This window comes from Podarcis raffonei, chromosome 15 (assembly GCF_027172205.1).
Source record: "Podarcis raffonei isolate rPodRaf1 chromosome 15, rPodRaf1.pri, whole genome shotgun sequence".
In the NCBI taxonomy this organism is placed as follows: domain Eukaryota; kingdom Metazoa; phylum Chordata; class Lepidosauria; order Squamata; family Lacertidae; genus Podarcis; species Podarcis raffonei.
In genome coordinates this window covers 14,395,694-14,659,154 of record NC_070616.1, presented here as the reverse complement: position 1 = coordinate 14,659,154, position 263,461 = coordinate 14,395,694, and the positions used below count along the sequence as shown (strand labels likewise).

Below are 263,461 nucleotides of genomic sequence, written 5' to 3'. Positions count from 1 at the left end.
AGGCCAATGGCCCATCTAGTCCAACATCTTGGCCAACCAGATGCCCCAATGGGAAACCCGCAAGCAGGACTCGAACACAAGCCTGTGGCTTCCAGCAACTGCACCACTGCCTCCGACCATTGATCACCCTCTCCCCATGAATTTGCTCAGTATTCTTTTAAAGTCATCTAGGTTGGTGGCCACCACTGCCTCCTTTGTGGTGGAGTTCAATATGTGCTGCATGAGCCAGTGCTTTCTTTGATCTGTCCATAAATTTGCAAGGGAGCAGATGGTCCTTTGGATAACAAGTGTGGCTTGGCATGCCAGATCAAAACTTTAAAATCTTTTCTTTACCTTCAACTCTCAGGGACTGGTGTAGAGTGGACCAAGACCCCGTGGTGGCTGAGCATGGGGAATTGGGAATGGCAGCAAATATGATCTCACTGCTGAAAGCTTCCCATGCCAAATTCCCCCTCTGCCTCCCATGTTTACATTTCAGAATTGCTGAGCCCTTGGGCCTCAGTGGTACAGCATCTGCTTTGCACGCTGGAGATCCTAGGTTCAATCCCCAATGGCAGCATAGAATCATAGAATCCTATTCCAGGTAGGGTTTGAAATCTCCTGAAAGCCCAGGGGAGCCACAGCCAGTCAGCGTAGATAGTGGTTGGACTCTGCTTGGTGGAAGGTCAGATTTCGGTCAGGGTGCAAAGCCCTGCTCACCTCTATAAGCAAAGTAGCCATTTCCCAGGTCAGCCCAAGCTCATCATTCGGGATTCTTATGAATATGGAATAAGGGTAATCCCACATTCACCACCTCTCAGATGCTATAAAAAATAATAAAAGTGCCTCTTTTCCTGTTTTCCAAATTGACATACTAGAAGGCTTAAGGTCAAGTCTGTAAAGGGTGTCAAAACCCAGAACTATTGGAAGACAAAAAAAATTGTAAAATGCAATAGACAAGCTGAGGGTAACCTCTGCTGGAGGAAGGAGAAAAAGCTGCTTTGGAAATCCTGAGTTGCAGGAACACCCAACATAACAGAAAACTGGCCAATATTTTCCTTAACATTTAAAGGCTTATAGCTGGTAGACAAGCTTTTGCCAACCTGGTGCCCTCCAGCTATTTTGGACTATAATTCTTATCAGCCTCAGTTGTAGTCCAGAACATGTGGAGGACATGAAGCTGGTGATGGCTATGCTAATTTGTCAAAATACCACTTTTTGGCAATCCCTATTTAAAGTTTCGAAACCAGTTTCATTGAGGTATCGACAGACACTCAAGATTAGGAAAGTGTCCTCACAGGTTACACTTGTTCCTTATCATTCAGCTGTGAATTAAAAGGCCAGGAGAAGAAGACTCTTCTCCCCAAATGCACAGAGTTTACAATTTGACTGATCTAAACATCTTTTCATCTTCTGGTTACTCTTCAGAGCAACCAAGAGACTGGACAGGGCAATATAAAACACAGGTGCAATGCAAGACTCTTTCTCAGACACTGTAGCCACAACCCTGCCATGCCCTCTTCTGTTTGACAGTTCCACACTTGAGCTGTAGACTACTCACAACTCCCTCCTGGAATAAGGAAAGCTATAATTTTACCTTGCAGTGGGTGTCAGGCCCATAAAAAAGAAGCTGGCAACCTTGTCCCTGCCTTTTTCTCCCCCCAATAATATTTAATGTACAGGTGGACGTTGTTTTAACATTGGTGGAAAACCTGTTTCAGCCAAAGATTTGCATTCTTAGTGTTCGGCACATTGAGAGCAAAAGCAGTCAAAGTAATGCATGCAATTTTTACCTTTCCTTAGTAGGTTATTTTCCGGCTAGATAAAAGTCAGAGTTTGTTCTACAGCTACACCTCTTCAGGACAAGCAAGTGCAAGAAAACATTCCACCCAGGCAAAACCACCTAAAGGGTGCACACCAGGGCTGGCAAGGGTGTGTGGCTCAATAAGGCAAAACTCATTTTGGGGGAAACTGCTGAAACAAAAAGGCAGAAGATCTCTCACCCCATTTTTACGCAACAATGAAAGGGCCAGTAACCCACTCATCTGCACCTTTTAATGTCAGATAGGGAGACTGATCTTTCAAGAGCCATAAAATATGCTTCTCCTAAATAAGACGTTCATTGTTAGCAAAGCTGTCAGTCTTCCTAGGTTTTTCTGAATGTGTTGTGTGGTTATAAACCGCAGCAGGGGAGGGTGCTCTTGTGGCTGAATCCTGCTTTCAGTTTCCCATTGAGGCACCCGGTTGGCCACAGTAAGAAGAGAATGCTGGACTAGATTGGCAGCTGGCCTAATTCAGGAGGCTGTTAAGTTCTTAAATTCTTAACTGGCATATGCCTTGGTAATGCTGCTGCCATTTATATATAACAGTTTTTAAAAAGCATTGTTGTATGACCCCAGCGCCAATAATCATTATCTCTTTATCCAGGGAATGTGAATGAAACAAACCAGATTAATTTTGTGTGTGTGTCTTTAATTCTAGTTTTCTTTCATTTGTTGTTTTTCTTTAACTTTTTCATTCTTGTGTGTTTTTGAAGTGTATGTTCTTGTTTAAATAAGTAAAAAATGTTTTTTAAAAAATACTGCTGCCGTTACCAGTATTTCAGGAGCGCTGTATGTATTGTTTTTGTGCTATTGCAAAACTGACAAAGTTTCAGGAAGCATATGTAATTCTAGTTATGTGTATTTAAAAAAAAAAAGTTTTGCTGATTTATTCCAGAGTCATTGGTAATTCTGTTAAGTACACAGCTTAGGGAATTTTCTGATTAAGTGGCCTATAATTTGTTTTCAAAATAAAAAACTGGTTTGTGTGGACTATGCCCATAAATGTGTCCTATAAATGAATATAATTCAGCAGGGGAAGATTTTCCCCATTTGTCGTGGGGAAGAGGATGAAGATTTGGTCGCTTCTCCATCATTATGGAAGGCTGAAGACAAAAGAGGCCTGCATCCCGTTGCTATGGAGGCGGGATGAGTCAAGATGGTACCCGCTCAGACAGAAAGAAGAAAGCGACCCTGTCTGTCTCTATGGCAGCAAGAAAGCCGCAGGCTCACCGCTTCTCGTCGCTATGGGAGACAGAGAGCTTTCCCTCTCCCCGTGTATTTTGGACTGAACCAATAGGATGTGGGGGTTCCTTACGACACGCCCCTCCCATTGCAACGCCTACTTTCCCCCTCTGCCTCCTCCCCACCTAGGTCCCGTTAGCTCGGGAGGTACCCGGATGGAGTGGCACGCATGCGTACAAGCTGACAGGCGCGAAGCTGACAGGCACTGAGGAGGTGCTGGTGGGCCTCGCGTGAGGGGGTCGGGGGTGGGGAATAAATATATATACTTAAGGTGGGACGCGTTGAGGAGGAGTGAAGCGCCGTCATTTCCCCACGGAGGGAAAACCAGACAGGTGAGGGCGAAGGCGGGGCTGGAGGGGAGGTTGCTGTGGCAACATGGCCCCTCCCATTCTTCGGAGAGGGCGGGGACAGGGCGAGGTGTGATGGCCACGCCCCCTTCTCTTTAAATGAGTGCATCTGGAGATACATATTAGTAGATCGCCCCTTTTGCGGGTGGGCATTGTTACCTGTTATTAAGTGGGGGAGATCCTGCTGGTGACTCCCCTTTTTGGCGTCCGACCCAGAAAGGAAGCCCATTAACTATGGGTGGGTGGAGAGAGGGCAGAAGAAAGGAGGGCGAAGCATTTGCCACCCCACTCCCCATTGGACCACCTCCTGGGCGCCACTGGCTCAAACTTGGGTCCACAGATGTAACTGGTCTCCAGCTCCCATTAACCCCAGCCACTAAGGCTGGTGGTTAGAGGACTATTCGAGTTGTAGTTAAGCAAATAATCAGCCAGGGTGGCATAGTAATACTGTGTGGGCTATTGGTGTAGTGGTTAGAGTGTTGGAGCAGGACCTGGGAGGCCAGGGTTCAAACTCCCTCTGCTTGGCCATGATGCTCCGCTGGGTGACCTTAGACCAGTCACTGCCTCACAGGGTTGCTGTGAGGATTAAATAACGAAGAGAACCACATATGCTGAATTAAGCTCATTAGAGAAAAAAGGGGGATATAAATTTCTTTCTTTCCAACCCCTTTTTAAAACAAAACAAAACAGTATCTAAAAACGACTAAACCACAATAAAGAAATATACTCATTAAAACCAGCATAAAAACAATGCAGAGAAAAATCTAAAACAATCTCCTGGCTCTAGATTTGGAAAAGGGTGGGTCCATTTTGTGGCCCCTCCATTTTCTTTGTGTGGTGTCTCTCTGCCCTTTATCATCTAAGGCCAGAGAAATAGAGGCTATACATAGCTTGATCTTTTAGATCTGTGAGTGTGGGTTGCATGTAGCATGTTTCGCTGGGCAGAAGTTTTTTATTCTTTTTAATTTTATTTATTGCATTTATAGCCCACCTTTCCTTCAAGGACGCGGGTGGCGCTGTGGGTTAAACCACAGAGCCTAGGACTTGCCGATCAGAAGGTCGGCAGTTCGAATCCCCGCTTGGTCCCTGCTCCTGCCAACCTAGCAGTTTGAAAGCACATCAAAGTCAAGTAGATAAACAGGTACCGCTCCAGCGGGAAGGTAAACGGTGTTTCCGTGTGCTGCTCTGGTTCGCCAGAAGCAGCTTTGTCATGTTGGCCACATGACCCGGAAGCTGTACGCCGGCTCCCTTGGCCAATAAAGCGAGATGAGTGCTGCAACCCCAGAGTCGGCCACGACTGGACCTAATGGTCAGGGGCCCCTTTACCTTTACCTTCCTTCAAGGAGCTCAAAGTGGCAAAGCGGCCTGTCCCTATTTTATTCGTGCAGTGGCCCAGTGAGGTACAATAGGCTGAAAGATAGTGGTTGGCCAATGTTGCCCAGTAGAGCGTTGTGGCTGTATGGGCATTTGAACTTCGGTTGCCGTGGTCTGATGTCAACCAAGTTGGCAGTTTTCAAATTGTCCCTTGGGTGGGGAAAAGAAGTTTGGGAACCAATGGCCTATGCATGCAGTTTTGCGGGGCGTATATAGGGACTATTCTGCAGGCACAGGCTGCGTGGCTTAATCACAACTTTAGTGGCTCTGATACACAACAGGTCTGTCTAGCACAGTGGCACACCACACCTGTTGCGATACCCAGCTGAAAAACAGCCTGGAGCCTCCTTGCCTCTCATCATCCATATAATTGGTGCACCTGCGTCCAGGACCCTGTGGGCAAGACTGGTGTTGTGATCTGCACTCCGCTCCCCCTGGACAGCAGAGGAGGGAGAAAAGTGGCTCCTTTGGTCCCTTATGGCTGAAGCAAAAAAGAGCCATAAACTAAACTGGCTCTGCTTCACTTTTGTTGAGCCTCCTGAGCAGCCCTTTCTGCTAATCCACTCAGATGGAATGGCTGTGGATTCCCTTTGTGAGAACTTTACTAACAGTGGCAGGTGGTGCCCATTGGGGCTGATGGGGCAGAAGGCAGGGAGCCCAATAGAAGGTGCAGCCAGAACCAATAACAGCAGGGCCAACTCATCCTATTTTTGTCCCTATTCTCTTCCTCCCTGCTGAGTTTGACAAGGGCAGCACTGAGATTAAGGAAGAAGAGGAGGCTGCCAGCTAGGCCACCTCCTGGGCTGGTTGTAAGTAAAAGACAGGCAGATCAGGGCTGGATGAGGACAGACAGAGAATGGTGAGGTGCTGCCCCATTTGCCCTAATGGACCAATCTCCACTGTCTTTATGTAAGAACTTTAGACTGATCTATAGGTGGTGGGCAACAGCAGAGTAGAAGACTTTAAAGATCACTGTGTAAGAAAGTTATACACCGAAAGTTGTTGAGCTTGTTGAGGAGGCCACCGATCTAAGGTGCCACCTTTTGGAAATTTCCCCTGGTGTCAGTTCCACCTTTGTAATGTCAGGGAAAGTCCAGATGTGTGGCAGCTCTAAGTATGGTGTAGTGCAGGCACAGGCAAACTCGGCCCTCCAGATGTTTTGGGACTACAACTCCCATCATCCCTTAGCTAACAGGACCTGTGGTCAGGGATGATGTGAGTTGTAGTCCCAAAACATCTGGAGGGCCGAGTTTGCCTATGCCTGGTGTAGCGGTTAGAGTGCTGGATTACGATCAGGGATACTAGGCTTCTAATCACCACCAAGTCAGCCATGAAGTTTATTGGGTGACCATTGGAGCAGTCACTATATCTCAGCTTAACCACAGGGTTGTTGTGAAGATACAATGGAGAGGTGGAAAAAGTGTGTGGACCAACCTTGAGCTTTATAGTGATTCTAGCTTAGTGCTGGCAGTTTCAGGCAGTGTAGATTCTCAGCCCTTCTTGGAGATTCCAGAAATTGAAACTGGGATCTTTTGCAAGCTGGTGTTCTATCACTGAGCTACAATCCTTCCTCTTTGAAATTTGCTGTATTTCTGTGCTGTTGAGAGAAACCTACCTATTCCCCTGGCTATTCAGTGTGATCCTTTATTTAGTATGTTTTGACAGACATTCCCTTTGCCCACTCAGAGGCTCATGATCTAAGGGCATAGCTTCTTGTGTTCTTGGGACTCCAGAATGAGAGCTGGAGAAATATTTCAAATTCCTAAGGGTCAGCATTGCAGTTTCAAAGCAGTGCCAGACATCTGGGATGTCTTGAAGGTTGGTTTGAATATTCCCCCCCCCCCCTTAAGCAGAGAATGGAATCAGTGGTAGCTGAGAGATTTGTGTCTGGTGGTCCCTTGCATCATTTAAAAAAATGAAGGGGTTAAGGTCTTTCTAAAGCAAGTAAGAACAATTTTATTGCTAAGTTCTTCCATCTGAAAGTTGACATTTGAAATATTCTTTCAGCTGGGCAGCAATTTTCACAGCAACAAGGAAATCTTGCAGGTAGCAGAAAACAACAATGATTTCTGTGACATTTTGAAGACATTTAAATTTATTTTATGACAGACTCTTGTGGGAAGCTCTTGCCTTTAAAAATGTGTTAGCTTTTAAGGTGTCACAAGATTTGTTTTCACTGCAACAGGCTAACTCTAACTACCCAACATCAGTTGTAGGAAATGATTTATCCAGCTATGTGGAGAGGTGACAAAATTGCTTGTTGAGGCATTATGAGGAAGTGATCTAATGGTAAGTGATTTGTAAATTGGGAGAACATCTTCCTACGTAATGGAATCAATTAGATGAGACTGTCTTTCAAGCTCAATTTAGAACAGTAGTTTCGATGAAGCTGCACACCAGACCTTTGCAGCTTACCAGTTTGGGGCTCTGAAACAGATGAAATGAAAGGAAATCGCTGCAAATAAATAAATAAAGTGCAGAGAGGTTTATTCTGTTTGGCCTTTTGAGGTGGACTGTGAAAGATACCAATAGATTTCATTGTGATGAAATCAGATGAATTTATTTGGGACATTGCTGGCTTTGAGCTCACTGTCCTGTGATGTACTGACTCCGTGAGAGCTGCTGTTTTGATTGCCTTTTTGTGTTCATGTGGTAACTTTGCCCGATTCCCTCATGTAGGCTCATGCCTTTTTGCCATAGCCAGTTTGTGTCTCCTCCAGCCTGAGGTGCAGGGGTTGGAAATTCATTCTGTAGTACAAACGGATCCCCTTGCAATCAGTCCAGCTGACTTACTTTCATTTCAGACGTTCAGGCAAACCTCCTTATTCCAGTTGCTTGCAGTGCTGAGGTTCTGCTCCGTTACATATCAGGATTTGTCTGGACGACCGAGAAATGAAATGGTTATAAGAAGCAATTTCAGCGATCTCTGCATGCACGTCAGAACCCAGGTTAAGCTAACTTAAAAATTGAGTCCCCATCCCTTTTCTGATTGACCATTAGTATGCCTAACTTGATTCTGAATTTCTATGCTGCTGCCAAAACCTCCCCCCCCCCAATTCCCCCAGTTTCCCCACTATTAATAATGTTGGTGGAACTCTGTGGATCGGGCAAGGAATGCTTTCCTTTGTCCATTTCAAAAGGGGCTTGGAGGGGCAGTGTGGTGTTGGGGAACCACAGGCTAGTGGGGCGTGGCCAAGCGCATGCTGAACCAGTCAGACAGCACCTTCGGTTGACAGCTGTGTGGATTGCCAAATGGCTGCTCAGCAGCAGGTGTCCCCAGCAGCTAATCAGATTTGAGCAAGTAAAATGACAGCCTGGGCAGCTGAGAGCAGGTTGAGCTGGTTAGGCGGCCAATAAGAGCGGCTGTCTCCCCCAGTGAGGGAGTCTCTGGCTGCGAAAGCTGACAGGGAGGTTTCCTGGCGCTGCTGTGCAAATTGGATCCCCTCCCCGCGTGCGCGTGTGCTCCTGACTGGCAGCAGATAGAACACTCCTGTGTGTTGTGACTCACTCCTGAGAATAGCAATGACACTCGTAAAGGGTTGGCGTGGAGCATCTCTGGGTGCCTGCTGCCCCTCAGTGGCCTTTCTTTATTAAGGAAAGCGCCCCTTCCCCTGCTGTGGTCTCCCATCCCAATGAACATGGCCCTTGTCTCCCTGCCAGCTTTGCCACGGCTGCCCGCCCAGCAGACCTGCTTACAAGAGCCGGAGGGATGGTGGTAGTCACGGGGCAGACCAAAGTGAGCGATGCCATGTCGAGTTCGGATGCGGAGGATGACTCTCAAGAGCCTGCCACGCCGACGGCCACCCAGGCAGAGCACGCTCTGTCCCTCCTGCCTCAGCAGGTGAGTGAGCTGGTGCCTCTTGCACCCTGGTTGCTTCAGTTTTCAGGGGCTGCTGCTGGAATGGTCCTCTCCCTGGAGGCTTCCCCAGAGTGACACTGAGGATCAGCTTCTTTCAGAAACAATACTCTGCTTTCAGCCTGGCTTGTAGCGGTGGGGGCAGGGTCAAGCCCCAGAATCAGTGGTTCCCAAAGTGGGTGGTACCACCCCCTGGGCAGAGTGGTGGCACTAAGAGGCAAGTGGGTGGCAGGGGGATGCTGGAGGTGTAAATGACTATTCAAGTTCAGCAGTTTTGTTGATTGGATTAAACTAAGTAGTGTTAATTGGATTTTGAGTAAATGTGCAATTGTTACTGTTTTGAATTTTATTCTCTTTTTATCTGCCAGAGTGGGTTGTGTAAACCACTATTCTGAATGTTTTTTATAGGGTACGGTATGGTTGAGTGTATGGAACCAAGGGGGGGTGGCCCCAAAAAGTTTGGGAACCAGTGCCCTAAATGGACTTACTTTTTTTTAAATGTATATTACTGATTTCTTGTTTTTGTAACCCACCCTGAGCTTGAAGGGTGGGGTGAACTACAAGCTGTTCACAAATCATGACTTTCAAAACAACTTTGATTTTTAAAAGTGTTTATACCTAGCATTAGGGGGACGCGGGTGGCGCTGTGGGTAAAACCTCAGTGCCTAGGACTTGCCGATCGCATGGTCGGCGGTTTGAATCCCCGCGGCGGGGTGAGCTCCCATCTTTCGGTCCCAGCTCCTGCCCACCTAGCAGTTCGAAAGCACCCCTAAGTGCAAGTAGATAAATAGGTACCGCTTTATAGCGGGAAGGTAAACGGCGTTTCCGTGTGCTGCGCTGGTGCTGGCTCGCCAGAGCAGCTTCGTCACACTGGCCACGTGACCCGGAAGTGTCTCCGGACAGCGCTGGCCCCCGGCCTCTTAAGTGAGATGGGCGCACAACCCTAGAGTCGGACACGACTGGCCCGTACGGGCAGGGGTACCTTTACCTTTATACCTAGCATTTTTAATACCATGGCTGCTAAGATTTTTCCATCCTCAAGACTGAGAAAACTCAGTGTAAATTAGGAATATTCAGACAGAAATATTCAGGTGACAGGAGGAGTCTGGGCACAAAATGAGCAGTTGAGTGGATATCAGTCCACTGGGCACATCACATGACTGTCTTGTTTTTGCAGCTGAGGGAAAACAGGAGATTTACAGACTCCTGCTAAGCTGTGTTTGCTTGGTGGCTTGCAGTTCTGTTAGTACTCTTGAATAGTTGAAAACCCCTACAGTCTGCAGCTCCAGCTGATCTTGGAGATGGATGTGCAGAACTGGGTGCAAGTGCCAGCCCAGAGCGACTGATCGCTTGCCCTCTCTCTGACTCTGCCAGTGCCACCCTTCCTTGTCTCCTCACAGTCTGCCTCCTGCTTCTGCCTTCTACACAAAGTCATCTGCTGCTGAGTCATTTTTGAGCAGTGACATGAGCCTAAGAGGAGCCCTGCAGGATCAGTCCAAAGGTCCACCTAGCCCCATGCATCCTGCCTTCTGCAGTAGCCGACCAGGTGCCTCCATGAAACCCACCATGTACAGGGCGGCAAGGTAACAGCTCTCTCTCCTGCTGTTGCTCGCCTGCAACTGGTACCCAGTGACATCCTGAGCCTGGGAATGCCATATAGGGGTGGGAGTGAACCTGCACTGGGCTTTGGTGCTTCATGGCTAGACAGCAGCCATGGTCCAAGGTACATTGACCTATCTGAGACTGGTGCACCAACTGGGAATTTCAGACCTGGAGGCATGTGCCATAGGCTGGATTGCTGCTTTGTGTGGGGCTATCCCTTGAAGGGACGCGAGTGGTGCTGTGGTCTAAACCACTGAGCCTTGGGCTTGCCGATCAGAAGGTCGGCGGTTCAAATCCCTGCGACAGGGTGAGCTCCCGTTGCTTGGTCCCAGCTCCTGCCAACCTAGCAGTTTGAAAGCACGTCAACGTGCAAGTAGATAAATAGGTACTGCTCTGGCGGGAAGGTAAACGGCGTTTCCGTGCGCTGCTCTGGTTCGCCTGAAGCGGCTTAGTCATGCTGGCCACATGACCCGGAAGCTGTCTGCGAACAAACGCTGGCTCCCTCGGCCAGTAAAGCGAGATGAGCACTGCAATCCCAGAGTCGTCCACGACTGGACTTAACGGTCAGGGGTCCCTTTACCTTTACCCCTTGAAGCATCTCCTAAGATACTTCAGGCAGTTGATGATGTGTCAGTATGAAGAAAAAGTGCAGCGTTTGGGACTCTTTAGTTTAGAGAAAAGGTGAGTAAGAGGTGGCAAAATACAAGTTTATAAAATTATGCATGGCATGGGGAAGGTGGATAGAGAAATTTTTTTCTGCCTCTCTCATAACACTAGAACTCGTGGACATCCAATGAAACTGAAGGGTGGAAGATTAAGAACAGGTAAAAAAAAAGCCATTCTTCACAGAGCACATAGTTAAACTGCCCCCTTGTTTTTGTTTTTTAAAAATTAAAGTTTCAAGCTGCCCCCTTGTTTTTATTTGCCCTGCGTTCATCTTTTTTATTGTTCTTAACTGATTTTACTGTTTTGCTCATGTTATTTTATTTTGTAAATAGATTAGTAATTAGGAAGGAAAGATATACACTCTCTTAAAGAAGTAAAATATAGACCACTTCCCTCTTCTCAAATGTGTCTAGTCCCCTTTTAAAGCCCTCTGAGCTGGTGGCCACTGCCCATATCTTGCAGCAGGGATTTCCACAGCGTGTGACAAAGTCCTCTCTTTTGCCTGCCCTGAATCTCTGACCCTTCAGCTTCCTAAGATTACCCAATCAGGTTCTAGTATTCTGAGAGTCAGCATGGTGTAGTGGTTAACATCTCAGACTAGAACCTTGGAGACCAGGGTTAAAATCCCCACTTGGCCATGAAGCTCTCACAGTGGGTGACTTTAGGGGCAGTCATTACCTCTCAGTTTAACCTACCTCACAGGGTTGTTGTGAGGATAAAATGGAGAGGAGGAAAACTATGTATGGCACCTTGAGTTCCTTGGAGGAAATTTTGGGATACAGATCCAATAAAATAAAAATCAAAAGTATAAAACGAGGGAGAAATATGTTCATCCACTTTCTCCACACTGGCTTGTTTGTATTCAGTGCAGCCTGAATTAACTTGATCCATCACTGCAAGGAACTGCATACCCCCTAAATCTGTTCTAGGGGGCAGATTTGGGTAGGATGTGGGGCATGGGGAAGATTGGGAAGTTTTACTGGGCAAGCGTAAATTTTTCAAGTGATACTTGAATGCCGACCTACGTGCTGAATTTCGACAAAAATTGTTTCTTCCTCCCAGTTCCCTGAAGTGGTTCCACTGAATGTTGGAGGAGCTTATTTCACTACCAGGTTGTCAACACTGCGGCGCCACGAAGACACAATGCTCTCGGCTATGTTCAGTGGCCGACACTACATCCCAACGGATGCGGAGGGGAGATACTTTATTGACCGAGACGGGAAGTTCTTTGGGTATGTCTTCTTTGCCTGTGGCACTCCCTTAGCTACAAAAGCTCCAGGAGCAAGGCTGTTCCTCTGTCCCTTGGAGGTAGCGTGATCTGTATGCCCCTTCTACCTTCTCACTCATGTTCCCATAGGGGTGATGGGAACTGCTCAAGGCGGCCAAAGAACATCAGCTGGCAAGGTCTAGACTTTCAAGAAAGGAGATTCCAACTAAACATTAGAAAGAACCTTCTGATGGGAAGTTCAACAGTGGAACGGACTCTCTCAGAAGGTGGTGGACTCCTTCATTTGGGGTTTTTAAGCAGAGGTTGGATGACTGTCAGAGATTCTTTCGCTGTGATCCTTTGCTGCAGTGGGTTGGAGCAGATGACCTTTGGAGTCTGTTCTAACTTTACAAGTTTATGCTGCTGTTATTCTAAGAACTGGGAGTAATTGTTTTGGAGGACAACGTTGGTGGAGCTGTTTTTGGTCAGAATTTCAGTCTGCCTGCAGTCTGCTGGACCAGGTCTCCCTGACATATTCCTGTGGTTGGAGGTATATATTGTATTACTGGAAGTGGTGGATTTTGAGTGCTTTTTTGGGTGGTAGGTAGCAGTGTGGCAATGGGTCTTTCTGTGCTGGATTCACATTTGTGGAATATTGTCCACTGGGCGGCTTGCCTGGTGCCATCATTACATATTTTTAGGCACCAGGCAAAAACATTACTTTTCTGTCAGGCCTTTGGCTTTTAATTATCTGTGGCCTCTTTATTACTTTATTAAACTTAAACCCCACCTTTTTCTCCAAGGAGTCCAAGGTGATGTATGTGGTTCTCATCCTGCCTCATTTAATCCCCCACAACACCCCTGTGAAATAGGTTAGGCTGACAGGCAGTTAATGGCCCAAGGACACAACCAGTGAACTTCATGGCTGAGTGCACATTTGAACCCTGGTCTCCCGGTCCTAGTCTGACACTCTAAAAAAAAAAGTACACTACACTGGCTCTCTTGAGTGGGTGGGATGTCTTAATCTTGTCTTTTAAAAATGCAAATTTGCTTTAAGTCTTTTTTATCTGTTTTGTTTAATGCTAGTTTTGATGTAAATGGTATTTAATTCTTTCTGAGAATTGCTTTGAGTTGCTTTTGTAAAAAAGTGACTAATAAATTAAATCTATCTATCAATCAATCAATAATACCATATTGGCCCGAATATAAGCTGCACCTTTAAAATTGGGGGGGGGAGAGAAAAGAAAAAATACATGAATATAAGCTGCCCCATTCCTCGCTGCTCCTGGCTGCATACTGAGTGGGTGGAGCTGTGCTGTGTTGCCAACAGCCTTTCCCCTTCCTCGCTCTCTTCCTTCCCAGCCTCGGGGGAGAGGATGGGAGATTATGCGCAGGGTGGGCACCTCTTTGCCACGCTCCTGGCACTGTTTCCCCGTGCTCCTGGCTGCATACCGTAAGGTTGCGAATATAAGCTGTACTTTAACTTTTCATGGTCGTAATTTGGGGGGAAAGTGAGGCTTATGTTCAGGCCAATACAGGAATAATAATATGAATGGAAACTGCATAAGAGCTTCAGCTCAAGAGATGGTTGGAATGGGGTGGGGCACCCTTCGGATTTTCTGTCTCATGCCCTGACTTTGAGCGCTGGACAGGGTCAGACGGCAAGTAACAGATGCCCTTTGTTTGTGCTGCATGTGGTCACTAATAGGATTGATTAGTCAAAGTGACTGTGCTGCTTTTGCCTCTGGAAACAGGATATTAAAAGGTTCTTCAGCCCTTGGAATGCTGACCTTCCTGTTTCAGAATAAATGTGTAATATCCTGACCTTGCAAAGTCAGCTACTTAAATTAATGCTGCCATGCGTCCGGAATTTCCTGGACATAGCTGGGATTCAGCCCTCGGAAATGGCATCTGGGTGGAAATAGCTGAAATGTCCGGGAAAATCCAGACATATGGGAAGCCATGTCGGAAGTGTAGATTTAGCTGAATTCCCTTCAAAATAGCTCAAAGCCTCATGGTGGGGTTTTTTGGTGGTTTGTTTTTGTTGTTTTTTTGCTAAAAAACTCAACAACTATTGTGTCTGGATTTTCATTTTTTGAAATATGGCAACCCTACAAATAGACCCCGTCTTGTTTTGTTCCTGTATCCCTACTTTTAAAATAGAAATGGCTGAAAACTCTGAAACACATGTGCAGTGTTATCTTGACAGACATGAAGATGGTATGATTCCCCTTGAGAGAATTTTCCTCTCGGGGCTAGCCCCAAAGGCCTGTAGCGTTTGTTCCACCATGTGCATCCCAGAATCCCCTGTGGTATATGGCTGCTTCATTGAAACATGTTGGATCTAAGCATCTGCTTGGGTTGCTTGGGCCAGTTGGAGTTTCTTGGTTGAAGATAATTCTAGCTTTAATAACATTATATTATCTGGTCTAGAGCAAATGCAATATATAGTATTAATAAAAGTTAGAGTATGATAAAGTAAGATAAAAAAATCTGCCCTATATCCTTTGAACCCTTTTGCATATTCCCGGAGGTACGAGTTCCACAGTTTGGGGAACGCTGATCTACAGCCCCAGTTTTGAACACATTGCCTGCAATGTAATGAAAAGGAGATGGGGTGTGTGTTTTGGGAACCATCAACCAACCTGTATACTCAAGTTCCTTCTGCCTTTTCTTTTTTTTAGGGATGTGCTCAATTTCCTGCGGTCTGGTGACTTGCCTCCAAGGGAACGCGTGAGGGCAGTTTACAAGGAAGCCCAATATTATTCCATTGGACCCTTGCTAGACCTTCTTGAGGAGCTCCAGCCCCTCAAAGGAGAAAAAGTCCGGCAGGCTTTCCTGGGCTTGATGCCATATTACAAAGGTAAATTGAAGGGGTGGGGCCAGGAAACATGTGGGTGTGTCTTGCAGCAGGCCAGAAGTGCTTTTGAAACGGTGCCCTCCCAATGTTTTGAACTGCAACAGAAGCAGATTTAGGGCAGTGCAAGTGGTGTGGTTGCACCAGGTGCCGTAAGGGTGTCAAATGGCACAGGGTGGCATATTTCTAAGGTCTGCCCCTGACTGCAACTCCCATCACCTGCAGCCAGCATAGCCATATAATAAAGGTAAAGGGACCCCTGACCATTAGGTCCAGTCATGGCCGACTCTGGGGTTGTGGCGCTCATCTCGCTTTATTGGCCAAGGGAGCCGGCATACAGCTTCCGGGTCATGTGGCCAGCATAACTAAGCCGCTTCTGGCGAACCAGAGCAGCACATGGAAACGCCGTTTACCTTCCCACCGGAGTGGTACCTATTTATCTACTTGCACTTTGACGTGCAGGAGCAGAGACTGAGCAACGGGAGCAGGGACTGAGCAACGGGAGCTCACCCTGTTGCGGATGTTGGTTTTTCAAGCCAAAAGTCAGAGGAATTGGCCACCCTCCAGGTGCCCGGCTTGAAACCTTGTTGACCTCCCTGTCAGCGATTCCCGGCAAGACAAGGCGAGGTCTCAATCGGCGATTCTTCTCAACGTGAAGAAGAACACACCACTTCACCCCTCCCATTCCCAGGGAGGGGAGAGAGACAGACAGAAATGTATTTGCATGCCTTTATTTCTGTCCTTCCAGCAGTACAGAGAAAACGTGACTGCTCTCTCTCATCACCAACAGCAGAGAGAGAAAAACACCTCCCATGTACTTCCAGTACAGGGTCATGTGACACTCTGAGCTAACATCCGGCGCTCAGTGCACTGAATAGACTGTCCCTTGTTCCCACGGTACAGTCCCAAAACATCAACATCCTGTTTGGCATTCCAGCCACCTGGAGCTCGCTTCTGCATTGCTCCTTTTTCGTAACAGCGGAGATTCAAACTGCCGACCTTCTGATCGGCAAGTCCTAGGCTCTGTGGTTTAACCCACAGCGCCACCTGTGTCCCAGCCATACAATAATTGGTCTGAAAGGAGCTTGGTTGTGCTGGCTGGCGCTGTGGAAGGTTGAAGCCTGAAACATCTGAAGGCACCCGTTTGAGGAACGCACATCTTCTCAATGTTTGTTTTTTCACACACCTCTCCTCCTTGCTTTTCAGAGCACCTGGAGCGGATTGTGGAGATTGCAAAGCTGCGCGCCATGCAGCGGAAGGCCCGCTTTGCCAAGCTGAAGATCTGCGTCTTCAAGGAGGAGATGCCCATCACGCCCTACGAGTGCCCGCTCTTCAACTCCCTGCGCTTTGAGCGGAGCGAGGGCGAGGCCAAGCTCTTTGAGCACCACTGTGAGGTGGATGTGTCCTTTGGGCCCTGGGAGGCCGTGGCGGACGTGTACGACCTCCTCCACTGCATTGTGACGGACCTCTCCAGCAGGGGCATCACGGTGGACCACCAGTGCATTGGGGTCTGCGACAAGCACCTGATCAACCACTACTACTGCAAGCGCCCCATTTACGAGTTCAAGATCACGTGGTGGTGAGCCCAACTGGGCATGGAAGAGGTAGTTGGCTGGTTTTGCCATCTTCTCCATGGCCTTGTTGCCCTGCATTCCGAGAAACAGTGGCACTGCTGATAGCGTGCTGGAGTCTTATCTTGGCAGGAGAACTTAACCTCCATTCATAGCTATGCAGCAAACTGGGGTCTCTCCTGTGATTCTTGCTTCAAGGAAGAGAAATCCTTCTGGAAGGACACATGCTACTGTGGCTGACACACAGGGTCCCAGTAGAGGTATATGCCAGTTGGTGTGTATTGAGGTTTTTGGAAGGGCTCTAATCCGCAATTCAAGCCTTTTTCGGCCCACGCTGGTCTCACTTGCCTGCACTTGCCTAGGGGGCACCGCCACACCGTTGCACAATCTTCCAACTGCACCCCTGGAGACATAGTTAGCTGTTTTGTATCCACCTGGCATTGGAAGTGCACAGGAGCACTTTATTTTTACACCACTTCCGCTGGCATGTGACTTTTTGCTGCTGTTCCGACCTTCAGGACAGAAGGACAAAGTAATTTTCAGAGATGCTGAGGTTTCAGAAGTGAATTATCTCTACAAATGTCTGAACTTTCTCTGTGTTAAATCAAATCCCTGCTTTATTTATGTGTCTGTATTGGTTAATTCTTTTATGTGTTTGTGTTGAAATTTAATTTATTTCCACTCCCCTGACCCCAAAGGGCAGGTGTTGGGTGGTTCTTTTTAACTCCTTGGTGCTTGTCCAGACCGCATAGGTTGCATTCTTAAATGAATTAAAAAAAAAACAGTTTTTATATATATATATATATATATATATATATATAAACTGTGCCTGTTTATTGCTTTGGGTGCTTTAGCTGTTGACTATACCTGGATGGAAACTTCTCCCGCACTTTGATGAAGTGTCAGTGAGCCAGCCCCAAATCTCATGGCCAGAAGTTACTGTTAGCATGGAAACTTTCTCAGCTTGGCGATGGCTGGCATGCTTCTTTGGGGATTGGAGCATGCAGGATCATCGCAGCCAGATGTTTTATTGGATTGGCCTGTTATTGGCTGAATTAAGAGCACATGATTAAACTGTGGAACTTTCCGCCACAGGAGGCAGTGAGGACCACCAATTTAGATGGTTTTAAAAGAGGATTGGATAAATTCATGGAGGAAAGGGCTATCGATGGCTGAAAGCCACAGTGATTATGCTCTGCCTCCATGGTCAGAAGCAGTAATGCTTCTGAATACCAGTTCTGGAAGCCACAGGAAGGGAGAGGGCTCTTGTGCTTGGATCCTGCTTGCGTGCTTACCAAAAGAGGCATCTGGTTGGCCACTGTGAGAAAAGGATGCTGCACTAGATGGGCCGTTGGCCTGATCCAGCATGGCTTATGTTCATTCATTTCAGTGAGTCTACTCTGAGTAAAACTTAGTTGAATGCCACCCAGTGGAAATTATTTCCAGGAAGACATGTGATTAGAGTAGTCTGGGGTTCTATGAATTGTTCTCATCCCTCTCCCCCTGCCCTCCCGGTACAAATAAGCTGATGTTCGTTTATGGGGAGATAAAAAAGGATTCTGAGCATACTCCTTTAGTAGATTTGGCAAGCAATTCATTATGACTGTTAAAACATTTCTTTAAGAGTATATTTTACCCAGATGTCTCTATGCATTACGACCTTCAATGCCTTCTGCAAAAATGAGAAATGTAAATGGATTTGCAAGGTGGGAGTTATTTGTTGTCTTCAAACAGTGGATATTGCAATGATAAAACCATTCAAGTATGTTATTTCACCTCTCTCCCCTTTTACAGCCCATATTTTGTATTGAAACGTGTTGTGTCTCAGTAACGTGCAATAAATTATCTCACTATGGTCACTATCTAACTGCGCTCACAATTATCTTTTTTTAAGGCTGCCAAACACTAAAAGCAGGGCTGGGTGGGTATCATAATATGCTCCTCCCTTTAGGAGACCCCCTACCACTTTTATCTTCTGCCAGAATAGCTTCAAAAAACAACAGCAAGCTAGTCTCTGTCCTCAGGTTTACAATCTAAAAAAAGCAATGAAAGATGAGGAAAAAGGGGCAGGTAGGGAGGAGGAAAAAAGCACTCTCAGGTATCAGTTCTTGAAGCTGTAGCTCTTAAAATAGTTCTGGCAGCCAGCCAACATGATGTTCTCCAAATGACACTAACTGTCACCATTCCTGGTAACTGGCAATGCTGGTATAATGATAATTACTTTACATTTTATATCCCACCATTGCTTCCAAGGAGCTCAAGGTGGAGTGTATTGTTCCCCCCACTTCCCATTTTATCTTCACAACAACCTTGTGAGGTAGGTTAGGCTGAGATAGGGCTGAGCAGGGATTTGACCCCAGGTCTCCCATGTCCTAGCCTGACACTAACCACTGCACCCCTACCGCTTGATGGGGCTTGGAGTCCAACATGTGAAAGGACACAATGACGCCTATCCCTTGTGCATGCCAAAACACATGGGTGGGGTACTAATGGATAATAATAATAATAATAATAATAATAATAATAATAATAGACAGGGTGAGGGGGTACAAACTTTAAAAAAATAATACAGACAACAAAACTAACTTTTAGCTGCATAGGTGCGTAGGATGGTGAACAGAACAATTTACAGTATCCCCAATTCTCAACACTCTTACCTTTCTCTCTGTGTGTGTTTGTAAAAACAGCTCCCAAATATCCCCCCCCCCAAAAAACCCCCTGACTTTCATTACTTTTTTAAAAAAATCTATATCAGGAATGGGGAACTTTTCCCACTCACGCACTTCCCTCCTTTTTGGGTATGTGTGAGACATGCACCAACTGCTGGCTTCGCGAAGAGGCAAAAGTGCTCTCGTGCTCGTCATGGCTGCACACGTGCAGTACTTCCGTGCATTAAGCCGGGCTATCCACACGGGGACCCAGAAGCGAGCGGCTACCTACATCTCTACAAACTTCCATATCTCTACAGCGTCCATGAAGTTCCTCCCTCGGCCCCGCCCCTCTGTCAGCCTCCGTCACGTGCTCAGGGCGATCGGACGCCTGGCGCCGCCCTTCGCTTGCCCCGTTGCGGAAGTGACGCAAGGACGCCGAAGGGCGGGGGAAGGAGGAGGAGGAAGAAGAAGAAGAAGGAGAAACAAGCTGGTGAGGATACGCAGGAGGCGGCGAAGGGCCCCCCAGGTGAGCCTGGCTGGCTGTGGGGCCGAAGAGGGAGGGGAAAAGGGGTTTCAAAACCCCATGGAGTTTGGGGGTGGGAAGGAAGGAGAGTGAAAGGACCCCGCACCCTCCCCCCTCCCATCTCTCCTTCCTTACTGAGTAATCTGGGAGCTTTAATGGCTGTAATTATCGTGTTTGTCACTGAATGGCCCTGCTATTGTTAATTTATCTATTGCATTGATGTCCCACCTTCTTCCCCTCCGAGGAGCTCCAGGTGGGGAACGTGGTTCTTCTCCCCCTTCTCCGTGTAATCCCCACAACGACCCTGTGAGGTAGGCTAGGCTGAGAGACAGGGACTGGCCTAAGGTCACCCAGGGAGCTGCATGGTTTAATGGGGATTTGAACCCTGGTCTCAGCCCAACACTTTAACCACTACACCACACTGGCTCAGTTAGGTTCAGTGGTTTCACAGGGTCAGCTTTGGGTGGAGCCTAGAATTGGGTGCAACCCATCTTATTATGTGGCTAAGATCAAAGTGAAAGCTATGTTGTGTAAATCATATTTACGACGGCTTTATTTTGCAAGTTAACTATAACTATTATCAGTTAATGCATTATATTTACCTTATTACATCTTTATTACTTATGGATCAACTGTACATTATATTATCAGTGAATGATGGTATCGTTTGTTAAAAATAATTTTAGCATTATGGATCTTATCAAATGTTAGCTGCTGTTTCCAGCTGCGTGAATGTTTTGAGGTCTCTGCCTTTTTAAACATATATTTGATTTTTAAAACCGTTTTTCAACCTATTGTTTTGATTATATGGCTGTCATTGCCCTTGAGACTTAAGTGAAAGGTGATCTATAAAGGGATAAACTAATAATAGTAATAGTCATACCTGGCAGTAGATCCGTTGAGTTGCTTCCAGTTAAACTGCACTCAAGAGGAGACCCACCAAAATGAAGGGGCCTAAGAACCTAGGACTTGCTGATCAGAAGGTCGGCGGTTCGAATCTCCGTGATGGGGTGAGCTCCCGTTGCTCAGTCCCAGCTCCTGCCAACTTAGCAGTTCGAAAGCACATCAAAGTACAAGTAGATAAATAGGTACCGCTCCGGCGGGAAGGTAAATGGCGTTTCCGTGCGCTGCTCTAGTTCGCCAGAAGCGGCTTAGTCATGCTGGCCACATGACCCAGAAGTTGTACGCCAGCTCCCTCGGCCAATAAAACGAGATGAGCGCCGCAACCCCAGAGTCGTCTGCTACTGGACTTAACAGTCAGGGGTCCCTTTACCTTTACCCCTTGAAGCATCTCCTAAGATACTTCGTGCAGTAGTTGATGTGTCAGTATGAAGAAAAAGTGCTATGTTTGGGACTCTTTAGTTTAGAGAAAAGAGTTGGCCATGACTGGACCTAATGGTCAGGGGTCCCTTTACCTTTAAGGAAGTCATGCCCATTCATTTTAGTGAGCCTACTCTGAGTAGGACCAACACTGGTTACACTGAAATCAGTGGACTTGAGTAACAATGACTTCAGTGGTTGACTTTTTGAGTTGGACGTCACCCTAAGTGCTGCGTAGTGGGTCACTTCTCTCCTCCCCTGAGGACAAGGTGGTCCTTTATGACCACAAATGGTAGGTTACCTACAATTATATACTTTATATTGAATATGTAATTACATTGTATATAAAGACCTAACAACAGTAGATAAAACTGGAATTAAATTTAGTATTACTGTTAAAAAAAATCATGGTGAAGAAGCAGTTATAGATGGGCTGGTCTTCCCTGGCTTTGGAGGAAGAGTACAAAGGTCCCTCTTGCATAAACTGGAAACTTAAAACTGTAAATAGAACTGTTGTGTGATAAAGTATAATTAGTTTTTGAGTTACTTTAATAGTGATTTACAGGCTTATGCAGAATTTTTAAATTATTATTTTTTGCTTGGGAAGTTAGCAAGTTGTTCTCCAACTGTTGGTATGGAGGTAATCATGTTTTGTTGTCAACTTATTAACTGTGTGTGTGTAGACTGTAGTAATTTGTCTTAACTTTTTAAATGAGTCATGGGAGCTGCCCTCCCAACATAAGCTGGGAGCTTAACATTATTATGATTAGCAGTGTTATATGAATTTTATTTATTTTAGCATTATGTTGATATCACTGTTAAATGCAATAAGAAACTAGTCAGTGTTGCAGGGTGGTTGTCAGGAGACAAATGGAAGTGTGGGGAAAGACTCATATCGAGGATTGGGGACAAAATCATAGCTCAGGTGGATGCATGTACACCAAGAATTAAGCAGCAGGTATTCTGAGCATATGATTAGTAAAGGAATTTTTGTAACCAGTACCAGAATTAGGATCCCATGTTCTGACCCACAAAAGATCACTATTTGCTTTTCCCCAAGTGGTGTTTTCTAGGAAAGTATTTTATTCCTGCATTGCAGGGGGTTGGACTAGATGACCCTCAGGGTCCCTTTCAACTCTACAATTCTATTATTCCATGAGCTGTGGGAGGGTGTGTTTTTTTAGTTACTGCTTTTGTTAAACAATTGGGAGTTAGCACCCTTTGCTGCTATAAATCACTGAGATCTACCAGTAGATCCTAATCTACTTTTTGCCCACCCCTGGCCATACACCACCTTGAGTTCTCTGAGCTGGGATAAACAATATTATTTTTGTAGCATCACAAGGTGTTTGGTGGTACTTATGGTATACAACAAGGCAGGTTCCTGCTCCTGAGGGCCTTAGCCTATAAAATGTAGCATTGGAAGAGCTCTCATCATAAGAACTGATGTCTGAGTTTGTTTCTTCGACTAGGCAAATTTAAGCCTAATCTCTAGTGGCAGGGAGTTACACACCCAAAAACACACCCAAAAGGGGAAAAACATCCAAGCAGTTTACAACACATTAAATAAAACAATCCAGCATAAAACAAATTCAAGCTGCAAGGACAATATTTCATATCCTTCTCTAAGTGACATTTTGCGTTCCTCATATTCATCATCTACTTAATTTTTATAGCTGCCCCATAGCAGAAGTACTCTAGGAAGCCAGTGTGGTGCAGTCGTTAGTGTCAGACTTAAGACCTGGGAGATCAGGGTTCAAATCCCCTCTTAGTCATGAAGCTCACTGGGTGACCTTGGGCCAGTCACAGCCTCTTAAACTACCTCACAGGGTTATTGTAGGGATTAACGGAGGAGCGGCGTGAACCATGGACTCCTTGGAGAAAAAGGCAGGATATAAATGCAGTAAGGAAGCCCTTCTGCTTATCTGCTGGAGAGCTGGAGGGGCCAGCTAGATGGAGATGTCTGTCGCCAACATGGCATCCAGATATCTCCATGTGGTTGCAATGCGGCCAGTGTCAGTCGCAAAACGTGCTGGACGCTTGGTTAATTTCTAACACTTATCCCAAGGGCGGTAGAGGGGGTGGGGAGGCTTCCTAGGGGGTAAACAGAGAATTGAATATAAGGAGGTAAACAGACATTTCTGTCCTGTGAGCAGATTTAAAAATCTACCTGTAGACACACTAAACTGAAGTGTATATGGACATATGAATATGCCTTACTCTTGTTAATAATAATATTTATTTATTTATTTATTTATTTATTTATTTATTTATACCCCGCCCATCTGGCTGGGCTCATGTCCCCTAGTGCTGTTAACTCTCACTAGCAGCAGCTGTCCAGCGTCTCTTATAAAGAGTCCCCTCCCATCTGTTCAGCCTGGGTAGTTCGGCTGGTTAGAGCGTGGTGCTGATAACGCCAAAGTTGCCAGTTTGATACCTTATGGAACAGCTGCATATTCCTGCATTGCAGGGGGTTGGACTAGATGATCCTCAGGATCCCTTCCACCTCTACAATTCTATGGTTCTCCTAAAGGGCAGATGCTGTAGCTCAGTGGTAGGGTGTCTGCTTTGCACGCAGAAAGGCTCAGCTTCCATCCTTGGCCTCTCTGGGTAGCACTGGGAGAAACCTGAGTCTGAAACCCTAGAGAGCTGCTGCCAGTGTAAACAGTTCTGAGCTAAAGGGGCCAACTGATTCAGCCTAAGGCATCCCATAACTGAAGGGACCTTTTGCATACACTGCACAGTGTGCTGTACCAGGAAGAGACGGTGGCTCTTCGCTATGGTGACCCATCAGCATGGCAATCTGCCCAGTGTTTTTTCTTCGTGTTTCTCTCACGCTTTTGAAGAAAAACGATGCTTGGAGTTCTAAAACTAGAGGAAGACTCAAGCTTCCTTTCCTCAGTCCTTCCTGCAGCTTTAATCCCAGTTCTCTCCCTCCGTCCCTGCTTGCTGCCCCTTGCATTTCCCCAGGCCGCTGAGCCTGGTGCTGCCTCTAGCGCAGACGTGGCTCCAGCCAGTTTGTTCTGAAGATTAATCATCTGGAGCTGATTAGTTTATTAGATCGGAAAAGGGCGGGGTGCGTTGGGGAAGAAATGTTAGGAGCTAGTGATGGAAGAACGATTTTGATGTTGGTATGTTACTGTGGTTTGGAAAGTGAAACTTCTAAAGAGTTTCTCCCACCCCCTTGAGTGGAGGTGTGCACCCCAGACTTTCTGGTACAAGTTGAATTCCCTACCCTGTGCGCAGAAGATCAGCATTTAGACACCACATGGCTAAGTCCAGGACCCAGTTGTGTTTGTGCCCTCTCTCTCACCCCCCCTTCTGTTACCAACAAGAGATTGGTAGCTGTGTTAAAGAGGACTTTCTGGGAACTGATTTCCCCCCTGGGCTCTTGCCCTTCGCTCCCCTCTCCACCCCATTTTTCAGATGTATCTGCTGAAATGCTGCAAGGCTACTGTTTCCGTTTCACTTTGTGTAGCAGATTGACACTGCTGCCCCTATAAAAATGAGCTCCTGACCTTAAACCCTACAGCTTTCTAGCTCTGGCTGCTGTCTTGACTTGCGTGCAGCTCAGCCCCTCCCCGTGATCCTCTGGTGACCTCACAACTTGACTGCCTTTTCAAAGTGCCTGTCAGGGGTTGCAGAACGCCTCCCTCTCCCCCTCTTCCTCAGCACCTTTCTGGATTAAATGGGTCAAGGGCAGCTATCCCACTGTGTGCTGAGTGCGGCTGTGGAGTCGAGTTGCCTCCTAGATCCTGCAGAGGATTCATGGAAAATACTGATGATGAAGTCATTCTGGTCCTTTCCGTTCCCAAGGCTTCTTGCATACTGGTGACATTCCTGAGTGCCTCTGCCTGAGTGCCTCTGCATGTTTGACTCAGCACAAGCAAACATTTGCACACTCTTAGATGTATTCCTGGCCTGCAAAGGCAGCTCTCCTCTTTCCCCATCAGCGTTGGGCTGCCAAGTTTGCTTTCAACCTCCTACTTAGAAAAAGGGTGTTTTCATTCACTGGTTGTCAGCTGCTCCTGAGGAACAGCAGAAGGCTTACTTGCATTCTTGTGGCTTAGTTAGGACAGGCTTAATCATTTTCTGTTTGTTCCTTGTTCTGTATGAACCTGTGCAGTTCCCTTATTCTGAGTGAGGTCACTGGGACAGCTAAACCAAGAAGCTTCTCACCGTCTTGGGCAGAAGGATATTTTCCCTGTTTTGGGTTGGGTAGAATGAGAACCCCTTGCTTCAAGGGTGGCCTAGGCTGAGTAATTCTGCATGATGCTTCCTCTGTTCCAACTTGAAGTGTGCAGATTCTGGGGCTCTTCAGTCTTGTACAATGGCACTATTTCTTTCTCAATTTTTTTTATGTTAAGCAAAAAAACCAACAGCAAAACACCCCTAACCTGAAGAAGAATGCTGAGGAACTCAGTGCTTTCTTGCTTGGTGACTGTTTAGTTCAATAAAGGCGTTACTGCTGCTACTCTTGGATTCTCTCTCCTTTTGGATGAACATTCTACCTCCAGTTTTAATCTCTGTATATTTTTCATATTTGCATCTTGTGAAGTGACCACTTCCCTTGCCTACCAGTTCTATGCAGGTTGCTTTTGCACGCAGTTCCTGCCCCAACTGGGCCCTCCTTGCTGACTTGTTTTATTTTGGTCATTTGAAGGAATGACAGACTGTCCTTGCAGGCCTCCACCCACTGGGCGGGACACAGTTTGCTTGACTAGCCCTTGCATAATCTCCTTGCAGACACACTTTGAGTGAGTTGCACGAAAGCGCCTACCTTGCATGACAAATCTTGACAGTGTCAGTTTTTCCTTCTAGGTCCTGGTGATAACTTCATAGCTATCAGGGTGGCTGATAATGCATTTTCTGTCTGTGCTGTCTTGATAGTTTTCCGCAGTTGGCCTCTTGTTCCTGCAATTATACTGAATTGCTGTGAACTCATATTCTTATCACATGATGCCATGAGGCTGTTTCTCTCATGTTTGGGGTGTGTGTCGCTGGCTGTCAGGAGCAGGTTGGCAATAAATTACATGGCGTTAGTGGAGTTAATTTTTTATTCAAGGAAACAAGGTCAACTCAGGAGGCCGGGCCTAGTGAGCACAGCAACTCGTCCCAGTAAATCTTGCTCCTATAAGGCAGTTGTGCAGACTGAAGGTCCCTGGCCTTTCCACAGTTGCCTAAGTCTCCTCCTCCGCACCTGATTCCATCCCAAGCAATCTGAAACTTCGTCGCCATGCCTGTCTGCTCCGCCCTCTTCATCCCTCTTCTGGCTTTGCTTTGCCGTCTTCTGGTTCTGGGAGACCAGGGGGGAGGTGAGCTGGTCACAGCAGGAGGGGGAGAACCCCTGGCTTTTTCTGCAGCCTGATTCATCTCTGCCAGAATGGTGGAAGAACGATAGTCACAGACCTGTTTTACACACAGACTACACCTAGCCCTGTATATAATTGTGTTGCCCACTCTAGGCATTGCCATGATAAGAGGTATGCATGTGTAAAAATTACAGTCCCTGAATGCAAAGCATGGCATAGCCTCAGTCAAACAGCACTCATATTTTGGGTGGGCAGGTTGGTGAAATAGTTGACAACCTCCTATAGTGATTTTGGTGCCAAGACTTTCTCGCTTTCCAGTGCAGATAAGCTGGCCACCAGCCAGGCTGCTATTTAGCTTGGCCTTAAATCTTGTTTTTTGGGACCATTTTATGTTTATAGCTCAAGTTCTGGACTGTCTTGGCCTGTGTGTGTGTGCTTCCTTTTGCTGCTAAATCTTGCTGTGTATTACCTTCTAAGAACATGAGAGGAGCCTGCTGGATCAGGCCAATGGCCCATCTAGTCCAGCATCCTGTTCTCACATATACCTGTGGGAAATCTGCATTCTCTCTTGCGGTGGCTTCCAGCAGCTGGTATCTGGAAGCATTTCTGCCTCCAACCATGACGGCACAGCTGAGCCATCCCCGCTCATAGCCATTGATAGCCTTCTCCTCCATGACGAGACTCATGGAACTCATTGCTAATCTATCTAGTTACAACACTCTATGACATCTTTCCCCATCCTGGTGCCCTCCAGATGTTTTGAACTACAGCTCCCATTGTCCCCCAGCAACATGCAGCTGTGCTGGCAGGGACTGATGAGGGTTGTAATGCAAAACATCTGGAGGGCTCCACGTTGAGAAAGAAGGATTTCTAGGATTGCATAACAGGAGCTCTGCAACTTGGAAGATGGCTTTGCTCCAGTACAGTAGCATTTTATTATTAACTATCTTGAACTCCTGAGGAACTAGGGAGGGCAGGTGCTGTGTGGCATTTTATTCCTGGCATTGCAAATGCCACTTTCCCCAGCTGGTTTCTTTGATTTGTGTAGGACCTCCCCCACTTTTACTTATTTGAGTGACATTTAAAAACAACCCCCTTTTCCCTCCCACCACAGCAGGAGCAAGATGAGCCTGAAGTCGGAACGCCGAGGCATCCACGTGGACCAGTCCGAACTGCTCTGCAAGAAAGGATGCGGTTACTATGGCAACCCGGCTTGGCAGGGCTTCTGCTCCAAGTGCTGGAGGGAGGAGTACCAAAAGGCCAGGCAGAAGCAAATCCAGGAGGACTGGGAGCTGGCTGAGAGGTAAGGAGGTGTTGGCATCAGGGAGAAATGCTTAGCTCCAGCTTTTGTAGCATTGCCACAAATTGCATGTTAATCTGTGGCTTGAATTGCTTTTTTAAACAGCAAAGATAATGCTTAGTAACATGTCAGTTATTTGGTAGGATATTGGGTGGGGACAGCTGAAGTGTATGTATGTGTGTGTGACTGAGAGGGGGTGTTTTGGTCATGGCTGGGCTGAAACTGCAATGTGGAGAGTTCCCCAAGCAGTAAGGAACATGGGAAGCCAGCTCATACTGAATCAGGACACTGGTCCCTCTATCTCAGTATTGCCTACACTGTCTGGCAGTGGCTCTCCAGGGTTTCAGGCAAGGAGTCTTTTCCAGCCTTTTCTTTTAAAAAGCTTTCCTTGATCAGAGAAACCCCCCCACAGTGTTTCATAAGGCCCATAGTTGTTGTTCTTCACACACAAGATAATTAAAACACGAAACAGCATATACATTTACAAGAAGACTAAAAGAAGTGGATGCTTGTGGTATCCAACTGGGAAAGCTTATTGGAACCAAAAACATCTCCAGCTGTTTCTGTAGAGGGCAAATAGAGGATGGCTACTTCAACCAAACCGATCAATGGTTTGCAGCACATTGAGGAACAACATTTTTGGTTTTTAGTTTAGACAGAGGAATGGAGAGGCCGGGAAACCATAGAAATTCACAAAATTATGCACAGTGGAAGAAGTTTCTCTCTCTCTCTCTCTCTCTCTCTCTCTCTCTCTCTCTCTCTCTCACCTCTCATCTCATAAAACGAAGACCCAAGAAAACTGAACACTGGATGACAACTGGAAGTGGTTTTTCACACAGCACATGGTTAACCTGTGGAATTTGCTGCTGCAGGATGTAGCAGTACAGCGTTGTCATACGTTTTGGTTCTTGAACGCTTAAAACCCGGAACTAAATGCTTCCATTTTCGAACTTTTTTCAGAACCTGAATGTGTTACGCAGCTTCTGCTGAGTGCAAGAAGCTCTTGCAACCAATGGGAAGCCATGCCTCGGTTTTTGAACATTTCGGAAGCTGAACGGGCTTCCGGAACGGATTTTGTTTGAGAACCGAGGCACCACTGTATATGATCTAGCAGCTGATTGTCTCCGTTCTTGGTCTAGCAGCTGATTGTCTCTGTTCTTGCATTTCCAGCCTTCCTGGGACAGCTAAGGGGAAATAAGCAGAGATTTATACCAAAGTTGGTTGGGCAATTGTCTGGATAGGGTAGAACAAAGCTTTCAGAATTCTTACGCTTGGTGTGTGTGTACGTGCGTGTGTGCTCACGCATTGGAATGGACCTCAACATCCCTTCACACAGTATAAAGGGATCACATTCTTGTGCTGTGGATGCAAATGAATAAATGAAATTTCTGCAAGTAGAAAGTTGGCAGACTGAAATGAGCGAGATAAAACCATTATGCTTGATCTGCTAATTCTTCTGCTTGCAGGGGGCACATTCAGAAATGGTATGCACTTACTGCAGTCTATAGTATTGCCATTCCCAGCCTGCTGCAAGGTGTAGGCCAGAAGCCTGGCTTAAATGCATAGCTGTCAACCTTTCCTTTTTTTGCGGGAAATTCCCTTATCCCAGCGCCATTTTCCGCTGCTATCCCGGATTGTTAGATATCCCGTAGACTGTCCCCGGGACAGGTGAGGCTGCTGATCCCTTTTTTCCGAGGCTGCTGATCCCTTATCTTCAAATCTGAAAGTTGACAGCCATGCTTAAATGTGTGACTTGATTTTATTGTGGAGCCAGAATCTGACCCTGGAGGAGACAGGAGGGATTCCCAGCTGCTGGTGAAACTCAGCAGCAGTGCTTCTTGCTGGAACTAACTGTGGCTCGATGTTTTCTCCACCCGGTTTCAGGCTTCAGCGTGAGGAGGAGGAGGCCTACGCAAGCACTCAGCACCCTCAAGGGGCTCAGTCGCTCACGTTCACCAAGTTTGAGGAGAAGAAAACCAACGAGAAATCACGGAAGGTGACGACGGTGAAGAAATTCTTTGGGGCATCATCTCGACCGGGAGCTAAGAAGGGTAAGCGGGGAGAGCGCTTAGGGGGGCTTTTAAAAACAGCTGGGTAATGATTTCAAGTTTTCCTGTTTCACTAGTCTTTTGGATTAGTAGACAGCAATTATTGTGGCCCTTTCCAGACTTTTAAATCAGCTGGCGTGAGTCATCACCTAACTTGGAAAAATACTATTTTATGATAAACCAGCAGAGCTCTCAAAGTGCACAACCCACAGCACATACAGCTGCATTACCTTTATTGTAAAGGAAACGCTACAGCTAATGACAGCATTGAGAGCCACGTTTGGTCCTTTGTTCTCAGCAGAGATGATTTTTGAGATGGCCTTTCTGCACAGGCTGGGGGGTGGCGGAAGCCAGAGTTTGCAACCCAAGAGTTTCAGTCTGCAGTTTCAAAGGACAGGGCAGGAAGAGACAGTGTAGGCACTGGGAGATTCCCCTCTCTGCCTGTTTTAACCCCTTCACACACCCTTCTCAGCAAGTCCTATCCCACACTTCCAACGCTATAAAACTACCTGCGGTTCATCAGGGCCTCCCTTCCTGTCTGCGAACAAGAACTGCCAGGTCTTTGGTCTCTCCTCTCCTCCCTCTCCCTTAACTGTGTCACCCTTGGGAGTCCTTGCCTTTTTTGCATTTGTTCCAGCCGCTCAGGAGTCCAGCGTTAAGTCCGGACAGCTTGGGAAGGAGCTCAGTGCTGATAACCTTCTCAGGGACTTGAAGGAGATTTTTACTCCACCCTGGGAACTCTCTTCTCCTGCTGAAGGTAACGCGGCCCAGCCGCACCAAACCCGCCTCTCTGCTCATTTTAGCAGCTTTGCCGAATCCAAAGCTAGGGTTGTGCCAGGAGTAGCTCCCATAGCGCCTCTCATCAATTGATCAAACTGCTTCCTTACCACCTTTCCCATGTTGGAATTGGAGACACCGCAGTCCTTCAAATTGAGCGCGTTCATCATTTCCCTGCAAGACGACACAAATAGCGGTTCTGTTAATTTGGTTGAACTTTCTGCTGGAAGGTCCAAGACCATGACTCACGTTAAGCAAAGAACTAAAGCAGCAGGTTTTTATTATTTATTGATTTATTGCATTTTTGTCTCACCTTTTCTCCAAGGTGTACGAGGTGGCATACACGGTTGCCCCCTCTCCTCATTTAATCCCTCGCAACAACCCAGTGAGGGTCGGTTAGGTTCAGAGGCAGTGAGTGGCCCTCGATGTTGCCGGGTGAGCTTCATGGCTGAGTGGGGATTCGAACCCTAGTCTCCCAGGTCATAGTCCTAACCATTATGCTATTTCTACCTCTGCTAGCTTGGGCTATGGAGCAGAAAGTTACAGTTCAATACAGTCATACCTCATATTACGTTCTTTCAGGTTACGTCCCACGGTGACCCGGAAGTACCGGAAATGGTTACTTCCGGGTTTCGCCGCTCGCGCATGCGCAGAAGTGGCAAATCGCAACCTGCGCGTGCGCAGACACGCCACTGCGGGTTGCATTCTTTTCATGTTGCAAATGGGCCTCCGGAACGGATCCCGTTTGCAACCAGAGGTACCACTGTAGAAGGGAGCAATTTTACTATGAGGATGCAAGAACATGGAGGCAGCTGCACTGAGCCAACTGTGGAACCTGCTTCCGCAGGAGGCAGTGATGGCCACCGACGTGGATGGGTTTAAAAGAGGATCAGACAAATTCATGGAGGATGAGAAGGCTATCCTTGTCTGCAAGCCGTGATGGCTTTACTCTGCCTCTGCGGTTGGAAGCAGCAATGCTTTGAATACCAGTTGTTCTGGAAACCGCAGGAGGAGAGAGAGAGAGCTGTGGTGCTTGAGTCCTGCTTGCAGGCTTCCCAGAAGAGGCATCTGGGTGGCCACTGTGAGAGCAGGATGCTGGCCTAGATGGGCCATTGGCCTGATCCAGCAGGCTCCTCTTCTGTTCTTAGGTATTTGAGCATCACAAGGCTGTGTACAAAAATACCTGCAGAATAAATAAAATAGCAGCTGGCATTGGGCCAGAGCAGATATATTTCAAGCTGTTGTGATCACCTGGTATCAGGGTCTAGCAAAGGTGGGAGAGAATATGTTTTTAGTGAGATGCTGAAGGGTCTTCTGTGTCTTGATTCGGAAGGGAGGCGATTCCATGAGGATGTCCTCCCACTGGTCGCAGTCAGGCAGGTCTCTGCAGGCTGCAGCACAGCCAGGAGGACCTTGTCAGACGACCTTAGCTGCTGTGGAAGGAGCAGGCAGCTTGCCCAGGGGCTGATGGGAATTGTAGTCCAGAACCTCTGGAGAGCACCTGATCAGCAAAGGCTGCTCTACAATTTGCTGGGGCCTGCAGGGGCTTTTTCTTAGAGAGTTTCTTGCCATTAAGCAGTATGTAAATCTTGTTTAGATAAATAAAATAAGAAGCCAGAAGCTACCCATGTTCCTTTGGGAGGAAGGGAGGGTTATAAATGTAATTAAAACATTCCAGAAGCTAGCTTAGGAGCCTAAAAACTTGGTTCTTTCCTTCAAGAAAATATGGATAAAAAGACTTGCTGTATTCCACACAGTTTTAACTTACAAAAGTGTTGAATGTGCATAATGGAGTCTCTTGTGTGCATTGATGTTTCTTTTCTTAGGTTTTAAGCAAAACTAAAAATTCTCAGGCCTTGAGACTGTTCTGAATTGGAATATTTCCTTCCGGCTCTAAGAAGGGCAGATTTTTTAAAAAGGCCCTGAGAGATAGAAGCTGTTGGATCAAAGCTGCCCCTCCAGGCCATAACAGTGAAAAGGGGAAATTAGGAGTTGTATGTGACAGAAATGAGATTATATTTCTGTTTTTTTTAGGTCAACTATTAGTGTTCTTCTTCCTTTAAAAAAGCAAGTCTTTGAATGTAGAAATAGAACAGGGCTGAATGTGCCCTTTATCATAATTATAACCACACACTATGACTCTGCCCCTAGTCTGCAAATTGACTGATCTTACATAATTCTAGTTTTGCTAGTCCTGGGATGGGCAGGGACTCTGAATTAATTTTATTTTATTTTTCAGTTCAATTCAGTCTATATACTGCTCCTCTTCACTAAGGAGCCATGGGCAGGAAACAGATGTACCATTTGAAACAAAAACAAAGCAAACATTTTAAAACATTCTAAAAACATAATAAAAAACATCTACAATCAGTTTACCGTTCAAAAAATTACTCTACAGGCCGTTAAACACATTTTCCCATCCCATGTTCTCAGGGTTGCTAGGAACAGTCTTCTTCAGTCACCATATGCACCTGGGTCAATAGGAACATTTCTCCTGAATAAGGACGGAGACAATCACACTTCACTAGGGAAGGTATTCCACAACCAGGGAACCTCCACTGAAAAGGCTTTGTTGTGGGTCATCACCAGGTGGGCAGCCCTGGGGGCAGCCCCACCAAGAAGGCCTCACTTGTTGGTCATAGGGTCTGAGGTGGTTAGTATTGGGGAAGATGCTCCCCCTCCAGTTGCTTGACCAGGTTTCTTGCTTCTGAGAATTAAGCAGTCTTAACCCACACACTTCCAACCCTAACTTTGTCCCAATAAGGACTAGAAACATGTTTTTAAGGAATAAAAAGAGAGCTGTGTGTATCCACAGCCATATCCTGCACCTTTTTTGGCTTTCCGAATCCTAGCTTTTCTATCTGCAGCGGTTTTTGTTTCTGTTTCTTTGCCTTTCCCTAACCTGTTTTTTAAAGGGTTGTGTGGGATCTAATTTTAATAGAAACAGCTTCCTACATGGTTTCTGTTGTGCTTGCATGACACATTTCCCATTCACCATGTCTGTCTGGAAGGCTGATGGGAACCCAGGAAGCTGCCTTATATTATGCTGAGGCAGATGTTGGTCCATTGAACATGGTGCTTCCTACACTGACTGGCAGCAACTCTCCAGTTAGAGTATTCCCAGAGCTACCTGGAGATGCTGGGGATTGTACCTTGGACGTTTTTGCATGCAAAGCAGATGCTCTCCACCGCTGAGCTGTGGCTCTTTCCTGCTGCCACAGAGCTAGATCTGATGTGCTTAAACTACAGGGCGGTACAACTCTGTTTCACAGAAAGCTTCCTTATACAGAGTCGGGCCATTAGACCATCTGGCTCAGTATTGTCTACACTGGCAGGCAGCCTCTTCCAGAGGTTTCAGACAGGGCATTACCAGCCCAACCGGAGATACTGGGGATTGAACCTGGGGCCTTCTGCATGCAAAGCAGACGCTCTGCCACTGAGCTGCAGCCCTCCCTTAGGTCCCCCAGCTTTTCCTGAGCACTACCTCTTCGTGTTCTTCTGAACACAGTAGGGCTCTCCTCTTCCTTGCTGCTTTTTGCCAAACTTCTTATGAGCTGCACTGATTGACTGTTTCAAGAAATTGTACTCCCTCTCCATCCAAAAGGTGGATATCATATTTTTGAAGTCAAAGGCTGGATCAAATTTATTTTATGTTATTTATCACATTTATATCCCACCTTTTTCTGCAGGAAGCCCAAGGTGGCATACATGATTCCTCATTTAATCCCCACAATAACCCTGTGAGGTTGGTTAGGCTGAGAGGCAGTGGCTGGCTCCAGGGTTACCCAGTGAGCTTCAGAGCCGACTGGGGATTCAAACCCTGGTCTCTCCCAGGTCCAACACTAACCACTACACCACATTGGATTAAGCGCGGGGTTTCTGCAGAAGCCAGCTAGATGATGCTGGAGTGTCTCCCCGCATGGCATAGTAGCAATGGTCTCCCACATCCTGGACCCCAGCATCCAGCATGAAAAGATCCATCACTTCTGATAGTTCTAAGATTCCCTGCTTAGTCTCTTGCCTCTGGAATGCCCCCTCTGATAACCTACCTTCCCAATTTCTGCTCCAAATGTAATTGCCGAGGAAGAACATGTGGTTCAAAACCTGGCCTAAATGGCCTTAAATGTCTAGTGAGTTAAATCCTTGCTCTCCGTAAAACCGCTAAGATTCCAGAAGTGCATCTGTTCTGAACAGTTACCAGGTTTCGGACAATTTGGGCATCATATCGCCCGTGATATTTAGACTCCTGTCCGTCTTCTCCCTGCCCTCCCCTTAACGCTACAAGAAGAGCGAGGAACCTGTGGCACCCCAGGTACAAAGGGACTCCATCTCCCTTCAGCCCTGCTCAGCATGGTCAGTGGTCAGGGGCAATGGGAGAGTTGCTGGAGGGCTGTAGGGCCCCACTCCTGCTGGGGTGTTTGGGGAGGATCAGGTCTCTTAACCACAATCAAATCCTTGAAAGAGGATTAGACAGATTCCTGGAGGAGAGGGCTGTTGATGGCTATGCTCTCTCTCAACAGTTACAGTGATGCTTCTGAATAGTGGTTGCTGGAAACCACAGGAGAGGAGAGGGCTCTTGTGCTCTGGTACCGCGTGCGAGTTCTCACAGGCATCTGGTTGGCCACTGTGAGAAGAGGATGCTAGACATAAGTGAGCCTGATTCAGCTGGGCTCTTCTTCGTATCTTAACCACAACTCTCATCTCTTGACCAAGGGTTGGAGCTGATGGGAGTTGGAGCCTAGCAGTGACTGGAGGGCTATAACCCCACACCCTGCCCCTCAAGCGCGGGGGGGGCGGCGGCTCTGAAGAAGGAACACATATTGCTTCCTGCAGTCCTGGAGAAATTATGGTCCTCTGGCACTTGCTTAGCCAGGAAAGTGGCACAACCGTAGTGCGAGGCTTTAGGCTGATGTGGATGTTCCTCTAGATGACAGTTTTCACTGATGCTTTGCCTGCCTTTGAGCTTCCTGTGTGTTTCTGTGTCTTGTGGTGAGTCTCCACCTTCCTATTCCCCCGCCCCACCTGTTCAAGTAGAGGGTTTGGGGGTTTGGTGTTTGTGCGAAAGGGGCTCCAAAGGGGAAGGCATGCTTTTAAGCCTCCACCGTGTACATTGGGCTGCAGCAAAGTCAACAGTGAAGACGCTTGGTGTGACCAGTTGCACGTCTTCAAGACCCCCATGTAGAAGTCACTTAAAAGATAATGCCAGGCTGTGTGTCCTCTTTGGGTAGAACACTGTTTCCTGGACACTCTCTGTCTTCGGTGTGTGTTTGTGTGTGTGTCTTGTGGTGCTCAGTCCCACAGCCCCACTAATTTCCTAATCCATACATTTTCCCTCTCTTGCGCCCCTGCCCCTGAGCTAGATACACAAACCCAAAAAGGGTGTATGTGCTTTTTGTTTATGTTTAAAAAGCTCAGATAAACTCATTTGTATTGCCATGTGGTTCAGACATCTTAGTGGTGCCTCATCATGGCTTATTTTTTTTTTTTAGGGCGAGGGGGTGCCTAAAATACAAAAAAGCTGATATTCAATTTTGTTAGGTTTGTACATGCTTAATTTCCTTACCCCATCTGTTAGAAATGAGGTTAGTATAAGCAAATATGAAAGGGACACACTCTTTCTCTTTCTTCCCTCTGCCCCCCAGAAATCAGTAGAGAGAGGTGCATTGAAATAAAACTGATAGTGATAATAATAATTGAGACAGGATATGTAAGAGAGAAGAGATACCATAGCAGGAAAGAAGGAAAAAGAAAGGGGGAAGAGAGAGATGAAGGAAGAAGAGAAGGAAAGAAGGTGGGGGAAAGGGGATGAGAGTGTGTAAGCATGTGTGTAAGAGTGTGTAAGAGGGAAGGCACTCAGAAGTCAGGTAGCTGAAAATAGGTTAAAAGAGGAGAGTTTTTGTGCAAGTTTAAAAGAAGTTGCTCCGGTGGGAAGGTCAGCTCACCTGGACCAGCCCTGCCACAGAGCAGTGATAAGCAATTCATTGCCATCTTGCATCACTGCATACTAAGGAGCTCCTGGTGGTTGGATGCAATGGTTGCTGAACAGCCATTATTTAACATTTGTATCCCACCTTTTCTTTTCTCCAAGGAGCTCAAGGTGGCATACATGGTTCTGCCCTTCCTTATTTAGCCCCCACAGCAACCCTGTGAAGGGTTATTATTTAATCTATTTATATCCCACACTTTCTCCCAAGCTGGGATTTGAGGCAGCTTCCACCACTTAAAAACATTGTTACAAAACACAAATTAATCATAAAAAACCTAGTTAGTAGTTAAAATATATCAGGTGCATTGCCTGCACCTTAGTTTCCAAAGGCCCCTCAGAACAGCAAGATTTTAGCATGCCGGCAGAAGGGAGCCAGCCTGACCTCTCGGAAGGGGATCCCCCAATGTGGAATGTGGGAGCAGCCACAGAAAAGGCTCTCTTTCAGGTTGCCAGGGACGCAGGTAAGGTGCTCACCGAGGACATTAGCACCTGGGCAGATTTGTACAGGGAGAGGCAATCTTCCAGGTAGCCTGGGCCCCAGCCCGAAATGGTGAAACGCCTCCTGGTGTCTTCCCCTCCCTCTTGCAAACCGACATCTGTCATCGTGTGCCCTGCCTCTGACACATTTGTGCTTTGCTCGCTGTTGTATTTGTGAAACGCAAACTGAGACTGTCCTGTGTTTTGTTCTCTCTCTCTCTCTCTCTCTCTCTCCCCTTCTCCCTCTCTCTTTTCGTTCCATCGCTTTTCGCTCGTCTGCCCTGCTCCATTTGCGTCGCCTTCTCACGCTCCATCCCTCCATTCCGAACAGTCCTGGTTGGCAAACGGAGAGGTGGGTGACTTTCCGCTGCATTTTGGAGCGCACCGTGACAATGCTTGGCTTTGCTTGCGCCTTTTTGTGTGTTTGCGGCCTGCGGAACACTGTCTCGTCTCTTTTTTGATCGGGGCTGGTGGCCGTTTTAAAACACTGTGTTGCTTAATTTATCTTTTGGCAGCCTTTGGAGCCCGCTCTTTGGCCAAAAGGGCTCCCGTAGCGGCTGGCATGCAGTCAATTGCATCAAGACAGTCCCTGCCTACACAGGCTGACAATCCATAAACAGAAAGTGCGACATACGAGGGTAAAGGAATGGGCAGGGAAGAGGAAAAAAACAAACTCGGGCACCATGGAATCATAGAATGATAGAGTTGGAAGGTACCGCTGAGGGTCATTTAGTCCAACCCCCTGCAGCACAGTTCTTAGAACGACTAGCTGTCGCAGTTCAGAAGCAGGAGGTGCCTAAAGCAGCTGGACGTTTGGCAAAGCTGATGGAGTGAGCTGCCTGCTTCCCATCCCTCCCACTGAGGCCGTCTGGTGGTAAGGCTGCCCCCAGGCAACATTTGGGGGAGAGGAAACCTTGTCAGTCTGAAAATGCCTGGATGGAGCTTTGTGCTTTCTGCATATAAAGCTTCTACTCAGGTACAGTTCTCCCAAACCATTATTCTATGACAGGGGGTGCCATGAGGGTGCCAGTACCTCCTCTGGCGCCAGTGAAAGATCACCTCAAAAATCCACAGTGCAAGGGAGACCCTTTGCTCCTCCAGCTCAGTTTCTTTTGCACTGGCTTGGCTTTCCCTACATTGAACATGCCAAAATTGGATACCCACTTCTTCCCTTCCCTTCCGAACAGAGGATAGATGCAATGTTGCCCCCCCCCCAAGTGCCCACACCATTTTTTGGCTGCTATTTCTGCTCTCTTAGAGGTGGCAACCATTTTGTGTTCTCCCCCTCCCTTGGCAGCCATTTTATGACAGGTGCACCACGGACTTTCTCAACATTCCAAATGGAATGGTTAGTGAACCTTTTGCAGTTCATAATATAAACCTGGCAGGAGTGAAGTCAAATAATGGGGTGCCCTAAGGGTTGTGCTCTTCTCTCCCGTAGATGTCCCAGACACTAAGGCACCCAGCCCTTCGATCAGCCGGCAAGTCAGCATCGAAACGGACCGAGTGTCCAAGGAGTTCATTGAGTTTCTCAAGACGTACCATAAATCCGGCCAGGAGATCTACAAGCAGTGCAAACACTTTTTGGAAAACATGCATCACAAGCGGGTAGGTCCCTCTCGCAAGCGCGGAGAGGCCTCGCTTTCCATCGGAGGCTCTGGGAGTGAGGGTGGGTGGAATTAAAACCAGGGACTTGCTTTTGAGGGAGTGAAATTAATGTATATTAGGTGTTGAGCTGACTTGTGAAAATAGACTATGCCCCTTCAAAGAATGTGAATGTCCTGATTATCTGCTCAAGTAGTATACTTTTGTTATATTTATGGGGAAAGTATGCATACGTACTTCAGTCTTTACTGCAGGAATATTTGAAATTTGGCCCAGATGGAGCTGCCACATCTTAAGATAACCTACTCAGATTTTATGTTGGTTTTTTTGGGATAGTTGGTAAACAAGGGGGGAAAGCTTTGGAAATAGATATTGGGGGAAAAAAATGCAGAAGTCACAGCTAAAGACCCTCTGGCAGGATGCCATCCAGCCTCGGTTTTCATTGGAAGGTGGCCCACCTTCTGAAGTAGTCTGTTCCACAGTTGAGCAGCTATTGCCGTCAGAAAGTTCTTCCTGATGTTTCATCGGAATCTTCTTTCTCGTAACTTTGCACTGCCTATTCTCACCTGCACGACTGGTGCTCTTTTCCAGGACCTGAGTATTGAGGAACAGTCCGAATACGCCCAGGACTTCTACCAGAACTTGGCAGATAAGTTGCAGAGCCGCTGGAAAGGTATTTCTCATTTCTGCTCTTAGCTGCTGATAGGTAGTGGGGCTTGGGAGGGGAGGCATGCACACACATAACAGCTTTGGTTGCAAGACAGCTACGGCTGTTCCAGGATTGGGAAAGCTTGAACACAGTTGTCCATTCATTGGTAACCTCACAGCTACCCCATCTTGCTCACAGCGGCCAACCAGATGTCTGGGGGAAACCCTCAAGCAGCACTCTCCCCTCCTGTGGTTTCCAGCAACTGGTGTTTGGAAGCATTTCCGCCTCTGACTGTGGAGGCAGAGCAGAGCCATCATGGCTAGTAGCCCTCCATAGCCTTTTTTGTGATTGTGTGGGCCTCTTTTCTGTGGGAGCATGCAAGAGGGAACTTTAAAACACAGTGTGAGCACCCGACTCTGAGGAGAGCCATGTTCTTTCCCCCCTCCTCACAAGAAGAAGGGATTTTAGGGCACAAGGGCTGGGTCCTGTGATGCTGTAGAGTTCAGAAAATGGGCCCTCTGACCCTTGGCTCTCAAGCTTCTAGTTCAGAAACCACAACAACAGGAATTTATTATCTATACCCCGCCTGGCCACTCCGACCAGCCACTCCGACTACTTCCAACAAATTATAAAACCACAGTAAAACATCAAACATTAAGAACTTCCATATTCAGATGTTTTCTCAATGTCAGTTATCTCGTTGACAACTGATGGAAAAGTGTTCCACAGGGAGAGCACAACTACTGAGAAGGCCCTCTGCCTGATTCCCTACAACCTCGCTTCTTGCAATGAGGGAACCACCAGAAGGCCCTCAGAGCTGGATCCGGATCTCAGTGTCTGGGCTGAACGTTTTTCCTTTCCTTTTCTTTTTTGTATATAATTTTTATTAAATTTTCTGTTTTGCAGTTTAAAACACTCATTTTTACATCCTTAAGATATCAGTGACTTCCTTTCTTCTCTTTCCATAGTTCATTTTACATATCATTAATCCCTGCATATTTTACAAAAACTATACCGTTCAGTATTCCATTATTGCATCCATCAAAACTTATTTACACTGTTGAATTTATCTTAATGCTGCCAGCATTTTCAGCTGCACACAATTATTTCCCATTTTTTCAATAAACATTTGCCAATCTTCTCTAAACGTATGTTCTTCTTGTTCTCTTTTTCTGTATGTTAAGTCTGCAAGCTGCACATATTATGTCAACTTAAGTTGCAATTCTTCTTTGGTTGGGACCTCGCTCGTTTTCCAGTAGTAGCATACATAAGGGGCTGAACGAGTTTCCTGGTTCATAGAATAGAATCATAGAATCAGAGTTGGAAGAGACCACAAGGGCCATTGAGTCCAACCCCCTGCCAAGCAGGAAACACCATCAGAGCACTCCTGATATATGGTTGTCAAGCCACTGCTTAAAGACCTCCAAAGAAGGAGACTCCACCACACTCCTTGGCAGCAAATTCCACTGTCGAACAGCTCTTACTGTCAGGAAGTTCTTCCTAATGTTTAGGTGGAATCTTCTTTCTTGTAGTTTGGATCCATTGCTCCGTGTCTGCTTCTCTGGAGCAGCAGAAAACAACCTTTCTCCCTCCTCTATGTGACATCCTTTTATATATTTGAACATGGCTATCATATCACCCCTTAACCTCCTCTTCTCCAGGCTAAACATGCCCAGCTCCCTTAGCCGTTCCTCATAAGGCATCGTTTCCAGGCCTTTGACCATTTTGGTTGCCCTCCTCTGGACACGTTCCAGTTTGTCAGTGTCCTCCTTGAACTGTGGTGCCCAGAACTGGACACAGTACTCCAGGTGAGGACTGACCAGAGCAGAATACAGTGGCACTATTACTTCCCTTGATCTAGATGCTATACTCCTATTGATGCAGCCCAGAATTGCATTGGCTTTTTTAGCTGCCGCGTCACACTGTTGGCTCATGTCAAGTTTGTGGTCAACTAAGACTCCTAGATCCTTTTCACATGTACTGCTCTCAAGCCAGGTGTCACCCATCTTGTATTTGTGCCTCTCATTTTTTTTGCCCAAGTACTTTACATTTCTCCCTGTTAAAATTCATCTTGTTTGTTTTGGCCCAGTTCTCCAATCTGTCAAGGTCGTTTTGAAGTGTGATCCTGTCCTCTGGGGTGTTAGCCACCCCTCCCAGTTTGGTGTCATCTGCAAATTTGATCAGGATGCCCTTGAGTCCATCATCCAAGTCGTTGATAAAGATGTTGAATAAGACTGGGCCCAAGACAGAACCCTGTGGCACCCCACTAGTCACTCTTCTCCAGGATGAAGAGGAACCATTGATGAGCACCCTGTGGGTTCGGTCAGTCAGCCAGTTACAAATCCACTGAGTGGTAGCATAGTCAAGGCCGCATTTTACCAGCTTCTTTACAAGAATATCATGGGGCACCTTGTCAAATGCCTTGCTGAAATCAAGGTAGGCTACATCCACAAGGGAGCCCACTCCTGGTCTGATCTAGCAGGGCAGCTCTTAAAGGAGAGCTCTTGACTAGAAGATGCTCAGGTGTTTTCTCAGGCAGCATTTGGCTAAAAACAGGTGGAACCAGAAGCTTGGTGCAGACTCTGCCTCTGCTTCTTCGAACTGTGTGGGGAAGCCAGGTATTCTTTGATCTCGGGATGTCTTCTTTTTAGTGTCCCCGGAAAAAGCGGAGAAGGCGATGGACCAGATCGAGAAGTACGTCATGACTCGGCTTTACAAATACGTTTTTTGCCCGGAAACCACGGAGGATGAGAAGAAGGACCTTGCTGTCCAAAGGAGGATCAGGTACGGCTCTTCGAAGGCCCCCTTGGGGAAAGTTGTTCTGCCGTCAGCTTGATAAGCCTGTATGTAGTTGCTACGCTTCTGCCTGCTTCAGGGTGGCACCAAGGTGTGTCCTTGCCTCGTTTGTAAACCCCCATTTAAAAAAAAATAAGTTTCAAAATCACATTTTTGGTAAAGTATGCAAACAAATAAAAAATGTAAAAACAAGCAGGAACATAGTCCACTAAGCTAAAACAAAACACAGTCTGGGTGGGTCACCACTGACCTTAGCATTACAGGGAAAGCAAGTGATTTTGAATTAATTTTATTACTCATTTATAAACATATTTTTATACCACTGTATATCAATTAAAAATTTATAGCAATAAAAAGAGAAAATCATACCAAAAACTATCATCTTCGTTTTTGAAAAGCAGACATTCGTTACCCATTGTGGAAGATGATGTATTCTTAATTACCTGCATAAGCCTGGTGGAATAGGGAAAAAAGCAGGCATTTAAAAGTTGGCACAGAAGGCGTCTGCTTGACTCTCCAGTGGCAGAGCGTTCCACAGGACTTTTACACAGTCACAGTAAACGAGTGGCCCATTTATAAGCCTTTGTGTGCTATTTGGTCTCAGCCCCTGTAGTTTTCAAGCCAGCAACCAATGTTGCTTGGGAATCTTACCCAGCCACATAGATTTTTGAGTGGCAGGTGGAGGAACCTGACCCTGTAGTTGGGTCATGCAAGTTAGAGGCCACTGCGTACTATCAAATGTACATTTTTAGCTGGATTCCTCTTGCATGTCTCATCCCTCCCCCCAATAAATTTTCTGCTACAGTCAACTTTGGTCCACCAGCCTTTAAAACAAAATGGTGCATGGTATATCCCTAGTGATGAATGTCTAATCGGGCTGCTCCTGATAATGAAAGGAGGATTAATGTCTTGTAATTTGTATTCTGTACACAGTATTAAAAACAGAATAACAATAGCAGCAGCAAAACGATGTTTAGAAAAAAGCAATTTTCTGCTATTCATCCCTGTAATTTACTTAATTGTCAGTTTTTGTTTTTACATGGTTTTTACCGCAGGACATCAGGTCCAGAAAGGAGTATTACATGGGTTAGCTACTAATTTTACAAATAAGATTAAATCAATTTCATTTGAAGATTATATATTAGCATACCAGGCCCAAGAAATACAGAAATAAGTAGTTGGTGGTTGTATTCAGTTTTTAAAATATTTTTTTCTGCTTGTTCTTTTTTTTTAAAGTCTTGTTTTAAAATATTTTCAGCTTGTTGAGCATGTTAGTTTGCCAAGAAGGTTAAACTACAGCCGCATTCATGCCATACGTGAGCACTCTCACACCACAGTCATGGCTCCCCCCAAAGAACTCTGGGAACTGTAGTTCATGTAAGGGGATTGACCACATCAATCTATAATTCCCAGCACCATGGACAAACTACAGTTCCTGGGGTTCTCCATATCTGTTAAAGCAATAAGAGAGTGCTTTAAGTGTAGCTGTAACTTTGCTTTCCCAAAATCCATAATCTTAAAATTGTAGAGTTGGAAGGCGCCACGAGGGTCGTCTCGTCCAACCCCCGGCAATGCAGGAATCTTTCGCCCGACATGGGGCTCAAACCCACAACCCTGAGATTAAGAGTCTCATGCTCTACCAACTTGATTTCTTAAGCTCTTTCTCTTTCTCTCCTCCTCTACTTTCAGAGCTTTGCACTGGGTCACTCCTCAGATGCTCTGTGTTCCTGTCAATGAAGAAATCCCTGAAGTCTCCGACGTGGTCGTAAAGGCCATCACAGGTATGCCGAGGGATGCTGGGTCCCAGCTGGCGCAAGGGTGGGTGGAATGCCATGATCTCTTTGAAAAACCATTGCCCAGCCTTAAAATCACTGACACAGAAACAAATATATCTCTCTGTTAAAGCACCATAACAGGCGGCCCTCAAGAACATGGATGCAGCCCACGGTGTGTGGCTTTGCTTTCTGTGGAAAACAATCCAAGATTGGATCGGGATTGACCGCTCAAGAAACAGGGGCGTCTTTGTGTTTCTTACAAGATTCCCCAAGGTTCATTGCTCAGGGCCATAAGCTCAGTGGTAGAACACATGCACTACCCACAGAAAGCTCTACTAGGTCCAGGTCCTCAGTATGTCCAGGTAGGGCTACCTAACTCTGGGAGAGCCAGAGGGAAAAGTAGGCTACGTTTCGGGCCACATCTAAGTCAGAAAATTGTACATACATGCACCTGGGTTCTCCAGAGTTAAAGGGCTTATTCCAGCTAGGCAGAAACACTCTCTGTGGTGAGAGAGCGTGGCCCAGGGAGAGTCCCAAGGATATCAGAAGAGTCTTAAGGATCAGGCCAAAGGTCCATCTAGTCCAGCCTCCTGTTCTCACAGTGGTCAGCCAGATGCCAAAAAGGGAAACCAGCAAGCAGGACTGTGGCTCCCAGCAACTGGGATTCAGCAGCATTGCTGCCTCCAGATGTGCAAGCAGGACATAGATAGTAGCCATCAATATCTTTCTCCACATATTTGTCCAGTCTGCTTCTAAAGCCACCCAGATTGGTGGCCGCCTTTGCCTCCTGTGGCAGGGAGTTCTGCCGTTTGTGCTGCATGAAGGGACTTCCTTTTGTCCATCCTGAATTTTCCAATGTTCATCTTCTTTGGGTGCCCACGAGTAGGACGAGAGAGGGAGAAAAACTTTTCTCTACCTGCCTTCCCCATGTAGAGGGCGCATTCGGCTTGCCTTCTCTCCAAGCCAAAACACCCCAAAGGCTGCAACCTTTGCCTCTTCATCCCTTTGACCTTTTCTGAACCTCTACAATATGAGGGGAGGCGACCGGAACTGCATCCCGCATTCCAAATGCGGTTGTGCCACCGGCTTGTATAGCAGCACAAAACCTTGGAGAGCGGCTGCCGTTCAGTGTCGGCAGCGCTGACCCAGATGGACCAGAGCCTCTGACCTTCCTATTTGCCAGAGCCTCTGTGGGCACGTGGTTGCTGGAGAATGCACCCCTGCCTAACCCTCTGGGCTTCTCCCGTGTCTCGCAGACATCATCGAGATGGATTCCAAGCGTGTCCCCCGGGACAAGCTGGCCTGCATCACCAGCTGCAGCAAACACATCTTCACTGCCATCCGGACCACGAAGGACGAGCCGGCTTCGGCCGATGACTTCCTGCCCACCCTCATCTACATTGTCCTGAAGGGGAACCCTCCTCGCCTCCAGTCCAACATCCAGTATATCACCCGGTTCTGCAACCCCAGCCGGCTGATGTCTGGTGAAGATGGTTACTACTTTACGAACCTGGTAGGTACATCAGGGGGTGAGGGGCAGGAAGCAGGGGCTGGTTCATTGTTACAGCTGCCCATGCATTGGTAACCTCATGACTGGACTACTGCGATGCGCTGTGTGTGGGGCTGCCCTTGGGGTTGGTCCAGAGGCTGCAGCTGGTGCAGATGGAGGCAACTGGTTTGCCGGGGGAGGGGGGCAAATGCCACCAGCACATGACGCCTTGCTTGTGGGATTTGCACTGGCTGTCGATTTGCTGCTGGGCCAAGTCCCTGTATAGCTCAGGGCCTGGTTATTTGAGAGACCACCTTATCATCCCTTGTACACCCAGCTGATTGCAGTCTGTTGGAGAGTCTCCTGCAAGTTTTTCTCTCCCCAGACGTCTTTATTGCAAGTTCAAAAGGTACATAATTATATGTGCACTAAACATGGTGGGACGTAAATAAAAAAGAGAAAAAGAGAGACAGCACCTGTGTAGAAGGGAAAATAAAGGGGAGGGGAAAAACCCAAAACTGTATACCTTACAAAGTTGTTATTGCACTTCACCAGATCTTAACCTGTTACAGTATTTGTAAGAGTGGATTCCAAATATCATTGAATTTGTCCATGGCAAGTCTGCGTTTATATGCAAGTTGTTCATAGGTTGTGAGTTTGTATAAGTCTTCAATTGTAGAAGGGAGCTACATTTTTATTTTTCCAATGAGATTGATACTAAACACTGATACTGATGAACTGATGAATTGGAGTCTCCTGCAAGTTGAGGTGTCCAGGACTCTGCACATTCTTCCAAATTCACTTGCACCATTGATTTGAATAATGGTCAAAACAAAAAATTTTTTTTCCTTTCAGTAGCACCTTAAAGACCAACTAAGTTAGTTCTTGGTATGAGCTTTCGTGTGCATGCACACTTCTTCAGATACACTGGGTATATCTGAAGTGTATCTGATATACCCAGTGTATCTGAAGAAGTGTGCATGCACACGAAAGCTCATACCAAGAACTAACTTATTTGGTCTTTAAGGTGCTACTGGAAGGAAAAATTTTTTTTTGTTTTGACTATGGCAGACCAACATGGCTACCTATCTGTAACTTGAATAATGGTGTTAGGGGAGGGCTAGTATCTCTGGTGGGGACACATTGTGTTCCTCCTGGGGTAGTTCACCCACCTTTGGTCCCCACCCTGCACTCAGCTCTCACCTGTGGCTCCTAGAAGCTGTCAGCATTGAACAGCGGCCACACCCCGAGAAACAGCTTCACCTGGCCAGCTAAACCAGGTGAGGGTAGTTGATGGATCTCAAACCATTGGGGAGTTAGGGACTTCCCCTGCATGCAAAGGCAGGTTCTGGATTGAGCGGACGAGACCAGTCATGGGTCCAACGACAATAAGGCAGTTTCTGCCTGTGCTGTAGAGGGATGTGAGGGGCAGGTGGGGCTCATCAGCCTGGGAAGGCAGCCCATCTAGGAGAAGGAAAACTGATCCTAACCCTCGCTGCCTTGCGGGATATTTTCAGGAGAAGAAAGGGATAAGGTGTAAACCCTACACAAATCCAGGGTGGAGTCTCTAAGGTGGTTGGATGGTGCCTTGTATGCCTCCTTCCGGCAACTTCTGCAGCCAAGCGGGTGCCAACATATTGCCCTGCTTTCCTTTGGACTGCATTGGTGAGGCTGGGGGGGGGTCTTGTTCTCTTGGCAGCCCAGGACCCCGCTACACACTGCCTAGGCTTGTGCCGGCCCAGGGAGGTCACTTTGGTGCTGCTAACACAGCAGTTAGACTTCACCCCTGAAGGCACACTTCATTGTATCTTGAGACAGACGGATGCCAACAACAACTGTGATATTGCCTGTTTCATTTTCAGTTCCTTTCCTAATGCTCCCTAGCATAGAATTCGCCTTTTTCTTCCACGGCTGCTGCTCAAGAGTAACTTCAAGCAGCTGGAATAAAAACAGCGGCTTAGCTGGTTGGGCGTGCTATGTGTGTGGATCTTGTGCTTTGTATAGCGTGGGAATAAACGTGGTGCCTTTCCCCCTGCCTCCAGTGCTGTGCCGTCGCCTTCATAGAGAAGCTGGATGCCCAGTCCCTCAACCTGAGTGAGGAAGACTTCAACCGCTACATGTCCGGCCAAGCGTCCCCGAAAAAGCAGGAGCCGGAGAGCTGGCCGGCCGACGTCTGCGTAGGAGTCCGGCAGATGTACAGGAACCTTGACCTCCTCTCCCAGCTTAACGAGCGGCAGGAGAGGATTGTGAGCGAAGCCAAAAAACTTGAGCGGGACCTCATTGACTGGACTGACGGGATCACCAAGGAGGTCCAGGAGATCGTGGAGAAGTATCCCTTGGAAATCAAGCCCCCCAATCCGGCCTTGGCTGCCATTGACTCTGAAAACGTGGAGAATGACAAGCTGCCACCTCCATTGCAGCCCCAGGTTTACGCTGGGTGATGAGAACCTTCTGGGGCTCAGAGACATCCCTCCCTCTCTGTCCCCCACCCCGCTTCCTTCTGCTTGGGGAGTGGGCTAAAGAGGGGCAGGAAAATCAGAGGAATTTAAAACCGGCACATTTTAAAGGTACTGTTTGCTGGCAAGGGTGTCACATGATACTTATTTTAGCCAGAGTTAGCCAGCTACTATGAGGGCTGTGGGTTTTGTGTGTTCCTCGAACCCAATTTAACTTCTTCCTTTTTACACAAATCCGGTATAATTTTTAAGAAACACAGGTGGTTTTTTCTCTGCTCCCCCTGTTCTCCCTTCAAGGTATGCATGTGTGTGTGTGTGATATTTGGTTTGTTTCTCTTTTTTTAAGTGAAGTTTTTGCTGGTATTTTTTTCCTGCTTCAAAAATAAAAAATAAGGTGGTTATCAGCACTTTGCAAGGGATGCCGTTGTAGGTAAAAAAAAACCTAGAATGGTACTCTTTTATTCCTTCTTGGGGGCGGGGAGAAGGAAATATGTTGTAAAGTAAATATTTAACAATTGTAAATAGGTCTGCAATATTGGGCTTGTGCTTTCACCTGCATGGCATCTGGTAAGGAATGCTAAATGTTGGTTTTTGTTTCTTTACCGTCAATGAGTTAAATTTACTGCTTACAGGTTTTCCCCCCCCTCCCCAGGAATTGTGGGGAGGTGGAATGGTAGGAAGTTAGCACCTTGTAGTGGGAAACAATTTGCTTTATCTTAACTGTATACCTTGACCAAGGCCATCTCCTCAATATTCACAATTCCTCATCCAGTTACTCTGGTCTCCCCTAATCTGGTGCCCTCCTGATGTTTTGAACTTTGACTCCCATCAGGTGTCCTATGCTGGCTGGGGCTGATGGGAGCTGTATTTCAAAACATCTGGAGAGGGCACGTGGGTGGGTGCAAGCTGAATTTATACAGAGAGAGAGAGATGAAAATAACCCTTTCTTCCTGTGTTGTCCTTCAGCACAACTGGGTCTCTTCGAAGTCAGAGCAAAATCGGACGGGACCCACATGTTTATGAGCCAGTTTTCACTGCTCTAAAGCAAGCAGGATTTGGCCCATCATCAGTGTGGGATTAAACGTGCTCGGAAAATGTGGCCATTCTCCCTTTAAAAAAAATTAAAACCTTGAAATGTTTTGTCATTGCAAAGCATTGTTTGTAATTGTGGCAAAATGACATCCTGCGCTAGAGAAAACTGGGCAGCGTGTATATACGTAGCCCTGTAATGTTCACTTCTAGCTGGAATTTCAGCCTGGCTTTAGTGCAATGTGAAGACCAGATATGTACCTGCAGGGTAAAAGAAGGCCAGCCCAGGGTACAGACATGGAATGTGTAATGGGTGCAGAAGACCACACCAGCCCTCTTCCCCTTTCCCTGCCTTTCCTCGTATTATTTGACACAATAGCGTGACGAGATTCTGTGGAATCCTCAACCTCCCGAAGTTGCAGGTGTCACTTCTATGGATATACAGTACGAGTGCGTCTTACACGCATTTAACCCACGCAGTTCCAATCACGTGCAGTTGAAGGCCGGCTGGTTGAAATCCTGCACGTTCAACGCAAGCAAGGTGGAGAGCTTAAAACCTCTCTTTGCACCAGCTTTTCAGCTCTCTTCCTGGGGTGTGTTTGTATGCTCAGCAATGTGGACTCTGGAAGGCTAGGGATGCTCATGAAGGGGTGGTTTGAGCATACGTGTTTTGGGGTATATTCAGAACCCTTGGAACCAACCCCCCCATGTAAGATGTGACCGTATTGTGTATATATATCTGTTTTGGGATTTATATCTGTAACGTTCTGTAGCCTTTCCTCAGCGCTGGGTTTAAGTGAAGTCTCTGATCACTCCTTCCTTACCAGTAGCTCACTGGAAGGGTCCATATTCCACTGAATTGGGTCTCTTTCCTTCCTGCCCCTCTTTCCCAGTCTTTCAGTAGCCTGGGTCCACCCACCCTGTCAAATCCTCTTCCCTTTGGCCAGAGAACTGATGACGCTGTTCAGACACAGTGACTTGCCAGCCTGAATTGATGAACTGGCCCATAACTGATGCTTTTTCTACACCTGTATGGGATTGGCGAAGGGCTGGGAGGTTTGGGTGGCGCACGACCCTATCTTAGAAGCTCTTGCCTGCAAAGAGCAAAGCTGTTTCCCCTGCTATTAAATTCATCCTAAGTATCAGTGACTTCTGGTTCTGTTTTGTTTTTTTAATCCCAAACCTGCAAATATAGGAGCATAGGAAGCTGCCTTATATGCTGAGCCAGTCCATCAAGCTCAGTATTGTCCACACTGACTGGCAGCAATTCTCCAGGGTTTCAGACGGGTCTTTCCTTATCCCTTTAACCTCAAGGTGCCAGGATTTGAGCCTGGGACCTTCTGCAGGGAAAGCAGACACAAGACTTTCAATTTCCCAGCCCCTTCAAATGACACAAGGAGAGAAGCTGAGCTTTATAGTGTCAACGGCTTGATGCCGCAGTACAACACGTTTTGGAATCGCCACTTTTTTGCATGTCTTCCCCCAGCCCCCGGGTCTTCCAGTCTTAACCATCATACTTGTAGATGTGCAGATCATTGATGAACTGTGGAGTAGATTTCCAAGTATCTTGCTTTTCGAGCAGCTTCTGGAACCAAGGCCAGACAGGAAGTTGAGAGGAATCTGCAGGGAGGGATCAGGAAGAACGTGTGGCTTCTGATGGTTAAATGCCTTGGCTTGCAAGGCAGAACGATATTGATGAAATGAAGAGGAGGCAGGTGGGAAAGAGTCTCCAGAAGTGGGGTTTTATGTAGGAAAGACAATGAGCTCAGTTAACCCCAAGACAGGATTCTTGGGGTCAGAATTCCTTTAAAAGAAAAAAATTAATCATGGGGTTGGAAGGAAACCCAAGGGTCATCTCGTCCAGGGTGAAAAATGAGGTGATAAGGCTTTCAAAGTTTACTATTGCTTACAACTGATTAGCACAGAGGAAGTCAGAGAAGAAGGAAAAGTATCATAGGATGATAAAATTGTAGAGTTGGAAGGAACCCTGAGGGTCATCTAGTCCAACCCCCTGCAGTGCAGGAATCACAGCTAAAGAATCCCTGACAACCTCTTGTTTTAAAACCCCAAATGAAGGAGAGTCCACTTTCCACCCATGTTGCAGCCCCTCAGATACCCAGGACTATGAGCTCAGTTGAGTTGCAGTACTCAGAATTCATTCCAGGGCTCAGGACTCATTCTTTCTCAGCCTATGTCTTTTGCACCAGCTGGTGGATATTGGGGTTCTCGTAAAATAACAAAGTAGATTCCCACAAGTCTGCCAAAAGAGCGTGAGTACAGCTGTTTTGCTGTTCAGGGCTCTTCTCCATTTTTTTGCAATAAGTTCAGACCGAGACTGTGATCCATTTGTGTCCTCGCTTCCTTTGTGTTCCTTTATTCTGTGAGCTCTTTGGAGTTTCTCGAAAGGTAAATATTTTTATGGCGTTCGCTCCTTAACCCCAGGTACATGGGTGGAACAGACAAAGCTGACCGCAGAGAACTTGTATTTTACCACTTCCGTTCTGAGAGCAGGGTGCATGCATCTGTGAGTCCCTCCAGCTGTCACTGAGGATATCCCAACTCCTGGCGGCCAGCAGGACTAGTGGTCAGAGGTGCTGAGAGTTGAAGTCCTGCAACATCTGGAGGGCTACAGATAATATCCACCTCTGCCTTAAGAAGGGGGCTCCTTTCCCTGCCGTTGTTCCTCTCTTTGTGACGCCCTTAGGTGCTAATTCTGGTTTCCAGGTCCGTACATTCTCTCCTAAACTCTGTATCATAGCTGCTGTTACTGAATTGCTGTTGAATGAAATTAAACCTCTTCCACAACAAGGTTCTCTTGCATTCACTGTCTTTTTGTATAGTAGTCAATGCCTCGTTTCTTAACTGGACATGTTAAACCTGGCACAACTTGTTCCTCTCACCCAGGAAGGTGGTGGAGGCAGTGGGGCAAGTGATCAGGCCAGTGGGCTGTCTCCTCCAGCATCCTGTTCCCCCAGTGGTCAACTGGATGCCTGGGGGAGACCAGCAAGCAGGATTCGAGCACAAAAGCCCTCTCCCCTCCTGTGGTTCCCAACAAACCGATACTGCCTCCAACTATGGAGACTAGTAGCCATTGATACCCCTCTCTTCCCTGAATTTGCCCACTCCTCTTTCAAAGCCATGCAAGCTGATGGCCGTCACTGCCTCCTGCAGCAGTGAGTTCCAGAGTTCAACTATGCCCTGCGTGAAGGACTTTCTTTTGTCTGTCCTGAATCTTCCAACATTCAGCTTCATTGGATGTCCGCGAGCTCTAGTGCTATGGCAGAGGAAAGCTGCTCTCTTTCCACTTTCTCTAAGCTGTGCATCATTTTTTAAACTTATGTCATGTCACCTTTTACTTGTCATTTCTCTAAAAGGTCCCAAATGATTCAGCCTTTCTTCATAGGGGTGCATCCCATTGATCATTCTGGATGATCCTTTTCTGAACCTTTTCCCAACTCTACATGGTGGGTTAGCCAGAACCGTACACAATTATTCTAAATGTGGTAGCACCATTGATTTGTATAATGGCACAATAATCAGTTTTATTTTCAATTGTGCAGTCGAACTGTGGAGTATCGTGCAGAAAATAGGAGTCTGTGTCCATCTCCATGAAATCTGCCCCTTCGCAATTATGAATGGTGTAAGAAGTGGTTCCTGGGCCTACGGTTGTGGTTGGACTTGTGTCCCCCTCTTACTCATTTCTCTGTGTGATGGGAGCTCAGGTCCACATCAGCTGGGACCACCCAGCTGTCAATCACTTGGCATCATTATGGCGCTAGAAGATTGGCAGCTGCGTGGGCCTGTCTGCCTGTCACAGTTGGCCAAGGCAGTGGGGAAGGTAAAGATCTAGCCCGGTGGGGCGAAAGGTTTTCCCACCTCTGCTCTTAACTACTACAGCACAGCATACCCTTTTGCTAACCGGTGTGGTGCAGTGGTTAGAGTGCTGGACCAGGACCTGGGAGACCAGGGTTCAAGTCCCCACTCAGCCATTAAGCTCACTGTGCCAGTCACAGTTTCTCAGCCTAGCCTACGTCAGAGGAGGGTTGTGGGGATTAAATAAGGGGAAGAACCATGTACACCACCTTAAGCTTCTTGGAGAAAAAGGTGGAAATAAATAATAATAATAATAATAATAATAATTATCATTATTATTAATGGGGTTATTATTATTATTTTTCAGAATAGAAGTAATTAGAATCATAGAATCGTAGAGTTGGAAGGGACTCAAGGGTAACCTAGTCCCACCCCTACAATGCAGGAATAAAACATCCCTGCAATAAAATATTTCAGTACTGCCCAGATGCTGCTAAGCTCCCTGCCAGAGCCCTGTGGATGTTCCTTTTCTCTAACACTAGGTGGCAGTGCAGGGAAAGAAATAGGTGCAAGAGCCAATTTCTCCCCACTTATTTAAACACTCACCAGATGGTACAAATATGTTTCTTTTCCTTCCTCTCTCTCCCCCCCCCTCAAATGTGCAGAGAAATTCCAAAGCACATACTGGAGCAATACTTCCATTAGGCCAATCAACAGGTCCCAAAATAAAGCAGCACACATGCTTTTGAGCATCCCAGGAATGCTTCATCATGCTAGATAATTAAAAAAGTATCCTAGGTCAAGTAGTTGGGAGAGCACAGGCTTCTCAGAGGGATTTCTTCACACGTTTTCATCAGTTGGTTGCATCAAATAACATTTAAAGCCTACCTACATGCTTGGGATAAGGATGTTCATGGAAAGCCTTGCCTGCAGAAGGCAGTGACCCTATTAGTAATAGTTTATGAAAGTCAGAGTAGTGGTTAGAGTGTTAGACTAGGACCTGGGAGACCAGGGTTTGAATCCCCACTTGGCTATGAAATCCCCTGGGTGTCCTTGGGCCAGTCACTTACTCTCAAGGAGGCATGCATGGTTTCCTTCTCTCTTCAATTACAGTGGTACCTCAGGTTAAGTACTTAATTCGTTCCGGAGGTCTGTTATTAACCTTGAAACTGTTCTTAACCTGAAGCACCACTTTAGCTAATGGGGCCTCCTGCTGCCGCCGGAGCCTGATTTCTGTTCTTATCCTGAAGGAAAGTTCTTAACCTGAGGCACTATTTCTGGGTTAGTGGAGTGTGTAACCTGAAGCGTATGTAACCCGAGGTACCACTGTAATCCCCACAACAATCTTGTGAGGTAGGTTAGGCTGAGAGGCAGCGACTGGTCCACTGAGTGGGGGTGGGATTTGAACCCTGGTCTCCCAGGTCCTAGTGCAGCGCTCTAACCACTACACCACATTGGGCCTCAACACAAACCCAGAGCAATTTCTCTCCCCATCCCTCTCTGAAGCTGTCCGTTACCGTTGAAACATCTGCAAGCGCACTCCTGCTTATTACATTCTGGTCATTCTTGAGACTGCATTTCTGGCCCGAAGAAATAACCCCGTGCCACGATCTTCGTGGTCATACAGCCTTAAACAATCAGTAACTCTGTTTGCGACCGAACCATCCGGAATGCACTTGCTGGGAAGACCCTGCCTGCATCCAATGAATGTGAGGTTCTTAGCTGTGCCTTGCAAAGATTCATTGCACCACACAGAGCACAAGAATTTCAGGAAGGCAAACTTATTTCTACCATTGCAGGTAAGTGGGGTTTTTTTGTTGTTGCTGCCAATATTTTTTAAAATAAGTAGCTTGATTCATGGCGCTTCTCGTCGGGAGCCTTCCCACTGATCCATAATGAAATTCAGACAGGTGGATTTGTACTTAGCTGCAACTTGAAGCATATAAAGTTCAGCAGGGGCTGGTATCCAGCGAAGTCATACCCCAGAGTAGATCTGCTGAAAACACTAGGCTTAAGTCCCTTATTTTCGCTTTGACTGTTCCCAAGTATGTGTCAGTGTGTCCCAAACTTGGGTCTCCAGCTGTTTTTGGACTACGGTCCCCATCATCCCTGACCACTGGCTTGCTAGCTAGGGATGATGGGAGTTGTAGTCCAAAACCAGCTGGAGACCCAAGTTTGGCAAACACTTTTATAGGGCTGTGATGGGAGTGCGGACAATATTGAGCTAGTTGGACCAATTGGTTTGTTTTCATGGGAAGGACCCATAGCTTGGGGGGTAGAGCATGTGTTTTGCATGCAGAAGATCCCAGGTTCCATCACTTTCCAGGTATGGCAGGGAAAGATCGTTTCCTGAAACCAAGAGCGCCACCGTCTCCTAGTGCAGAGACAATGCTGAACTAGATGGGTCTGATACAGTGCAAAGCAGCTTCCTCTCTTCTTGTTTAAACATTTGAAACCATGAGGACCAGCACATTGATTTCTCTTTTAAGGGAAGGCACCGCAGCTCAGTGGCAGAGCATACATTTTGCATGCAAGAGGTCTCTGGTTCAATCCCCAACAGCATCTCCAAGGAGGCCGGGGGAGACTTCTGCCTGAAACCCCAGAGAGCCCGTTGCCTGCCAGTGTCAACTATATTGAGCTAGATGGACCACAGCTTTGACTTTCCAGAAGGTAGCTTCCCATGTCTCTAAGAGTAGGGGATTTGCATTTTTTTTATTAACAAAAATCATAAAATTTATACACTGCATGATTGTTTAAAAGCACTTTGCGAAGAGGAGCAAACAATAAAATTATCAGTAAAAACATCTCTTAAAGAATTCAAAAGATATCAGCAGTAAACTAAAAGCAGATTGAAACACACACCAAAACACACACCAACATCCTGCATGTCTGGGTAGGCTGCTCTAAACAGGTGCCTGGTGTCAAGAGGCAGGGAGTTCCAGAGTGTAGGTAAGGTAAAGGTGAAGGGACCCCTGACCATTAGGTCCAGTCATGGCCGACTCTGGGGTTCCGGCGCTCATCTCACTTTACTGGCCGAGGGAGCCGGTGTACACTCATGTGACCAGCATGACTAAGCTGCTTCTGGCAAACCAGAGCAGCACTCAGAAAAGCCATTTACCTTCCCACCGGAGTGGTACCTATTTATCTACTTGCACTTTGACGTGCTTTTGAACTGCTAGGTTGGCAGGAGCAGGGACCGAGCAACGGGAGCTCACCCCGTCGCAGGGATTTGAACCGCCAACCTTCTGATCGGCAAGTCCTAGGCTCTGTGGTTTAACCCACAGCGCCACCCGCGTCCCGAGTGTAGGTGCAGCCACACTAAAAGATGGATATTTGCACATGCAGAACGGGTATTAGGTGGTACCAACAGGTACATGACTTCTCTGCAACGAGAGAGGTTAATCTTTAGGCTGGAGAACTGGAAATGGGCCCTGCACCCCCCCAATTAATCCACTCTCCTCCCAGCAAGACTTTCTCCTAGCCAAAGGCCTCAAAGGATTCCTGCGTCAGGCAGCCAAGTTCCAGAAAGTGCAGTCTGCGCCAGGAATCTCTTTTTCTCTGCTCTTTCTCTCCCCCCTCGATAATGAAATATTGATGGGAGTTAAATATTCATGGATCGTTTGCGTCGGGAGCTTTTTAATCCGTCTATTAAAGGACGAGAGAGAGGCCTTTGATGATGGGGAAACTTTTTGCCAGGCTTCGAAGATCCCTAAATCCTCCAGGTTAAAGTCGGGTTTTTAAATAGGGCCTCCCGTAATGTCCTTGGCGATTTATTTATTTAATTGAAACGCACGTCTATGTGTCATATATCTTACTTGTCGCTTGAAACACTTGTTGTGGAGGATTTTGGAGTTTCTTCGCATGAAACTCGGGCTGGATTGCAGCAAGGTCAAAGAAGCGTGCGTCTGGATGTGATGTGGAGCTATGTACTTGCACATGAAGACCTCTGCACACACCAATTTATTTTATTAGTTATTTGTTAAATTTATCGCATTGTAAGCCTCAAGCGACTTACAATGCAAAACAAACAAATACATTAATTCAGAAGCATGAGGACTAGAATCTTACTTTTCAAAGGGAGAAGCATGGCCTGCTGCAAACAGGAGCTTCATTTCCCAATGGCATCTCCAGGTAGGCCTGAGAATGTTCCTTGACTGAAAGAGCAGTGGCATAGCGTGAGTTGCCAGTGCCCGGGACATGTGGAGGGAGGGAAGGAAGGAAACAGAGTATGCATGCACTTTCAACTGTCTAGTGGCATCCGCCCCACCCAGGAGATTGCAGCTGCAGAGTTAAGAAAAGAAGAGTCATTCCGTTGTCTGGAGCTGTATTGAAGCAGCGCCGGGTGTTGATATCTTGTGCCCCTAAATATTTTGCGCTGGGGCAACCACCCACCCTATGCCAATCAGTACTGAACTAGACGGACCCTGTGGTCTGACTCTGCATAAGGCAGCTTCCTGTTTAAGCTGCCCCTTTCATTCAGAACTGGACTGGAACCTCGCTTTGTTTTTTTGGTGGAAGGACTGTCGCCGAGTCCTGCGACAACGAAGCCCCTTCATCTCTGGATTTCAGAGGCGCTCTGACACCGTCTCACACAGCTCTTCTGAAACAGCGGCAGCGTCGGCTGTCGCCGCACTTCAGAGCGAGGCGAACAGAATTTCGGCTCGTTGCTTTTTGAAATACAGCGGGGGCTTGACAATCTCGGCTTTGTAGCCAAGGGAGCCCCCGCCGAGCTGCGGAGGATGCACAGATGTTCCTCAGAGAGGGATGTGGTTCCCCCTCACTTTGCCTGCCCTGCCTTTGCATCAGGGAACTGCAGCTGCACTGATTACAGAGAAAAAGAGACTCTGCGCACCTTGAAAAGTGGTGACATTAGGCACCTGATTTCTAAGCTTTAAACTTGAAAGTGGTGGCGATGCTCAGAACGTGGCAAAATCTCCCCACCCTCCAATATTTGTCCTTCACATCTACATCACTGATGTGGATAGTGTGTTGTTTTTGCAATAGGTGGAAAGGAATTGGATGTGTGTCACTATTTTGGAAGGGGGCGGCAGGCAGGGGGACAGATGAAAGTTTTTCTGATCTATTTCTGAGCCTGTTTTATGCCCCCAAAGGGCCCTACAAAGAATGATAGCAACGACAACAACAAAACCAGCACGATGCCATCAAGTACAGCAGAATTGTTATATATCACACTGGCAATGTGTTAGGATGACAGAACTGTAGAATTGGAAGGACACCAAGGGTCATCCAGTCTAACCCCCTCAGTAAACCATCAGCTAAAGAATCCCTGGCAGATGGTCCATCCAACCTCTGTGCAAAAAGCTCCCACAAAGGACAGTCTGCCACCTTCCGAGGGAGTCCGTTCCACTGTTTGAACAACTCTTGCTTTCAGAAAGTTCTTTGTCATTTTTTGTGAGACTCTCCTTTCTTGCCATTCAATCTGTTGGTTGGGTCCTAATCTCTGGAGAAGCAGAAAACAAGCTTGCTTCATCTTCCATGGAGCAGTCCTTCAGATACCTGAAGATGGCTAGCATATTACCTCTCAGTCTTCTTGTCTCTGAACATCCCAAACTCCCTCAACAGTTCCTCAAAAGCATGGGTAGGCAAACTAAGGCCCAGGGGCTGGATCCGGCCCAATCGCCTTCTCAATCCGGCCCTCAGACGGTCCGGGAAGCAGCGTGTTTTTACATGAGTAGAATGTGTCCTTTTATTTAAAATGCATCTCTGGGTTATTTGTGGGGCATAGGAATTCGTTCTCCCCCCCCCAAATATAGTCCAGCCCCCCACAAGGTCTGAGGGACAGTGGACTGGCCCCCCGCTGAAAAAGTTTGCTGACCCCTGCTCAAAAGGCTTGCTTCGCAGACCCTTGATCACTTGGCTGCCCTCCTCTGCCCTCCTTCCAGCTTGTCAATATCCTTCTTAAACGGTGGCGCTCTGAACTGGACACAGCACTCTGGGTGGGGTCTGACCAAGACAAAATAGAACGGTGCAATGACTTCCCTTGATCAGGACACTAGACTTCTGTGAATGCAGCCTGGAATAGCATTAGCCTTTTTTGCTGCTGCATCACACTGTTGCATCATGTTAAGCATATAGTCTGCTAAGGCCCCTTGGTCCTTTCCCCATGTACTGCTGCCAAGCCAGGTGTCCCCTGTCTTATATTTGTGTGTCTGCCTATTCCTGCCTAAACCTTACATTGGTTCCTACTGAAATTCATTTTGTTCTTTTTCATCCAAAGGAGGAGGCCAGCAGTAGGTGGCACCAGAACAAATGACAGGCAGAACCAACTCAGTCCTGATTTGTTTCCATCATCCTCCTTGCTAAGTCCTACATGGGCAAAACTGAGATGGAGGAGGAGGAGGAGGTTGACAACTTAGGCCACCCCCTGGACTGGTTGACAGTGAGGAGGCAGGCAGATCAGGGCTGGATGAGGACAGACTGAGAATGGGGAGGTGGTGCCCCTTTGACCTAAGGAACCACCCTCCACTGGGTCTCATTTCAATGCCTCTTTCGCTCATGGTGTTACTAGGGAGTCATGCTTCCTCATTACACTGCAGGGGGTAGGACTGGATGACCCTTGTAAGGTTACCAGATGTCCCCGTTTTCCGGGGACAGTCCCCAGATTTACAAATCAGCCCCCATACAAAATCCTATCACTCCTACTGAAATTGAAAAAAGTCCCCGGATTCATTGAAAAAAATCTGGTAACCTTACCCTTGGGGTCTCTTCCAACTCTAGAATTATATTCTTCTTCCACCAATGGTTTGAGCCCACCCAGGGGTGGTTGGGGGCTGAATTCCTGCATTGCAGCGGTTTGGACTAGATGACTCTTGGGGTCCCTAACTCTATGATTCTGTGATATTAAACTGTACTGCAGCTTCAGCCCCTGTAGGGGGCAGTAGAGGACAAGGCATTGCCGGGTTCTTGGCAGAGAAACATCCGCGGGATTTTCGGGTTCTTCTATTCCCAAAGACCTCGTATTTCTCACTAAACTGCGGAGCCCCGGAGGGCCCTTTGTCAACTTCTCCGCAAGGCCTAAGTGCCGTAATCCAATTAACACACAGCTGGAGGCTGCTGCCTCGAAAGCGCTGGCTTCAGGCTTTGTTTCTGAAATGGTGGGGCTTGTGGGGCCCAGGCCCCCACTTCCCCAGTGCCTGAGATCCACGGGAGGCGGCTGCAGTTCTGGCACTCAGCACATGCACAGAGACATCTTCTTTCTTGTAATTGGCATGGCATATGGTGGAGAGATGTGTTTATACTTTATTCCATTTTTTTGTTTAAATTATTTGTAGACCTCCTTTCCGGGAATCCTCACAACAATGAGCCCACCGCCCCATCAACCCCAGCCTGACCTCAGGCAGATAGCTCAGTCGGTAGAGCATGAGACTTAATCCCAGGGTCATGGGTTCGAGTTCCATGCTGGGCAAAAGATTCCTGCATTGCATTCTATGAACTGCCACCTGCCTATCTTCTTAAAAGGTAAAGGTAAAGGGACCCCTCACCATTAGGTCCAGTCGTGGCCGACTCTGGGGTTGCGGCGTTCATCTCGCTTTATTGGCTGAGAGAGCCGGCGTACAGCTTCCGGGTCACGTGGCCAGCATGACTAAGCCGCTTCTGGCGAACCAGAGCAGTGCACGGAAACGCCGTCTACCTTCCCGCCGGAGCAGTACCTATTTATCTACTTGCACTTTGACGTGCTTTCGAACTGCTAGGTTGGCAGGAGCTGGGACCGAGCAATGGGAGCTCACCCTGTCGTGGGGATTCGAACCACCGACCTTGTGATCGGCAAGTCCTAGGCTCTGTGGTTTAACCCACAGCACCACCTATCTTCTTACTTGCAGCCAATCAGGGCTTGTATTTACCTTTCCTCGGCTCTGGCGCCACCTGCTGCTGGGCTCCCTGCCTTCTGTGCTGAGGCACCGGCCACCACTGCAAGGTAGTATGCAAAAATATGTTATAATTATATTAAAACTTCCTTACAGAGAAGGAATCCAAATCAAGTTACCTGATGCTTTTAACCTGGAAATGGCAGCAAAAGAGCCCACTGTACCATCATGTCTGTTCCCTTTAAATCCCACCTTTTTATCCATGCAGCTCAAGGTGTTGAGTTGGAAGGGACCCTGATGGCCATCTAGTCCAACCGTCTGCAATGCAGGGAACATCTCATTTATTCCCCATAACAACCCTGTGTTGTAGATTAGGCTGAGAGGCAGTGACTGGCCCCCAAGGTCATCATTGCTTCATGAGCTTCATGGCCATTTGGGGATTTGAACCCTGGTCTCCCAGGTCCCACAGTCCGACACTCTAACCACCACACTGAAAATGTGGGTGATGGTATTGCTGTATTGCTAAGCTAGACTTCCCTCAAATCATTTTTGCAAACAGCTATACAGTACAGACATTGTGCAGCAGCAAATATGCTCTACAGTCCTATCCTAATTATTTGGAGCAGGTGCAAGATCTGGGGAGACTTATTGCTCTCACTGATTTATTATTTACCTTTCATACAATGTTTAAAGGTGTTGTACTATAAGAATAATTAAAAACAGTTAAACCCCCTCCCCCCCCACCGCTCATATACAGCAAGTATACCCTAACAAGCAGACATTCGTAGTAAATACCCAATTATCCAGCTGGGAAAGAAAGACTGACTGTTGGAACAAAAGTGCCTTTAACTGTTTCCAGAAAGTGCCACTAGGGGGCACTTGTCACACCTTGATGGGAATGCTGTTCCACAGAACAGGGGCAATCACACTTAAGGCCCTGCTCTGAGTTGTACAAGTGACTGACATAATTGGGAGGGGAAGAGATCAGAGCAGATTTATTAGTTTCTATTAGTTTTTAGTTTGTAGTGGCGCTGTGGGTAAAACCTCAGCGCCTAGGACTTGCCGATCGCATGGTCGGCGGTTCGAATCCCCGCGGCGGGGTGCGCTCACGTCGTTCGGTCCCAGCGCCTGCCAACCTAGCAGTTCGAAAGCACCTCCGGGTGCAAGTAGATAAATAGGGACCGCTTACCAGAGGGAAGGTAAACGGCGCTCCGTGTGCTGCACTGGCTCGCCAGATGCAGCTTGTCACGCTGGCACGTGACCTGGAAGTGTCTGCGGACAGCACTGGCTCCCGGCCTATAGAGTGAGATGAGCACACAACCCTAGAGTCTGTCAAGACTAGCCCGTATGGGCAGGGGTACCTTTACCTTTACCTTTAGTCATTAGACTCATGTGGCAATGAGTTCCAGAGTTTAACTCTGTGCTGCATGTCCTGATTCTCCCAACATTCAGCTTCATTGAATGCCCACAAGTTCCAGCATTGCAAGAGAGGAAGAAAAGCTTTTCTCCACCCACAATTTTACAAGCTTCCATCAAGTTGCTTTACCTTTTTTCCACTCGCCTTTTCTCTAAACTCCATCACCTTGATTATTTGGGCGGGCCATTTCTGGGACCTTTTTCAACTCTTCAATATCCCCCCCCCCTTTTTTTAGACAAGGCTCCAGAGAGATTCAGTCCCATCCTTGCAAGCCTTGGCCGGGCCTCAGTTTCCTTTTCACTTGGTTTTAGTCAAACTAATGACTTTTTGGACACCCTGGGTAAAAAAACAGCTGCGAAACTCAGGCGGTCCCTCCTTGCTCCTTCTCTCTTTCTCGCCCCCTCCCTCCCCTCTCGTTTCCGACAAATCTTTCCCCGCAGTTACTGGAGCAGAAAGAACGCGCTCAGTGCTGCACGCCGCTTGCTGGAGGCATGTAAAGTCTCGAGTGGTGAATGGCCCAGATAGAGCGGCGGTGCAGCGGAGCGGGCCCGGCAGGTCTCTGTCCGCCGCAGCGCCTGGAACCCCCCGGAGTGGCTGATTTTTGGCGTCCCTGCTCGCCTCTCGGTACAAGAAGCAATTTTATACATGAACGCCTTTGCATAATCCTTGGTTTTGGAGGAGAGAGGGGGCCCTTTTGCACCCCCCCAGGACAGCTGTGTCTCCACTTATCAGAGAGGCTTAATTGTCACGAGAGCAAAGGTGGGCTTCCCAGGCAGAGAGAGACCTTTGGTCCATCTTGCTCAGTAATGTTTGCACCGACTGGCAGCAGGTCTCCAGGGTCTCTCAGAGGCGTTTCCTGTCCTACACAGAGGGGCCAGGGATTGAAGAATCATCTCCACCCCCATCGTTCAGGCCAGACACTGAGGTCCAGCTCCGAGAGCCTTCTGGCCGTTCCCTCACTGCGAGAAGTGAAGCTACAGGGAACCAGGCAGAGGGCCTTCTCGGTAGTGGCACCCGCCCTGTGGAACACCCTCATCAGATGTCAAAGAGAAAAACAACTATCTGAGTTTTAGAAAACATCAGAAGGCAGCCCTGTTTAGGGAAGCTTTTAATGTTTGATGTTTTTTCGTGATTTTAATATTCTGTTGGTAGCTGCCCAGAGTGGCTGGGGAAACCCAGCCAGATGGACGGGGTATAAATAAATAAATAAATAAATTATTGTTATTATTATTATTATTATTATTATTATTATTATTATTATTATACCTGAGCCCTTCTGCATGCGAGGCATGGACTCTGTCCCTGAGCTAAGGTTGATCCCTTCAGCCTCTTCTTCACTGTCACCCAGGCATCAAACTGTAGAGGAAAGGTGTCCAGAGCTTTGGGGTGCAGGCTAGGATGATAATGCCCAGCTTTGCCTCCCTTTTGCACCTTCTGATCCCATGGAGGATGCTAAAATCCTGAACTGCTTATTGGATATGGTTTTCTGATGGATGAAGGCGAACAGTCCAAAGTTAAACTATACAAAGTTGGATAGAATCACATAATCACAGAGTTAGAAGGGACCCCCCAAGGGGGGGTGTCCAATGCCCCGCCAAACAATTGACAAAGTATGTGAGTCCATGCACAACCTATACATGTCTACTCAGAAGTAAGTCCTATTATGTACAGTAGGCCTCACCTCATCTGTAAGTGTGCCTAGGATTGCATCTGTAAACAACACAATCCTAGGGAGGTCTACTCAGAAGTAAGCCCTTTTGCCTCTGACGGGGCACAGCAGGATCGCAGCCTAAGTGTGGTTTCCCGTGTGGGCAGCTATTTTTGGAGCTAATGGAGTCCCTAATTCGGCATTCAAACAGCTAACAGCTTAATGATTTTGAAAAGAGCCTTAGGAAGGCCCCTGGAGCAGAGAGTCCATCAAGGAATATCTAATGGGTCCTTTGGAGCCACAGCCTCATATGGCAAGATAATAAGGAGCAGAAGGCAAGGAGGGGAGGGAAATGCTGGGGCCGTAAACAGCCAACCTCTTCCTCATGACTTTAAAACTTGATGCAGGCAGGGAAAGAGCAGTTCAAATCACTGCAACACGTAACATACAATGATAGGACTGAGCAGAGACGTTCTGGGTTTATAGGTCTGTTTCTCCACCAAATGCTGCAAAATCAGGGCCTGGTCCAACCTGAATCGGCCCCCTCTAAAGCCGGCCAGTTCATATCAGCCGGGATATCCCTCATGTCCCTGATTTGGAGTTTCCAGATGAGGTTTCTGGCATAAACTGCATGTTTAAAAGACAAAAGCTGTTTGGGGGCGGGGGAAAGGGTGGTCGTGGTGGTGAAAGTTGAAACAGTCCTTTGGTGAGTTAGGGACTTTCCCTGCATGTGAGAAGACAGGCTTCGGTGAATTGAGCGAACAAGACCAATAGTGGGCCCAGTGGTCAAGAAGTTGGTTTCTGCGTGTGCTGTAAGAGGGAAGTGAGGGCCAGATGGGGCTCGTTCACCTGGAAAGGCAGCTCATCTAGGAGAAGGAAACTCTGGTCTAAACCTCCAGTGCCTTGCAGAATATCTTTAGGAGAAGATGAGTCTAAGGAGTAAACTCTACACAAATCTGGAGTGGAGTCCCTGAGACAGTTGGATCACACCTTGTATGCCTCCTTCCAGCAACTCCTGCAGCCAATCTGGTGCCAAACGTCTTGCTCCGCTTTCCTTCGGACCATATCCGCAAGGCCAAGGGGGGGGGGTTGTGTCATCTAGGCAGCCCTGGACCTCCATACACACTGCCCAGGCTTGTGCCCTGGGAAAGTCACTTTGGTTCTACCAATGCAACGGTTTGACTTCAATCCCGGAGGCAGACTCCATTGTCTCTTGAGACAGGCGGATGCCAACAACAGTGATACTACTTTGAACAGTCATGGCTTCCCCAAAGAATCATGGGAACTGTAGTTTGTTGAGGGGGCTTAGAGTTGCTAGCAGACTCCTCTGTCCCTCCTACAGCGACAATTCTCAGAGTGGTTGAACAATCAATCCCTCTTCCCAGGGAATTCTGGGAGTTGTAGCTCCGTGAGGGGAATAGGAGATCTTCTAATAACTCTCAGTGCCCTTAACAAACTACAGCTCCCAGAATTCTTTGGGGAAAGTCATGACGGTTTAAAGTGGTATGATATGCAGTGTAGATGTAGCCTCAGTTTGCTTTCAGCCTCTGTCGGATCACGTTGCTCCGCTGGAGCTCTCCATGGTCCTGGACGTCCTGAGCTGCCTTGTCCCATGTACAGTGTGGATGTGGCTTAAGTTGGATGCAGCCCCTCATTCCGCACAGCTCACAAGCAAAGAAGGGTCGACATGCTTGGCTCAAAGATGTTAATAAAATATATCTAGTAGACAGTTTTAGGGATGCATTTATATTTGAATGGGGGTATGCAGATTAAGTCACAACTATTCCTTTGTGTTTTGTTTTTCCGGCTTGTAAAAGTAATGCGGTGCTCTGGGATGGATTTTTTTTATTTATTTTCTCCTTGCTTCATATCCTGAGGCTTCGATGAGCAGAAGTGGCAACCCAGTGACCTAGAATCTGTGTGCGGGGGGGAGGGAGCAGGAGGAAAAGATTCTGCAAAATAAGGGTGAGGAGAAAAGAACAGGAACACTGGCGTGTCTGCCAGCCTCGCTGTGTGGAGGTGCTGAGTTGCCGGCCCAGGGACCCGATCCACCACACACTTTCTTACGTGCAGGAGCTCAAGGGGAAAGACAGTGTGGTGTAGTGGTTAGAGAGTTGGTCTAGGACCTGGGAGAGACCAGGGTTTAAATCCCTGCTCAGCCATGAAGCTCACTGGTTGTCCTTGGGGGCCAGTCCTGGCCTCTCAGCCTTGACTACCTCTCATGGTTGTTGTGGGGAACAAATGAGGAGGGGGAAGAACCACGTTTGCCGCCTTGAGCTCTGCAGAGAAACAGCTGGAATAGAAATGCAATGAATAAATCAATAAATGACTAGGTAGAGGAACAGCAGCAACCCTGCAGCTGAAGGGGCTTTGGATCTGGTGTAACTTTACGCCAGCTTAAGTCACATTGGATTGCTTGGGATTGCATCCTAACTGAGCTCCAGTAATCACAATGGGCCTCCTCTGAGTAGGGCTTGGTTGATGACAACCCTATCACCTAAACAGCAGCTGATTTGGATCTGAATTCTCGGAATGTCGCCTTGCATCAATGAATCCTTAAGGCGAATCAGTAAAAAAAACCTTGGCATCAATTCAAAAGGGGCTTCCAGTTAGCTGAGTGGCAGGTCTCTCCCCCCACCCCTTAAACATTAATTATTTTAAAACCATAATTAGAAAAATGAGGGTTGGCAGGAGCCACTTCCTTCTCCAGATCTTGTAAGGGAGAGTTTGCTCCATTATGCCCATGCTGATGTTCTAAAAAGCAAAGGGAAAAAGAAAAATGAATGCATTTTCCTTCAGAACGATTGTTTTCTTTATTTGCAGATTCATGCAGATTTAATTGATTAATGAAGGCATTCAAATGCATACAATGAATTGACTGAGACTGGGTGACAATTTTGAATCCTGATCTACAAAAAGTTCTAGAACTGTAGAGTTGGAAGGTACCCCAGGGTCATCTAGTCCAACCCCCAAAACTCAGGAACCACAAGAATCCCTGATGAATGGCCACCCAACCTCTGTTTAATATGCCATCACTTTCTGAGGTAGACTGTTCCATGCAGCAAGACAGGATTTTTAAAAAAAGAAATCCCAGCTGATACCTGAATTGAATTGATTTTTACATAGACATTGTTGTTTGAAATGGCCTATATATGTGATCGTTTTTATATATGCAAAGCTTTAAACCTCTTTTATATATGCAGTAGTGATCTATATGCCTTCATTGTCTTGCAAAACGTTTTGGGGAGCCTCTGGGGAAATGATTCATAACTGAAATAAAGAATCACAATGAAGCATCTCCAACGATGCTGCTCTGCGCATCCCATTGAACTTCCGCGGGGCTTGGTTCCAGGAAGCCATCTCTGGATTGCATTGTGCAAAAATTCAGTTTCCTCTCTCTCTCAGCTGCACAGGAGCCAATTCTGATACCCCAGCCACCCCCAGACCCAAGCCCCCTGCTTTGATTCCCCTTCCCCACATTTGATTTCCTGCCAGGGCTTCCCAGCAATGAATTATTTAATCTCCTTAATGTGCTCTAGGAACTTCGGCGCTGCGGCTCGTGCCCTCTCTCAGTGGCTCAGGTTCCACCTTGGCACAGCCGGCCCTTGTCGGTAACAGATCTCCATCGAGGAGAATCCTCCAAAGGCCTTCGGAGCCTGGTGAGCTCAGCGCCGTCTGCCTGTGACCTTCCTCAGGACTAGTGTCTTGTGTCCCTCCTGGGGACGCAAGCCAGTTTCACGATACAGTAAGAAGAGAAAAGGAGATCCCAACCGAGTCCCTTCAGAGGAGCTGTTGCCAGATAATAATGAGGGGAAGAGGGGGAAAAAAGAAAACCCTTTTCAAGGCACTTTATGGAAATTATCTTGTTACCTTTATGACAATCATGTAAGGCAGATCACCTCTTCTGACAGTAAGGAAGGGGCTACCTTGGAAGGTGGTGAGTTCTCTAGCATTGGAAGATTTGGATGGCCACCCTCCAGGGATTCTTTAGCTGAGTTTCCTGTGGGAATGTTAAGGATTGTAGGGAAGGATATATTGAATAAGTATTGTTGTTGTTTAGTCCTTTAGTTGTGTCCGGCTCTTCGTGACCCCCTGGACCAGAGCACGCCAGGCACTCCTGTCTTCCACTGCCTCCCGCAGTTTGGTCAAACTCATGCTGGTAGCTTCGAGAACACTGTCCAGCCATCTCGTCCTCTGTCGTCCCCTTCTCCTTGTGCCCTCCATCTTTCCCAACATCAGTGTCTTCTCCAGGGAGTCTTCTCTTCTCATGAGGTGGCCAAAATATTGGAGCCTCAGCTTCACGATCTGTCCTTCCAGTGAGCACTCAGGGCTGATTTCCTTAAGAATGGAGAGGTTTGATCTTCTTGCAGTCCGTGGGACTCTCAAGAGTCTCCTCCAGCACCATAATTCAAAAGCATCAATTCTTTGGCGATCAGCCTTCTTTATGGTCCAGCTCTCACTTCCATACATCACTACTGGGAAAACCATAGCTTTAACTATACGGACCTTTGTTGGCAAGGTGATGTCTCTGCTTTTTAAGATGCTGTCTAGATGCTTTTTAAGATGCTGCCTAGGTGAATAAGTATTATCCTTCCTTTACTCATGCTAGTGAGTGATGTAGCAGAGCAGATTCCCCTCAAATATAGCAGGAAGCTAGTTTGCAGATTTGTTTGAATCTCTTTGGTTAAGTAACCCAATCTGGCTTGCCCAAATGGATTATTCATGGTGTTCCCTTTGATCCCTCTTAGAAGAATAAAGGCACCATAGCCTTTCCTTAAAAGTAACCAGAAGTTTACTCACATTTCAGTTCACGATTTGATCCCTGAAAGGCAGGGTAGTTACATAACAAATTATGAGTTCATCTCATATGGAGATTGAGCTCAGGTGCTGCTGGCTGAGAGCCAGCAGACAGCAAAATTACATTAAGAGAACAAAATGGCTGCAGGAGAGCAGCATGGCAGCAAGAGAGCAGCAAGCAAGAGCCAAGAGAGAGAAAATGGCTGTGTGACTCGGCTCTTTTATGGAATCAGTCAGGGCCACGTCCATCTCCTAGGTCACATGCAGGGGGAGGATGCTCCAGACCAGTGGAAGAGGAAGTTACACTGACTGGAGTAACATCCCCCTGCCTGTGACCACTCTAGGGAAATAAGGAATGTTGCATTTGACTGCTCCAATGGATTACACCCTACATTTCCAGCATTGTAGAGGGTTGGACTAGATGACACCTTGGGGTCCCTCCCAGCTCTACAATTCTTATTCCTTCCTTCATATCACAGATAGAAAAACTGAGTCTGAGAGCGTGGGTTGATCCAGGACACTGAGAGCATTCATGATAGAACCCAAAGATGTCTTGATTTGTGGCTCAGTCTCTTCACCGCTGTTGGGCCAGAGATAAGAATGTCGGGGAGTTCTGGATTCCTTTAAAATGGGATGAATTTTTCAGCAAAGTGTTTCTGGTGCCCTTTCCCTGAAGAGTGGGGAAGTCAGGGTTGTCCCTAATGGTGGGGTCTTTGTTTGAATAAAGGAGCGTCAATATCTTGTACTTACGGCACCCCATAATGGCAAATTCAGAAGGCCAGGGCCTCTCTATGGTAGTCACAGCAACATCACCTTCTAAGATGATACAGTGGTACCTCAGTTGTTGAATGTTTCGGCAGCCGAACATTGGAAGTGAATACTTCTGTTTTCAAACACACCTTGGAAGTTGAACGGCTTCCGAGGCGCATTTCCCCATTTTCTCAAAGGAATTTGCCAACTGCCCATTGCGCTTCAGTTGTCGAACGTTTCGGAAGTCGAACGGTCTTCCGGAATGGATTACGTTCGACAGCCGAGGTACCACTGTACAACCTTCTAAGACTGTACGATACTCAATTGTTTTCTGTTGCAGAGATTAATATTGTGCAGTGACATGTCTCCTGGGGGAGGGTGGTCTCAGAGAGGAGATTTGCCTGTGTCCACGGATGTATGTTGATTCTCCACCTGAGCTGGGTGATAAGGGCCAGCTCAAGACATTTGGCCGCATGAGGCGAAGCACAAGACAGCCTCCTCCCCATTCAATGTACAGAAGCGGACTGGGCTGAAGTGTTAATATTTTATCAATACTGGTGATGGGAGAGAGTCCCCTGCTGCACCTAACAGGGATAAGCTAGTTATGAGGTGGCGGTAAATGCCCAGTGGCATGCATGGAACCTGCAGAACTGTGGAACTCCCTCCCACAGGAGCCAGAGATGGCCACCAGCTTGGATGGCTTGAAAAGGGGATTTGACAAAATCACAGAGGAGTGGGCTATCAGTGGCTACTAGCCATTATGGCTTATGTTCTGCCTCCAGTATCCGAGGCAGCAATGCCTCTGGATACAACTTGCAGGAGGGGAGACGGCTCTTGTGCTCGGATCCTGCTTCTGGTTGGCCACTGTGGAAACAGGATGCTGGCCTCTATGGGCCACTGGCCTGATCCATCAGGCACTTCTGATGTTCTTGCAACCCTGTTGTCCAACAGAAGGGCCCCCCAATATCTGCCACCCAAGACGGTTGCCTCACTCTGCCCAACGGTAGAGTTGGTCATGTACTGGAAGTGGTCCCTGTTCACTTCTGATTTGGGCTGGTCGCCTCTGGGAAGGCCCTGAGGGTAACAAGCCAAGCCCAGTTCCACAAGAGAGGCCTCTCCCCATTCCACAGGACGCAGCGGAGCACCGTCTGCATGCCTCAGCCGTCTCTTCGCCGCGTGAGCAATTCCCAGCCTGAATAAATGATAAACTTTGGAACAATTATAGAGCACTCACCGAGGAAGATTTAGCCGAGGAACGAGAGGCAAGAGCTTCTCGGCTTCTCCCTTTAATGCATTCAATAAAAGTTTATTAAGATATTAACGGCTTATTAAAGAGGAAAGCACCGGTGAGCATAATGGAAGGTGCCTGAGGCTGGGAGGTGGCCGGACTGAGAGGCAGTTCCCGTTAACGGCATGGCGGGAGCGCTTGAAAGCAAACTTGGCAGAGAGGAATGAAGGAGGCGGTTTGGGGAGCGTGGTCCTCTGTTTGCCTGAGGGTGCAGAGTAGGGTCTGAATTCGTGCCCAAGACAGTGAAGTGGCAATTCTGGGAAGAGGTGGGCCTTTTATTTTTTTGTAGCTGGAAAGTAACTTGCTGTTCCAACCTTGTTTTGCACAGTGCATCAAACTGGAGAGAGAGAGAGAGAGAGAGTCCAGATTCCGGTTTGGAGAAAGCCAGGGTTGCCACAGAACTTTCTAGCTCCAAGACAATCTATCTATCTATCTGTGGGTCAAATAGAGGCTTGAAGTGAGGGGTTTAGCCTGGGAAGAAGGGGTGTGACTGGGGAGAGGGGGTGGCATGAGGACAGTTAGCCCTAGGGGGCCAGTTATCCCTAGGGGGCTGCATCTGACACTTGGGGCTAGAGGGAGGCCTGAGAATGACTCATAGACCAGGATCAGGGATTCACAGGTTCAGAAGGTTTTCTATTAATACACTGATTTTTTAACACGGATGCCTTCTGTCGCTCTCAGCTTTGTGATGTGCTGATGATTCATAGGTACCATTTTTCAGACCGTCGTAGCTGGTCACTTTTATACCTCAGACAGGTTTTAAGGTGCTCCTTTTACGGAGCTTATTGTCCCCCCCCCCTTTCTTATATTTCTTAAAATGACATTTTAAAAAATAAGAGAACAGAAAAGTCTCTCCTCCCTACTTTATCACCCTGGACATTTATTGCTGTTTATATCTTTGCACCTGTCAGAGCCTGTATCTGTCTACTGCATTTTTTATTTATTTTTATGATTACCTTGCAGAACGGCCCGAGGCTGGTGTATGTTAAAAAACAGGACAGGATGTGGTCTCTAGATTATGGCTTCTCTCTGACCCCCCCCCCTCATTTTCAGCCTAGGAAAATAGGGCCTGGTGGAATTCAAACAAATAATAATATGCTACATTGTAATCAGAGGCGGGGACCCTGTGGCCCTCCAGAAGTGGCTGAACTACAACTCCCATCAGCCACCGGGACCTGGGGGTCCCCACCGCTGCTTCTGGTTTCCTTGATATCATAACCTGACTTTACTGTTTCTGTGCTTGTTGCCTTCTGATAGCATATGAAAGGCGGTGAAGCCTGGGAGGGGCACAGAAATCTATTCCCGACACCCTCGTGGCACCAGTAAGGGGTGTAACCTGAGCTGAGGGCCAGATGGAGTGTTCTGGGGGGCCACATTTGGCCCACAGACTTGAGTTTCCTTCTCCTTGGTCTACAGCAGTGGCTCCCAAAGCTTTTTGTGCCACTGCCCCCTTAGTTCAATAAACTCATCCCCCGTGCCTCCTGTGAAAATTATTATTTAAAACAGCAGTTTACTATTTGCTGAGGAAGATGATAAAACAATAAAAACCCCAGTAACAATTAAGTGCGCATTTATTCAAAATCCAGTTGAAAGTATTTCGCTTAATTAACTCACCAACATGGTTATGAACTTGATCCAGTGAGACTGTCTTTTCAAAGTCTGATTGTCATTTATACCTCCAGCGCCTCCCTTAATAATACTACGAATACTACTAATAATAATTTATTATTTATACCCCGCCCATTTCTTATACACCCTTGCCTCTTAGTGCCCCCTAGGTAACTCCACCGCCCCTCCAGGGGGCGCTACCGCCCACTTTGGGAAGCAGTGCTCTATCTTTCCCCTATTGCTATCACTATTTTGGCTTCCGTCATCATTATGACCCTCACAGTCCTTTTCAGCACTACAGTTCTATGATTCTATCATCATCAGTTTATCTGGGCTCTAGATATCAAATGAAGAACCACAACAGATTAAAAAAAAATATTAGGAACACTTGATTCTGCTAACGTTGATGTGAGGCCTATAGTCACAAATATGGATGGCTTTCTGGTTTTCCTCTTTTGCCTTTCCTCATGCTCTCCAATGGCTCCCTCTGGTCTCTCCCTCTTTCGCATATTGATTTGGGTACTGCTTTTCCAGCTCTTCTTTCCTAGGATGCGTCATCCCTCCGTAGGCCCTTGTTTTCTTCAAGCCTTCCTTTCCCAGGCCCGTCTGTCAGCCTGACCTCTTTGTGGGATCTTAGCAGCTTGGCACCAGCAGCCACAAACTGTTTTCCTCCTTGCCTCAGCTCTCTGTGACATCAGAGCACCTCAACCAATTGCAGGCCCAGCAGGCATAATTGCTGCCACTAATTTGTGTTTCGTCTATTGTTATTTAAACTTCTTGAAAGTTTTAAATGATTGTTTATTTTTCCTGTTGATAATTTTATTTTTTTATGGGGTTTGTTTTGTAAACCACTTTGAGTTTTTCTAAAAAACAACAACAATCAAGCAGTCGATAAATTTTATGAAATAAATGAATAGATTGCACTATTGAGTCTCTACCCCTTAACGTTCAACATTCAGTTCGATTATTTTTTCCTAATCACTCTTCAGAGATAGTTGATTCTGTATGAGATTGGGCAACTTTTTAGGAGGGAACTTCAGAAGGAAAGTTGTGTGTGTGCATGCATGCAAAGGCAACTCAAACGATCTGGGGATATACCGTATTTTTCGTCCCATAGGATGCTCCGTCCCATAGGACGCACCTAGTTTTTTTTTTGGGGGGGGAAATAAAGGAAAATTTGTCTAGGCTGCGGATGTCTTCCTGAAGATTCAGCGAAAGCCTGCATTCACCCCATAGGACGCACCCAGATTTCCCCTTCATTTTTGGAGGGGAAAAAGTGTGTCCTATAGGGCGAAAAATACGGTATATGAGGGATGTGGGTGGCACTGTGGTCTAAACCACTGAGCCTCTTGCAGTGGCGTAGCGTGGGTTGTCAGCACCCGGGGCAAGGCAAGTAATTTGCGCCCCCTAACCTGTGGATTTTAGCACTCGAGTCTCTTCCGTGCCCCCCCCAGATGTTGCGCCCGGTGCGCCCGGCCCCCCCTGCACCCCCCACGCTACGCCACTGGCCTCTTGGGTTTGCTGATCAGAAGGTTGGCGGTTCAAATCCCCGCAACGGGGTGAGCTCCCGTTGCTTTGTCCCAGTTTCTGCCAACCTAGCAATTTGAATGCACACCAGTGCAAGCAGATAAATAGGTACCGCTGTGGCTGTAAGGTAAACGGCATTTCTAAAAAGTAAAGGGGAAATTGGGCATCCTTGTCGTGTCCCTTTTTCAATCTTAAATTGTTCCGTTACTTTTTATATCGGTCCTGGAGGTTTTGCTGAATATGATTAGAAGGGACCGGTTGGTTAAAGGTATACAGGTCGGAGTTAAACAGTATAAATTGAGAGCATTTGCAGATGATCTAGTTTTGACGTTACAGGAGCCAGAATCTAGTACTAAAAGAGTTTTAGAACTAATTCAAGAATTTGGTCAGGTGGCAGGATTTAAATTGAATAAGACCAAAACTAAGGTTTTAGAGAAAAATATGACATTGTTTGAAAAAGAGAAATTTCAGAATGAAACAGGTCTGTCTGTGGTGAGGAAGGTGAAATATTTGGGGATTAACATGACATCTAAAAATGGGAACTTATTTAAAAACAACTATGAGAAATGCTGGTCAGAAGTGAAAAAAGATCTCGAAATATGGTCAAATTTGAAGCTTTCCTTGATGGGTCGAATAGCAGCTATAAAAATGAATGTATTGCCTAAGATGTTGTTTTTGTTTCAAACATTACAAATTGTGGACAAGATGGAATGTTTTAAGAAGTGGCAGAAAGATATTTCTAAATTTGTCTGGCAGGGCAAGAAGCCTAGGATAAAATACAAGATTTTAACTGATGCAAAAGAAAGGGGTGGCTTCGCCCTGCCAGACTTTAGACTGTATTATGAGTCAGCAGCATTCTGCTGGTTGAAAGACTGGCTGCTTCTTGAAAACACAGACATTTTGGACTTAGAAGGTTTTAACAATGTCTTTGGATGGCATGCATATTTGTGGTATGACAAGGTTAAAGCTCACAAAGCGTTTAAAAATCACATTGTTAGGAGATCTTTGTTTAATGTTTGGACTAGATATAAGGATTTACTGGAAAACAAAACCCCAAGGTGGTTGTCACCAATGGAAGCGAAAGCTCAGAAAAAACTCAATATGGAGGCCTGTTGGCCAAAATATTGGGAAATTTTGGAGCAAGAAGGAGATAGACTGAAATTGCAGAGTTTTGAGAAATTAAAAAACAAAGTCCGAGACTGGCTACATTATTTTCAGATAAGGGAGGCATACAATTTGGACAGGAAAATTGGCTTCCAGGTGGAAAAATCTAAATTAGAAACAGAAGTGCTAGAACCTAAAACTAAAATCATGTCAAAAATGTATAACCTGCTGCTGAAATGGAATACACAGGATGAAACGGTTAAGTCAGCTATGATTAAATGGGCACAAGATCTTGGACATAACATTATGTTTGCTGATTGGGAACAGTTATGGACCACAGGTATGAAATTCACGGCATGTAATGCCTTAAGAGAGAATATTATGAAAATGATATACAGGTGGTACATAACCCCAGCCAAGCTCGCAAAAATATATCACTTGCCCGATAATAAATGTTGGAAATGTAAGGAAGTTGAAGGTACATTTTTTCACCTATGGTGGACGTGCCCAAAGATTAAGGCCTTCTGGGAGATGATTTACAATGAAATGAAAAAGATACTTAAATATACCTTCCTGAAAAAAACAGAGGCTTTTCTCTTGGGCATAGTCGGCCATCTGGTGTCAAAGAAAGACAGAATTTTCTTTTTGTATGCTACAACGGCAGCAAGAATACTTATAGCAAAGCACTGGAAGACTCAAGATCTACCCACTCTGGAAGAATGGCAGATGAAGTTGATCGACTGTATGGGACTGGCAGAAATGACCGGCAGAATCCGCGACCAGGGAGAAAAGGCAGCAGAAGAAGATTGGAAGAAATTCAAGGATTATCTACAGAAATACTATAAAACTAATGAACTTTGAAAAGATGTTGGTTTGAACTTTGGTGGGGACTAGCTGTCATGATAAAGATAATGGGGAATATAATGGTTTATGTTATTAAATTTAAAAAATGTTGAACGGAAAATAAGGTTTTATTTTAAAAAGGAATGTTAAGAGATTAGGATTTGCTGAATTAATAAGGTGAACTAGAGAACAAGAAGGGGAGGTATGAGGAAGTCAAAGAAATATGTGATTGAAAAACTGTTATTGAAACTGAATTGTTTTTAACATTTTTCTTTTTCTTTTTCTTTTTGGGTTTATATAAAATTGGAAAATCTAATAAATATTCATTTAAAAAAAAAAAAAAGGTAAACGGCATTTCTGTGCTCTCTGGCCCTCGTCACAGTGTCCCGTTGTGCCAGAAGCGGTTTAGTCATGCTGGCCACATGACCTGGAAAGCTGTGGACAAATGCCGGCTCCCTCGGCCTGAAAGCAAGATGAGCGCTGTACCCCATAGTCGCCTTTGACTGGAATGTCCAGGGGTCCTTTACCCCCCCTCTATATGCACCCCCAAATAATGCAGTGTGGGGCAGCATCTGATAGCGTTGATTCCTTTTGCACGTGCGTTGATGAGAGATATCTCTCTCCCTTTGTCACAAAAATGAAAAGAACCAGCAATTCCTCAGTGTAGTTGAGCCTTATCAAGACGTTGCAGGGAAGAAAGAGATATTTGCAATAACCTTTCTCTGTTTTTGGAAACTCACGTATTGGAACAAGCAACACTGGCATTGAATATATACATATATAGATCTCATCCTATATAGTGCTTGTGTCTTTGGCTTCTCCGTCTCTGGCTGCTGACGCACTGGGAGCTTCAGGTTGGGCAGTCGGCAGCTGAATTCAGTGTAGAGAGAAACAAACAGACCTTGTCATGTTCGATGTCAGGAACGTGTTGCGTTTGCAGTGAAGGCAACCCTGAGAAGCAACGGCGGGACTCAGTGGGTGGTTAATTTTCAGTCTGTGTATCCGGGTGTCATGGCATGTGCGATTTTTTTTGCCTGACGAGGGAGGGAAGCAGACAATATAAGGAGGTTTTCTTGCAGGGAATGGCAGGGTGGATTTCAGCAGAAGGTGAGCTTCCAACTGCAAATCTGTGCAAACCCTCTCCTTTGAAAACAGATTGCACGCCCTGCACTTCATTCCCTTATAAATTACGCAGCCAGAGCACATTTGCATTCAGGATGCATAATTCATTTCTGCACTGGTTAGCCATGCAGAAGGACCACAAGGCTGGCCAGGGGTACAGCTGTCATTGGACTCCAACTCCCATCAGCCCTAGCAGCCTGCTGGCATGGTCGTAGTTGATCGACACCTCAGGAAGATCCCTTCTATCTGTAGCATCTGCAGTTTCAAGGGAACTGATAGCCGTCATTGGACACACAGCCCAGTTCCAGAACCTCCACTGAGAACCCCGGGAGATAGCAGTGAATCTGAGCCAAAGGCCAGAGTATTTCTACCAGAAGGTACCAGAACTTATCTGGTCTCACAAGACCTTTACTCAGGAGCAGGAAGCAAGAAGCAAGAAGCAGCATGTGTTCTGGATTAGGACTCAGTTGGTTCTCACTTAAGGAGTGGGGTTAGGGTTGCCATCCGTCCAGATTTTCTGAATTATGAGGGTGGAAATCAGGACAATCCGGACGTATGGCAGCCTCTGTTGGTAGTGCTGTTTTTGCCATTTTCCCAACTATATAACTGTTTACAGACAGTGTAACAGAACTTGTTGAGTTATTGTAGAGATGGAAAAGGTTCAGAAAAGGGAAACCAAAATGATCCAGGGCAGGAGCAGCTACCCAGTGAGGAAAGGCTGCAGCATTTAGGACTTTTAGTTTAGTGAAAAGGAAAGGAATAATAATAATAACAATAATTTTATTATTTATACCCCACCCATCTGGCTGGGTTTCCCCAGCCACTCTGGGCAGCTCCCAACAAAACACTAGAAGCAGAATAAAACTTCAAACATTAAAACTTCCCTAAACAGGGCTGCCTTCAGATGTCTTCTAAAAGTCAGATAGTTGTTTATTTCCTTGACATCTGATGGGAGGGTGTTCCACAGGGCGGGTGCCACTACCAAGAAGGCCTTCTGCCTGGTTCCCTGTAACTTGGCTTCTCGCAGGGAGGGAACCGCCAGAAGGCCCTTGGAGCTAGACCTCAGTGTCTGGGCAGAACTATGGTGGTGAAGACATGACAGAAGTTTATAAATTTATGCATGGCATGGAGGAAGTGGATAGAGAAAAGGGTTTCCCCCCTCCCCCTCCTGTAATGCAAGAACTTGTGGACATCCCATAAAGTTCTGACCCTCCATGTGTCCCCTTCTTCTAGGGATGGTCGTGGATTTACAGAAGCCATCCCGGTTTCTGACTTGACTCTGGAATGTCCTACATTTCTTTAGGACATCCCTATTTTCATTGCGGGTGGTGCTGTGGGTTAAACCACAGAGCCTAGGACTTGCCGATCAGAAGGTCGGCGGTTCAAATCCCCGCAATGGGGTGAGCTCCCATTGCTCGGTCCCTGCTCCTGCCAACCTAGTAGTTCGAAAGCATGCCTGTGCAAGTAGATAAATAGATACCGCTCTGGCGGGAAGGTAAACGGCGTTTTCATGTGCTGCTCTGGTTCGCCAGAAATGGCTTAGTCATGCTGGCCACATGACCCGGAAGCTGTACACCGGCTCCCTCAGCTCAGCCAGTAAAGCGAGATGAGCACCGCAACCCCAGAGTCGGCTATGACCAGACCTAATGGTCAGGGGTCCCTTTACATTTACCTTTACCTATTTTCATTGCAGACATATTGGAGGGTAGGGAGTTATACAACCCTCAAGCCAAGCAGAGAAGTAACTATCCAACCTTTAGAAGTCATCTGAAGGCAGCCCTGTGTAGGGAAGTTTTTAAATGTTAAATGTTTTATTATGTTGGAAGCCTCCCAGAATGGCTGGGACAACCCAGTCAGATGGGAGGGGTATAATTAGTAAAATTGTTGTTGTTGTTTTTGTTAAATAGGACATCCATATTTTCATCGGGGAAATGTTGGAGGATATGGAAGTTGAATCTTGGAAGATTCAGGGCAGATGAAAGAAAGAACTTCTCAATGCAGCACCTAGTTCAACGGTGGAAGTCGCTCTCCCAAGGAGGCAGTGATGGCCCCAACTTGGATGACTTTAAAAGAGGATTCAATAAATTCATGTTGCAGTGGGATGGTCCAGCAGGCTCTTCTCATGTTCTTACTATCAGCCCCAGGCCTAGAGAATGGGATAAATCTGAGCTGAAAGCCAGAGTAGGATGTATAGAGCTTGTCTGACAACAGAGGGGCCCCTACTAAGGAGCAGGAAGGAAGAAGCCATGTCTGTTCTGCATTAGGGCTGAGTTGATTCTCACTTAAGAGTGGGGCCCATTGGCAATTAAGGTTGAGTTTACCCATTTTATATTTTATACTGGGCTCCCCACTATTTGCGCCATAGTGCCCTCAGACACCCACTGAGCCCCCCTTCTCCCCCAATTGCAGTCATTCTTACTTTCCTTCCCCAGAATGCCTCTTATTTACATGGAGGTATTTTGCTTGCCTTTTTGTGCATTTGTTTGGAGACGAGGAAGGCTTGTTTTTTAATATTCCCCCCCCCCCGTTTCTTCGTAGGGGGAGGTTGTCTTTTTTTGGGTCTGTGTTTATTTGTTTTGGGGTACATATAGATGTTTCCTCTATTTTTTTTTGGGGGGGAGCAATCTGTCCATCTTGAGCAGCACCAGTATTTCCTTCTGTGAAATGGGCATCCTAGAATGTTCCTCTGATCCCCAGACATGCCTGAACATGCCGTGGCTTTCCTGATTCAGCTGATTCCATCGCCTGCTTGTTCCAACAATGAACGTGGCTTTGGCTTCCTTTCCGTTTTGATCTGCGCTGTGTTTTTTGGTGCGGCTGACAAAACTCTGAATATTTTGTGTGAATGGAGCTGCTCTTCCGTTTGATGTTCGCTGCTCCAGGCTTCCCCCAGGAAGGCAGAGCAGAATGTAAGCAAGACATGAAATGAAATTAGCCCAGAAATACCTTTTTAAAGATTCTCTAGAACTCTAGATGACTCACTACCAGCACATGTTCTTGCCCTGTTCCCTCAGGCTCAGCATCCCCCATGTTAGCCTGGGAGGATGCAGGATTCTGGAAGTAAAAAAAAGGGCTTTTTTTTTGTCTGGGGCTGGGGCTAGAGACAGCTGGGGGCTGGGGAAGGGTCTTCGCCTCTGCCAGCCAATTCACTGCTTTTGGATGCTAATCAGGGACCCCTTTGCCAGGAGAGGAAGCTGATGGCAGTTTTGTCCATTTTAATTTCTGGGACCCGTGTATCTGTGTGCGAAATTGACAAATATCCACCCACATTGCACAGATGCTGCTCACTCGCCACGTGGGTGTGAAATGTATAAACATACACACACACAGAGAGACCCATATTCACTACCCATGTGTGTTTATGTATTTATTTAGCTCACTCGGTTAGAGCGTGGTGCTGATAAGGCCAAGGTTGCAGGTTCGATCCCTGTACGGGACGACTGCATATTCCTGCCTTGCAGGGAATTGGAGTAGACCAGGCATAGGCAAACTCGGCCCTCCAGATGTTTTGGGACTACAACTCCCATCATCCCTGGCTAACAGGACCAGTGGTCAGGGATGATGGGAGTTGTAGTCCCCAAACAACTCCTATGCCTGGAGTAGACAATCCTCACAGTCCCTTCCTTTTTCTCCAGAGAGCTCAGACGTGGCACACGTGCTTCTTCCCATCTTTATTTAATACCCTGCAAGGCAGGTGAGGCTGAGAGGCCTGAGGTCACACCCAATGAGCTTCAGGGCCACATGGGGATTCGAACTCTGCTCTCCCGAGCTCCAGCCTGACCCTCTAACTACTCCGCTGTCTTTGTGAGAGTTGTATAAATAGCAGGTTCGCCCTCTTAACCTGCGAAACTCACAGTGGCCTTGATGCAGCCCTCATTTCCCTGCGCCCACCACCCCAGTGACAAAATGATGAGAGAGAGAGAAAGGCCATAAAGGATGGGCAGACTCCTTTTGAGGGTCTCTCTCTCTCTGTGTGTGTCTGTGCCTGCCTGGGAGCCAAGAGCTTTCCTTCCCATATGCCAAGCTATCCGAGGGCCATCGCGTTTTCTTTTTCAGTTGGAGGAGGAGGAGGGCTGTGTGTCTGTGCTGATAAGAACAATCAGGCGCAGAAACAGATGTTTGCTCCTCTCTCTCTCTCCTCTCCATCGCCTCAGCCGTCCCCGTCTTGGCAAACAGACACTGGCTGGCTGGCAGGAAAGGTGGGCTGCGCAGAGATTACCCTGGAATTAGGGCACGGCAGGGAGGAGGCGAGTGGAGCCATTTCAGATGCTTCTCAGTGTGCCAGTTGGGCGTTTCAGGATCCTGGTGGACCCTCTCAGGTGGGGACAAGCCTTTTCTCGGAGTTCCTGTTTAACCCGGGAGGCCTGGGCCTTTCTGCCTGCAAACGCTGATGCTCTCCCATCCAGACAAGACCCCTACGCAATGAGTCATAGAACTGTAGAATTGGAAGGGCTCCCAAGGGACATCTAGATCAACCCCTCTGCAGGAATGCCCTTATAGGGCATTGGGCCATTGTGAAGGTCCCACATCCAGTCCCCAATGGCATCTCCAGGGAGGGCTGGGGGAAAGACCCCTGTCTGGAAGCTTGGAGAGCTGCTGCCAATCAGTGCAGACGGTGCCGAGCTAGATGGACCAATAGCCTGATCCAGCTTCCTAAGTTCCTGTATTGTGAATCAGGCCCTTGTTCTACCTTGCTCAGTATGGCCTACTCTGACTGGCAGCCTCACTCCAGGGATTCAGATAGTGGGTATCTCCTTGGTAGGTGGATGCCAGCGACTGAACCTGAGACCTTCTGCATGCAAAGCGGATCCTCTACCACGACAGCCCTCCCTTCATCTGATGTCAGAAGTGGGTCAGCAAGAACTCACACGGTGTCAGTGAAGTTAACTCTTTATTCAAAGAAACAAGACAGCTCAGGAGGCCAGGCCTAATGAGCACAGAAACTCTTTCCCCTGGATCTTACCCCACTGAGGCAGTTGTGGGGCTGGAGGTCCCTGCCTTCCCAAAGCTCCTTATGTCTCCCCTTCCCAAACAACATGAGACTTTGTTATCTTGTCTGTCTCTCCTCTGCCCTTTTCATGCCTCTTCTGGTTCTGGGAGACCAGGGGGAGGAGAGACCCCCCTGACTTCTTCAGCAGCCTGCCTCACCTCTGCCTTTTGGCCCCCTTCCTCTCCAGCCTCTGCATCTGCCGCTGCTTCTGAACTGCTCTCTGCCACAGCTTCTTCCTGCTCACTGAACCCTGTTGCCTCTTCTGCTTCTGACACCACCTCCTCCCAGTCTGCTCCCACTTCTCCTTCTGACCATTCAGCACTGTCCCAACACCAGTCCCTGGCTCTGAGCCTTCTTCCCTTGGGGGTTCCCCAGCTGTGCCTCCCACTACTCCTTTGCATTCAGCCAGTTATGACATTGGAGCTCTACCTTCCATCCAGGGATGCAAGAGGCTTTATCAAAGTTCAAGGATGCATTCCAGCCAGGCAAAAACATTGAAGGAGGAGGAGTGTGAGGGCCAGATAAGGAAGCTTGGAGGGCCACATTTGGTTTAGGGCTGACTCAGCATAAGGCAGCTCCTGATTTTTATTAGTTATTAAAGTTATATACTGCCCTAGGCCCACAGGTCCATTTGGCACATTCATAGCTCAATGGTAGAGCAATGACTTTGCTTGCAGGACTTCCTGGCTGTGCTTCCGAACACCTCCAGGCTGGGAATACAGTGGTACCTCGGCTGTCGAACATAATCCGTTCCCGAAGACTGTTTGACTTCCGAAATGTTCGACAACCAAGGCGCAAAGGGTCGCCTGCAATTTCCATTGAGAAAATTGAAAAGGGGAAAAACAAAACAAAAACACAGCAGAAACCGTTTGACTTCTGAGATGCATTCGAAAACAGAAGCATTTACTTTTGGGTTTTTGGCATTCGGAAATCAAAATGTTTGGCTTCCGAGACGCTTGAGAACTGAGGTACCACTGTATCCCAAGTCTAGAGAGCTGCTACAAATGTCACAGCCTGGTTGGACGCAGGGGAATAGGGGGAAGACAGCTGGGGAGCCGCCAAGGGAAGAAGGTTCAGAAACCAGGGAGTGGTGGTGGGAAAACAATAAGTGATCAGAGGGAGAAGACTGGGAAGAGGAGGTGTCAGAAGTTTAGGACATACAGGACCTGGTGGTTTGGGAGAGTCTGTGGCAGAAAGAAGTCCAGAATCAGAGGCAGAAACTGAAGCTGGGGAGGCCAAGAGGCAGAGATGAGTCAGGCTGGTGAAGAGTCACAGGTGTCTCCCCCTCCTGCTGCGACAAGCTCCCCTCTCCCCTTGTTTCGCAGAACCAAAAGAGGCATGAAAAGGGCGGAGGAGAGGTTGGCTTCATGCAGGCGCAGTCTCAGATTGCTTGGGGAAAGCTCTGGAGAAGAAGGGACTTGGACAGCTGTGGGGAGGCGAGGATGTTCAGTCCTGGCAAGACCGGGGATGAGCTGCTGTGCTCATTAGGCCTGACACGCCGCCAAGTCTGTGCAGATCATGTTCTTGCCAATAAAGCGTTTGTTCCTACTTGCCCAGTGTGCTTTTCTGCTGGCTCGCTCCTGACAACCAAGCAACTTCCTACTCACTTCCCTTAGGTGTCACAGAGAGGCTATCGAGGCAACAGGAGCCACAACTGAGGGTCACCCTCATTCTGCTGCCCTTCGCAATCTGCCGCCTGAGGCAAGCGCCTCTTCCCTCAGCCTGGAAGCTTATTCTCAGGGTCAATGTTAGGGTGATGCCGAGCACAACGTGGGGGAACAGTTTCCCTCTCAGATAGCATGTTTGACCTTCTTGGTGGAGAGGTGCAAGTCAAGATAGTTGCTCTCCGTTCCATTTCCGCCGCAGCTGTGCGGGTGGCAGGCGAGGAGGCGGGAGGCGGCCTCTCCCGCTGTCAGTCACCAGGTGCTAATAGACTCTGGGTTTCTGGCCATTAATTTGTACCGTAATTAAGAGTTAATTGCCTACACCCCCCACGCCTAACGCAGCCATCGCCAGCCATTTGGATCTAATTGAATGGAGCTCAAGGTCCTTGATATCAACAGACTCGGCTGAGGTCAGGGTTGGGAGATCATGTTGACTTCAGGTCCTTGCTTTTCCAACCTTAAGTTTAGTTCTCCACTTTTGTACCTCAGTTTGAGATTTCTCTCCCCGCCCCCCGGCATCGTTTTGGAAAATTCAAAAAGTACATAATTGTATGTGCACTAAAGATGAGACATAACTAAAACAGAGAGAAAGAAAAATAGAAACAGCGCCTGTGTAGAAGGGAAAATAAAGGGGGGAGAGGAGAAAACACAAAACTGTATACTTTACAAAGTTGTCATTGAACTTCACCAGATCTTAACCTATTACAGTATTTGTAAGAGTGGATTCCAAATATCATTGAATTTGCCCATGGCAAGTCTGCGTTTACAGTATATGCAAGTTGTTCATATGTTGCGAGTTTGTATAAGTCTTGAATCCAATTGTAGAAGGGAGCCACATTTTTATTTTTCCAATTCATCAGTACAGTGGTACCTCAGGTTACACACGCTTCAGGTTACAGACTCTGCTAACCCAGAAATAGTGCTTCAGGTTAAGAACTTTGCTTCGGGATAAGAACAGAAATCGTGCTCCGGCAGTGCAGCAGCAGCAGGAGGCCCCATTAGCTAAAGTGGTGCTTCAGGTTAAGAACAGTTTCAGGTTAAGAACGGACCTCCAGAACGAATTAAGTACTTAACCTGAGGTACCACTGTATCAGTCTTTTTGCTGTGGTAAAGGCACAGAGAGTCCACTCATATTATCCTTTTGTAAGGTTCCATGTGCTGCATATATATTACAAAAGGATATTTTGCTCTGTAAATGTAAGGTTGTTTCGTACAGTTCTGTTGAAAGTTGTTCTGGTTTTTTTTATGTCCCCATGAAGGTTTGCCAGCACTTGTGTGCAAATATCTCCTGCTATAAGAGGTTTCCTCCACAATGTTGCCTGGTTTTCACATTTTCTTTCAGCGCCATATAAATGCATTATGTTATTTCACTAATGTGTACATTGAAAGGAGATTCCGACTGAACATTAGGTAGGGTTGCCATACGTTCGGACATACCCAGTATCCAGCCCCCTTAAGAAGAGTTCGTGTGGCTCAACTACTTTTGTGTCCGGATTTTCACTTTTTGGAATGACAACCCTAACATTAGGAAGAACTTTCTGATAATGAGAGCAGTTTGACAGTGGGACGAACTAACCCAGAAAGTGGTGGACTCTCTTCACTGGAGGTTTTAAAGCAGAGCTTGGATGCCCATCTGTCAGGGATTTTTTAGCTGTGTTTCCTGCATGGCAAGGGGGTTGGACTAGATGACCATTGGGGTCCCTTCCAACTCTCTGATTCCATGGTTCTATGTTGGTGCATAAATCCAATTAACATTGCTGTTATTCCCCACCTTTTTCTCCAAGGAGCTCAGGGTGGCTTGCATGGTTGACCCCCATTTAATTCCCCACAACAACCCTGTGGGGTAGGCTAGACTGAGGTGCCAATGACCAGCCCAAGTGAGGATTTGAACCCATGTCTCCCAGGTCCTAGCCCAACGCTCTAACCACAACACACCACTCGCTTCCCTCGGTTTGGTTGCTAAGCTCCCTACCCTTCCCACACCCCCTTTATCCCTTCTCTCCCTCGCTCAGGCATCTGCAGGCTTCCTTCGCGGACCCTCTCTTCCTCATCTTGCAATCTGTCCACGATGACCTAAGGGCAGTGTAAAAAACAACAACGGAGAGGCCAAATATTGTCCCTAAAGCTGATGGATCCCTCTGAAAGTTTAATGAGCTAGTTAAAAATGCATGGGGGCAGATTGCCTTCTCAGGGTGGGCATAATTTGGGGGTGGGCTGGGGGCTGATGGTTCCATTAAGCCTGAGAAGCAGATGGGGCTGCCGGAATGATTTCCATCCTCCTCCTTTCTCAGCAGGCAACCGTTCCACTTCAATGCATTGAAGGCAAGCAGATTGGGGGTGGCCATTGGGTCGCGGTGGCAAGCCGTCCGGCCAGATTTTTCAGATCCATTGTGTGGACTAGGTGGTGGTTCTTACTGTCCATTTGACTGGGAAAGGGGACAAGATACCCTTTAACTCAGGGCTTTGAAACATTTATTTTATTTTATTTTTATTTATGGTTTTCAGATTTATACATTTCAATAATTTTACAATCATTTTAACATTTTAAAAACTCAACTTCCTTCCCACCTCTTCCTGCGGTTCCTTAATTTTTTAAAAAAATATTTTCTGCATATTCCAAATTAACTTTATTTACTCATCTATTTTAAGTATGTACTCTTATAAAACTGCAGGCTGTTACAATAATCCTGGCAATGTTCTTATCTGTTTACAGTTTATTTGTAAATATTCCGAAACATTTTTGGGTCCCCACCCCCTTGGTTCCATAAACTTAACTCCAGTGCCCCCTACCCTATAAAAAACCATTATTCCGAACAGCAGTTTGCATGAATCACTAAGGAAGACAACAACACAATGAAATTCAGAAGAGTAGCAATGAATTGCACAGTTAAAGCTGTTTTGTTTAACTAATTTAGCAAAACTGATGAACACGATCTAGTGAGACCAGATTTTCAAAGTCTTCTATACCTCTTGTGTAACCCTGCTGCCTCCTTAGTCTCTTAGCACCCCACCCCTAGGCCACCCCAATGCCCTAGCTTCTCTGCTGCCTTAGGTTTCATTGGTTTAGATCTGCAGTTTTTAATATTTTTTAATCGCTTTGCTGGAATCACAATTTATCACGCTGTAAAGCGCCCTGGGCTCCAATAAGAGGAAAAACAGACTTAAGAAATAATCATCACCCTGAACAGTTTTCACAAGATCCCTCCCCCCCCCCGCCGACAATGTAAGTTCAATTCTTCAGATTTAAACATCTTTTCTCACTTAAGAAAGTCCTCATGAAAATTCATCAGTATTTGAGTGCAACACCCCCCCCCCCAGAATATACACATTTATCAAATGTATTTATTTGTTTTTATAGACAACAAAACAATGCAAATGAAGTACTGTCACAGGACAGAGTCCTGGCAAAGTATACATAGAATTATAGAATGGCAGAGTTGGAAGGGACCCCAAGGGACATCTAGTCTAGCCCCCTGAAATGCAGGAATCACAGGAATTATTTCTCTTCTCCCAGGCACTGGCGGGGCCAATCTTTGAGAGCTGAGATTGTTACTGGTCCGTGGACTGCTGCAATCCTGGTTTTTGAGTGTGTTTTTTTAGAAGTTTCTTATTGGTTTTTCCGTTTAGATTTGTTTTTAATCGAGTTGTTTTCTAAGCAGGAAACTGTCCTGATGTGATGAAGGATGCTCCATAAAACCAATTTAATAAAGAAAGGAAACTAATGAATATGCTCATAAGCACCACACAGACAGATCTTTATCAGATAATATTCAATAATAAGTCCCTGTGGTCCTGTTTACTGTGGCGTGCTTTTAAATTCACAGAAACCCACATTTAAATTGTACTCGTTGTCACACGTTGCTTTCTCCCCTGAAGCAGAGAGGCAGTGTGGTGCTGTGGTTAGAGCATTTGACTAGGGAGTCTGAATCCTGGCTCTGTAATCGGGGCTCATGGGTGACTTTTGGCCAGTTGCTGTCTCTCAGCCTAGCCAACCTAGGTTGTTGTTAAAATGACAAAACTGTGAGTGTTTACCACCTTGAGCTCCTTGGAAGGAAGGTAGGATGAAAATGGAGTATTACTACTAACCCACTACTTGAAATCCCCTCTCATGGTTGTGAATCAGTAGGATCAGGGAGGGAGCAATATCTCTTCATGGACCCAAACTATAGCAAGTCACTAGACCCTGTGAACACAAACAAAACCTATTCACTGTGTCGCCACATAAAATAACTCATGGATTGGGATGTGGTGTTGACTGTCAGCTTTGATGGCTTTGAAAGGATGGGCTTGAAAAGCTAGTGTGACTTTCCACTGGTCCTGAGCACCTGGTAACCAAAGATGATGATGATGATGATGATGATGATGATGATGATAATAATTTGTTATTTATACCCCGCTCATATGGCTGGGTTTCCCCAGCCACTCTGGGCGGCTTTCAACTGAATATTAAAAACAATACACTGTCAGACATTAAAAACTTCCCTAAACAGGGCCGCCTTCAGTTGTCTTTTAAAAGTAAAATAGTTGTTTGTTGCCTTGACATCTGCTGGGAGGGTGTTCCACAGGGCAGGTGCCACTACCGAGAAGGCCCTCTGCCTGGTTCCCTGTAACTTGGCTTCTCGCAGCGAGGGAACCGCCAGAAGGCCCTCGGAGCTGGACCCCAGTGTCCGGGCAGAACGATGGGGGTGGAGACGCTCCTTCAGGTATACTGGGCCGAGGCCTTTTATGGCTTTAAATGTCAGCACCAACACTTTGAATTGTGCTTGGAAATGTACTGGGAGCCAATGAAGATCTTTCAGGACCGGTGTTATGTGGTCTTGGCGGCTGCCCCCAGTCACCAGTCTAGCTGCTGCATTCTGGATTAATTGCCGTTTCTGAGTCACCTTCAAAGGTAGCCCCACGCAGAGCGCATTGCAGTAGTCCAAGATATACTGCCTCTGTCCATTGAGGTTCCAAGGCAAAGTCATGGAGAAGAGGGCTAACTGTTTAAAAATGACACAGAAGTGAGTGGTCATAGGAACTTAAGAAGAGCCTGCTGAATCAGATCAATGGTCCATCTAGCCAGCATGATCTTCTCATAGTGGCCAGCCAGATGCATGTGGGAAACCTGCAAGCAGGACTCAGGCAGAGGAGCCCTCTCCCCTCTTGCGGTTCCCAGCAAATGATGCTCAGAAACATTGCTGCCTCCAGCCTTGGAGCAGAGCGTAGCCATCATGGTTAGCAGCCATCAATAGCCCTCTCCTCCTCCATGAATATGTCTAATCCTCTTTGAAAGCCATCCAAGTTGGTGGCCATCACTGCCTCCAGTGGCAGGGAGTTCCACAGTTGAACTATGCACTGTGTGAAGAAGGACTTCATGTTGCCCGTCTCCCAACATTCAGCTTCATGAGTTCTAGTGTTATGAGAGAGGGAGAAAAGCTTTTCTCCACATAATTCTGCAAAGTTCTATCACGTCATGACTTGCCTTTTTCTCTAGACTAAAAAGTCCCAGACCCTACAACTTTTCTTCATAGGGGAGTTGCACCGTCCCCTGATCATTTCAGCTGCCGTTTCTGAATTTTTCAAACTCTGTAGTATCCTTTTTAGGACACGGGTGGTGCTGTGGTCTAAACCACAGAGCCTAGGACTTGCTGATCAGAAGGTCGGCGGTTCGAATTCCTGCGAAGGGGTGAGCTCCCGTTGCTCACTCCCTGCTCCTGCCAACCTAGCAGTTCGAAAGCACGTCAAAGTGCAAGTAGATAAATAGGTACCGCTCGGGCGGGAAGGTAAACGCCATTTCCGTGTGCTGCTCTGGTTCGCCAGAAGCCGCTTAGTCATGCTGGCCACATGACCCGGAAGCTGTACGCCGGCTCCCTCGGCCAGTAAAACGAGATGAGCGCCGCAACCCCAGAGTCGGTCACCACTGGACCTAATGGTCAGGGGTCCCTTTACCTTTACCTTTAGTATCCTTTTTAAGGGAGGTGACTGGAATTGTACACATGGTCATCATGTGGCAGGAAATTCCACAAGCTGGTGCACTGAGCGAGAAAGCCACAAGCTTCTGAATCATGGGAAACAGTCCTCTGCTAAAAAAAACGAGGTGGAGGGAGAAGGACTGAACACCACTGTTTGTGCCTGGCCCCCCTGCACTGCCCCCTCTCTCCCTGCCCCACACCCTGGGCGCAGTGTCATGCTAATGAGATGCTAATGTTAGGGAAATTGTTCCGACTGCAAAAGTGACATTCCGAGAGAGAAACAGGAAGCCCCAAAGCATCCGGCTCTCGTTAGCTCAGCTGTCCAAATGTCAGTTCTCATTACGGGTTACAATGAGCTTCCGGGCGAGACTCGGGTGGCGGAGGCAATGGTGGTGAACCTGGGCGAGGGATGGAGGAAGAACACTTCATCTGCAATTCCACCTTCTTTGCTTCCCTTCAACGCCCCCCCCCATTCTGCCCCAGATCTAGATGTGGTTCGTTTGTCAAATGTGTTTCGATGAGGTTCATAAATGCAATGTGATGAATCTGATTGGATCGTGCCACAAATGGTGGAGCTGTTCCGCTTGGGCCATAGAATGTCAGGGTTTGGTAGCCAGGAGGGCCATTAGTGGTCCAGGCATGACCTAGGCATGGGGGACAAAACACAGGTTCACAGCAGACCCTGGGCCTCCTTTCATGTGGGTGGTGGGAGACCAAAGGGAGAGACAAAGGTTGGGGATGAAATGGGCAGTGATGGAAGAATAATAGAATTACAGAGCTGGAAGGGACCACAAGAGTCCTCTAGTTCAACCCCCTGCAATGCAGGAATCTTTCACCCAACATGGGGCCCACAACCCTGAGATTAAAAGTCTCATGCTCTACCTATGAAAAAATGTCCTCTGCAAGTGATCAACTCAGGCCTCTGATGGGAAGGATGTGTTGCTCTCTTGGTGGCTTATTTGGTTTGGAAGGAAGAGGGAGAAAGAGAAAAGAGAAGCAGTGGCAGAAAGAGAGAGGGGCAGCAGATAGAAACAGAAGTGGCTGAGAAAGCAGGGGTGGTTAAAAGAAAACTGGTTGGGAAGTATTGTTAAGGGAAGAACAAGCCTTGCTGAAGCAGAATCAGCATGGCTTCTGCAAGGTCAAGTACCGTCTCACAAACCTAGTAGCATTCTTAGAGAGTGTCAACAAGCCTATAGATAAAGGTGATCCAGTTGGCATTGTTGACTTGGACTTTCACAAAGCTTTTGACATGGTATCTCACCAAAGACTTCCGAGTAAGCTTAGCAGTCATGGGATAAGAGGAGAGGTCCTCTTGTGGATCAGGAATTGTTAAGAAACAGGAAGCAGAGAGCAGGAATACATTGACAGTTCTTCTGATGGAGGGATGTAGAAAGAGGAATCCCTCAAGGATCGGTATTGGGACTTGTGCTTTGAAACGTGTTCATAAATGATCTAGGATTTGGGGTGAGCAGTGAGGTAGCTAGGTTTGCTGATGATACTTGATTGTTCCAGGTGGTCAAATCAGAAAGGCCTTGCGAAGAGCTCTCAAAGGCAAATTTCATGCAAGGAACCATTAAGGGAGGAATTGAAAATAAAAGTGCCAATATCAAAATGCCATTAAACAACTCTAAAGTGAGACCACACTTGGAATATTGTGTACCATTCTGGTTGCCTCATCTCAAAATGACGAGCAGGAAAAGATTCAGCAAAGGGCTACCCAAGCGATCAAGGTGATGAAATGACTCCCCTATGAGGAAAAGTTGCAATGTTTGGAACATTTTTGGTTTAGAGAAAAGGCAAGTGAGTGGTGACGTGGTAGAAGTTTATAAAATGATGCCTGGCGTGGAGAAAATGGACAGAGAGAAGTTTTCCTCCCTCTCGCAGAACACTAGAACTCATGTTGGGTGATTCAGGATAGAGAAAAGAACGTCCTTCTTCATGAAGCACATGGTTAAACTATGGAACTCACTCCCACAGGAGGCAGGGATGGCCCCCAGTTCAGATGGTTTTAACAGAGGATTAGACAAGACTTCTAACCTCCACTGTCAGAGACAGCAGGTTTCTCAGTACCAGTTGCTGGAACGACAGGTGGGGAAAGCGCTCTTGTGCTCTGATCCTGCAGGCACTTGGGCAGCCACTGGGAGTACAGGATGCTGGGCTAGATGGGCCATTGGCCTGACACAGGGAGAAGATAAGGGGCAGAAGAAAGAAAGAAAGAAAGAAAGAAAGAAAGAAAGAAAGAAAGAGAAAGGGAGGGAGGGAAACACAGAGGGAGAGAATGACCCCATTCATTCCTGGCATGCTTCCCTCCACAGATTACCTCCAAGGAAATGCTTCCCTTGACAGAAAGAAAGTTCCTCACCCCAGATCTAATATATATTGATGGCTCTTAAATTTAATATATTGGCAGCTTTTAAATTTCTTCTCAGCTTGGAATAAGTCAAGCATGCTTTCAGGGTGGTCAGTGAGCTATCAGATTGCAGCTTTCCCTGCTCTCTTTACAATTACTCACTAGCAGCTGAACGTGGTGGAGCATGTTTAGCTGCTGGGTCCCAGTCCTGATTCTGCCCAGCTACCGAGCAGCTGAGACACATGGACAACAATGGGTCATAAGGGATGTCAGAGTGAATGAGCCCTGGTGTAGGCCTCTGCTGGAGAAGATTCCTCTCTCTCTCGCGCTGTTCCTGACCTTTGTGCAAGATTCCATACTCTCCAGGTCAGGCATAGGCCAACTCGGCCCTCCAGCTGTTTTGGGACTACAACTCCCATCATTCTTGACCACTGGTTCTGTTAGCTAGGGATGATGGGAGTTGTAGTCCCAAAACATCTGGAGGGCCAAGTTGGCCTATGCCTGCTCCAGGTGTTTTGTCATTGACATCAATATTTCCTTACAAATAGGCTGTGTGTGCTCCCTGGCAAGATTTTGGTTCCTAAGAGCATAAGAACCTGAGAAGAGCCTATTGGATCAGGCCAATGGCTCATCTAGTCCAGCATGCTGTTCTCACAGTGGCCAGTCAGCAGGACCTGAGCACAAGAGCCCTTTCTCCTCCTGCGGTTTCCAGCAACTGGCTTTCAGAAGCAACTGGCTTTCAGAAGCATTGCTCTGGAGGCAGAGCATAGCCATGATGGCTAGTAGCCATTGATAGCCTCCTCCCCCTCCCCAATGACTTTGCTCAATCCTCTTTTAAAGCCATTCACAGTGGTGGCTAGTAAAAAGGTTGGTGGCTTCCAGTTGGGAAGTCAGGTTGGCCACTGTGAGATTAGAGTCCTGGACTACAGATGGGGCACACAACCATCAAATTGTAGAGTTGGAAGGGGCCCATAGGGTCATCTGTTCCTACCCCCTGCAATGCACGAATAACAGCAGAAGAATCCTAATAATAATAATAATAATAATAATAATAATAATAATAATAATAATTTATTTGTACCCCTCCCATCTGGCTGGGTTTCCCCAGCCACTCTGGGTGGCTTCCAACAAAGACCAAAAATACACTAAAATGTCACACATTAAAAACTTCCCTGAAAAGAGCTGCCTTCAGATGTCTTCTGAACGTGAGGTAGTTTTTTATCTCTTTGACATCTGATGGGAGGGTGTTCCACAGGGCGGGCGCCACTACCGAGAAGGCCCTCCTCCTGGTTCCTTGTAGTTTTGCTTTTTGCAGGGAGGGAACCGCCAGAATGCCCTTGGAGCTGGACCTCAGCGTCTGGGCAGAACGATGGGGGTGGAGATGCTCCTTCAGGTATACTGGGCCGAGGCCGTTTAGGGCTTTAAAGGTCAGCACCAACACTTTGAATTGTGCTCGGAAACGTACTGGGAGCCAATGTAGGTCTTTCAAGAGTGGTGTTATGTGGTCTCGGCAGCCGCTTCCAGTCTCCAGTCTAGCTGCCGCATTCTGGATCCCTTGGCCTGTTCCAGCTGCAGGTCTCCTGATTCAATCCCCAGCACCTCAGACATTGACCTGAGAGTCACTGCCAGTCGGTATAGATGGGCAAATTATTTTGGCAGAAGGCAACTCAAAACAAAACAAAAACACATCCTGACAATTAGTTGAAAGGTTCTCCCGAACGTGGCGAGGCAGTGGGTGCCGGGTCTGGGCTCTTGGCCCCCTCTGTCCCTCCTGGGATCGCAGGCGAGAGTGTGCCCGGTCTTGCTAAATGGTTGCCATCTGGGGCCAGAGAGGGCCCAGATGAGCAGACGGGATTTGGCGCGGCTGGAAACGCGAGTCGATGTCTGTCTGCTTCTGCTAATGCTGGAGAAATGGCTCCTGCATAATTGAGAAAGGGTCCTGGGTGCCAGGCACTGTGGGGAGAGAGAAGGGGGAGCGGGAGATAGGAGGGGGCGCTATTAAGTGGCACTAAAAGCTCATTAGCTGATAAATTATTCAGTCGCAGCATCTGCGGATGGGGTGGAAGCTGTGCCAGAGGGATTCGGGATGGAGAAAGGCCTGTGTGGGCATCAAACAGGGCTTATTCCATGCACTGATGCTGCAAAGAAACCCAGTTGCTGCAGTCTGTTTATGGTGGTTGCCGTGAGCAGAAGTCACTTCATCAGCTTTTCTAACAATTAATTTATATTATCCCCGGACACCCCCTGAAACGCCTTATGAAAACCTGTATTCCCATCCACACACACCACAACTTTTTATTATTATTATAATTTATTTTTTTAAAAAATAATTAAAATGTACCAAATGGATATAAAGCAACAAAACTGTAGGCACGTTATTTGTCATGTTCGATTCAATAGGACTTGCTGTAAATCCATCCAGTATGATGTTGCAAATAAAAATAAAATGGATTTAAACAATAAAACCATTTATCTCTTCCCCCAGCAGAATTAAAGAACCCTTTACTAGCCATCCAAAAGCAGTGTACCATGAGAGAAAAAAAATTACTTTAGCAAATACTGTTATCTTCCATGGAAGACAAAGGGAATACGTAGATGGGATTGAGATATCTTATTAAAACAGGATGTAAATGAACTAGGTTGACACCCGTAAATTCTTTGAGTAAGGCAGATGAGCTAAGAGCGGAGAGAGGAGCACCAAGCATTCCAAATCACACCATGTGAAACATGTTCTTATTATGTGATTCTCATGGAGGAGAAGGCTATCAAAGGCTACTAGCCATGATGGCTGTGCCTCTGCCTCTATGATCAGAGGCAGCAATGCTTCTGAATACCAGTTGCTGGGAACCGCAGAAAGGGAGAGGGCTCTTAGGCCCGAATCCTGCTTTCTGGCTTCCTACAGGCATCTGGTTGGCCACTGTGGGAACAGGATGCTGGACTAGATGGGTCACTGGCCTGATCCAGCAGGCCTGATCCAGTATAAACCTTTGGGACTGGTCTTTGGTGTTGTTGTTTTTTTGGGGGAGAATTTGTAAATGAAATAGAGCTCCAACATCATCCTGCAAAGGTGTCTTTGTGCTTTCTTGCCAGTCTGAAGTTGAGAGTCAGTTTTTCCCTAAGGGCAACACGCCATCCTCTCCTGTGCCAAGAGTTCAAGTCTGCACCTTCTAAGTCCTTCCAGAATGTGACTACAACCACACATGCTGCCACTACAAGAAATCCAATTAATCGTTTATCCATTTAAATACAGATGCGTTCATGAAAGCTCTGGAGATTTCACGATATGCTGATGAGTAGTTTTACTTATCTCATTAAACATTTGTTCACAGATCAGTTTTGGCAGCCTTTCCCCCAAAAGCTGGTTGATCCGTTAGAGGAGGTGCCGCAGTGGTACAAAAGAAAAGGACTAAGTAGAGCATCCCTCATCAGGGGCACTGTACCTCCAAATTCTCCTCTCTGGGGAGCAGTGGTTGGGAAATGCCAGCATGTCCTAGATTTACCTGCCCCCTTCCCCCCCCTCCTCCTTCTTTTTCTTCTTCTCTCTGATACAAATCAGATTATATTATAGTTGTGATTCCTGCATTGCAGGGGGTTGGACTAGATGACACTGGATCCTTTCCAGCTCTACAACTCTATGATGGAAACTGTAGCTAAACCCCTACAAAGAGGAATGAAGATGCGAGCCCATCCATCTTCATTCCTATACTTCCATGCTGATGGAAGTATAGGTCTCAGTGCGAGGTCTGCTGAGTGGTTCAGTGAATTGATAGATATTTTTAGGGACTTGTTTCCAGTAGGGTAGCCATACGTCTAGATTTTCGCATATCAGGAATACTGTGGTCAGCAGCAGTGTCCAGGCAGAAATTGGGCAAATGTCCAGATGTATGGCAGCCCATGTCGGCAATGCCGTTTTGTTCAACAAGTTTGCAAAAAACAAAACAAAACCCTCAACAACTTTTCTGTCCGGATTTTCTGTGTTTGAAATATGGCCACCATGGGCATAGCTGGGGGGGGCAGGGAGGGGCAGCTCCCCCCAAATCAATAAAAATAAATAAAAATACATAGCTAATGGAGATTCTGCCCCCCTAACAAAAGGCCTGCACCCCCCCCCAGCAAAAATCCTGGCTATGCCCATGATGGCAACCTGGCAACCCTAGTTTCCGGAGCCATCTGGCAGGCTAACTTTGCAGAGAAGGATGCTGGACTCAGTGGGCCTTTGGTCTGATCCAGCAAGGGGCCTCTTCTGTTCTTAAATCTCCCTGCATGTCACAGAAAGCAAAATCCCGTTCTTCCAATGGAACCTTAGGAAGAACTTTATGAGAGCAAGAGCCGCCTGACAGTGGAACGGATTCCCTCGGAAGGTGGTGGACTCTCCCTGGTTGGAGGTTTCTAAACAGAATGGCCATCTGTCAATGAGTCTTTAGCTGTGATTCTTGCATTGCAAAGGGCTGGACTAGATGACTCTAGGGGTCCCTACCAACTCTACAGTTCTGTGATTCTATGTTTGACTGCTTTTGATTCCTCCAGAAAGAAGAGATGAAACGAATGGGCTTGGGAGGGGGAGGAAGAGAAGAGAAGGGGCTTCTTGTTGCTCCAGCCATCCTCTCTTGAGTTTCCACCATCTGGAACTGAGCCAGGGAATCTGATGCAGACGTTGAAAAGCCATTAAGGCGGTAATCCAATTGCACCGGCATTTTAGTCCTTCCAGAAGGAGCCATTTCAGAACGGATCAACATTCCTATCTGATGCATTTTGAGCTCGCTGGTTGTAGCTGCTCCCGAAAGGGGACTCAGAGCGAGCGAGGGAGAATGGTCCCCATCCACCCAGGTGGGTCAGCTGGATAATTGCTACCCTCCCCAACCACACAGCTGCACTGAAAGGTATTACGTGCTTCCATGTTTCCCATAGGACACCTGTGGCACTGTGGGTTAAACAACAGAGCCTAGACTTGCTGATCAGAAGGTCGGCGGTTCGAATCCCCACGATGGGGTGAGCTCCCATTGCTCGGTCCCTGCTCCTGCCAACCTAGCAATTCGAAAGCACATCAAAGTGCAAGTAGATAAATAGGTACTGCTCCGGCGGGAAGGTAAACAGCGTTTCCGTGCACTGCTCTGGTTCGCCAGAAGCGGCTTAGTCATGCTGGCCACATGACCCGGAAGCTGTACGCCGGCTCCCTTGGCCAATAAAGTGAGATGAGCGCTGCAACCCCAGAGTTGGCCATAACTGGACCTAATGGTCAGGGGTCCCTTTACCTTTATGTTTCCCATAACAGGCCTCTAGGTGGTCAGTATGAGAACAGGATGCTGGACTAGATGAGTGACTGGCCTGATCCAGGAAGCTCTTCTTAGGTTCTTATGATGCTGGACTAGATGGGCCACTGGTCTCATCCAGTCCTCCTCTTCATGGTTCCACACACTCCATTGCATTCCCCTTCCTATCCCACCTGAAGTTTCTGCAAGAGTCAGTCAGCATTCTACGCCATTTGAGAATGCTCAGTCCTCATTGGGCTGTTTTGGAAGATGCTGACCAATCTGAGCTCCAGGAACATCTTGCATTTCTACACTCCCTTTGCTCCCCGGTGGTGGTGCCAGCCCTATGCTTAGATGGGGTGAGGCAGCTGCCTCAGGCAGCTGATTTTGGCTATCTAGCAGCTGGTCTCTTCTCGGCGTGCTTCCCTTTAACATGGACACAGAATCGGTCTATTCCACAGCTGGGAGACAGTAATCCCACTATCCAAGAAGGCTGCCCAATGATTAGCTCCTATGGCAACAAATCACCTGTACGTGTCCTTCACATAACAAAGCCAGACTGCTCTGGCAGGCTTGAACACTTAAAGTAGTCCTTCCACTCTCTGGAACACAACACTTGCAATAAACCAACTGGTCAATCATAGGATCACTGCCTTGGAATGAACCTTGAGGTCATCCAACTCAACCCTGCAATCCCATGGCAATGCATTTTATTGGAAAAATCACCTGGTTGAACAATAGAAGTGGTCCAAAGTACATATGGCTCTAGATTGTGCATCAATCTCTCTCTCTCCCAACCCAAGGAAGGGAATTTGGACTGTTTCAGTTCCATTATTTTTGAACAGAGTTCCTTCTCCACTCCCAGGCTGCCTCGTGATTTGTCTCTGCTGCCAATAGCATCTTTGCCCACCAGCTGTGCCCCCCACTGCCCATTTTGGAACCCTGCCATCTCTTTGTTGACCTCCTCACTGTGGCTCCGATGGAGACAGCTTGGCAAGTGCCTGGCTTGCTGGCAGCCCCAAGACCTGCATCTCCTCAGAGCCCTGAGTTAACGTAATCCCTGCACCTGGATCATTAGGTGGTTCCCCCAGAAAGCTCTGGCCTTCTCCTGCCCTGCTGGGAATCCCCCTGATTGAATCAGGAAATGATCGATGCTCTTGGTGGACAAACTGCCAGGCCAATTCTGGAGCTGGAAGGCTTTTGATTTTCTCATTTATTGTGCTTTTCAGCACACGCATACGAAAAGGCTTAAAAGGACTCGGTTGGGGAACGGCAATAGGAAGCGAGCCCAGGTGCAGCCCCGCCTGGTCAGGGCAAGGGCCCATCTAATTCAGCATCTTCTCCCTGCCCCCAGCTGCCAATCATAGAATCAGGGAGTTGGAAGGGACCCCGAGGGACATCTAGTCTAACCCCCTGCAATGTAAGAATCGCAGCTAAAGCATCCATGACAGGTGGTCATCCAACCTCTGTTGAAAACCCTCCAGTGAAGGAGAGGCTGCTGCCAGTGGAACAGGGAGTCTGTTCCACTGTCAAGCAGCTTTCATCACCAGAAAGTTCTTCCTAATGTTCAGTCGGAATCTTGTTTCTTGTCATTTGGATCCATTGGAGAGCTAAAGCAATCCTTTGCAGAGGACTCTCCTCTGGCTACTGTTCCATTGAGACATCTGTTTTGTTCACCTTCCTCTCCAGATTCTGCCCCTTTCCTTTTTCTAAACCAGGGGTCAACAAACTTTTTCAGCAGGGGGCTGGTCCACTGTCCCTCAGATCATGTGGGGGGCCAGACTATATTTTTTTTGGGGGGGGGGGAGGAAGAACGAATTCCTATGCCCCGCAAATAACCCAGAGATGCATTTTAAATAAAAGCACACATTCTAGTCATGTAAAAACCTGCTGATTCCCAGACCATCCACGGGCCGGATTTAGAAGGCAATTGGGCGAGATCTGGCCCCCCGAGCCTTAGTTTGTCTACCCATGTTCTAATCTAAACCATCTTCCTTCCAGCTTCATCCATAGCATGGCTCCCTGAGATCTGTCCAGGGTCCTGATCTGTCTTCACTTGGCTTGGAACAGAACCTGCTGAGTTTGACCAGACTCTGGAAGAGCCTCTGACCATCACTAGTCTAGGCAAAATCATTCCTCTTCACCAGGGCCTTTGGCCATTAAATAATCTATTGCTTGTTAAAACTGAGGGTGGGGCTGTTATTAAGAGCATTTTATTATTACGCTGTCTATCAATTGTGCCAACTTGAACAAAATATGGGTGGGGCAGGTAAGTCCCGCCCCACCTAATTTGCACATGCACACCATTTGAATGGCAATGTCCATCAACTGGTGGGGTGGACAGCCCCACATGACAGTATCGGGAGGGCGGGGCTGAAGGGACCTCGGTCCCTAGGAGTTGGCTCCTATGCTTCTTATTATGTTTTTATTATCATGCTCCATAAAACGTGTTCTTAATCCCACCCTGGGATCTTTTGATAAAGGGTGTCATCATCATCATCATCATCATCATCATCATCATCATCATCATCATCTCAAACCCCAGCAGAGCAGGAAAGACTGCTAAGACCCTGATTCAAAGACACCACGTGCCCTTGAGAGGCATGTAAGACTGTAAGAAGATCTACAATTGGAATACTGTGTTCTGGTCGCCTCACCTCAAAAAGGATATTGTAGAGCTGGGAAAGTTTCAGAAAGGAGCCACCAAAATGTTCAAGGGGATGGAACTCTAAAAGATGATTGGGCAAATTCTTGGACCACAACTGGAGGCAGTAATGCTTCTGAATGCCACTGTGCAAAGGGGGTTGTGACAGTTCCTACCATTTGCAGCAATGAAGCCACTAGCACATTTGCAAAGCTAAGCAGGGTCTGGTCTGGTTTCAAATTGGATGGGGGGACCACGTGTTGAGATTCCTGCATTGTGGGGGGTTTGGCTAGATGACCCTTGGCGTCCCTTCCAACTCCACAGTTCTAGGATTCACCACCCCCTGAGCTCCTCTTCATTTTTAGAAGGCTACAGCAGGATTGTGGTTTGGCTAAAGGTGGTGGTGGTCAGTAGGCACAGTGCTTGAATTTCATTAAAGACCTCCCAATTATTTCAGCAAGACAGCCGAGGGTGTCAGGCAGATCTGTGGCCTTCGGCAGAGACTCCCATGGCGTTCCTCCAGCGATGGCTTATCGACGGCAATAAACCTCAACAATTCCATGTTTAATAATCGCCGGGAATTTATTTAACATACAATAACAGCCGGCAATAAATCCCAATTAAATACCCAGTGGGGAAAACTGGCTTCAAGCTTGTTTGAAGGCTTGAACAAATAGGATAATATTAGCTGGAAGTGAAGATGGTTTTGAAGCGGCTCTGCGAACCATGACGGGCGTTTCAGGGTATGCAGCACCCCTGATGGAACCCTTTTAGATCTTGTGGCTCTTTGGGGCCTGCGTGGTACAGATCTCAGTGGCAGTCCCAATAGGGAGCCAGGACTGTACCACCTCATTCTGTGGCTGGGATGAGTGCTTCATAGACCCAAATGTTTCCACTTGAACAAAAACATCCCTGCACTCAGAAAACTAGCGTGTCAGGAGGAAGGCTGTCCTTCTCGAGATGTTACAGATACAGAACCCTGTCTATAGTCTACAGAGGTACACAATACTGAAGTGATGCAGTTGGAACATCTCATAAAGAACAAGGCCTGAGATTGGCTGCATTCCTTGAGCAAGGATGTTCAACACTCTCATGGACAACTGGACAGGCATAAGATCACGCTCTCCTCCTGTGGTTCCCAGCAACTGGCATTCACTTTCTCCATGTCTTGCATAATTTTATGAACATCATCATGCTGCCTTAAATGATAATAACAATAATAATTCCAGGCCTTTGGAAGCTAAAGTGCAGGCAATGCTGGCCGCTGGGCTGCTGTCAGAGCAAACGGCACTTTAGTTTCTGGTTCTCACTATGTCTTTTAATTATTGTCTCCAACGAGCTTGTTTTTATCGCTTTGTATTTTACAGTGGCGTTTCTGAACGCTGTGAATCCTAATTTGGGAGGAAGGTGGGAGAGACATACTTTAAACAAACAAGCAGGTGTCTGGAAGGTGCTGAGGCAGCCTGCTTGAGGCCACATGCTGAGTGGATATCAGGCTGTGACTGATGATGGCATCCAGTGAAACCTCGCGCTTTCTCCTGGCTTTTGTCCATGCCCCCAAGGAGAGCCTTCTCTTGGGTGAGCAAGGCTTTCCCCTTGCCAGGAGTTGGCACTTGATACAGAGCAGAATGTTCCGGAATGCCCTGTGGTTCCTCCCTCAGTGCGGCTTATCTGAGGGGGACCTGGTGGCTCCATTTCAACCAGGCTTAAATGGAGAATACTCAGGAAGAATGTGACCTCCTTCCTTCTGAGCAGTGGAGATATTTCCTCCCAAGAGTATTCTTCTTCTGCTCCTGTCCTCTGCTGCAGATAAAGAGATCACTGGGATAAAAACTGGGAAAAATGAGTTTAAACTGAAAGCATACGCCAATGATTTGGTGATTACAGTGGAAGATCTAAAAAATTCTCTCCCTAGAGTTATAGAAAAAATTCAGATATTTGGGGAAGTGGCAGGATTTAAATTAAATAGCGACCCCCCTGCTTCTGAGCAGTGGAGATATTTCCTCCCAAGAGTATTCTTCTTCTGCGCTGTCCTCTGCTGCCACCAGTGTGACCTAGTGGTTCGAGGGCTGGACCAGGGTTCAACTCCCCACACGGCAGTGGTGGACTTTGGCCACTGTGAGATGGGTCCTTGGTCTGATCCAGCAGGCCCTTAGTTATGTTCTTATGGATGGATGTTTTGAAAAATGCCTTGGCAAGGGAGGTTTAAAATAACACGAGTGAGGAAATGGTCAGAAACTCAGAAGAATACAGATCAGTCCAGTGGGGGGTGGGAGTTGCATATTTGAAAGCGTAGTACATTTATGGAATGCATTGAACCTGGATTTGCTTTCCTTTAAAAAAAGAAAAGATAAGTCAAATGGCATATTTTGCTTAAAGCAGTCCGGGATCCAAGCTCATTCCTCACGCTTGGCTTTTGATGCTCCTTAATTCTGGAGCTCCCAGCTCAGCCATGATCTTTTATTTACTGCCTTTTAGCACCGTCGCGAGTACAGGCTGGTCTTCAGAGACCCGTCGCTCTCTCTGCGTGTCGTTTGTATCAGAGATGCCTGTAAGCACCATCTCTGAAGGCGAATTGCAAAAGACCCGGCATTTATCACAGGGGCAAGGGGGTTCGTGCTGCCAATGCATCCCGCTGTGGGTTGCAAATGGCGCCCCGTTTTTCACCAGGGCACAGCGGCAAACATTTTGCAAAATTTTGCCTCCTCAGATATTGCTCAGGAGGGACAGACGGGATACATTTGTACACAAAACGCCTGGGTTCTGTATGAGTGTCCTGGGGGCGGTCGGCTTGTCAGTTGTCAATGCTACTGAAGCAAGAGAATAACTCCATGCTCTGGTGCCTTGTCTCAGATGTGCCAACCATGGCCAAGGGAAAGGCCTTCTGCACATGCTCAAGCACATTGCCCATTACTCTTCCAGGGCTGTGGCCTGGCTTTCAAAATGGGCTGCCGAGACACAGCTTAAACCAAGCCTTGCTCTCTGCGATCTGGCAAGATGGAAGCTATGTCCTCACAGCAATTTATTCTGTTTCCCTGGCATTTGTTAATTTCCATAATCTGTATGACTGATGTTCTGACTCAGTATAAGTCCCCTCCATGTATGGAGACCTTCAGCAGACCTTCCAAGTGTCCCTATTTTCCAGGGACAGTCCCAGATTTACAGAAGCCGTACCAGTTCCTAATTTAATCTTGGAATGTCTCTCTTTACCTTAGGACATCCCTATTTTCATTGGAGAAATGTTGGAGGGTATGGAGTTATGCAACCCCTGAGCCAAGGAAATAAGTAACTATACATCCTTTAGAAGACATCTGAAGGCAGCCCTGAACAGGGAAGTTTTTAAATGTTTTATTATGTTATTATATATGTTGGAAGCCGCCCAAGGTGGCTGGGGCAACCCAGTCAGATGGGCGTGGTAATACTACTACTACTAATGGAATAGGACATCCCTATTTTCATTGGAGAAATATTGGAGGGTATGCTTCAGGATGCAGGTGGGGGCATAGACTGCTCCTTCGTGGGAATTAATCCTTGGACATGGAAAGCTAGTATGGCAAGGAAACAGCTAGGCCGGAACTCTTTCCCATGAAAAAGGCTTGTTTTCTATAGGCAGGGGCTAATCTTTGGGAGGAGAATTCAGTCTGGCAAGCTGGAATTTGCTGCCAAGGAGTGTGGTGGAGTCTCCTTCTTTGGAGGTCTTTAAGCAGAGGCTTGACAACCATATGTCAGGAGTGCTCTGATGGTGTTTCCTGCTTGGCAGGGGGTTGGACTCGATGGCCCTTGTGGTCTCTTCCAACTCTATGATTCTATGATTCTAAGCTTCCATCTAAAGGGGAATAGCCTAGACACCTCCTGGAGAACAGAGCTTTTGTGATTTCCGTGTCTTGGGGTTTCAATATTTTTGCATTTGATGCTGGGAACCCCGTGCAGCGGCACCTTGCCACACTGAATGCATACAGGACTGAAAGCTGATATCTGCAAAGGAACGACAAAGCATGGCACCTCTGAGCATAAGCAGAGTGGCTTCCTGTCCTTGTGGTGCGAGCTGCAACCAGACTCTGCACAACTTAGAGAAAGCAACTTTCACACCACAGAGCACAAATCCCAAAGTCTTTGGACTCCAGTGCCCATAATTTTAGGAATTAAGCACCCTCCTCCCGTTCCCTCCACCCCCCACAACAATCACAAGGAAAGGGGAAACCGCAAATCCTTCGGGTTTTCCTATCAAAGGAGACAACTCTGCAAAAAGAACAATCGATTGCTCCAGGCGACAATTCTCTCACTCTCTCTTCCCTCTCCGAGTAACAAGGGATAAAGCCTCCGAGTATCAAAGAAGGATTTGCAAACAGGATCCACTTAGAATACGCAAAGGAAATGAAATCCCAGGGAAAGCCTGCGATGCAGAGGATTTCTACAGCTCAGGCTCTTGTCAGCTGAAAATGGAGTGGCACTGAGCAAAAAAAAAGGAAGTGTGGTTTGGTGGTGTGAGCGTTGAACTAGGACATAGGAAACCGTGGTTTGAATGCCCACTGGGCCATATGAAGCTCCCTGGGTAAGACTTTGGGCCAGTCACTGTCTCTCAGTCTCACCTACCTCACAGGGTTGTTGTGAGGATTAAATAGGAAGGAAGAGAACTAGGTATACCACCTTCAGTCTCTTGGAGGAGAGGAGGCCTGAGAATGCAGTAAGTAAGTAAGTAAGTAAGTAAGTAAGTAAGTAAGTAAGTAAAGTAAATAAAATCACTGGCCCTCAGGGTCCTCTGTGAGCCTCTCATCTCCCAACGCCAAAAATGTCTGCCTGGGAGAAGTCAGGAGCCTGGAATATGTGGGTGGGTGGTTGAGGGGGGGGCGCTGGACACCTGTGCATAGAGAAGGGTGCACCTGCCAGCCCCACACCCAGAACAGACATCTCCAAGGCTATGCACACATTGTACATTTAAAGCAAGCCCGCTGAAAAATCCTGGGAACTATAGTTGTTTTTTTTTAAGTAATATTTATTAAGAGTTTAAAGATTACAAAAAGAAGAAAAAGAGTTAAACAAAGCAAAACAATACAATACAATACAATACATAAAAAACAAAAAACACTACTTATCTTAACAAAAGAAAAAAACAAAAACAGAAACAATTAAAAACATATCCAATATTTCCATATCTTATCTTTCATTTACTTGTTTCGACGACCTCCTCACACCTCCCTTTTTTGTATTCTAGTTCAGTTAGCTATTTCAGCAAATCCTTTCCATCTTTCTCAGTTTTTGTCCTATAATTTATCTTAACACAATCTAACCTTATTTTTTCCCCTTTGGCCCATTAACAGTCTATTTTTACTTAATTCTTTATAATATTTCTGCTAAAGCCATATAACTTCATTCCAGCATCCTTCTAACATTCATTAATTTTACAGTGTTTCTGTAAATAGTCTTTAAATTTTTTCCAATCTTCCACTGACTCTTCTCCCTGGTCTCGGATTCTGCCAGTCATTTCCGCCAGTTCCATGTAGTCTATCACTTTCATCTGCCATTCTTCCCGGGTGGGTAAATCTTGTGTCTTCCAATACTTTGCGATAAGTATTCTTGCTGCTGTTGTAGCATACATAAAGAAAGTTCTATCCTTCTTTGTCGCCAATTGGCCGACCATGCCCAGGAGAAAGGCCTCTGGTTTCTTCAGGAAGGTATATTTAAATACCTTTTTCATTTCATTATAGATCATCTCCCAGAATGTCTTAATCCTTGGGCACGTCCACCAAAGGTGAAAGAATGTACCTTCAGTCTCATTACATTTCCAGCATTTATTATCGGGCAGATGGTAAATTTTTGCAAGCTTGACTGGTGTCATGTACCACCTGTAAATCATTTTCATTAAATTCTCTCTTAAGGAACTATAGTTTGTTAAGGGCTTGGGAAATAGTAGCTCTGTGAAGGGTAAACTACATTTTCCAGGATTCCTGGGAGGAGGGGCATGCGCTTTAAATGCATGGTGTGTGCATGGCTCAGATCTGCCATAGGCTACCCATCAGGTCTCAAAGCAGCCTGTTTTGGGAGAGGGTCTCCAACAAGAGAAGGCAGGGGATCAAATTCTGGGACTCATCTATGGAGTTGCAGAATCAAGGCTGGAGATGCAATCGGTGCCATTCAGAAACCTCCACAATTCTGGTTGGACTTGTGGACCTCCTTTAGCTTGTCTTGATGTCAGTTTTCCTCCTACAGTTTTCGTGGTGCATGCTCTAGTTATCTCCCGCTTAGACTACTGCAATGCGCTCTACGTGGGGCTACTTTTGAAGGTGACCCGGAAACTACAACTAATCCAGAATGTGGCTGCCAGACTGGTGACTGGGAGTGGCTGCCGAGACCACATACTGTAACACTGGTCCTGAAAGACCTACATTGGCTCCCAGTATGTTTCCAAGCACAATTCGAAGTGTTGGTGCTGACCTTTAAAGCCCTAAATGGCCTCGGCCCAGTTTAGCGAGTGTCTCGATCCCCATCATTCTGCCCGGACACTGAGGTCCAGCTCTGAGGGCCTTCTGGTGGTTCCCTCACTGCGAGAAGCGAAGCTACAGGGAACCAGGCAGAGGGCCTTATCGGTAGTGGCGCCCGCCCTGTGGAACGCCCTCCCATCAGATGTCAAGGAAATAAACAACTATCTGACTTTTAGAAGACATCTGAAGACAGGGAAGTTTTTAATGTTTGATGTTTCCTTGTATTTTTAATATTTTGTTGGAAGCTGCTCAGAGTGGCTAGGGAAACCCAGCCAGATGGCAGGGGTATAAATAAAGTATATTATTATTATTATTAATTTCCCCACTAAAACTAACCTCCAGACTCTCCCAACACTGAACGCTTTCCCCACAATTGCTTCATGCCCTTTTGACAGGCCTCTTGGATGTGTCCCCCTCCTCCAGAAAGGACTAGCCAGGCACAAGACGTTGGACACAATATTATGTTTGCTGACTGGGAACAGTTGTGGACCACCGGGATTAAATTTACGGCATGTAATGCCTTAAGAGAGAATATTATGAAAATGATATATAGGTGGTACATGACCCCAGTCAAGCTTGCAAAAATCTATCATTTGCCCGATAATAAATGTTGGAAATGTAAGGAAACTGAAGGTACATTCTTTCACCTTTGGTGGACGTGCCCTAGGATTAAGGCTTTCTGGGAAATGATATATAATGAATTGAAAAAGGTATTTAAATATACCTTCTTGAAGAAACCAGAGGCCTTTCTCTTGGGCATGGCCGGCCAAGTGGTGCCAAAGAAGGACAGAACTTTTTTTATGTATGCTACAACAGCAGCAAGAATACTCATCGCAAAGTATTGGAAGACGCAAGATTTACCCACTCTGGAAGAATGGCAGATGAAACTGATTGACTGTATGGGATTGGCAGAAATGACTAGCAGAATCCGTGACCAGGGAGAAGAGTCGGCAGAAGAAGATTGGAAAAAATTTAAGGACTACTTACAGAAATACTGTAAAATTAAGGAATGTTGAATGATGTTGGATTGAAATTGAGTGGTTTCTAGCTGTAATGATATTAAGGAATATGGAAGAAAAAAAGGGTTTGGATAGAAAATAAGGCGATATTATAAGCTGTAATGCTTTAAGTTAAGGATTTGCTGAACAAATAATTCGAAAGGGAATACAAGAAGGGGAGGTATGAGGAGGTCAGAGAAATATGTTATTGAAAAGTTTGTATCATGAACTATATGTCTTTTTTAATCTTTTTGTTTGTTTTTTGTTCGTATAAAAAATTGAAAATCTCAATAAATATCTTATAAAAAAACACACAAAAAAACAGAAAGGACTAGCCAGTCTCTGCCCAGAGCCTTGATCTGTGAGCCGCTGGGAATCCCATCGAGTGTGAATTAGGACTGTGTTTTGAAGCTTTTAAGGCACTTCGTGTTTTCAGGGAAGGGACACTTTGCTTGGTGGAGGTCTATTGAGTGTGAATCTGTCACCAAAGGCTGTGCCAGAGGCTATTGGGGGTGACCCTGATTATGTACCTGGGATGCCCCTCCTACGAAATCGTGCAAGTCCACATGAGACATTGCAGCAGAAAAACAACAACAACAATGTCTGGTCTGTCCAGGGAGATGCAGGAAGCCAGTAAATCTATCTGAACATCACTACCTGGTAGCGTTAGCCCGGCTGAGCTCGTACTTGGTTAAATTGGAAATATTAATTTATGTTGTTGTAATTTTGTTCATCCTAGAATTGTTCCATTGTTTATCGGTCCTCTTTACATGATTTTGCAATTTTTGTATAAAGTCGACTTGCATCATGCGCGTTTAACTTGTGCAATTTCAACTTTGTGCGGCTGGCCAGTTGAAATTGCTCAAATTAATTGCATGCATGTCCGAGAGCTTAAAAGCTCTTTCTGTGCTGGGTTCTCCTGGCATAAAGGTAAAGGTAAAGGGACCCCCGACCATTAGGTCCAGTCGTGACTGACTCTGGGGTTGCGGCGCTCATCTCACTTTATTGGCCGAGGGAGCTGGCGTACAGCTTCCGGGTCATGTGGACAGCATGACTAAGCCGCTTCAGGTGAACCAGAGCAGCACACAGAAACACCGTTTACCTTCCCGCCGGAGCGGTGCCTATTTATCTACTTGCACTTTGACGTGCTTTCGAACTGCTAGGTTGGCAGGAGCAGGGACCGAGCAACGGGAGCTCACCCCGTCATGGGGATTCAAACCGCCGACCTTCTGATCGGCAAGTCCTATGCTTACTGGGCTCTGGCGAGATGTCATGGAAAATCAGACGGCCCGTAACATCTCACAAGAGCCTCACAGACCACAGTAAGCAAGGCAGAGAGCTTAGAATTGTTCTGCCTTGCTACTGGGGTGTGTGCAGACTCAGCAACATGAGTTTTATTTATTTATTTATTTATTTATTTAAATGTTTTAGATGTGTGACACCAGATGGCACTGTAGAGTGCCATCTTTTGGCAATGTGATTTCCCATCATGAGGTTGACAACGCATTTTCCTTAAACGTTTTTTTTTTTTTTATGCATCTAGATCCAGCCTGTGTTTGTGTGTAGGTTAAGACCCATCCGGTGGAAAGTAAGATTGCTTGTGCGGAGGTGGTTCCAAGGGAGCGTTTTGAATATATGCCTTTTTTGCGTATACGTGCCATCGACCGAAACGTAACCCCAGCGCAGATGCGAGTCAAATGTAATGGTTTTTCTTTCTTTCTTTTTGTTCTTTTCAGAATGAAAACATTCCATGAAGAATGAGCTATAAATACTGCAAACAAACAAACAAGCAAGCAAACAAACAAACAAAGAAAGAAAGCATAGATGCATAATTCTCAAACTGTTTGCCAGGGCACACCTTTCAGACAAGAGGAGCAAATGTGTTACATTAATTTAAGCACTTTGTTTTTGTGCCACAGATGGTTTCCTTTTGGAGTGGGAGCAAGAGTGACAATTGGAGAATGCACTTGATTCCCTCCCCTCTTGTAAAGCCGTCTAGGTTAGTGGTCCTCAGGAGGGAGTTACACAGGTTAACTATGTGCTGCACAAAGAAGGGCTTCATTTTCTCTGTCCTGAATCTTCTAGCGTTTGGCTTCCTGGGATGTCCACAAGTTCTAGTGTTAGGAGGGTGGCAAACTTTTCCCTCCCCACTTTCTCCATGCCCTGCATCATTTCCCTCCAAGTCACTTCTTGCTCTCCTTTCCTCCAAACCGAGAAGCCCCAGACGCTGCAACCTGTCTCCATAGGAGAGTCGCTCCAACCCCTGAATAGTTTTGCTTTGCCTTTTCTGCTGAAATTTCTTTGCCGCTTCCAGCAGAAGTGGCAGCTGCGTTGGGAACGTTGCCTTCGGCTCCGGCTCCACTTCCAAATGTGCAATTGTGAGGAGCTCGGGAGAAGAAAAGAAAACCGTCCCCCCTTTTCCAGGCAAGCAGACGACATGATGATTCCAACCCAAACTTGGCTGGGGCCTCTGTCTAAGCAGCAGGTGGAAGGACGTGGGGTGGCTCTGGCAAAGCCAAGACGCAGCCAGCCATCTGCTCCTCGAGGGCTCTTTGGGGTTTGCCGAATGGCATCGGAAACCCCCGTCTGGAAGGAAACCTGTTTTGCTGGAAGCGTCTTTGCGATTTGGGTTTCTTTTGCGAAAGACAGGCAGCCTGGAGACACCTGCCTCCGTTGTAGTGGGGCACTCCAGGGCATAGCCCTTGACACAGATGGGGAACCTGTGGCCCTCCAGATGTTGGGACCACAGGAAGCAGCCAGGGCCTTGGTCTGTCTAGCTCAGTATTGTCTACACTGACTGGCAGTGACTTTCTGGGCTTCGGATACTCTCAGCCCTACCTGGAGATGCTGGGGATTTGAACCTGGGACATTCTGAATGCAAAGCAGATGCTCTGCCACTGAGCTATGAATGCACATGATGAAAACTGGAACAGCTCAGTCGTTAGAGCATGAGACTCTTAATCTCAGGGTCGTGGGTTCGAGCCCTACATTGGGCAAAGGATTTCTGTATTGCAGGGGGTTGGACTAGATGGCCCTTGGTGGTCTCTTCCAACTCTACAGTTCTGTGCTTCTATGAAAACAGGAAGCTGCCTTATCCTGAGTCAGGCCTTTGGAATAGTATTTGCTGGGAATTGGAATTCTGCTTGGGTCTTGCTTGTGGGCTTCTCAGAAGAGGCATCTGGTTGGCTACTGTGAGAACAGGATGCTAGATTAATGGGTCACTGGCCTGATCCGGCTGCAGGACTCTTTTGATGTTACCCCCACCCCCACTTTTTAAAGAAAAGCTCAAATAAACACTTCCATATCATCATGTGTTTCAGATATATTAGAGTTGCCTCATAATTATTATTTTTTTTGTGTTGGGGGGTGTCAAGGAATGCCTGCCCCATGGAAAATGGAGCAAGCTTGATTTCTGCTGCTCCAAAGTTACAAGAAAAGACATTCCGACTAAATATCAGGAAGAACTTTCTGAGGGTAAGAGCTGTTCAGCAGTGGAACAGACTCCCACGAGAGGTGATGGGCTCTCTTTCCTTGGGAGTTTTTTTCACAGAGGTTGGATAGCCCTCTTACAGTGATTCTTTAGTTGTGATTCCTGCATTGCAGGGGGTTGGACTAGCTGGCCTTTGGGGATACCTTCCAACCCTACAATGCTGTGATAGGCTCAGGTTGTATATGTCTGTAAATAAACCATATGTCATAAAGACACCATGGTCTCTGCTGTGCCTGAAACCCCTGGAACCTCATGCCACTTGGAGATTGGGGTGGCGTGCAACACTGGTGTAAGAAGTGGGATTTGTGTTTCCTTTTGGAAATGAGGCACAGTGGAGACTGTGCTGGCTTTACAATATATGGTTTATTTACACGTATATACAACCTGAGCCTACGATGGAAGGGTTCACAGAATCGACACCCCAAGAGGGCCTTGCTTCTCTCATTGCCGCAGCCTTGGATTCCAGGCAGAAAACATCCATGGCGCTTTCTCTCTCTGCCTTTCCACCCTGCAGCTTTTCCCTTCTAGGTCACATTGCAGCAAACTCTGCTGGGGCCCTTGCCAGAAACAGGAGCTGACAACCGCTACGTCTTGGTTGCCATGGATTATTTTGCACGGTGGCCAGAGGCTTATGCTATAAAAAAACCCCAGGAAGCTGTGACAGTGGCAAACGCCTTGGTTGACAACTCTCTCTCCCCACCTTCTGCAAATTTGGGGTGCCTGGGGGATTACACTCTGATCAAGGCAGGGAGTTTGAGCCAAGAGTGCTCCAGAAAGCGTGTGAAATTCTGGGAATTCACAAAACATGGGCTACCTATGTGAGCCCTCAGTCAGACAGCATGGTGGAAAGACCTGACTGCACCTTGGGTGTATGACTGGCCATATTTGTCCAACAGGATTGGGATGGACTTCTCCCCCTCCCTCTGATGGCATAAAAGACAGAAGTTACGCACCAGGTGTACTCCAACCCTTCTCATGAATTGAGGACTCCACTCGTCTCCTTTAAAGTGCCCTCAATGATGGACAGAGAGATTGAGGGCAGAATTTGCTGGGGGGCAGGCGGGCGGTGGGAACTGTGGGCTGCAAAGGCAGAGAGAGCCATGGCTGATTTCTGCTTGAATCCAGGGCTAGAGCTATGAGAGAAGCAAGACCCTTTTGGGATGTCGATGCTGTGAGCCCATCCATCGTAGGCTCAGGTTGCATATATGTTTATAAACCATATATCACAAAGCCACTACAGTCTCTGCGATGCCTCATTTCCAAAAGAAAACACAGACCCTGGGGTCAGGAAACCAAGCCCTATGAGGAACTTTATGTGGGAGACATGATAGTGGTCTTCAAATACCTGAACGACGCTCATGCAGGAACTGAATGGGCATTCTCTGTAGCTCCATAACCACCTTCTCTAAGCTGGTGCCCTCTCATAGGCATAGCCAATCGACAAGGGACACTGGGAGTAGTAGTTGAAAACATTTGGAGGGCACCACATTTGGGAAGGTTCCTCAAGCAGGCAGGTCTATAGTGTTTTATAGCTTATAATTGTTCTATTGATGATTTGTTAATTATTTTATATCATTGGTGCTGCATTTTGGATGTTCTATTGTGCTATTGTGCTATTTTTGAAGGGACGTGGGTGGCGCTGTGGGTTAAACCACAGAGCCTAGGACTTGCCGATCAGAAGGTCAGCGGTTTGAATCCCCGCAATGGGGTGAGCTCCTGTTGCTCGGTCCCTGCTCCTGCCAACCTAGCAGTTCGAAAGCACACTAGTGCAAGTAGATAAATAGGTATTGCTCTGGCGGGAAGGTAAACGGCGTTTCCGTGCGCTGCTCTGGTTCGCCAGAAGCGGCTTAGTCATGCTGGCCACATGACCCAGAAGCTGTACGCTGGCTCCCTTGGCCAATAAAGTGAGATGATCGCCGCAACCCGAGTTGGCCACGACTGGAGCTAAAGGTCAGGGGTCCCTTTACCTTTACCTATTGTGCTATTTATTTCTTGTAAACCACTTTGGGATTCATTTGAATTGAAATCGTCACGGAAATACAATAAAACAATCAAATCCCTGGAATCTTGCCCTGCTCGGAGATCAGGGTGGCATGCAGAAGGAAGCTATTCGGAACCCCGTTGAGAATAGGTTGAAAGGGAAGACGTAATATTCAGCCCTATCATTTCACCAAGACTTGGGAAAGATTTAGAACTGGAAAGGATTTGGGATGTTTTTACGTTTTTCGCTGCTTCCGTGCTCTCCCGGTGAGCTTCCAAGCTTTTCCAAGAAGCAGAGCACCCAGCAAAGCGAGAGGAGTCGTTCCCTTGCAGTGCTTCCAGCGGGAGCCAGAGGGTGCCGTGCTTCTCCTCTGCTTGGGAGAAGTGTCTGGGTGAAATTTGCAAACAGTTGTCTAGCAAGGCGCTGGAGGTAGCAATTAAGCCATGAGCCAGATAGAGGGCATGCCTGGGGGTGCGGTGGGGAAGTGGCAGGAGGGACCCGCCTCTCGCACACATTAGCAGCAAGCCTCAGTCAGGGCTCTGCACTTGAACGGGGACTGCGGCTTGGTAGAACTGCTAGGGATCATTTTCTTCTATGCTTGCGGTGCTAGTTTCTGGGCAATGCTCAGTGAATTCAAGTTGTGCAATTGCATTTGATCTGGTGCTCCTAAGGACATAGGAAGAGCCTGCTGGATCAGGCCAATGACCCGTCTAGTCCAGCTTCCTGCTCCCACAATAGGAAAGCAGCAAGCAGGATTCGAGCACAAGAGCCCTCTCCCCTCCTGTGCTTTCCTGTAAGTGCTATTCATAGGCATTGCTGCTCTGACTGCGGAGGCAGAGAAGAGCCATTCTGGCTAGAAGCCATCAAGAGCCCTCTCTTCCACATATTTGTCCAATCCTCTTTTAAAGCCATCCAAGCTGGTGACCATCACTGCCTCTTGTGGCAGGGAGTTCCATAAGGATTTCTTTGTACAAGTCAAATATTTTTATTATTATCATTGTTTCCATTGCTTGTAGTTTAGCAATCAAGTTTGGATTTCCCTCCCCTGGAATTTTTATATGCACTTTTAGCAAAATTAGTCCGCCTTTGGACAGCATAATGCATGGGGACAGATCATTTCTGTATTAGCTGAAAAATTATATGTATCGCTTAAATAAAAGCTTGGCGTCTTTTTGGACACACTCTACTCCCTTCGTTGAACTATGCACAGGAGATTCTCCCCAATCCCAAGGAACTTTTTGCAGAAAGGAGAATGGCAGGGAGATGCACCGGGAAGTGTGGCGTAGCAATTGTTTGGCTTTTCCTGATGTGTTACAGCATGGGTTTTCAACCAGTGGGTCAAGACCCAAAGGTGGTTCCTGAAGCCACGGCAAGTGAGCCCCCAGCAAAGCTGTTGCCACTATGTTGGATTCCACCAGTCAAAGGAGCACTATAAAATTCACACAATTCCTCATTGCATGGAGAAAGTGGACAGAGGATTTTTTTTCTCCCTTTCCCATGAAGCTGAACGTTGGAAGACTCAGGACAGATTTTTAAACGTCCTTCTTCATGCAGAACATTGTTAAATTCCTTCCTGTAGGATAACCAGCCTCATATAACCAACATGCTTCAGTCTAATTAATGCATGAAGAGGTTAAGACCATAGAGTAAGCTGTCCTGCCAGGCTTAGCTAGGTCACTCCGCCTCACTCTTTACTTTGCTGCATATTTTGTGATTTTAAATCTCTGCCAGGGCTCTCTGTCTCACCAAAGAGTATTTGCCCCAAACCTGGATCTAGGCATCCAGGAAATTCTCCTTTTTATTTACCATACCTATTTTCCTTTAACCAAAAAACAATACTTCCTGGTTCCCACAGAAAGCAGGAGACATGTAGTCATCCTTACAAAAAGTTATGACAAGCCTTACATGGCAGGGCTGCTGTTAGGATAAAATGAGAGGGAGAGCCCTGGCACTCTGCATGGAACTCATTTTGGTGCAAAGAAATGTGGGATATTATTGCAATTAACAAACAAAGTAAAATGGGACTTTTCCAAGGTCGCCCGGTGTCCTTCAGAGCTCTTCAGGGATTTGAACTCAGTGCCTCCCTCGTAAAATCTCTCTATCCAATTCAGCACAGTGGTCCTCAGTGTCCAGCATTGATTTTCTGCCCCTTCCCTCTCCCACCAGAGGATTTGATTTACCAGCCTGGGCAGTGACTGGAATTATACTCAATTGGAAGTTTTAAATTCTGCTGTGGGGTTCCAATTCTCCTTCCCTTTCCTGGACGTTTATCTTCTGCGGATCCTGGCAATGCCTAAAGGGTAGCTTGATTATTTTTCTATCCCTCTGATAAACTACCATTTCACACACACACACACACACACACACACGTATACACCGTCCCCAGATTCAGTCGTTATTTATGGCTCCTGTTTCGACAAGTCCTGGAGCTGTCCTGAGACCAAAAAGGTAAAGCCAGGGCTCACTGGCGTATTGAGTGAGATCTGTCAGTGGGGCTTCAGATTATAAGGCCACAGTGGGAATTGCATCGAAGATAAATGACGGAACTTTTATGAAAAGAACAACAACGCAACTAAGGTCAATTTCCAATGCCAGTGGCGTCATACTTGCCTTGCAATAAAAATTATTTAAGCCGTAGCACCAGTCCCCTCCTCTCAGCCCTATTTGCATGTCTAGCAACCAACATCCCTTCAACAGGCAGGAAATCACACAGGTGAGCAGCAGGAACTGTGTGCGTTGAACATGCTATTGTGGTTAGGAACATCAGGCTGGGGCTGAGAAGACCCAGGCCTGAATCCTCACTCAGCCAGATTGATCCTGCACCAGTCACTATGTCTCAGCCCAGCCAATCTCGCAAGGTCGTTGTGAGGCTAAAAAAGAAAGGAGATATGAGTGTCCTCAGGAATTTTTCAATGAGGGTGGAGTGGGGCTTAAGCAAAACACTGAAAGTGGCGAGCAGGCTGGTCTCACACAGAAAAGGAGAAGAATATGGTCAGTGTAGATTTTATCCCTAATCTCAGGTTCTGCAGTTGCCAGAAACTTAAATCTAAAAGAAATACAAAAGCTGTTTGTCTGGAGATTGTTCAGAGAAGTCATCCCGAGTTCCTTAGATTACTGATAGGATAAAAAGTTAATAATTTACATTTGGGCAGCTTTCAGCACATATAGAAACATAATAAGACGTAAAACATTAAAAGCTGCTCAATACAGTGGTACCTCTGGTTACATACGCTTCAGGTTACATACACTTCAGGTTACAGACTCCACTAACCCAGAAATAGTGCTTCAGGTTAAGAACTTTGCTTCAGGATGAGAACAGAAATTGTGCTCCAGTGGAGCGGCGGCAGCAGGAGGCCCCATTAGCTAAAGTGGTGCTTCAGGTTAAGAACAGTTTCAGGTTAAGAACAGACCTCTGGAACGAATTAAGTACTTAACCTGAGGTACCACTGTATAGGGCTGGCTTCAGATGTCTTCTAAAAGTTGCTGGTTCTTTATCTCCTTGACATCTGGTGGGAGGGTGTTCCGCAGGGAGGGCGCCACTACCGAGAAAGCCCTTTGTTTTCATTGCAGATTCGTACACTCTCTCCTTGTCCCTAAAAACTGTTTCTGAGACCGAACTCATTCCTTGCCAGGGGACATTTCTGCTGAACTCGTCTGTGCCATGCTCTTAACACATAAGAGAGTTTTCACAAGTCCTGACATTTACAGAATTATACTCGGGATGCTTATTGAAATTCCCTGTTCGTAGATTCAGTGTTTGCTTATCACTTGCTCGCTACTGAGAAGGGAGCAGGTATCATCTGTCTAGTTCACGGTTCCAAATTTCAGGATAATGAGAGAAATCTGATGAGTCTGATGGCTGGGGCTTTTCCTCCCTGGTTGGTTCTCCCCCAAAAAAGAATTGTGATAGACTTCCTGACACACCTTAGTCTGCTCAGCTGTTTGGGGACATTTCTGAGCCCTAGGGGATTGAAAGTCATTTGCATATTGTTGTACAGACCAGAGTGAGGGTGGGGATGGCTTCATTTGATTAGAATTACCTGGTTTATTTCTTCACACCTACACACACCCACACCGTTCTCCAGTTCAATGAAGATGTCATCTGAGCATGCTCAATGGCTGTCTGAAATGTACACACCTCAGTTCAACCATGGCTTCCATTTTCAAAATGGGCCAATGGGCCTATTCCAGAATCCTGTTCTCACAGAGGCCAACCAGATGCCTGAGGTAAACCCACAAGGAGGACCCAAACACAAGATCCCCTCCTGTGGCTTCCAGCAACTGGTATTCATAAGCATCACTGCCTCCAACCATGGAGGAGGAGCACAGTCATTGTGGCTAAAGGTAAAGGTAAAGTGACCCCTGACCATTAGGTCCTGTTGTGATTGACTCTGGGTTTGCGGTGCTCATCTCGCTTTATTGACCGAGGGTGCTGGCATACAGCTTCTGGGTCATGTGGCCAGCATGACTAAGCCACTTCTGGCGAACCAGAGCAGCGCACGGAAACGCCGTTTACCTTCCCGCCGGAGCGGTGCCTATTTATCTACTTGTACTTTGATGTGCTTTCGAACTGCTAGGTTGGCAGGAGCAGGGACCGAGCAACAGGAGCTCACTCCGCCGCGGGGATTTGAACCCCCGACCTTCTGATCGGCAAGTCCTAGGCTCTGTGGTTTAACCCACAGCGCCACCCGCGTCCCATTGTGGCTAGTAGCCATCAAAATCCTAATCTTCTAACGCCAACTAAGTTGGTGTCCATCACTGTCTCTTGTGGGAAGGAGTTCCACAGTCTGATTATGCGCTATATGAAGACTGAACCCAGGACCTTCTGGATGCAAAGCAGATGCTCTCTCACTGAATGACCTTCCCTAATCATCTTAGTGGAACATCTGGGGGAATGTTACTCATAGGTCTGCACCCTACAAAACATCACAAGGTGGGGATCCAGTTCTATGGAGGGCCTGTTCTATGGAGTGCCCTTCCCTCTGCCATATATAAAGAATCATCCAACAGTTGCTTCAAACATTTTTAAAGGCATGCACATATATTTTTGGTCATGCTTTCCCTGACCCATGAGGTTGGACTCTGTTCTTGCCAGTTTTCTGGGTTTTGTTTTTGTTTTTTCAATGACTATTGTTTCACTATTTTCGTGCAAGCATTTTCCTGCACCACTTAAGAACTTTAAAAAAAACAAACAAAACAAAAACAGGCGGTTCAGAAATGCTTCTGAAGATAAAAAAAAATAAATGTGCAAAACTGTCAGCGCAGAGGACAGGATCTCTGGATCATTCACACGACACTTACCTGTCAGTGAAAGCCATTTGAACATCAAGATAAATCTGCCTGCAGCTGGATCATAATCACACACACACACACACACACACACACACACACGTCAATAAGTTTGAATCACTCATCTTTATTTCTCTTTATTTAGAAGATTCCCCATCTTGCACTTCGTTCAGAATAGCTGTGGCCTGGGATGTGATGGATTGAATTGTAATAAAACTGCAATTTATCATCAAACCCAGCAACAACAAAAGAGTTAAGAGCAGAACGGGGAGTCCAAAGAGGTCATGCACAGCCCTCCCCACAGTGCAGCAATTTAGCAAAAAAACCTGTTATAGTGAAGGATTGAAACCTTAGCAGGAGGCATGAATGAGGTGATAGAATGGACCATACCACTTCAGACAGCAGGTGGGTGATGTCATTTTGTAAAAAGCACCTCCCTGCTATTAATCCTTGCAGATGGAGGGGAGGGGAACAGCACAAGGGAGAAAAGGGTTCTGTTTAGGCCACCAGGCTTTGTTTCATACTTCACAGGGAGAATTTTTTCACAAGGGAGCATTCAAAACTGCAGTTCTGCCCCCTGTGAAATGATGCAGTCCATGCTGCCACCTGAGGGGCCCCCCATGGCCATCTCTCAAACTGATGAGTGGGTCAGAAAAGGCCACACTGTCCAGCCAGCCTTGTAAGTCTGATCAAGATCTCTCTCTCTCTCTCTCTGAAAGGGAAGCATTCGCTTCTGGGAAATTTTCCGGGGGCCACATGCAGGCAGTGAGCAGGGCCAGAAGCAAAAATGGGCAGAGAGAGAAAAAAAGTGAGAACGTTACCTTTGTGCAACAGGGCTATCATTATTATAACATTTATACCCTGCAGTTTATTTTAATATTGTATTTTTAGATTGGTGTCACCCACCCTAAGATCTCAGATGAAGAAATATTAATACTATTGCTAATACAACTAATAAAGATACTATTCAGTACTGGAGCAGTTGTCATTTTTTACTCTGGACTTTAATATCTTTATTCCCTCCCCTTTAAAAGGAAATAATGTGTACTACTGATCTTTCCGCACATGGGAGAAATTGATCTTTTAGTGCGGCAGCATCTATCCCCTGGAACTGTCTGCCTCTTGATATTAGACAGGCACCTCTGCTGTACAGCTTTCAATTTCTGTTAAAAACTCCCCCTCCCCAGCAAGCACATAATAAATCTATTGATTTCCGCCCTACATTTTAATGAATTAATTACATTTACATTCTTAAAGTCTATTTTTATAGCAATTTTAAAGTGAATATTCTACATCATATGTTATATCATATTTTGGCATCAAGCAATATTTACATCTTGTTAAATAAAGTCTGGTGTGTGTGTGTGTGTGTGTGTGTGTGTGTGTGTGTGGCATTCACAGCCCAAACTGAATGTGCCCCTGGAGATCAAACCTAAGACCTTATAACGTCAGTCCATCTGCCTCAGTGTTGTCTACATGGACTGGCAACAGCTCCGGGTTTTCAGGCAGGGGACGCTCCCAGCCATACCTGGAGGTGCTGCCTGGATTGACCTGGGGACCTTCTGCACACAAAGCAGTAGCTCTGCCCGTCAAGCTTAGGCCCCTTCCCCTGAGAAATAATGCAAAGATTCTAGTCCTCATTGCTCTGCATAATGGGATGAAATAAATGGGAAGGTAGGAAAAGGTGCTGAGTCAGACCTTTGTTAGCATTGTGTACTCTCTTACAAGGGACGCGGATGGCGCTATGGGTTAAACCACAGAGCCTTGGACTTGCCGAACAGAAGGTGGGCGGTTCGAATCCCCGCGACGGGGTGAGCTCCTGTTGCTCAGTCCCTGCTCCTGCCGACCTAGCAGTTCGAAAGTACGTCAAAAGTGCAAGTAGATAAATAGGTACCGCTCCGGCGGGAAGGTAAACGGCGTTTCCGTGCGCTGCTCTGGTTCGCCAGAAGCAGCTTAGTCATGCTTGCCACATGACCCAGAAGCTGTATGCCGGCTCCCTTGGCCAATAAAGTGAGATGAGCGCCGCAACCCCAGAGTCGGCCATGACTGGACCTAATGGTCAAGGGTCCCTTTACCTTTACCCTCTCACACTGACTAGACACTGAGCTTTAGCTTGGTTGGTAGAGCGTCAGACTTACTCTCTGGGTCATGGGTTCGAGTCTCACGCTGAGCAAAGGATTCCTGCATTGCAGGGGGTTGGACTAGATGACCCTCAGGAAGACCCTCCCTTCCAACTCTACAGTTCTATGATTCTATGGTTGCAGCTCTCCGGGGTTCCAGCTGCTTCCCCCTGGTCTCCCTCCTCCAACACTCTAGCCACTATGCCAGGGTTCAGCAAACTTTTTCAGCAGGGGGCCGGTCCACTGTCCTTCAGACCTTGTGGGGGGCCGGTCTATATTTTGAAAAAAATAAATGAACGAATTCCTATGCCCCACAAATAACCCAGAGATGCATTGTAAATAAAAGCAGACATTCTACTGCTGTAAAAACACGCTGATTCCGACTTAGAAGGCAATTGGGCCGGATCCGGCCCCCGGGCCTTAGTTTGCCAACCCATGCACTACGCCATGCTGGCGCGGTCTACTCTGACTGGCAGAGGCTTGCCAGGGTTTCGGACAGGGCACCCTACCCAGAGATGCTGCCAGGGGCTTTCTGCGTGCCAAGCAGGTGTTCCTTACCTTTGAGTTACCGCCCTTTCCCATTAAGACCCAGAGCATTAACGCCTCCAGCCCCGAACACGGGCCGGCAGCTGCTCCCCCGGCTTTCCGAGACAGGGGTGTTTTCTGGATCCCTGCCTGGAGACGCCGGGGATTGCAAGCGGGTCCTTCTGCATTCAAAGCACGCGCGCTCTGCCACCGAGCGCAAACCCTCCCCCGGAGACCGTATACACAGCCTTATACCTCCCCCCCCCCCGCTCCGAAATGTGTACGCGAGTGTGCAAACGCATCCTGACCCTGGAATGGGGGGGGGCGTGCACACGGCGGCAGAAACTCTGGGGAAAACACGTGATGGGAGGAAAAGCGGGGGCCCGGAGGAGGAGGAGGGGGGGTGGGCGGGGGGCGGAGGGAGTTTCTCCGGCGCTCGCCGTTCCCGGCAGAGAGCTCAGATCGGCGCAGCCTCGCCGCGGAGGAGGACCCGGGAGGCGAGGCAGGAGCCAGCCGGAGCGGCGCTTCTCCCCGGGCTCGGCTCGGCGCTCGCCCGGGCCGGCTCCTGCCTCGGACGCCCCTTCGCAGGCCGGGCCTTCGGATCGCCTCCTCGGATGCCCCGGCGGAGAAGCAGGAGCGCTTTGGATTATAGCAGCGCCACCCCCCAAATCGCCCCCAACACTTTTTGGTGTGGTGGGGCTCTCTTGTTTTCTATCCTCTATCTACTTTTTTCTCTGCTCCCCCCATTTTTAATTGAGGGGGATTTGATTTTTTTCTATTGGGGGCTTTGCCATTTTTATTTGGGGGGGGCTCTGAGATTTTTTTTTAAAAGGGGCTTTGCATCAAGACTTCGCCGGCTGCCCTGTTCTCTCCCCCTATCCATCCGTTTGTATCGCCCCCCGCCCAGATTCCCCTTCTGCCATTATTACTGCCTAACACCCCCCCCAATCGCCTCCCCCCTGATTCTTTCGAACCAATTTCGCCCGGGTTTGCACGTGGGATTCGCTCCCCTTCCCTCTCGCCCCAAGCTTCTTGATTATTATTTTTTTGGTGGGGGTAGACAAAAAGGGGGGACGCTCCCCCCTTGGGTGGAAATCTGGGGTGGCTCGAGGAAGGAGCAGGTGGGACCCCCCCTCCTTGGCCCATCTCCCTCTGGACCCCCCACCTTTGTCTCCGGGGTGGCCCCGCCCCTTACCTCGCCCCCCCGTTCCCACGTCTCGGCTTGGGCTCGTCTTTCCGTTCGCACGTGCTTGGATTTCGCTTCTGCCCGCTCCACGCCTCGACCCGGATTCCGCCATGGCCGCCTCGGCGGGGAGGGCTCGCTCCGGACCCGCCGCCCTTTTCTGCTTCATCGGGGCTCTGATCAGCCATGGTGAGTTTCCCCCCTATGCCGGATGCGGAGGGAGGACGGGGCGGGTTTCGTCCCTTGGCTCCGGAGCATGCTTTGGAAACCAGAAACAATTTGGAAAGACGAGAGTGTCTCTGGGCCTGTGCAGAGAGCACCCCGGCCCAACTTGGATTGCTTTTTTGGGGGGCTAGGCGTTAGCAGACAAGCGATCTGTTCTTTCGTGGTCCGGGGTGTTTATACCTCGGGGTATGTGCAGAGTGCGTTTTGGAGCCAGCCCAACAAGCATCCGTGGACCCCCCCCCCTTGAGCAGACCAAGTGTCGTGTTGGATGTTGTCTGGGGAACCAGAGAAGTATTTCGATTTCCCCTGGGCATCTGAGCATTTGCAGAGTGCATTTCGATTACTGCTGCCTGCAGAAATGTGAAGCTGATGAATGGACTTCTTGGGTCAGTTGGTGTAACTGCTGGACTTGACGTGAGTCTCTCTGAGAGGAGTGGGGTGGCATCCATGAACCCCTAATTCAGCCATTTGTCTCCCTCTCTCCTCCCTCCCTTTCATTGAAGCTGGAACTCCAGACTTGTTCTGAAGGAGTGGGGCTCAGATCTGGGACGCAGCGCCACAACTTCAAAAAGGCGGCTCTGAAAACATGTGGAGTGGTTTGAGGCTAACAAGGAAAGGAGCATGGAGCATGTACAGAGTGCCTTCCTCTCCTCGCATCAAGGTTGAGAGCAAGCCGAGGCCTATATCAACCCCTTGATTTTAATGTTGGGTCTCAGCCTCGTCCCATGAAGCGGAGCCTCTGAGCATAAGCAGAGGGCTTTCCCTCACTCCAACCATCCTGCTGTCAAAATTAACTCTTGACTGGCTGGCTTCTTAGCAGGTGTGAAAACCCCCAAAGGTTTTTGTGCCTAGCAGATGCCCCTTTTGAAGCACTTCACCCATGGGGGGGGGCACAAAAAACAACACAGCTCTCCCCTTGTTGCTGGTCCCTGGAGCAACTTATCTTTACAGGTAGACTACTTCTGGACCTGAAGGTTCTACATACCTTCTTTATCAACCCCCTCCCCAGCCAGACTTCCACTTCCCTCCCTTCTTTGCAGCAGGGGTTATTTCATTCTTGGGAGTGGGATTCTCCCTGATCATTAGGAGAAATAGGGGCTTGCCTCTTAGTCTTCCCTGACATAACTTTTGCTATCACGTCCTGTCTCAATGGAAGAGGTTTGTGAATATGTGCATTTTTTAAATAATAATTAAAAAAGCTTAATATAATGGCAGGTTATTTGTCCCTCTGATTGGAAGAGGGAAGGGAAGAATGTCAGTGCTGGGCGTGGGGTGGGGGGGAGAGACCATGTAGACATGGTTGAATCTGAGATCACACCCTCCCGCTCAAAGATTAATAGCTGTGAAACAAGCTTCCTCTCCTGGCTTCTCTGTGATAATTGCTAGAGTGGTTCTGAACCTCCTCCTGACTTCCTGCGGCACCAAAAAGACCCCCCTCCCCATTTAAACAGCCCCTTGGTGTGACAGGGTCCTCAACGTGGTTCATGGGCAGAGAAGTTCCAAGCAGATAGGTCCAGGGGTTCAGCTATCTGGAATCTCTGCCCAGAATGTTTGTGTGTGGAGGTGCATTGCTGAGGACAAGGCACTCTGCACATGCCTAGAGGTTGTGTTGTGGGGTTTTAAGCCCTTTCAGGGGAAGGAATCGGTACATGGCGGTGTGTCATTCGGAGTGTACACTGGCATCTGGCTTCTTGAGCTTAGACTGGCACCTTCTCTTACCCACTTCCTTTGTGTTTCCCCTCTTTCCACCCCTAAAGTGCTCAAGCTGCCCCTACCCTCACGCCAACCCTGTGAGGTAGGCTGAGGACAGCAATCGTGCGCTCCTGCTAGGGATTTCAACCAGGATCGGCCCAGGCCTTCTCTGACACTCTTAAGCACTACTCCACCCTGGGCTTGAATGCGTTTACACTGAGACCGCAGCTTCATTTGTGTGGGGTTTTTTTTTTGGGAGGGGGGACAACGACCACAGAGAGTTTGTGGGTGTCTCTTGCAACCTTGCACCTGAATCACCCCTTCCCTCTAGAACTGCAAAACAGCTAGTAGCCGCTAGGGATTTTGGCACCATCATTCTGCCCAGGGAGTGGATTCCCTGATCTGTCTGCAGTGGACCACGGACAATGCTATGTATTCAGCACCCCCCTCACTTTTCCTCTTTGCAAACTGGCTTTTTGGGGTTCACTGTGCTAGGTGTGTGTGTGTCAGTCAAAGGCAGGTTGGATTGCATGAGAAACACTTCTTTCTCTGTGGTGCTTATAATACCAGGTGCAATTCAGGACCTATGTATGGAGCAAAGGAAAACAGAAATATCGCTGTGTGTTTAATATCGCTGTGTGTTTCTGGCAGATCTGGGGCAGGTGCATGGCACCCCATTTCCTCCCCCCCCCCAAATTGGTTTTTGTGTGTGTGCAAAGGGCTCTCTGGAAGGCACAACCTCAGGGTGGTGGTGGTGGTGTTCGTGGCGGGTGGTGCGTGTGGTACTTCTTGGAAGCAATGATTCCCCCCCAACACAAACACATGAAGACATTTCCTGTCGTGTAACAGTGGCTCCCTATACAAATCTTTGCACCTCTCCGTTGGGAAAGTCTGGTCTTGTACACAGCAATCGAGAAAGACGAGACTGCCTGCCTTCTTTTTTACTCATCCTTTTTGCAGGAAAGAAGGGAAGGAAGGTGGGGAGAGGGCTTTACTCGCGGGGGGGGGGGGCACGCGTGCTGGTGAAGTTGTCAGTGGGGCTGAGCTTCCATCTCCCCTCCTCCCCGACCTGTGCATTTCAAGGGAATCTGGATTTATCACAGGTCTGGGGGGAAAACACGTCGCTTTGCCAGAAGAGGCTGGCGATGGGTTACATCCAGCCAGAGGAATGAGGGAACTGATTTGGTCTCTCATCTGCCCATTTCTCTAACGTTGGAGAGGACCCGGTGTTTTGTCCCTGCAGACCCGAACCGAAACTGTGCCCCAGTCTTGGTGGGGGTGACAACTTTCCCCTTTTTGCTCCTGTTTGCTTTCCGCCTTCCAGTTTTCCTCCCGTTCCCGCATCACCCCTCCTGTGCAAGCCCTGTAGTGTGTCTGCTATGTGCGTACAGTTAGCTATTCCAGCAGCTGCCTCTTCTCCTTGCACTGTGGAAGGGTGTGTGTGAGTGGGGGGGGGGAATCAGCTTGCTGCCCCCCTTTCCTCCCTCTCCCCCCACACCCAGCCAAACCCCAGGAATGGGAACGGAGCCCCGAGCGACAGCAATCTATGGCATCGCATTATAAAAACGATTAATAATATATCACGGCGCAGCGTTCAAAAGCTCTGGGTCGGAGCGCGGGGCTTTACTGCCTGCGTCGCTTTCTACGCGCTTAAGTTTACAAGTAGGCTGGGAGCTCATTGGTGGGGGCCTCCTTCCCCCCTCCCTCGGCGAGCAGATGGCAGATGAGTCGGGATGATGGTGGGGACAGGAGCTGGCTGCAAATTGCAGCGGACTCTCCTTCTTGGCCGCGGTGATGTGTGTTCATTGGAGAGGGTTGCTATATTTAATGTTTTCGAGCTGTGATTGCTTGAGGTCGAAATCGGTGTGTATGTGTGCTTGGGGACCCACCCCACAAATAAATGCTCCCGCTCGTCTTCTCTAGCCTTGTATGCTTTCATATGAATCATCCATATCTCCCCCCCACCCCTCACTCCGAATCTCAGCCCTTGAAAATTGAGAGCGCTGAAAAGGAAGGCTGTTTTCTGAGCTGCAACTGGTCCTTGGTGGTGGTCACTGATAAAAACGGAAGAGTGTGCTGGATCAGGCCAAGGGACAGCAGTTCTGGCAGCAGTGAACCACATGCCTCTTCTGTGAAACCAGCAAGCAGGATTCAAGCACAAGAGCTCTCTTGCCTGCTTTGGTTTCCGATCCTCTTTTAAAGCCATCCAAGTTGGTGGCTGTCACTGCCTCCTGTGGGAGTGAGTTCCATAGTTTAGCCATGTGCTGCATGAAAAAATGGTTAACTGACGGGTGGAATCTGCCAGCCCAAGAATGTGAGCATGGCCGAAAGAACAGACAGCTTTGAAAAAGATGAGTTTGACAAATTCGTGGAGGACCAACCCAGCCACAGCAATTGGCCAGGATGTGACTCCTTATCCAGCGACCGTGGAGGCTCAATGGAACCCCCCTGTCCAGATGCAGTATACCAGATATTTGTGGGGACAAACAAGGCTGCCAAGAAGAGTCCTTTGGCATGAAACCTGCTGGAATGCCAAAGAGGGTTTCAGTTTGGTCCACTGGAGTAGCTATATAAGGGTAGGGAACTTGCAGATGTGTTCCGGGCCCCCTGTGAACCAGCTGCCAGTGGCGGACTTTGGGCTTTAAAGTTTCAGCGGCGCCCTGTGTACTGCCAAAATTCAGCACCCCACCGCCTTTTGCCTTCCCTACTTCAGCGTTGTCATGGTACCTCCTGCGATGCCCTCTCAGCTTGGTGCCCAGGGAACTGGTTGCACTCCTCTAAATCTGCCTCTGCAGCCGCACCCTCCTCGTTCGCTTCCTCTTCCAGACTTTCAGCGGCTATGTGTTGCAGAAGAATCAGCAGCAGAATCCTAAGACCCAGGTGGGGAACCTGAAGCCAAGGGGCCAAATGCACCCCAGCCGCACACCCTCTTCCCAGCCACGCCTCTCACTGGCCCCAGTGTTTTTGCTTGGCTGGACTGTGTCCTCGAACTCTTGACAACGCCTCTCACTTGTCTGGCTGGAGGATCAAGAGCGGTGTGTAGAAACTCGCTTGGGTAACATCTGGATTTGTTGCTGCTCCCCTTTCCCTTCCCCGGCCATGCTCACCGCTGGCATTTGGCCTTCCCAGAAGGGGATGTAGCCCTTCTTGGACCCACAGAAGATCCCCAGCCCTGCTGTAGAGCCTCGAACGTTGACCCTTTAATTACGGCATCAGATTTTGCAGACTCTCGTCCACTTCGTCAGATGAAAGGACCAGCATCTTGTGTCTATTGATGCAGATGGTCGTCCACATTAGCAATTATATTAGCTTTAGTGAAGCACAAATATTCTCTCTCTCTCTCTAGTCCCTTGATGGGAGGCCTCAGTTTTGGGACCAAAATAGCAATTTCGAGTATTATATTAATATCCAGTACAAATTTGTGGCTCGTGGCATGGCAACCATCTTGTAAATGACAGGGAACGGGATATATATAGAGTACAGCACCACTCTGTTCTCCTGCCTGGAGTGCTGTGTCCAGTTCTGGGCACCTCAAATTAAGAAGGATGTTGACAAGCTGGATGGTGTGCAGAGGAGGGCGAGCGAGATGATGAAAGGGCTTGAGAACCAAGCCTTATGATGCATGATTGATGGAGTTGGCTGTGTTTAGCCCAGATAAGAGAAGACGGAGAGGTGACGTGGTAGCCAATGACCTGAAGGGCTGTCCCGTGGAAGATGGAGCAAACTTGTTTTCTGCTGTTCCAAATGACAAGAAAGAAGATTCTGACTAAGCCCTGAGAAGCTCTTTCTGGCAGTAAGAGCTGTTTGACAGTGGCACAGATTACCTGGGAAGATGGACTCTCCTTTACTGGAGGTTTTTCAACAGAGGTTGGATGGACCACCTGCCAGGGATTCCTTAGCTGTGATTCCTGCATGGTGGCGGCAGCGGGGTTGGGCTAGATGACCCTTGTGCCCCCTTCCAACTTAACGATTCTCTGATTCTATATCTGTGAACGAAGGACCTAGAATTTAGTGGCAAGAGGCATAACCAGCCTCTCTTGTGAACCAGTTCAAGCTGTGTTGGGGCAACTTTTATGGGGGGGGTCTGTACTCCCCACCCTCTTTATTGCTGGAGGGCTTTCTTTTCCCATGGGGCATGGGGGGCTGGCGGGGTGGGGGCTTGAAGGAGAGGGAAAGAGAGAGAGAGAGGAGACTTGCCTCAGATTCCTGGAAACAATTTTCTCCTCTCTTATGCATCTCCAAAGAATTTGCCTTGGGGCTTAAGCTGAATCACTGCAACATCCTGTTTACACATCCTGTTTCCTTTAGGCTGGGTTGACAACCTGTGAACCTGCTCCCATTTGTCAGGATTCAGAAAGGGGCTGGTAGGGAGCAGGGGTGAAGTCAGATAAAATGAAGCTATAATCCTGCCCCCCCCCAGTCCAAACTCTTGCAGATGTGGCCTTCCCTCGAGGCAAAAATAAAATGTGAAGCTGGTTTAAGTGCAGAAGAACATAAGAAGAGCCTGCTGGATCAGGCCAGTGGCCCATACTGTCCAGCATCCTGTTCTCACCGGGGCCTCTTTCTAAACCCCCCCCCAAGCAGCACCCCAACACAAGAGCATTCTCCCCTCCTGTGGTTTCCAGCAACTAGTATTCAGAAGCGTTGCTGCCTCCCACTGTGGAAGCCCAGCCAAGCCATCATGACTTCTTGTTTAGTCATGTCCGACTCTTCGTGACCCCCTGGACCAGAGCACGCCAGGCACTCCTGTCTTCCACTGCCTCCTGCAGTTTGGTCAAACTCATGCTGGTAGCTTCGAGAACACTGTCCAGCCATCTCGTCCTCTGTCGTCCCCTTCTCCTTGTGCCCTCCATCTTTCCCAACATCAGGGTCTTTTCCAGGGAGTCTTCTCTCCTCATGAGGTGGCCAAAGTATTGGAGTCTCAGCTTCAGGATCTGTCCTTCCAGTGAGCACTCAGGGCTGATTTCCTTAAGAATGGAGAGGTTTGTGTCAACCTATGGCATGAATTATAAAGATGAAGTCATCCATGGAAATGGGCATACTGCGGGTCTAAGAGGGAACGTTATGTGATATTGGTTGCTGTTTAGGTGCAGAAATGGGTTTCCATGGGGTTTAAACAGATAAAGCAATTGACCTCCAGATGCCCAGACTCTACCCTTAACCTCTATGCTGACTTCCCTAGCCATTAAAATTTCAACTGTTTTATAGAACTCACCGCTGCTGCAATGGCTGCAAGGGTACAGAAATAAGCAAACAAACCTCTAAGAGGGTATGGGAAGGTTTTGGTCCCTACAGCAGGGATGGGGAAACACCCGCAGCCCTTCAGATGTTTTTGGCATCCAAATCCCATCATCCCTGGACCATTGGGTATGTCGGCTGGGGACTGATGGGAGTTGGAGTCCCACAATATTCGGAAGCGCACAGATCTTTCCCATACAAGTGCTAGAGTGAAGTTGCTTCCAAAGTGAGCTAGGAGATTCCGTGTTGAGGTTGTCCTTCACTCTTAAGAACCTCAGAACATAAGAAGGGTCCTGCTGGATCAGGCCAATGGCCCATCTAGTCCAGCACCCCATTCTCGCAGTGGGAAACCTCCAAGCAGGATTTGTGCACAGGAGCTCTTGCTCCTCCTGTGGTTCCCAGCAACCTGCTTCTGAGATATTTTGGGTTTCTGACTGACAGCTTGATGGCCTGTGTGAAATTTGCCTCAGAGAGCTTTTTTGGGCTCCATCCTGTTAGCGGTGCACCTTTGCGAAAGGCGAAGGCTCAGGTCTTCAAATGCATTTGTAGCAGGTTCTTAAAAATCAATGGATGGCCCTCCAGGAAAAATAGAGTTGTAAGTGCAACCCCCCCAGCTTCCTCGTGTTGCGTGTCATAAGCGATCAGATGCGCTTGATCTGAAGTCTGTTCCTCATCCTCCAAAGAGTCGTCCACATTTGGAAATGGCTTTCTTTCACTCCCCTAACCTGGCACCCTTTGGGCGTTGTAGGGCTGCGAGTTCGAGTCCTGCAGCAGTGTCTGGAGGAAGGTCACAGACTCCTCCCTCCCTGCCTTAGTTGTTGTTGAGTAGAGCATGAGACTCTTAATCTCAGAGTCCTGGGTTCGAGCCCCACCTTGGGCAAAAGATTCCTGCATTGCAAGGGGTTGAAGCTAGATGACCCTTGTGGTCCCTTCCGACTCTACAAGTCTATGATTCCCATCTGAGTTCCCTGTCTCCCCTCCCATCTATGGTGAAGCTGATAAAGGTTGTTGTCGTTATATGTATTTATATCCTGCCATTGTCCCAACTTGGGATTCAAGGCTGCTTGGGCATTATAAAATGCCAATAATAATAATAATAATAATAATTTTTATTTATACCCTGCCCTCCCCAGCCAAGGCCGGGCTCAGGGCGGCCAAGTAATAGAAACAAACTAGTTTAAAATGTTCTTGCATTCAGGGAGGAGAGGGTTGTTGATGGCTGCTAGCCAGAGTTAGAAACTCAGATATACAGAATAAGCTAATTTCCAAATGCTGCCTTAAACCTCCGTTACGGTCATCGCCACAGAATGTCTAGGTGCCATTTATCAAGATGATTATCATTTTCATTTCTATATCGCTTTATATTTTAAAGGAAAAAATCACAAAGTGGTTGACGGCACATTGAAACATCCAACCAAGCTATCCAGAATAAAAGGAATTCAAGTTTCAAGGAAAATATTTCAGATCCTTCTCTAAGGGGCATTTGGCTTCCCCCATATTTATTTACCTACTTAATTTATAGAGCTGCCACGTAGCAGAGGTACTCTAGGAAGCCAGTGTGGTGTGGTGGTTAGAGTATCAGACTAAGACCTGGGAGATCAGGGTTCAAATCCCCACTCAGCCATGAAGTTCACTGGGTGACCTTGGAGTCACTCACAGCCTCTGAACCTCCCTCACAGGGTCGTCGTCGGGATTAACTGAGGAGGGGGTGAACCATGTACTCCTTGGAGGAAAAAAGTGGGCTATAGATGCAATAAATAAGCTCTTCTGCTTACCTGGTTAAGAACGCTGACATGTTAATCTCTTTCAGTTTCACTGGAGGGCAGAGATGGGGAAGGGGATGGAAATTATGGGGTGTGTGTGTGTGTTTGAGGGGAGCAGGAGGAGGAAGATAATGCAGAGAGTTGAGGGGGTGCTGGAAGGAGTTTTCACACTGCCATAGTATTGCCAGCTGTGTCATGGTGGGGGGGAAGTTGTATCTGAATTTAGCTGTGCTGGCTGGTATCTGGGCAGGTGAGGAAATATCCCATTTTGTGCCACCTGGAGAGGGAGCTTGGTGATCTTTAACGAAGCAAAATCAAAACCTATAAACAGTGACAATGGACGTTAACTGAATGGGTGAAGGCTCCTGAATGCTCATTAAAGTGTATTAAAATATACATGTGTCTTGGGCTCAAGGAAGGACATGATAGCTGGTCATAAAATTCTGAACGGCTTTGCTCTTGCTTCCGCAGTCGGCTGCAGTGATGCCTCTGAATGCCGGTTGCTGGAAGCCGCAGGAGGAGAGAGTGCTCTTGGGCCCCAATCCTGCTCTTGGGCTCCCCATGGGGGCATCTGATTGGTCTCTGTGAGAGCAGGGTGCTGGACTAGATGGGCCATTGGCCTGACCCAGCGGCTCTTAAGTTCTTATGAATCATATGGAAAGTGGGACTCCCCCCCCCCGCCCGTTCCTCATAATACTAAAACTTGAGGGGAAGCTGATGAGATGTGGGCCTTATGTTCAGAACTCAAGGAAAGGGAGGGAGTACTGAGTACTCCCTCACACCGTACAAAGGCAAACTTACGGAACTCACTGCCACAAGACGTGGCGGTGGACACTGGTTAAGTTTGTGTCCTTCTGCACGCGGTTTTGAATGGAGTGGTGGGATCCTGGAATGTAGTACTTCAGATGGCAGGGATCTGGGTGCGTTTGTATTGCACAAACATATGAAACATAGAGGCCTTGTAATTTGAAGACACACTGCAGGTCATCTAATGCAGCCCTCCTAGTCAATGCAAGATGCAGCTCCAGCAAATGGCCGTCAAGTCCTTGCTCCTGCAGAGGAAATCCTGCAGCCTCTCAGGGCATCCCGTGTCACGGTCAAACAGTGTTTGCTGTTAGGACATTTCTCCCAACGCTCTGCCCATATTCGCTTCTGTTCCCTCTGCTCTGACCGGGAGCAAGCCTGCTGTTGCACATATGCTGCAGAATAGCCCTTCGGATAAGAGCCACATGAAAAACAAAGGGAGCTCAAAAACCAAAACACAGTTCCTTTTGCGGAGCTGCGCTCTGCCTGGTGGAGCCTCCACAGTCCAGGAGAGTATAGCCGCGAGGAGCGGACAGGAAGGCAAAACGAGGACACCTTCATGCCTCGATTTGCCGCTGCATCTCTATGGAGACGCAGGCTGGGCATTGCTGGAGGCCAAAATGGTGGGTAAATCTAGCCTTGTAGTAGCTGGTAAAAACAACAACCCTCCCTTCCCTTCCTTCTCCTCCTCTCTCCCTCCCTCCCTCCCTCCCTCCCTACTGCGTAGGTGAGAATATGGCACTTGCTGGCTGCTGGGGAAATGGACTGACCTGCCATCTTTATCAAGCGGGAGCATCATAAAGCACAGGCGCCTTGCCAGCTCCCCGCTCTCCTCTGATGAGATCGCCAGGGCCATATATCACCTCCCCTCCCCCTCCCAGAGAGCGTGATGCTAAAATATTCCAGATGCCCACTTTTATTTCCTGTCAGCCCTGCAGCTCTTTCTGCACCTGGGGGGCTGGGAAGGAGGGAGGAGAGGAACAGATATAGAACATGGGGAGAGGTAATTGCAGGGATGTTATTTGTTGGAGCAATCGGTCAGGAAAAATTGTGTTGTTTCCCACCCCCTCCCCAGCCCGCTGCCTTTTGCTAGTTTCCACCACCCCCACCACCACCGCAGGCCGTATGCATGCTGGGAACCGGGCCTGATTTCAGCCTCAGAGAAAACCAGCATCTGTTTGAGAAGGCCAGTAGATGGGGGTGTATTAAATTTGGTGGCCAGATGATGGTCTCTGCATATTCTCTCCCTCCCCACCCCATGCCTCTTCCTATGTTGTCACTAATGGTCATCCGTAGAGGATATTCTTCTGGGGTTTTTTGGGAGGGTCAGTCTGGATGGTGCCCTGAGCCCCCTCCTGTCTTTGGGGCCCTGTACCCGGTGAGGGTTAGACTGTGACAAAGGAGTCTGTTGCTGAAATGTTCAGGCAAGTTTCTTTGTAAGATGGTGGCTGGCCACTTCAGTGTCCTCTTCAGCATCACAAAAGAATGAGCTCATCTGCAAGAGTTGCACCTAAGTGGTGGTGCCCCTCAGGCTAAGGAGGCCATTTCCTTTCACCCTCCTTACCTAGCTGCTAGGTAGGAGACCAAGTGTCGGCGTGGGGTGTGTGAACTGAGTTAGAAACAATCTGGAAGCTGGAGAGACAGAGACCTGCTTGCTCTGTGCTGGATCTAAAACTGTGACTAATGGAAAAGCAAGATCTGTTGGGGTGCTGATGTTGCGAGCCCCTCCATCTTTTGCTGATGTTGTACATCATCAACATCTTCTTCTTCTTCTTCGGCGATCCCTCATAGCCGAGGAAGATGGTCTTCCATGAACACGGTTTTAACAGTGAGTCCATAAGGGACTGTGGAGGCAATTCTGGATCCACATGTCCTTCCACAGTGGGGACATATGTTTCTAGACAAGAGTTGATCATGGTGAGGGTTTGCCAAGTGTGCCTTCGTCTTAGCACATTTCTCCCTTTCATCCTGAGTTCGAGCGTCTTCAGAGCCCATGACATCTTTGGTAAAGGCTGTTCTCCAATTGGAGTGCTCGCAGGCCAGTGTTTCCCAGTTGTTGGTGTTTATATTACCTTTTTTAAAGATTTGCCTTGAGAGAGTCTTTAAACCTCTTTTGTTGACCACCAGCATTACGCTTTCCATTTTTAAGTTCGGAATAGAGTAGTTGCTTTGGAAGACGATAATCAGGCATCCGAGCAAGAAGACCAGTCCAGCGAAGTTGATGTTGAAGAATCATTGTTTTGACACTGGTGTATATATATATATGTGTATGTGTGTGTGTGTGTGTGTGTGTGTGTGTGTGTATATATATATATATATGTGTAAATAAAACCATATATCCTAAAGACACCACAGTCTCCACTGACCTTCATCCAAGGAAACCAGACCTGGGCATATGCCCAGAACCCCCAGAATCTCTCCTCGCTTGGAAATTGGGGTGGCGTGTGATAATATTTAGGGGAAGTCTAGATGAGTTTCTGCTTGTTAGCACCAGCCGCAACAATTCCAGATCTCGGTTGCAGACATCACTCTGCAGCCAGCCAGCCCAGGCTCACGAGTCAAGCCTTTTAATTTCAATTTCTACCATTTGCAGCCCACTCCTCATTAAAATCAGACAGAACCACTGGCACTTCCTTAATTGCAGTTAACAATGGCAGGGGAGCATTAGAACATTGTGGACAGAATGTAGGAAGCAGAACGCAGGAAGATTCAACAGCGATAGAAGAGAGTCCTTCTTCATGCGGTGCAGAGTTAAACTGTGGAACTCTCTCCCACCAACTTGAACGGCTTTAAAAGAGGATTGGACAAATTAATGGAGGAGAGGGCTGTCAATGGTTCTGCTCTTCCTCGACAGTTGGAGGCAGCAGTGAGGTTGGAGGTTGCTAGAAACCACAGGAAAGGAGAGGGGCCTTGTGCACGACTCCTGCTTATGGGTTTCCCACAGGCAACTGAGCGGCCATTGTGATGCTCAACTAGATGGGCCACTGGCCTGATCCAGCAGGCTTGTCTTACGATCTTAAATCCAGGTAAGAGTGCTTATTTACACTTCTTGAAATAGGCCATGGACCGAAAGCATAGCTATCTTTCTGAACATTGTGTGTGTGGAAGAAAAAAAACTTGTGCTCCAAATTGCGCCAGCGAGTGATAGCTGGGATAGCTCAGTTGGTAGAGCACGAAACTCTTAATCTCAGGGTCTTGGGTTTGAGCCCCACCTTGGGCAAAAGATTCCTGCATTGTGCTAGATGACCCTTGTAATCCCTTGCAACTTTACAATTCCATCATTCTGTACCCCAAAATGCATCCTATTAGGTGAAACCGCATACAGGAATGTCTTCAGTCAGGAGGAATGCTTGCTAACGGCTGATGAATATCCGCGAAGCCTTTCTTTTTTTAATTAAAAACAGTGGCTAAATGATGTGGGAATGTGCCAAAGTGAGAGAGCAAAGGAGATGGGCCTATTTTTCTATTGCAGCAAAGAGTTTAGAAGCTGCATGTAGGATTCTTCCCCAGCTGATGCCTTAATCGAGATTGAGGAATACGCAGGCACGGCCGCTGAGCTTTTACCAACCAACATATAAGCCAGACGTAGCCAATGTGGTGCTCTCGCAAGGTGTTGTTGGACTATGACACCCATCAGCCCCCACCAGCATGGCCAGTGGCCTGGGATGATGGGAGTTGTAGTCTAGCAGTGCAGGGTTCTTCCCCCAGCTCTAGCTGTAAGAGGCTGCTGGGGACCTGGGACCTTCTGCATTCAAAGCAGTTGCTCTGCCACTGAGCTACAGCCCTTGAGTAGCTCAATAGCTGTTCAGTGAGGGAGTTTGCCTCCTGGCATGGGAGAGTCTGCTGGAACCATCATGGGGAAGCTTTTCCACCTGCCTTGCCCCACTTGCTACCTGGGTGGTGTTATTTATTTTGCCTGTCTTTGGATGCTTAGCATTTTGTTTCAGTGTTAGAAATCCCCCAGGGGCCAGGCTTGTTTTGCAACTGGCGTGGGTCCAGTTGCAACTATGTGGAGATCCTTGGATGCCAGGTTGACTAGAGACAACTCCATCTGGTTGGCCCCTCCAGCTCTCTTAAGCAGGTCAGCAGAAGAGCTTATTCCTTGCATTTATATCCCACCTTTTCCTCCAAGGAGTGCATGGTTCACCCCTCTCTTCAGTTAATCCCTACAACCACCCTTTGAGGTAGGTTAGGAGGCTGTGACTGACTCCAAGGTCACCCAGTGAGCTTCCTGACTGAGTGGGGATTTGAACCCTGATCTCCCGGGTCCTAGTCCGACACTCTAACCACTACACTACACTGGCTTCCTAGAGTGTGTCTGCTGTGGGGAGGCTATATAAATTAAGCAAGCAAATAAATATGGGGGAAGCAAAATTCGAGAAGGATCTGAAATATTTCCCTTGAATATGAAGTTTTACAGAAATGAAATGAAAGATAATAATACTAATTAAAAAAATCATGGGGGGGAGGGGAATTGGCACCTAGACAGTGTGTTGTGGTGACCACAACCTAGGTTTAGGGTGCCATTTGGCCATTACCTATGGTTACCAGATTTTTTTCAATGAATCCGGGGACACTTTTTTTTTTTTGAAGCGGAGTAGCAACAGGGAGTCAGTAGTGGGGATGGAGAGGCAAAAGACCCTGGGCCCAAGCACACATGCATATTGTATAAAGGTGCAAAGCCCTTCTTTCACACCCTGTGAAACATAAATGCACAGAGTTTTTTAAAAAACGGCAACGGTGCGCCACCCACCTGTGACTTCTGAGCCTCCCCTGATATCCTCCCCCCTCCCTCTTTGTTTTGACTGATTGGGGGAGGCTCGGGAGTCGCAGGCGGGCAGCCGTTGCCCAGTTTTTTAAAAACTCTGTCCATTTATGTTTCACAGAGTGCGAAAGAAGGGCTTTGCACCTTGCCTGGCAGAGAAACTTGCGCACCTTGTGTTCCTCCTGGGCAACGGGCACCCACTCGCGACTTCCTAACCTCCCCCAATCTGTCAAAACAAAGGGGGAAGGGGGCAGGAGATCTGTACCGCTGGACGTCCCTGGTTCCCCTTGGGCAGTGGCGGCAGCAGTGAGCAGCTCCTGAAGCCAGCCAGACCCAACTGCACTACCAGGCTGGCTCTGGGCTGCTGAGGCTGCCGCTGCCACGTTTCCCGGGGACAGATTTGCAAATCCGGGGACTGTCCCTGGGAACCGGGGACATCTGGTAACCCTACCATTACCCTATATTTCAAGAGTTTCTAACACTGTTTTGTTGTTAGGCATTGTTTCAGTGTTTAGTAACATGAGATGCTTGCTTGCCTTCCTGATATTAGTGTGAATTCTTCTTGTTTACATGGTGCTCTGCTTTGCACCTGTTCCTGCATTATCTTGGCATGTTGTTACGCCTTATATTTTGTGTGTCGTGGGGAGTGGCTTTGAGGGTGCTTCTGGCGTGGAGAAGCGGTACCCGAATAAACTCCTGAGCAGAAGGATGGAAAAGGCTCCGGCACCTTTTGTGACCCCCACAGTGGCAGCTCTCCTTGAATTGGAAGGGGAAAGGAGGAATGCAGCTTCAGTTCCCGAAGCTCGGCACAGGGAAGGAAAGCCCCCCCCCGGAGCTGCTTGGCAGAGTAGCCACAGCTTCTCCATTCCAGCAGGGATTGCCACACTGGGCAGTTATCCAGATGGCAAAGCACTGCAGTGATGCCCTTGGCTGCCTGGAAGGTTGAGCTGCCTGGCAGAATTGCAGCCTCCTCTGGGGGAGGGACGTTGGCGGCATTGTTAGAAACTCAGGTATTTAAGCCAGGCGCCAAATGGTATTTTAAACCAAGGTTACAGTCGCCAAAATGGAACATCTGGTTGCCATTTGGGGGCAGGTATAGGTAAAGGGACCCCTGACCATTAGGTCCAGTCGTGGCCGACTCTGGGGTTGCGGCGCTCATCTCGCTTTTTTGGCCGAGGGAGCCGGTGTACAGCTTCCGGGTCATGTGGCCAGCATGACTAAGCCGCTTCTGGCGAATCAGAGCAGCACACGGAAACGCCATTTACCTTCCCGCTGGAGCGGTACCTATTTATCTACTTTGACGTGCTTTCAAACTGCTAGGTTGGCAGGAGCTGGGACCGAGCAACGGGAGCTCACCCCGTCGCGGGGATTTGAACCACCGACCTTCTGATCGGCAAGTCCTAGGCTCTGTGGTTTAACCCACAGCGCCACCCACATCCCATATTTGGGGGCAAGACGGCTCTAAAGTCTTATTTTTCACACGATGGACTGACTGCGATTGATTCTCCGTTCAACATCTGGCTATTTCAGATGACAGTCTTGAGCTAGGTTAAGAGCTTTGAGAACTTACAAGAAGAAAAGTCGCTTGATCCAGGGACAGTCGAGATATATAAAATGGTCTGTTCCTACCTCTTAATTGTGACACCCACTATTCATAATGTAGGGATATTCTTCACAACTTTGAGCAGGGCAGTGGCGTGGGATAACTGAAGTCAAGCGACCATAATTAACTAGAACATTGTTCGCTGCTCCTGCACAGGCTGCAACGAAAAAGTGTCTTTGCTTCCTGGAATTCGTTCTGATGGTGCAGATAAAATATACCTGATGAAATTCTGCAGGACGTGGTCTTGGTGTACGAAAACAGTCTAGATCCAATGATAGCTGGCCCCCCCCCGGCATGCATCTCCAGATGGTGGAGACGTCAGGCGCCATCCTGGCCCCCGGGCATCTTCACTTGGTTGCAAAGGACTGATCATCAGGTGCAAAATGCACTTAAAGGTAAAGGGACCCCTGACCGTTAGGTCCAGTTGCGGACGACTCTGGGGTTGTGGCGCTCATCTCGCTTTATTGGCCGAGGGAGCCGGCGTACAGCTTCCTGGTCATGTGGCCAGCATGACTAAGCCGCTTCTGACGAACCAGAGCAGCGCACGGAAACACCGTTTACCTTCCCACCGGAGTGGTACCTATTTATCTACAGTGGTAGCTCGGGTTAAGTACTTAATTAGTTCCGGAGGTCCGTTCTTAACCTGAAACTGTTCTTAAGCTGAAGTACCACTTTAGCTAATGGGGCCTCCTGCTGCCGCTGTGCCGCCGGAGCACGATTTCTGTTCTTATCCTGAAGCAAAGTTCTTAACCTGAAGCATTATTTCTTTGTTAGCGGAGTCTGTAACCTGAAGCGTATGTAATGTGAAGCGTATGTAACCCGAGGTACCACTGTACTTGCACTTTGACATGCTTTTGAACTGCTAGGTTGGCAGGAGCAGGGACCGAGCAATGGGATTTGAACCGTCTACCTTCTGATTGACAAGCCCTAGGCTCTGTGGTTTAACCCACAGCTCCATTTGTATCCCACACAAAATGCATTTATCGCCTGGCTAATTTTGAACACTGGTTGGCGGGCAAGGAGATGGCCTGTGCCGTTGCGCCTCCCCAGAGAACGGGACGCTGGACAAGATGAACCATTGACCTGTCCCATCAGGGCTCCTCATATGTTTTTAAGGAGAGCTGAAATTGCACAAGCTGTCCTTTCCTTCTGACAACGTGTGGCAGCTTGGATTCCTTCAGTCGCACATTCCCTCACACCTCCATGAAGCTCTCCAAAAATGGAACGTTTGTGGGGGCTTTGGAGCTGCTATATTTGTCCTTCTCTACAGTTTGTTGATATAGCAGGCTCCAGGGTGTGTGTGTGTGTGTGTGTGTGTGGTGCTTTTCGCAGACGGGTATTCACATTTATTTATTTTTTGTTTCTGTTTAATTGAGGAACTCAGTAGTTTCTCCAACTTTCCTGTCTTTGGGGAATCCCTTCCAACCGGATTTATCTACAGAGGGGACACTGAGCATCTGCTAGTCCTGAGGCAGAGGAATCTGGGATGTATTTTGTGATATACATGTGCAGTACACATAGGGGCTCTCTTGGGGTACTATGATCTCCCCCAAATATCACAACTTTGGAGCAAGACTGCCTGACAGCTGCCCCCCTCCACCACTGCCCACCCTGTTGCACTCCTGACTTTTCTCCAAGCAAAAGGTTGGTGGTTTAAGTCCACCCAGGGATAGCTGTGGGCAGGATCCCTGCATTACATTGGGGTTGGACTGGATGACCCTCGGGGTCCCTTGCAACTCTATAATCCTATGATTTATATCCTGCCTTTTCCTCCAAGGAGCTGAAGGGGATGTACATGCGTCTCCCCCTTCCTCATTTATCGCCTCGGCAACCCTTGGAGCCTGGGAGACCAGGGTTCAAATCCCCACTCAGCCATGAAGCTAGCTGGTGATCTTGGGGCATTCCCTGCCTCTCAGCCTAACTTACCTCACAAGGTTGTGTGGAGGTGAAATGAAGGAGGGGATAGCCATGTATTGCTACCTTGTGCTCCTTGGAGGAAAAGGTGGGATACAAATACAATCAATAAACAAGAAAATAAGTAACACAGTGATGCTGCTCTGACTGAAGATATCAAATTCATTCCTAGGAATGGAGGAGAGCGTCATTCTGGGCACATTTCAGAGCAAATTAACATAGACTGCAGTCACACAGCTGTCTGTTTCTCTGACATTTCCCTTACTGTTAACTTCCACATATTATATATTATATGTTATCTTATCTTATCATATCATATCATATCATATCATATCATATCATATCATAATATACCATTGCTAACAACCCAAAAGTGCAGTAGCAAGATATTGCATCATAAAGAAGGCTGACCGCCGAAGAATTGATGCTTTTGAATTATGGTGCTGGAGGAGACTCTTGAGAGTCCCATGGACTGCAAGAAGATCAGACCTTTCCATTCTTAAAGAAATCAGCCCTGAGTGCTCACTGGAAGGACAGATCCTGAAGCTGAGGCTCCAGTACTTTGGCCACCTCATGAGAAGACTCCCTGGAAAAGACCCTGATGTTGGGAAAGATGGAGGGCAGAAGGAGAAGGGGACGACAGAGGACAAGATGGTTGGACAGTGTTCTTGAAGCTACCAGCATGAGTTTGACCAAACTGCAGGAGGCAGCGGAAGACAGGAGTGCCTGGTGTGCTCTGGTCCATGGGGTCACGAAGAGTCGGACACGACTAAACGACTAAACAACAACAGCAACAACAACCACCAAGGTCCACGTGTTCTAAGAACACAAATGACAAGTGCAGGTTTCCCCCAAGGTTTTCCATTGCTGGGCTGTTGAAATCCTAGCTGCCCCTGAAACCCAGGTCAAAGGTTTTTCAGCAGTATTGCCAGTCCACACATGCAGTAACACTGCAATCTCGGGGGGGCCTGAACAGGCAATTGAATTATTTTAGATATTTATTTAAATTGGCGCTCCTGGAAAAGTTTAGCGCTTGTGTCGGCGTTAATTGCTTCCAGAAAAAGAAAATCTGTCTGCAGACCCATTAGCTCAGAAAATTGCGGGAGCAAAGTGATAAAATTTGGGGTGGTTTGCAAATCTTCCTTGCCGTCTCCATGGAAGAATCATGGGGGTGGGGAACAGAAGCAGACATGTATAGAAAGGGCGGGAGGAGGCACAATGTTGTCCAATTGCGTTTGTCACTGTGCCCCCCCCACCCAACGGTGTGAATGAAATTTCGCATGACATCCTGGCACAGAGGTGGTTTTGTAATTCAACAGGTACTGCAGTGTGGAAGGAACGTTAGAAGACGGGACAGAAGCACCGGCATTACAATAAGTGGGAAACTAATGGAAAATAAGGTGTGGGAATATGTGTCTGGTACAGGGAGATTCCCAGCTGGTTCAGGTGGTTGGTTGAAACACAGCAATAATTGTTGTGTGCGTTTGAGGGAGAGGGGAGTGTGTTTGTGAGAGAGGGAAGGGGTGTGGGTGTGCAAGAGAGAGGGTGGGGTGTGTATGTGAGTGAGAAAGAAAGAAAGAGAGCAGGGCATTTTTTTGGCAGAGCTCGCTGCCCCCTCTCAGGTGGGCGCCATTGCCATTCTAAGAGAACAAGAGAAAAGTTCATGATGAGTTCCAGCACCTCTTTTTTTTTTATAGAAACATGGCGCTGGAGGGGAGTTTGTGTGTGTATGTGTGTGTGTGAGAGAGAGAAGTTTGAATTTTAATGCAGGCTTAAATCCTTTCCTGAGCAGCTGCCTGATGTGAAGGTTCCTTTCTGCCTCCTAGCAACAAGTTGTTCTCTTTTGAAGGAGAAAAGGGACATCAAGTAAGCCGTTTGTTTTCCAGCAATTCTTTTTAAAAAGCTCTGGCAGGCCCCTTGATTTCCTCTGTGGGGAATGGTGTGTGTGTGTGTGTGTGTGACTTACCCCCAAAGGATTGGGGGGGTGGGAATCCCTCTTCTCCCCAACAAGGAGTCCCAATCCCCTCAGCCCGATGCCTCAGGAAGGGGGATCTCACCCAGGAATGTGATTGATGCTCTTTCGTTTGGGACAGACTGTTATCGTTGGAGGTCCAAGAGGGACCCACTGAATCTCTTTTTTAAAAAAAGGCTAGGAGGATGTGTGAGGATGGGTTGCTAATGACAGAACTGTAGAGTTGGAAGGGACCCCAAGGCTCTTCTCGTCCAATCCCTTGCAATGCCAGGAATCACAGCTAACAAATCTCTCACAGATGGCCGTACGACCTCTCTTTGAAAGCCTCCAAGGAAGGAGAGCTCACCACCTTCTGAGGGAGTCCGTTTCACTGTTGACACCTCTTACCATCAGAAAGTTCTTCCTAATGTTTAGTCAGAACATCTTCAGAAATCAGAAGTTGGCTATCATATCTCTCAGTAGTCTCTTCCCCAGATCAAACACACCCAACTGCTTCAACCGTTCCTCATCAGGCTTGGTTTCCAGACCCTTGACCATCTTGGTCGGCCTCCTCTGCCCACATTCCAGCTTGTCAATATCCTTCTTAAATTGTGGTGCCCAGAAATGGACACAGAGCACCAGGTGTGTTTTGACCAAGGCAGAATAGAGTGGGACTATTATTTCTCTTGACCTGGACACTATATTTTTAAAGGTAAAGTAAAGGGACCCCTGACCATTAGGTCCAGTCGTGACCGACTCTGGGGTTGCGGCGCTCATCTCGCTTTACTGGCCGAGGGAGCCGGCATACAGCTTCCGAGTCATGTGGCCAGCATGACTAAGCCGCTTCTGGCGAACCAGAGCAGCGCACGGAAACGCCGTTTACCTTCCCGCCAGAGCGGTACCTATTTATCTACTTGCACTTTGACGTGCTTTTGAACTGCTAGGTTGGCAGGAGCAGGGACCGAGCAACGGGAGCTCACCCCGTCATGGGGATTCGAACCGCCGACCTTCTGATCGGCAAGTCCTAGGCTCTGTGGTTTAACCCACAGCGCCACCCGCGTCCCTACTATATTTTTAGAATGCCTAGAATAGCATTAGCTTCCCATCCACCCAGTGACAGGATTCGGATGTAAGGTGGAGGACCGGGGAAGTTGGTGCAAGACAGAGGTGGTTGTTTTTTTTTTGTTAGTTTGTTTTAGGGGGCTGTGCAAACCAAGCTTGGGCCTTGAACCGCTTTGCCTTCAACTTGTCACAATAGCCCTGTTAGCATCTCCTCTCTTGAAAGGCCAGTTCTGCCTCCCAGGATTATAGTTCTGACACCTGAAATAGGATTAGATGAGCACACAGTTGGGGGGGCACCACCCCTCCCCGTGCGGCTGCGTCAGAAGATGAATGGTTGGGGGGGATGCTTTGGCTTTTGGAATGTTTACATGGCATAACTCGATTTCGGCGTTGGTAATCGCATCACCAAAAAAAAGCATGAAATTGGAAAGATTGGGGGGGGGGAGCTATTACAAAGCGCCTGCTTCTCTCCCTGCCTCGGTTGCCTCGCGAGCGGATATGTGGCGGAAATATCAAATCCTTTAGCAGTGACGGGTGTCGGAGAAAATCATTTGCTTCTATGATCTGGGCTTGTAGTTGGAGACGAGTCCACTGCGATCTGTCAAGGGTGGAAATGCAGCTAGTTCTGGGGAGGAGCATAGCAGGGCGGGGGGAAGTCTATATGAAATACACACGAAACACGGTTTTAGAGTTGGAAGGGGACCCTAGAGATCATCCATCAGTTCTCCCCACTTGCTACTGAGCTGGGTTCAAGATTCTTGCATTGATTTACAAAGCCCTGAACAACTTAGGCCCAGGGATCGCCTGAACACTTCTTCCCTTTCTTGATCCCTGAGATCTGCTGGCTGTTCCTCGAGTTGGTGAGGCTCATTTGACAACAGCATGGAATCGAGCCTTCAGTATCATTGGCCCGGTCCTGTGGAACATTCTCCCACTGGAGATTCAGCGGGAGCCTTCTAGGCCAACCTTTGAATGCCTGCTGAAAACTTTCCTGTTCCTCCAGGCCCACTGCAGCCTTCGCCAGTGCTTCTATTATGGGATAACTTTAGCATCCTCGGGAATCAAAGGTTTTGTGTCTCCTTGGTAGGAAATGTATACAGCCGTACCTTGGTTTTCGAACAGCTTAGTACCCGAACGTTTTGGCTCCCGAACGCCACAAACTCGGAAGTGACTGTTTTGGTTTGTGAACTATTTTTGGAATCCGAACGTCCGACGGGGCTTCTGAGGCTTCCGATTGGCTACAGGAGCTTCCTGCAGCCAATCAGAAGCTTTGCTTTGGTTTCTGGACGTTTTGGAAGTCGTACAGAGTTCCGGAATGGATTCCATTTGACTTCCGAGTTATGACTGCACTTTTTTGTGTGCATTTCAGCAGTTTTTATTAAGAACACATGGTTCCACAGTGGTTAATGGGAGTCACTCTGTCCCCTTGATCATTTCGCTTGCCCATTTCTGAACCTTTTCCCAGCTCTGCAATATCCTTTTTGAGACCAGGCCACCAAAGAGGCAGAAATGAGAGGGCCAGCCTTGTGGGCTGTGCTGAGCCGCCCCGCACTTGACTTTGTAAAGAAATTGAAGCGCTGCGAGGTGTGTTTGCCGACGCTTTGAGTTAACTGTTCCCAAGGCAGTCCTCACGGCGTTCCCCTCCTGGAGAGAGAGAGCCTCTTTCTGTCTTTCTCTTCTGCATTCCAAATGAGAGTATCTGAAGATGGTTTGCTGAGACAACGCTCCATTTCTCCGGAGGAGACGGCGTTTGGGCCTCGCCTGCTTCTTTTTCAAGTCCCCAGTGCCAGCGCAAAGCTGCCTCTTTGTCGGCGGGGCATTTGATCTGGGGCCTCGTTAGCGGAGCTTCCTGGGTCGACTTCCGCAAGGGTGTTACCGCTTCCAGCAGGAGTCATGTCTCTCTCAGGAGATCTGAGGACAGAGAGGAGGAGAAGGGTGTTCTTGGCACTAGATGTAGGATGGATGGGAAGCCTGCTCCAAGAAACTCTTTGCCGCTTTGGATGGAAAATCCCACTGGCATCCCCTCTCATTAATGAGAGCTGGCCAATAGGAACATAGGAAGCTGCCTTATATTGAGTCAGACCACTGGCCCATTGAACCCACTATCACCTACACTGATTGGCAGTGGTTTGCCAGGATTTCAGGCAGGAGTCTGTCTCAGTGTTAGAAACTCAGATATATAAGCTAATCGCCAAATGGCACCTTAAACTAGGTTATGGTCGCCACCTCTGAATATCTAGGCGCCATTTTTTTTACAGTAAAATTTGTTGTAGTAGTAGTAGTAGTAGTAGTAGTAATTATTATTATTATTATTATTATTATTATTATTATTATTATTATTATTTCTTCTGTACTGCTTTGTATTTTAAAGAAAAATTCTCAAAGTGGTTCGCAGCACATTAAATAAAACGATCCAGAATAAAACAAATTCAAGCTTCAAGGAAAATATTTCAGATCCTTCTCTAATTGACATTTTGCTTCCCCCCATATTTATTTGCCTACTTAATTTATAGAGCTGTTCTATAGCAGAAGTACTCCTGGATTGCTTATTCTGGGTGTCCCTTAATGCATTGTTTTGTGAGAGAGATGCGCTGCAACAACAAAAAACAAACAAACTGGGAAGCAACCCCTGCAGTTGAGGAACCACAGTGAGAGAATCCCTGGCAGATGGGCACCCAGCCTCTGCTCGGAAGCCTCCCACCAAGGAGAGTATACTCTGCCTCTTCCCCGGCTTTGCTTAGCTGGTGGGCTTCCTCTCTGACCAAAGCGTATTTCTCTGCCAGCTCAGGGGGTTGGCAAAGCTCATCCGGGGAGGTGGTATCGCTGTTCTTGCTGCTGTGAAACTGCTATCGCTCCCCAGGCTCCGCTGTGCCAGCGCTGTTCTGGGTTGGCATTCCGGCAGCCAGCAATCCTGGGGAACCGCAGAGGATCCAGCCCGATTCATCCTTCTTCGTAGCTGAGAGTGTGCAGGGGTCTCCGAGGTCGGCTGTAACTTCGGGCGAAGGGAGGCTCATCTCTCTAAGTCTCTATTGTTTGCTTTTCTGTTTTGAAAGGAAAGGGCATCAACCTGTTTGTCTCTTTCTGCCTCCTCATGGGGCTTTTCTATTCCCCGATTTCCCAGCTAGCACATCATCTCATTTACCAGCCAATTCGGTTTAAAGAGAGCCCAGACTCTCTTTTGATTTCTATAAAAAAAGTGCCTCTCTCTCTTGCACTCCCTCCCCTGCCCTTGAAATGATTTGTGTAAATTGCCCTGAGTAGCCGGGAAATAAAAGCCTTGCTGGTGAATGGTATTTATATTTATATATACGTATGTATTTTTGCAGGAGTTTTTTTTTAAATGCACCATCTCTTTTTTCTCCCCACCCACTTTGACATTCTTAGTAATTTGTAATAAAAGAGGCTTTCCCGAGAATGGGCAGGGCCCTGAAGCGTGATACGTAATGTGTGTGTGAATTTCAGCAAAACTGCTGTGGTGATTTTCTATTTATATTTTTATTAATATCCTGCCTTTCCTCCAGACTGGGACTCAAGGTGACTCACAAATTAAAACAACAGAGATAATATACAAAAGGCTAAAAAACATATTAAAGATAATTGCTATAAAGTAATTAAGCTCTAACAGAATTACAACAACAAAAACCCCCAAATCTGTTAAAATACAGATGGTGAGAGCAGCACAGCACTACTTAAAAGCCCTTTCCATTAAAACAAAACAAAACAGTCAGTTCCCAAAAGCCTGTTGGAAGAAGTAGTAGGACAGCGAGGAGGGAGCCAGTCTGGCTACTCTAGGGAGGGGGTTGCAAAGCCTGGGAGCAGCCGCCGAGAAGGCCCTGCCCTGCGTCCCTGCCAAGCAGGCCTGTGAGGGGGGCAGAACAGAGAGAAGCTCCTCCCCTGAGAGCCCAGACAGGTTTGTGTGGCAGAAGACAGTCTTTCAGATAGCCTGGTCCAAAGCTGTACAGTGGTACCTCGGGTTACAGATGCTTCAGGTTACAGACTCCGCTAACCCAGAAATAGTACCCCGGGTTAAGAACTTTGCTTCAGGATGAGAACAGAGGTTGCGTGGTGGCGGCACGGACATCCGGAACGAATTAAGTTCTTAACCCGAGGTACCACTGTATAGGGCTTTGTAGGTCATAACCAGCACTTGGAATTGTGCCTGGAAAGAGACTTGCAGCTGGTGGAGCTGTTGTCGCAAGGGAGCGGAGGCTCCAGCTTCCAAGGGCGATTGTGGGGACCAATGTCGTGTGCATGACATCATGTCATTGGGAGGAGCCAGAGGCGGAGTCACATGTTGCAGCTGTGCAGCTTCAATAGCTGTCGGCTCCTCCTCCTCCTGGCACCACCCCGGGCAGGAGGCTGCTTTGACCCCCCACCCCAGAAATATTCAGGGGCCCCCAAAATTCTCGGCCCCCAGGAACTGGTGTCTCTGCAAGTGAGTCATGTGCTTCCTATAACCATCAGGTGTTGACCTATAAAACCTTACATGGCTCAGTACCTTAAGGACTGCCTTTCCCCAGGCGAACTGCCTCCCCTGGATCCTGCACTTGTCACCTGAAGCCCTTCTCTGTGTTTCCCCTCCTTGAGAGGTTCAGAGGGTGGCAACATGAGAGCAGGTCTTTCCTGTGGTGGCTCCCCTGCTGTGGAATGCTCTCCCCAGAGAGGCTCGCCTGGTGCCATCATTGCAAGTCTTTAGGTGCCTGGCAAAAATATTCCTCTTTACCCTTTGGCCATTAAATAATCTATGACCTGTTAAAGCTTGGGGGGCAGGGGACTGTCATTATGATTATTTTATTATTATGCTGTCTTTTATTACGTATTATTGGGACGCGGGTGGCGCTGTAGGTTAAACCACAGAGCCTAGGACTTGCAGATCAGAAGGTCAGCGGTTCGAATCCCCATGATGGGGTGAGCTCCCATTGCTCGGTCCCTGCTCCTGCCAACCTAGCAGTTCGAAAGCACATCAAGTGCAAGTAGATAAATAGGTACCGCTCTGGTGGGAAGGTAAACGGCATTTCCGTGCGCTGCTCTGGTTTGCCAGAAGCGGCTTAGTCATGCTGGCCACATGACCCGGAAGCTGTACGCTGGCTCCCTCGGCTACTAAAGAGAGATGAGCGCCGCAACCCCAGAGTCGGTTACGACTGGACCTAATGGTCAGGGGTCTCTTTACTTTTTTATTATGTATTATTAATGTCTATTAGCCACAGTGGTTATGTTCTGCTTCCACAGTTGGAGGTGGCAATGCTTATGAATACCAGTTGTTGGAAGCCACAAGAGGGAAGATGCTCTTGTGCTCAGGTCTTGCTTGTGGGTTTCCCACAGGGATCTGGGCGGCCACTGTGAGAACAGGATGCTGACTTAAAGGGGCCGTTGGCCTGATCCATTTGGCTCTTACGTTCTTAAGATCCCAGGTTCAATCCCCAGTCAGAGAGAGAACAACTTGCCCCCCCCTTCCAACATAGGATGTGGTCTACAGGAAATTTGGGAAAAGGGGAGTCTCTGCATGCAGAAGGTTCCAGGTTCAATCCCTGAAGCTTCTGCAGGTAGATCTGGGAATCTCCCCTTTCAGAAACCCCCAATAGTTGCTGCCGGTCAGCGTAGACAATATGGAGCTGGGTGGATCAAAGGTCCGATTCAGTATAAAGCAGATCCCTGCACTCCAGTTTCAAAAGTGCCATATCTTAAACACCAAATGAGATTTCTCTTCCCTGAGCTCACCTGCTCAGAAGCTGTGAAGAAGAGGTAATTGGTGAACCCGCTCCAGGAAGTCACCTCTTCCCTTTCCCTGCCAGAGTTCACCAGCGGGGGGTGGGGGTGGGGGTGGGAGGTGTCACAGGACACAATACACCCCCCCAAGCCCTCCCCCAGCTCTGAGTCATCTGGAATTCAGAGGCACCGGTTCTCCTCTATGCCAGGGTGGAAGGTAATTATTACATTTGTAACAATTATTCACTTAATTGAGTTCCAATTAAAGAGGAGTTTTTCTGCACGTCAAAGGGAGCTCTTTGCCTTGTTGTCCCTTTTATCTAATTTGTCACTGTAATTTGCTCTTTCTTGTTTAAAGGGCATCTCAGAGTGCCTTGGAAGGGTCCCAGGGCTGGTTCTTTTTATCCCTTCCCAGAGGCAGTCTGTCCTTGAAGCTGGGTGAGGTGTGCCAGGTCTATCCAATACCGTTACAAAAATAGGAGCTTATGCTCAGTCAGGGCATTGGTCTATTATGCTCAGTACTGTCTGCACTGACTGGCAGAGGCTGCCTGGGATTTCTGGCAGGAGTCTCAGCCCTACCTGGAGAGGCTGGGGACTGAACCAGGGACCTTCTGCATGCAAGGCAGATGCCCTACCCACTGAGCTATGGGCCTTCCCACTAGGTTGCAACCACATTTGGAACACTATATACAGTTCTGGTTTCCTCCCTTCAAAATGGATGTTGTTGAGTTGGAAAAGGTTTCAAAAAGGGAAAGCAAAATGATCAAGGCGATGGAGCAACACCCTTATGAGGAAAGGTTTCAAAGTTTGGGACTTGGGTCGTTTAGAGAAAAAGAGAGTAAGAATCAACCAGATAGGAGTGAAATTATGCGCAGCATGGAGAAAGCAAATAGAGAAATCCCCCCCCACCTCTCTCTCAGAACACTAGAACCTAGTGAAGCTGAATGTGGGAAGATTCAGAATAGAGAAAAAGGAAGTCCTTCTTTACATAGTGCACTGTTAAACTGTGGAACTCCTGCCCACAGGACGCAGTGATGGGCATCAGTCTAGAAAGCTTTACAAGAGGGGCTGTGCAAATCTATGTAAGAGAGAGATACTGGTGACTACTGGCCATGATTGCTATGCCTTCCCTCCTTCACTGAAGGCATTAATGCTTCTGAATGCTGGAAACTGCAGGAGGGGAGAGTGTTTTCGCACTTGCATCTTGTGTGAGGGGCATCATTTCCTGCATTGCAGGGGGTTGGACTGGGTCTCTTCCAACTCTACAATTCCACGATCTGCTTATGTTTTTTAAGTTCTTTTGCCAAGTGACATTTCCAACTGGATTTCCAGCTGTGGAAATCCCCAGGGCTCCCTCCATTCCCCCAAGGAGTTTCTGGAGCAGACGTGAAGAGATTTCTGCAGCTTGTGGAACACGGCCTTTCCCCCCGGGTGCAGGATGCTGCCTTTTTTCCCTTTCCTTTTGCTAGGCCAGTTCAGAGCGGCCTGTTTCGCACGCAGAGGTGCCTGGCACTCCCTTGGGGGTTTCCTCTGATGTAAGGGCCTCGGCAGATCACAGCCGGAGGGTGGCTGTCAGCAGGAATCGGCCACTCTGGGGCAGGTGGAGCATTGGCCTGACTCGACGCCAGTGTGCGGCCCACCCCTCTCCCCCTTAGACCCCTCTTGCCTCTTGAGCGCCCTGAGCTGACCCTGCAGCCTTGGGGGATGTGAGCGGCTGCAGACTCCTCGAGGCCTTGAGAGCTCATCCCATCAGACCGGATCAGGCCGTTCGTATCGGCTGCTCGGTCGGCTGCGAGTGATGTGTCCCCTGAGGGTCCCCGGGCAGGAGCAGTGGCCTTATCACAGGGCAGGGAGGTCTCTGGTCTTGGCAGCCGAGAGAGACTTCTCTCGCTCAGACGTGCTTTCCTGCGACATGGCTGGTTTGGAAGGGACTGACCTCTTCATGGAATTGTGGAGTTGGAAAGGACCCCCGAGGGCCATCCATCCGGCCCTCGGCAATGCAGGAATCACAGCTGAAGATTCTCCGGCAGATGGCCACCCAACATTCAACTCCAATGAAGGGGAGCTCACCGCCTTCCAAGGGAGTCCATTCTGCTGTCAAACTGCTCTTACCATAATAATCGCCAGAGCACGATTTCTGTTCTCATCCTGAAGCAAAGTACTTAACCTGAAGCACTATTTCTGGGTTAGCGGAGTCCGTAACCTGAAGCGTATGTTACCTGAGGTACCACTGTAATAATAATAATAATAATAAATTTTATTTATACCCCACCCTCCCCAGCCAAGACCGGGCCCAGGGTGGCTAACAACCAATATAAAAACAAATTGATTGAAATGCAACTTAAAAAACAAGATTAAAATACAGAATTAAAACATTAAAATTTTAAAATGCAGCCTCATTTCAATGGAAACTCAAATCAAAAATGTTTTTGGGGGGATGAAGACATCAAGTCTTCACCAAGGCTAACTATCCAGACTGGTCCTACATGGGCCAGAAAAAAGCCAGGGAAGTCCCCATTTAGGAGTTCCATCACAGGAGGAGAAAGGAAAAAAAGAAAGAGGGGAAGGGAATCAAATTGATTCCAAGCCAAAGGCCAGGTGGAACAACTCTGTCTTACAGGCCATGCGGAAAGAAATCAGATCCTGCAAGGACCTGGTCTCATGAGGCAGAGCGTTCCACCAGGCCGGAGCCAGAGTTGAAAAGGCCCTGGCTCTGGTTGAGACTAATCTAACTTCCTTTGAGAGTTCTTCCTTGATGTTTAGTTGAAATCTCCTTTCTCATCATTTGAAGTTCCAGTCCTCCCCTCCAGAGCAGCAGAGTTGCATCTTCCATGTGACAGCCCTTCAGGTATTTGAAGATGGCTGTCATATCACTTCTTAGTCTTCTCTTCCCCAGGCTAAAGATACCCAAATCCCTAGAATGTTCCTCAGAAGGCATGGTGTCCAGACCTTTTATCATCTCGGCCATCCTCCTCTGCACTACATTCTGTGCCAAGGAAAAGACCAACCGTGGGCCAAAAGCGAACAGCCTGTGTTTATTTATTTCCGAAAACGTTTACACCACTTGATTGGAAAAAACCCACACACCATTCAAAACAGTTTACAAACAATAAAATTTACCAGTAGAAACCACTTTTCCAAACATTCAAAAGATAAAATCAGCAATCAAATAAAAAGTAGTTAGAACACACATCAACATTCTGCATGGTTTGGTAGACTTGCCTAAACTATTATGTTTTTAGTAGGTGCCTAAAAGAGTATGGCTGACATGCTTGCCTGGTGTCAATAGGCAGGGAGTTCCAGAGTTGCCACTCTAAAAGACCATTTTCTTGCAAATGCGGAACAGCTATTATGATGTAGCACCTGGAACAGTGCCAGTTCCTCAAGTGGTTGAGTGGGATATATGGGTAAGGTGACCTTGCAGACGTTCATTGGGCTCCCACTGGTCCTGGAAGAGAGGGGTGAGGGAGTTCAGGTTCGCAGCCCAAATGCAGTCCTCCAGGCCTCTCTATGTGGTCCCTGAGGCTCTACCTAAGCCACACCCCGTCCCCAGGCCACACCCCTCACCATCACTACTTCATACCCTCCTTGCTTGTTTTTGCCTTACTGGGATTTGTCCTCGAACCCTTATCTTGTCTCTTTGATTTTCTGAATGATGGATAGAGAGATGCGTGTAGAAACTGGCCTACTCCTACAAAGGGAAAAGCTCCCACGTTTGCCTCTGGTTCTTCCAGTGTCCAGACCAGGGTTTCCCCAAACTTGGATCTCCAGCTGCTGTTGGACTACAACTCCCATCATCCCTAGCTAGTAAGACCTGTGGTAAGGGATGTTGGAAATTGTAGTCCGGAAACAGCTGGAGAACCAAGTTTGGGAAACCCTGGGCTAGACCAATGCAGTGCCTTCCAGGTGTTGCTGGAATACAACTAATTTTGGTCTAGCAGCCTGCTTCTTCTGAAAAAAAGGTGACCTTTATAATGTGTTTCTGCTACATACATAAGGCTCTGAGTCTCCTTTGTGCTTTGTCTTAACAGTTTTTAATTACTGACTTTTTAAAAAATAAAGCAAAGAAACTTTTTTTTACACATCTGTAAGCTGCTCTTGGATTTTGATAGGAGAGGAAAAGTTGAATTAAGCTAGATTGAATCTTGGAAAGCTGTGTGCGTGTACTTCGTAGTGCAAAGTAATCTGAAACCTGTGGAAACAATAGCTGGATTTTGTGACTCTATGAAATGGTGTGCATTTGATGATATAGCGGTGGGGTTTTTTTTGTATTTAGCTGAATTTGTTCTGCATTTACTCTTGTTATTCTAGTTTCTACGTTCTCTTCTGTCATTCTTTCTGTGTGGCTTGGCCCCCCCATGGAGAGCAGCAAGTGATTTATGTAAGCCGTCCTGGGAACTTTTTCCGCTGAAAAGCGGGGTGGAAACCTTTGAATGGATGAATGAAATAACAGAGGACCTTGACACCCTGCTGTCTAATCACAGCAAATCCCATTCAGATCTCTGGCTTCTGAAATCTCAGCTGGGGATTGCCCCGTGATCCCTGCAAGCCCCTCCCATATCCTGAGCCATGCTAGCCATTGGCTAGATTTCAGCATGGTCACGGAATGTTCACAGACATCAAACGCTCAAATTCTGCTTATTGGTTTCCCATTAGGGCATCTGGTTGACCCCTGTGAGAACAGAATGCTGGACCAGATGGGCTATTGGCCTGATCCAGCAAGCTCTCCTTATGTTCTTATACAGGGTCAGACCATTGGGGGGTCTTTCTAGCTCAGTATTCCCTTCCCTGACTAGCAGTGGCCTTCCTGGGGTTCAGGAAGGAGGTTTGATTATTTTAAATTTATGTTTTTATTATGACTTTTTTGTATTGGATCAGATTGTTATAAGGAGTGTGGTCTTCGTTGTATATTTTGTTGCCCCACCACAACTTTTAAGCCAATATAGAGGGACACGGGTAGCGCTGTGGGTTAAACCACAGAGCCTAGGACTTGCTGATCAGAAGGTTGGCAGTTCAAATCCCCACGACGGGGTGAGCTCCCATTGCTCGGTCCCTGCTCCTGCCAACCTAGCAGTTTGAAAGCACGTCAAAGAACAAGTCGATAAATAGGTACCACTCTGGTGGGAAGGTAAACGGCATTTCCGTGCGCTGCTCTGGTTTGCCAGAAGCGGCTTAGTCATGCTGTCCACATGACCCGGAAGCTGTACGCCAGCTCCCTCGGCCAATAAAGCGAGATGAGCGCCACAACCCCAGAGTCGGTCATGACTGGAGCTAATGGTCAGGGGTCCCTTTACCTTTACTAGCAAGATAGAAAGCAGTATATGAATTAAAAGGGGGGGGAAAGGGAAAACAAAATTTCCCAACCAGAGCTGCAGGGGATCGAACCTGGGACCCACTGAGTGAAATGCAAGAGCTCTACCACTAAGCTATGGCTCTTCAAGTATTAGTAACCCAGGAAACTGATCTTTGTTGAGTCAGACCTTTGATCCATTAGCTCAGTATTGTCTACAATGACTGACAGCAGATCTGCAGGGTTTCCGACCGGGGACACTCCCAACCATACCATATATACCAGGGATCGCAACGTGGACTGCTTGCATGGTCCGACTCTGTGTGAGGCACCTTCCTGTGCTCCTTTGCCCCCGCAGCACCAGCCACCACAAAAGGCTTGCCCACCCCTGGCAAAGTCCATCATTCATGCCACGTGACACCGGGCCCTGAAGACTCCTCGCCTCCTCCAATCTCCTTCCCGGTGTAACGAAGAGGCTTTTCTGATGTTTGGGGTAGCGGCAGAGGCGCCTTTTGAACTCGCTCCAGGGGGAACGCTTGTCTTGAGGCCTTAGAAGGGAGCAGGAGATGACATGGGTTGAAAGGAATCCCCCAGACACTCTTCTCGATAATCAGAGGTGTTTGTTCATGTCCGAACCACTCTCTTTCTTTCCTCCTCTCCTCGAGATCCTCTTTGCTGACGTCAATGCAGAGGCAGAACCTAGCACTGGCGAGGTAAGTTTGGCTAGGAGCTGTCTTATGCCGAGTCCGTGGATCTCAGTGTTTTCTACACTGGCTGGCAGGGTCTTAGGCAGGGGCCCTACCTGCAAACACAGTGGATTGGGGCCTTCTGCATGCCCAGCAGATGTTCTGCCGCTGAACTGAGGCCCTTCCCATGTGCTTAGGAACATAGGAAGGCAGAGTCCATCTAGATCAGCGCTGTCGACTCTGACCGGCAGTGCCCTCTAGGATTTCAGGCGTGGCCCTCTCCCAGTCCTGTCTGTAGACACCAGGGAGTGACATGGAGACCTCTGCATGCAAAGCAGAGCCTCTGCTACTGAGCGACACCCCTTTGCTCTGCTCAGTGAAGCCGCTGGTCCATATAGCTCAGTATTGCCCACACTGACTGGCAGCATCTCTCCAGGATTTCAGGCATGGTCCTGACCTGTCTGGAGATGCCAGAGCAGGCTTCCTCAAACTCGGCCTTCCAGATGTTTTGGGACTACAACTCCCATGATCCCTAGCTAGCAGGACCAGTGGTCAGGGATGTTTGGAATTGTAGTCTCAAAATATCTGGAGGGCTGAGTTTGAGGAAGCCTGTGCCAGAGAGTCAACCTGAGACCTTCAGCCTTCAAAGGAGGTGCTGTAGCGCAGCATATTCCTTTGCAGATGGAATATGTTTCCTGGCCTGGGGAAACTCACAGAGGGAAAAAATACCACATTTTTGCCTTGTTTCCCCTCTTGGGAATTCAGTCGTCAAAACCCACTTCCGTGTTGTCTGTGTGTTCTGTATAGTGTGATTGTCGGGTATGAACAAATCTGTCAATTTCTCTCAGTTTCTCTGTTTATTTATTTTTCTAATCCGAAGTTCAGTTTAGTACATTTCCACATCACTTCGTTAGCATCTGAGGGCCTGGACCACTGCTGGGTCCAGGAGTCACAACAGTGTGGGGGGTGTAGTTTAATTTTTTCAGCCACCCAGAGAAGATATGTAGCAGCTGATCACATCTCAGGTCACAAGTGGACTCCTCTAGGAAGAGGGAGTTTGTCAGCGATGTCAGTTGGCAATGAACCTGCCCCTCCAGCCTGCGGGCCAGATGTGGCTCACAGCTGGATTTTGTCCTGTCCTCTGGGACTCCTCCTTTTGCCAGTTGTTCAGTGGGCACCAGGTGAGAGAGGAAAGGCTCTGACACTGAGCAAAGGGTGTCACTGCAGCTCCCGTCCTCTGCAGGAAGATCTGCTGCAAGAATTTCGAAGCAGAGGGGAGAATATATTGGAAGAGAGGTAGACTCTAGCTCAGAGGTAGGCAAACTAAGGCCCGGGGGCCGGATCTGGCCCAATCGCCTTCTCAATCTGGCCCGTGGATGGTCCGGGAATCAGTGTGTTTTTACATGAGTAGAATGTGTCCTTTTATTTAAAATGCATCTCTGGGTTATTAATAATAATAATAATAATAATAATAATAATAATAATAATAAATTTTTATTTATACCCCGCCCTCCCCAGCCAAGACCGGGCTCAGGGCCGCTAACAACCAATAATAAAAACAAGTTGATTACAATTTAAAAGATTAAGATACAACATTAAAACAATTAGGTAGCAATCTCTTCATAGGAGGAGAAAGGAAAAAAAAAGAGGGGGAGGGGATCAAACTGATTCTGAGCCAAAGGCCAGCTGGAACAACACTGTCTTACAGGCCCTGTGGAAAGAGATCAGATCCCGCAGGGCCCTGGTCTCAAGAGACAGAGTGTTCCACCAGGCTGGAGCCAGTGTTGAGAAGGCCCTGGCTCTGGTTGAGGCTAATCTAACTTCCTTAGGGCCTGGGACCTCTAGGGTGTTGCTATATATGGACCTTAAGGTCCTCTGTGGGGCATACCAGGAGAGGCGGTCCTGTAGGTACGAGGGTCCTAGGCCGTGAAGAGCTTTAAAAGTCAAAACCAGCACCTTAAATCTGACCCTATACTCCACCGGGTATTTGTGGGGCACAGTAGTTTCGTTCATTCCCCGCCCCCCCCCAAATATAATCTGGCCTACCACATGGTCTGAGGGACAATGGACTGGCCCACAGCTGAAAAAAGGTTGCTGACCCCTGCTCCTTACTCAAAGTGTAGTCCATGCATTTTGCAATTGCATGCCTGTGATTTTCAGAAAGCTTCTTTCTCTTTTTTTTAATTTCAAGTGGCTGCAATGTAGGTCTTGCAGTTCAGCTGCACATTGACCTCATTTGCAATTCCCAGCTGAGGTTTTACCTTTTGCACTGTGAGAGTATTGGAGAATCTTCTCCTTCTCCTTTATTGTGGTTGTTATTGTTATCATTATTATTGCAGTCTTTGTAAGTAAAGCCCCTGCCAGTTTCCACTGGGCTAAAACTGTGAGATTGCCTTACCCCATAAATGCCCACTCAAATGCTTCAATCTGTGGAACTAGCGCTGTTACAGAGGCCACGTGATACACATTCCACATCTGTAAGAAATCCATCTCATAGTGTGGCAGCACCTACACTTTGGAACTCCCTGCCACTTGAGACCAGGCAGGCACCTTCACTGTATTCTTTCCGGCACCTGATGAAAACTTTTTTGTTTAGAGAAGCCTACTCAAATATCTAGAATATTGATGTGTGTTTCAATCGGGTCTTAGCTTATGGTTGATTTCATTTTTTAAAAAATGTTTTCAGTAGCTGTTTTTACTGATAATTTTATTGTGTAATTCTTTTTGTAAACCACTTTGAGTTTTCTTCTTCTTTATGGTCAAGCAGTATATACAATTTTATGAAATAATAATAATAATAATAATAATAATAATAATAATAATAATAGTAGTTTATTTATACCCTGCCCATCTGGCTGGGCCCCCTCAGCCATTCTGGGCGGCTTCCAACAAAACACCAAAATACAATAACCTATTAAACATTAAAAGCTTCCCTAAACAGGGCTGCCTTCAGATGTCTTCTAAAAGTTTGGTATTTTTCTCTTTGACATCTGGTGGGAGGGCGCTCCACAGGGCAGGTGCCACTACCGAGAAGGCCCTCTGCCTGCTTCCCTGTAACTTGGCTTCTCACAGCGAGGGAACTGCCAGAAGGCCCTCGGCGCTGGACCTCAGTGTCCGGGCAGAAATGAAAATATAAACTGCCCCCAGCCCCCAAATTGTTCCCCACCCCTGCCCTAGAGGACTTTAAAGGTTGAAGCCAGCACCTTGAACTGAACTCCGCAGCCAATTAGTTACCAAGAGGTGCAAATTAGCTTGAACTTGAACGCAGCTCCCCTTCCCTGATAGGAGATGCACAGGTAAATCAGTGTTGGAGTTCTGTTCAAGGGCAGCCCCATGCCCAGCATATTGCAGTAACCAAGCCCAGAAGTTACAGAAGCATGGCTCCTCCTCTCAAGGCCTGACTTGTGCCTCACTTCCCATCCTGATGCAGATAATTCCTGCTTCCCATTCCCCTCTTTGCTAGTTTCAGAGCAGAAACTCCTTTTGCACAGCCTCATCCAAGAATCCCTGTTTCCTTCTGGAAGCAAGGGAGGCTTCTTGAAAGTTAATACATTTGCATGGGGAAGGGGAGAGGGAAAGCCACGCACAGCAGCAGGCTTGTGAATTACTGTCTTCAAAGCAGAGCCTGTCATTGATATTCAAATTTGCTCCAGCTTGAATAGAGGGAGCAGACAAAGCAGAAAGGGAAAGTGGCTGGAAAGTGGCTGGCGAGCGAAACTCCCTTTTTGTGTTGCCTGACTCATCAGTGGGCAGATTGGCAGAAAACAAAGTTGGTGTTACATTTCTGCCTTCTTCCTTGAGGGACCCAGTAGTCCAATCCTCAGGGAGTGGCCCTTGATCCATGGCTTCCATAGTGGGAGAGGCAAAAATGTGAGCTCCATTTTTAAAAGTTTTTTATATTTTCCAAATTTATACATTTCATAAGTTTTGCAATAAATTTAACATTTCCAAATTTTGACTTCCTTCCCTCTCTTTCTGCGGTTCCTAAAATTATTATTTTTTAAATCTCTTCTACATATCCAAATTAACCTAATTTGCTCATTTATTCATCTCCTTTAACTATACAGTGGTACCTTGGGTTACATACGCTTCAGGTTACACACTCCGCTAACCCAGAAATAGTGCTTCAGGTTAAGAACTTTGCTTCAGGATAAGAACAGAAATTGTGCTCCGGTGGCGCGGCAGCAGCAGGAGGCCCCATTAGCTAAAGTGGTGCTTCAGGTTATGAACAGTTTCAGGTTAAGAACGGACCTCCAGAACGAATTAAGTACTTAACCTGAGGTACCACTGTATACTCTTACAAGACTGAAGGTTGTTACATTAATCCTGCTAATGTTTTTATCTGTTTACAATTTATGTCTAAATATTCAACAAACCATTTCCATTCTTTTATAAAAAGTTTGCTATCTTGATAAGTTATTGTATGCATTCTTCTTTTTCTGGGACTTATGCTTCTTTCCACTTTTGGGGCAAGTAACATTCTTCCTGCTGCAGTAGTGTACATAAATAAATTTCTGGTTAGGTAAATTGTGAGCTCCAATTTTCAGCGGGGTTGATGAGGGTGCAGTCACTCTGGCAACACTGAGGCTTTATTTACTTATTTAATGCATTTATGGCCGACTGATACACAATGATAAATAACGAAACACAATATTTTTAAAATATTAGGAACATTTGTAATGACAATTAAAAATCAGTGAGAATATTTAATGTGCTGCTTTCACCTTTCTTCACACACACAGCTGAACTTTATATTATTATTATTATCATCCCACCTTTTTCGCCAGTGAGCTCAAAGTAAAAGCTAAACTGGCTGGCAGCAATGACTCTCTGGGCAATGACTCATCCTGGAGACACTGGGCATTGAATCTGGGGCTTCCTGCATGCAAGACGAATGCTCTCCCCACTGAGCTGATGAGGGGAGACGGCAGCCCAGAGGGTCAGAGATCCAGAGAGGATCTGGACTGCAAGCCAAGCAAAACGGAGAGAGATCAGTTGTACCTTTCGCAAAGGCCGCTTGGATGAGATCCAGCCTCATATGGCGCCACCAGCGAAATGGGAGAGGTCAGGGCAATGCTTCCTTTTTCTTCAGATTTTAAAACTGGCAAGTTGCCACCCATGGTGGATTTAGGGAGTTTGAGTCTGGACTTCAGAGCGGGTGGAGGTGGGGCTCTTGAGATGGCAATGCGTACGACTTCACTTACTTCAAATAATGGGGAGCTAGCTCTGCTGGATTTGACCCCTGCCACTGCTCATTCTGCTGAGTGGGGGACCTGGACGTCTGCCCTGACTTGCCGATCGAAAGGTCGGCAGTTCGAATCCCCGCGGCGGGGTGCGCTCCCGTCGTTCGGTCCCAGCGCCTGCCAACCTAGCAGTTCGAAAGCACCTTCGGGTGCAAGTAGATAAATAGGGACCGCTTACCAGCGGGAAGGTAAACGGCGTTCCGTGTGCTGCGCTGGCTCGCCAGATGCAGCTTGTCACGCTGGCCACGTGACCTGGAAGTGTCTTCGGACAGCGCTGGCCCCCGGCCTCTTAAGTGAGATGGGCGCACAACCCCAGAGTCTGTCAAGACTGGCCCGTACGGGCAGGGGTACCTTTACCTTACAAACCTTTCCTCCAAGGAAGTCAATGTGGCACACACAGTTCTCCCCCTACAACAACCCTGTGAGGTAGGTTAGGCTGAGAGGCAGTGACTGGCCCAAGGCCACCCAGTGAGCTTTATAGCTAAGGGGGGATTCAAACTGTGGTCTCCCAGGCCCCAGTCTAACACTAACCACTTGCTGAATTACAACTTATTACTAAACTATGGAGAGACCTGGTCTGAATAGAGATATTGGATTCTTGTCTCATTACATATGTTAAAGCTAATTTTAGTCATCTGCATACTATCCCTTGCTTTTTCCTGAAGGACTTAATTGCAGTTGTTAACAGTCGTCAACAGGATTACCATACCCATTGAGTCAATCACCCATCTCCCACTACCCCTCTGAGAAAATCCCCTCCCACTACGTATTAGGATCTGCTGACTTCTGTTTCAGTGTATCTGAAGAAGTGTGCATGCACATGAAAGCTCATACCCAGAACAAACTTAGTTGGTCTCTAAGGTGCTACTGGACAGTTTTTTTAGTTTTTTTACTTTAACCACTGAACCACATAGGTGCCATGGAGTATAAGATTTGTCCATTGAACAGCTGGGGTTACCAGCTCTCTTGACTTCTGGATGATGATGATTTTATTTTGCAAGTTTCCCTCATACACTTCCAGGCTTAGATTTGCTGCCATGAAGACTATTTTTTTATTATTATTACTTGTTCAATTTATATACCGCCCTTTATCAAAAGATCCCAGGGCGGTGTACCACATAAAGAATACATTTTGCAGAGGACCAGTAATTAAAACATCATAAAAAGCATAGTAACAGACAGCATAATAATAAAATAATCAGGAACATTGCTCGTTTAAAAACAAAAGCAGAGGCCCCCAGAGAGCTAAATTCTCTGATACTGTCAATTTCTCTCTGTTTTTCATTTTGCCAGCTTTAAATTCATAGAATCATATAATTATAGAGGCCCCAAGAGTCATTTAGTCCAATCCCCTGCAATGCAGTTTGCTCCATATCTTTATCTGTTTTTTAAGGTCCCTATGAAAATTGGTTTTAATTTTCATGTCCATTTTCCCCAATATATACACATTCTCGCACATTCTTTCCCCTAATGTCTATATTCCCCCAAGCAATTTCCCCTGATATGATACATTTTTTGTACATTATTGGCAGAAACATACATTTTTGAGTGCATCTTTTGACACATGTACTATTTGGAGAACCAACCACACTGCAAAATTCAGAGATATATGAATTTTGAAGTCCAGCTGCTTTTTCACTTCATGTATCATTTTGGAAAGGGTGAATTTGATGGGTTTGCATTCAAATGTGTTGTGGACAAACCTTTCTCCCCACCTGACCAGAACCCTTAATTCTGAGTCTGCTGGTGCAGTTCCTGCAACTTAATCATAACACATGGCAGACACCCAGCCTCCCAATTAGTCCTGAAGACCATTAAAGCAAAGACTTGTGAGGAACTATGAGATAGTCACATTTCCTGACTGTTTTGCACCAAAACAAGGAGAATGCAAAAGCCGCCAAATGAGATAAGAATTATTGGCTGGTTGTTCATCTGCCTCTTAACTGATTAATCAATAATAATAATAATAATAATAATAATAATAATAATAATAATAATTTTATTATTTATACTCCTGCCTTCTGGGCAGCTTACAGCACATCTAAAAATATAATAAAAACATCAAGCATTAAAAATATCCCGATACAGGGCTGCCTTCAGATGTCTCCTAAAAGTAGTGTAATTCTTTTATCTCCTTGACATCTGAAGGGAGGGTGTTCCACAGGGAAGGCACCACTAGCGAGAAGGCCCTCTGCCAAGTTCCTGGAATATGTGCTCATATTCTCCAAATCTGGATAAATTGTGGACATCCAATGTCGGAAGATTCCGGTAAGATGATTAAAAAAAAAAGCGCTCACCACACAGTTCTTTGTTAAACTGTGGAACTCACTGCCACAGGAGGCAGCGATGGCCAACTTGGATGGCTTTGAAAGGGGATTGGACAAATTCATGGAGGAGAGGGCTATCAATGGTTACTAGTCATGGTGGCTAGGCCCTGCCTTCATAGTCAGAGGCAACAATGCTTCTGAATACCAGTTGCTGGAGACCAGAGGAGGGGAGAGGGCTCTTGTGCTTGGATCCTGCTTGCTGGTTTCCCATAAAGGGCATCTGGTTGGCCATGGTGAGAACAGCATGCAGGACTAAATGGGCCATTGGCCCTTGTTATGCTTTTACGCCTTCAAGAAACTAGAAGGAAGTGTCATAGGGAACCATTGATAGAGTGAAAGGGGACTGTGGGTGGACTATACTTATTGTACAGTGATACTTCGGGTTACATACGCTTCAGGTTACAGATTCCGCTAACCCAGAAATAGTACCTCGGGTTAAGAACTTTGCTTCAGGATGAGAACAGAAATTGTGCTCCGGCGGCAGCGGGAGGCCCCATTAGCTAAAGTGGTGCTTCAGGTTAAGAACATTTTCAGGTTAAGAATGGACCTCCGGAACAAATTAAGTACTTAACCCGAGGTACCACTGTATTGCTGGACAATATGCCTGTTGAGCTGCCCTGTGATGTTTGGGTGAAGAGCAGGGAATGTGGCCTCTGGTCTGGAAAAGCTTCTCCTTGCTTGCCATGTGCCAGTTATTCCATTCTATTCTGACTTGGTCAGACTCCACCTCCAGTCCTGTGTCCCGTTCTGAGCACCACAGTCTAAGAAGGATATTGACAAGGTGGAACGAGCGCAGAGGAGGGGGACCAAGGTGACCGAGGGTCTGGAAACGAAGTCTTAGGAAGAACGGTCAAGGGATTTGGGTATGTTTAGCCTTGAAAAGTGGAGCCTGAGAGCAAATCTATAAATACCTGAAGGGTTGTCACGTGGAAGATGGAGCAAGCTTGATCCCTGCTGCTCCAGAAGGGAAGACCCAAACCAATGGGCTCCAATGACAAGAAAGGAGATTCTTGTGGGCTGTGACAGTTCTTCCTCAGAAGATGGAGGTCCCTCCTTCAATGGAGATTTTTAAACAAGCTGGCTGGCCATCTTGCAGAGATTCTTGCACTGCGATTCCTGCGTTGTTGGGTGTTGCAATAGATGACCTTTGGGGGTCCCTTCCAACGCTACGATTCCATGATTCTATGGGCTAGGCGTCAATTTGTTTGATCCCGTGTGCTGAATTCTCGTGTTATCTTTCTCCGTCGAGGCAGCGCGGTAATTGTGTCCAGCGAGCAGATTGCTTCTTTCATCTATGAGCAGGGACAGATTGCGTTTTCCCTGTCACTTGGCAACCATCTCTCATCCCCCCCCCTATTTTGAAACGGCCCCCCCCCCAGCCCGGAGAATATCCAGAAGGCCTTCCTTCCTGCCCCTGCTAAATGCGGAGTGATGGATTCAGCTGCCCTCCGCGTGGCACCTTGGCTGCCCCGTTCCACTTAGGTACCTCAGTGAGCAGGCCGCCTTCCAGATGTTGCCACTCTGCTCTGGACCCAGCCAGGCGAACACCGGAGTTGATCCCGCTGACTGGCGAAGGGTCTCTGGGGGTTTCGGGCCGGGATGGATGAATGAGGCCGATGTGAGCAGCAGCTGAGTCACCAAAGGACTCCTGCCTGGAGTTAATCAACTGTTTGAGCTCTATTGAAGCGCTTTGCAGAGAGAGAGAGAGAGAGAGAGGAAAACCCAACAGACATGTTGCCAGGAGGATTAGAGCTGGCTGAGGCATCGGCAGGGGCTGGATGTGTCTGTGTGTGCTAAAAGGAATGTAATATTTGTAAAATGAAGCTGAATGTCGGGCGATTTGGGGCAGATGAAAGGGAGCCTTTCATGCACCACCTTGCTAAACTGTGGAACTTGCTCCCACAGGAGGCAGCGTTGGCCCCTCCCAAATATATTGGGACAAGGCTGAGCCCCCAGCAGTCTTAAGGGACTGGGTCTCATTGGGCCTCCTGGTGGCTGCAGTGGGCCTCGTGTCCTCCTCCCGCCGTGTGTCGTCACACATGCATGTCGTGCGCATGACGTCACGCACTCGCGATGCCCCCCCCCCCAAAGTTGGGCAGAACCTGATGCCTATGGGAAGCAGTGATGAACACCAACCTTGATGACTTTAAAAGACGATTAGACACATTCCAGGAGAAGAAGGCTATCAAAGCCCACTAGCCGTGATGGTTATGTTCTGCCTCCAAGGTTGGAAGCTTCAGAATTGTTGGAAACTACAGGAAGGGAGAGGGCTGTTGTGGTCGGATCCTGGTTTCCCAGAGGCATCTGGTTGGCCACTGTGAGAAAAGGATGCTGGACTGGATGGGCCATTGATCTGGTCCAGCAGGCTGCTTTTAGATCCGTATGCCTACCCACCAACCACGTAACGTTGCAAGGAGTTCCGCCTTCCGAATCCCAACACCTGGGGGTCTTCCGAATGCTTATTTCGCCTCTGAAGAGAGACTGTGCTGTATCTTCACGCCTGCTTTGTGCGAAGTCCATTCTCCTCATGTACAGTGCATTAGCGAGCTGCGCTGACATGCTAACTGCTGGCAGTTTTCTCCAAGCTTGACGGAGAGGTGTGATGTCAGCTGTCCCCTGCAGCGGGGGCTGCTACCGCTGAACTGCGCCAAGCAGCCTCGAGGGCAGATGCCGGGTCACACTGGCTAAAATAAGCTAGCGAGCGAGAAAGAGGAAGGCGGCGAAGTTGCCAAGGGTGTTCCCGCGGCTCTTTCTGCACCACCCCCAACGCAAGACGCGAGAGGGAAAGGAGAGTCCATCTAAACATTAGGAAGAACTCTGACAGTGAAAACGGTTCGACAGTGGAACAGGCTACAGTGGTACCTCGGGTTACATACGCTTCAGGTTACAGACTCCGCTAACCCAGAAATAGTACCTCGGGTTAAGAACTTTGCTTCAGGATGAGAACAGAAATCGTGCTCCGGCGGCGCAGTGGCAGCGGGAGGCCCCATTAGCTAAAGTGGTACCTCAGTTTAAAAACAGTTTCAGGTTAAGAACGGACCTCCAGAATGAATTAAGTTCTTAACCCGAGGTGTCACTGTACACGGAAGGTGGTGGCTTCTGCTTCTTTGGAATTTTTAACCAGATGTTGGATAGCCATCTGTCAGGGATTCTTTACCTGTGATTGCTGTGGGTTGGGCTAGATGACCCCTGGGTACCTTCCAACTTCACAGTTCTACATCTATGATTGTTCTAGAAGGCAGCCTGAGAGGGACCTCTTCTTGCTGGCATGGCTTGCACTGTTGGGACTGGAATGAATTATCATAGAACCATAGAACTGTAGAGTTTTAGGGTGCCCCCCCCGGTCATTTACAATCCCTTGTAAATGCAGGAATCACAGCTGAAGAATTCCTGACAGATGGCTGTCCAGCCTCTGCTTTGAAACCTCCTGTGAAAGAGAGTTCACCACTTTCTGAGGGAGTCTCACTGTCAGACAGCTCTTCCTAAGTTTCGGTCAGAGCCTCTACCCTTGTCATTTGAAACCATTGGTTTGGGCCCTGCTTTCTAGAGCAGCAGAAAACAAACTGTCTCCTACTTCCATGTGAAAAGCTCTGCAGCTCTTTGAAGATGGCGATCGAGTCACCTCCAAGCCCTCTCTTCTCCAGGCTAAACATCCACAACTCTCTCAGCGATTGGATGATTGAAAGACATCAGAAAGCATCAGTGCCAGATCAGGCCCCTCTAGTCCAGCATCCAGTTTCTCACGGTGGCCAAACGGATGCCTCTTCTGGTAGCCCCTCATGTGGGGCAAGAATGGAACAGCACCAACTGGTATTTGGTGATACAGTGGTACCTCAGGTTACATACACTTCAGGTTACATAGCTTCAGGTTACAGACTCCGCTAACCCAGAAATAGTGCTTCAGGTTAAGAACTTTGTTTCAGGATAAGAACAGAAATCGGGCTCCTGCGGCGCGGTGGCAGCAGGAGGCCCCATTAGCTAAAGTGGTGCTTCAGGTTAAGAACAGTTTCAGGTTAAGTATGGACCTCCGGAACGAATTAAGTACTTAACCTGAGGTACCACTGTATACTGCCCCTGAACATGAAGGTTCCCCTGAGATACCATGCCTGATAAAACCTGTTTGCTGGATCAGAGCAAAGGCCCTGTTCCTCTGCTGTGATCAGTCAGAGGCCACTGAGAAGCCCTCAAGCAGAACATGAAACCTGCCCGCTTTTTGCTTTACCTAAGCACCTCTGATAACTGTATGTTAGGCCCACATATAGCATCATAAAATTGTAGAACCAGAAGGGACCCCGAGGACCATTTAGTCCAGGCACCCCCAAACTCAGCCCTCCAGATGTTTTGGGACTACAACTCCCATCATCCCTAGCTAACAGGACCAGTGGTCAGGGATGATGGGAATTGTAGTTCCAAAATATCTGGAGGGCTGAGTTTGGGGATGGCTGATTTAGTCTAACCCCCTGCAATGCAGGAATATGTGGCTGTCCCATATCTGGATTGAACCTGCAACCTTGGTGTTATCAGCACCGTGCTCTAACCAGCTGAGCTATCTATTGGCTTGTGGGCAGCTCTCCATGCTAGTGGTGGAAGATCAGGCTTGAGAGTTCCCCACAGGCATCTGGCTGACCTTCGTGAGAACAGGATGCTGGACTAGATGGGCCATTGACCTGACGCAGACGCAGCAGGCTCTTCTTTTGTTCCTATGGAGGGACCCAGGCCAGCAAGACAGGCAGAGATGGTTGCTTCAGCACCATGGAGAGCTCCTGGTAAGCAGTGTTTTCTGACCAGAGCTGGATGGGGAGCTCTTTCGAGCCTCTGTCTTCAGCCTGCCTTTACCAGGCTGCTGGAGAACTGGAGTCTATTCGGGGCCCAACCCTCTGGCCTGGAAGTGAGCATGTCTCCTGCACTCCATGGCCTGCTGTGTCTCATGGGCCAGGGGTTTAGGGCCACAACTTAGTGGTAGAGCCCATGCTTTGCACACAGAAGGTCACAGGTTTAGTCTCCGGGGGCCGAGAGAGTGCTGTGATCCCATTGACTGGCACCTGATCTGAGGATTTTGTTTTTAATACTGGTTATGATGACCCTTCTAGCCTTTGCCTTTCTTTCAAATGTGGTAAGGGCAGTAGCCATTAATGGTGGTAGATCTCATGCAGAAGGTCGCAGGTATAATCCCCAATGGCATTTCCAGGTAGGGCTTGGATTGTCCCCTGTCTCAAACCCAGTTTTAGAAATTAGTTGGGCACTAGGCACGTCTTGCGACTGGCTCGGGTCCAATTTTGACCACGTGGAGATCTCTGGATGCCAAGTTGGTGTTTGGGAAGGCAAAATGTCACACAGAGAAGGATCTGAAATATTTTCCTTGAAGCTTGATTTTTTAAAATTCTGGATTTAATAATAATAATAATAATAATAATAATAATAATAATAATAATAATAATAAAATTATTTATACCCCACCCAGTTGGCTAGGTTTCCCCAGCAACTCGTGGCGTCTCCCAACAGGATATTAAAAGCACAATAAAACATCAAACATTAAAAACTTCCCTAAACAGGGCTGCCTTCAGATGTCTTCTAAAAGTCAGATAGTTGTTTATTTCCTTGATATCTGATGGGAGGGCGTTCCACACGGCACGTGCCACTACCGAGATGGCCTTCTGCCTGGTTCCCTGTAACCTCACTTTTTGCAGTGAGGGAACCGCCAGAAGGCCCTCGGAGTTGGACCTCAGTGTCTGGGCTGAATGATGGGGGTGTTGTAAACTAATTTGAGATTTGTTCTTTTAGATTATATATCCGAGTTTCTAACACTGCTCAGACCCCAGAGTGCTGCTGTTGTTCAGTGTAGACAATACTGGGCTGACTCATAAGGCAGCTTGCTTTGTTCCTATGTGCACTCCTCATTGCTGTATTGCAGGGCATTGTGGGTGGCATTCAGTTCCTAAAGTCCAGGGTCAAATGTGCCGGAGCGTCCTGGCTCTCGTTCCATGGGACCCCCATGCTGTGTGATCTGGCTTTGTGGGCTCCTGCCTCAGATCCAATGGCCCCCTCTTCACCAGCCTTAGAGTCTGCAATTGGGTCTGGATTTTTGACCCTGTAGCCTTTGGCTTGGCCTGCTGATCACCACTGGACTCTGGGGTCATGAGCCTGAGGTCGGCAGGGTGCGATGAGACCAGAAGCCTGATCTTCCTCATGGATCTGGGCCTCGACTTTCCTGCTGCCCTCAGGCGATCAGTGATGAAGCTGTCTCTGGGATCCAAGAACCCGGCAAAGGAAACACTGCTATTCCTGCCCGTGAAAAATGCAAAGTTATTCCTTGATTATGAACCACAAAAAGACGGGGGAAAGGAAGCAAATTATTTCTGTATGAAAGATGTGGGCAGCCTATGAGACATGAGACGTATTTTATTTTTTGACAAGATGGAAAGCCTGCGATTGGTGTGTGGTTGGGGGGGGGGTATTAGAAAGGACGTCTTCCTCCTTTTGCCACAAGAGATTGTTAACATTTCGATGTAGCGATTCTTTGATTTCATAGAACATTGCTTCACTCAAGGGGTAGACAAGGGTGCACTTAATATCTGTTAGCGAGGCAACACCATCCCTCAATTCCACTTCAGCTGCTTCCTCCACCCGAGGAATTAAATCATTTACCGGCAGCCGAAGTGAGATGGAATCTCTCTCTCTGGCAACTGCAGGGCCAGCCCACAGCCTGGTGTAAAAGTGGTGTGTGTGTGTGTGTGTGTGTGTGTAAATCTTTGGGGGTGTTGGCCAAAGGGCAACACAACCTTTCGTAAAAAAATATTTAAAAATGTTTTGTAATGCATCTAAGAGAGAACAGTTATAACAACAGATGCAAATTAAAAGACGGAATACAATGCTGTAAAATAGGCATGTAGACTGAGTACAGTTGCACATGGATCAAAATAACCAAGTAAAAGGCTATCAAAGTTATCAGATCATCAAGCCTAGTTCCAGATTTTTCAGGCTGGTGACAAGGACTGCCTTGAGAATGGATGGTTTCGCTGTATATGTCACCAAGGAATGCCAAATCATATAAAATGTGTCTGGAGGTTTCCGGTCCTTGTCAAAATCTCAAATGATGTGCAATTTTCTCCATCGTAGCTATATTCCAGAGTGAGTGGAACCAAGCACCCAGTGTAAGATTTTGGGCTGCTTTCCACTTGAGCTGTAATTACTATTTGAGCTGCCAAGATTGTATATATTATATAAAAAAATTCAGTAACGTTAAGTCCAGACAACGGACAATAGTTTAGTGATATTTATCACGATTTGTCCCCATAAAGCTCAGGGCTTATAGCAGATAGGTGGAACCTAAGAGAAAAAGTCAGGGGTCTTAAGACCCTGTGACTCACAGACATCTTTCACCACCCAGGCTAGCAAGAGACATTATCACACTTCAAGGATATTTCCAGACAGTCAAAAGTACACGTGGAAGGTGCAGAATAGGGGTGTTCAGAGGGCGTGTGGCCTGAGGATGGGTACAGCCTGGACTGACTACCGAGGACCAAATTGAGAGGCTTGGAGGGCCGAAGTTTTGCCTGCAGGCCTGAGATTCCACACCCCAGGTTTGTTGGGTCATCTGCTGGAACAGTGAGTTGCACTCAGCCTTAGTCTTACTCAGAGCAGACCTGTTGACATTAATGAACCTTACATAAGCCCACTCTACCACTTTGGTTTGTGGAATCGGCACTGCTGCAGGTGCCACAAAATACCCGTTCTGTGTCTGCAAGAAAGCAATCTTTTAGTATGGCGGCACCGACACTTTGGAACTCCCTGCCTCTTGAGATCAGCCAGCCACCTCCCCTGTCCTCTTTTCAGCACCTGCTAAAACATGTTAGTTTAGGCAAGTCTACCCAGACATGTGGAATATCGATGTACGTTTTAATCTCTTTCTAGCTCAATGCTGATTTTAAGAAGCTGTCTTGACTGTTTTTGCAGATAAACTTATTCTCTTTGTAAACTGCTTTGAAGCTGTTGCTGTTTTTCTTTTTTTCACAATTAAATGGAGTACAGATATGATGAACTAAATAAATAAATATTTGGGTCCATTAACGTCAGTTGGTTTATGCCCTGTAAAACATAGCTGGAGACAACCTTGGGTGAGTCAAGGAGCAACATTCTTGAGTTAAAGGGGTTCAAGATGGTACAGGAATCTCTGACCTTTGATGATTTCCCCTTTACTTTTTCTTTCTAGGAGAGCTCGAGAATTGCCACCCCCTCAAAAAAAGAAAGTCAGGGGCCATGACACCTGTGGATGCTGGTTTGGGGGCCTCTGCCTGAGACTCTCCAGTGATTCCTGAAGGACAGTGGCCTTCCCTCTCCCTCTCCCTCTTCTTCCTCCCTCAGGCAACAGCTGGCCCAGCTTGGGAAAGTTGTCTGTAAAGCAATTACTGGAGCTGACACGATGATGAAAATCCCCAATAAATTCATCAGGAAGGGGCCGCTGGGAGAGAGAGCCGCGTTGTGTGCGTTGGGAGGGAGTTACTTTATTATCCGTCACCTGCAAACAGCTGGCTCCCGACTGATTTAGAGCCCCAGCGCCTGGGACTCTCTTATTGCCTGCTGGAGCTCAGGATTTGCGGGGCTGGGGGGAGGCTGGACTTGCCTGGGGGAAGAGAGGGAAATGAGAGCACCCCTGCTGGTTCAGGCCAGAGGGCCATCTGGTCCAGCATCCTCTACTCTCAGTGGCCCAAACACACACCTTCAGAAATAATACTATTAACAACAGTAATAAATAATGAGAGCAGCATCGTCTCATCCTGCAATTTACAGCAAATAGCATTCAGAAGCTTTGCTGCCTCTGTACATGGAGGCGGAGCATAGCCATCCTGGCTAGCAGCCTTTGACAGCCTTCCTCCTCCTCCATGAATCTATCGAATCCTCTTTAAAAGCTATCCAAGTTGATGGCCATCAGTGCCTCCTGTGGCAGGGAGTTTAAATACATAGTGTGTGATTGGAAGTAGTTTGTTTTCTCTGCCCTGAATCTTTCAACGTTCAGCTTCACGTCCTTGTAGGGCAACGGCAGGAGAGAGAGTAATGCTGGGATAGCCCCATGTTGGGCAAAAGATTCCTGCATTGCCGGGGGTTGGACTTGATGACCCTCAGGGTCCCTTCTAGCTATGATTCTAAGTGAGGTTCATCAAACAGTGAATGATGTGAAGCCAAGAGGCAGGTGGAAGGTCTCTGCGACAGTGGTTGGCATTCATCTGTCTCGAGAGATAATGGAGCGTGCTTCTTTTCCAGGGTGCAAGGCTGGGCAGTGTATATGGAGGTCCTGTGCTTCCCAGACAACAAGATCTCCCTTTGGGCCTCACTGATGTGGTCCAAAGGAAAGCAGAGCAATACATCCTGCCCCATCCTGGCTGTGGGAGTTGCCGGAAGGAGGCGTACAAGACCCCATCCAACCGTCTTATGGTCTCCGCTCTGGATTTGTGTAGGGTTGACCCCATGGCCTTTTCTTTTCCTGCTCCAGCAGCAGAACGAACAACATTGAGTGGTGATGGATGAACCAAAGGAGCCCTTCTTCCCACATGGCACAATTAGCATGAATCAAGTGCAGGTTGGCATTTGATGAGACGTCACACTCTTGCTACAGGCAGCTCTCTGGAATTGATGTGGCAGGAGCCAGGCATCAAAGAGGAAGCCTGGAGGAATTGATTGATGCTGTCACACATGCCGGTTTCTCTGGGAAGCGGAGCACTTCCAACCACAATCCTGCTAGGTTGTTGTGATTATCATCTGAGGGTGGGCAGCAGAGAAGGGAATTCCTGAGTACTAAACGAAAATCTGCCCTTATTCCCTTATGGGGGACACAAGAGCCCTCTTAGAGTCCTTTGTAGGTTCCCCATAGGTTGGAGATAAGAACAGAGGCCAACCAGAGGATACTGAGAAGCAAAGGAGCTAGTAAGCCTGATCTTTATTGAACTGTTGCAACAGGGTGCTCCCCTCACACTCAGGAAAGGAGGAGGACCCAGAACCCAGGTGTGCCCGCCCTTATATAGACATTTTAAATTGCCTGCCTTGGAGTCCTAGACCACCCCCAGAAACATCATACCTACATCACAGAAAGGGCGGGCTAAAGCAGAAATCTGAGCGGGTTGTTTACCTCCTGTCTGGCAAGTTACCTGTTAATGCTTACTTTATTAGATTACCTGGGGAGCCTGGCCAGTCTTTTGTAATGATAAATACTTAGTTCCTGAGCCAGGTCACAGGCTCACCTATTCATACACAGATATACCCTTAAGACAGGATTTGTGAAGGAAAAGACAATGGGGAGGCTTTTCCATTTTCTTTTGACTTTGCAGAAAAAACATTTGGTCCATTTGGGAGTCAAAATGGTTCCAGAGCTGTTTTCCTGTGCTGCTTCAGACATGTGGTTTATATATTTATGTACGTGTTTGCTTGGTACATTTACGAACATTTATTTTATATATAAGACCTTAATTTTTTTATTTCACCTGCGGGGGGGGGGCGCTATGTTCTCCATGCCTTTTTTGGGGTGCTCTTGGAAGTTGCACATGTACTTTGTAGAACTGGTCGAGCGGGAGGGCACCCAAAGGTCATCCAGTCCAACCCCACACGATCCACTGGTGACTTCGAAAGGGAACAGACAAATTTGTTGAGCAGGAGAAGGTGAACAATGGCTACAAGCCATGAGGCTGTGTGCCACTTCCAATATTAGAGGTGGTCAGCCTTTGAATACAAGTTACTGTTGAGAGAGAGAGAGAGCTCTTTTGCCCTCCAGTCTTGCTTGCGTGTTTCCCTTTGGGGCACCTTTTTGGTGATTCTGATAACAGGTCCCTGGACTAGATGGGCCATAGGGCTAATCCAGCAGGACTCTAACAAGGCTGGGATTTTTCCTGCCATACACTTGTAAAAGAAGGGGGGAAAGTCTCTCTGAGAAGCATGTCCCTTTGGCATTTTCTTTTTCAAATTCACAAAACAAAGTGCCACTGAATTATTATTATTATTATTTTGCACAGCTGAAAACTGACAGGCTTGTCAGAGTTTTGGGGAGGCTGGGTAGTGGCCTTTACAGTTGTCTTGCTGAGGTTGTCCACAATGCCCTTGTCACAAAGAAGGCTAATCCCCCCCCCCCGCTGTTCCAATTTTCTGGTGGTAGGAGGAGTGATAGACAGGAAATTGTTGCGTTAGAGATGAGATGTTAGAGGGCTGTTCTAATAGGGATGGGACCTGTCCCCCAGTATTTTTCAGGTAAAGGAAAAATAACAGCCTGTTTTGAGATGGCAGGGTTTTATATTTTGGGGAGGGGGGAGGAACCTTGGGAGAGGGAAGCCGAAATCGACAGGTGAGCGGCTTCGATGTTGACAAGCTGATAAAAGCATCACTTGAAGGTTGTCTGTGAGCGACCGGCATAGCAGTGCAGAGAAAACAATACTTATCACAGCAAAGTGTCTTGGCGGGACCCGGGACAGATCCATCAAGCACATTTACTTTGGAGGAAAGAAGAAATTGAAGCCATCCATCAGCTAGGGTTGCCTTGCCCGTGCCAGTTCCATTTCTCCTTCACAGCCCTGGGAATTTATAGGCAGCAAAGTTTTTATCTCAGAAATCTCCCCAGACACTTAATGCTCTTAAGTCAAGGGGAGCGTGGAGAAAAAAAAGAGACCTATCTCCCATCTGATAGCCTCAAGACTTTAGATCCACAAAGGGTTGGAATCAAAGGGTCAATCAGACCCTTTGAGGACCTTCCAATAGGCCTATTGAAGCCAACCTTATCCAAAAATTTTTTTTTGGTGGGGGGGAGCAGAGTCATCTTTAGCTTGGACATGCCAAATGTTATTTGTGCATTCCAGATGTTGCAAGGCAGATGCTCTTCCCCATATCCACCGTAGTCATTGGAGACGCAGTGTTCGAAATTATCCAGGCGCCAGGCTCATTTTGCGACCAAAATGGACTCCTTTCACACACTAATGTCCCATCCACTTGAATTACATCAATTATATGTTCTCTGCACAATTGGAATTAATTTCTGGATCAAATTGCATTCTCTGTGCAGCCTGAGCAGGAGCAGTCACTGTTAAGAAAAAGAGGCAGGAATAGGCCAATATATATGTTGACTGTCCCTGGACTGAGTGACTTTTCTAAGTTATCATTGCTCTTAACCATGGGTAGGCAAACTAAGGCCCGGGGGCCGGATCCAGCCCAATTGCCTTCTAAACCCGGCCCACAGACGGTCCGGGAATTAGTGTGTTTTTACATGAGTAGAATGTGTCCTTTTATTTAAAATGCATCTCTGGGTTATTTGTGGGACATAGGAATTCGTTCATCCCCCCCAAAAATAGTCCGGCCCCCCACAAGGTCTGAGGGACTGTGGACCGGCCCCCTGCTCAAAAAGTTTGCTGACCTCAGGATTAACTGAGCCCTTAACTGAGCTCAAGATTGTCATCTGAACTAGCCAGGTGTTTAACTGAGAATTAGTCACAGTCAGTCCCATCATTTGAAAAACAAGATCCCCAAATGGCAACTAGACATTCTGTTCTGGCGACTGTAAGCTCGGTTTAAAGAGCCATTTGGTACTTAGCTTATATATCTAAATTTTTAACATTCCCAATGGAAACTGGTGTCAAACAGCTTCTGGGAGGCACCTGCCTGGGGAAGGCTGGTCTGCAACCTGAGAACCTCTGGGGTGGCCTTCTCCAGTATGAGCACGCCCCCAGTAGTATGTCCAGCTTTCTTGAGAAAAGCAGAGGTTTCAGTAGGCACAATCTCTTCTCTCTTTTTCGGTGAGCTTGAGGGTGTGGAGATAATGAACGGAAGCCTAACCATTCCCTACCCTGTGCATTCAGAAATTCAATTTATGCCCATGGCCTGTATAGTCCAGCATCCTGTTCTCACAGCAGCCAACCAGATGCCTGTGGGAAAACTGCAAGATGGAGCTGAGCACAAGAGCCCTCTCCCCTTCTGTGGCTTATAGCCACTGGTATTCAGAAGCATTACTGCCTCCAACCATGGAGGCAGAACATAGCTATTTTGCCTGGTGGTCATTGATAGCCTTATACTCCATGAATTTATCTAATCATCTTTTAAAGCCGTGGAAGTTGGTGGCCATTGCTGCCTCCTGTGGCAGGAAGTTCCACAGCTCTGCACTGCATGAAGAAGTCCTTTCTTTTATCTGTCTTAAATCTTCTGTCTCTCGGCTTCATTGGATGTGAAGGAGTTCTAGCATTATGAGAGAGAAGGAGGAAAGCTTTTCTCTTCCTACTTTCTCGATGCCAGGCATACCTTTATAAACATCTACTTGGCTTTTCTCTCAACTAAAAATCCCAGACGCTGCAACCCTTCCTTGTAGGAGAGGCCTTCCACCCTCTCCATCATTTTGGTTTCCCCTTTCTGAAACTTCTCCAAGTGTATAATATCCTTTTAGAGGAGAGGCTCCCAGAACTCTACATCGTATTCCATATGTGGTTGCACCATAGATTTGTAGAACGGCATTATAAATATTGGTAGTTTTATTTTCAATTACTTTCCTAACAATCCCTAGCATGGGTTTTGCCTTTTCCACACTGGGTCAACATCTTGTTTCTGAGCTATCCACTAAGACTCCTGGGGTCTTGTACCCAGTCCATCCCTGCCAGTTCAGGCTCGTTTGTGAAAGGAAGACTTTTTTTGGCCACATTACACTTGTTTACATTTGCCATTTTGCCGCCCATTCGCGCAGTTTGGAGAGGTCGCTCCCTTTGCAAAACAGATGCTGTGCCAGTGAACGTTTGCCCTTTTCCTCACAGTCTGCTCAGCATCATCCCAATCATTTGAAAGGCTTATGCTGCCTTAGTCTGCTTTTATGTCTTTTTTTTATTTGGGGGAAAAAAAGCTTTTGCTGCTTCTCGGACATGAAGAATGTGGTTTGATTATATTGGAATCTTGTTTAATTTTTTGTTTCGTTTTCATGTTCATTGTGTGTGCACCGCCCAGGAATCTATTGGAGGAAAGGCAATTTAGGCATATTGTGATGAACACAATTGAGTAGATGAGCTTTGCTGTGGATTTCAGGTAGGAGCACATTTGGGCCAAAAGCTCTTTGTAGTGAGGCATGGCCTTCGCCAGACCTGCTCTGCAAACTCCTTGCAAACTGCCTTTGCCTGGCTCGGATTTGTCATTGAACTCTGCTCATAGAATTGTAGACTTCGAAAAGGACCACAAGGGTCATCCAGTCCAACCCAATGCACTGCAGGAATCTTCTGCCCAGTGTGGGGCTGGAACCCACAACCCTGAGATTAAGAGTCTCATGCTCTACTGACTGAGCCATCCATGCCTCTTGATTGTCTGGATGGGAGATAGAGAAGGGTATTCGAGAGCATTTGAGTGTGTGCAGTGCAGAGGTTAATGTTACTCTACCCATTTTTATTCATTCATTCGTTTATTATTTCATAACATTTATACACTGCTTTATACACACGGGTGGTGCTGTGGTCTAAACCACTGAGCCTCTTGGGCTTGCTGATCGGAAGGTCTGTGGTTCGAATCCCCGCAACAGGGTGAGCTCCCGTTGCTCGGTCCCTGCTCCTGCCAACCTAGCAGTTTGAAAGCACGTCAAAGTGCAAGTAGATAAATAGGTACTGCTCCGGCAGGAAGGTAAACGGCGTTTCCGTGTGCTGCTCTGGTTTGCCAGAAGCGGCTTAGTCATGCTGGCCACATGACCTGGAAAAACTGTCTGCAGACAAATGTTGGCTCCTTCGGCCAGTAAAGTGAGATGAGCACTGCAACCCCAGAGTTGTCTGTAACTGGACCTAACTGTCAGGGGTCCTTTACAGTTACCTTTTTATTATCTTTAAAAGGTGGTTTACAAAAAAATACAAATCAATAATAAAAACGATCAACCCAAAAATTTAAGACAGTTGAAAAGTTAAAAAAGCAGTAAGCTAAAAGTAGATCAGACAGTGCATCAGATTTCTAAATATCTGAGTAGGCTTGGTTTAAACAAGGAACAGGTATAACGTGGTTCTTGTAACAGTGCTGAAGGTCATAGATGGGCTAAGACTATCTCGCGGGTAAACTGTTTGTATGACATCTTTCCTGATGTACACTTTTTGCAAAGCAATGTTCTCTGAAATAATGCGTTTTGGTTTGCCACTTTCACTGATATATGCATTTCCATGCACACTGTTCCCTGCAATATCCAATTTTGTACACATTACTTGGCTGGAGAATTGCATTGCAAAATTCGGAGGAGGGTGGATTTCAATGGATGCCCACGTTTCGTTTGGGAAAGTGTAGATTAAGTTGGTTTGTCTTATCGCAAACTGAATCTCCTCCGTGCCCAGCTGCAGCCCAGCGCGGCAGTGAGATTTATCATAGAACTGAAGAGTTGGAAGGGACTCCGGTGTTCATCAAGACCAACCCCGTGCAGTGCAACTAAAGAATCCCTGACACATTGGTCCGCTTAAAGGTAAAGGGACCCCTGACCATTAGGTCCATTCGTGGCCGACTCTGGGGATGCGGCGCTCATCTCGCTTTATTGGCCGAGGGAGCCAGCGTACAGCTTCCGGGTCATGTGGCCAGCATGACTAAGCTGCTTCTGGCGAACCAGAACAGCTCACAGAAATGCCGTTTACCTTCCCGCCGGAACTGTCCCTATTTATCTACTTGCAGTTTGACGTGCTTTCAAACTGCTAGGTTGGCAGAAGCAGGGACCGAGCAACGGGAGCTCACCCGTCACGGGGATTCGAACCGCCGACCTTCTGATCAGCAAGCCCTAGGCTCAGTGGTTTAACCCACAGCGCCACCCGCGTCCTTGTCCGCTTAACCTCTGCTTAAAAACCTCTGAGGAAGGAGAGTCTACCACCTTCTGAAGGAGTCCAATTCACTGTCTAACAACTCTTATTGGTGGTCAGAAACTCCAGCTCTTAAACAGCTCATCTCTGTTCAAGACTTGGGCGTGTTCCTCTGCTGCTGACCCCCCCAGGAAAGGACCTGAGAGACCCTTCTTTTTCCTTACTGGAGCCATACGCAGATAAAGTCACGCAGGCTGTAAACCCGTGTGCCGTAAAGCTGGGTGTTGGTTCGGAACGCCGGGAAGACCCTGATTTAAGCCTCTTAATAAAACTCCAGGAAATTGTCCTTGGTTACTTCTGCGCCGCTAGAACGGTGCCAGGGTATAAAAAGGCAAATAAAACTTTTTAAAGGCACATAACTTATTCCCTCCCTGCGGTGGTGGCTCAGCACAGTTAAGGTGCATCATGGAACATATTCTCGCTGTATTTCACTTCGCTCTTTCTTTCTAGCGCAATGGCTTCCCTCAGAGAGGGGAGAATGTTCCAGCGTGAGGGCCGCAATCCATCACAGGCCACAATTCCTGTGATGGGGGGCACGGTGACCTTGGGCCAGTCACTGCCTCTCAGCCTAACCTACCTTGCAGGGTTGTCAAGAGGATAAAATGGAGAGGGAGAACTCTGTATGCCACTTTCAGCTCCTTGCCTTATAAATGTAAAAATCAACCAACCAGCCAATGCCTTGACTCCCTGAGACTGATAATTCCCTGGCCCTGGCCTAAGGCAACCACATCCCCAAGAATACAATCAAACCCTTTCTGCTGCAGCGTACAACATTGATACCAGCTCTCCCTGTGTGGAAGGATTTAGGAGGCATCTTTGATTATGACAAACCCCTTGCATGCAGAAAGCTTAGCTCATCAGGAAATTGTGTTTGGCCTAGACTTCTGTTGTTGTTGTTTAGTCGTGTCCGACTCTTCGTGACCCCATGGACCAGAACACGCCAGGCACTCCTGTCTTCCACTGCCTCCCGCAGTTTGGTCAAACTCATGCTGGTAGCTTCGAGAACACTGTCCAACCATCTCGTCCTCTGTCGTCCCCTTCTCCTTGTGCCCTCCATCTTTCCCAACATCAGGGTCTTTTCCAGGGAGTCTTCTCTCCTCATGAGGTGGCCAAAGTATTGGAGCCTCAGCTTCAGGATCTGTCCTTCCAGTGAGCACTCAGGGCTGATTTCCTTAAGAATGGAGAGGTTTGATCTTCTTGCAGTCCATGGGACTCTCAAGAGTCTCCTCCAGCACCATAATTCAAAAGCATCAATTTTTCGGCGATCAGCCTTCTTTGCGGTCCAGCTCTCAGGGCAAGGCTATTGAAGGCTACTGGCCGCTGGTTACTGGGAATCACAAGTGGGGAGAGTTCTGTTCACTAGGGTGGCCCTGTGCCCTCGTGCCCAGAGTGGTTTACCAGCCAATCCCTCTACCCTGGGGACTCTAGGATTCCCATTATTTCCCAGGCTCCAGGGCCAACATTTCCCACCCAGTGGGAGAGCCTGGAGGGGTGAGGATTAATGATTTGGGCTGCGTCAACAAGGGGATTATTGCTCCAATCTGATTCACGGGGATTGCAAGGGAATGATCCTGTGGATTTCCCCCCACCCGCCAGGCAATAGTCTGGGAGCTGCATTAGGGGAGCAGATGTTCTTTCCAGCTGTGGACTAAGATATATGGGGCAGGCGTCCCTCTCCATTCCTCGAGTGCAGAAAGGAGGTGAATGCTGTCTGGGAGACTCAAAGTTAACATGGGGATGCATTTGGCTGACACAGATTCCTCCCCGAACCCACCCAGTTTGAATTTCCTTGTGAAATGGTTGCTACTGTTTGTAATATAAAATGGTAGAATTCGGGAGGGTGCCCTGAGGGTCATCCAATCCAACCCCCTACCAGGCAGGAATCTCTGCTAAAGCATTCAGGACAGATGACCCTCCAACCTCTGCTTAAAAACCTCAAAAAAGGAGAGCCCACAACCCCCCAAGGGACACAGTTCCACTCTCAAACAGCTCTTACTGCTAGAAAGTTCTTCCCGACATTTTGACGGAATCTCGTTTCTTGTAATTTGAAGCCATTGGTTCGAGTCCTGACCCTCCGGAGCAGGAGAAAACAAGCTTGCTCCATCTTCCATGTGGCAGCCCTTGAGATATTTGAGGGTGGCTATCCTGTCTCCTCTCAGTGTCAGCTTTCTATTAATAAATAATAATAATAATAATACATTTTATTTATATCCCACCCTCCCCGGCCGAAGCCGCGCTCAGGGCGGCTAACAACACCAATACAGTGCAACATTATAAAAATTAATTAAAATTAAAATTGATGGCAACCATAAACTAAAGTTTTGTAAAGATTGCCAAGGAGGGAGTCAGGCTGCGCCCTGACCAAAGGCCTGGTGGAACAGCTCTGTCTTGTAGGCCCTGCGGAAAGATGTCAAGTCCCGCAGGGCCCTTGTCTCTTGTGACAGAGCGTTCCACCAGGTTGGAGCCGCAGCCGAAAAAGCCCTGGCTCTAGTTGAGGCCAGCCTAACCTCTCTGTGGCCTGGGACCTTCAAGATGTTTTTATTTGAAGACCGTAAGTTCCTCTGTGGGGCATACCAGGAGAGGTGGTCCCGTAGGTACGAGGGTCCTAGGCCGTATAGGGCTTTGAAGGTTAAAACCAGCACCTTAAACCTGATCCTGTACTCCACCGGGAGCCAGTGCAGCTGGTATAGCACCGGATGAATGTGATCTCGCAGTGAAGACACCGTAAGGAGTCTCGCTGCGGCATTCTGCACCCGCTGGAGTTTCTGGGTCAGTCTCAAGGGCAGCCCCATGTAGAGCGAGTTACAATAATCCAGTCTGGAGGTGACCGTCACGTGGATCACAGTGGCTAGGTCAGGGCGAGAGAGGTAAGGAGCCAACTGCTTAGCTTGGCGGAGATGAAAAAATGCCGCCTTTGTTATAGCTGCAATCTGCGCCTCCATGGAGAGGGAGGTATCGAAGATTACACCCAAACTCTTAACGGACGGTGCTGGCACTAATTGCACCCCCGCAAGAGATGGGAGTTGCCCCCTCAATCCTACATCGTCCCGTCCCAGCCAGAGGACCTCTGTCTTCAAAGGATTTAACTTCAACCGGCTCCCACGTAACCAGCCACAGCTTCCAAGCATCTGATCAGTGTGTCTGGGGCCAAATCAGGATGGCCATCCATCAACAGATAGAGTTGGGTGTTATCAGCATACTGATGGCAGCCCAGCCCAAAACTCCGGACATTGCTTTCAAATGTTTCAATACTGATGTACATTGCACTGACCTTTTGTGGGAGGGTGCTATATAAATACTTCTGTGAATAATTGAATGAACGAATGAGTAAAATGTGCAGATATTAGGCTTCCTATCCCTTCTCAGCCCCTCTGACCCCCTTGGCCGGCCGTCTCCATTTATTGCCCTGGTCCTCATCAGACCATCAACAGACCATCCTCAGACCATGTGAGAGAGCTGAGCACTCCACAGGTTCACAACACAAGAATGTAAGAAGAGAGTGCTGGATCAGACCAGTGGTCCATCAAGCCCAGCATTCTGCTATTAACATAAGAAGAGCCTGCTGAATATTGTCCCAGCTGCCTGTAGGAGACTCCGAGCCAAAAACTGGTATTGCTGCCTCTAACTGTGGAGGTAGAGCATAGCCATCCTGTCTAGTAGCCATAGGTAACCCTCTTCTCCATGTATTCATCCAGTCTTCTTTTAAAGCCATCCAAGATGGTAGCCGTTACTGCCTCCTGTGGCGGGGAGTTCCATAGTTTAGCTCCGCTCTTTCCTCCCATCATCTTCCGCCAATCGGCTTCAAGTAATGCCTACGAGTTCTGGTGCTGTGACACAATCCATGCACGAGGGTATGAACTTCCATCATGCCCCCTCTTATTCGCTTTTTCTCTAAACCGGGAAGCCTGAAATACTTCATCCTTTCTCAATTGGGGAGTCACACTCTCCCCTGGATAATTTTGGTTGCCATTTTCTTGAACCTTTTCCTACTCTACAATATCCCTTTTGAGGACCACATCTTGCTTAACCAGAGCCAGCCTACGTCTTCCCTGCCCCACAAGCCCCTGTTTTCTCCCTTTAAACACTCCCTCCCAGTAGGAACTTGATTAAGGCCATGAGGACCTGAGGATTTAAGCCCCCACCCCCATTATAAGACCACCATAATCAAGAGCTAAAGTTTTATCCCTCACCCAGATGTTTTCCCCTGCAAGGATTCTCTATCCCCACTGAATTTGAGGAGGGGGACGTTATCCCCCCTGAGAGGGATCAAAAGGATGCCATCTTGTCTCATCTGTTTGTCTAGTGTCTGCTGGGAGTGTGTGTATCTGTCTGTCTGATTTTTCCTCTCCTTAGAATTTCCCCTCTTTTCCCCCAGACCATCTAAGAAAGGATAGTCTGCAGGGTGGAAGGGGGGGGGGTACTGAGCCCCAGACCTACTCTGTTTTGGACCACAAAGTCCCCTCATTCTGCTCTCTTTGACTGTTCCAGATTGGCGCTCTTTTGGGGTGCGATTCAACCACCTACCAGCAAGTTCAGGTATTGCAATGATAGTTTATTGGGAGGTCTTGTGTAAAAAAAATAAAATACCCCAAATATTTCTTGCAATATGGAAAAGACATAGGTAAATGCACTTGTAGGTTTGGGGTAGACCATAGTCTCAATGCAACATCATCTCACTTCTCCGCAACATCGTTTTGCTTCCCTGCAAACAAATCACAATGAATGAATCTGCTAGATACTTTGGTTTCTCCATCCATTTGTTTGTTCTCTACACGTTCAGACGCCTCTTGAGATATTGCCAAACTTGGCAAGAGGGTTCCCCAGGGCTCTTCATTGATGCTTGGATTCCAGGTGCCATTTTGAATCAAGATGGCTGCCCGAAATGCAACTTCGATGTGACTTCATCTGTTTTTCAGCATAGGTTCAGCTGCGTCTCATGGTTGCCAAACTTGGCATGGGGGTTCTGTCGGGATCAAAGCCAACAGTCAGAGCACAGCTCAGCTGTTAGTCCAGAGGAATTTGGCCACCCTCCAGGTGCCCGGCTTGAATCCTTGACCTCCCCTGCCAGCGTCTGCCGGCAAGATCAAAGGAGGTCTCCAATCGGCGATTCTCCTCAACGTGAAGGAGAACACACCACTCCCCCCCACTCCTCTCCCAGGGAGGGGGAGAGAGACAGACAGAAATATATCTACATGTCTTTATTCCTGTCTTTCACCAGTACAGAGAAAACATGTCTGCACACTCTGCTTCCCAACGCAGAGAGAGAATAAACTCCTCCCATGTACTTCCAGTACAGGGTCATGTGCTGCTCTGAGGTAACATCCGGCTCTCAGAGCACTTTACAAACTGTCCCAGTTTCCCACGGGACAATCCAATAACATCCATATCCTGTTTACCATTCCAGCCACCTGGTGCTTGCTTCTGCATTGCTCCTTTTTCGTAACATCCTCCCCCAAAAGAATCAATGCGTGTTGCAGCAAGCAAAGCATGATCCAGAGAAGAAAACAAACAGTTGTTATACACATAACACTCCCCTGTTGTTTCAGTTCCACCCTTGGAACTCCCCGCCACTGGTTTCCCCAGTGTACCTCTCTGGTTGTCTGGTTTCCAAGGAATGAGTGCATCTGCATTACCTTGGCTAGCAACTCTCTGTTGTGTCTTTGTCTCTGACTTAGACACAGCTCCAACCTGTCCTCGGTTGTTTACAACAGCAACACATGCAACAGCTAAGTTAGCAAACTCTTTTGAGTACCTCTTGGGTGGTTGACCCTTTGTAACTCTCTCAGACCTACGTATGAGGTACTGATCCTCTCTGCTCACTGGTCCAGTCTCAGGACTCTTTGGAGAACTAGTTCCAATGGTAAACAGTGGTTCATCCTTCAGTTGTGAAGGCCTATCTATTGTGTGAGACTTCCTCTCAATGACTGTGACAACTGAGCTCTCCGAGCTATCAGTGTCATCACTTTCTGTACAGCTGAAATCAGTGAAATCATCATCATCTGAATCGTCCTCAGTGGGAAATGTGTGTACTATCACTCTCTCCTGTTCAGGAGCACTCTCTAGAAATTTTGTGAGAATCACCTGACCAGATTCAGACAAAATTACTCTGTAGAGACCCTTTTCATACCCCACAAAAATGCCTCTGGCATTCTTTACTCCACCTGGAGCTTCTGTTCTCACATGAGACCCAAAAACCTTGAAATGGGCAACAGAAGGTTTTCTGTGGAACAGTTTCTCAAAAGGAGAACTTCCCAACTCTTTTGAAACCTTTCTCACTTTCGTATAACAGTACGACATCAGAGACTCGGCCCAGTACTCATGTGGCAGATGTGAACTTAGCAATTGCGCTTCCATCCCCTTTTGCAATTCTCTGTTCACCCGTACACAGACACCCCTGTTCCACGCTTCCGCTGAAACAGAAACCTTGTGTCTTATTCCCTTCTTCTGCAGGAACCTCTGGAAATCCTGTAAAAGAAAAATCTGCTTCTCATCTGTGAATAGACAATCAATGTTAGCATCATGCATACTCTTAACTTTGTCACAAAACTCCTGAAACCTCTCTAAGGCTTCCTTTGGCTTTCTCAACACATAAACCCAGACATAGTTAGAGAAATGATCCACACACACAAGATAATATCTTGCATTGCCTCTAGATGGTTCTAGAGGACCAATCACATCAGCATACACCCGCTGAAATGCCCTGTTGACTCCGGTCTTCTTCTTGCTCACACCTGCAAGAGAAACTAGGTTAGACACAGATGAATTACATTCCATGTAATCACTTTGTGCAAAAGTCAACAAATATAGTCCATCCTTTTCCCTGGCTGAAAGAAATAACTCTCCATCTTTGTAGATCTTGCAGCTCTCAGCATCGTAGGACAGTTTCAGTCCTTTCTTTGCAATCTGCGAAACACTCAGCAGATTGAACTTCAATTCAGGAACCAAGTAAACATTGTTTATTGTCAAGTCCAGACTCTTAAGATAGACAGTCCCCACGCCGGCCGCTTCCAGCTCCTGACCATTGGCCTGTGTCACAGTGAAGCTTTGCTTCTTAAACGATGAAAAGAGTCCTTTGTGTGGGGACATATGGACGGTCGCTGCAGTGTCGATAATAAACGCATTCCCAACATCTGGCGTGGTTCCCTTCGCCATCAAAGCCTTTGCAGGTTCCACCATAGGTTTGGTACGACCTTTGCCTGACGCCTCAGGCTTTGCTGAGCGGCCCTTCGCTCCTTTTGGCTGACGTGGCTTCTTACAGCTCCGCTGAAGATACCCAGCCTGTCCACAACTGTAACACTGGACAACATTCAAAGCTACAGCTTTCCTTCCAGTAGCCTCATCGGTGGGGGAATTAGAACTCCGTTCCTCCCTCCCCCTGTGCTTTACTTCCAGTGCAGCATGCCGGCTGTGTTCATCCTGAACCACGGCACTCAGGGGCACTCCCCCCTTCTTGGCATCCATGCTGAATCCAAGGGTCAGCTTTACACTCAATCTCAAACCAGCTTTCACTTTTCAAGCCAGTAAAACCCGCTCAGGACGGAACTCCTTATCTAAACCACAGGAATTCCTGGTATGCAAGCTTGCTCTTTCAGAGCTGTTTTTCTTACGCAGCTTGTTTCTTGTGAACCAGAAAATAAGCCTTTCTGCGTTCAATTTTCTCTACCTCAAAAAGCAGCATACCTTCTCCGTTGCCTTGAAACACACTCCTCTCGGTGTCCAGCTGTCTGTTTCAGCTTCTGGCTGCAGGCAGACGCTTTCTTTATCTCCTTAGGTGCAGAGGATGGCAACGATTCATTGACCTCTCACCTCTCATGCAGACTCTCATAGATCAGATATCCATCGGTCTGCTACCAGTTGTCGGAATTTCAAGCCAACAGTCAGAGCACAGCTCAGCTGTTAGTCCAGAGGAATTTGGCCACCCTCCAGGTGCCCGGCTTGAATCCTTGACCTCCCCTGCCAGCGTCTGCCGGCAAGATCAAAGGAGGTCTCCAATCGGCGATTCTCCTCAACGTGAAGGAGAACACACCACTCCCCCCCACTCCTCTCCCAGGGAGGGGGAGAGAGACAGACAGAAATATATCTACATGTCTTTATTCCTGTCTTTCACCAGTACAGAGAAAACATGTCTGCACACTCTGCTTCCCAACGCAGAGAGAGAATAAACTCCTCCCATGTACTTCCAGTACAGGGTCATGTGCTGCTCTGAGGTAAAATCCGGCTCTCAGAGCACTTTACAAACTGTCCCAGTTTCCCACGGGACAATCCAATAACATCCATATCCTGTTTACCATTCCAGCCACCTGGTGCTTGCTTCTGCATTGCTCCTTTTTCGTAACAGGTTCCTAGTGTGAAGGTGGTGGTCTTTGCTGATGTTTGAATGCCAGGCACAATTTTGAATCAAAATGGGAGACCAAAAATGTGACTTTTACATGACTTTACCCAATTTTTGGCTGTGCCAATCTGGACACTTTTGAAGGTATCACTGCCCCCATTTGGCAGAACATCACACAATTTGGTGTGATGGGCTCAACCTGCGGCAATTTGGATGGTTCTGATGATTTTGCCACCCTCTTTGGCATGGCAGTTCTAATTACCTGTGGCAATTTGGATGTCTCTCAAGATAACTTCCCAGTCTTGAATGTTCTTGGCTGCAATTACTCCTCTTTCCTCTGCAGATTAACATTTGCCATTCTTTCAAATGATTCTCAAGGTGTTAGCTACGGCCTCTTTGGAGTGTTCTTTTTGGCTGGCAGTAGGGCCAAGGAGGGAGATCCCTTTTTATCCTCAGCTTCTGTACTTGCCCAGAAAGCATAGGGTGGGGGCATAGAAGAGAAATCCAGGACAGACTTGATTAGATTAGATTAGTCCACAGAGAGCCAGTTAGGATGTCAGACTTGGACCTGGGTTCAAATCCTCACTTAGCTATCAAGCCACAGCCTACTGTACAAGGTTGTTGTAGGGATTAAAAAAGGAGTGGGGAGAGCCATTCTCATTCCACCTTGAGCTCCTTGAAGGAAAAGGTGGGATGGACAAGAAAGAAAGAAAGAAAGAAAAAAGAAAAACAACCTTTAAAACTCCACATATGCACAAAGGTGAATTGAGCCGCTGCAAAAACAAAATGAAAATATGAGTTAGGGTCAAATATGCTGTCACAAAACCTTATAAAATACCCCTCATTGCCTTAGCGGGCCACAGCAACCCCAAGATATGTGTTAGTTTGGCAAGCGCAGGCATGGCCAATGTCGTGACCTCCAGATGTTGCTGGACTCCCCCATCCGCCCCAGCCAGCATGCCCAGTGGTCAGGGTTGATGGCCGTTGTAGTTCAGTGATCTCTGGAGGGTGCTCTTAAACCAGCTCAGATACCCTGTGCGGTATTGTCAAATGCTGGGGTGGGTGGGTGGGTGTTATGATAGGAAATATCTGCTGGGGGAGGCAGGGGGTGCTTTCAAGGCATTAGCGCCTGTAATCGGATCATCCGATGCCGATCATATGGGGGTAAGCGAGCTAAGCGGATTTCCCGCGGGGTGTAATGGAGAGGGCTGGCTGGGGGACTGGCGGACTGGCTGGCAGGTGCAGCAGGGAAGGCATCAGCTCTCCGAGGTGCTGGTGGGAATTCAGTCTGTCGGAACACTGATGTCGTTTTATCCCCTCTTCCTGAGAGTGTTGGATTGAGGCAGGTGGGAGGGAGAGGGATGGTTGCAGCACCCAAGATGGAACATCTGGAATGGACTGCTAGTCTGGAGGCTACCTGGAGATGTTGTCAAGGACCTAACCAGGTGCTTTGCCCCTGAGCTATGGCCCTTATCTTATATGGGGCTCCCCAGCCCTCTACAGTAAAAAACCCCCCAACCCAACCCAAAATTTCCACTTCGTTTGCAAGTGGCAAAGTTGGAGGTTTGCCCGGGTGGTGGTGGGTGGGAATCATTTCTGCAATCATAGAACTGAAGGGTTGGAAGGGATGCCAGGGGCCATCTAGTCCAACCCTCCTGCGGTGCAGGAGTCGCAGCTGATTGCCAGGGGTGACACTGGGCTGGGCTCTCTAGCCAATCAGGCTTGGCTATGGGGTGATGATGCTGACAGCAAACAAAGTCGGTTCAGATTGAGGGCAGCGTTTCTGAACGGACGGGCGCTTTCCAAGCACCCACCAAAAGATTGCCAAAAATGACTGTTGGGGGAAAAAGCAAGTGCTTTGGGGTGAATGTGTGATTGGGAGCTTTTCGGGACACCTCAGCCCTATCTATCATCTATCTATCTATCTATCTATCTATCTATCTATCTATCTATCTATCATCTATCTATCTACGTATCTACTGTATCTACTGTATCTACTGTATCATCTATCTATCTATCATCTCTCTCTCTCTATCATCTATCATCTATCTATCTATCATCTATCTATCTATCATCTATCTATCTATCATCTATCTATTTATCATCTATCATCTATCTATCTATCATCTATCTATCTATCATCTATCTATCTATCTATCTATCTATTTATCATCTATCATCTATCTATCTATCTATCATCTATCTATCTATCTATCTATCTATCTATCATCTATCTATCTATCTATCTATCTATCTATCTATCTATATCTATCTATATCTATCTATCTATCTATCTATCTATCTATCTATCTATCTATCTATCTATCTATCATCTATCTATCTATATCTATCTATCTATCTATCATCTATCTATCTATCTATCTATCTATCTATCTAATCTATCATCTATCTATCTATCTATCTATCTATCTATCTATCATCTATCTATCTATCTATCTATCATCTGTCTATCTGTCATCTATCTATCTATCTATCTATATCTATCTATCTATCTATCTATCTATCTATCTATCTAATCTATCATCTATCTATCTATCTATCATCTATCTATCTATCATCTATCTATCTATCTATCTATCTATCTATCATCTATCATCTTACTTCATTTATGTTGTTGTTTAGTCGTTTAGTCGTGTCCGACTCTTCGTGACCCCATGGACCAGAGAACGCCAGGCACCTCTGTCCTCCACTGCCTCCCGCAGTTTGGTCAAACTCATGCTGGTAACCTCAAAAACACTATCCAACCATCTCGTCCTCTGTCGCCCCCTTCTCCTTGTGCCCTCCATCTTTCCCAACATCAGGGTCTTCTCCAGGGAGTCTTCTCTTCTCATGAGGTGGCCAAAGTACTGGAGCCTCAGCTTCACAATCTGTCCTTCCAGTGAGCACTCAGGGCTGATTTCCTTCAGAATGGAATGGTTTGATCTTCTTGCAGTCCATGGGACTCTCAAGAGTCTCCTCCAGCACCATAATTCAAAAGCATCAATTCTTCGGCGATCAGCCTTCTTTATGGTTCAGCTCTCACTTCCATACATCACTACTGGGAAAACCATAGCTTTAACTATACGAACCTTTGTTGGCAAGGTGATGTCTCTACTTCTCAAGATGCTGTCTAGGCCTGTCATTGCCCTTCTCCCAAGAAGCAGGCGTCTTTTAATTTCGTGACTGCTGTCACCATCTGCAGTGATCATGGAGCCCAAGAAAGTAAAATCTCTCACTGCCTCCATTTCTTCCCCTTCTATTTGCCAGGAGGTGATGGGACCAGTGGCCATGATCTTCATTTTTTTGATGTTGAACTTCAGACCATATTTTGCGCTCTCCTCTTTCACCCTCATTAAAAGGTTCTTTAATTCCTCCTCACTTTCTGCCATCAAGGTTGTGTCATCTGCATATCTGAGGTTGTTGATATTTCTTCCGGTAATCTTAATTCCGGCTAGGGATTCATCCAGCCCAGCCTTTCGCATGATGAATTCTGCATATAAGTTAAATAAGCAGGGAGACAATATACAGCCTTGTCGTACTCCTTTTCCAATTTTGAACCAATCAGTTGTTCCATATCCAGTTCTAACTGTAGCTTCTTGTCCCACATAGAGATTTCTCAGGAGACAGATGAGGTGATCAGGCACTCCCATTTCTTTAAGAACTTGCCATAGTTTGCCGTGGTCGACACAGTCAAAGGCTTTTGCATAGTCAATGAAGCAGAAGTAGATGTCTTTCATTTATATCCCACCTTTTTCTCTAAGGAGCTCCACACTCCTCATGGTTTCCCCTCCCCTCATTTAATCCCCACAACAACCCTGTGAGGTAGGTTAGGCTGAGAAGTGGTGACTGCCTGAAGGTCACAACCAGTGGGTATCATGGCTGAGTGGGGATTTGAACCCTGGTCCCTTCTAGTTTCTGGTCTTTTTTATTTAAAATTTTATTGAGCTTATTATAATACTGTAAGTTAAGCTAAAGAAGAAAGAAGGAAAAAGAAAGAATAGAAAAGGGGGCAGGGAGATAGAATACATAAACTAAAAAGCAGAGGAAAGCAGCAATAACAAAATAACTATAAAATATATGTGTAGATGGATAAACTTACTGTTTCCCTCAAGTATATGTCAATCCATGTGTCACCATCCTTTTGACAAATACATTCCAAATATCATTAAATTTGTCCATGCATAATCTTCGTCTGAAGGGGATCTGTTCATGGGTTGCAAGACTTGTCATCTGTCCATTGATCAATGGGGGGGGGGATATTTTTTGTTCTTCTGATGTATCAATTATCAATCTTTTTACAGCAATACCAGTATCGGGTATATGGTTTAAACATGGTTAGGCAAACTAAGGCCCGGGGGCTTGATCTGGCCCAATCGCCTTCTAAATCCGGCCTGCAGACGGTCTGGGAATCAGCGTGTTTTTACATGAGTAGAATGTGTCCTTTTATTTAAAATGCATCTCTGGGTTATTTGTGGGGCATAGGAATTCGTTCATTCTCCCCCCCCAAAAAATATATAGTCCGCCCCCCCCAAGGTCTGAGGGACTGGCCCCCTGCTAAAAAAGTTTGCTGACCCCTGATTTAAGATGTTATCTTTTGAAATTTTCAGCTCTTTCCCCTTCCCAGGTCCCGGTCCGATACTCTAACCATAGAGTGCCTCTCCCTAGCAAATGAGGGTGCCTCCTCTCACGGGGTTGGGGATAGCAATTCCACAGCCAGATGTGAATGGCAGGCAGGAAAGAGGCCCGACCAACGAGGCTGCTCCGTTGCTTGGAGCTGGCAGGCTTGCTGTGCCTGGGAGTGCCTTGCTGTCATTAGCATTCAGGCCGGGTCTGCTGTGTCCGCCACTCAGACAGCCAAGTGGCTTTAAAGAGCTGTTTGGAAGGCAGCTGGTACATTGCGTACATTCTGGGGCAGGCTGGCATTGTGGGACGTGGGCAGGCTGGAACGGGGAGGGGGCGAGGAGAGAGGAGGGTGGCTCAGTTCACAGCGGAGCAGCAAAAGGCTGCCCAACATGGAGGCTGTGTGCTGGGAAGGAACCAAGCCTATGGCTTGAGCCCCAAAGGAGTCAGGCCAGATAGGTTTGTCAAAAGGAGGGCAGTCACGCCTAACTGACTCATGGCTCCGTGATAGAACATCCATCTTGCAAGCAGAAGGTCCTGGGTTCAATCCCCAGGTAGGGTTGGGAGAGACTAGCTTGCCTGAATCCCAGAGAGCGGCTGCCAGCCAGTGTAAACAATACTGAGCCCGATGGACCAAAGGTCTGGCTCAGTATAAGGCAGCTTCCTGTGTAAGATACAACTTGGGAAGGTGGTGCTCTGCTCCCTTTCAACCTAGAAGCTTTATTACAGCTTCCCACAAGCCGGGGTGCCCTCCTTTCATTCTATACAACTCCCACTGTCTCTGACCATTGGTCCTGCTGGCTGATGGGGCTGATGGAAGCTGGAGTCTGAAATAGCTGCTTTCTGGGATATACCTGCTCAGTTTGAGTTTATCACCCTACGGGGAGTTCATTTTTTATTTTTTAAAGTAAAAAGGCTAAGTGGCAAGCTGAAATGTTCACGGCTTAATCTTTCCTCTTTTGAGCAAGCCTTTCTCCATCTTGGTGCATTCAAAATGCTTTGGGCGACACTTCCCATCCACCCTTAGCCAGCAGGGCCAATGGCCTAGTGTAGTGGTTTTGAACCAGAGTGCCGTGGCACCCTGGGGTGCCTTGAATGATGGTCAGGGTTGCCACGGGCAACACTGGCCTCTGTCCCTCTTTCCTTCCCTCCCGTCTCAGATGCCCTCGCATGTCTTTGCCTCCCAAAGACTTGCACAGCTGTTTGTTGCAGCAGCCCTGGTTACAAATGGCACCTCTAGGGCTGGCCAAGGGGTGTTTCCCAATCCCCTGTGGGGCAGTGGGAGGTGGCACCTCTCTTTGGGCATCTCAGAGACCAGGGGTGGCAGCAGCAGCAGCAGCAGCAGCTGTCCAGAGGACTCCCAAGGAGTGGGGAGAGGAGAGGAGGCTGAGGGAGCACTCCCCAAGGGAGGGTGTTTGGAAAAGGGTGAGAGGCTGCCAGCTCTGCAGTAAAGGGGTGGCATAACTGGGCTCCTGTCATAGAAAGAATGTAGTTGGTCAAGGGAGCCATGGTCTCAAAAAGGTTGAAAATCTCTGGTCTAGTGACTCTTGAGAGTCCCATGGACTGCAAGAAGATCAAACCTATCCATTCTGAAGGAAATCAGCCCTGAGTGCTCACTGGAAGGACAGATCGTGAAGCTGAGGCTCCAATACTTTGGCCACCTCATGAGAAGAGAAGACTCCCTGGAGAAGACCCTGATGTTGGGAAAGATGGAGGGCACAAGGAGAAGGGGACGACAGAGGACGAGATGGCTGGACGGTGTTCGGGAGGCTACCAGCATGAGTTTGACCAAGCTGTGGGAGGCAGTGGAGGACAGGGGTGCCTGGCGTGCTCTTGTTCATGGGGTCACGAAGAGTCGGACACGACTAAACAACAACAAGAAGTGAGTCCCTTAAGAAAATCAGAAGAGCCCTGCAGCTGGATTAGGCCATGGAGGGGGCAGGCATCTAGGGCAGCATCCTGCTCTCACCTTGTCCAACCAGATGCCTGTAGGAAACCTGCATGCAGGACCCACGTGCAAGAGCAACTCTCTCCCCATTGGAATTGCCAGCCATTGGCATTCAGGAGCATTCTGGCCTCTGACATATTGGCTGGTAGCTGTTGGGTAGTGTTATCCTTTGTGAATGCATCAAACCCCCTGTTGAAGCCACCCAAGTTGGTGGCCATCGCGGCTTCTTGTGGTTACGAAGTCCACAATTTCGCATTGCAGTGCACAAAGAGGAGGTCTTCATTTTGCCTGCCCTGGATCTACCCAAGCCCACATCTGCAGCATGTTTCACACTCCTTTCTTGGCAACTTCTACGCTGGCTCGGTCATGTCTGCAGAATGGAAGAGGACAGGTTCCCCAAGGTGGTGCTCTACGGGCAGCTGGCTTCAGGCTCCAGGCCCGTTGGCAGACCAACTCGGCGTTACAAAGACGTCTGCAAATGGGACATGAAGGCTGAAAATGTCAACTCTGCTGTGTGGGAATCCCTTGCAGACGACCACAGTGCCTGGAGACAGGCAGTCAGATTTTGCATCCATAGCAGGGACCAGAGGAGGAATGACCGCTGGGTGGAGTGCAGAGAGAAGAAATGGCGTGGTGCATCTGCAGCAGCACAACCGGATGTCTTCATCTTCCCCAGCTGCAACAAAACATGTCTCTTCTGTATTAGTCTCTGCAGCCACAGCTGCAACCGTCCAACAATTTGACTGCAGCCCCACATCTTCCAATATTTATCTTCATTGGATGTCCACGAGTTGTAGTGTTAGGAGAGAAGGAGAAAAAGTCCCTGCCTGCTTTCTCTACACTGTGCATCATCTTTTGCAACTGTTGTGTTCCCCTGTTGCTCAGCATTTTTCTTTAAAAAGCCCCAAGATTGGAGGCAGCAATGCTTTTGAACGCCAGTTGCTGGAAACTACAGTGGTGAGGCAGGGAGAGTCCTCTGGTGCTCAGGTCCTGCTTTTGCACTTCCCAAAATGGACACCTGATTGGCCACTGTGAGAAAAAAAAGATGATGGATTAGGTGGGCTATTGACCTGATCCTGCAGGCTCTTCATAGGTTCTTCCATTCGTGATTTCTCTCTCCTAAACTCAAAAGCCTGCTCTGATTCTGGTGGAAATCACATTGTGCAACAAAACAGGGCTAAACAAGATTCCTGCCACACATCCCATTACATGCCGACATTCAGCCTCTGTCTGTGCACCGTCCACTGCTCTGTGTGGGAAGATTAGATAGCTTTCCCTGCAGGATTAGCATTGTGTCCCCTTTGTGCTCTTCCTCCACCTTTCCCCCCCTCCCCCTGGCCAGCTGCCCTCTTTTGGGCGAGAGATTACGAGGGCGCTTTAAATGCATTTTCTTCTTAAGAGGAAATCAAGCCCGTTTGGTGCTGTGATCCAGATTTTGCTCAACTAATCTTGGCCAGATCCATAATCTAGGCCCCCCCTGCTGTGTTGGTTGCCAGGGAATCCGGGACCATCTGATGTGCAGGATGAGATCAGGAACAGCAGCAGAAGGGGGAGAGAAAGGCATCCCATTTGGGTGAGACCCTGAATCCTTGGATCTTGGTCTTTTTCCTAGGCTAGTAATCACATAGATTTGGATTAAGCTACTGCTTTCAAAACAAGGGGGTGAAACACATTTTCCAAAAAGATGTTCAGTGAATCTGTGAGTGGAATGAAGAGAGTTTAAGGATTCCCCAACGCTTATTAGTCTTTCGAACCTATTTTTGTGGGCAGGATCCAGCCCTGAATCCTGGGCTGTAATGAAGAGGGTGTCAATGAGCAGAATCAAAGAATCAAAGAATTGTAGAGTTGGAATGTACCCAAGGGTCATCTAGTTCAACCCCCTGAAATGCAGGAATCTCAGCTAAAGGGTTCTTTTTTGTGGGGGGAAAAATCTATCTACATTTTAAAAAGAACCACAGCTAAAGAATTCATCACAGGGAACCATCCACCCTTTGTTTAAAAACATCCAGTGAAGAGAGTCCACCACCTTCTGATGGAGTCAATTGTACTGTCAAACAGCTCTTTCTGTCAAAAAGTTCTTCCTGACATTTCTGGTCATTTGAATCCATTGGTTCAAGTCCTTGTCTCTGGAGCAGCAGAAAAGAATGTTGCCCTATCCTCCATCAGATATTTGAAGATGGCATCTTCTCTTCTCCAGGCTAAACATACTCCACTCCCTCAACCTTTCCTCCTAAAGCTTGGTTTCCAGGCCCTTGATCATCTTGGTAGCTCTCCTTTGCACACCTTCCAGCTGTTCAATATCCTTCTCAAACTGAGGTGCCCAGAACTGGTCACAGAACTCCAGGTGGGGGCCTAACTAAGGCACAGTGGAGCTGTACAGTGGTACCTCAGGTTACGTACTTAATTCGTTCCAGAGGTCCATTCTTAACCTGAAACTGTTCTTAACCTGAAGCACCACTTTAGTTTATGGGGCCTTCCGCTGCTGCCGTGCCGCCGGAGCACGATTTCTGTTCTCATCCTGAAGCAAAGTTCTTAACCTGAAGCACTATTTCTGGGTTAGCAGAGTCTGTAACCTGAAGCGTATGTAACCTGAAGCGTATGTAACCCGAGTTACCACTGTACTTCCCTTGATCTGGACACCATATATGCCTGCTGCTACATCAAGAGCATATTTCTTAAACAGCATCCTCAACTGGGATTCCCCTCCCCCCCTGTTTTTCATTTTTATTGAAAAAAAATGCAGTTAATAAACTCCAATTAAAAAACCACGCCTTTCTTTAAATATTGTGGAACCAAATTGAATTGTTAACCAGCTTTTTGGGCATGGGTACAGCACCTAACCCTCCAGTATTCCCTGGAAGGCAATCATTTTTTGAGGGGGAGGGGACATGCCTGTTAGCTGGACCAATGCTCTGATTCAACATAAGGCAGCTTCTTGTGTCTTAAGGGCCGTAGCTCGAGTGATAGAGCATCTGATTTCCATGCAAGAAACACTAGGTTCAACCCCAGTGTCCCCAAGGAGTATTTGGGGGAAGAAAGATCCCTGCCTGGAACCCTGAAGAGCTGCTGCCGGTCAGTGTTGGACAGATCTATGGTGCAGGAGCCCAGCGGAATCATAGAATTGTAGGGATCACCAAGGGTCATCAAGTCCAACCCCCCTGCGATGTAGGAATCGCAGCTCAAGAACCCCTGATAGATGGGCCATCCAACTTCTGCTTAAAAACCTCCAAGGGAGGAGAGTCCTCCATCTTCCGAGGTTCCTTAAACCTTGGCGTCGAATTACCTAATCTCTCTTCTGCAGCACCCCATGGTTCTCAACCTGTGGGTCCCCAGATGTTGTTGGACTACAACTCCCATCATCCCTGAGCTCTGGCCTTGCTAGCTAGGGGTGATGGGAGTTGTAGTTCAATAACATCTGGTTGAGAAAGGCTGGCTTAGAGGGAGACGAGGTAGTGGTGGCTGGGTGGGGGAAGAGATTGACAGGGACAGTTGGCAAGAAATTAAGGACCCTCCCATCCACGAGTTCCCATCAGTCACAACCGCATCCCACCGGAAGGAAGAAATGCAGAGGCCTCCAATTAAGGCCCCTGATTTATGCCGTCTCCCAGGGCGGCCATTTTCCTCACGCTCCCTTAAATGCTGACTTCACAGTGGTGCCAATGAGCCATGTTTATTCACAAGCCGCGTAATGGACTGGATCGTAAATAGACTGCAGGCCTGCCCAGCCTCCCTCTGCTCCTGGGAAGGTGGCCCTGCGTGAGGGGTGGGGGCCGAAGTCTACAGTTGCCATCTTGTCCCCCCCCCTGGGGAGGCTACTGCGCAATTCAAAGCTAGCTTTGCCAACTGACCAGGGATACAAATGGTCTTGTGCCCCTAATGGCAGTATGTGGTTCATAGGAGCTTGGAGGAAAGGCCATGGCTCAGTGGCTGAGTGGCTGTTTTGCATGGAGAAGGTCCCGGGTTCAACCCCCAGTGGCATCTCCAGGTAGAGCTGCAGCCAGTCAGTGTAGACAATACTAAGCTATGTGGACCGATAGTCTGAGGCCTTTGCATGAGGCAGCTTCTTACCTTTCTATTTAAACCATCCTGACATTTAGAATCCTGAGGACTAGAGTCTTAACTTTTATTTTTTTAGCGAAAGGAGGTAGAGCATACATCAGTGGTAGAGCACCTGATTTAGGGTTCCCTTTGAATAATTGCCCAGGAATCCTCTTTGAGCAGGAGGAGGGGTAGAGGCAGAGGCACTTAAGCGGAGAGGCCACGTTTTTCCATAACGGTTATGCATTTAGCCATTTTAATTGGATTTGAGTAGAAATTTAACGAGATAACGTTATCTGCGCCTCTCCATCTATCGTTCCCCACCGTTTGCTTTCAAGTCAGGGCAGGCTCCAACTTCAAATTAATGGCTAAATGAATATGCAAATGAATGAGCCTCTCTCTCCCACCCCCCTTCTGCCTTCTACAGCTTCTTCTCTATCTGCTTGGCTGCTTGTAGACATATTGGCCATGGGGGTGGGGAGGGGAGCTGAATCACTCAATCCGAGCCCAGGATGGTCTCTCCTCTCCTCCTTTTGAAGGTGACCTGTGAGATTGCCTTACCCCCCATATACCCCACTGCCTCAATCTGCAGAACTGGCTCTGTTACAGGTGCCACATTGTAAGTGTGGCAGCACCCACTCTGTGGAACTCCCTGCCTCTTGACCTCAGGCAGGCGCCATCATGGTACTCCTTTTGGTGCCTGTTTAAAACATTTTTGTTTGGGCAAGACTACTCAGATGCTTAGAAAGTTGGTGCGAGTTTTAATTCTGTTTTTAGTCCATTGTTACTTTAACTTTGTGAAAGTTTCAATTTGCTATTAATTCTTCTTATTGATAATATTTTTTAACTTTTTTCAAAAACAGCTTTGAGGTTTTTTGTTTTTTTTAAGACTCGAGCAGTATGCAAATCTTATGAAATAGATAAACAAATGAATGATAATGAAACAACTTGCTTCTGAATACAGTGGTACCTCGGGTTAAGTACTTACTGTATTTTTTGCTCTATAAGACTCACTTTTTCCCTCCTAAAAAGTAAGGGGAAATGTGTGTGCGTCTTATGGAGCGAATGCAGGCTGCACAGCTATCCCAGAAGCCAGAGCAGCAAGAGGGATTGCTGCTTTCACTGCGCAGCGATCCCTCTTGCTGTTCTGGCTTCTGGGATTTAGAATATTTTTTTTCTTGTTTTCCTCCTCCAAAAACTAGGTGCGTCTTGTGGTCTGGTGCGTCTTATAGAGCGAAAAATACGGTAATTCATTCCAGAGGTCTGTTTTTAACCTGAAACTGTTCTGAACCTGAAGCACCACTTTGCTAATGGGGCCTCCCTCTGCCGCAGCACCACCGCTGCGCAATTTCTGTTGTCATCCTGAAGCAAAGTTCTTAACCCGAGGTACTATTTCTGGGTTAGCGGAGTCTGTAACCTGAAGCGTCTGTAACCTGAAGCATCTGTAACCCGAGGTACCACTGTACTATGTTTGACTTGCCTGCAATGTTGGGCTGCATTTTGAATTGAGTATTATTTGCCCTAGAAGCTCATCTTTGAATCAAGTGATCTTTCTTCTCAACCTGCTTCCTTCCCTGGATCCACAAATGTTGCACCAAATGTTGGTCTCAGGTTCCAGGAACCATGGGAAATAAAACCCAGCAGATTGTCATAAGGAATGTGATTTTAAGAATGGGTGCCTGAGCCTGTTTTTCTCCTCCTCCCTCCCCATTGCCTTTTCCTTGTGTGATGTGCCTTTTAGAATTGAAACGGGGGTGGGGTGGGGTGGGCATGGAAGACAGGGTCTCTCTCACTACTGAGCTGTGTAAGCTGCCCTGAGCACCTTTTCAGCTAGAGTGTGGCAAAATATTTAAAAACAAAGAAGTATAGTTCCCAAGGGGCCCATGTCCTTCTGAGGATTTGGGTACCGAGGGAAAACTACATTTTCCAGTGTCCTGGAAGCAAGTCCCATTATGTTGAATGCATAGGATTTCAACAGACATTCGCCTAAGAAACAAAATCAAAGGCTGATCTTGAGAGTCTGTCTCCAAGAGCTTTTGAAGGGTCTTAAAAGAACATTGGCGAGAGCAGATTAGCAGCATTTCTCAAGTGTGTGAAGGACTTGGTGCGTTGTACATCTCTATAATTGCCAACTATTTTCACCTAAATTGCAATATGAGCATTGTTGGAAGTGGATCACCTGCAGGGATTTATTTGTTTACTTATCTGAGGGGTGGTGGGTGGGAAAGAAATGGTATGCAATTAATGAATTTTCAAATGGAAATCACACTTAGAAGATGGCATTCATGCTTTCGGTACCAGGACTCTGAAGCATTTGAAGCAATAATGCAGGGTCCACCTTCCTCTGAGGACGTGCAGAGCGCCTTTCCATTCACTAGCAACCATATGACTGTGCATTCTAGAGTTCTGCGCACTTTGATACTCCATGTGATGGACACCACCCTAAGAATCTTGGCTTTGTTTCTCGTGAATTAAGTTTCCAGTCCTCTTGGCTGGGTGGACAGTTTTTGCAAATGCATCATAAGCCGTGCCTGACGGAAATCTCGAAAGGCAGCAGCGCAGGCAAATAAACCTCCCAGTTACCCAGCTCGGCTTCTTCCAAAAAGTGAGTAGTTCAAGTAGGAATAAATGGATGCAGAGCATGTACGCTTCAAATGTATTACGTTGCAATTTTGCTATCCAATTACGGAGAGTGCGTCTGTTGCTTACAGTTTTGCCCAGAGTGGCTTCGTATAGGGATTAGGGGTGGGTTTGACACAGAAAGGAAATGAATTATCTATAACGGCGGTGGACATTTTTCTGAGTGGCCGATTCACCTGCAGGGTCTGAAGCAAGTGGCTGGTGTATGTGTGTTTGTGTGTGTGTATTCACATGCTTAGCAGAAGTTTTCCAGCTGGAATTGACTTTGGAGGTGGGGTGAAGAAAAACCGTATTGACCCCTGAGGAGTTCCACTTTACACCAGCGACAAAAATCCAGCTGAGCCCAGTTTACTTCTAAAGATAATTCCTAGGCTCCCAGGGCAGTGTATGATCAGTAATAAAATTATAATGAAACGATGTAAGAAGAGACCAATAAGGTTTTTCCTTCACCATCTCAGCTGTCTACCTCTGGACCAGTCTTAAAAACTCCTATACAGTGGAACCTCCGTTTTCGAACATAAGTCTGTTTGACTTCTGAAATGTTCGAAAACCGAAAATCAAAGAGTGAATGGTGACAATGGAAAAATGCACCGCAAAAGCCGTTTGACTTCCAAGGTGTGTTCAAAAGTGGAAGCATTCACTTCCGGGTTTTTGGCGTTTGGCTTCCAAAACATTTGGCAGCCAAGATGTTCAAAAACCGAAGTTCCACTGTATAATCTAATCACCAAATGGTGCCTTAAACCTGGGTTATGGTCGCCACAATTCGATGTCTAGGCCCTATTTTTGTTTGTTTTTATAAAACGTCAAATAAAGCAATCCAGAATAAAACACCTTCAAGCTTCAATGGCAATATCTCAGATCCTTCTGTAAGTGACATTTTGCTTTTCCCAGTCGCTACCTTGGCATCCGGAGATCTCCAGGTGGTCGCAATTGGACCTGCGCCAGTCGCAAAACATGTCTGGCGCCTGGCTAATTTCGAACACTGCTCCATCCAGCGAACACACCATAAGGAAATCAGGAGAGTCTTCTGGTTCAGACCACTGGCCCATTTAGTCCAATCAATAACCCTCTGTGATTTTGTCCAGTCCTCATTTAAAGCCATCCAAGTCAATGACCATTGGTGACCTCCAAGCTGCTTTCAACCCTGTGTATGTGGCAGAGCTCCTTTCTCCCATCTCAGACCTTCTTGTGGATAGTGCCTGAGGGTTGCTGACACGTTAAGGGTGTGTGTGTGTGTCTTCACTTAGGGGGCGGGATGAGGCCGCGGGGCAGCCTCCCTGTGATGGATGGGCCCTGGGATGCGCCGGAGTGGAGCATCTGATTATCACACCGCTTTGCCCATGTCGCAAAGGTTTCCCACACGCTGCCATTAGCCCTGCTCATAATGGGCTTATCGCTCAACCTTAAACACTCAGCCGGAGTGGCTCCATCCATCCATATAAATGCAAGCAGGGAGGGGGGAACCCTCGGCCAGTTATTGCTCCCCCCCCCCAAATTGGCTCTTTGGCTCTGCTTGGCTGGAGATGAGCCGGTACAGTGAGGGGAGAGACAGCTACCGGCTTTGACTTCTGTTCTGCTTTCCAGCAGCTGCAAGATCAGCAGGGCGCCTCTCCCTCTCCTTTTCTTGGTTTCCCACGACCCTGCGGAGGAGGCTCCGCGCCTTTACTTACAAACCACCGAGGGGATTCCATTGATTCAGCTAATCGAACGGAAAGCTTAGCAGGGACGCGGAGGCGACGTTCTCTCTCTCTCTCTCTGTCGCGGGGAGGAGATCAGAGATAGCTGAGGGCTCTTTAATCTCACGGGCGCCGGAGGAAAACGTCCCCGAGTCTGGGCGTAATGGAGATGAATAATTCATAGACCTGGCGCAATCCGGTGGCCTCGGTGAATGGGCATCCGCAGCTCGGCTGCAGAGCATTGTGTTGCCCGCAGAAGTTCCAAGTTCAGTCCCTGGCATCTAAGGATGCGAGGATAGTCTGCCGGATCAGGCCGATGGCCTATCGAGTCCAGCATCCTGTTCTCACAGTGGCCAGCCAGATGCCTCTTCTGGGAAACCAGCAAGCAGGATCTTAGCATAAGAACAGCCCCCTCCCCTCCTGTGGTTTCCAGCAACTGGTATCCATAAGCATACAACCTTTGACTGTGAAGGCACAGCAGAACTCTCATGGCTAGTAGCCGATGATAGTTTCTCCTCCTCCATGAATTTGCTAATCCCCTTTTAAAGTCGTTCAAGCTGGTGCCTCACTGCCTCCTGTGGCAGGGAGTTCCATAGTTTAACTATGCATGAAGAAGAACTGTCTCGATTCTCTCAGCTTTATTGGATGTCCATGAGTTCTAGTGTTAAGGAGAAAAACTTCCCTCCGTCCACCTTCTCCATGCCCTGTGTGCATCTTTCTGAGAGAGAGTCACCCCTCCCTGCTGAGACTCTGGACAGCGGCAGACCAGGGATAGCCAGTTTGATGACTTCCATATAGAGCTAGTGTGGCATAATGGTTGGACTGGGACCTGGTAGGCCAGGGTTTGAATCCCCACTTGGGCAGGAAGCTCACTGATTGTGACCTTGGGCCAGTCCCTGCCTCTCAGCCTAACCTACCTCACAGGGTTGTTGTGGGAACTGAATGAGGAGGGGGAGAACTATGTATGCCACCTTGAGTTTCTCAGAGAAAAAAGTGGGATATAAATACAATAGATTTTTTGGGGGGACTCCAACTCCCATCATCCACTGCAATGGCTGGGCATGATGGGAGTTGTAGTCCACCGCATTTGGAGGGCACCACAGTGGCCGTCTCCTTGGGAGCAGTCATCACTAGGTCAGATGTACAAATGGCCTTGACTCACTGCTGGCCAGTTCATCTATTTAAATCTGAGCAAAAGTTTCCTGTTGCCATTGTTGCTTTCCCATCTCTTCTCTGGAGCTGTATATCACGGCTATAAATTTCAAGTGTATTCAGATGGTTTATTGAGAATTCCCGGCTGCTTGCTGCGATATAAACAGGTAGCGTCGAGGGCTGCTTTCTTCTGAAGCTTTTAATTGAATTACTAGCAGGCTCTCGGGAATAATGAAAACACGCTATCATGCTACTGGGTATTCCACGGGATTGATGGAAGGCTGGCGCCGGATTTCTGCCTCTGCCTTGGGGGTAGAGGTGCCCCTTCCAGCCCAAGGGACTCGCTCCCTTTGGGGGCAATACTTTCGGGGTCAGAGGCAAAAACAGGCGGAACAATGAACGTGAATTTCACCTTTGATACCGTGGTCTGGTTTCTCTGTACACCCCTCCATTCTCTTTCCACCATTCAGGGAAGTGGCAGAGTTGAAGGAGACCTTCTAGCTGGGCAAAAACACTCAAGGAAGACATGATATGTGGCTTAGGGAGAGAGGTGTGACCTAGAGAAATCCCAAGGGCCAGAAAGATAGCTCCGAAAGGCTGCATTCGGCCCCAGTGTGTGTGTGGTGAGATTTGATCCCCGAGCCACAAGAGACCTGACACACACAATCACACATGTTAGTGCAAGGCAAGGTTAGGCCTATTATGGACAAGGGGTATCCCATTCCTGACTCCAACCATAGATCCCTGCCGCGGAGGAGCCTGCAGTCTTAAAATTCAGCCCTGACAGAAAGTGATTGGGGCTGAGACCGTGTCTTTTGAACCAGGGGCCACACTTCGAGTTTTAGGAAGAGAGCTGTGAGTGCCAGTCACAAGATGGCTGCCCTGGGTAGGCATGGCATCTGACAAAATTGCTGGCCATGGTTGGGCCTGGTACAGTATAAAATGACTGCCACGAGTCGGCATGGCATCACATTAAATGGCTGCCACAGGGAGTTTAATATATGGCAAAATTCTGGAGACAACTGCCCTTGACAGCAGTTTCTGGAATTCCCCAGACACCAGGTGTGTTTTGTGACTGGTGTGGGTCCAATTGTGACCCTGTGGAGACCTCTGGATGCCAGGTTGACCTCTGCACCTGGCTGGCTCCTCCAGCTTTCTTATGCAGGCAAACAGAAGAGCTTATTTGTTGTATTTATATCCCATAGTAGCAGTTAATGGTGGTAGTGATCAGTGGTTAGAGCAGAAGATCCCAGGTAGGGCTTGGACTTCCCTTGCCTGAAACCTTGGAGAGCTGCTGCCAGTCAGTGTGGACAGTACTGAGCTAGAGAAACCAATAAGGCACCTTGCTATGTTCCTATGAGAGGATGGGCTGCTTCTATTGATTATGCGTTAAACCCCTTTAAAAGTATTTCCGTCTTTCTTTCATCATGTTTTATGGCGTTCCACTATAGTAGTCAAAAAGAAGGAAAGCTTCGAGTATTTGTAAAACAGGTATAAACAGGCCAGTTTGAAGAGTGGGTGTAAATAATTATCACATCTCACTATAGTGCTATATATATCTTCCAAAATAATAATATTGAAGTGCATAAATAATCTAAATATTGGAATGCCATTAACAGCTTCTTGCGTAAACACCATCAAATCCATTGCCTGAATTATGCATGTTTGATAAGAATTCAAAAGCATGTATAGAAAGCATGCATAAATATAGAACGCCCTCTACATAAAAGCAAAAAATAAGAAATGAAACACAAAGGACTTGATATGATGCTGTGTGTTTTTGTTTTGCTCGTGTTATGGGGTGCTTACAGACAGAACATTTATTATTACCATTAAAACAATATATATCCCGCTTAACTACAAGGGCCTCTGACCAGTTTACAAAGATACAACACACAGGAAAAATAAGAATCTGTTATATCTGTATAATCAAAGTGAAAATAAAATACTCTCTTGAGTGAAACAGTCTTCAGTAGGTGGTGGAAGTTCAACAGGGAGGGGGCCTGCCTCACCTCAACTGCAAGGGAGTTCTGCAAAATTTGGGCCACAGTACTCAATGCAGCATGGCTTCTGGCGGAACTGAGGCATGGGTCTGAGTTATGGGGGACCAGTAACAGGGACTCCCCTTAAGAGCTCAGTGGTCAGGCAGGGATATACTGTAAGAGAACAGTTGGTCCTGGGGTTTTGCATACATACATACATTTGTTGTTTAGTCGTTTAGTCGTGTCCGACTCTTCGTGACCCCATGGACCAGAGCACGCCAGGCCCTCCTGTCTTCCACTGCCTCCCGCAGTTTGGTCAAACTCATGCTGGTAGCTTCGAGAACACTGTCCAACCATCTCGTCCTCTGTCGTCCCCTTTCCTTGTGCCCTCCATCTTTCCCAACATCAGGGTCTTTTCCAGGGAGTCTTCTCATGAGGTGGCCAAAGTACTGGAGCCTCAGCTTCAGGATCTGTCCTTCCAGTGAGCACTCAGGGCTGATTTCCTTCAGAATGGATAGGTTTGATCTTCTTGCAGTCCATGGGACTCTCAAGAGTCTCCTCCAGCACCATAATTCAAAAGCATCAATTCTTTGGTGAACAGCCTTCTTTATGGTCCAGCTCTCACTTCCATACATCACTACTGGGAAAACCATAGCTTTAACTATACGGACCTTTGTCAGCAAGGTGATGTCTCTGCTTTTGCTGTCTAGGTTTGTCATCACCTAGGTTTGTCATACATACATACATACGTACATACATACATACATACATACATACATATTATGTTTTTGTATGTGCTGGAAGCCACCCAGAGTGGCTGAGGAAACCCAGCCAGATGGGCGGGGTATAAATGTTGTTGTTGTTTCATTTGTATGCTGCAGTTCCACAGTTGAAAACATGCTCAAGGTGGCTTATGAAATTAAAAATAAATAATTACAGCATAAAAAACACATAAATGCAACATAATGTAAGTACAGGCAACTCCCCACTCACGCAAATCCACTCTATAATTCGATTACTGTATCTACGTGAATTTAATGCGCCTTCGAATCTAATGCACACCTCAATTTTTCAAAACCTTAAAAACCAAAAAAGTATTTGCTGGCGAATGTAAATGTGCCATCAAATCTAACGTGCACCCTAATTTGGCCAAAAGGAGGTGCGAATGAGTAAATACGGTACTTCCAAGAAATTCTCTTCTTCTGATTGTTGGCTACATGAACAGTGCACCCCTAGCCCACCCCAGAGCTTACTATGTGTCCACCAAGCTCCCGTTTTCATTACGACCTCTTGCCACACACACAGAAAGAGAGAGAGAGACCCTGGGCTTCTCCCACACATACTGGGCAGGGCGCCAGCCATCTCTAGCCTGCTTCATAGCTCTGTTGCTCTGCACGACGCAAAATAACTCCTGGCTTCAGTATGCTGCTTAGAGTGTGGTGGCAACGGGGAGGCCTTTTGCGGTCGCTCCAACAAGAGCCAAGAATATCTGGACATTAGCTACGACTCTCCGCTGAGATATTAGGCTGAGACAAATTGATAGGAGCTGCAGCCAGGCTCTGAAGGCAGAGCGGAGCTGGCACGGGTCAGATAAAACCGCACAGAGGAGAAGGGAAAGATTGGGGTGGGGGAGAAGAAGGGAGGTTTGGGGTGGGGGGGTTGTGAGAACATGCTGGATTGATGTACACAGCCGAAGGAGATGGTAGAGTCCTGGAGAGGCAGAATGGACTGTACCACATCTTTGTTTATTGCCTTTGCATCCCACCTTTCCCTCCAAGGAGCTCAAGGTGACACACACCAGTCTCTTCCTCCCCATTTTATCCTCACAACAACCCTGTGAGGTAGGTTAGTCTGAGATGCTGCGACTGACCTGCATGGTTTTGAAACAGAGCTGGGATGGCCACCTGCCAGGGATTCTGGAGCGGCGGTCCCTGCATTGCAGGGGCTTGAACTGGATAACCCACCGGGAGGGGGGGCTTTTAATTCCGCGATTCTAACCCAAATGGAGAGATGCAGCCATCCTGTCTCTGTGAAATTCGTAGGATCTTTTCTGTAAGGATCCATGGGAGAATTCAGTTCTGTTTCCTCTACCCAAGCCCGTAGCAGGCTTCCTTTAGGGGAGCAATTGCTGGGCTTTGAAAGCTACTGTTCTGTAGCTGGCTGGCAGGCAACTCTCTGCGGATTTAGCTCTTGCACCTGCCTCCCCCCACCCCCACCCCCTCAGCAAAGCTGTCTACCTATTAACACCAGGCTAAGCTGGGAATCTCTGTGCCTTAATTTCCAGATGCTAATTGCGAGACAGATTGCAAGCAGTTTTGCAGGGCGCTTTGGATCATGTGGGGGCAATGCACAGATTGCTTGTGGAGGGGAGGGCGGCAGCAGCAGTGAGATCACTCCATTTCTGCTTTATCTCATGTTATTTAAGGGGGTGTCTCTGGAGGATATGACCTGCAGCCTGTGGTTGGACATTGCTGCAAGGAGCTGGTGAAGTCCTGGTTTCTCACGTGTTGATCCACAGAGTCCCAGCAAGCTTGTCCCCTGGATAGTCAGTGAGACAATTTGCAACCCCCGCTATCATTCCAGAACCCAATAGGGGTGTGCATCATAGAGTTGGAAGGGACCATAAGATCATCTGGTCCAACCCCCTGCAGTGCAGGAATTTTTTAACCAGTGTGGGGCTCGAACCCACAACCCTGGGATTAAGAGCCTCATGCTCTATTGAGTGAGTTATCGATCTGACCTTTCCAAAGGGTTGCTTCACTTTCTTCTGCCTCTGGCCCTGGCCACTATTAGCACATGGCCCCCAGAAGGCTCTCCAAAAGCAAATGTGGCCCTCAGGCTGGAAAAGACACCCCCGCTGGGCTTTAAACCTCTGTATCTCAGCCTTTTCCCACCTGAACGTTTTAAAATTTGGCCACCCGACAGCTCTTCCCACCCAGACTCTCTGTGCAGAGTGTCACAAAATTGGGGTGCATGGTCGTAGTTTTATGTGGAGTAAAATGGGTCATGTGTTACCTTCTTTAAAAAAAAGAGAGAGAGTAGGGAACTCTAAATCCCACAGATAACAGCCTACAATGGACAACTAAGAAAACCTACAAAGAGATACCAGAAATCCTGGAAAAGATACGGTAGCAGGATATACTGCCCTGAGATCTGCGGATCTCACTTTAGTGGCGGCCTTCAGACACTGTTGGACTAAAGGTCCCCTCATCCCTGACAATTGGCCATGGTCTAGGATTGACGGCAGTTGTAGTCCGACAACCTCTGGACAGAACTAGGTTGGTGAAGATGGTGATAGGCAGTAAGAACTGCCTGAACATTCTCGTATGTAGAGGGAAAAGATGGTTGAAAATCTGCTTTGCAGCAGTGGCTGCCAATGTTTTGGGGCCTGTGGGCGCCACTTCCTCCAAAATGGCTGCCATGTGAGTGGAGCATAATGCAAAATGGCTGCCTGAGGTGGGGCGTAACACAAGATGGCTGCTTCTTCTAAAAGAGCATAAAAAGAGAGAGGTTCGCCAAGTCGTGTGGAAATGCCCCAGTTTATTGGGAAAAGACACCTGCACCAGCCACTGCTGTGCTTCCTCACAGGGAGAAACAGCTCTTTGCCTTTGTCCTCTGTTCAGAAAGTGGCAGAGTGTCCCATCCTCATCTCCAATGAAATGTAGGTGGTTGAGGCAGCCTGGTGCAGTGGTTAGAGTGTCGGACTAGGAGCTGGGAGACCAGCGTTTCACACCTCACTTGGCCGAAGAAGCTCATTGGGTGACCTTGGGCCAGCTTAACCTACCTCACCGGGTTGTTGTGGGAATTAAATGAGGATAGGGGTTAGTGTACCAAGAAGGAAGACCCTCATGCATCCTGGATTTTTGAAGATATATTTATTGAGATTTTCGCAGGTACCATACAAGGTACTGATGTGCACTCTGCTGCCCGTGGGCGCTGCGTTGGCGACTGCTGATTTGAAAAGTTCACAGAGGGAGATCAAGACTAGCATTGCATTAAAAATGATTCATTTCTCTTGCTTTCCCCCAAAGAATGTAATTCATCTGTGTCCATCAACCATGGTTTGGGTGACACCCTAATTGTTGCGGCATCTATTGCAAGCCGATAGGTGGGATGTCTCGCCTGATCTCTGATTTCTGTATGATGTTGGCTTGCATGGCGTAACAGGAGAATGAAAAGAAAAGAAAATGATTCATTCATTTGTTTGTTTGCTTGTTTTGTTTTCGGGATTTATACCCCGTCCAATAAAATCCCCAGGATGGCTTACAAAATTTCAGGGCACAATAAAACAAATTGAAAACATACAAAAGAAGCAATAAAAAAGCAATAGCAGTAGCATAAAAAATACCCCCATACAATCCCAGCCAAGATAAAACAGAGCAAATTGAATTAAAAGGCCTGAGAAAATTAAGCATGTCTTTGCTTGGTGCCAAAACTGCAGAAGAGAGCCAGCAGGGGGCACTAATTTTTTTATTGGGGAGGGGCTGTCCATGCACAAATTTGGAATTTGGGGAGATTGACACAGGTTGCTTCTCTTGCCCTGCCTTCCCCCAGGTCACACTCCTCAGACAGAGAGAGACAGAAAGCAAAGATACAACCCGACAATAGTTTGCTTTTTCCATGGGGTCCACGTAAAAATTGGATCCTGCAGAATTAAAATGGGTCCTCTTGAATTTGCACAGTTTTACCATCATCAGATTAAAAGATGAGGATAATGATTCTGCTCTTCAACTGAAAGGTTTCCCAGGGCAATGCACAAACCATTTGTTCTTTGTATTTTACTAGCGGGATGTGCTCAGAACTGCCCAGGACATTTTTGAAACCAGTAAACAGTACAGTTTTTAAATGGATAGTGTAACTTGTGAGCTGAGTGATATCTCTTTGAGGGGGAAACCGCAGGTTCCAGGAGTTTTGTGGGGAAGTCCTGTGCATTAAATTATGTGTGCTGAAAATGCTTTAAGTGTATTGTGCGGCTGTGCCCAAACTGTGTCCATGACTATTAGCTTTGCTACCGAAGTAGAACCTTCATGTTCAGAAGCAGCCTATCTGAATAGCCGAGGGGGAAGGGAGCCGTCTTCTGAGCTGGCAGTGACTGAGCAGCAGGGCTGGATAGAGGAGGGCTTCATACTGTACACATATAGCCATCTCTGTGGATCTGAATCATAACAATAAAACTCGTGGGCATCCAATGAAGCTGAATGTTGGAAGATTCAGGACAGACAAAAGAAAAAGTCTTTCTCCACTCAGTGCAGGGTTAACCTACAGAACTCCCTCCCACAGGAGGCAGTGACGGCCACCCCCTTGGGTGGCTTTAAAAGAGGCTTGGACAAATTCATGGAGTTTGAGAGGGCTGCTGATGGAAGCTGTGCCGTGCCTCCACAGTTGCTGGAAACCACAGGAGGGGAGAGCTCTCCTGTGTTCGAATCCTGCTTGTGGGCTCCCCATAAGGGGAATCTGGTTGGCCACTGTGAGAACAGGATGCTGGGCTGCATGGGCCATTGGCCGGACTCAGCAGACTCTTCTTATCTTCCTTTGTGAAATTTATTAACCAAAGAAGGATGTAAATTACCACCTGTGCATTATTTGGGGCACATTTCCCCCTTTGTTCTTGCAGAGGATGATCGGAAAGGACTCTTGTCCCAAACACGACTCCAGCCGTTAACATTAACGGGGTTGCTCATGTCTCTCTCCCAATGCCTTTTCTTTTCAATTGTATTTTATTAAGTCTCGACATTTTTGTCGACTTTCCACCCTGTTTCCCATGGAGTTGTTTCTTCACTCTATCATCTGTCTATTAAAGCACAACCGCAATATTATAATCTAATTACTTCTGTTGCTCATAGCTCAAATCCTGCTCGCGAGGTCATCATACTATAATATTTTTTCAAGTGGTCCGAAAAAGGCACCCGTTCTTCCAAAAAACATTCATTGATACATCCTTTTAATTTTGCTGTTAATTTTGCCAGTTCTGCATTGGGGCTGGGTGTATCTCTCTCCTGATGGTTCTTTAATGTTGGGGTTCCTTGCTGCTGGGCTTGCGGTTCTCCATTCCTGCCCAAGTACCATAGCGACTGTTATTTGTTATGTCCTGAATTGCAGCTTATGGTATTTCAGTGGGACGGGTCAGGTCTTTCCTTGGACTGGCAGGCGTTCTGCCATTTGACCAGCACATCGGGACCTCTGCATTGCACCTCTGAGCAGCAGCAGCCGGGAGTGGGTGGGTCCCAGCTGCCCTCTGATCTCCCGAGCTGCGAGACGGAGTCAGAGTTATTAATAAGCAATCACCTTCATTAACCCACTTAATTGCATGCAGATTGTGTCCTTCAATCAGCAGCTCTTGGCAGAGCAGAGATGCCTCCACAAAGTATTTATGGTTCACAGCCAAAATGTCTGTCAGGGAGATGGGGATGGAAAGGGTGTGTGTGTGTTGCTTGTGTCAGAAAAGGGGGCGAGGAGGGGGTGGTGTCAGTGTGTCTTAACCCCAGGCGGAAGCATTTGGAAGGGACGCAATCCGTAGAAACGAGTCATAATATTTTGGTACCCGGTTCCAAAGGGTGCGAACCAGAGCTGGCAACAATACAAAAAGGGAGGATAAAAGAAATGGCTATGCACTCTTATTTCGTTGTTCTTTTTTCGTTGTCTTTAACTGCTTTCCTAGCATGGAGGGCACCTGTTTGGTCAGCTGGGTTGACATTTTGTGGAACTCCCCACCACCACAAAATCCTTTTCCTGATCAGTAAGAGTGCATCTCAGTTTCCATGCTAGTTTCACATGCATTCCATATTAAGCTCTGGTTGCAAAAAAGTATGCACCTCTGCACTTGCTTTCCCCTAAAACAGACAGGCAGTGTAATATAGTGGTTAGCGTTCCATGTTAGGAAGTGGGAGGCGTGGGTTCAAATCCGTACTCAGGCATAAGGCTCCTTGGGTGACCAGGGACCAATCACTGTCCCTCGGCCTTACCTACCTCACAGGGTTGTTGAGGGGATAAAATGGGGACAGGGAAAAAACTGTGTGAACCACCTCGAGCTCCTTGGAGGTGTTGAATATAAATGGACTAGATGGGCCATGGGCCTGATCCACCAGCTTCTTTTTAATGTTCTCATGAAAGAAAGGACTTTTGAAAAACTCTTGGCTTCCTCGAAAGTAAGGAACTGCCAAGGGGAATCCCTGCATTCTGCCTGAGAGGATTTCACAGAGATGTCCTCTCCCCTGTTTCAAATGTTCTTTCTGTTAACTGGTAGAGAATGCAGGAGTATTTTTTTTCATGTGTGTTGGACTTGTAAGAAAGTGAAGGTATTTGGGGAAATGATAGCTTTTCTCTCAGGGGTTTTAGGGACAGAAGTTCAAAAAAGAAAAAGAAAAAAGAGAGAAGATAATTAAGCTGTTTATGTATGTAGTGACAGCAGCTAGAATTCTCTATGCACAAAAATGGAAAGAAAAAGAAGTAGATCCTATCAAAGAAGAATGGATAAGTAAGGTGATGGACGATGTGGAATTGGCAGTTAGCAGCCAAAATAAGAGAAACTAATGACAATTGTTTTGTGGAAGAATGGAAGCCTTTTCACAATACTTAAAGAAATACTATAGTATGATGAACTCAGGATTTGAACAATGAACAACAGAAGGACTTAGAGATTATTGTATTGTTGTTGCATAGCTGTCAACTTTTCCCTTTTCTTGCAAGGAATCCTATTCGGAATAAGGGAATTTCCTTTAAAAAAGGGAAACGTTGACAGCTATGTGTTGTTGTGGTATAAGAAATAGAAGGGAGGAGAAATAAGAAACACAATGGAAAATGGGGTGAGAAGTCAGCAAAACAGATGAAAAAAAAATATTATGTATTGGAACGTTTGAACATTTAATAAAGTATAACAGGGGTGGGGGAGAGAATGCAGGAGTAATTTTTGAAAGCCTTGAATTATTGTGGCACGTTCTTCTTATTGATACGTAATTAGATTGCTTTATCTTTTTTGCAAACCGCTTTGAGGTTTTTCGTTTTTGCAACCAAGTGGGATATAGATTTCATGAAGTGGACGATCCTATTTCTGGGAAAGCCGACGTTACTGCAGTGGCACCCCCTAGTGTCTGGGAGGTGCGTTGCAGGGTGACCGGCCTGACCTCCTTTGACTCCCTCTTTCTCTCTCTCCTTTTCTGCAGCTCACGCCAAGGTCCTCCCCACCAGCTCGGAGCCCCCAGAGACCTCCCAGCCTCCCTCTGCTCCTGCCACTCTCCCGGTGAGCTACCGCCTGTCCAACACCCGACTGGCCTTCTTCCTGCGGGAGACGCGGCCTCCAGGCTGGAACGCCAGCCTGACGCGCTCGGAGCCCTTTGTCGTCTTCCAGACCAAGGAGTTGCCCGTCTTGAACGTCTCCCTGGGGCCTTTTGGCGCCAGCCTGGCCTTGCCCAAAGAACTCCTCCAGCCTTCCAGCACCCTGGAGATCCCCGAGCGGCTGACGGTCAACTGGAAGGTGCGCGCCTTCATCGTCCGAACGCGGGTGCCGGCCACCCAGCCCACGGCGCAGGTTCTTTTCTACGTCGCCGGCAGGGACTGGGACGACTTCGGCGCCTCCGAGCGGCTCCCCTGCGTGAGGCTGCACGCTTTCCGTGAGGCCCGCGAGCTGCGCACCTCCTGCCGCCTGCGGGGGGTCCTGGCCTCCTGCCTGGCCCAGGCTGAGCTGCCCCAGGCCTGGTTTGGACCCTCGGCCGTGCCCCTGGGGCGGAGGAAAGCGCCGGAGGGGATGGACCTTTCCGGGGACACCCAGCAGGTGGAGCTGTACTACACCCTCCACGCACCTGACGGGGCAGGGGACTGCGGGGGAGAGGGGGCAGGGCGGAGGGGGGGCGGAGGGGCGCGGGCGGAGGGTCCCACGCAGCACCCGCTGCTCCGCATTGGCAGCCTGAGGCTGGTGCAGCCGCCCCCCGCCCCAGTCTTCCAGGAGCAGCGGCTAGACGACAACGTCTTCATTCAGCTGCCAGAGAAACCTCTCAAGCCTGGGGAGGTGCTGAGCATCATCCTCTACCTGATGAACAACTCGACGGTCGAGCACTTCACCCTCAGGTAAGCAGCGCCTCGGGCAGAGGGTCAGAAAGGATGGTTGCTGCAACGTCCAAATCACGTGTGTCACTCTCTAGGTGGGAGTGTTGCTTGGTTAGGATTCACTGGCAGTAATGAATGAGGGAAGGAGAGGGAAACGTCTTTACCCGCAGGGAGCTAGCTTCCAAGGAGGTCTCTGAAAGCAAGGTTCTAGTCCTCATGGTTCTGAATAAAGGACTGAATCAGGAATCGTAGAATCGTAGAGTTGGAAGGCACCCCAGGGGTCATCTAGTCCAACCCCCTGCAATGCAGGAATCTCAACCAAAGCATCCATGACAGACGCCCATCCAACCTCTGCTTTAAAACCTTCAAGGAAGGAGAGTCCACAACCTCCAGAGGGAGACCGTTCCGCTGTCAAACAGCTCTGACTGTCAGAAAGTCCTGCCTGGTGTTTAGACCGAATCTCCTTTCTTGTCATTGGAAGCCATTGGTTCGAGTCCTGTCCTCCAGAGCAGGAGAAAACAAGCTTGCTCCATCTTCCATGTGCCAGCCCTTGAGATATTTGAGGGTGGCTATTCTGTCTCCTCTCAGTTTCAGCTTTGTAATGTTTCGATGCTGATGTACATCGCACTGACCTTTTGTGGGAGGGTGGTATATAAATACCATGTGACAGCCCTTGAGATATTCAAAGATGGCTCTCATATCTCCTCTCAGTCTTCTCTTTTCCAGGCTAAACATGCCCTTCAAGCACTCCTCATAAGGCTTAGTTTCCAGACCCTTGATCATCTTGGTTACTCTCCTCTGCACACCTTCCAGCTTGTCAATATCCATCTTAAATTGTGGTACCCAGAAATGGACACAGTATTCCAGGTGGGGTCTGACCAAGGCAGAATAGAGTGGTCCTATGACTTCCCTTGATCAGGACAGTATATTTCTGCTGATGCAGCCTAGAATAGCATTAGCAAGCCTCTTCATGCCAAGTCTATTGGTCCATCCAGCACAGCTTTGTCTACACTGATTGCCAGTGGCCTTCCTGGGCATCACACATGAGTCTCTCTCAGCGCTGCCTTTGGAGAACCTAGGGGATCGAACCTGCAACCTTTTGCTTGCAGGTCAGATGTTCTGCCCCTGAGCTGTTGTCCTTCCCCCAAGAGTAAAGCAAGATTGCAGTCCTCATGGGTCGGGGGGGGGAGGAGACTGATTTAAATAGGAACATATTTATACTGAATCTGGCCATTGGTCCACCTACCTCAGTTTTGTCAGCACTGAATGGCAGCATATCGCCAGGGTTTTAGGAGTGAGTCTTTGCCAGAGCCTTGCCTGGAGATGACCTACCCTGGAGCTCTGGTCTAACGTAGTTGCCTGGAGACTTGATTTTTTTCCTTATCACCCTTGAGCTGTGAGTTTAAAATCCACCTCCATGTCTTGTTTGTATCTGGAGACCCAGCAACGATCCTTCTGGATTCTCCTTTCAATGACACCTTCTCAATATTCATGGATTTACGCCGGGTGGTGTTAGAAAGCAGCCACATTCTACACACCCTGGAAATCTGTGTTCGGCGCCAGGAACAGCTGATTTCGGCGCCTTATGTCAATTAGGCAAAGTGGGGGACATTTGCATAATTTATTTCATTTTGCATCATCTCCTCAGATCAACTGTTCACATCACTTCTGGTTTTTTTGCTCGTTGGCTCAGGGAGGTATCCAAGCTGGCAAACATTCATAGAATTGTAGAGTTGGAAAGGACACCTAGGGTCATCTAGACCAACCCCCCTGCAATGCAAGAATCAGAGATAAAGAATCCCTTACATATGTTTTGAAAACCTCCCATGAATCACAGAACTGTAGAACTATGGAGCTGGAAGGTTCTTGACTTTTTGCAAAACGGCATCATTCACTCAGCGCATGACCTGCGCTAAAAAGCAACCCCGCATTGCAAATAGATGCAAATAGGTTGTATTATTTATTCATCATTGTTCTCATTGCAGAGTTGGATGTTTTCCCTGGGATCCAACAATCGAGCAGCAAGGTTTTCCAGCTCCCAGGGATCCAGAGCCCCTGTTGGGCCCTCTGCCTTTCTTTCCATCTATTCAGTCCGTCTGTTATTTATTTATTCCCCCCACCCACCCTGAAGATGAAAGTTCGACTTGCCTCACGAATCAAAAACAAGACAATGTGAGCTTCTAGAATTGGCAGAAAGGTAGCATTGCAGCAGCATTTGGAACATGGAAGGGAAACCCTTGTCAGGTCAAGCACAACAATCCCTTGTGGACAACTCCTTGAGAGCCACATACTGCTGGTAGGCCGGGCCTGAGGCCAAAAGCGGGTGGCAAAATATATCATAGAATTGTAGAGTTGGAAGGGACCCACTCAAGGGTCATTTAGTCCAACCCCCTGCTGAATCTCAGCTAAATCATCCATGACAGATGGCCATCCAAGCTCTGCTTGGAAACCTCCCAAAGGAGACTGTTCATTTTCGCATTTACTGTACAGTAGGCTACATTCCAGCCAGTGGTTGCTGGTGCTCTTTGGGGCTGGTGGGGAGAAGGCAGGTAGCCCAAACAGTACAGTGGTACCTCGGGTTAAGAACTTAATTTGTTCTGGAGGTCCGTTCTTAACCTGAAACTGTTCTTAACCTGAGGTACCAATTTAGCTAATGGGGCCTCCCGCTGCTGCTGCGCCACCCCCCCCCCCCAATTTCTGTTCTCATCCTGAAGTAAAGTTCTTAACCTGAGGTACTATTTCTGGGTTAGCAGAGTCTGTAACCTGAAGCATCTGTAACCTGAATCGTCTGTAACCTGAGGTACCACTGTAATGGGAGCTGGAGCCATTAGGAAGCAGAGTCAACTCATTCTCACTCTGCCCCTATCCTCCCCACCCCGCAAGTTCTGCAAGGGAAAAAGATGAGAGACAGGTGACATGAAATCCATGTGAAGCATAATGAAACTATGGAACTCACTGCCACAGGATGCAGTGTTGTTCTCCAAACTCAAATGACTTCAAAAGAAGATTGGACACAATATGGCTAACCTGCCTGCTCCGACCCCGATATAAAACAAACATGCCCCACTGCAATCAACTGAATGCAGCCAACCAAACTGTGGGCCCCCTGATCTCTCGCAATGTCAGTAATGATAAATAAATATATATATGAGCAATGGACCTGCCCAAGTGATGCTGACACAAACCCCTGCGCTAACACTATGCAACAGGGCCAAAAGAACAACACTCTTCCTCCCTCTCTTTTCCCCCAACCGCAAGATGTCTACGACAAAAGTGTCTCTCACTTTGAAAAATGTGAAATGTGAAAAATATGATAAAGACTGTGAATTGAAAGTGGAGATGATAGAAACCCTTTTCCCTGTTTGTTTGTTTGTTTGTTTGTTTGTTTGGTTTGTAACACAAAAACTTTGATAAAAACTATTTAAAAAAGAAGAATTGGACAGATTCATGGAAGTTAAGGCAATCCATGGCTGCTATTCCTGGTCACCATTCTCTGCCTCCATGGTTGGACGCAGTAATGCTTATGAATACCAGTTGCTTGTTTTCTGCTGCTCCAGAGGGTAGGACTCAAACGACGATTCAAAGGGCGAGAAAGGAGATTAAAGATTAGGAAGAACTTTCTGAGGGTAAGAGCTGTTCGACCATGGAATGGCTATTTCAGAAAGTGGTGGGCTCTCCTTCATTGGATATATTTTTTAAAAGAGAGGTTGGGTGGCCATCTGTCAGGGATTCCCGCACTGCCAGGGGGTTGGGATAGAGGACCTCTGGGGATCCCTTCCGACGTCACCATTCTGATTCTAACCCACTGTTATGGCTGCCCCCCTCCGTAAAGGCCGAGCTTGCCATTTCAGTCCATTCAAACAAATTTGGGAAGGTTTAAGCGACTTGCCCGAGGGCGCATGAGGAGGAGGGGTGGGAGCCGAACTTGAGGGTCCTTCAGAAACGGGTGTTGCTCTCCTCTGTCTCTTCCTGCTTGGCAGAGTGAAGGCCAAGAAAGGGGTGAATCTCCTCACGACCAGACCCAGGCACCCCAAGTGGCTCGTGAATTCTGAGTTCCAGACTGGCAGCAAACACTCCACCTCAACCGTTGACGTGGCCTGGATCGGCGGTGCTCAACCCAGGTAGGATGCACTTCTGAGATTTTTGGCCAGCATTGCCCACACACTTTTAAATTTTTTAATGCAATGGCTGTGTTTCACGTGATGTCCTCGTGAGGCCACCGTGTGCTTGTCAGGTAGACTGTCCCACTTTTTGGCACCAAGATTGGTTAGCATTGGATACCAGCTGAAGACTTACCTTTTCAGCAGATTTTTTTTGGGGGGGGGTGCAGAGAGATGACTGGATTGCAGGGAACTGTCTTATTGCACAGTACTAGTGCATGTGTGTTGTTTTTTGCGGTCATTTTTAAATAAATTTTATTTTTCAGTTTTACATTTTTTACAAACATACAAATCCAATGATTTCCCAGTAAACCTATATATTTTGACTCCCCACCCCCACCCCTTTTGCGGTTTCTTATATTTTCAATTCTTAACACTGCATTCCCCACCTTATTCCAATTATTAATTACTCCCTAATTTTTCTTTAACATTACATTTAGCTGCTTGTTTTAGGTCAATGTTGCTAATGAACTTATTATATGTGTACAAAAACTTTTCAGATATTCCACGAATTTCCCCTGTCCTTTAATAAAGTTTCTTTCTTCTTGGTTTCTTATTGTTCCAGTAAGTTTTGCCATTTCGGCATAGTCCATTAATTTAATCTGCCACTCCTTCTTGTTTGGGACAGGGTCTTCTTTCCATCTCTGAGCATACATAAACAGGTGTTTTTTGTCTTTAGGTAGCTCGGGTTCAATCCAAGCAAGGCGAAGAGCTTAAAAGACCTTTTTGCTCAGTGTCCATTTGGGGTTTCCCAGTGCAGAAAGAACTTTTAAGGTCTCTGCCTTGTTTCTAGGAGTATTGGGGAAACTTTTTCTCCTCTTTACCTTCTAGATGTGGGGCAGTTCTAAAGATTTGGGTGTACCTGACTTTCATGTATGCACAGAACTCATGTATCTGAACCCCCATGTAAGGTACAGTCGTACTAAATAGTTGATTGCCCTGTATTCTTGTTGAATTGATTTAAACCTTTTCTTTTCCTGTTCCTAAGTGGTTTGTGCTTGTGTCCTTATTGTATTTAGCAAGATTTATATTCTGCTTAATTAAAAAGAAAAAGAAAAAACCTCTAAGCAGTTTACATAAAAGCATTCATTCAAAACTGCAGCAAAAGCACTTTCAGAACAGCAGACATAATGCAATCAAGTGACTATAGATAAAATCAGTGGTTTTTAAAACATGTATACCGAATGAAATGTTGAGAAGGGAAGTGGAGATTGATAAATTGGCAGGATTTATTTGGGACAGTTGAGGGAGTTGGGTATGTTTAGCCTGGAAAAGAGGAGACTGAGAGGAGATAGGAGATCCATCTTCTAGTATGTAAAGGGCTGCCACATGGAAGCTGGAGCAAGCTTGTTTTCACCTGCTCTGGAGGACAGGACTCAAACCAATGGCATCAAATAACGAGAAAGGAGATTCTTGTCTAAACATCAGGAAGAACTTTCTGACAGTCAAAGCTGTTTGACAGTGGAACGGTCTCCCTCTGGAGGTTGTGGACTCTCCTTCTTTGGAGGTTTTTAACGGAGGTTGGATGGGCGTCTGTGATGGGTGCTTTGGTTGAGTTTCCTGAATTTCAGGGGGTTGGATCAGATGACCTTCAGGGTCCTTTCCTGCTCTATGCTTCTATGATTCTGTGAGCTACAGTTTCACAACGTTTTAAATAAACTTGTCATATCCAGCAGTAATTAAAAAGTGGCTTAAGATACAGGCATAATGGTTTAGTGTGGATGAACTCCTGTGAACTGGTCTGTATGCTAGTGATTAATGTTAATGAGATTTTCTTAGAACGGATTCATTCTGTCTTTGTTCTTTTAATCTCTGATTGTTTACAGCTGCGCCTCTTTGGAGTCTTGCAGACTGGTGGTAGTTGTTTTTAAAATTACTTTTCTGCGGAGGCTTGCCTGAACCTAGAAAGAAGTATGTTAGCTAGCGTTTATTCGCAGACCTTGTATCTTGCCCTTTATCTTGGGGGGGGGGGCTGGGAGCCCGTTTTCACTCCCCAAGAAATGCTTTCAGCCCCATCATTGTCAACCTCTCCATGGGTTGGCATCTGTCAGTCTCGGGAGACAATGGAGGAGTGTGCCTTTGGGGGTGAAGTCAAACCGCTGGGCGGTTGCTGCGCCTGCCGTGTCTGTAGGGACCGACATGGGAGAGAAATGTTTTGTTGCAGCTGGGGCAGACGAAAGTGTCTGCTTGTGCTGCTGCAGATGCACCACGGCGTTCCTTCTCTCTGCGCTCCTCCTCTGGCCACTTCTGTGGATACACGACCTGACTGCCTGTCTCCAGGCGCTGCGGTCGTCTGCAAGGGATTCCCACATGGCGTGGATTGACGTTTGCCAGCCTTCATGCCATGTTTGCAGACATCTTTGTAACGCCGACTTGGTCTGCCAGCAGTCCTGGTGCCTGAAGCCAGTTCCCCCATACAGCACGTCCTCCGACCTGGTGGAATGCTCTTGTCCCATGAGACTAGGGCCCTTCAGGATTTAACCTCCTTCCATCGGGCCTGTAAAACAGAGCTATTCTGCCTGGCCTTTAATTTGAATTCACCCTGATCTTTTATTTCCCTTCCCTTCCCCTCCCCATTTTTATGAAGATCACCCGCTCTGAGACCGCACAGCAAATTCTCCCCTGGCCTCCTCGCTGGCCCAAGTAGGACCAATTCAGCCAGCTAGCCCTGGGGATTAACTGATTGATTGTTTTATTTTTGAATTTTATTGTTATTCATGTTTTTATACCATATTTTATGCTGCTTTTATAATTTAAGTGTTTCAAAGTGTTTTAAACTTGTTGTTAGCCGCCCTGAGCCTGGTTTTTGAACTGGGAAGGGTGGGGTATAAATCAAAATTTATTATTATTATTTATTACTTGTCAGCGCTGCCCAAGGTCCCAGCTCACACAAGACCAACGCTGCTTCTTCCTCAAGTTAAAAAGTCTTTATTGAAGTTCAGTTTCATTTCCAGACGCGCAGCGCGCAACGCTACGTCTATCCATCAGACCGTAGAAGTCCCATCTGAATCTCCTCCCCCCTGACACCAGCTTAAGATTCTAGCCTTACTCCACCTCTTCCTCTGTTCCTTCTTTCTCTGGGTCCTTCTGCTAGTCGGAGTCTCAGCCCTCCTAGATTCTTCTGACGCTGATTCTGCCGACTCTTCTCCCCCCCCTCCTTCGGGCTTTAGGACCTGGCTCCCAATCCGGGTTTTCTGCTGTCCTGCGCTCCTCCACATTTGAACTTGGTGCGCGCGCGCAGCCTCCCACTTTCCTTCTGACCGTTACACTTGTGTCACTGCTCCCCCTTTCGGGGAGGCTAGCTGGACCTGGCCTTCCCTCCGTTTCCCCACTCCCCGATGGAGGAGAAGCTGGTCCTGACTCACGTGACTCTTCCCCCCCACTGTGCTCTGGTGGGGGAACTGGCCCTACTCCTCCGCTACTCCTTTGGGACTCCCCTCTGGTTCCTTGTTTATGGATCGTCCCCCCTGGGACTCGCCTCGCCCTTACCATAGGCGCCCCCTCCTGGGAATCTTCTGATTCGCTGGAGAAGCTCATGGAATCTCTCGGTCCACTGTCATATTCCCCTACGCTCCCCTCTGATTCCTCTCCTCCGCTCTCTATTTGCTCTCTCCCCTGCTCTTCTGCTCTGAGCCTCCTGAGCCTTTGGGGATCCTGCCCTCTTCCAATCTGTGAACATGGCTGAGCCAGCCTAGAATGGAGGTCATGGGCAACTTCGGATTTACCACTGTGGTGTTTGTACAGAGCCCCCGGTCGTTTCACATACTATTGACCTGTACACCACTACTTTATTCTTCCGCTGCCACCAATTTTGTGGGAAAAAACCCAGGATTCCCTGGTGAAGTATTGAGTCTCAGTCAGGTAGAGTTAACAATGAAGATTAAAGTTTATTTTAAACGTGAACAAGTTTTAAAATATATTTGAAACACTGTCACTCTGTTACCTCTCAGTCTTGTCCCTGTCTCTAGTTCACTCTGACTCCTCTATCTCTCCCCCCCAAAAAAGAACCAACCGAACTGTCAAAACCTCTGGGCTGAGCCTCAAAATCAGGTATGCTCCGCCCTGGGCTTTCTTATTGGTCCACCTATTCACCCTTTCTCTCCCCCAGTACAAATGTATCCCCAAAGAATGGGCAAATGCCACAACCGCCTTACACATGTAGAAAGTACAGTGGTACCTCAGGTTACATACACTTCAGGTTACATATGCTTCAGGTTACAGACTCCACTAACCCAGAAATAGTGCTTCAGGTTAAGAACTTTGCTTCAGGATGAGAACAGAAATCGTGCTCTGGCGGTGCGGCAGCAGTGGGAGGCCCCATTAGCTAAAGTGGTGCTTCAGCTTAAGAACAGTTTCAGGTTAAGAACGGACCTCCGGAACGAATTAAGTACTTAACCCGAGGTAAGACTGTACCAGGTCCTTTCCCCAGGATCTTCGGTGAGAGCTAGGAGGCACCCCTGCCTGAAACTTTTGGAGAGCCATTCTCAGCCACTGTTGAGTATTCTGAGCTAGATGAACCAGTATTCTGACTCAGTAGAAGGCATCTTCCTGTTTTCATCAAGTGCATTCATACCTCAGTGGGAGAGCACCAGCTTTTTCTTGCAGGAAGTCCTGGGTTCAATCACTGTATCTGCAGGTAGAGCTGGGGTGGGAATAATAATAATAATATATTATTTGTACCCCATCTGGCTGGGTTTCTCCAGCCACTCTGGGCGGCTTCCAACAAAGATTAAAAATACATTAAAATGTCACACATTAAAAACTTCCCTGAATAGGGCTACCTTCAGATGTCTTCTAAATGTCAGGTAGTTGTTTATCTCTTTGACATCTGATGGGAGGGCGTTCCACAGGGAGGGCGCCACTACCGAGAAGGCCCTCTGCCTGGTTTCCTGTAGCTTTGCTTCTCACAATGAGGGAACTGCCAGAAGACCCTCAGCGCTGGACCTCAGCGTCCGGGCAGAATGATGGGGGTGGAGACGCTCCTTCAGGTATACTGGGAAAGAGCCCTGTTTGAAATCAGACTCAGTAAGTGGAGACAATATTGAGCTAGAGGTACCAGTTGCATAAGGCAGCTTCTTTTCATAGAACTGTAGAGTTGGAAGGGACCAGAAGAGTCATCCAGTCCACCTCCCTGCAAATGCAGGAATCTTTCCACCCAGTGTGGAGCTTAAACCCACAACCCTGCGATTAAGGGCCTCGTGCTCTACCAACTGAGCTATCGCAGAGCATTTTATTCCAAAGTAATTCTTTATTCAGAACCATAAGGTCTATAATCCTAAAAGGAAAAGGAGGTTCATAGCTCAGTGGCAGAGCAAGATCTCTGTTCAGTCTCCAGATAGGACAGGGAACGTTCCTCATACAAAACCCTGGAGAATGGCTGCTGCCAGTCAGTGCAGGCAATGCTGGGCTAAATGGACCAAGGGGCTTGGACGGCTTCTGCTGTTAGGAGAGAAGGGTTGTTGGTCAATGGTAGGAATTTTGCTTTGCGAAGGTCCCAAGTCCAGTCTCCAGGTAGGACAGAGAATACCCCTTGCCTAAAACCCTGGAGAGATGCTGCCAGTCAGTGTTGGCAAGCCTGAACTAGAGGTAGCAAAGGTCTGCCTTGGCGTAAGGCAACTTCCTATGGGGGCCAGGAGTAACTTTTTGGGAGGAGGCAGAGAGGCCTAGGAAGAGGTAAGGAAGTTAGGAGCAGAGGGGGGCTGGAGCAAGATTGATGGACACCTGAGGAAGACCCGTCTAGTCGAACATCCTGTTCTCAAAGGGGCTGAACAGTAGCAGTAAGCAGAATTCAAGCACAAGAGCCGTTTCCCCTCCTGTGGTTTTTGGCAACTGATATCCACCGACCTGAATGGTAACTGGCGACCCGAACTCACCCTTTGTAAGGTCTTTTTGGCTGCAGGGCTCTCGTCGATTATTCATCCGGCACCTAAAACCACTCACTACTGTACAAAGTAGGTGAGGCAGACAAAGGACTCTGCCTGCAGGCTTACAATCCAAGAGGAAACATGAAAGAAAGCTGGAGACGAGAATGTACAGAAATCAAAAGACTTTCCTGAGCAGGGAGGAAAGGTGTTTTACCTGCTCGGCAAACCAATCGTTTCGGGCGTTAGAAGGCCTCACCTGGGTGGGTGGGGGTCTTGGTCTGTAAAGGCAGGGCATAGAAAGCCCTCCTTCACGCGATTCTGCAGAATTAAACTGTGGAACTCGCTCCCACATGATTATGGTGAGAGCCGCTCATTTGGATGAGGCAAATTCATGGAGGATAAGGAGGGTACCAGCAGCTTCTAGCCACAATGGTTGTGTTCTGCCTCCACTGCCAGATGCAATGTGGCAGATTAAGGACAAATGAAAGTATTTCTGCGCACAGTGCATAGTTAAACCATGGAACTCCCTCCCACAAGATGGCCACCAACAAGAACACACTCCCCTCCTGTGGTTTCCAGCAACTGGAATTCAGAAGCATTGCTGCCTCTGACCAGGGAGGCAAATAATAGCCATCAGGGATGGTAGCCATTGATATCCCTTTCCTCCACGAATTTGCCTAATCCTCTTTTAAAGACATCCAAGTTGATGACTTGCTTATTTGTTTACTTATTTGTTTATTTACTAAGCATCAGGTTGGCACGTACAAGGTTTTTGTGTGTCAATTCTATCAGCAAAATTAATTCGAACGTAAACTCTTGAGTTGCTTAACTCTTGCCCAGAACTCAAGGAAGAAGGGGAAAGTAAGAAAAACATCCCAAAAGGAGGAAAGAGGAAAAAAGAAAGATTAATTAATCTGTTCAAGCTCCCCCTTCCCTGTTCCTATTATTTGGTTGGTAGAAAAGGTGAAATCACATCAAAATTAAGGTTGGGATTTACCAGCCAGGCAAAACGGATGATTAAATGGTTTGGTAGGCTTGGGACGCGGGTGGCGCTGTGGGTAAAACCTCAGTGCCTAGGGCTTGCCGATCGCATGGTCGGCGGCTCGAATCCCCGCGGAGGGGTGAGCTCCCGTCGTTCGGTCCCAGCTCCTGCCCACCTAGCAGTTCGAAAGCACCCTTAGGTTCAAGTAGATAAATAGGTACCGCTTTATAGCGGGAAGTAAACGGCGTTTCCGTGTGCTGCTCTGGTGCCGGTTTGCCGGAGCAGCGTCGTCACGCTGGCCACGTGACCCAAAGTGTCTGCGGACAGCGCTGGCTCCCGGCCTCTAGAGTGAGATGAGCGCACAACCCTAGAGTCTATCAAGACTGGCCCGTACGGGCAGGGGTACCTTTATCTTTACCTTTAGGCTTGGTCTCTTGACGTTTGTGCTCTTCTGTGAAGTTGTTTGAATGCTATTTGATTGGAGATCATTTAAAAGATAGCTACAACAGCACTTTGGAATTGTGATTAGAATAATAATAATAATAATAATAATAATAATAATAATAATAATGTCCTTCATAATGCCTGAGTGTTGGCACTGCTGCCCAGGCCTGATAGCAGCCCTGCTTCAGTTCTTGCCTCCGACATGTGGCCTCCGACAAGCCTCTTTCACTCAGCCTTAGCTCCTTACACTGTCTGCAAAATGGGGAAAACAATCATAATACCCGCCTCCCTCAGATGATGGTTGTAGGGATTGCAAGAAGGCATTGTATCAAAAGCTCTGGAGGGCTGCATGAGATTCATCCCATTATTCTGTTTGATTATTTATTGATACGTAACTGAATGTTCTATGGATGCCTCTCTGTTTTCACTGATGTATTTCTTTGTGTTTTGGGTTCCAAATGTTGTGTACACATTTTCCTTTCCCCTTTTAAAATTATCTTACTGTGTTTTATGTAAGCCGCTTAGCAGTTTTGCATATTAAGTGTATAAATATTATTGATGAAGATGATGATGATATTAATACAGCGCTTTTCGATATTATTTTGGGCTTCTCCCACTTCTCTTATTTATTTGTTACATTTCGATCCTGCATTTCTGTCCCGGTATAACTCAAGGAAGCAGGAATCTGAATAGTTCCCAAGTGGTCTCCCATGCACAAACTGAGCAGACTCAGCTATGGATGGATTAAATTTCAGCTTCTCATTTTTCCAGAGTCCAGTATGCTTTTTTCCTTTTTTAAGTCCTCATGAAAACTCTCCAGCATTTTAGTGCAAATTTCTCCTGATACACTCATCCTTGCATGCAATTTCGCCTCATATGCATTTTGCAAAGCATCTTTGCACATTTATTTTCACTAACATGGGCATTTACACGCACACTTGATTTCAGAATGTTCTCATTCACATTCCTTGATTGGAGCATAGTGCTGCAAAATTAGGAGAGGCATGTAGTAGTAGTAATTATTATTATTATTATTATTATTATTATTATTATTATTATTATTATTATATTGTTTATATCCCATCCATCTGGCTGGGCCTCCCCAGCCACTCTGGATGGCTCCCAACAGAATTAAAAGCACAATAATCATCAAACATTAAAAACTTCCCTAAACAGGACTGCCTTCAGATATTTTCTAAAAGTCAGATAGTTGTTTATTTCCTTGACATCTGATGGGAGGGCGTTCCACAGGGCGGGTGCCACTGCCGAGAAGGCCCTCTGCCTGGTTCCCTGTAACCTCACTTCTTGCAGTGAGGGAACCACCAGAAGGCCCTCGGCGCTGGACCTCAGTGTCTGGGCAGAACGATGGAGGTGGCGATGCTCCTTCAGGTATACTGGGCCGAGGCCATTTAGGGCTTTAAAGGTCAGCACCAACACTTTGAATTGTGCTCGGAAACATACTGGGAAGGATACATCTGAAGGGTGTTTCTGTGTTTCAGTTTGCATATTGTTACGGAAACTGCAGATGAGGCTGGTTCGCCTATATGTGTGAACTGAATCCAGTTTCTCCCCTACCTGACTCACTCTGAGCTGCTTTCCTTCAGCAAAGTGGCTGCATCATACATCTTTGGACCATGCCCTGCACTCACATTTGCAGTCAGATGGATTCTTCCTCATTCTTCATCTCACCCTTTGCACAGCTACCCCTTTATCTTTGTCTGATTGCTGCATTCAACTTCTGCTCAGCTTTCTGAAGCCCCTCAGAAATCCACCCTTCCTCCTTTCATCCTGTTCCACCTTGATTTTGGCTCCTTTCCTCAAGATCTTCCGACGACGCCACAGCCTGGCAGAGCCTCTGATTGGCCAGATGTTCTGGCTGCGACTGATAACTCTTGTCCCCCATCCGGAGCCGATTGCTCACCCCCAGCAGGGAATATGGTTATCTCCACCAGACAGACTTCTTTTTCATCCGGAAGCCCAGAGATCTCTCTTCCTTGAGGCTTGTGGCTTCGGAGGTGGCACCGAAACACGTCCCTGCAGAGTCTCCAGATTTGGGAATGCACCTGAGTTCAGGGAAATGATTAAGGAGGTGGGGGTGAAGCAAGGGGGAGATAAAGATATTTCTACCCAACTCCCTCCCATCCACATCCTCCGGTAGGACTCTTTATGCCTGTAACACCTGTGTAACACATGCTCAAGGGGAGAGGGTTTACCTCATTTGCATTCCTGCTCACCATGCAGTTATTAAATGCACAGGAATCTTTCCAGGAGAACAAGTTAGAAACCCAACCTTACAGGTCACATGCTTGGCCCACTGGCTCTTTTTTCCAGCATCCGTGTACAGAGAACTGGACACGGAGTCATTGTGTGATGAGCTCCCTCCTGGCCTTGATGCCTTTACCTGTAAAATGGGTGTAATAGAAATATTTATTTATGTTTAAAAAAATTGGTGTGCTGTAATATAAAAAATCAATCAAAGCGGGTTGCAACAAACATAAAACCATAAAAAGTTAAAAATTGATGTCAATTAATCATTGTGGAAAGATGTATTCTTAATTGTTTTTATAGTCCTGGCAGCAGGTGTTTAAAAGTTGACACAGAAAGTACTCCTCTTCTTCTTCCTCCTCCTCCTCCTCCTCCTCCTCCTCCTCTTCTTCTTCTTCTTCTTCTTCTTCTTCTTCTTCTTCTTCTTCCTCTTCTTCCTCCTCTTCTTCTTCAGCGATCACTTATAGCTGAGTAAGATTGTCTTCTGTAAGTGACTGTGGAGGCCAATTCTGGATCCACACGTCCTTCCACAGTGGGGACATAGGTTTCCGGACAGGAGTCGATCACAGTGAGGGTTTGCCAAGCGTTCCTTCCTCTTAGCACGTTTCTCCCTTTTGTCCTGAGTTCGAGCGTCTTCAAAGCCCATGACACCTCTGGTAAAAGCTGTTCTCCAGTTGGAGCACTCACAGGCCGGTGTTTCCCAGTTGTTGGTGTTTATACTACATTTTTAAAGATTTGCCTTGAGAGCGTCTTTAAACCTCTTGTCGACCACCAGCATTACGCTTTCCATTTTTAAGTTCGGAATAGAGTAGTCGCTTGGAAGATGATAATCAGGCATCTGAACAACATGACCAGTCTAACAAAGTTGATGTTGAAGAAACAGTGCTTCAACACTGGTGGTCTTTGCTTCTTCCTGTACACTGGCATTAGTTTGCCTGTCTTCCCAGGTGATACAGGAAGTACTAAAGGATCCATGACAGATGGCCATCTAGCCTCTGCTTAAATACCTCCAATGAAGGAAAGTCCACCACCTCCCGAGGAAGTCTATTCCACTGTTGAACATTGTTGACTGTCAGAAGATGGTGGATTCTCCTTCATTGGAGGTACTTAAGCAGAGGTTGGATGTTCCTCTGCCAAGCATTCTCTAGCTGTGATTCCTGCATTGCAGGGTTTGTACTAGAGGACTCTTGGATTCCCTTCTAACTCTACATTTCTATGATTCTACCCTGGCAGTGTGGGCCAGGATACAGTGAGTCAGATCTGTGTAGCTCCTTCAACCACCCGGTTCCTCTCCTCAAGGTAAAGCCCACCTATGCAGGGGGCAAGGAGGTCCCTGCCATGCGGTGAGGAGGGGCTCAAATTGAACGCCCACAAGACCCGGCTCTGCTATTAAGGGAAGGTTGAAAAATGCACGGAGAGCAGCGCATTACAAAAATAATACAGCCATCTCGAAAACCAAAGGCAGGGATCAAAGGCCGGGCTTGGCTGCCCCGCGGAGGCTTCCTGCAGAGCTCCTGATAAGCCTTTGTAGTGGGCTTGTTTTAAACCGAGCTCCTCAAGGAAGGGAACGGCTCAGATGCTTGGCTGAGATTTCTTAGACTCCAAGATAAATTGGGAAGAAAGCAGAGGAGCAGGCGGGGGAGGCGGTCGGGAGGTTCCAGCAGCGAGCAAGGCAAACATCAAAAGCGCCCAGCCCAGAATCGGAAGCTGGCAAGCATCAAACAGCAGGCTGGCTCTCAGGTTTGGGGACAGCGGTGTCACACGGGGGTCTGTTGGTCTGTGGGAGTGCTGCTTTCATGGGATGATCTTGAACTGCAGAGATGGTTGCACCTGAATCTCATTAATCCGATTTAGTGGCTTACACAAAAGCAGAACCAAAACAGTCGTTCTGGTCAACATTGCTGGCCCCCACCCAGGTGCGCCAACTCTAGGCAGTGGAGGTGTCTTCAGCTCCCTCAATATTTGAAGGAGGTCCAGCCCCCTCCCTAACAGTATTGAGGGGGGCTGGGGCAGCCTAGCAGAAGGCTGCCCTGCACAGCATTGGGAGACATGTGTGACATCACACATGTGACATCACACGCTCACGATGTACACCAGCCCCCCTAATCTTGGGAGCAACCCAGCACCTCTACCCCCTGCCCTTCATAAAACCATATGAACAACCTTGCTGGATCAGACCTGTGACCCACCTAGTCCAGCATCTTGTTCTCACTGTGTCTTCAGGGAGGGTTGCGGGTTCTGATCTCGGGCACTTTTCTAAACTTAAGTTCCCATTCCAGTGGCTTGTAGAAAATGGTGGCAATAGGGTTTTGTTGGTGGACCGTTTCAGGGGGGCTTTGCCAACTACTGCATCTTAGGTTTCCTGGAGATGATTTCCAAATAACCCTCCGCTCCTGCAACATGCCGTGCCCGGGGAGGTCTGCAGTTTTGCAGAGAGGCCAATCTACCACGCTGCTCAATTTATATATTTTTAGCTGTAACGAGATGAAGGGGCTGAACAAGGCACCAGAGGGGGACTGGCTGACTGGCTCCTTCCCGGGCTGCAGATTAAACTCAGCCTTGGAAGATTGGAGGCGGGTGATGAATTCAAAGTGATTATAGTCACCTTTTAAGAAGAAAAAAACACACGCCCCTGGATCAAATACTGCAGCTGGGGAGTGAAACCCGTCTCAGTCCTCACCGCTCTCGGGGATTTGGACATCAAAGGCTTTCATTTGCCTTGGCATTTTGACTCCTTGACGTCCAAGGCCTCCGCAGAGTCCGTGGGCGAGAGTTTTCCAGGGGGAGAGGGTGCAGAAGGGTTGGGAGGGAGCTTTGGGGCTCTGGCGTGACAAGAGCGGATGGGCTGTAGGGGGTGCTGTGGAGTTGTGGGTTCCAATCCATTTGCTCATCATGGTGCTGATGGAGGAGACACCCATATTATTACTTGATTTTGGTTTAAAAATACGGTGGATGCTCGGCTTGCGAACGTGATCCGTGCGGGATGCAGCGTTTGCAACCCGCGTCTGCGCATACACATGTTGCGATTTGGCGCTTCTGTGCATGCACAAAGCATGATTTAGCACTTCTGCACATGCACGACCGCCGAAACCTGGAAGTAACCCGTTCCGGTACTTCCAGGTTTCGGCGGTCAGTTACCCTAAAAAATGCAACCTGAAGCGGTTGTAACCCGAGGTATGACTGTAAAAGTAAAACAAATAAACGGCACTTTGATATGTATAAGAAGGCAGTGCCCAAAACAGAAACACAATCCTACACTAACCGCAGTGAGACAATTCATATTCTAGATTCCTTACTCTCAAGGATCAGAGGTTTTTAAATGGGATAGCAGGTGAACAGTGTTACTTTTGATTCCACCAATCAGAGGCATACTGCTTCCAGTAACAGAGGCGAGACATAGGAACCATGGATAGTAGCCACAGATATTCCTTATTATCCTTGAGGAATTTGCCCAATCCTCTTCTAAAGCCATCCAAGTCGGTGGCCATCTCTGCCTCCTGTGGTAGGGAGTTCCAAATGTTAACTGTGCGAATAAGTCCTTCTTTTCATCTCCTCGGAATCTGCCAACATTCAGCCTATGAGTTCTGGAGAGAAGGAAGGGGACATTTCTCTATCCATTCTCTCAGTTCCAAGACCCAGGGATTATTATTTTTTAGCTGGAACTCAATCCTGGCATCTCTCAGGTGGGTGCTGCTGCCATTATAATAAAACAAGGGAGGTGTTCGTGGTGAGTTCCGGCACCTCTTTTTCTAGAAAAATAGCGCTGCCAAGACACTTGAATTCTGATGACCCAGACATGCCATTCCCCAATAGTCTCCTAGTAAATAACTCTCCCTTCTCTCTCTCTCTCTCTCTCTCTCTCTCTCTCTCTCTCTCTCTCTCTCTCTCTCTCTGCCAATCCTTAAAATCTATCTTCTAAAGAGCCCCTATTTCTCATTAAGCTTGTGCCTTAAACCTCTTAATGCTCATCTCCACCCACACAGAAGTCTCTAAGTGAGGCCTCGTTCCCATTGAAGCTGCAACACTTCAGACGGCAGGTGGGGCCTCACACACTAAGATGCTCCTGCATGCAATAAATGTGGTACCCAGACTGCTTTTTTGTCCATTCGTGGGAGGTGGAAATTCAAAAGCCTGTGAAGATGGCTGGGAAAATTTCAGTGAACTCTTTTGGAGGGAGAAGGGAGGGTTCAGCTTACGTTACATAAAAGAGGCGCAGAGAGTCTGTCTTGTCTGTCTCTCTCTCTGACTCCCCCCCTTTCAGATCTTCAGCACCTCATTTAAGTAAGGGAAGCCAAACTCAAGGTAATTTGTAAGAAGTTGATCTATTAGTGCAGCAGCTCCTGCACTTTGGAACTCCCTGCCTATTGACATGGGGCAGGCGTTTGTGGTTAGGCAAGGCTACGCTGAAACATAGAACTCGGAGGTGCCCTTTTAATTTGCTTTTTAGCATATTGTTGATTTTATTTTCGTGTGAATGTTTTAAATAGCTTTCAAACTGGTATTTACCAATAATTTTTATTCTTTTTGTAAATCGCTTTGAGGTTTCTTTCTTACGATCCCATAGTATATAAAATTAGCGAAATAAATAAATGTTTTACATCGATCAATTTAATGTGAGTTTTTTTGTTTCTTTGGTAAAACGCTTAGAGGTTTTATTATAATCAAGCAGTATATAAATGTTGTCAAACAAACAAGTAAAACTCTTTAAAGACTTAGATACAAGGGATAAAAATGCCACCTTGGAATCTTCTAATCTGTGTAAAGAAACCACCTCACTTTCCACCTCCATTTATATACTTATTTTATTACTATTTCTATCCTACCCTTCCTCCAAGGAGCTCATGGTGGCCTACATAGTTCTCCTTCTCCACATTTTATCCTCACAAGAACCCTGCAAAGTATCAAAGAACCATAGAGTTGGAAGGGACCCTAAGGATTATCTAGTCCAACCACCTGCAATGCAGGAATACGCCAGTGTCTCCTAAGGGGAGCGAACCTGCAGCCCTGGTGCTATCAGCACTGTGCTTTAACCTACTGAGCTATAATTAGTATGTTAGACTGAGATGGAGTGCTTGGCTCAAGGTCACCCAGTGAGCTTCTTGACTGGGCGGGGATTCGAACCCGGGTCTCCCAGGTCCCAACACTCTGTAACCACCACACTGATGACATCCGCCTTCTTACATAGAGGTTTCCTAACATGCTCAGAGGTGTTGTTACGGTCAAGTGGCATTTAAGTGTCGTCAAATAAGTAAGTTAAATCTTTTTGGAGATCTGGATGTGGAAATGACCAGCTTGGAGTCTTCAAATCTGTATAAAGAAACCATTTCTGTGTTCTTCCACTGCTGGCATCCACCTTTCTCTCTCTTCCTCTCTCTCTTCCTCTCTCTCTCTCTCTGCAGGGCTGAGGATTCCCCATATGAGGTCATGCAGCTGGACTTTGAAATGGAGAACTTCACCAGCCAATCGGTGACCCGGCGCATCATGTGGCATATAGACTACCGAGGCCGAAACCCTCCGCCCGACTTAGAGAAGGCTGTGACGGAGCTGGCGGTCATCCAGAGGGACATTCGTGCCATCCTGCCACTGGCCATGGTGAGGTTCCCAGTAGTCAGGCTGGAAGTTGGTTTGTGTCTGTGCTACCAGTGCTATTTTTCTAGAAAAGAGTTCTGGAACTCACCATGAATACCTCCCATCTTCTCTAAGAACGGCAATGGTGCCCACCTGAGAGGTGCCGGCACTGAGTTCCAGTGAGTTCTGGCTGAGAAAAAGCCTTGTGTGCTACCCCTTCTGTTTCCTGACCTGCCCGTATCCCAAAACTGGCCCACCGGACCCATTGCATGGTCTCATTCCCCTGACTGCAGTAAAGAAGCCTGTGTTTCCCACGCTTCTGGGAAGCGTAGTTCTATCACAGACACAGGTGGCGCTGTGGTTTAAACCACTGAGCATCTTGTGCTTGCTGATCAGAAGGTCTGTGGTTCGAATCCTCGCAAAGGAGTGAGTTCCTGTTGCTCTGTCCCAGCTCTTGCCAAATTAGCAGTTCAAAAGCAGACCAGTGCAAGTAGATAAATAGATATCGCTGCGGCGGGAAGGCAAACAGCATTTCAGTGCGCTCTGGTTTCCGTCACGGTGTTCAGAAGCGATTTAGTCATGTTGGCCACATGACCTGGAAAGCTGTCTGTGGACAAACACCGGCTCCCTCAGCCTGAAAGCGAGATGAGCGCCTCAACCCCATAGTTGCCTTTGACTGGACTTAACCGTCCAGGGGTCTTTTACCTTTTTACCTTTTTCTATCCCCTCACAAAAACTGGAGCCAGCAGCACAAGGGGCCTTTGCAGGCCAGCTGGCCAGTCCACGTGTCAAAACTGGTTCACAGGAGGCAGAGGGTGAGGAAGGCCAGAAAGGCCCCTGCCCTCCCTGCAGTGTAGGATCCGGGCACTATAACTACCACAGCCTCCTTTGTCCCCTCAAGGATACGGAGATCATCAATACGGCCATCCTAACAGGTCGGACGGTGGCCATCCCAGTCAAGGTCATTGCCATTGAGATGACGGGCGTCATCGTGGACATCTCGACTGACGCAGAATGCAAGTCCACTAATGAGGACATCATCAAGGTGGGTGATGGGGAACCAGGCTGTGTGGGTGTATGAGAGGCACTAACTGCATTTGTAAGATCAGTCCCAACACGGCTAAGCGGAGGTATCTGCATTTTATTACATTTGTTTTTTGTATTATTTTAATTACTTTTTAACGATGTGAATATGTGTGTGTGTGTGTGTGTGTGTGTTTATCTGTTTTACAATTTAAAATATTCATTTAAACAACCTTAAAATTTCAATGACTTCCCTTCTTCCCTTTCCATGTTCATTTTGCATAACACAAATCCCTGCATATTTTATATAAACTAAACCATTCAGTATTCCATTATGACATCCATCAACACTTATTTACACTGTTGAATTTGTCTTAACGCTCCCAATGTTTTCAAGTGTACACACTTCCCCCCCATATATTCAACAAACATTTTCCAATCTTCTTTAAACATATGTTCTTCTTGTTCTTTTATTCTATAAGTTAGGTCCGCTTCTGGCTAGCTTTTGGTATTTTATCTGTGTTGTTTTGATTTCTGTAAGCCACTTTGAGTCCCAGTCTGGAAAAATGACAGTAATTATTATTAGCATTATTAGTATTATTTTGTTCTAACCCAAAAGTCCCAATTCCTTGTATGAAAGGTGCTTTGAACTTTATGCAGCTTCTCCACCCCATAATACACACTCCCACCACTTTCACATACTCCCTGCTCCAGAAGCAGCAGCAGTCAGCCCACTCCCTGCCAAATTCCTCACAGTGCATATGGAACTCCCTCCCACTGGAGGCAATGATGGCCACCAACTTGGATGGCTTTAAAAGAGGATTGGAGGAGAAGGCTCTCAATGGCTACTAGCCATGATGGCTGTTTTCTGTTTCTATTCAGAGGCAGTGATGCTTCTGAATACCAGTTGCTGGAAGCTACAGGAGGGGAGAGGCCTCTTGCGCTCAAATCCTGCTTGTGTGTTTCCCAGAGGCATCTGGCTGGCCAACGTGAGAACAAGATGCTGGACTAGACAGAGCCACTGGCCTGATCCGGCAGGCTCTTCTATTCTTACACCCCTCGCCCACTGCCTGGACTGAAAACAATCAAGTTTGATTTACCATTGCCAGGTTTTAATGGTTCCCTTTCAGCCTGAGCGAGCACGCTAGCAATCCTGCATTTCTGGACAGGCTTCGAGACACTCTGATGGGGCTAATGTGCTCCTTCCCCACTCGTAAATCTCTCCGGTTGCCGGCCCTCGAATCCGGGGACGGGACCGAGCCTGCAAGCCGGGTTGAATAATTGATCAAGTCACTGCCCCTTTGCCTCCTCTTCTGACTTACCTTCCTCTATTCCTTCTCTGCCCCCCCCCCAAACCTACTGAGTTATGTTGACATTGCTCCGAACGAGGTATGCTTGGCAGGAACTCTTGCGTACCTGGAGAGACTGGAGGGAGGGCGATTGCTCTGTCAGGACTATAAACCTGCACCATCCATCAGGCAACCTGCTATCTGTTACTGTAAATAATTCAGCATTAAGGAGAGCCGTGGCGTCGTCGGTGGCTCCACTCCCCGGGTGTGTATTGCAAAGAGGGGGCATAAACAACAGGAGTAGCTCTATCGATCTCCGGGCTTGAGGAGCGCGGAGGAACAAGCCTCCGGTTATCTGTGCAGCGAGAGGCTGACGGATGCCGCGGCCCCGTCTGGCTCAGAGCGACGCGGATGCCTTGCGGAGCAAGCGCCTTGCGCTCAGGAGAACACGAGAACTCGTGGGCATCTAGTGAACAGGAGCTAGCCAGCCGTAAATCACCTAGTGCAAGTCGCAGTTAACTCCTTATTAGCGAAAATATGATCAGCAGCAGGAATGCCAGGCCTAATAAGCACAGCAACTTGTCTCCGGTAGGTGTTGCCCGCATGAAGCAGTTGCTGAGACTGAAGCAACCCCCAGGCAATCAGAGACTGTGTCTGCATGGAGCCAGTCTCTGCCCTCTTCATGCCTCTTCTTGTTCTGGGAGATCAGAGAGGAGGGGAGCTGGTTGCAGCAGGAAGGGGAGACATCCGTGCCTCTTCACCAGCCAGATCTCTCTGCCTCTTGGCCTCCCTCCTCCCCTGCTTCAGCTTCTGCCTCTGATTCTGGACTTCTCTCTGACACGGACTCTCCCAGCTCACTAAGCCCTGTTGCTCCTTCAGCTTCTGACACCTCCTCCCCACAGTCTTCTCCCTCTGACCGCTCATCGTCATTCTACCAACATTCCCTGAGCTCTGAGACTTCTTCCCCTGGAGGTTCCCCAGCTGGTTCCTCCCACCATTCCTGTGTCCAACCAGTCCATGACACAGAGCCATGGCGCTCCCACAGAGTGGTGTTAGGCTGCCTTATCTTGAGACGTGACTATTTGATCCATCTAGGGATGGCTCAAATGCGGACCACCAGCAGCCCAGCCCAGCCGGCTTCCTCCCTGATCCTGCGTTCTGACAATGTTGTTGTTGTTTAGTCATTTAGTCGTGTCCGACTCTTTGTGACCCCATGGACCAGAGCACGTCAGGCACTCCTCTCTTCCACTGCCTCCCGCAGTTTGGTCAGGCTCATGCTGGTAGCTTCGAGAACACTGTCCAGCCATCTCGTCCTCTGTCGTCCCCTTCTCCTTGTGCCCTCCATCTTTCCCAACATCAGGGTCTTTTGCAAGGAGTCTTCTCTTCTCATGAGGTGGCCAAAGTATTGGAGTCGCAGCTTCAGGATCTGTCCTTCCAGTGAGCACTCAGGGCTGATTTCCTTAAGAATGGATGCATTTGATCTTCTTGCAGTCCATGGGACTCTCAAGAGTCTCCTCCAACACCATAATTCAAAAGCATCAATTCTTCGGCGATCAGCCTTCTTTATGGTCCAGCTCTCACTTCCATACATCACTACTGGGAAAACCATAGCTTTTACTATACGGACCTTTGTTGGCAAGGTGATGTCTCTGCTTTTTAAGATGCTGATCTGGCAATGCCAGGGATCAAACCTGGGACCTGAGAGCCTGCTGGATCAGGCCAGTGGCCCAGCTAGTCCAGCATCCTGTACTCACAGTGGCCAACCAGATGCCTCTGCTGGAAAGCCTACAAGCAGGATTCGAGCACAAGAGCCCTCTCCCCTCTTGCACCTTCCAGCAACTGGTTTTCAGAAGCATTGCTGCCTCCAACTACAGTCATCACAGCAGACAGTAATTGATTGTCTTCCCCTCCATGTACTTGTTCAATCCTCTTTTAAAGCCATCCAAATCGCTGGCCATAGCTTGCCTCCTGTGGGAGGGAGTTCCGCAGTTGAACTATGGGCTGCATGAAGAAAACGGATAAACTATGCCAAGATGGTGAAACTTACAGGAAGAATTAGAAACCAGGAAGACACTGACTTTAATAAAGAATGGGGAAAGTTTATCATTTACTTTTAAAGATTACTGTAAACAATTACACACATTGGTAGGATGGGTGGAAATCTATGGAGTGATAAAGGATTTATAAAAATAGAGCTACGGAAGAGATGCAGAGGGGGAAATCATTATATAAAGAGCCACGGTGGGAGGGGAGGGAAGTCAAAGGGGATTATATGTTTACGTTGTTGTTGTTTTCTGTTTGTAAAAATGCAAAAATTAGATTTAAAAAGAAGACGAAGGGTTTTCTTTTCTCTCTCCCGAACCTGATTTTCTTCCCCATCCAGGGATGGATGTTACCCAAAGTGTAGCTAGCGTACAGCACGAGGCATTGGGGAGTTTTTCTCCAGCAGCGTTTCAAGACAGATGCTATTATTTGTCGTCCCTGGAAGGGCTGGGAGCGAGCCTGCTCCGGACTGTGTTGCTGGTGTGTTTATTAGCGCAGAGGAGGCGAGCGCTGTGGCGTCGTCTTTATTTTGATGAACGACACAATATCCAGAGATGCATTTCAGGGCTCATTTTTATTCCGATGCCGAGCTGAGATTGCCTTTGCAGACATGCTGAGCTGGTGTCTCTTGGATGTTGAAGGCAAGCTTAAGTAGCCCCGGGGGAATAAGAAGAAATAGACCCCAGCTAATGTCTAACACACACACACACACACCACGTATCCCTGACGCCAGAACAACCAGCCAGCTTCATAGATGAGAGGAAAGGTTTTCCCAAACAGTGGTCCACAAACCACCAGTAGTTTGTGAGAGGCAGTTCGTGACCTCTAGCATGGGAATTCAGCTTTGTCATGGCCAAAGCAGCCTCTTCCTTGGTACCCTAACTCACCAGTTTTGTCTTCAGGTTTCCAGCAGCTGCGACTATGTCTTCGTGAGTGGCAAAGAATCGAGGGGCTCCATGAATGCTGGGGTGTCCTTCAGCTACGAGCACCTCACCGCCCTCCTGGAGATGACCGTCTGGGTCCCCAAACTCCCGCTGCACATCGAGCTCTCTGACTCCCGGCTCAGCCAGGTGAAAGGGTGGCGAGTTCCAATCTTACCCGATAGGAGGTAAGCCAGGAGTTGGGGAAGGAGTGGGGTGGTTGGAAATCCTCTCGGGGATTGTGTTTGAGAGCCTCTAGGCATGCACAGCGGAGACTAGGCCATTCTCGATCCCATTGCCCAGAAGCTTCAGCTCATGCCAGAATTCTCCTCTAGGTGTGCTCACCTCCTTAGAACACGCAGGGACATGCAACTCTCTTATTTGAGAAACCTACCTGCTACAAAAAGCACCATCCTTTTTCAGACATTAACTAATTTTAATAGCATGTTTTTAAATTGTTGTAGCCTACCATAGGCCCTCATGGTGAAGAGATAATAATAATAATAATAATAATAATAATAATAATAATAATAATGAAAATAATAAAAATGGGGTGGAAATATCCACCCATTTAGAGTGAGGCAAGGCAGCACAGCCATCGCTCTGATTTGACTTTGCGATGTTATGTCACGTGAAATCCGATTGGCTACGTGGTGTCATTACGCCAGATGCACGATCCCTGATTGGCTGGATTGGCTGGTTAGTGGAAACTCCTTTTTAGGAAAAAAAGTGGGGAAGCGCCAGAGCAGCTGCTGGCTGACCCAACTGCTTTGGCTCCCACAGGTCTGTCCGGGAGAGCGAGGATGACGAAGAAGAGGAAGAGCGGCGGCAGAGCCGGGGCTGCACCCTCCAGTACCAGCATGCCACCCTGCAGGTCTTCACCCAGTTCCACACCACCTCCTCGGAGGGCACGGACCAGGTGGTCACCATGCTGGGCCCGGAGTGGATGGTTGAGGTCACAGACCTGGTCAGCGACTTTATGAAGGTCGACGACCCTCGGGTTGCTCACATGGTGGACACCAACACCCTCGCTGGCCGGGAGCCTGGCACCACCCTCTTCAAGGTAAGAGCGTAACAGGTACCCAACAAGGAAAGGACCATAGCTCTGTTCTAGATCACATGCTTTTCATGCAGAAGGTTCCAGGTTCAATCCCTAGTGGCATCTCCAGGTAAGGCATTAGAGAGACTCCTTGCCTGAAACCCTGGAGAGCTGCTGCCAGTCAGTGTAGACTGTACAGAGCTAAATGGACCAGTGGCTCCTATTTAAATAAGCCCTTGATTGGGAACCACGAGGACTGGAATCTGAGCTTAGTGGCGGAGCCTCTGCTTTGCAGGCAGAATGTCTTAAAGTTCCATTCCTAGAATCTCCTGGAAAGCCAATTCCATTCCATGTAGACAATACTGAGATGGACGAGCCAATCGTCAGTATAATGAATCTTCCTATGTTCCTCTTAAAATTAACCCTTTATTTGGAATAGTGAGGACTAGAATCTTGGCTTGCTTTTAAGTAAAAATTCAGTGATGGAGAAAAGGTTCCAGGCTTAATCCGCAATGGCAGCTATAGGTAAGGTTGGGGAAAAGACCTGGAGAGCTTCCACCAGTTAGATAGATAGACACAATTGCCTTGTTCTATATAAGACAACATCCTATATTAAGGAGCAGGGGTTATATGCCTCTGTTAGGGGAGGCAAAGGAGGTGCAGCTGTAAACATCAGTTTCCCCAACAATCTGAGCACCTTTAGATTTGCAGCTCCCCTCCCCTCCCCTGGCACTAGCCACTGCTCATATCGGAGACCCCTTTCTCACACATTCATAGAATTGTAGCATTGAAGCGGACCCCCAAAGGTCATCCAGCCTCACGTAAAGGAGAGTCAACCACCTTCCACCGGAATCCATTCCATGGCCGAATGGCTAAGTTCCTCCTAAAGTTTCGTCAGAATCCCCTTTCTTGCCATTGAAAGTCATCATTTCGGGTCCTCTGCTCTGAAGCAGCAGAAAGCAAGCTCCCTCCGTCTTCCATGTGACAGCTCTTCAGATTTTTGAAGGTGGCTGTTATCTCACCTCTCAGTTTCCTCCAGGCTAAGTATACCCAAGCCCCTCAACATTCTCACTTCACACATCCCAGGGCTAAGAAAACAGATCTGTTTTCCTAAGGGGGAAGGGGGGCTCATCTGCATTTTCCTGCCTCTACATTCCCCTTCCTCCTTGGCTGCACACCCCTACACCCCTTCTTCCTTCCTCCCTCTCTCTCTCCCTCTCTCGCGTTTTCTCCCTGAACCAGCTCCTCCTGAGCCTGTGCCAAGCATCTCTTAACTACAATTAGTTCCAAGCCTGGGCACTGTATTGCCTTCCTAAGCAGAAATTCCCAGGCTCCCAGATGCTGCCTTCAAAGATTTGAGCAGTTCAAGGTCGGAGTGTCTTCCCCCGGTGAAATGTACTTCGGAGAATTGTGTGTGCGTGTGTGTTTGCAGGGCGAGTGCATGAAGGGAAGGCCATGGAGTGGGGCTGTTCTCCGGCTTGGCTCATTAGCATCGCAGGCCTGGGATGGAAAGAGAGAAGCAATGCTTAGCTAGAGACCTCAGCAGGCAATTTCTCCATCAAGAATCACAGAATTGGAAGGGTCCACGAGGATCATCTTTCGCCCAGCGTGGGACTTGAACCCACAACCCTAGGATTAAGAGTCTCATGCTCTACCGATTGAGCTATCCTCTGGCTTTTTAAAAGGATCTCCCAGCTTGGGGTGTGGGATGACACTTTTCCATTCCATGGCATTCATCCCTTTAATATATATCGTTTTTTTACACACAGCACACAGGGCTCATCCAGACTTCCTTTTTGAGCTTAGTTTCTAGGCGCCGGTCAAGGGCAGCCCTGCAGAGAGCGCACTACAGCAATCCACAAGGATGATGCGCAGTATTAGAAACTCAGATATATAAGCTAGGCGCCAAATGGCTCATTAAATGAGGGTTACAGTCACCAAAGCAGAAGGCCTGGTTGCCCTTTGGGGACAAGACGACTTTTGGGCTCCTGAAACTCGTTCTGATTGTGCAGATAAAATATAACTGATATAATTCTGCAGGATGTGTTGCTGGTGTGCTCAGGGAAGTTTTTAATTTTTGATGTTTTATTGTGTTTTTAATATCGGTTGGAAGCCGCCCAGAGTGGCTGGGGAGGCCCAGCCAGATGGTTGGGGTATAGATAATAAATTGTTATTGTTGTTGTTGAAAACAGTCCAGATCCACAGATCCCCAGGCATACACCTCCAGGTGGTGGAGACGTCAGGCCCCATCCTGGCACCCGGGCATCTTCACTAGAACGCATGTTGGCCAATAGCCAAGTGCAAAATACACCTGGCGCTGGTGGTGATGAGGAATGTGACTGGGCGTTCCTCCTAATCCCAACCAGGGGAGATGTTCCTTACGGCCCACTTCTCTTCCCGTAGGTGGTCTCTCCGCTCATGGAGGCGGTCCTTGGGGAGACCCTGGTGACGGTGGCGGACGAGAAGGTCAGCATCACCGAATTGAAGGCCCAGGTCATCTCAAACCTCTCCCTCTCCCTCCACCCCAGCCCTGGGAACAGCCACACCATTGTGGCCAAGACGACAGCCCAGCAGACTCTGAACTTCTCCAAGCAGGTACTTCTTCTGGGGCAGCCCTCATGGATTGGGGGCGGGGGAGGGGGTAGATTTAATTAATTAATTGTCTCATTCTTTCATTTAGAACCCACTTTTTCTCCAAGGAACTCTAGGGGCCGGCCGCACTTTCCCCCCTCCCTGTTTTATCCTCACAACAACCCTGTGAGGTAGGTTTGGCGGAGCAGTAGTGACAGGCCCCAGGTCACCCGGTGGGTGGTCCTAGCCCAACACTCTAACCCAGGGGTCAGCAAACTTTTTCAGCAAGGGGCCGGTCCACTGTCCCTCAGACCATGTGGTGGGCTGGACTATATTTTGGAAAAAAAATAAAAAATGAACAAATTCCTGTTCCCCACAAATAACCCAGAGATGCGTTTTAAATAAAAGGACACATTCTACTCATGTAAAAACACGCTGATTCCCGGACCATCCGCTGGCCAGATTTAGAAGGCGATTGGGCCGCATCCGGCCCCATCCTTAGTTTGCCTACCCATGCTCTAACCACTACACCACACTGCCTCTTGCTTGCCTTCTCTCACTCTAATCATTTCCTTAAGTTTACATGTCATTGCTGCTGCCCAATATTTTTGCTAACCGTTCCTGCGCTGTGGGTGGTGACCTATTTCCCTCCCCCCCATTTGTCACAAAACGAGTGTCTGATCAGCTGCTATCAAATTCCATATTAAGTTTATATGTTTTTCTCGAGGGTCCAAATCCCTTCTGAGAAAATTATCAGAGCATCCAATGGCAACTCGTACGATGTCTGTGGCGATATAATCTCTACTGTCTTGCCCTAAAAGATGATAGATAGATAGATAGATAGATAGATAGATAGATAGATAGATAGATACAAAGATAGATAGATGATAGATAGATAGATAGATAGATAGATAGATAGATAGATAGATAGATGATAGATAGATAGATGATAGATATATTAGTTTTTATTCACTGTATTCATTTTCATCTTCAAACTGTTTAGCATGCCTGCACAGAGATATATCTCTGTTTACATTAGAGCATATGGCATGCAACAATTACATAAAATTAAAAATAACCCAACAATAAACACTCAGATAATCGTTTTCTGAATATATTAGCAAAGTTGTGTCGGAAGCGCACATACCCAAATTATTGCAATTATTACAGATATGAAAATGAGGTATAGCAACGTGTAGATTGGTGAACATACATAACCCAAAAGATTTCAGTCATTGGACCAATCTAACAAATGTGTCCAAAACTTCCCATTGCAGAGAGGATAAATTTTACTTTGTGGAGTCATAGACCATTGAGAGAGCAGCTTGTAATGTTTTTCTGTAACGTTAACACAAACAGGTCCTGCCGGATGAGAAATTAGAACCCCTATTATTTCCTTTTAAAGCTTGTACGCAGATGCGATTTCAAAGTATTAAGGCAAAAAAAGATATATTTTGAATAGAACAACTGCTCAAGTTTCCCTTCTTATAAATTATTACCTCAGGACTTGACATTTTACCACAAAACTCACACCATCTTATTCATCCGTTATATTTTATTCTACATAACTTATCCATTGTCTGCACTGAAAGCATCGCGGAACTAGGTCCATTTGAGGCCTTCCCACCATCGTTTTGAAATTGCCATTATTTACAATTCCATTGTGATTTACCCAGTTAGCCGTTTGGCCTCCTGCTACCTTACTTACTTATTTATTTTATATATTAAAAAATGTTTATAGACTGCTATCTCATTTTTTAAAAATTCAAAGTGGTTTGCAACAAAAATACAAAAAACATGTTTTTAAAAGGTTTTAAACAGACGTCAATTAAGCACTGAGGAAAGGTGTGTGCTCAGTTGCCTGCATAGGCCTGACAGAATAGAAAAGCTTTCACCAGAAGGTCTCTTTGTTTAAAAGAAAAGAAAAGATGTGAGCAAGGATATATTTAGGTGTTGACATTGTATTTAAGCTATTCCAAACATCTCAGGCTGCATCTGTACAAGGATTTTGTATTTGAATAAAAATCGGTTGTCACAGGATCCTAGAACCGTAGAGTTTGAAGGGACACCCAGGGGTCATTCAGTCCAACCCCCTGCAATGCAGGAATCTCAGCTAAAGCATCCATGACAGAGGGCCCACCCAGCCTCTGCTTCAAAATCTCCATTGAAGAGTCCTTTCCCCTCTCTATAGTAACCATGGAATAACTGTGATCTCTGCTTTCACTTACACCATGGAATTACCTTTGAGACATTCAGCCATTGGGCTATTACTTTTAGATGTGTAGCTTTATATTAATCTACTATATTGAGACATTTTATTCCTCCTTTGTTGTAGCTTGTCTCCAAGGTTGCCTTGGGAACGCTAGCTCTTTTTCTTTTTTGCCACACAAAGTTTGTAAGTAGTTTTTGCTGGTTCAATCATACCCTTTTGTCACTCTTGGCCATTACGTTTTCAAATAGATAAAGTAGCCTAGGAATTTCTAATGCCGCAACGTTACATAACCATGTGAGTCCTGCCTGAGTCCATTTTAAAAACTCTTTTCAACCTTCATAACTTTCATTTAATTTAAAATATATGGTTGAAGACAACCCGGTTCCTAGATACGTTATCAGCGTAACTGCCCAATTAATTGCTCTCCCTTTCATCAAATTTGCTTTAATTGATTGCAACACATTTATTTCAGGTTTGGATGAGCTCATTTTTGTAGCCAAACGACATCGCCAAACCTCCCTATTATTTCAAGGAATTTCTGGTGCAGATTTTAAGGGATGAGTTAAGGAAAGCATTACATCATCAATGTACAAACAGATTTTGGAACTCGTAGACTGAACCTTCATCCCCGTTGCATCTTCTGTTGATCTTATTAGGACTGCTAACAATTCAATACATTTTAGAAAAAGGAAAGGGCAACAACTGCAGAGGGCAACAATTCGTGTCTGGCTCTTCTGTTTACATAAACTGTCCAGCAAAGGGCACCTATAATGATTCAGGGGATGGAATAGTAGAATTATAAAATCGTAGAGTTGGGAGGGACCCCTGAGGATCATCTAGTCCAACCCCTTGCAATGCAGGACCCTCAACTAAAGCATCATGAAAGATGGTCATCCAGGCTCCATGGAAGGAGAGTCCACAACTTCTCAAGGGAGCCCATTCCACTGTCAGACAGCTCTTACTGTCAGGAAGTTCTTCCTGATGGAGCTGCTCCCTTATGAGGAAAGATTGCCACATTTGGGGTGTACTAGTTTGGAGAAAAGGCAAGGAAGAAGGAGCATGACAGAACTTTATACAGTTAGGCATGGCACGGAGAAAGAAGATAGTGAGAAGTTTTCCTCTCTCACTAGAACTTGTGGACATCCAACAAAGCTGAACGTTGGCAGATTCAGGACAGATAAGCGAAAGATAAACGTGGAACTGTGGAACTCACTCCCACAGGAGGCAGTGAAGGCCGCCAACCCTGATGGGTTTAAAACAGGATTGGACAAATTCATGGAGGGCTATTGATGGCTGCCAGCCATGACAGCTGTGCTTTGCCTCCACAGTTGGAGGCAGCAATGCTTCTGAATGCCACAGGAGGGGAGAGGGCTCTTGTGATCAGGTCTTCCTTGCAGAGACATCAGGTTGGCGACTGTGAGAACGGGATCCTGTATTGGGTGGGCCACTGCCCTGATCCAGTAGGCTCATCTTATGTAAGAGAATGGGGATCTGGGCCAGCGAAAGGGTGTGGCCTCAGAAGGGGGCGTGGCTTCCAAAGAGGGCGTGTGGCCTGACCAAGAGACATTGCCTGGGGAAAGTTTGAAGGGCCAGACAAAGAAACCCATGGGGGCCACATTCAGTCCACAGTCTCGAGGTTTCCTGCTCCTGATGTGAAAAGGGACGGGGGGTTTCCACACAGTTTGTTTCCCACCTTTCATTTCTCCTTCTTCCGCAGGAGGCCTTGCTGAGCCTCTGGGTGTCGTACAGCGATGGCACGACCGCTCCGCTTTCCTTGTACGACCCCAAGGACTACACGCTGGTGGTGACCAGCCAGGACCGGGCGGTGGTGTCGGTGATGCCTGAGAGAGCCTTTCCGCTGGTGATGGCCGAAGGCGAGGGGGCTGGCGAACTGGTCAGGGCCGAGCTCATGATCTGCGAGAGCTGTCAGAAGACCAAGAGGAAGAGCGTGCTAGCCACCGCCCTGGCTAGCGTCCGAGTGCATTTCAGCTCCGAGGAGGAGCCCACCTACGACTACGAGCCTGTCCAAACGCCCAGCAGGCCCGGGCGGGAGAAGGGGAGCCCTGGCACCACGCCCCGGGTGGAAGGCGACTGGCACTTGCCGCCCAGCCCGGAGAGCCGGCCGCCCAGCGCTGCCCTCCCGACCGAGGACTTCCCCACCATCCCCACAGGTTATGTGCAGGTGACGCGGGGGCTGACGGACCTCGAGATCGGCATGTACGCCCTACTGGGCGTCTTCTGCCTCGCCATCCTCGTCTTCCTCATCAACTGCATCGTCTTCGTCCTCAAGTACCGTCACAAGCGGATCCCGCCGGAAGGCCAGACCAACATGGACCACTCTCACCACTGGGTTTTCCTGGGCAACGGGCAGCCCTTGCGGGCCCAGAACGACCTCTCGCCCCAGCCCGAGAGCTTGGGCAACCCTCTGGAGAACGTCCAGACCTGCTGCCACGCCGACCACCACAGCAGCGGCTCCTCGCAGACCAGCGTGCAGAGCCAAGTGCACGGGCGGGGGGACGGCTCCTCGGGGGGCTCCACCAGGGACCAGAGCGAGGACCCGCTCAACTCGCCCACCTCCAAGCGGAAGCGGGTCAAGTTCACCACCTTCGCCACCATGCCCTCCGAGGAGCTGGCGTACAACTCCATCCCCATCGCCGACGAGGAGGACTTGGAGTGGGTCTGCCAGGACATGGGTCTGCAGGGACCCGAGGAACTGCACAACTACATCCACAGGATCAAGGAGATTGCATAGCAGGCTTGGGCCCCACGCTTACCGGAGGCGGAGGGGGCTCCCATTGGAGAATCGGAATGGATCGGCCGCATCGCCCTCCGGCGTTCGCTGGGCTCCCCTGCGGCCCTCCTCTAAGTGGACCAGCCCGCCGCTGGCCCCGCTATGTTCAGAGAGAGAAGGAGGGTGACCCCCTAGGAGGGGGATGGATCCTTTTGCTCAGAGGGGGAGCCGGATGTGCGGAAATCAGCTTCTGCCGCAACTGTGGAAGTGCCAGGCGGCGCGCTGGGATTGGGTGGGGGAGACTGGGCCAGCTGCGGCCAGCTGGTGCTTCTGCCCATAGCCAAGTATTTAAAGGGGGGTGGGGTGGGTGGCGCCGCCAAGCAGGCCGAAGGAGTGGAGAGCTCAGGAGCCACCGTATGGAATTGCCCCACAGAGGGGATAAGTCCTTGCACCTGATTTCGGTTTGGCCGGGGGAGAGGGGAAGCTTGCTCCTGGCCTCCCCAAAACGACCACTGCTGCCTTTGCTGCCGCCCGTCTCTGAAAGGCAATCCTCCCCTCGGCTTTTCTTCTTCATTTTTTTTTTTTGCACAATAAATGTTGACTGTTTTTTTTATATATATAAAAAATAAAATAAAAAAGATAATATTCAGGGATTCTGTCTGATCGGGTGGGACCTGTGTGGAGCAGTGCTGCCTGCCCAAGCCATAATCTGATTCCTGCATTGCCCTGCCCATGCACCTGGCTGGGTTTGTTTACCTGATACGCAATCTGGTTTTCCCAGTGAGGGGGTGGGTGCGTTGTGGAACAAAGTTGGAAGCCAGGAGCCTCGCGGGCATGCACATCCTTGCACCAAATATCAGTGGAATAAGTCCCAGGAAGAGACTGTCAGGTTCCCATTCTGGGACAGCCTCCCAGTGTTTACTTGCTTGGTGGGCCGACTGGGTGGGCCTTGCAGCCCAACCAGCAGCCATAATGATGGTTGCAGCGTTCCTTCCCTTCTGCTCCGCAGTGCTTCTAGTCCCTAGTGAGGCAATGCAACCCACCTTCCAGAGAGGGGGGTGGTGGACATGCTCTCCCTTTCCTGTAAACTCTCTTCCATTCCTCTTCTGGGAAGGGAGCTCCTCTGTGTGCCCCAAGGAAGGAGGGCTTGCACAAGGGGGAGGCAGGCTAGGAAGCAAGGCTTAGGGCATCGGGATAGCCGTGGCTGTGCTGTTTGGGGCAAGGTCATCTCTTTGCACACATAAAGTCCCATGTTTCATCCCCAACAGCATCTTTGGGTCGGGCTGGGAATCTCCCCTGCCTGATACCCTGGGAAGCAGCTGCCAGTTAGTGTAGACAATACTGAGCAACATGGACCAGTGTTATAGGGCAGCTTCCTATGGTCCAGTGGGTCAGTGTGGGAGGAGGGCTGGATTTCACATCTTGGTTAAAAAGAAACAAGCTCCTCTTGGATGCAGGATTCTCATTTCCCCCTTCATGGGTCTCTCTTTATTTCTCCTTGGATTGATGCGCTCCTTCTTGACTTGGTTTGGGGTGGGGTTGGGGAGGCCGGGATGTTGATCCCTGCAGGTGAAAACATTCATTTGGACGAGACTTCCAAAAAAAGATTTGGAACTCAAGAGTTGCTGACAGGGGTGGCGCCTTTCGATGAAATCTGAGTCTGTGGCAGCGCACATCACAAGGCTGATTGACCCTCGGAGACTCAGAGGGGGTTTAGGCACTAGGGGGATATCTTGTTCGGAGTGGGCCTTGGATAACAGCCCTTCCAGGGTCAGTCATTCCAAAAGGTCCCCTTTCTTTTGGATCAGAACCAGTCTACCCATGCAGGAGAATCACATGGTATGGTTCCTAGGTGGACCCAGGTTGCAAGGGGTGGGGGTGGAATCTCAGAATGAAAAAAAAAAACATGACACCTACCCTCCCCATTGGGACTTCATTGCCATCACATGTTTGAAAGAAAAACTGGGAACTAAAGCCTAATGGTGGACTATAGCCAATGGTGGCAGTCCATGGAGTAGAACTCTATGATGTCACTTGTCCTGGACTGTACCACTGAAGGGGGAGGGAAGGGGAGTCTCATGGCCTTGGACATCCCCCCCCCACAGAGCCCCCCCCATCCTCTCAATTACAGCATTGTAAAATAAATATATTAAAATTTAGCTAGTAAAAAGAGCACAGCATAATTAAAAGCCCTCCCTATTTAAAAAGCTCCCAAAGGCCGTTTGGAAGGACAGCAAGGAGCATAGAAGCCAACTCCTAAGGCCAAGGTCCCTTTGGGCCCCCAATAAAATATTTAAGGGGGCTGCCCCCCCAAGTTGATAGGGATTGCCATTCAAATAGTGTGGGTGTCCCCCGTCATGTGATTGATTATGCAGGACAGGGTTTACCTGCCTCCCCCCCCCTGTTTTATTCAAGTTGGCACCCCTGGCAAGGAGGGAGCCAGTCTGGCTTCTCTAGGGAGGGAGTTGCAAAGTCTGGGAGCAGCCACTGAGAAGGCCCTGCCCCGCACCAAGCATGCCTGTGAGGGGGATAGGACTGAGAGAAGGGCCTCCCTTGAAGATCCCAGAGCCCAGGCAGGTTTGTAGGGGAGAATATGGTCTTTCAGCTAGCCTGGGCCTAAGCCACATAGGGCCTTCTAGGTTATAACCAGCTACATTTCAGCCACTCAGAGAAGTGTTCGCACAGACATTTCTCTATCCTTCATCCAGGAGAGGTAAAATCAGCCTCAGAGTTCAAGGAAGGTTTCCAGCCAGGCAAAATCTTTTGGAGAGGGAAGTGGTCTGAAAGAGTCCTGGCAGCCAGTCTAGAGGGCCCATTTGGCCACTGGGCGTGAAGTTGCCCACCCCTGTATTGTTGCTATTTATTTATATAAATATTTATAAACCAACTGCTCATATAACATTTCCAAAGTGGTGTATAGCAATATATGCCAATACAATCAAATGTAAGACACTGATTTAAAAAACAAAACAGCAACAACGATTGGCTCGCCTTAAGAAAATGTAAATCACTGAATTGTCCTGTTAGCACAAAAAAGCTCCTATTTATTTTCTTGATTTAGTCCCATTTACACAATCCACCCTTCCTCCACAGAGCTCAAGGTGGCGTACATGGTTCTCCTCCCCATTTTATCCTTGCAACAACCCTGTGAGGTAGGTTAGGCATAGAGGCAGGGACTGGCCCAAGGTCACCCAGTGAGCATCATTCAAACCATTGTTTCCCAGGCCCTAGTCTGACGCTCTAACCGCTGGCTCTCTTAAGATGAAGCTCCGGCCTAAGTTTCCACGTGATGAAATATCAAACTACCATACTACTTGGGTTATTGCATTTATTTCCCACCCTTTCCCCACAGGAGCTCAAGGAGCTGTGCATTGTTCTTCCACTCCATCAATTACCGTATTTTTTGCTCTATAAGACTCACTTTTCCCCTCCTGAAATGTAAGGGGAAATGTGTGTGCGTCTTATGGAGCAAATGCAGGCTGCGCAGCTATCCCAGAAGCCAGAACAGCAAGAGGGATTGCTGCTTTCACTGCGCAGCAATCCCTCATGCTGTTCTGGCTTCTGAGATTCAGAATAATTCTTTTCTTGTTTTCCTCCTCCAAAAATTAGGTGCGTCTTGTGGTCTGGTGCGTCTTATAGAGCAAAAATATGGTAATCCCCACAACAACCCTGTGAGGTAGGTTAGGCCGAGAGGCAGCAACTGGCCCAGAGTCACCCAGTGAGCTTCATGGCTGAGTGGGGATTCGAACCCTGGTGTCTCGGAGGCCTTGGTCCAGCACTCTACCCGCTAGACCGAATTGGCTTTCTAGAGATGCCTGCAGGTTAGCAGCAGGGATGCCAGCCGTTAACTCTGCTCCACAGCGTGGGTCCAGCGGCGCAGAATGCCTGACTTCCAGCTGAAGTCGGCCAGGCAGTTTTGAAGCGCAGGGGGGAATCAGCAGCTTTCTCTGGATGGTCTCGGTGATTGTATTAAACAGTTTGAGCTCTGTAAATCCCACTGTGTGGAATGAGATAATGGAGTTCGCCTATCACATTTCTTCCTGTTCACTGAATGTGGTCTAAGGCTGTAGTTTTCCTCCAGAAAGTGTGAGGAACAGCGAAGTGTTCTGAAATCCCCATTGTTGGTCTGCTGCTGCCGCCGCTGAATATTCAGCCAACAGTTGAATTGCAGCAGTTCTCCAGGGCAAGAAAGACAGGTATCGCATTGCCCAAAGTCCAGTTTCTTGAGAGCCAGTTGCGAGAGTGTCAGACTAGCAGCTGGAAGTAGACCAAGGTTCAAATCCCCCTAGTTGACCTTGGGGACAGTCACTGCCTCTCAGCCTTGCCTACCTCACAAGGTTGTTGTGGGGATTAACTTGAGGAGGGGTAGAACCATGTACCCCACATTGAGCTCCTTGGAGAAAAAGGTGGGATAAATATGAGGTTTTCGGTTGTATAGGGAACAAACAGAAATTTTAAAGTCGACATAAAACACCTCCCCCAGGTGCCAACTTGAATATAATACTGGGGGGGGGGGGTAGGTAAGCCCTGATCCACATAATCGATCACATGACATGGTGCACACACCATTTGAATGGTAATGCCCGTCCGCTTTGGGGGTGGTGGCCCCCTCAGCCCCTAGGAGTTGGCTCCTATGCCCCTCCTGTGACAAAACGAGAGCAGAAGCATTATCAGCGTATATAAGGAAAGAATACATCAGTGAGAAGCAAAAGCAGGTGCAAATTCAATAATAGGAACTGGACACTGGCAGAAGATCAGGAGAACATCAGGCATGCCTCAATTGTCCTGGCAGTTTCTGACAGATGTTCTTATCTGTGTGATTCAGAGGTATAGAAGATAAAGTCCAACCGTAGCACACCAGAAGACACTGGCTGTTCTTTACCCTGCAGGAAATGTAGGTTGTGGGTAATTTGCTTCTAAAATTACAAGGTTACAAATGTTTTTTTATGCCATGCTTGCGAGGATAGATAAATGAATAATAATGAATAGATAATTTGGATTCCCTACATAAATGCTAGCCAAGTGGTGCATCCTGGAAGCTGGGCAGTCCCCGGAACTGCAAACTTTGGATGCATGGACATCCAATTAAGCCGAGTGTTGGAAGATTCAGGACAGATAAAAGAACGCCCTCATTCATGCAGCACGTAGTGAAACTATGGAACTCTCTCCCACAGGAGCCAGAGATGGCCACCAACTTGGATGGCTTTCAAAGAGGATTGGACAAATTCATGGAGGAGAGAGAACTATCAATGATTTCTAATCACGATGGTTATGCTTTGCTTCCACTGGTGCCATCTATAGGGGGCTGTGGGGGCCATGCCCAATATTTCCAAGGTGGGTCCTGGGCCTCCTAAAAATCCACTGCAATCCTCAAAAGGACGCATCAGCAGAAAGCATGTTTGCACTGGTGCCTCCTCCACCAGGGATGCAGCAAAGGTAAGGCGGCTAGCAGTGGGGAGGTGGTGGGCCAAGTCAGCCTGGCTGGATTTTGGGCAGTGGCGCACGTGTGACATCATACGCATGCATCGGGCCCCCACAATGTTGGGAGCAACTCGGCTTGCCTGTCTGCCTTCATTGTTGGAGTATCAATTGCTGGAATAGTTTTGAGTATCAATTGCTGGGAACCTTTGGTCCTGCTTGCAGGTTTCCCAGATGGGGCATCTGGTTGTCCTCTGTGAGAACAGCATGCTGGACTAGATGGGCCATTGATTCTGAACCAGCAGGCTCTTCTTATGCAAGGATAGATCAATAAATAGATTGGATTTCCCACAGGCGTGCAAGCCAAGTGGTGTACCCTGGAATTTGGGCAGTTCCCAAATCTGGAAGCCATCTAGAGACTTGGCTGCTTGCAAAAGGAATGCATCCCCCCCCCAAAAAAAAATTCTCTTGGACAGGCTTAATGCGGAAAAGTGACCAGATCCCGTGAGGTTTTCCCCAATCTCACAGCTTCTGCTTCCTGTAACTTATGGAAACGACTGGTATTTCCACAGCACTGCCTGGAGATTTCCCCCGGGTGCCTGATTTCTAATGTGTGGAATATATCTTTATTTTAGAACTCGGTTTTGAAATAGGCCTCATGTTTCGAGACGGCCGTGCGCATCACTTAAAAGTCTCCCCCGGTTCCCTCCTGGTGCACGATTGCTGTAATTACACCCGTCTTCCCAAGGCATGGGGGCTGGGGGGGACAATCTGGCTCAGATCGACACCAGAATGGCTTCAGATTCCATGCCTGCTGCGAAAACATGCCACCTTCGCTGCCGGATAATTGAAAGAGCCGCTGGCCTGACAGAAGTATAGTGTCCAGATCAGGGGAAGTAATTGTTGTTGTTGTTGTTTAGTCATTTAGTCGTGTCCGACTCTTCGTGACCCCATGGACCAGAGAACGCCAGGCACCTCTGTCCTCCACTGCCTCCTGCAGTTTGGTCAAACTCATGCTGGTAACCTCGAAAACACTATCCAACCATCTCGTCCTCTGTCGCCCCCTTCTCCTTGTGCCCTCCATCTTTCCCAACATCAGGGTCTTCTCCAGGGAGTCTTCTCTTCTCATGATGTGGCCAAAGTACTGGAGCCTCAGCTTCACAATCTGTCCTTCCTGTGAGCACTCAGGGCTGATTTCCTTCAGAATGGATGCGTTTGATCTTCTTGCAGTCCATGGGACTCTCAAGAGTCTCCTCCAGCACCATAATTCAAAAGGGGAAGTAATAGTACCGCTCTATTCTGCCTTAGTCAGGCCACAGTTGGAATACTGTGTCCAATTCTGGGCACCACAATTTAAGAAGGATGTTGACAAGCTGGAAGGTGTGCAGAGGAGGGTGGCCAAGATGATCAAGGGTCTGGAAATGAAGCCTTATGAGGAACGGTTGAAGGAGTTTGGTATGTTTAGCCTGGAAAAGAGGAGACTGGGAGGAAATACGATAGCCATCTTCAAATATCTTAAGGGCTGTCACACAGGAGGGAGCATGCTTGTTTTCTCCTGCTCTGGAGGGTAGGACTCGAACCAATGGCTTCAAGTTGCAAGAAAGGAGATTCCAACTAAACATTCGGAAATGTTTTCTGACACTAAGAGCTGTTCAGAAGTGGACAGACTCCCAAGAGAGGTGGTTGACTCTCCTTCCTTGGAGGTTTCTAAACAGAGGCTGAATGGCATCTGTCATGGATGCTTTAGCAGAGATTCCTGCCTTGCAGGGGGTTGGACTAGATGACCTGGGGTTCCCTTCCAATGATTCTATGAATGATGCTATGATTCTATGTCCTGTGCAGACAATATCGGCGGCATCACCAAACACCCTTTCCACAGAGCAGCTGGCTGCTCCTGAATGTGGGGAGGGCAAACCTTGGGACAATATTTTCTTTGGAACTGTCAATTCTTTTTTTGGAGAGCTGAAAGCAAACCACAAACAGACACTGTGTTAAATTCCTCCCATGAGTGTACCCAGGATTTATGTTGGGGAGGGCAGGTAGCCGGGATTTATATTAAGGGGGCATGACACCTCCTCTGGCTCTGTCTAGCAGATCATCCTCTGGCTGTTTAGCAGATTCAGAATGAAGTGTCTCAACAACAGTTGTTTTGTATTACTTCCTTTTGACTCCCAAGTGCTCAGAAAAATACGCCAAAATCTGCCTACAATTTCTACTTTTAGTTAAGTATTTTTATTTATTTACCTGGTGGGGGGCAGCTGCCTTCCCCTCCCTCCTGTCTATGCCCATTATTCCTTCCATATTTTAATTCAGATGATCAGTCTGATGAAAGGATTTAGGGATGTGGCTGCAATCCTAAACTCCCTTGCCTGGGAGGGAGGGACCCCCTGAACACATGAAGCTTCCTTCTGAATAAACATGTATAACCTGGGTGACGTGAAACCACAGTGGCCTATGAAGTTCTCCACAGGCCACGCCCCTTCCCAGGCCACGCCCTCACCCTCCTTCAGTCCCCAGCCCATCCCCTACCTGGATGGAGGACTGAGAGGCTAGAGATGTGTCCTACTAAAGGAATGGGGGAAATTATTCATTGTTCCACCCCTCTTGACTCTGGCCCCATCCACCACTGACATGTGACTCTTACACAAGGGAAGGGAAGTTTCTTAATAAAGTTTCCTGCTGTTCCAGAGGGTAGGACTCAAACCAATGGAGCTGAGTGACAAGGAGATTATGATTCTATTTTAAGAAGAACTTTCTGACTACAAGAGCTGTTTGGCAGTGGAAGGGATTGTTTTGGAAGGTGGTAGACTCTCTTGTTGGAAGTTTTTAAACAGAGGTTGGATTTTGGGACATTCCCACCACATGTGGAAGTATGTACCTGCGGAGGTGCAAAAACAAATCTCACTACAGCCAACCAAAGAAAACCAACCACCCCCAACCTCTCTCACCACCAAGGAAACACAACGAGAGAATAGTAAGAGAACCCATATGAGTAACACTGATACAAAACACACGTACACTGAGTACACCTTGATTTTATCTTGATGTGTTATATAATTGCTGTTAGTCATTCTGAGCCCGGTTTTGGCTGGGGAGGGTGGGGTATAAATAATAATAATAATAATAATAATAATAATAATAATAATAATAAAGAATAGAAACATAACCACCCCACCCCCACCTTCCCCCCTCTCCCCCTCTTCCTAACCTAACACTGTATGTAACACTAATGTCTCACAACAAATGAAACTGAATTGTAGAAAACACAACTTGAAAAAAGAGACAACACGTGTGTTTTTGCACACTAAGAAATCTTTAATAAAAATACATTTTAAAAAAACAGAAACAGAGGTTGGGAACTTGGATGGCCATTAGTTAGGGATTTGTTTATTTTTTAGCTGTGATTCCTGCATTGGAGGGGGTGGGACTGGATGACCCTTATGGGTCAACTCTGCAATTCTGATTCTCAGCTGGAAAAGGCCTCTTTGCACGGTCACATATTTCTCTCTTCACAAGCACAGAAAGGGGCAAATTTGGTTTGTCATAGCAACAACAAAAATCTGTGTTTAGCCTCTCTATGCTTTGAACAATTTTCAGCTGGGGGTCAGATCTCCCAGAATTCATTTGCATTGGAGTCAGTTCCAGATCTATTTATTTATTTTAAAAACGTGGTCCCTTTCGGTTTGAAGACATAGCAACCCCAACCTACAACATGCTCCTCTGACCTAATGCAGGTATGGTAGTTTCCCTCCAACATTCATGGGGTGTCTGTGAGTTCTAGTGCTTGATTTTTTCTCTACCCATTGTCTCCATGCCATGCATGAATTTATAAGCTTCTATCATGTCTCCTCTGCCTTGCCTTTTCTCTAAACTAAATTGCAGGGGTTGGACTAGATGATGCTTGGGGTCCCTTTCAACTCTATGACTCCAAAAAAAACTCCCAGACTCTGCAAACTTTCATCATAAGGCAACCTTCTCCTACTCTATGATATTCAAATGCAGGGCTGACCGAGCCATTAGGCAGGGCGAGGCAGTGAAAATCCCTGATGTGGCAACCCTACAAGTCCTGCCACCTTTACTTGTGGCAGAGAATCAGGCCTGACAGCACCGATTTGGGTTGAGATCTCACCTGAAAATTGTGCCCATGCTGGCACCGCTTCTCTGCCAGCGCTGGAGATGGCAGTGCAAGTGGCACAGGCAGCGGTAGCAGCAGGTATTGGGGTTTTGTTGGGGGCCGTGGAGGCAGCAGCAGGGTAGGACGGGACTTCCCAATTTGCCTCGAGTGGCAAAACACGATGTGCCATGCCAAATGACAGGGCCGGCCCTGCTTCGAACATAATAATGGAAAAGGACACCATCGTGATGTGCTGTTTGCGCCTCTGCAGGTTCCCCGCTTGGCAGCCGCCTGATGCAGAGAGATTTCCCCAGTCTCCCAGGGACGCTGCCTAGGAGATGGGACAGTCTCCAGCAACAGCTGGGACACCAAGTTCCAAACAAGAGGGGCTTAAGGGTTGTCAATCTGTTCAGCGGATCAAAAGATTAGAAAGTTGGTGGCTCTTTGGCGCCCAACAAGAGCTTTCCTGGGGTGAAAATCCGAGGCACTGAATGACTTCTAAAAACAGTGTGGGAAGGCAGCAAAGAGACCCAGCAAGCAGAGAGAGAGAGAGAGAGAGAGAGAACCCAGAAGAAAGAAACCATGTTCTCCCACTTCTGGAAAAACACCAGTTGCTGCTTTGAAACTTGCATGCTTATTATGAAAGGATGCTTGCCAGTAGCCGAGTCATTTTGGAGGGGGGGGGACACGGGTGGCACTGTGGGTTAAACCACAGAGCCTAGGACTTGCCAATCAGAAGGTCAGGGGTTCGAATCCCCATGACGGTGTGAGCTTCTGTTGCTCTGTCCCAGCTCCTGCCAACCTAGCAGTTCAAAAGCACGTCAAAGTGCAAGTAGATAAATAGGTACTGCTCCGGAGGGAAGGTAAATGGTGTTTCCATCATCACAACAGCCCTGTGAGGTAGGTCATGCTGAGAGGCAGTGACCGGCCCAAGGTCACCTTGCGAGCTTCATGTCTGAGTGAGGGTTTGAACCCAGGTCCTATCCTTACACTCTTAACAACTACACTGTAAATCAGGGAGCCTTCTTGGTGGCTGCTTCCAGACATTGGAACTCCCTTTCTTGAGAAACCAGATTGGCTCCCTCCTTGTTCTTTGGCCAGCAGGTAGAACTGACTGGTTTTTAAGGAAAGGGCTTTTAATAGTGCTGTGCTTTTTTTATCATTTGTATATGGACAGATTTGTCTGTTGTTTTAATTTATTGCTTTAATTATATTTGAGTTTATTTACCTTTGAATCTTTCATATATTTTTAAGTTTTCATATTTCACTTGTGTTTTAATTTTGGAAAGGCTGTGCCATGGACTGGCAGGATACAGAGGAGTGGTGTGAGGCACCAGCTGGAGAACCCCCAAGGGAACCCCCAAGGAAGAAGGCTCAGAGCCAGAGGACTGGTGGTGAGATGGCAATGAGTAGTCAGAGGGAGAAGAAGGAGCAGACTGGGAGGAAGAGCTGTCAGAAGCTGAAGAGGCAACAGGATTAAGTGAGCAAGAAGAGACTGTGACAGAGAGCAGTTCAGACCTGGAGGCAGGAGAGGAGGGAGGCCAGAAGAGGGATGAGACAGGTTGCAGACAAATCCAGGGAGGCTCCCCCTCCTGCTGTGACCAGCTCCCCTCCCTACTGGTCTCCTAGAAGTTGCAGAGATAGGAAAAGAGCAGAGCAGAGATTGGTTGTACGCAGACACGGCCTATGGAGAGGGGACTTATGCAGCCATGGGAAGGTGGTGACTTTCATTTTTTTTTAAAAAATAATATTTATTATTTTTAAACCTTACAAAAAGGAGAAAGGAAAAGAAAAAATGAAAAAGCAAAAGAAAGAAAAAACAATACAATACAATATAATATATAAACAATACACAACACAACATTAACACATTAAACAAAACGAAAGCCAAAACAATTCAAAAAACAACAACACACATCATACCATCTCAATACCCTCTCTTTCATTCCCTTGTTTCATCGACCTCCTCTCACCTCCCTTTTTGTATTCCATTTCTATTAATTATTTCAGCAAATCCTTTCCATCTTTCTCTATTTTCTGTCATATGGTTATCTTAGCATATTTTAACCTTATTTTCCATTAATACTATAGTACTTATTTATACTTAATTCATTATAACATTTCTACTAAAGCCATATAATTCCATTCCATCATTTTTCTAACACTCTTTAATTTTACATTATTTCTATATATAAACTTTAAACTTTTTCCAATATTCTTCCACCGTCTCTTCTCCCTGGTCTCGGATTCTGCCAGTCTTTTCCGTCAATTCCCTATAGTCCATCAACCTGGTGATCTTCTGTCCGAGGCTCTTAACTCTTTTCCAAGTCCCTTCTGCAAGTCTTCTTCATATTTATACATGCACTTTACTTTGTCTTCTCCTGATCTTGTTCTTATTTTCCTTCCTTTGATGCTGAAGAGTAGATCTCGGGGAAATTCCCCACCTAGCAATGTTTTTATTCCTTCTCGACAGGTCAGCCAAATCTCCATAATTAAAACTAAGATTCAAAAGATATTTCAGGACGTATTTCAAAGTTCCTCCAAATCTGGAGGTCCCCACAACTCCAGTCTCCACCTGACCCAAGTCCAGGTCCCAAAGGTCAGTAAATCCCTGCATGAAGGGATCTATCCAACTTTCCTTCTCCAGTCCAAGCGGGGCTCCAATCCTCAAAATCTGACTTTCTCTAAATTTACTCATAAATAGCATCAACTTATAGTCATCAAATTGCATCTGTAAGGCTGGGGCTCTCTCCCTCTCCACTTGTGCTACTTTAGGTTCAACAACAACAACTTTCTCCCCTGCCTTCTCCACAATTTGTCCTGTCAAAGTAGATCCCTGTATCGATTCCTGAATAGTTTCTGAAATAATGTTCACTTTTTGTCCCAAATTAGTCACTTTTTGTCCCAAGTTATCAATTTTTATAGTCATCACATCCGTCTTCTTATGGAGCTGTTCCAGTGAATCATTTATCTTACATAATGCAACCACTAAGGCTTCTTCTGTCAACATTCTTAGCGCTCCAAGGTCAGTCCCAGATTCTCACAGTATTTTATCTTGCAGCTGGAAATTCCCCCAGCTCAGCTCATGTAACAATTTCAAAGGCTTCCTCTAGGGGGAAACAATTTCTATTTGTATCAATCCTTTTAAGCACAGTTCAAGCAATAAAGTTAGTTTCAATTTTCAGTTACTTTTACTCCTTTTTAAATGCAGAAGGAGACAATGGAAACAATGTATTTCTCTTATTTAACTAGCTGTCAACGAACGATCTATTCACAGTCAATAACCATTTCCAAAATGTCAGTCTTACTAGCAGCCCGTTTCCAGGTTCAGAGCGGTGGTAATTTAACTTTCTTCACTCTCTCCTGCAGGCTTACACGATCCAAAATTTCCCCCCTCTTCCAAGGGGGGTTTAATAATTTTAGCCGATGGAAGTTTAATCCTTTACAGAAGGCTTTCCAAGACTTTAGCTTGCAGCCTCTTTGCTTCAGTCTATTTACAAAAGGGGAAGGCGGACTTCCTGTTTGAAACCTCCCCATTTCGGTGCCAAATTAAGACGTTTAAAAATCCAATTTTCCGTTCTACTCACGGGTAGTTGTTTTAAAATCAAATTGTCCACAGGAAAAAGTCAGCGCTCTCCAGCAACAGCAATGCGGCTTCACTCCGTGAAAGAAGCAGTCAATTCGAAGCACCACGCCATTCACCCCACGTCGCTCCGGATCCCTGAAACCGGGTTTCCCCGCGAGTAGGGGAGGCGCAGAAGGTGCCAGCCGAATCCCGCGTTGACAGGCTTCTCCTGCCTGTGATTTTTTGTGGGTCCCCGCCTTCGCCGTGGCAGCCAGACCCTAATTTCCACGAAGTAAATTCCTCCCGATCAGAGGAATTCCGCCATTGTCCGGAGGTGCCAACCCGGAAGTCTGGGGAAGGTGGTGACTTTCAGTCCCTGCAACTGCCTCATTGGGGCAAGGCTGACTGGTAAGAGTTGCTGTGATTACTGTTTTGGTTTCTTTAAATAAAGAGTTAACTTCGCTGACACCAGGCAGAGGGCCTTCTCAGTAGTGGCACCCACCCTGTGGAGCACCCTTCCACCAGATGTCAAGGAAATAAAAAACTATCTGACTTTTAGAAGACATCTGAAGGCAGCCCTGTTTAGGGAAGTTTTTAATATTTGATGTTTTACCACTTTTTATTATTAATATTAATATTCTGTTGGGAGCTGCCAAACAGCTGGGGAAACCCAGCCAGATGGGTGGGGTATTAATAATAATAATAATAATAATAATAATAATAATAATAATAATAATTGCTGCTGACTTTCACCTGACTGGCTCCTGACAGCCGCAGGATATCAACAAATATACTACTGCTGCTGCTGCTGCTGCTGCTGCTAATAATGATGATGATGATGATGATGATGATGATGATGATAGATCATCTGTAACTACATGTCATATCATATTCAGGATTACAGCTGAAAACAGCCTCCTTGTACTGCACTGCTGCCTGCTCTCCCTTGCCAATAGCACCTGGTTCCATTTAGAGCCAATCCTTAGCAAAGGTCATGCTCCAGGCCAGCTGTCGTGTCCCAAGGGACCAGAAGCAGATAACCTCTTGAAAAAACAGAGGTGAAGCTCAAGAGGAGCGAATCGGGAACAGAAGCAGATGTGTACTTAAAACTGGGCAGAGGTCCAGATCCAAGACAGCAATCAAAAAAGGCAATTCAGGCTGTGATGTCACAAAGAACCCTGCAGGTAGGCTTTCCTAGGGGTTGGTGGGCAGGGGACTGGCTGCTGGGAGACCAGCTGCTGGGGTGCCAGGGAAGCATGGTAGTGCAGCCTAGATGGCCCCCTGGCAGCAGGGGCTCCGTCTGCAGGCGGGGAAAAGGGCAGTGGCAGCGAAGGAGATGAGTTTGAGTGCTGGGAGCCCCAGGTTGAAACTGCCATGGTTTCATGGCCAAGTGGGGATTTGAACTCCGGTCTCTCCTAGGTCTTGGTCCAACATTCTAACCAGCGCTTTTATTTTTAGTAAATAAGGTGCTGGTACACTGGGACTCAGGTGGCGCTGTGGGTTAAACCACAGAGCCTAGGGCGTGCTGATCAGAAGGTTGGCGGTTCATAGAATAGAATCATAGAATCATAGAGTTGGAAGAGACCACAAGGGCCATCGAGTCCAACCCCCTGCCAAGCACTCCTGACATATGGTTGTCAAGCCTCTGCTTAAGGTTCGAATCCCTGTGATGGGGTGAGCTCCCGTTGTTCAGTCCCTGCTCCTGCCAACCTAGCAGTTCGAAAGCACAAAGTGCAAGTAGATAAATAGGTACCGCTCCGGCAGGAAGGTAAACGGCGTTTCCGTGCACTGCTCTGGTTCGCCAGAAGCGGCTTAGTCATGCTGGCCACATGACCCGGAAGCTGTACACCAGCTCCCTCGGCCAATAAAGCGAGATGAGCACCGCAACCCCAGAGTCGGCCACGACTGGACCTAGTGGTCAGGAGTCCCTTTACCTTTACCTTTACTCACCATGAAGTTGTTACACTTTTAGCATGGGGGGGGGAGGTGCCAATATTGCTTACCTGTGAGTACCCCCCAGAAAAAAAACAGTGACTCTAACCACTGCACTACACTGCCTCACTGATGCCACAGGCAATTCTGGTGGGCACACTGGTGCTCATGGGCGCCAAGTTGGCGACTCCACTAGTCCTTAGGGAAGAGGACCTATTATTGCAGTTTTTTGCGCACACCAAAGGGACCATCCAGCAGAGCCCTTGGATGTCGGCCTTCCCCAAGCAGCAGTAGGAAGGCAGATTTCCACGCATCTCCACCCGCAGGTAACTGCTGCCTCTCTCCACAGAGGGATCTCTGAGTATTTGATTTGGATACAACTGACAGATAAGGCCGAACAGGCTGCAGGATGTTAGACTCGGCCTCCCCGGAGGATTGCAGACAAAATAAGCTTGCTAACTTGGAGGTGCTCCCCTCGCGTCTCTTCCCCCCAAGCCCCCTCGAGCAGCGTGTTAGATCTCCGTCTCTCCGTCTCCATCTAACAGGGCAAGTGAGACAGACAAATTTATTTGGCCAGCAAATATTGTTTTCTCTCTTTATTAGATGGAGGCTTTGAATGTTTTATGAGCTCCGGTATTAAGATCGTGATGGGGGAGAAGAAAGCATCACCTCCAAAAAGGAAAAAAATAGCAAGCCTGGTGGACTCCTAAGATGGGGAGGGCCGGGGAAGAGCGCCCAGACGGCCCTCGTGGATGGCGGCAGGTACTTTGCGCTGCTTGCGGAGACTGCATTAAAATGCAAATTTCTCTCTGCCTGCTGGGAGCAGATAGTAAAACGCTAAAGAGGCAGGAGGCTTCTCTTTCGCAAGAGAGGCAGGCAGGCCCGCGACGGAGCATGGGGCACTTTTTAATTATTTTCCTCGGCGCCTTTTTAAATGAGATTGGAAGTGTTTTCTCTTGCTGCAGAGGCTGAAAATAAACAAAGCCAGAGGGGTTTTATTTTGCGGGGGGCGGGGAGAGAAGCAGGGCTTTCAGGGGGTTTCTCGAAGGCCAATTGGGATTGAGAGAGAGAGCGGAGTAGTGGTTAGAGCAGCCATGGCCAAACTTGGCCCTCCAGCTGTTTGGGGACTACAACTCCCATCATCCCTAGCTAACAGGACCAGTGGTCAGGGATGATGGGAATTGTAGTCCCAAGTTTGGGATACACTGCTTCACTGTGCAAAGGTTGCCTCTTCCTTGGCTTTGGGAACTGTAGTCCCCAAACAGCTGGAGGGCCAAGTTTGGCCAGGCCTGGGTTAGAGGTCAGACTAGCATGTGTGTGTGAGAGAGACCAGGGTTCAAACCCCTCATTCTGCCATGAAGCTTTCCCTGGCTGTGGCCTTGCCCAGTCACTGCCTCTCAGCCTCTCCTACCTCACAGGATTGTTGTGGAGGTGGAGAACCATGCACACTACTGTGAGCTCCTTGGAGGAAAAGGCAGGATATAAATTCAACAAATAATTCGGAACCAGGATGGGAGAGAAATTTAGGCTTAGGTCCTGCTTGCCCAAGGCAGCATCTGGTTCGCCACTGTGAGAACGAGATGCTGGATTAGATGGGTCAGTGGCCTGATCCAGCTATGGAGCTCAATTTAGGACCTTATGAGAGAACCAGGTATGCCACTATGAGCTCTTTGGGAGGAAAGGGAGTGGTAGTGTAGTGGTTAGAGTGTCCGACTAGGACCCAGGTTCATATCCTTCAATACACCAGGAAACCCACCGGGAAGCCCAATGAGGCATACATGATTCTCCCCCCCAATTAATCCCCACAACAGCCCTGTGAGGTAGGTTAGGCTCTCCCCATATAAACCAACCCAGACTCTGCATTCATAATCTGAGGCCCTTTGTTGTGTCTGCAGGGTGGCAACACGAGAAGGGGTCTTCTCTGTAGCAGTTCACTGTCTGTGAAATGCTCTCCCCAGGAAGGTTCACCTGGTGCTTTCATTATGCATCTTCAAGTGCCAGGTGAAACCGTTCCTCTTCAACCAGGCTTTCGACTGATGAATATTCGACAGCCTTTTAAATGTGTCCGCAGGAAATTGGGGGAGGGTATTGTTTTGCTGTTTTGTTTTAAGTACTGTATTTATTTGTGTTTTTATCTTGTATTTTATTCTGTGAACCGCCCTGAGATCTTACGATGAACGACAATATATACATTATTATTATTTAACATCTTTATTGAAAGTTCAAAGAGTACATAACTATATGTGCACTAAACATGATGAGATGTAAATAAAAGAGAGAAAAAAAGAGAAACAGCACCCATGTAGAAGGGAAAATAAGGCGGGGAGGGAAAACCAAACTGTATACTTTAAAAGGTTGTTGTTGTACTTCACCAGATCTTAACCGATTACAGTATTTGTAAGCATGGATTTGAAATATCATTGAATCTGTCCACAGCAAT

At 47.5% G+C, this 263,461-nt stretch overlaps 3 protein-coding genes and 1 long non-coding RNA gene across 8 annotated transcripts; all 4 read left to right on the top strand.

Moving 5' to 3' along the window:
- The first annotated feature begins 3,123 nt into the window (after positions 1–3,123).
- On the top strand, positions 3,124–17,324 carry KCTD7 (potassium channel tetramerization domain containing 7). 3 transcript variants are annotated; one of them, XM_053366916.1, is made up of 6 exons: positions 3,124–3,257; positions 7,570–7,713; positions 8,426–8,606; positions 11,952–12,121; positions 14,781–14,959; positions 16,160–17,324. In XM_053366916.1, exons 3-6 carry the CDS (start codon positions 8,475–8,477, stop codon positions 16,534–16,536), a joined length of 858 nt encoding a protein of 285 aa, XP_053222891.1. In that variant the 5' UTR covers positions 3,124–3,257; positions 7,570–7,713; positions 8,426–8,474; the 3' UTR covers positions 16,537–17,324. The 3 variants fall into 3 exon arrangements, with proteins under 3 accessions (XP_053222891.1, XP_053222889.1, XP_053222890.1); XM_053366914.1 differs by having other exon boundaries at positions 3,124–3,376; XM_053366915.1 differs by lacking the exon at positions 7,570–7,713 and having other exon boundaries at positions 3,124–3,376.
- Positions 17,325–19,590: 2,266 nt separating this feature from the next.
- RABGEF1 (RAB guanine nucleotide exchange factor 1) lies at positions 19,591–51,529 on the top strand. Of its 3 annotated transcripts, none has more exons than XM_053366907.1 (10): positions 19,591–19,701; positions 27,445–27,633; positions 29,515–29,681; positions 37,250–37,270; positions 38,360–38,526; positions 39,115–39,196; positions 41,824–41,956; positions 43,658–43,749; positions 45,000–45,256; positions 47,275–51,529. In XM_053366907.1, exons 2-10 carry the CDS (start codon positions 27,455–27,457, stop codon positions 47,671–47,673), a joined length of 1,497 nt encoding a protein of 498 aa, XP_053222882.1. In that variant the 5' UTR covers positions 19,591–19,701; positions 27,445–27,454; the 3' UTR covers positions 47,674–51,529. The 3 variants fall into 3 exon arrangements, with proteins under 3 accessions (XP_053222882.1, XP_053222884.1, XP_053222883.1); XM_053366908.1 differs by having other exon boundaries at positions 19,643–19,665; XM_053366909.1 differs by lacking the exon at positions 37,250–37,270.
- A 69,110-nt stretch (positions 51,530–120,639) lies between these two features.
- On the top strand, positions 120,640–246,641 carry TMEM132E (transmembrane protein 132E). The gene is made up of 9 exons (XM_053366256.1): positions 120,640–121,565; positions 212,002–212,902; positions 216,862–217,002; positions 231,996–232,188; positions 233,066–233,209; positions 237,422–237,627; positions 238,223–238,502; positions 240,882–241,073; positions 244,979–246,641. Exons 1-9 carry the CDS (start codon positions 121,490–121,492, stop codon positions 246,011–246,013), a joined length of 3,168 nt encoding a protein of 1,055 aa, XP_053222231.1. The 5' UTR covers positions 120,640–121,489; the 3' UTR covers positions 246,014–246,641.
- On the top strand, positions 212,909–214,066 carry LOC128402302 (uncharacterized). Its single transcript, XR_008327663.1, has 2 exons — positions 212,909–213,446; positions 213,570–214,066. It is a non-coding gene; the product is annotated as an uncharacterized LOC128402302 (long non-coding RNA).
- Positions 246,642–263,461: the final 16,820 nt, after the last annotated feature.

What these genes read in the sequence shown, in the direction of transcription:
- KCTD7 (XM_053366916.1), top strand. Translation starts at nt 8,475, where the DNA reads ATGGTGGTAGTCACGGGGCAGACCAAAGTGAGCGATGCCATGTCGAGT. An exon ending in TGTCCCTCCTGCCTCAGCAG is followed by an intron (nt 8,607 to 11,951) that starts GTGAGTGAGCTG and finishes TCTTCCTCCCAG; the next exon opens with TTCCCTGAAGTGGTTCCACT. An exon ending in CGAGACGGGAAGTTCTTTGG is followed by an intron (nt 12,122 to 14,780) that starts GTATGTCTTCTT and finishes TCTTTTTTTTAG; the next exon opens with GGATGTGCTCAATTTCCTGC.
- RABGEF1 (XM_053366907.1), top strand. Translation starts at nt 27,455, where the DNA reads ATGAGCCTGAAGTCGGAACGCCGAGGCATCCACGTGGACCAGTCCGAA. An exon ending in GGTCGTAAAGGCCATCACAG is followed by an intron (nt 43,750 to 44,999) that starts GTATGCCGAGGG and finishes CGTGTCTCGCAG; the next exon opens with ACATCATCGAGATGGATTCC. An exon ending in GTTACTACTTTACGAACCTG is followed by an intron (nt 45,257 to 47,274) that starts GTAGGTACATCA and finishes CCCTGCCTCCAG; the next exon opens with TGCTGTGCCGTCGCCTTCAT.
- TMEM132E (XM_053366256.1), top strand. Translation starts at nt 121,490, where the DNA reads ATGGCCGCCTCGGCGGGGAGGGCTCGCTCCGGACCCGCCGCCCTTTTC. An exon ending in CGGGGCTCTGATCAGCCATG is followed by an intron (nt 121,566 to 212,001) that starts GTGAGTTTCCCC and finishes CCTTTTCTGCAG; the next exon opens with CTCACGCCAAGGTCCTCCCC. An exon ending in GTCGAGCACTTCACCCTCAG is followed by an intron (nt 212,903 to 216,861) that starts GTAAGCAGCGCC and finishes CCTGCTTGGCAG; the next exon opens with AGTGAAGGCCAAGAAAGGGG.